This window comes from Colossoma macropomum, unplaced genomic scaffold (assembly GCF_904425465.1).
Source record: "Colossoma macropomum unplaced genomic scaffold, Colossoma_macropomum, whole genome shotgun sequence".
In the NCBI taxonomy this organism is placed as follows: domain Eukaryota; kingdom Metazoa; phylum Chordata; class Actinopteri; order Characiformes; family Serrasalmidae; genus Colossoma; species Colossoma macropomum.
The window spans coordinates 37,047,481-37,335,838 of NW_023494802.1; the positions used below are offsets into that span (position 1 = coordinate 37,047,481).

Here is a 288,358-nt window from a genome sequence, read left to right on the forward strand (position 1 = left end):
AAAAAAAAATATATATATATATATATATATATATCCTCTCCATGCAGGCTCTCCACTGGTGTCCCACAAGGCTCAGTGCTAGGTCCTCTTCTCTTTTCTCTTTACACTAGCTCTCTTGGCAATGTTATATCATCTCATGGCTTCTCTTATCACTGTTATGCTGATGAGACTCAACTAATGCTTTCTTTCTCACCTTCTGACACACAGGTTTCCAGTCGGATCTCGTCATGTCTGTCTGACATCTCTTCATGGATGGCAGCTCACCATCTGAAGCTCAATCCTAGCAAGACTGAGCTGCTATGCATCCTTGCAGGTACAGGTCCACATCATGATCTTGCCATCTCATTCGAGAACTCTCCGATTGTCCCGTCTGTAGAGGCAAGAAGTCTTGGTGTGGTTCTGGATGGCCAGTTATCGTTCTCGACTCACATTGCGAACCTAACTCGGTCATGCAGATTTCTCCTGTACAACATCCGGAGGATCCGACCCTTTCTCACTCGAGAGGCCACCCAGGTGCTAGTGCAGTCTCTTGTCATCTCAAGGCTTGAATACTGCAACTCGCTCTTGGCTGGTCTTCCAGTGCAGGCTATCAGGCCTCTGCAACTCATCCAGAATGCAGCAGCACGGCTCGTCTTCAATCTCCCAGCCGCGTCACCCCACTGCTGCGCTCCCTTCACTCGCATCCTTCACGGCGCGCGGAAGGCAAGCATCAAGACTGTTCTCTGTGCTGGCACCCAGGTGGGGGAATGAACTCCCACTGGCTGTCCGTACAGCAGAGTCTCTCGCGGTCTTCAATCGCAGACTGAAGACACATCTCTTTATACAGCACTTAAATGAGCACTGAGTTAAGTATTGATTATAAAGTATTGTACTGCACTTATGTATTGTATTGTATTGCACTGCTCTGTGTTTAACTCTGTTCCTTTTTTCTAGGTATCAACAATGACTTTCTGATTCTAGCAGTATCTGAGCTCAGGACTGGCTTTCTCTCTAACCTATTGGTAACTAGCAAAGATACTTTCTCTGGATAGACAAAGCACTTTTTGTAAATCTGGATAAGAGTGTCTGCTAAATGCTGTAAATTTAAATGTGAATGTGTGTGTATATATATATATATATATATATATATATATATATATATGTGTGTGTGTGTGTGTGTGTGTGTGTGTGTGTATGTGGTGTGTGTGTGTGTGTGTGTGTGTGTGTATAGTTTGCGGGGTATTGTATCGAAATCACAGTAGTATCGTCCACCTTTAGTCCCTAACATACGCCAATGACGCGGACTACTGTAAGTACGAACTTCTAGCCAATCGCCGCGCAGGAGGCGGGACCACGCCAGCCAATCCGAGTGCTGGTAGCTGGGCCTTATTTGAATACGCGCGTGGGGAAAGAAAGACCCATAACAGTCAGTAATTGGTGAAACTCGACACCGGCTGCTTGGCAACCGAGCAAGTCCAGACACAAGCGGAGCCGAGCGCTGCTCCCCTCATCAGTCAGCGCGGAGCTCTCCGCCAGCCTCCTCCTCCACCGCGGCCGCCCTGCACGGCTCCACTCGGCTCTCGGAGCGGACACACGCCGTGCTGGCTTCGCCGCACAGCCTCGTTTTTCTCCTTCTCCCTGTAGTGGTCGCAGAGAGGGGCTGACGCTGATCAGACCGCCGTTAGCCGTTACTGCGGAGACGCTTTGAGGGGAATCGTGTTTTTATTAAGTCTGTTTTCAACATGAGGAAAGTCTGAGGTGGCGGTGAAAATGAGGAAAGTCTAACATGGCAAAGTGACCCGGGTCTGTGGTGCCTCTGGCGTTTTCACTCAGTTTTCACTCAGACCTCTGGCTGCTCGGACCAAATGCATACAAATGCATTTAGGAGCCCAACGGACAAGGAGGGGACACGTCGCTCCCACGGCCAAAACGTGAGTAAGACCCCTCTTTATTTTTCGGTCACTCGCACACTTTTACTCTCCGGCTGTGAAACCGCGCTTGACAGACTAGCCTCGGTACGGACATCCCTGCTGGGCTCTGTCCACGTCTCTCTCTCTCTCTCTCAGCTTATCTCCCCACTCAGATCGCTGCTGAACCACCGACAGCCCTGCAGCCCAAAGGGCTCACACGTCTCCTCTGCTTTCAGGGTTCATTTATTCTCCGCGAGTTCTCCGTGCTCACTGAAGGAGGCTCACTGACTGTAGATGGGCCAGTAATGTGAATGCAGTAGCTGGTTGGAGGAGTGTTGTATAAGATCACTGTGCACTGAGGGCTGCACTGGGAAATGAAGTTTACCAGTAGTTGAGAGAAACTCTATTTGGATGTCTCTCTAGATTTACACTTGATTTGGGCCACACCGTATATGTTATCGCTCTTTATTTGGGCCAAATAGGATATTTTACAACTTTGTTTTATTTGTACCATATATAATGTGTTATCACTCTCTATTAGCACCACATACAATATTTTATTCCTTTTTATATTAGCCATAAAGTATTATTTGAACCGTATAGGATATTTTACAGCTTTGTTTTGTTTGGGCCATATAGAATATGTTACCTCTATTCATTTGCGTCATATATAATATTTTATCCCTTGTTTATTTGGGCCATAGAGTTTATGTTATCCCTCTTTATTTGAGCCATACAGAATATGTTGTTCCTCTTTATTTGGGCCATATAGAAAGTGTTACTCATTTTATTTGGGCCATATCGAATATGTTTTATCCCTCTTTATTTTTAGGCCATGTAGGATATGTTGTCTCACATTTGGGCCATAAAGAACATGATATACCATCTTTATTGGGAACATTCATGGCATGATGTCTCTCTTTTATTTTTTAACTATTTCTGTCTTTATTTGGACAATTCAGGACATGATATTCCTCTTTATACAGGGCAGCTGAAACGGCCACTACACTGGCACAGTAGTAAAATAGTTCATGCACCACTGACTCGGCATGAAGTGGCAAAAGATCTGGCATGGGGTTTTGCACGGCAGTGGATTTAAGTACTAGCGTAATTTATCCAGGCGTCCAAACTAATCTGTGATTTGTAATCTCACTATCTGCACTGCCGTGTACCTCCACTGTGGTGGTTCTGCTGATGAATGCTGTGCTCAGGTACAGAGAAGATGAAACACCCGTTCGGATCCAGGTTAAAATGCACCGTCATGGTGGAAGCAGAAGGGTTTTGCATTGAAGCGCAACCAAACTAAACTAGGTGACGGTGCAGAGGAGCTCTGTGGAACATTCCTCATGGTGGTGTGTGGATCCTGCTGCAAGTGTGCGCATCTGGCCAAGCCACCCCCCTGTGTTGGTCTACGTTACGGAGGCACAGATCTGTCAGACTTAAAGCAAAGGGTTTCTGGAGTCTAACACTGCTATATTTATCAAACGTGAGAAAGCTGATCTGGGATCGGCTTACGTCTTGTGTCGAACGCTACCAGGAACCGATGAGGCCTTATCTTAGATCGGTGTTCATTTTCTGCTAAATCAGTGGACCACTGAACACGTCAAAGCCTGTTAAATCACTAATTCCACTTAAAAATCATATTTAAAAGGGTACAGGGTGACGGTCTGTCAAGTCCAATCCATGATTACGGTTTACTGAAAATGAAGAAGATTAGATGCTGAGATAGGATGATGAGCTTTACGATGGAAGTCAGTGGAGCGATGCTGATCGTTACGCCTCTTGCTATATTCATGCTAAGTCCAAACTCTTCCTAACAATCTCGTTCCCTACCTGTCTGTTTTAAGTCGCCCATGAAAATGTTCTACAAATCGCCCTTGGATGTTTCACGGCTATAGAAACCTTTTCACATCCTTCTGCTTCTCTTTCATGGCTTTTAACTCGAGTTATTTATGTTGAACATAAGCTGGATACTCCACTGTAAACGCCTGTGTGATCCCAGTTAAACGGTGCGTGAGAGTGCAAGCTGAACCGTTTGTGTTGAAACATGACAAAACAAAACTACAGGATGATGCAGGTCGGCTGTGCAAGCTGTGATTACGAAAGTAGTCTGTCTCACCAGGCAGTGCAGAGGTACCAGAGCTGTAAATATGTGACCTCTCAGTGATTTTAGTCCATTTTGTTTGTTTAGGAAATGATGAATTGCACCGTGAAGTCTCAAATTTTACCACCATTTGGTTCAATTTGATTATTTTGGAAGGATTCAGACTTAAAAAAATACACTACATGCTCAAATGTGACCAGATCTATATACAAACTATTCATATTTGTATATATGTTTTTGGATTTTCGAAGAAAAAATAAGAATTTGATCTTATTTCATCAGAAAATGAGTGAATACTTGAATATTGAGTACAAAATATTATTATAGCCGTTTATAATCTGTTCAAACATTCCAAAATCAATGCAGTTGGATCACTGATCGTTTATAGATGGTCATCTTATGTGAAGAGCTTTAACCTTTTAAGTCTGGTAACTTGGGAAGTTTAAAGAGCCATCACCAGCTTAGCAGGTTTTTTTAAACATTGTATCAGAATCAGCATCATCTAAAATGTATGGTTTCAGTATCGTGTCAGAAAAGAGGTATCGTGCCGCCTGTACCTTTGAAGGGTTAGCCAGCATTGGTGACCTGCAGTTTTATTAGTATTGGTGAAAATATCACTGATAAGCCAATAATAATTAGTGCCTTTTTGGTTGTAATGTTGCTGGAATTCGAACTTCAGTCTCCCAGTGTTTACGGGGTCAAATCACTGGAGAACCCAATATGAGCTCCTCCCTGTTTAAATAAATGGCAGCAGCTCAGCAAAACTGGTGAATGTGAACAGAAAAAATCATCATAGTCTTGCAATTTTTTCTCATTTTTAACCCTTAAAATCTGTCGGCCGTAAGATTTTCATGTCGGTCAGGCTGTACTGTGAGGTGGCCAATAATAACCTATAACAGGCACCAGATCCTCCAGGTCAGTCAGCTCCATCTGTGGCATCTTACTGACCCTCACAAATCTGTTGAGTTCAACTCACAGTTATCTTCTTCATGGAAGAACCATCTCTTGCTTCCTAAACACGCTGAATGAGAGAGGCGATGGGCGAGTGTGCACCAATAATAAAAGCTGGGTGTGGGTTTACTCACAGAGCTTTGTCCACCCGCCGCCCTGTAGACTAAGTAAATCTTTATTCTGGCCTGAAATGACCTCCAGACTCTTTACCCAACGTGAGGATCCCTTGGAGAAGCAGAATTTTTTGAAGAACGTTTTGTAAGAAAGATTTGATCTATTTGCTGTTTGGTTTTAGCCTTTTTGCTTTGCTAAAATTTGAGCCTGGTCTTCAACCATGCAGCACTTTGAGGACAGAATGGTCAGAGCAGAGTGAGACGGCGTCAGTGTTGCAACAGTGCTCAGTTTAGCTTGTTGGTTATTAGTGGATGTTGCAGAGAAAGTTTGATGGGGTCAGTATGTTTGAATGCTCCTCCTAGGACTCTTTTTTGGGTTTACAGACCAGAAAGCATGTTTCTCTTGTTGTATTTGTGCCTAATGCTAGCCTTACTGTTGTAAGTACTATTCGGATGTGATTAGTTTTACATGATAAGGTTCAGTAGTGCTGGGCAGTGTATCATCTATACCACTGTATTGGCGTTGATGTTTAGTTTTAGTGGTATTGATGAATAAAAACGTAGTTAACGCCACTGTTTGTAGTTTAGCAGAAGAGAGTCCAGTCACAACACATTCCGTGATCTACTGGAAAACTATTTTGATACTGAATTTTATCAATAGATCTCAGTACTAAGGATTGATAATATAACTGTTCCCAGAATATCTCTGTAATTTTAATCCTGTCCAAAGATCCAAAGTCAGTCACCTTTTTACAGACTGCTCGTTCCTGCGTCTGTAAAGATTACGATGACTTTGACCCAGAAAATGACCCATGTAGAAATAACCCCAGGTTACTGACATTAAAGTAAATTTCTATCATTTCCTGGGCGAAAAAGAGGTTTTACAGTTTTTTATTAAGTATGGAGGCATTTGCTTCTATTCTCTGCTGCCCACATTAAGCTGGTAAGTGTTGGCCTACCTGAGGTGTACGATGGTGAACATTAAAACCTGAATACAACAGAAAAAATAGTTGACTTATTTCTGTGATAGAAATGTGTAAAAGTATGATAGGTGTCAACCTCTCGACACAGTAACCCTCCAAAACTGTATAAATTCACTGATACCTGTATTGAGCATTTCTAATATTAAAATCATCAGCAACAACAGCAGTTTATCCCGTTTTGACTTTATTTACTGATTTATATTCATCATTATTACTTTATTAATAATTTAATTGTTATTATAATTATCACATTATTACATTATTACACTATCAGAAATGTGTTTTTGCTTTATTTGACAGTTATACAGCTGTAAACATCTCTCTTGCACAAGCAATCAAAGGCAGTCAGAGAGCAGTCAGGCTGCAATCTATGATGAACTGACACAATAAAAGTCTCTGATGATGTAGTATCGCCTGCAAAGTGAGATTAAGGAGCAAATGTATCTTTGCCAATGCATTTTCAGTAACTTAGGTCATTTACACTCCAGACGCCGCAACTTTAATGTTTCTTCTGCAGTCGTGTCGAACGACAGTCTGATTATTGATTTGGCTTGAAAAATCTAACTTGCTGTTCTTTGAAAAATTTACAACACTACTCCTCCTACAGCTTTTGAGCTAGACCCATGAAACTCTGCAGAAACTCTGTTCATACAGTGTTTCTTCGGGAATTAATGGGCGAATGCTCTGTCACTTCATTTATGTAATGTATAAAACTAATATCCCCAGCTTTTATTCCACCACAGTCAGCCAAACTCCTCTAATGTGACCATCATACAACTATGATAGCAACACCTTAGCAACCTAACCTGGGATATCATAGTAACCACCTGGAATAACATAGCAACACTTTAGGAACCACCTGGGATACTGTAGTAACAGCCTAGCAATAACTTAACAATCAACAATCAACGCCCTAACAATGAACTGGAATATCATAGCATCCTCGGAGCAACACCATAGCAACTTCCTGGAATTACTGTATAAACTTAAGTTTTTAAAGACAGTCAGCAGTGTCTGCAACTGCTTTGACTTCTGAAGAGTCAGGCCTGATCCCATTTCTCATTGTTACCCCTACCCCTTGTGTCACTTTGCCCCTTGGAACTGAGTTACAAGGGGTAGTGGTTGAAATCTTCGTTATGAAATGGGACCCTCAAATAAAGAAGAACATCACTTCATTAACAGCTACTAGCGCTGCTCTGTAGGCGACCCTGCCAGTCTGCAGTGACAGCAGAGGGTAAAGTTCAGCTCCTCACTGCTGGACTTTAGTTACATTTAGAGAATCATACGCCTTCAAAGAGGGGGGATGCGATAATTATTATCGCCCACCCCTCATTCTTCAGTGATATGAAGCTGAAGTCAGATATTCACCAGCATAACACAAGCATGAAAAATTGCTGGTAGTTTGCTGATGTCTCGGTAGCTCGCTAAATTTCCTGTTCCACCTTAAATGGCACAGCAGTTACATTCTGGCACCTCAGGCATCAGAACTGCTGCACCATTTAAGGTGTTACGGGAAAATTAGCTACCTAGCTACCAACACATCAGCAAACTACTAGAGATTTTTCTTTAGCTTTTTGTAAAGAAAAGGACCATAACGCATTTAAACGACATTAAACTAAGACAGTACTATGATTATAGTAATTTTTAATTGTAATTATGGAATTGCTTACATTTGTGGGTTTCTGTGGTCACTTGTTCAGCCATCTAGCCGGTTTTTCTTGTTTTCTCATAACACTGTTTGGAGTGTCTCTGAAAAACCTCAGTTTTTAGGACCACATAGCCCTAACACGTCGCCCTACCCCTCTACCTCAACAAAAATCTGGACACCCGACCCCCTAGGCGTGAACACAGAAAAAATGGAGTGGTAGGACTAAGTGGTAGGCGCAAGGGGTGAATTGGGATTTGTTAAGCCAACTTTCCTTCTCTAGTTACAGCATCACACTTTTTAAAATTCTGCTGATGCATCTCCGACATCTTGGCCTCTTTCTCACATGTGGTCGGCATGTGGGGAACGTAAATTGCTCTAGATTACCTGTATTCCAGCCTTATACTACAGTAAACCTTCAAAACAGTGACAAAACCATATTTAAGGTGGGTAACTCATGCCATGCCACTGTTTCTTCGTTTCTCCTGAAGAAGCTATGCACTGTTTGACCGGTTGTGCTCTGGTCAGGCCTTTTCTGTACAGATTCTCTCTGGAGAGCTGCAGATGCAAAGACGAAGGAGGGGCTGGGTCAAGTGCAACCACTCACACACTGAAGCAGCCACACTGGGTCTTTGTGTCACCGGAGCAGTGCTGGCGTGGCTGAGACTGGACACAGAGCAGTCCCTCTGTCAACAGTCTCGGGTCAAAGGGCAGTCCAAAATGCTTCCAGGTCAGGGGTCAGTCAGAGGCTTCCGAATACAGACTGTAAACATCATTGTTTGCTGCTTTACAGGAGGGCATTAAAGTAAATGGGGATGTGTGGTGAAAGCCAACCTGCCCCCTCGCTCTTCAGACCCACAGCTAACTTTCTGAAGCCGTTCCGACGTTCTGTTGTTTATCGTCATGAAAGCTCATCAGCAGCTGCTCAGCCATCTGGGTAATTTATCTCCTGCGGAGTGTGATCTGCTGTGGTTTTGCTCTGAGCGCCGGCTGCTCGTGTCTCCCTGGGATTTCCATGTTTGTATTATGGGTTATGCATGTTGAAGAGGGAGATTGCGGCTGAGTGGCGGAGCTGTTTGGGTAGATTAGCAGTTATGTGTGGTTTGCTGTCTGTAATTGATGCTGTGGTTGCTCTGTTTGTTAACCTGGAGAGGAATACTGAGTTGCATTCGTGTTGCTAAAATTATTAGTGCATTTCTCCTGTAAGCCTGTAAGTAATTACAGCGATCGGCTTCAGTTCCTAAGGCTAATGCTACCCTGCAGGCTCACCATGAATATTGTTGTTATCATTCTTAAGATCACGTTCTCTTAGTTGTAACTGGGGCTGAGAGATGAAACATTTTTAGATATCGAAATCGCAGTTTGAAAGTGTGCGATTTTAATTGAACCCTTTGAAGTTTTATGTGTAGAAATTTAATAACACAGAGCTTGTGAACTGATAGACCAATCAGAAGCAGCTGAACATCTTTTTGACATCACAACCACAACTACTGGCAGTCTAGAACACTACACTGCTAGAAATAAAGGTTCTGTGCAGGTACGTTTTTTGTTCATCAAGGCACCAACATTGTAAATGTTCCCTCAAAGGTACAACACAGGTTTCAAGGTAAAACTGTGTGCCTTAAATAAGTTTTTTGCAGGTGAAAAATACATATTTGTACCTTTTCATAACCTAATGTTTTAAAACAGAACAATAAAATAAAAAGCCTGGAGACGCGATTTATTTATTTATTTATTTTACAAATTTAACGTTAGACAGTTGAGACAGTTTCCTCCAAAATGTGCAGGCCTAGTAATAACCCTTAGAAGTCTAGAGTTACTACTGTCATTTTGCTGTACTATAAATATAAATTAAATATAATTACATTATTATATAGTTTGTTTCTGAGGGCATTTCGGTCAAATTTGAATTGAATTCATATTCAAATTTGTAAGTTGTTATTCAGAAAATATTCATAGAGTACCCGTCCAAACCCCGCACCAAAAAAGAATGAATGTTGGACTCCTAAGGCTGCCTTAAACCGGACATCACCGGGATGACCACTCGGCATGTTTCTGTTACTGTGATGTGTTAAACCCAGATCCACATCACGAAACCATGCTAGACGACTAGTAGCTTGAAATTTACACAGATCAAGTCAGTCAATCTAAATTATTTAAGATAAACAGACCAACGCTAATCATTTGTTTTCACCTCAGCTGACGCTGCTAGCCCAGTCACATCATATTTCACCTCGTACCTTTTAGCTCAGAAGCAGCAGGTGTGTGAAGAATTATTTAATGTGAAAAAGTCACTGAATGATTTTGAAAGTTTTATTCCATTAATCTGTACAAGTGTAGTGTAAAATGAGCTTGAGCTTCTTGTTTATCAGTGCTGTGTGACGCTTTCTATGCACTAGCTGCACTTTATCTGCTAACTAGTGCAGTGTGGAGCCTCTTATCTGGTGTGTGGTATAGTGTAGCCGACTGCAGTAGTCTTTGACTGACCAAAACCAAAGGCCTTATAGGAAAGTCTGTCTTGGCCATCTTGGCACCCCCACGCCCACCCAGCAGTTATTTCCAGTCATTCAAGGCCAGGCCTCTGTTTCTTTGAATGGGGAGAGACCTGTAAACCCCAAACTAAAAGCCACATGAATATTTCAAAAACAGCTTTGAAATCTGACCAAAAAACCCACATAAATAATACAAAAAAAACTTGTCCTTTCAGGTTTTCAAGCAGTGAAGTGTCTCCTCCTCCTTTATAATGTCTCTGCTGAAGCATAAGATGTGGGATCTTCTTTAGTGCCTCCACTGGATCACACAGCTGAGACGTCTCATGGTTCTTTAAAGTGAGAACATGTAAAGTGGGAAATAAGCTTCTTTAAAAATGTGTCTTTAATATTTGTTTTTTAAAGCTTTTGAATATTTAGAAATATTAAACAAAATCTAACTAGATAATAATAATAATCCCTAATTACATAAAGATTAATGGAATTTACATGTTGTATTGACATGTTCAAGCCTGTCCTCTGACTTCTGACCGCAGCCCTCTTAACCATGCACTTTATTCTGGCCTGTCTACACATCCCTTAGTTTGTGTAGGTTTGTGGAGCGTTCTGCAAGTGTTAGTCTGACCACACGGCTCAACACAGTTTCTGTGGACAGAGAGAAACGATGTGGTCAACCACCCGCTGGCTCTCTCTGCCAGTGAGGCGAGGAACGGCCTTGGTGGATTTTAAAGCCTACCACAGCTTAATGCTACAAATGTTCTTGGCTTCATAAAAACAGAGAAATCTGTTAAACACGTTAAAGAAGTGGATATGGTTCATTTTGAATGAGAACTTGAATTGGAACGAGGGTCGATTCTCTTTAATTTTTGCAGTCTTATATTAGTATTCAAGACTATTTGTTGATCCAGCTCTATCATTAAACTAGATTTAAACAATGCAGTACAGACAAACTCCTGCAATACTCACTTTCTGACAAATATATTCTTTCCTGCAAATGAAACTACTGAAGTGTGTTGTTCTGGAGGCAGCCTCAGAGGCAGTTATTTTAAAGAGTATCCTCCGTTTCGGCTGAAGGAATGTCACACCACTGTCTCGACTGGAGGCGGGTGACACGACCTGTTTATCACCCCCCAGAAGGCACTGTGGGAAATCAAACAAATCTGATTGACAGGGCCGGCCAATCAGCAACATCTCTAACTGTCTGTGCTGACCAGTCAATAGCGAACAACTGACCAGTCAACAGCGAACTACTGAGTTGGAGGAAAGTGGATTTCACACAGGAAAAAATGTGTTTTCACAGAAAACGCTGTGTGATATGAAGCCTGCACCGGTAGCCAACTAAACTTTTAAAAAGAAAGGTTCCTAAATGGCTCTTTATTTGGACGCATGGCTGTTTACATTATGCGGACGTTCTTTAACCCAATACATTCTGAGACTTTGGTGACGACCCCTAAACTCGTTTATATCTGCTTCCAGAGGAGTTACGGCATGTGCACGTTCACATTGATCATAGTAAAGCGGATCAGCATGTGGAATTGGAGCTTTCTGTGTGCCGCCACGTTTTCTATCGCTGTGTACAAGAAGCTCTATGCTGCTTTTATTGTAGGATGCACTGTGATGTGTTCAGAATGAACACACAAGCACATTTAGAATGAAATTCGGATCAGCAGTTATTAATTTATTTAATCAGAGTAACATTGGTGGTATTTTGTAACACAAAACACAAGCAAAATAAGAATCGACGTATTTTCTGCTTTGTTAGATCACGTTCTTAACACATCGCAATAAATGCAACAATGGCACTGAGATATTGTATCATTAACATTGTTAATGTTATTGAGAGCAAATTAAATGACCGAAATAGACACAATTTAAAAATTCAAGCACGTCTTAGCTGATTGGCTAGATTTGGGGTGAGTTGGAAAGTAGTAAATTGGATTTTTCCTTAAACTATTCCTTTAATGAAATCACAACTTAAAAGAGCCATGAAAACACTTTTCCATTACCCATTAACTTTAAACCTTTTTTGATGTGAGCTTTAGACTGGCTGGGAAAAAGTCTTGCACTCTAATTTGGAGCTGTGGACCTGGAGATGTGAAATATCCTCAGATGTCTAATTGACCTAGATTTGTATCGATGTTGTGGGGTTTGTGTGGTTTATCAGTACATAAATCAGCGCAGTAAACTGGACGTTGGTGCTCTCCAGCGTGGCTGTGTTGGTTAATGTAGTCGTCAGACAGGAAGTCTTCAGGGCAGACAGTTTGAGGGCTGCGATGGTAATAATTATACAGTATGTCAGGATGAGTGATGAACACGCGTGTGCTCTCTGACTCCGCATTCTTCTGACGGGGCTTTGAGGAGGAGAGAACTGGCCAACAGCAGACAGGAAGTACAGGAGGGAGCGCCCTAGAGCACACGTGCTCCTCCTTCTCCTGCCAGGGAGGTTTATTCTTTACATATGAGGAAGATGCAAAGCAGCGACACAAAGAAAGCATGAGACGTTTGCTCTCAATGAAGTAATGATATTGATCTGATCTCTGTCGGGGCTCATTGTGAGCTGCTTAGTAGTTAATCCATTACATCAAACTGGGGTCGGCATTGGCTTTGGGATCAATCCAGAAATCCAGTCCAGCTCGATTATATATGCCTGGCAGTACTATCTAGATAATTTGGATGAGCTATTTAATCATGGCTGGACATGAATCATCAAATAGTGGAGTTAGCATGATACTGCTGGTCTGTTTTAGCAATATTTTGAGCTATATATTTGAAAGACAAGGGACATTATATCCATTGCATGATGCCCATAAAATAACTGAGTCGCCCAGCAATCAACATAAATCAGTATCTGTGATTTATATGTGCTTCATTCAACTTGTCTTGAAAGAACAGAACAGACAATATCTAAGCTAATATCTATTCCAGTGGTCATTAGGCAGAAGGCAGGAAACACCCTGGATAGGCTGCCAGTCCATCACAGGACAGACACACAGATACATTCTCACATACACTACCTCCAGTTGGCCTAACTGCATGTCTTTGGACTGCGGGAGGAAACCCATGCCGAGAGAGAACATGCAAACCCCACACCGAAAGGACCCTGGTTGCCCGGCCGGGGAATTGAACGCAGGCCCTTCTTGCTGTGAGGCAACAGCGCTACGAGTATGTTACACTACATGTCCAGAAGTATCAAGTCCCCTTCTAAAGAGTGAATCCAGCTACTTTAAGGTGCACCCATTGCTAAAAAAGGTATTCAAATGCTCTCTCACAGCTTTTCTTATCTCCATAGAAAAGCACTGATGCTCTGGAACAGCTGCACATGAGCTGAACAAGGATTGGATAGAGGGATATAAAGCTCCCCAGCATTGGGCTGTGGAGCAGTGGAACTACTTCTCTGGAATGATGGAGCTAAAATACCTTTGGGATGAGTTGGAATGATCCAGAACTAATCATCCAACATCAGTACCCGATCTAACTAATGCTCAATCAAATCCTCACAGCAATGTTCCAACATCTAGTGTAAGCCTTCCCAGAAGGGTAGCGGCTGTTACTGCAGCAAAGGGGGACAAACTCACTGTTAATGTCCGTTATTTCAGAAGAAACATGGGTGTCTACACACTTTTGGACATGTGGTGTAGAAAGCTTACACCTGGCACTGTCGCTTCAAATTAGAGCTCTAAAGCAGGTCATTTCAAACACGTCTTTCATTCATATCAGGTTTCATAAATGTGTTAAAAATATTGTTTATTTGAATGATTTTAAGGGTTTCTTTTGTGCTCCGGTGATGAACTTACAGTGTGTTCACTGTAGTGCCTGTGTGTGTGGATGTGTAGATTAGAGGCTGAGTGATGTCTGGGAGGGAACCTGGCCGCCTCTGACAGCATTGTGCTAAAATGAGGTGGGCGTGACCCTTTTTGTTTAGGTTGTGTGTGTAGCCGACTCTGTTTTCCTTTCCCTGTGGGATAATTATCCACACTCAGCACTTTTCTGACAGTACCGGACACTGATTAGCCCTGCGATCCTGACTAAAACACTCCCTTTAGGTTTTATTTCTCATCCGAACTCCACTGATGACCAGCTCAAACTCAGACTACCTGGGGAGCCACTAGACATGTGCTCTTCACCTAAACTTTGCTTTTTTTGTTATTTTTCTATGTCATTTGCGTCCAGCCACTGACCTTTACATTGTGTGAAAGTGCCATAATGATTGGACCAAAAGAAATGCTCTTTAATTGCTTGGAGTACAGTCTCTTTATATTCATTTACTTCGAAAGCTAAGAACATTTTGGCTGTTTTCTCCTGTAAAGTTACCACTTTGGAGGCTTTTTTTCAGACAGTGATGATATACAGAAACTAAACCTCTAAAACAGCCTGTTTAGGATCCACTGGTTTCATGATCATTTACATATCTCCATCTATTCAGCCAGTTTAGCCCCGCCCCGCTCACGTTAAAGTTATAAGGAGTGTTTCAGCCCATTCAACTTGTTAAATGAGGCACGATACAGGGCAGCCCATCAGCGGAGGTCTCACATGTATCAGCCTTACAGGCTCAGTATCAGACACAGCCTGTTTAATTCTAAGGGACAAAGAAAGGTTAGAAATGGTCATGTAAAAATAAGTTAGCAGTGTTTTTGGTGCCTAAAACCACACAGTAGTAGTGGTTGTGTAGTTATAGTAGTCGCAGTAGTAGTACAAATGCATAGCGTTGAATACACTTTTTAGTGTTACATTTAACAGTAGAATTAGATGGAACTCTTGTTGTGATAGTGCTGCTGTTCTAGCTGAACGTGAGTGAAGTTATTGGGGAGCGGTTAATCTGCGTTCTCAGTAGATTTGTTTGAAATTCCATTCATTTCTTCATTCTGACACACTGTATACTACTGTGTCAGGAATAAATCCTCAAAGGCAGAATTAAGTAACTATCGGTCTAAATTAGATTAATAACTAAGTTAGTTGTAGCTAGATTATAGTTATGCCCACTCAGTGTGCAGCGTCCAGCCTGAGCTGATTTTATAGTCTTATGTTGGATTATAAGCCACAATATCTGGCAGGTAAAGCAAATCTTTTAACTACAGAACAAAAAAGGTACAATATATAGCCGTCTTTGGCTGGTAGTTTGAGACCCCTGCTCTAGAGGAACACAGAATCAATGGTGCACTGGAGAGCTAGGACTGACGCTCAGCATCGTTGTGAGTGGGCACTGCATAGGCTTTATTATGCCATCCAAATGAATACGAAATGTTTTAGTGCAAAACAGCAGTTCTAGACTCAGTGGATTAACCTATGATTAAGTCTTGGGTGATTACTCTTGTTTCGGTATATTATTTAAATGTACTTTACATAATTTACATACTTAATTACACAATTAATTACGTCTGCTGTTGATTTAAATTCTGTACTGACACGTTAGAGTCTGATGTTTTCTGCTTCTGTTTTCTGTTTTTCAGTAACAAGACATAACAAAAAGTTAACAAATGTGAAACAAGGCTGTTCATGATAAAATCTCTCATCTACTATATCAACACAAATGTAGTATGAATGGAAGGCTTAGGATCTGCACTCGTTTCATTGAGCGATGTGTAAAAAGTTATATACAACGTGCTTTTGTTATCACAGACGCTAACCGCAACGTCTAAGAGCAGAGATCCATTCATGTAGGATCTTTTAACAGTTTAATTCCTCTCCTCCTGATGGCCTGAAGGTACACTATGGGCTGGTTTCCCAGACATGAATTAAGTGTAATCTTTGACTGAATTGCAGCGTCAGTGGTGAATCACCAGTTCACCAGTGGAAATTCCTTTTTAACCCGCGACGAGACTTAATCCATGTCTGGGAAACTGGTGCTGTACGTCCAAGAGCATCCAAACAGTCTTCAAATTAGTGAGTTCAGCTACTTCAAATCTGTCAAACTGAACGTAGTTGGTATGCGTGCTTGTCCGTATTGATCATAATAAAATGGATTAGCATGTGAAATTGGAGATTTCTGTATGTGCTGCTGTGGTTTTTGTCACTGTGTAAAAATGTGAAAGTTTTCATTTATGTTTGGATGAACGTTTGGAGTACAATTCACTCTGTTCCCGTTTAATCAGAGTAACGGTAGAACACAACTGATGAGTAAATTCAAAGCTCATTCATTTGTCTTTGCTTGATCTAAAACACAAACACAATAAAAGTCTGGCTTTCTTTGATCACATTTTTTACATATCAAACAGATCCAACCCCAGCATACATTAATAAATCACTCAGAACACACTGGTAGATGCTGAGGCTGTATACTGTGTAAGATAAGGTTTGGTAGCTGAACGATGGCCGAACATTCTGGATGCGGAAGTGTGTTAAGTGCAGGTTCCTCCTGTCTGACTACAGTGAAGGATTTCTACAGGAATGTAGGCCTGGAGGCTGTTACACACATGGAGGGCTGAGCTCTACTGTGGTTCAGAGGCGCTACAGACCAGCTCCAGCCTGCATGGCCCAGTATACACCTATATAGAGGCAGCACATGAACTCCTACTGCTGTGTCCTATTACATACATTATTAGGCCCCTTTTGAACAGATGTAATTCTATAGCATTAAGTCATGCCATGTGAAAGATGTTTTGAATGGGGCAGTAGGTTATGTAATATCAGAGGTTTGGTCAAACTTGTTTCCATTAGAAGTCTCAGGTATCATTGCCTGTAACAAAACAATGTTCATAGTTTCTCACAAACAGGGAGATTCTGTCGAAAGTGTTCTGAACTTTGAATGAACAGAAATCTAACAGAACAGTATCTATTATTGTGTGTACAGTCTTTGCATTGCTTAAAGAAAAACAACCCTTTAGATTTTTCGCATATTTGTGTCACTCTTTATCATCAAAACAAGCATAGAAAGTCTGAAGTGTAGACTCAAACTTGTTTTATGGAATGCCAATGTAATTAATAATGCAACTAACCATATAATTAATTATGTGATAATGTAATTACATTTAAATACCAGAGCAAAACTACCACAATAACTCAAGGTCAGAGGTTGGCACTGCTTGCAGCTGTTACTGTTCTGTTGCAGCTCCACAAAAGGCAAAAATAAAATAATCCTCCTTTGCAGTAAAAAAAGCTCTGCTGATCGTTCAACACAGTTTGTAGTAATAAATATCTTAAATGCACCACCCTATAACCCTGAAGGTCGGTGTGCAGACTGTCACCATAGCAATACAGACAACAATCTGGCCTAGCTAGTAGCTGATGAAAAGGCTTTTTTTAAGATTTAACACGAATTTCGGTAATTTCGAGAAGAATGGACATGCATTCATAACACTAAAGCTGTCAAACACTAAAAAGTGGCAAAGCTGTGGTCAGCTTCTCATTCAGCAGCTTCTTGTTCTAATTTTCCTGTCCTTGAGCCATAATGTAACTGCTGCACCATTTAAGGTGGAGCGAGAACGTTCAAAGAAGAAGTTGGCGAATGAGAAGCTGATTTCAGCTTCGTAAAACGTCAAACGTTGAGAGACGTTTTACAAGAAACTGTTGTACTTTTAAGTTTCCTGCCAGAGATGCAAGAAAAGTGGCTATAGCTGAGCTAAAGCTTAAAGCAGAGCAAAGTGAGTCTGCATGTACGTTTATATTGTATTTTTTACGTCAGCACACACTGAGACATATATTACAGCCAAGATGGTAAAATGGACGTAAAATGTTGTGGCTCCTAAGGTGGTTTGATTTTTGTGAAAGGACAAAATGGCTCTTCTTTACATTTGGGTTGCCGACCTCTGACCTAGACTTGAACTTTTTAAGAATTAAAGAGCCTTTACACTGCAAGTTCTTAGTCTCAAGACAGCTTTTGGATTATACAAATGGCCAAAGCATTCTTGAGTGTCGTAAACAGTGCCGTGATCTTTAATCATGTAAACTGTAGGCTTATTTCTCTGTATTATTCAGTGCTATAAATTATTCTGTAACTTCTATGAATTATTCATTAACTTTCATGAATTATTCATTAACAACTACAAGTTATATTCTGTAGCTAATATAAAATGTGTTAAGTCTGTAGTTCTGAGAGAGAGGACTTGAGGTGTGGACCCTCATACAGACCCTCAGAGGTTAAGGAGATAGATAGCCCACTGGTTTTCCTCTCGACTCCAGAACTGTCTCTGAGTGTTCTTAGAAAGATTGGAGCTCAGAGCAGCAAACACTGTGGCACAAGGGGCTTAACGTGGAATTATGTAATTCGTCACTAATGCTTTTGTCATCATTCACCCCAAACGAACCCCAGAGCTTTTAGAGCGTGTTCAGAATGAGCATTTTAGCTGTGTTTTAAGAATTGGAGTATTAATACACTCGACTCAAAAAGGCTTTAAGCTGTGCAGTTGAACAGTCCATAGTTATACATGGTCGCTGCATCTGCACATCCTGCGTATACAGTATTTGTATGTGTCAGGTTTTAGTATTTTCTGCTTGATCTGTAATTTGGGAAGCAGCATTGGCCTGCTGTAGTCTTGTTTAAAGATGTAGACATACGGTTATCTTTTAAAACGGACAGACGTACAGGCAGAATTCAGGGTTCGCAGTGACTCCGACTACTATTTTTAGCTATGCAACATACTTTTGTCCATGTTTGTAGATAACAGTGTGTCAAATAGTGTCAGAAACCACAGAAGTTTAGTCTATTCGAGATCACGATCAGCTCCACGTGGCTTGAGGCAGTGCTGCTGGCACAGTGCTGATTAGTGGGGAGAAGGCTCCCATTTGTTGTTAGCTACATTAATCTCGTAGCTCTGGAGCAAAACTAAAGCAGCAAACTTCAGAGACAAATGTGTCTCGGCTCATTGGCTGTATTTAAAGGGGAGAACTGTGTAAATTTCTGCCAAACTATAGCTTTAATTTTTGCTTGTATAGGTGGCCAATCTTCCTCCTTAAACAAGTTTCCATTCAGACCGTGTTCAGTTGGAGCACCAATGTTGGTTATATAGTACAGAAAATATGTTTTTGCCTTACACTACCGTTCAAAAGTTTAGAATCAATGTTTTCAATGATATATAACCGTTGTAGTTGTAGATAAATGTGTAAAATGATTCTGATATGTTAGTCCTGTGACATCCCGTCCTGTTCGAAGCTCCATATACTGAGGAGCACATTGCACGTTGTTTGGTTCAGATTGCTTCGTCCCAGAGAGAGTTATTCCGGAATATTCAGGGCCTCTTTCGAGTGAATCTCCCTGTGTGTGTGTGTGTGTGTGTGTATATATATATATAGATAGATATATATAGATATATATATATGTGTGTGTGTGTGTGTGTGTATATAATATATACACACACATGTGATAGCTTACTCACTTTTGATGTAAGTCAGTATAACCACAATGTAACCAGACTTCTTTCCATTCATCATGAAATTTACACACAGTGTAAAGGTCAATGTAAAATCTCAGGCTTATTACATTCTAAGGCTTATTATTCAGTAACTACAGAGACCTCAGTGCAAACTGAGCTATTCTCAGATTAGAAGTGTGTAATAAAACTTTGGGCCTGCTGGTGGCCCTGGACATTTAAGTAATTACTATATAAATTATATAGTAATCCATACTATATAAGTTATTAGTGTTATATACAACAACAAAAAAGTGCACTGTGTATGTTTTCATTTTGGACTGTGAAATGAAAGAATCTCTTTCTCTGTATTTCTTGTTTCTCTAGGCGAGCCCTCCTTCTGCTCCTGTCAGTATGTGCCACTGTGCTGTTTGCAGAAGAGCATTCACAGGCTCAAGGTAAGTTCACCTCTCTCTCTCTCTCTCTCTCTCTCTCTGTCTTTCTCTCTCTCTCTCTCTCTCTCTCTCTCTCTCTCTTAACCTATTCACCCTTGACCTTTCCCCTCCTAGGCCTAACCCCAAATTCAAGCTGTTGGCCACTGCTGAGCCTCCCTCTCTGGGACTGTGTGTGTATGTGCTCAGGCGATTCTAACATCCTCCAGCTGCCACTGAAAATCTCTCCTTTGAGCTTTTTTCCTTCAACATGAAAAAAAGCCTGCAGAGGAAAAAAGACGGTTTGGTGAATTTTAAAAAGCTAGCAGGAAATCTGCTCTTGCCCTAAGTGTGTGTAGAAGTGCGCAGGTATACAGATGAAGAAAGTTGGAGAAATGAATAGAAACAAGGGTTGTTCTGTGGGAGCTTTACGACTTTACAGTGTAAACCACGTGCAGCTTTAATCCTGCAGATCAACATCACTAAAGCCATTTAAAGGAATAGTTTGGGGAGAAATCAAACACACACAGTTTTCCACTAAACCCAGATGTGACCCATCCTTCAAGACATGTTTGGTGTCTAATTGGTTCTTCTTTAGTTTAGAACTGGTTAATCGAATGTTTGTAACAAAAACAAGAGCTCAATAGTCACCCAAGTCTTTTCTGTAAATACATCCCAGAAGCTTCTCTCAACATGTTTACAGCTCAAACTGCATCCAGGTCTTATTTAAGGTCACTTGTCGATGTTGTTTAAGACACAGTATGACTCACTGTTAACTGCACAATTTAACAAAACCTTGCCGTGTAGCCGGAAGCTGCCAGCAGCCACCAAGAGTCTAGAATCAGTTTTTCTAACAGTGACAGTCACAAATACAGAGGAATCTGATCCAAGTCTGCTTTGTGACGACCAGCCATGCTGTCTGAAATGGCCACCAATAAACGTGACGTTTTGTTCATGTTTATAGTTCATAAGAACTCGTACTGTGTCCTAAAACACATAGACTGGTCTGCACGACCTTAACAAGACCTGGATGCAGTTTGAGCAGTTTGAGGATGTATTTACAGAAAAGGTTCAAGTAACTGTTGACTTCTAGTGTTTGTTAGCAACACTAGCCTAATAGCGTCAGTGCAGAACTAAAGAGGTGGAAATTAGACCAAACATGTCTGCGCTGATCAACTACATCTGGGGTGAAGGGGAAATTATGTACATTTTTTTTTTTTTGCCAAACCATTTTATCAAATGCTTCATCATCCAAGTTACAGAAGAAGAAAGGGCACCAACAAAGAACGACAAGACTCTAGAGAGGCTGGACTGGTAGGTTGTCTATGTAAGAAAGGCTGCGCACAAGAAGGATAAATCTCTCTCTCTGTCTCTCTGTTTAGACAGCCGTCCTGGCGTGTCCGCTCTTGCTCTGTGAATGCAGCCTCGAGAGCGGCTTCCTATTCCTCCCTTCCAACTCTTTATTCCTCTCTCTCTCCCTGTCAGTCGTCTCATAGAGGAAGAGTTAAAAACTGAGACAGAGGAAGACGCGGGGGGGGGGACGTGAGAAATCAGCAAGTCATCGGAAGGGGGGACAACAAGGAGATGAGAGGAAGGTATGGGGCAGGCCAGGAGAGAAGTAAAGAGAGACGAAAGATGAAAAGGACAGGAAAGAGAAAGATCAAATAGTACGGGAAGGTTTTAACCCCTTGAACCCCAGGCTGGTTCAGTATGTATCAGGGATTATTCTGTATGTATAATAAAACTAAAATTCTGCACGTTCTGTGTTCCTGGAACCACAGACAGACCTGTAGGTCTTAAGGGATTAAGAGTGAGAGGGTGTGTTTTGGTGGTTTGGTGAATCAGATGGTAGTGAAGATAAATGATTGTGTTTGGCGGGTGCAGGACATGGTGTTCCTGTCTTTTTCCTTCTACGAGGGAACAAGTTTCATTGTAATCCGAGGGCCTGAGAAAGGAGATGGACTCTTGCTTTAGTTTACATTTACCTACTGGGCCAAACGTGAGCACCTGTCCAGTCAGATGGCCAACAACTCTCCAGTTTTGCCTGGCCCGGTTGTGGGGGGGTGGGGGAGCCCTTCAGGGCAGGGTGGAGGTGAGGTGGGGGAATGTGCTGTTTATAGTGACCATCACAATTAGACCTCAGGAAGGAAGAAGAAACTGCAGATAATGATAGCAGAGGTGTAGAATCTGTAGTAGGGAAGTCCCAGCTACCTTAATATCACTGGACTGATATTTGTGTTTACATAGATGATACAGCCACACGCTTTAGGTGAGATACGCGCCTCTACTAATTTATACTGAAGTTAAATCACTTTTTTTAGTCTGCTTTGAAAAAAATGACATTTTTATAGTGTGCTTGATAGATAGATTGACCTCCCTGTTAATTTGGGCTACCAGTTACTTTACAGTGCTGCAGTAAAATCCCTTATTTTTGATGTCTGCATATGGTACACATTCTTATGTGCTACTTATGTGAAATATTCCCTGAGTTCCGTATTGCTTTGCCTGCTCCGCTTCTCAGTTTGAAATTTGAAATTGTCTCAGTTTGACAATTAAACGCCAGGATTTAAACAAAAAAAGGCAGATGGGAACCGTCATCAGCAAAACAGAGCATTTCTACAGTAGTTTCCTTTCAAACCAGTTGTGAATTGAGAGTGAAAGATGCACTGTAAACTACAGAAAACAGGCTTGCATTTTACATGCCTATGTGCAGAGAAGAGGAGGCTAATTTAAGCACAGCCAAAACACTGGCAGTATAGATATTACAAATTTCATTTTCCTTTCAAAAAAATCCACACTGCCAATATTTAAAGTGCTTTAACTTCTGAAAATGTGCTCAGTGCGGCAGGTTGTGGAGATGGTGTGTTTGTGGCACCTCCACGACATAACAAGCGAAAAAAGAATCAGAAAAGGCTGAAGATAGCCGATTCCCAATTATAAAAATGTCGATCCTGATTCTCTGAATCAAAAATGCCAAAAAAACGTAGATAGACAGACGGATATTAAAACAAACGCACTGGTCATTCAACATTCGGACCACCAAGTGGTCTTAAAATTAAGATTTTTTTGTCCAGAATAATGGAAACGTGTACTACATCTACATACATTGACATACATTGTATTTACGTTTAACAAGCATTTGTCAGTGCCAAAAGGCTGTTAAGTGGAGCTTTTAGCACAGACCCTATGTCCATTTTTCCCATTTTTTATTATACCAGTAAAACCCAGGCAGGGATGTGAAGGGATCCTAGTTTTTTTTAATGGTATAGTAGTTTTAATGGTATCGTACAGTAGATACAGCCAGATTAGTGTCATTTGTTCCGCCCAGTTCTCTGTCTGTGAGGCTTTGATCAATCAGCCCTGTTTTTCTCCTGCTCTGTTATTGGGATCAGTGAGGATCACAGCACTGTAACAGCTCTCGGGCTGAAAGCTGCGCCGCCCTTTTCTATGTTGTGTTTTCTAAACAAGTCAGGCTTGTTGTGTCTGCCTGTCGTGGAACCAGACAACACGCTCAACAGAACACCACGTTCTTATAAAATGACCACTCAAAGAAGTCTTCTTTGCATTGTTAAATCGTTCTTCAGATTGATGGAGAATGTGTTGTAGATGGTTCTGTACAAAAACCTTTTGAAAAGGGTTCTTTATAGCACCTAAAAGTGTTCTTCTATTGTTACGATGTCAAGCCTGTAACAATAGAAGAACGCTTTTTGTTGCTATGTAGAACCATTTTCAAAAAGGTTATGTATAGATGTAAAACACATTCTCCATTAATCTAAAGAACGCTTTCATGATGCAGAGAACCCTTTAATCATGCAAAGGGTTCTTAGAGTGTTCATGGTTTTATATGCAGCCATTTTCTTTACTAAGGAACCCTGAAAGAAATGTGAAGTGTGTAACCATACAAATTCTTTCTTCCACTTAACTCTGAACTTTCTAATTAGGTTTTTTTTTGTATTTTATATATAATTCGCTGCTGTCGGAAGAAAACCTCATGTCTCCATTTTTGTTGTTTTTTTCAGTTTTTGACATAATTTGGAAATGTCTTTTTCCTTTTACAATTTCATGATGAACGGACCAAAAGAAACAGCCCAGAAAAACTTCTGATTCCATTGACCATAGACGAAACAGGGGTAATGGAAATACATTATGGCGTTTCCTCAGACAGAATGTTCAGGACATCATCACTTACTCAGCACAAGCACATGTCCTGCTGTTCTCATCTTTTCTCACTGTTCAGTTTATTGTGCTTGTAGTTTAGAAAGTTCTGCCTCCAAAAACCTTATTTTAATAGACATGAATTCAGCTTGTATTGAGCAGTGAGCTCAGCTCTGCTGTCGGCCCAGGTCTACAGCTCTTCTAAGTGGAAATGGCTTTTATAGAAGACTGTGATGTTGCCTGTCTTCTCTTTAATGCAGTCCCTGTCTGTGGAGTTGACGCTCCAAGAACTTATTGGTTGTTCCATTTGACCTGTAACTGAGGTTAAAGTTCATGAGGTCGCCCATGTGGGACCTACGTGGATGCTTTGAAGTCTGAGTTGTGGCTGTTAATGTTTAAGATGCTGTCTGGTTTTAAAAGGGCTGTGAATGAACTCAGGAAGAGAACAGAGTATTTATGATGTTGCTATTACAGTAATCGGTAATGACCTGTGTTAAACCTACACTGGACGAGGGAGAAATAAACAGAGGCAGGAGAGGGCGGAGTGCACCAATAAAGCCGGGTGTGGGTTTACTCAGAGCTTTGTCCACCCGCCGGCCCGTAGACTGTAAATTTTTACTCTGGCCTGAAATGACCTCCAAACTCTCTGGCCAAGATGAAGATCACTCTAACTGTAAAGACAGATTTGAGAAGGAGTTGATCTGACGGCAGGTTGGATTTAGCCTTTTGAGCTCCACTTTTCCAGACACAGATTAAGCCTGGTGCTCAAATGTGAAGCATTGTCGAACCACCGTTAGCAGTCCAAAAAGTGAGTTAGCATTTTGGTCTGTGTTTCTGCTAAATCACTAAAACAGGGTGCATTTGGAGAAACAGAAGAAAGAATAGAGGGTGAGAAAGAAAGAAACAGATGTATCTGAGGAAACCAGTGACTGTGGGTCAGTAATGAAAATGTCTTCTCCTGCTGTTAGACCTTAGGGATCCCCACGCCGACATACTGAAGCCACTCAAAAGCTTCACTGTTTCCTGCCTGCTGCCAAAACACAGAGCGACCCACTCCGCTGCTCCGGGACCTGCACTTATACTCACAGCGGTTTCAAAGTAATGGTAGTGATCTTGACCAGTGGTTCCCAACCCTGGTACCAGTACTCCATGCATTTTAGCATTTTCTGTGCCATAGCCCATCTTAGAAAGAGCTTATTAATAAGCTCATTGATTGGAACAGCTGTGTTGGAAATCACCGGAATATGCGAGGCAGGGGTACTCCAGGACCAGGACTGGGAACTACTGATTTAGGATTGGGTTCCAGGTCAATGTGTATTCGTTAGAGTGTAACTTTCTCAGTCTGATTCTAGATTCTAGACTTTTTGAGTTTGTTAAATTTGTTAATCTGAAACTCTGTTCAGAGTTCTGAGATCTTTTTAAATAATAAGGGATCTATCACATATACCTATTTGATCGACTCTCTGAACCATTTAGGAACCCAATCAGCTCTAAAAAGCACTTGAGAAATTCTCTCCCAAACGAATCCTAGTGACAAAGACCTACGTCCTGGGCCACAGTTCTGCGCACTGTGTCATAAAAGTTAGAGGAGCACATGAAATTTGAGTAAAAATCTAGCGTGTTAACAGCATTTAGAATACTTCTTGCTAACTGGGATGTTGGATCTTTGTGAACAAGGCGGGGATCTGATGCTGGATCTTCACTTATGCCAGACTCTGTGCCCTTTCTATACTCTGAGATGCTTTTTATTTGTTGTTTAGGATGTTAATGTTCAGCAGTGTTCTTCAAAGGGTCCCTTCAGCAGTCCTAGTCCATGTAAAACTTGGTTTGTTTCTGTACGTGGATTAAATCTAGCTTTTGAAATAATACAGCTGGTCAGGATTTTATACTAAGTGAGACTGAGACATGTGATGAGATGTATAATACAGGTTCATGGAGACTGTTTGGACTGTATCCCATTTCTTAATGTTCATGTTTGCATGCTCTGTGACACAAACAAGTTCCCCAAAGTGCACTGCAGTTTATAATAAACAGCCTGTGAATCTTATTAGTCTTCTTTGTCCCTCTAATTCAGTCCCATAAAAAGTTATTTTCATGTATATAAAACTGGGAACATTACTTGGTTGCCTGTTCTAGCCTATGTGTCAGTTCTAGCCCTAGATTTAACTGTTGACGTAATATTTATGTCCTAATATGCAATAGTCTGTTGTGTCTTTGTCTGATGTTGGTAGCATTTCTAGAGCTCAGTTCATTTCAGCTTGGTTATTGTACCCTGAATTAAGCTTTTGCTGTGTAGTCAGCAGTTATCTACTCTGGCTCTAGATCACATATGACCCTGACCTGGCAAACTGCCGTAACATTCCCAGACTAGCCTGCGTTTGTGAAAGTGGCTGCGAGTAAAGTGCAGGTCCGGGACCAACTCTACTTGAGTATGTTCACTGAATCTTGGCTGGTTCTAAATCAACAAGTCTGAAATAGTCTGTCACAGTAAGGGTAAAGTTTCAGGGCCAGTTTAGGTTGTTAGCTGTTTCAGACTGAAATCTGTACGAATGGGGGATCCTGGATCAGCACTTCTGTTCCAAGTTTCTTATAAAGACAGCTCTTGATGTAACTTACCAGTCCCAGCCTGAGGACTTGTGTTCGCTTCTGCTCTTTTGCCCTCCACTCCTCTTCTGTTCTCTCCTCCTCATTCCTTCATCTGGACCCCAGCTGCTCTTAAAGGCTGCATGCAAGGTCTTCTGGGTAAACTGTGATGTCAGCACAGCAGATACCAAAGCATATTGAGAAAAATTCTGGCCAAAAAGGCAGGGATTATTTACGCTACAGACAATTGAAGTCATACCCCTAGTTCAGTGACTGTTTTTCTTTCCCTGTAAGTGGTTCAATGTGCAAAGATCAAATACCTGCTTGACCTTAAACTCCTGTTTGAATCTCTCTCTCTCTGTCTCAGGTGTAGATCTTATTCTCCAGCTGGGCCTGTCCAATCGCAGAGATGCCACACACTCTTCCTGGGTGACCCCCTCCACGTCCTCCCCACCCCTTGTTCCCTCCCTACCATCTCTTTCCATCCTGCCCACTGGGATCGGGGTAACTCTGGGGCGAGACACCCTCATTGAGGCCCCTGTGGTGGGTCTCCTTCCGGCAGGCGTGGAGAAGGAATTCTCCATTGTGGTGAGCGTCAGCTCCCAGCAAGTCAGGAATGCCTTTTTGTTCAGCGTGCGGGACAGCGCTGACCGGCTGCAGTTTGGCCTGCAACTGCTGCCTGGCCGGGTGGTGGTGTACACGGGTGAGAAGGCATCTGTCTACTTTGGCTTCGAGGCGCAGGACGGGCAATGGCACTCGTTCGCAGTTGCGGTACGCCCACGTTCTGTGTCATTCTATGCCCACTGCGGGGGCTTACAGTACAGTGAAGAGACCCTCACCAGGCCACGAACCATGGGCTTGGACGGCTGGGTGACCTTGGGGAGGATGAGCTCCAGAGCGCCGCAGTTTGAAGGTTCTCTGTGCCAATTTGAGATCTATCCGTCAGCGCAGGTCGCGACGCATTACTGCGACTATGTTAAAAAACACTGCAGACTGGCAGACACTTTCCGATCGCACTTGACAAGCACAATGTCCCTGTTACGCTCAGTGTCCCCCTCTGTAGGGTCCCCTGTAACCACCCCCATTGCTTCTCCTGCCCCTTCAGAAACACATACTCAGAACTTAGCAGAGGTCACCAGCTCCACTCTTGGGAACCCTTTAGGGCAGTTTCGCTCTACAAGTGCTTCCTTTTGGGATGCACTGAGCAACAGCATCGTTAGACGTGTTAGTCCATCTCCAAGTCCACTCAGCCCACTGCAATCTCGTGATCTTACACCAAGGACTACCACCAGCACCCTTCCACATGAGGGGGCACTTCTAAGGGAGAACGACACAGAGGACCAGCGGCCGCTGGGAAGGCCCCGTGCTACTCGGGCTACCCCAGACTTGATCTCTTTAGACAGGCAGAGCCAGTTGAAAGAGTCCCTGAGGAATGGCGGCAGCACGCAGCAGCCCAGCGACGATCTAATGGAGACCCAGCTGAAAGTGAATGGTGCGACCTTGTACAGGCAACACAGTGACCACAATCAGCTAGAGCAATCCAAGGAGGATGATGAGGAACGGCTGTATGACACAGGAGACTCGGAGGGATACGGATACGAGTATGGATTAGAGGAAGGAGACTATTTCTTAGAATATGACAGCTTTGATGGTCTGAAAGGGGATCCAGGTCCACCGGTGAGTGTCTCATTCTTTATCTGACAGCTTATGTGTTGTGTGAGTTGAAGCAGCAATTTCCAAAGCTCAGGACTGTGCCACAGCAAGCTGGAGCAAAGGCCTGCATGAGAAATTAGCCAAATTACAATGCATAAGTATCCAAGCTAATTTATCGCCATTAGAGGTTCTTTGAGTGCTTTATGCACTTGGCTGTGTTTCTAAGAGCTTCGCTGAGTGAATCGGGGGGAAGGATGGAAATGTTTTGGCAGCTGTAGGTGCTGATTTAAGAAGCAAGTCGGTCTTGTCCAAGCGTCTTTCCTTTTTGCTCCTGGAGCAACAGGTGGTTAAAATAACACGATTTTCCTTGTGAAACACTGCCAGTGATTTTGGAAGACTCGTTTATATTTGTGCTGCACATCGTTAAACTGGCACCTAAATTCCTTGCTAACCAGAATTAGGAAAAATCAGTTTTCACTAAAAGAGACAGGAGGGATAGTGAGAACATTCAAGAAAAATAAGTAAATCTCATTCTGCTGTCTTTTAAATTGCTACCGATGTGTGCTTTGTATGTCTGTGAAGAGTCTACGGTAAGTTGGTATTGATAATAATATCATATTAATTGCAAAACAGTAAAGCGTATTACTTTCAGAACCGAAATGGTCTTTTAAAATCACACAATAATGAGTTTTTCTTCTCCCACAAGCCCTTACCCAAGAACAACTTTCACAAGACACTCTTTTGTAGACTGAAACAAGGCATGCTTTACTGTGCTGGTTCTATATATAGCAAAGGAAACCAAATAAACCCATGATGTTGTGTTATCGTTGGACTGTGCTAGTTTACTTGTGTGTATTCTGGGTTACTTGGACCAGAGGTCAGTGAGATACAGCAAGGCCCGATTCCAGAGTAGACTCCATCGCTCTGCTAGCATTAGAGATAATCGGCCAACGACAGCCAAGAACTGGGTGATCCCAAGGGCCTGCAATAGGAACATGATGTTGCTCTTGTAATAGAAACACTCCTCATGATGTTCTGTTCATTTTGTAGGCCTCACTGATCAGAATAATAAGCGGTAGGTGCTGAAACAGGAGGTGACAGTTATGTTAATGTGTTTAGTGTGAGGGGATCTGCTGGATGTGAGATGAGGAGTTGTGTTTTTGTTGGACTTTACCCTAATCACGCTCTGCTGGCACTGCATGGTGCATTCCACTCTTCGCTAAACTGATCTCATCAGGCGCAACAGTCCAGTCGCGTTCATCTTTTTAATTTAACCTCCTTCGTATTGACCTAAATACCTTTTATGTTGTGTTTACGCTTGCAGTGCAGGTGTTTGTGGATTTAAAAGCTTAGCTGTTGGGCTGATTAGATGAAACTTGCAAACAAGATCATTAAATCATTGCTTTTGGAACAAAACCTCATATCTCCAAGAGTAACTTTTCAGGAGAAAAAAGTCGTTCACTTATAATCAGGGCTGGCTGAATAATTTGGTGTTCGTTTCTCTGTTTATTTAGTATTCAGTGGTCTTTTTTATCAAACCACCTAATTTTGGCCTAAACAGTTGTGGTTAATATATGGAAAATGTTAAAAACTGAATAAATTATTTTTTTTTCTAATTGAATACACTAGAAATTTAGGTTGTAGTTATGTTATAACTGAAGTTTGGGTGGAGGAACATGCCTGAAACTCCTCCTTTTTCCAATCTAATGCCCTATAAGTTCACATCCTCACCTTCCGTTCCTGTGACGAAGGGTTTGCAATCCCACCACCACCCCATCTCCTCCCTGTTCCTCAGTCCTACGTCAGTCCTGCTGGCCTTCTAGCTACAGGCAAAAGCTGCCCAGAGCTCCAGCATTAGTTCTCAGAGTTCTCCCCCCAGTCAGTTTTCCTTCTTACCACCACCATGTTGAAGGCATGGTCTGAACTCACAAACTAATTTTGAATAAGAAACGGAACACTGGCCATCATGGGAGCTCCCAGGTTGAGGTGTCTGGCATGGGGGTGAAGTTCAAGCCTAGCTGCTTCTAGAGCGGTCGGTCATCCGAGCCTGTAGCTCCAAAAGCTCCTCAGTCCTCCCGTCCACTCTTTGTAGCTCAGCTATGACTAAACTTAATATGGCCTGTGTGTCGCCTGCACTGCTGCTGTCCACAACAAGGAAACGACAGACTAGCCAAATAAAATAACATGATAAAGTAAAGAAACTATAATGAGCTAAAACTAAAACGGTGATGATGATAAAAAACGATAACTCTAATTCGTTACACCCTCAGGGTCTAACATGACTCTTAAAAGCTGTGAAAAGAAAATGCTCAGTATTGGAAAAATATATATATATAGACATACGGCACGTGAGCAGCTGGGATTCTGCCTCAGGGTCGCAGCTAGAAATTTGGCCAGGGAAGCCCCAATGACTGTATATGGGTGGGAGACCGCTAGGGAAAAAATAGCATTAGTGTTAAAATGTAGGACTAGTAGCTTCGAGTCATGTGCAAAATACATGTTTTGTTGGTTTAAAAATATAAAATACATGTAAAATACATTTGTAGTCATATATAGATTTATGTGTCACGTTCAGTGCGTCATGGCCTTTAGACTGAAAGCCGAAATCAAACGTTCTGTGGTGCGTGGAGCTCTTGGCCATCGCTTAGCTGCCATCATGCTTAGTTTTTTTCTCTCTGATGTCCCCTTTTTCTATCAGCGCCACCTATTGGTGAGCTCCCATTCCACCAATCAGTGAACTCTCTAAAATATAAACACAAGGAAATTTGACACATCACAATTTTGAAATACTGTCATCACTTTTAAAACCATGTTGTACTTTTTCTGTCTCTGATGTCCCCTTTTTCTATCAGCGCCCCCTATTGGTGAGCTCTCATTCCACCAATCAGTGACCAATCAGTGAACTCTCTAAAATATAAATAGGTGTCAAATAGCATTAGTATTAAAATGACCCAACTAAAATAAAAAGTGATGCGTTTTTTTCTGTGCATACCTAAATCTGAGTTATTACCAAAAGTAAACTGAAAGACAAAACTGTTAATGTTATGCTTTCTAGTAATTTATGAGGAAATGATATAACTGAATAGATAAAATTAAATAAAATCACTTTTCAGTGCGATGTCAAACTTAAGATAAAAACATTTCATATAGATAAGCTGCAGATAGGCTGTGCTTCATTCTAGGGGGGCACTGGTCACTCTGGTCACTCCCTGGCTACGCCTCTGTTCTGCCTGACTTTTAGTAGAGTACTCATTTGGAAATACCAACAAGTATTCAAAGCCAGTGAAACGCTGTTGGGGACAGCCCTACTCATAATGGATGATAGGCAAAAAAAACTGTTTCCAGTTGAAGTTGATCCGTTTTTGCTGGTCCATTCGTTCTGAAATGTCCACACGACGTGTGAACGAACAACTGGTGTTTTTACGTTTAACATCGGCAGCTCATTTACTCGGCCACATGCTCAGAGAAATAGCCGAGTTGCCGTATCACTTATCGCTTATGAATCTCTGAAAATGAGTGAATTAATCTCGTAGTCCATCCGTTGGGCTCTGAGCGCGTTTGCTGTCTAAGACTTTCCACAGCGCTGGCTGTGTGTGTTTGTTTGTGTGTGTAGCAGTGAGATTGAGGAACACACAGCTGGCTCGGAAACATTCTTTGTTTTCTGTTCTGTTGGATAACCTCCTTTCCAGATGTGTGTCTATAAACTCCTTTCCAGTTTACACACACACACACATCCACACACACACATGCCAACACACATAAACACTACAGTGCAGAAGAAGGGCAGGATGAGTTGGGCAGTGTGATCAAAATAGAAACGAATATTCGACGTAAATAAGCATTCAGCAATAATCAGTGCGTCCCTATTGTTAAAGAAGTACTAAAATAGGGTTTGGTTTATAGGCTAATCTTATAAATGTAATGTAATGCTTCTTTAATAGCACCTTTACTTGCACTGTGTGTGTTAATGACCCCTGACCTTGATCAGTGCCAAGTAAATTGAGCTCCCAACTTATGTTGCTTTATTAAACAGTGAAATTCTGATGCGTATTGATTGCCATTCAGTTATGGTGAATAGCTGGACTGGACTGATTAAAAAGAGTGTTGGAAACATCACGTAGTCGTGTAGTAGTAGAATAAATATCAGTGAAACCAGCATGTTTTGTAGTCATATGTAGATTTATGTGTTGTTTATTCGTGTCACGTTCAGTGCGTCCTGGCCTTTAGACTGAAAGCCGAAATCAAAAGTTCTGTGGTGCATGGAGCTCTTAGCCGTCGCTTGGCTGCTATCATGCTTAGTTTTGCTGTCTCTGATCTTTCCCCACTTTCTATCAGCGCCACCTATTGGTGAGCTCCCATTCCACCAATCAGTGAACTCTCTAAAAAATATAGGTGGAAATTTGACACATCGCAATTTTGAAATACCGTCATCACTTTTAAATACCATGTTAGAGTTTTTCTGTCTCTGATTTTTCCCCTCTTTTTCTATCAGCGCCACCTATTGGTGAGCTCCCATTCCAGCAGACAGTGGTCAATCAGTGAACACAAATCAATGAACTCTCTAAAATCTAAATAGGTGAAAATTTGACGCCTCGTAATTTTAAAATACCGTCAGCACTTTTTAAAAACCATGTTAGACCTTTTTACGATTGTACCACTCAGCCCTACTAATAAGTGGTCTTAGCCCTACTTGCTCCAAGAGATGTGCAGATGTGCTCTGTGTACTAATGAATAATGAAATCATAGAAGCAGCGGTAGCCTGGGTTACAAAGCAGGAATTTGTCAGCAGCTGAATCCGACCAAAAACCTTCTCATAATTTCTGCTAATCAATCCAAACACAGTATCAAATCCACATGGCTAAATCACCAAACTCTGTGCCCAGAATTGACATGCAGTCACGTATTTTTGGATATTAGAGTATTTAAAAGGTCATCTGCATACTTTTAGGGGCCGTTAAAGTTCCATTGTTGTTGTTAATGTGCTTTGCACTTGTCTTCTATCTGGGCTCTGTTAAACACATTGACAATTTCTCAGGCTCCTTTGGAAGTGGAACATTTTAAAGAGCTGCTATAAAAGGCTGTTTGTTATAAATGAATCAGCTTTATTTAACAAGAGAAGCTTTGGCTGTGTGTCACTGGCTTTATTCTGAAGCCAAGCGTGTGGCTAATGACTGACTTGCTAATGCACAGTTAATGGGATGGTTTATGGCCTATTTTTGTGGTGGCGTGGGCTGTGCAGAGTGGATATTGTTTGGAAGAAGCCATTGGTGTTCTTGGTTTTGTCACCAAACAGTTGTGTTTTTGTCTTATTTACATGACGTGATTGAAAGATGGAAATACAAATAGTGCATGCTGAAATAGAGCATCCCAAAAAATAAAAAGCTATGAGAACATCGCTTAAAAAGATGGCCTTCTCTGTTCTCAGCACAGTGAGATACTAATATCGTATTAAGATGCGGTAAAAAGTAAAAAACAGTGCATTAATTTTTTTTTCAGCTGATTCTGTTTTAGTTTAACAGCTGTGCTGGCTGAAGTGATTTCTGCATTTTGACACTGTTGGTCTAAAGTGCTCAGCTAAGCTACAAGGTTATCAGGGCTGCTAATGCACACAGACTAGGTTGAGTGTTTTTAATTTTTCTCCAAGTTTTAGCCTCCCGTCCACACTTCACGCTCCCGTTCACTGAGACTTATTATTAAAAGTCTGTTTTCAGTGTTTGAATTTGGACTAATAAAAACACATTCACTGAGCAACACCTGTAGACCTGCACATTCATGCAATTATCTAATCAGCCAATCGTGTGGCAGCAGTGCAGTGCGTAAAATCATGCAGATATGGACCAGCAGCTCCACATCAACCATGATAATGGGAAAAAAAATGTGATCTCAGTGGTTTCAACTATGGTATGATTGTTTGTGCCAGACAGGCAGGTTAGAGGATTTTTGTCACCTGGGATTTTCACGCACAACTCTCTGTGTACAGTAACCCAAATACACCTACGGTAACTATAGAGCCTAAGCAGATAGTTGTGGTGAGCAGAACAGCATCTTAGAATGCACAACACATCAAACACATCAAAACATTGAGGTGGATGGGCTACAACAGCAGAAGACCACGTTGCGTTCCATTTTGATCAAACAAGAACAGAAAGCTGAGGCTGCAGTGGGCACAGGCTGAGCAAAACTGGACAGTTGAAGACTGGAAAAACACGGCCTGGTCTGACAAATCTCGATTTCTGCTAAGACACACGGATGGATCAGAATTTGATGCCAACAGTATGAATCCATTCACCCAACCCAAGAGTCCAGGCTGGTAGAGGTGTAATAGTGTGGGGAATATTATCCTGGCACTGATATTTTAATGTTATTGTGATAAATTTTGGTATTGTGATCAACCAAACACTTTTCTGAGCATATTGTTGATAAAATCGATAAAAGACCGAACAGCTGCAAGTTTCATTACTTGAGCGTAATTAGTCCTGTTGAGCTGGATTTAGTGCATTGTGTGAGAAGAGCGAAATAGAAATCATTGCATTCATAGTTTTTCATTGTAGTTTTTAAATGTGTTACTGTTGGTGCATTTTGTCTGTGTGCCAAAATATATGTATTGTAGTACCGTGAAAATGTCTTTAAGTATTGCGATATAATATTTTTTGCCATAGACTTGTTAATAAACACGGTTTGTCTGCTGCATCCACAAATGGAAGTTAAGGCTGTACTATGCACAGCGGAAATCATATGTCAACAACATGTTGCTGACTTCTCTGAGCACAAGCTTATCGTCAAACGGAGTGATGCACAGTGGAGACGTGTATTGTGGTCTGTCAACCATCAGTCTTTAAGATTGTTTATGGAAGTAATGGACGTCATGTTCCCTGGGCCAAAAAGGAAAAGGACCATCCAGATTGTTACCAGTGTAAAGTGCAAAAACCACTGTCATGCTGTCAGGTGGTTTTAGTGCCCGTGGTGTGTGTAACTTGTGAAGACACCATTAACACTGAAAGATATGTACACATTTTGGAGCAACATATGCTTAAGCAATAGAACACGAGAGGGAGTGTGTAATCGCAAAATAACATCATGACTGTGATGATCTATGGCAAATCACATCGGTGATGTTATTCGCGATAATACACGACCTCAAGTGTTCTATTGCTTTTATACAACAGTTAAATAAATAAAGTAAGAAATTAATAAACTGGGCCGTGAACGCGGCATTTAATGTTTTAATGTTCGCAGTTCTTTTACACCAAATTATAGTTCCTTAACAAGCAGCTTGTAGTTACGTCAGAGTAACGAACTCCGCTCACTCACTGTTCAGCCGGCAGTTTGTTCTCCAGCTCCTTACACTAAATTCCCAAACTGTCATCACCACTGAGCAGCTTTCCAGCCGGCAGCTGTGACAGAAGAACAGCTAAACAACCTGGAATCAACCCGAAATGAACTGAATATCATTCGCCAACCGCATAGTCTGATCTTCAGAGTCTGACCAAATCAGACTGAGCCATAAAACTGCCGCAATATCAAGTTCAGCTCAGTTTTGTCAGTTTTTGCCAGATCAGTATTAATGTTGTTTTGTTCCAGTCAGTCTGTAAAGCATCTTACAGCCCATTTAGTTTGGCGAATGGTATTGGGTTCATTTCTGGCTGATTCCAGGTTGTTTAGCTGTTCTTCTGTCTCAGCTGCCGACTGAAAAGCTGCTCAGTGGTGATGACAGTTTGGGAATTTAGTGACGTCTCATCTTCAGAGTCTGACCAAATCGGCTGTCGGTCAAATGTGATCTTAAAAGTGTCCATTTTCTGTTTGTGGCAAAGTAAGAAGTAAAAACGTTCAAATGGCTCGAGCGTCTCCTACAACTGTCAAAGCCGTTGCTTAGCAACGACGTCTCAGTGGAGTGATACAGTGTTTGTGAAAAAATGATGATGTTATGGCAAAATAACAGCACATTTAGAACGCCTCACAACCAATCAGCTTGTGTGGCCGGAACTAACTGTTGTATAATTCCCTTTAGACAATGTTTTTTCAGGGACGTCCATGTTAACTTCAAAATGACAACAGAAAGCCACATTCTGCTTGTGTTACAACGGCTTGGTTGCATAATAAACCGCTGTGGGACGTGTTCAAGGTACCAAATTTAAAATAAACATGTATTTAGAAAACAATACAGTTTATAAGGTAAAACATCAAAATATAATTTTTTGTACCATTTTCAATTTAACACAGGTCAAACAGAATTTACTAAACACTTAAAACTTGCATTAAACTGTATTTCACCTGCGCCAGACAGTGTAAAGCATTTGTTTTTATGTGTGTTTCAAATGCTATCGCAGGTTTTTTTTTAAAATTGAGGTTTGTAGACGAGGTAGTTGCTGTTCTGTAATTTTTATGAGTAGTTATAATAGAAGCAGTACTGTTAGGTCTAGTATGGCTGTTTGGTCTGTAATAAAACGGCCTTTAATTATTATTTCAATATTATTATTTCAGTAGTTTATTCTTTATAAAAACAAGCTGTTGCTTGCAGGTAATACACCAGAAAATGCTTCAGTCTTGTTCTGCGAGCGAGTGGGTAAAAAGACAGCGTTCCTGCTGAGCTGCTTGCACTCTGACCTGGAGCATGTGGTGGGATGTGCGCTCCAGGCTCTGTCTCCTTGCTGGTGCTCTGAGCAGAAGAAACGGATAGAGCAGGCTGGGAGGAATCGCGAATGAACGCAGAGAGGTGGAATTGCTTAGGCCGGCTCAACTAGCTGCAGGTTGCATCTTGCATTGGACATAATTTCCATGCAACTTACAAAGTTACCCAAAGCCTCTTAAAAATAAACACATGCAGTGAATGTGATTTTTCCACTAATATGCAGGATTTATGTTTCAGTTAGCTTGCTAGGTAAGGTAGCTGGTTGCCAGTAAATAAGCAGCGTTCCGCTACACCGTACTCGCGCTTGTTTGTTGTTCTGGCTTAGGTGATTGAAGTCAGAATGACCTCCTTGCCAGCTGTTCAAGACACCATGCGATTTTGTTTTCTTGCTCATGGTGTCAGTTGGTTGAAATGATCTCATCTGACATACATTTTGATGAGCTGCATCACAAAACCTCTTTCACAAAGTTTAGAGGTTGTGATTAATTACACTTTTAAAAAGATTCCTCAGGGGTTCTTTAGTGAGGAAAATGGTTCCGTATAGAACCATTTTTTTTTTACTAAAGAACCCTTGAAGAACCATCATTTTTTTAAGTGTGTATGAAAACAGTGCAGTACAGGGGGCTTTACACTGTCCGGCGCAGGTGAAATACAGTTTCATGTAAGTTTTAAGCTGATAAAGTTGTGCAGAAGTTTCACCATGTAGGCACAGAGTGAAGCAGGCATGATGGGTCGTGGACAGATTTGCTCCTGTGGGGGTTAGAAACACAGCCTTGGTTCAGACAACATGAGGTTTGATTTACTCAGTGGATCTGAGGTCTACAATAGTGGGCCTGGGGGGCACCCCAAACAGCCTGTTGTAGACTAGAAGAAAAGCTCTTTGACTAACCACTGTTCTGTTCCTCTGTGTTTCATTCCTTCTTATGATCCTCTCTCTTGCTCGCTTCTTCACTTTGTTTCTTTGTTTTTCTCTCTGTTTTGCAGGGTCCTCCAGGTCCTCCCGGTCTCCCTGGGCCACCAGGAAAGAGAGGGCCACGGGTAGGTGCTCTGTTTGTTCCTCATTTTGGGTTGTGCTGTCATGTTCGTATCTCATGGACCTGTATTATGTTCAGGGTTTGACTGATCTGGAACATTTTTTGACCAGTACTGATTCTGAGGGGTTAATAATTCTGGACTCACGTGTATTACAGCATTGGGAATGAGTGGGAATGGGAATGAGTGATACGGAAAGGGAGGAAGAAAGAGAGAAAAAAAGGAGTGAGGAAGGAAAAGACACAAAAGGAGTATGAAAAGAAACAGGTGATAAAGAGGAAAAGAATAGACAAAGGAGAGAAAAAGAGAGAGAAGGGGGGAGAGAGAGGCACTAACCTGCCCTGGAACTGTTTTCATCACTTCTCTTCTGTAATATGATCTTTGCTGACTGCCATATCAGTTATTAATAGTCCAAAAACTGAAAAACGGCAACAATGCTGAGAATCCACCACCCAAACAGTACCTGCTCTGTGAGGGTCCATGGGGGTCCTGACCACTGTAGAACAGGGTAAAAGGGGGCTAACAAAGTGCACCTATATAGTAAGTGGAGCTGATAAAATGGACAGTGAGCCTGGAAACAAGGAGGAGGTCAGAATGTTATGCCTGATCAGTGTGGGGTGTGTGTGTGTGTATATGCACAGTTTGTGTTAGCCCTTCATAAAAGTCAGTTTATGACCACAGAATAGGGGTTATGTAGACTACTGGTGTAGGCAGCTGTTGTCTAGCTGTGCTGGAGTCTAAGTCTAATCTGAAATACAGTCTCGTAAGCCAGACCGTGTAGGTTTGAAGAACTGCCTCCTTTAACAGAAAGGGGCCATTTGACGGACGTGCAGAACAACCAACCACAGCGTTTAGGGGCAGGACAGTACAGACCTGCATGTACCAAAGTGGTATGCAGGTTAACACGAGGACATATAAGACTAAGATATTAGAAAAATGAGAGATAATTAATGAAAAACAAAACTACAAAGAATGATGTGTAGCTCTGCCACGAGTTTCTTCTGTTTATGTTAAGTGTGTCAAATGAGAATTGACAATAATATCAGCCAGTAAAGCACTGTTTAACTACAGCTGTGGTGGTCCTGTGGTGGGCTGATAAACAGATGGGAGACAGTCTGTAACCGTGTGCACAATGTGCACCTATATGTTAGGTGTTTCTGATAAAATGGCCCATGATTGCAGGTACAAGTTAAGCTTATCTAGTAAGGTGGAAACACAATGTATGTAAATGTACGTGTCAGAGTCTCTGTACCTATCAGTGATATTTGTTTGTTAATATTTTTGTGCATGCATGTGTTTGGTGTGTACATTCTTTCAGTCCTACTGTTTAAACCTCCCCCCCTTCTCTCCTACACCCAGACCCCCTGTATGTCATGGTCTGAGGAAAGCTGTTTGAAGATAAGATCAGTGAAGGCTTTTCTCTGAGAGAGGTTAATGTCATATGGATGAGTAATCATCCATGTGTTTGTTCTCTCTCTCTCTCTTTCCTGCAGGGTCCTCCTGGTCCTCATGGGAATCCCGGCCCACCTGGATTACCTGGCCCCAAGGTGAGCCCACTCAACCGCCCGTTTGGCATGCAAGCTATGTTTTAGAGAAGTTTCAGTGTCAGAAACCACAAATTACTGAACTACTGAAACACGGTTTGAGACAAGTATGTGATGATTTAGACATCCAGTGTACACAATACTGATCAGTATACAGACACTTTTGTTACCTGTTATCTACATTAGTCTCGTAGCTCCAGTGCTAACTGACTAAATTTGGGGGAAGGGGGAAAATTATCAATTCGTCCACCACCCAGATAATATCTGCACAGCGGTGGTCTTAGGGTGGTCCCTTTTCTTCGATGGATGGGGTAGAGAGGGGCTGATGCATTGTCCAGAATAATAAGGGCTACAGTCTGGAACCTACAAAGTGTATTTATATGGCAGGTGATTCTGATTGAAGGACCAGCGAGTGTAGATATGGCTGAACAGTAGGTCTAGCTAATGAACTAGTAACCTACGAGCGTACGTCTCGGCTGATTGACTGTATTTAAGGTATCAGGTAAATTATGTAGATTTGGCTGAACCATCCCTTTAAGAGTCTGAAGAGCAGTAAAGTGCTAGTTGTGTTGAAGAGTGCTCTGACACGCTGCTGCACTGTAATCAGGAACCTGTTAAAGAGGAGAGAGTTTATGTTTCTGTGCACATACATGCTTGTGTGTGTGTGTGTGTGTGTGTGTGTGTGTGTGTGTGTACTGGCGCTCACATATCTGGAACGTGTGTGTGTGTGTGTGTGTGTGTGTGCTCAGACGCGTGCATACATGTGCATGCATATGTCTGAGTTTGTGAGTCAGAACATGGAAAAATGTAAAACACCTGGTTAGGGAGAGAGAGAGAGAGAGAGAGAGAGAGACCTACAGACAAAGAAAGCAAGAGAGACAGACAGAGAGAAACAGAGGGCTAGATAGACAAAGAGAGGGACAGACAGAGAGGGGAGAGAGACAGACATGGAGTGAGAGATAGAGAGACGAGGAGAGAGAGAGAGACAGGCGTAGGCAGATAGTAGTCAGAGAGAGAGCGAAGTACAGATAGAGAAAGAGAGGAAGAGAGGAGAGAGAGATGGGGGTAGAGAGACAGAGAGAGAGAGGGGAGACAGATGGTGGAGAGAGAGAGAGAGAGAGAGAGAGAGAGCGCCGAGAGGTGTATGTAGTGTTTTTAATCTTCAGAGTACTGTGATGTGGAGAAGGTCTGCTGGGCAGATGCGCTGAATCTGCTCTACTGTCTGACCGACACACTGTTTGTGTTGTATCATACAGAATGTCTGAAGAGTTAAACATTGTGAGTGTTGTGTTCTTTATGTGTCTTTTAGGTCTATAAAGTTTAGGGTAGCCGCTTATTTGACAGTTGCGAACTACAGTTTGATCAGTCAGTAAAGCGTGATTGGTCACACTGACCTACATGATTCACTCCTTAAAATCTGTATTGTTGTAAAAGTGGCGTTATTGGTTGGGCCTAGATCTCACAACTCTAATGGCAATGACTACAGCACTGTTTGGACCGTCCCCTGAAGAGTTCCCAGTCTTCCCACAGCAGCTTTCTCTGATTCACCCACTTGAACCTCAGCCACAGCAGCCTCCACCGCACATTAACTCAGTCTGTGAATAAACATGCACTACTTTTTCAGAGATCAGCAGGAGGAGGAGGACTTCTATCTTTAAAAGCCGTTAACAGGTCAAAGCCAACAGAATTGCTTTAGTCACTGACCTACATTCACCCCATTAACTTGGTTCTACATCGTCTCATCCAGCACCCCACATCGTCAAACCAGCAGAAAGTGGAAACAAACAGCCAGGCTGTGATTTTAGTAGCACTTTTATAATCTTTAATCTCACTTTAATCATCTGTTGGTTTTACCCTTAAAAGTCTAGAGTTATTACTGCTGTACTACATAGATGTAATTACATGTAACATAATTAGTGGCATCAGCTCTGCTCTTCAGTCATTTTTGTTTCACTCTCAGAAAGACTTTTCTTTCTGCAACTTTTCCATCACATTCAGATCACAACATCTCCTCAGAATGTGCTTGTAGTCAGTAGTCAGCTGTAGTTTTTCACTGCTGAGCTGTGTTTGTACTCATACGCAGTAACCGGCGATGAGTTCATGTTTTGGCTTTCCTTCAGTAAGTGTATTAAACACTGCCCAGTAAAGCACCACAGTTAACAGCCACTGGACCTTTTTCCCTTTGCCAATTTTACATTGTTTTCCAATCTAAATGTCAGTGAGTCTAGCACAGCTCTCTAGCAGTGAGTGATTCCAGGAAGCTGTTTAAAATTCCCTCTTGTGCTCTCCAGTTTCACCCTCTAGCCACTTTCCGTCATCTGAAGCTATACGTTTTTGGAGAACATGGAGAAAATGCTTGGAATGATTCAGAGGCCTTGACAAGTCAGAATTCTGAAATGGATCCAGTTATGAATCAAATGAAGAAGGAAGAAGATCAAGGAAGCTCATGTTGGCTGATTTAAAGGAATATAAAGTGGGGATGCGAAAATGTAAACGATGTAGAAATTCAACACTAATACAACTGTATTAGTGTTACTGTGGAATTAAACACTTTACAAATGCAACAGAATGAATACAGTGCAGACATTTTAGTGCAGCAACCCAGCGTCGTCTAAACACTCTGCTCTTACAGAGCAATAAACACATCATCAAATATCAGTTTGAAATATCAGCCAAGCCTAATTATCAGTTTAGTGCTGAAAATGTTTTTTCAATTATCTGCCAATGGCAATATGATTCTAATATCACTGTGCATGTTGAAAGCTCACAGTGTAAAATACAGCTCCACTCTTCACACAGGGAGACCGACCATAGTTTGTTCTTTATTATTTAGAAAAGCCAATTTCCTTTGGTGAAAGATCCTAGTAGTGAGCAGAAAAGTGGCCATAGTTCAGATTTAGCAGAAAGTGATAGCTGATTGTAGAGGATATTAACTGTTATTAGTGGAATCCTGAGGGATATATTGAGTTTTGTATTACAGTGAGCAGCTGTAGCAGCTCAGCATGTTTGGCAGTTTCAGCTTGATGCAGATACAGACGGCTGAATGATCATGGGAACAAATCACTTTACAATATTTTAAGTTTTTGTAATAAATTTCGTGATATTTGAAAAACAAAAGTGTAGTCAAAAATGTACCCAGACAAACCATGACCAAATGGAGATACTCGCAATTGTAGAAGTGGAAAGGGTGTGTATAGAGGCTGTATACCATGTTATACCACGTGATTGTGGTATACCAACTAAGAACTCTGTCAAACAATTCAAATTACTAACTGCAAACGTAGAGTTCACATGAACATAAGAAGGTAATCGCATGACTTCCAGGGTGTGAACTTAATTTCCGGGTCTCAGTGAGAGTAACAGTGGCTGCATCTTCCATCTGATGAGTGTATGTATTTTGTATACAGTGTGTGGTTTAACATGATTGTAGCCTCTCATTCGTTCATATAGCTCATGGATTCTTGTTACAGTGGCTGTATTAACATGCAAAGATTTTTGCCAATCTGATTGAATTAATTCCGATTATAGATTAAGACTGAGGTGTTTATTCTCACTCTACTCAAAAATCTGATGAAAATCTCCGTTTACATGCTCACTACAAGTAATCTTTATTTTTATTTAACTTTATTTAATTCCGCGCATGCATAGAGAACCTCTCAATGTAGACGTTACCATGACAACCAGCATCACGTGAGTCTAGTCAGAGTGAGATGAGCAGCAGTGAGCAGTGCTTTTGTTTTTAACTGCTTTAAAATGATGTCAGACTCAGGAAAACGTCCTTCACATGTCCTTATTAAAGTAGGCCGAGAGGAAGACGTCGTGTTCTGAGACACATAAGCTGGACGTCCGTCCCACCGCTGTCTTTTAAAGATCAGAGCATAAACTTCGTCTCCTCTGCAGACCAGTTTCTGCTCCGCCATGTTGAACAGTATAAACTTTCACTATGACGTGAACAAACATGCGCAGAATGTACCTAAACTTTCCGATAGGGAATGTAATCAGATACAGGCTTTTACACGGATATTATTCTTCTATTTAACAGATTATTTACAGGATTACCCACCTCGTTCAATCAGATTGTATTCCAAATTGTATTCCGAATGGCCTCAATCGGACTACTCTATTCTGACTGAGGTGTATACATGGATGTATTCTGTTCTGATTGGGCTATTAGTCCGATTATTAACGGATAATTAGGCTGCATGTAAACGTGTATAGTGGAGGTTCTCGAGGGAAACTGAAGATTTACAGCTTACTGATACTTTTGTTAGTTTGCTGCTCATTGATTTATCCATAGTTCTCCCGTGAGCACTGCCTGCTGAAGGTGCATCGCTTTAAAAGCCATGTGAAAGTTGTATTTGAAAGAGGGGGCTGCAGTCACAGATTCTGTCATATCAAAATGCACTGGCCGGACCGTCCTCTGAACAGTCCCCATTCCCCTCACAGCAGATTTCTCTGATTCACCCACTTGAACCGCAGCCACAGCGGCTGCACCGCACATTAGCTCAATCTGTAGAATAAACCTGAACTACTTTTTCAAAAGTCAGCTGGGGGAGGACAATTTTTATCTTTAAAAGCCATTAACAGGTCAAAGCCAATAGTTAGCAAAGTTCTTTACAGAATAGCTTTAGTCACTGACCTTCTACTACAAACACAATTGTAATATGGATTCAGAGTTTAGAATCTGAACTTTCCTCAGAATTTGCTTCTAGTCAGTAGTCAGCTGTAGTTTTTTGATTTCCTCAGAAACTGATTTCAGAAAGCTGGGCTGGTAGATATGATTCAAAAGGTCAAACTAGGAAAATCCATAGACAATGTAAAAAATAGTCTGTTTAATTTATTGGGTCCTGTGAATTTCTTGATTCATCCAAACATCTAAAGAACGTCTCTGATTAGTCAGGATGCTCACAATACATGATTAAACACTTAGTAGTAGAAGCTTTTTTATGCATTGCAGCTTGTGATGTAAATATGGCAAAGACTGATGTTGACATAAAGATTAAGAGCTGACAATACACTGTGAAAGCCCTTATGCACACACACACATGAAATCCATCCACAAGAAGAGGTAAAGCTGTGTTATGGGGATGTACCTGTACACTTATACTGTATGCAGAGATCTCTACAAAAATCAGAAACCACCCTTCCTTTATTACATTTCCAGTCAAAATTAAAGTAGAATCTAGAGTTAAAAAAATTTTCAAAAGCTACAGAGAAAGTGAGACTCCTAACAACCACCTGGAAGACCTGGTAGACCCCAAAACTGCCCCCATCAGATAAACAGCACTGAAAGCTTTCATCTTTGAGAGGGAGGAGAAAATCAAGCTGCTTCAGATCTGAAAACATCCACAGGGTGTTTCTGTCCATCCTTCCACTGTGAGAAGACGACTCAGCGCTGTGGGTCTGAAAGGATGTGTAGCTGTCAAGAAGAACCTCACTGAGAAAAGGAGACGGACACATCGAACAAAGAAGCTGAACAATGGACTGACCACCCCAGAGTCCAGACCTCAACATCCCTGAATGTGTTTGGAATTACTTGGATCATGTGCAGCAGAGAGCGACCAAATTCTAAAGGCCGTTTCTCACAGAGCACCATTTATTCATACGATTTATTTACACAGCAGTAAAGTAATACAGGGCATGTTTATAACTGATGGTAACTTGCACAACAAACATTTTTTTTTCGGATGGCGAAAATGCGACATTAGTTTATTCGCCCTCTGTTTGACTTTTGCAAACTTTGTACAGTGACATGAACTCTCTGACCAATCGCAGTTGTCTCTGGAGTTGGCATGGCAGCAACCAAGATGACGGAGCAGCTGTGTGCCAGTAAATAGAACTTTTTCACAAATGCTAAAAGGATCAGAATCTCCAAAACCAGTTTAAGTGGAGCTCAAACTGTACCACAGACATCCAAGTTACAGCCTGCATGGAAGCACTCGAAGTTTCTGAATTAAGCCATGAAGCTCTTCATGCTACTTTCACTTTTCCAGAATGGACAGTAGCTCAGCGTCACCGTTCACTCGATCTGTGAGAAGCAAATGAGGCCCGTTTGTTTTGTGCTTCGTCTCTACAGAGCTGCATCTCCAGAAGCAGCTCAGACTGATTTAGGGAGATCCCAGCTGTGAGTGAAAGCGTTCAAGATGTTTTAGCTCCTGAAATGAGGTGGAGAAACTTAACATTCTCCTTTTGCTTTTCCATTTGCCCGTTTCACGAGAAGCAAAGGACATTCTGACAGATATCCTGCCCATCTTTTTTGCGACACAAACAATTTGGTGAAAAATTCAAGAAATATCACGTCATGTTCGGTCTGTATAGTTTTGACGTGAAAAAATCACGTCCAAATACTTGTCATTTTTAAATCGTTTTTCCGCATCTCATTCATAACGGTATCGTTATGAAAATATCTCTGTTGATTTCTTTGCAAGTCTCCTGAAAAGAATGAAAGCTGAAATAAAAGTGAAGAGTTACACAGTAAATATTTAAAATGTTAATATTATATTTAATTGTTGAGGCTTTTCTAATTTTCTGTTACCGATATGTTTCTGTTTTTATTCCTGACGAATGTCTTCTACATAACGGCCGTTTCAACTGAAGATAAAATACATGGTCCCTGGCTTTGCTCAGTACTGTATACCCTCTGTTTTATAGCTCTGTGACATCACTGCACTTTATTCTACAGCTTTGGATTAGAGGCAGTGTTTCTGTCTGTATGGCTGCATGTTTTGGCACATCTCCCTCTGCATACTTCTACTATAGAACACCACTTTCCACCCTGCCCGACTCTGTCCACCCTGACTGAATGTGTTAGCTGGGTTTTGTGCTGTTCATTGTTGGCTTTTATGGCACTCTGATTGGAATGGGGCCCGGAATCTACTGCCTGATCACACTGATCCATCACCACACAGGAGCAATGGGAGCAGTGACTCATATCTGTTTGATTGATTGTTTTGTTGGACCTTTTTCCCCCCAGTGGAAAAACTGAACACCTTTCCACCTCAAGTTTAGGAACATTTACCTTTCAGTGATACACCTGGCTTCCGTTTCTGTGCGTGACCCTGAAGTGACCTCCCTTTCCACTGTTTTTCACATTCATACATACACACAAGCTCTCAGACAAATATGTACATGAACGTACACACCCCGGCACAGCCTTGAGCTAAACTTATCAGTTTATGAAGTAGATCAGTTATTTTTCATTTAAGAAAATTTTAGAAAAATCAGAGCAGATTTTGGTTTATTGTAACACACTATCTTCATTGAGTCTGACCACTTGGTTTGCCTCATAATGGGTTGGAGTTTGACTGTAATGCTATAATGACAGTAATTTAAAATTGAGTTTTGTTTTTTTAAATTGCAATCTTGTTTGTTCATTTGTGGATATTGTGTAATGGGCAAGTCACCTTAGTCTTCAGCTTTACTATATTATTATATGTGTAATATATTAGCCTGTATTAAATTACACTCATGCCAGATTTGACACAAACAATGTATAACATACGCTGCTGATGCACTCATCATATATATATAATAATATATCATATATATATAATAATAGTGCATCATATATATATATATATATATATATATAATACTATATCATATATATATAATAATAGTTTATATAACTTATTATTAAATAAAATGTGCTGATTATGTTTAAAGGTCAGATTTATGTCTTAGACTCAGTGTAAAGCATGGGTGTCTTGGGGGACCAACGTGTTTAAGGTGGGCTGAGGGCCAAGAAGACAAAACCAGGTGGATTGTTAGCCTCACTTTTCAACACATTTTCAGTGTATGTGGAAAGATTTGGAACATGTATGCTTTCTTAATTTTGAGGAGTATCACTGCTGTCGGAAGAAAACCTTGTATCTCCATTTTTGTTTTTTTTTGTGGTTTTTGACATAATTTGAAAATGAAATTCTTTACTGTTGTTCTGTGTGTAAATTTCATTGGTTCCATTGATTTACATTCAAAGCAGAGTATGTTTTTTCCTTCTCCTGTAAGGTTAACATTTTGGAGATACAAGGTTTTGTTCCGACAACAACGATATATATATATATATATATATATATATATAATATGAGCCATGAGGAAATTAGGGGCCACATCAAACATCCTTGTGGGCCAACTTTGTGCAGCCCTTTTCTATGTATTTTATTTCCCAGTGAACATAGTTAAATGGATAGAGATGAGATGAAGACTGGGGACTTGATTCAGTATCAATGCATGTTAGCTTATCTGAGAGGTAATGAGAGATATGAGTTCTACTCTCATTAATAACGTGGCATTCACTTTTACTAGATGCAAGATTTAACTTTCATCCAGTTTAATTTGAGAGAATAGGAAGTAAACAGCTCATATAATGGGTTCAAATGGCTGTGGAAAGTTCTAGGTTGGTGGCAGTAGTAATAGCACATCTCTCTCAGTGCCCTGTGTGCCTCAGCTGTGATGGGGAAGTGGCGAACCACTCCAGACATCTGGAGGCCTGAGAAATGGTATTGCAACCACAATGTGGCGGCAAGACTGTGGCGCGGTTATTGGGTAATTGGAAAATGGCAGCCTTGCCTGTGTTTTTTCATGCTAATCAGCAGCCTCAATCAGCTGTGCTAGCACTGGAGGGGAAAACAGCCAAGACTGAAGAAGCATAGTGCTTTAGTTTTGTTCTAATGGAGCCAAAGTCAAATATACGCACTACATATATAGTCATTTAGCTATGCCATCTTCACTGTTGGCTGATGTAGTTAACAAGTACTGGATGCTTATATACATGGATCTCAAATAGACTTTTTTTAGTGGTTTCTGATGCTGAATGGCATCTATAAACATGGACAGAAGCATGTTGCCTAGCTAGAAGCCTGAAGCCTGCTATTGTCCATAGATAAAGACTCTTTCTCTGTCCTGAAACATAAAGAGTTCTTGTAAGAAGTGTGTGGAGTGTCTCTCAGCACATGAGTGGGCCTGCAGCATCACTGGGGGCTTCTCAGATCCAGTGGAAATTATGGAACATCTTCAGTCTTCACCCACAGCTGCAGTGCTGAGATGAGTCATAACCCCACTCTGAAAACTCCCTTGGGTTAGAGGGGTGAGACACAGCGCTGCAATGCTTTTGTTCGCTGAAATCCTCCAGTGCGCTTAAAGTAGGGAATAGAGAGACAGTGTGTGTATGTGTGTGTTTGTTTACATACATGTTTAGGACAAAAATGTTCAGACTAGGTAGGACAACCTGAGAAAAACAGTGGTGGTGTTGGAGTGGTCCTGAACAGGTAGACTGCTTTTTTAAAACTGAAAGTTTTTTTTGTTCATGAGGTTAGGGTTAGGTTTAGGATTAGGCTTAGGAAATTCTTGTTCCATATAGGTGCTTACAAGTATGTATGAGACAAATGACATATAGGTAATATATAATTACGTATAGGTTTTTAAATATATATAATACATGTGGGACTGTGCAAAAGTGAGAGAGCACCCTTTTATTTAATTTCTAGTCAAAATGTCCATTAAGTACCTGTTATTGATTTTACAGTGACAGACAAAAGCAGAAAACCGACATTCAGCAGAAAATTACACAGAAGCCACAACAACTAAATATAATATCAGTGTTTCAGTATAATATAGTGTCCACTCTTTACTTTTATTACAGCTTCCATTCTTTTCAAGTGACTCACTTTCAAAGTTCAGTCTTAGAAGTTGGTTGCATTTTCTGCTTCTCACAATCAAAATAATCCCACTTACAACAATTTTGTCTGCGTTTTTTAATCAGTTTTGAGCTCCAGTTTCAGAAACTCCTACTTTGTCTGATACATCTTATATCTAATCCTAATTTATATCTGTAGTATCTAATCAGAAATATCTGCTTTAGCCAATTTAGTTGCACAAGACAGAAATTTGCAAGGAAGCTAAGGTGAGTTTGGGTATTTGTTTGTGTGAATGCTAGTGTCTGTTTGAATGGCGGCAGAATGTCAGTGAGTCCTGCGAGATTTGATATTGTATTTGGAGGCTTTGTGTAATTTTCAGTTAAATATGCTTTTTGTGACATTGAATAAAATGAATAACTTGACCATTTTAGCTGACAAACAGGTGGTCTCTGATTTTACATAGTACTGTAGGTACATACATATAGATATACATGTCTGATATATATATATTCCTCACCTCTCCCCACCTCCTGACAAGCTGTGTGCAGGGTGGTGAAAGCTGTAAATAATGGTTGTTAGACATTACAGAGTAAAGACGCATCAGGGAGGGGAACAGCTAACATCTGCTCCTAGAGCTGCTGACAGTTATCAGAGCTTGAAAACAAGCAGAACCACACAGGGTTGCGCCCATTCAGTTTTTGAGAATCTTAGTGGTCAGCAGAAACCTGTTTAGGCTCAAGTTGAAATGTAGGGTGTGATGTGGCAGCTTTGATTAGAATATATCAAATACAGGACACCATAATACCAGATTAGTGCAAATGGTGCAAAAATCATTGTGCAAGTTTTTCTTTCCTTTTCTTTTATGTGCCAGTTTTTAATGGAATCTTCGAGAGCTGCTTGTGTTTCTGAACCAGACCATCGTCCTGTTTTAGCTTGGCATTTTGAGAATGGGGAGGGTGAAAAAAGGCAAAGGTGACGTCTTTATTTAGCAGTTCGGAAATGGCAGACGCTGTCAAATCAGACACAGTAGCCATGCAAATTTGGACACAGTAGCTATGAAAAAAGCAGGGCTGCCACTCTTAACAGTGCTGCTGATCTGTATCGAGCTTACTAACGTATTATTCAGTTCACTCAGAATCAGTTACGTAATAATCCCAGGGGAAATTGGTTTACAAATGAAGAGTCAAGAATTCCACCACGTATCATTAACATTGTGTCACTGGTGCTTTCAGATGTAATTTCGTTTGGACCTGAGTGCTGGTGACGAAACCACCCAGCTGGTCAGTACTCAGATTTGATTACAGTACGAAGGAAAGTAAGCCTGTTCACTTCCACTGCTCCGGTCCTCTTGGCAAAGCCATAATGCGGCGATAGACATAACACTGTTCCTGAATGTTAGAGTGTGTGGTGGCTTCATCATTGGTTCTTCAGAGAGGAATCACTGAAGTGTTGTGGATGTGCAGTAGTGGGACGTTGAACATGTACCAGAATTAAAGGAGTAAACCGAATTGTCAATGGAGTCTCAAATAGACTTGCGTAGATAGTAGAAGACATATATACCATATAGTGTCTACATACTATTCATTATGCATGTAGACCTTATGACATGCTGTCATTGACAAGAGTAGCAGTAACAGCCATCAGGAAGCCTGAATTTTGTCTGTACTTTTTATTTTTACAGATGTCGTACAGTATCAGGAACCACATATACAAGTTTAGATTCTATTTAAACCTGTTTGATTTATATTGCATCTTTATAACCCAATGACGTTTTACACTGGGGGGAGAAAACACTCAGGAAACGAAGTAATATACATTAAAGAGGAAGATTGAAGTAAGATTTGAAGAATGAAAGAGTAAAGAGGTCACAAAGACATTGACGGTTCCCAAGTTTGGGGATGTATAGTATTTAGTGCTGTACAAAAGTCAGAGACCACCCTTCATTTATTTAATTTCCAGTCAGAATGGTCTTTATATTCAAGTTCTTAATTTTTCAGCATCAGAAAAGAAGCAGAAAATGTGTATTTTGTACATATAGTCACTCAAACTTTTGCATACAACTGTATAACATTTATATTTCCACGCTTTCAGTTTTTCAAAAAAATCTGCAGAGACATTTGAGACGGAGACATCCGAGTAATCCAAACACATTCAGTGATGTTGAGGTCTGGACTCTGGGGTGGTCAGTCCATTCTTTGTTTGATGTGTCCGTCTCCTTTTCTCAGTGAGGTACACATCCTTTCAGACCCACAGCGCTGAGTCGTCTTCTCACAGTGGAAGGATGGACAGAAACACCTGTGGATGTTTTCAGATCTGAAGGAAGAGTGGAGCTTGATTTTCTCCTCTCTCTCAAAGATGAAAGCTTTAAGTGCTGTTTATCTGATAGGGGCAGTGTTGGTGTCTACCAGGCCTTTCACAGTCGTTGAGTCCCAATTTGTCTGTTGATCTTAATCATTCTTTTAACTCCAGTTTTGGAGGTTTTCCTGTTATGCAAGTGGATTATCTTCTGTCTGATCTTCTCAGAAATATGTCCTGAAAAAACGAAGAACTTGTACCGTTTTGACTGTAAAACTATTGCTTTAGAAACGACAACTGTGCACCTCCACATATGAACTTTTCACGTTGTGGCAGTGGGGATTGAGGGACAGCTTCATTTTCTCACTGATCTCTACGCAGACACTCTATGTTGACAAATGAAGTGAGGATTGAGATGTTGTGGCTAAGGCTCCCATTTATTTAGACTGCATGCTCATGAATGAACTGAAGGATGGAATGTCTTCACCTGTCACACCTGCCAAAGCTCTGCCTTTCACAGCTGTTTGCACACTGGGACAGTCATGACAGCTCAAGTCATACATGATCAGCCAAACACACTAAAAGGTCTCTGAAGATGTTACAGATGAGATGCTTTCACAAACATGTCTTTTTTAGACTTTGTTTTGGTTTCATACAAGATTTTCTGAGTGCTTTTTGAGTGATTCCTACATCATTCCCATGTTCTTGGGCTTTGCCATGGCAGTAAGGTCAACATTGAGGTAAATTTAAGGTAATGGGCTATGAACGATCATGCTTGACCTCAGGTCCTGCCCATTCTCAGTTAGTATAAACAGAAATAGCTTCACCACCGTATTGTGGACTTTTATAGTTTGTTGAGTCGTATTATAATAGTACATTCTGACCCAGGTGATCTGTTGTTGCTCCAGGGTGCAAAGGGTGATCCCGGGCTGTCTCCAGGTCAGGCGCCAAAAGGAGAGCAGGTAACAGTGTTTCTAAATCCCAATTGCATTCTGCTTCTAAAACCTCTCACTTCCTGTTTCAGCTGCTTCCACAAACTCTGCTGTTGCTGTGACTCTTCTCCTTGTTTAATTCTCCTCCTAATACGCTGCTCTGGTGCTTTACTTGTCTCAGCGCCATCATTTCTCATATCTGCTTCATTGCCTGGTTCACACAGGCACTGACTTTGTATTTGGATTTCTGTAAAGTACAAGTGTTTGTGTGTTTCAGAAAGTAGGGTTGTGCTCTGCTGCTAGTCTGGGAGTATTTGCATGAGGGCATATTTACATGATTAACATTGTTCTCAAAATTAACCACACTAACCTGACCGCCCATTGCTGAGAGAATGCTGGATAAAACTCAAGCAGTGTGTAGAACCAGAGCTTTCTGTGTGCTGCCTTGTTTTCTATCTCTGTATAAAAGATGCATGGAGCTTCATTTCTTTTTTGGATGTACTGTTTTTTTACTGTATTCTAAATGAGCTCATGTAGAATACAGTAAGTATTGGAAAGCGCTTAGTATTGTAGTTATAAAGCACAACTGATCTCCTGTTTACACATTTTCTTGTTCAGAAAGGCTGTTTGTGAGTTTGGACCTTCAACATGTGGTAGTAGTATGAGGAAACACTGATTGAGGGAGGGAAGAGAACTCTGAGAACTTGGGCTAGAGTTCTTGGTGGCCTCTGCCTGGAGCTATAAGGCCGGACCACCCTTGTTATGACCGTGGTAGGACTGATATAAGACTGAGGAACAGGGAGGAGATGCGGTGGTGGGGATTGTGAAAAATTTGTCGCGTTAGAATAGAAGGAGGATTTTCAGCAAACTCCAAACTCCCAAACTTCAGTTATTTCATAACATGACAACAGCATTCAGACATAACAGTGTAGATAAAATGGCAGAAATAGACTTTTTTGCTTCAGCCTTAAAGGGTTATGAAATATCCAGTTATTTTTTTTAAATAAAAACCAAAATAATAGAATAATAAACATTGTTGGGCTGCATTAACATCTTTTACTTACAGTGTTTTTGACTGCCACGGGGCTGAAGCTTAAGCGTTAGCTAGAACACTGTGCTCAGTCAGCCTATTTAGTTATAGCAGCTTTAATAAAAAAGTTATTAAACCAAAGCAACATTCAGCCTCAGTTAAAAAGCTTCAGATATCAGATAACTATTAATCATACAGCATTAGCTATTAAAGACATAATCAGTTAATGATAAAAAGCCCTCTGCCCACCAAACGAGGACGAGGCTGAGGCAGTGAAAACATTGTGTAGGGATCTGGGCTAAACTAACAATGTTACACAGGATCACATAGAGCGTTCCTAATGTTGTTTTCTCCCTCTTGACTAGGGTGAGAGAGGACCCCCAGGTCTACCAGGCCCCAACGGTGTTGCAGGCCCGCTGGTAGGTTCATTCCCATCCATACACCATGCAAATTCCTCATTTATGTGGCGTTTTGAGACATGATAAATGTCACAGGTTCAGATGTGACCCACACATGAGGCGTGTATTGTAAGTATGATCTCGTACCTCCCACAGTGAACTGTAGCACTTACAGTATCCATTACTGCTGCTGCCACTGCCGCTCAGCAGGATAGAGTTACATGCTGGCATAAAGAGCCTGTCAACGTTCAGGGGTGCGCTTTCTTCCTCGCAGAGGGCCTGAGGGTCTGCCTGCAGCCCCCCACCACAACCTGAGAATCCCACAAGGTCAGAGGTCATCTTTTAGAGGAAAGGCACTCAGCAGGAGTTCAGTGACAGCAACCGTCCGACACAGCGGCTTCAAACGGCAGCTGGCACAAGTTCCAGCCCAGTCAGAGCTCACGAGCGTGTCAGGGTAGCGTGTTAAAGATAGCAGCACAAAAACCTATTCCTGTCTTTCAGCCACAGGAAACCTAAATCTGTGTTTTCCTTCTAAGTAGGTGAATCTTGCTCTTGTGGTTTTACAGTATACAGGTAGAAGTGTGTCCTGGGAATAGCTTTCCAAAGCCCAACAAATGGCCGATGTATTTTCCCAGCATTCTTCTGTTTTGATGTAAACTGGGCGGTCCTGATCTTCAGTACTGCATATGTAAGCAGTGTCCTCGACTGATTAAAGTTGGAGAAACTTACCACGAGAAAACTAGCATCCCAGTGAAAGCTAACTTACCAAGCATAGCTGAGCTAGCAAGAGCGTCCATTCATCTGTTCGTCCCTTCAGCCAGCCATGCCAGCATTCCCTGACTGCACATCCAGCAGTAAAATAAATGACACCTTACCTTCTTTAAGAAGTTAGATCACGTTTAGGAAAATGTTTTATGATGATAAACGCAAAAATTTTGTAAAACGCAACCTGCATGTTGTCGTTGTCCAAAGTACCTCCAGTTTTTCCATTTTTATTTATCTACGTCATTTGAGCACGACAGCTTCTCGTTACACTTGGTGAAAATTTCATGGTGATTGGTCCAATAGAAATGCTTCCTGTGCCATTTTAGAGATATGACGATGTGTAAAGCCCATTTCATTGATTTCTCCTCACTCTTGCTTAGTTCAGTGTTGTAGCAGGCTGGGAGTGCTGAACAGAGGGCTGTCAATCACAAAACTTTGGATATTAAAGACGTCTTGGCTGATTGACTGACTGTAAGAATGGCTGAGAACTGAGTGGTGCAATCAAAAGAAAAAATGAGCTGGGCTGCTATTTCAGGTCTGATCCTTGCACACACTGTGCCAGCAGCACTGGATCCCAAGAGTACAGTCCAGAGCATTTGAAGCAGCTTAGTTTAGACTCTGCCGATCTTCGTTTCATGACTTCTGGTTTTTTATTGAGTTCTTAGAAAGGTTAGTTGTTGCTGACTGGCAAGTGCTAAACCATCAGCTTTTCAGCCAGGGTTTGGTTGTTCTGCTGCAGCTGAAGGAAAGTGATAGACTCGCTGCAGAAGTGCCCTTTACCCCACTCTGCAGCCACCTCTTCACATCTGTACAGGATTTAGTGGAACAGACGGAAAAAGGACGGCCGTTTGCAAATGAGAAGGGATTTCTGCTTGAATGCAGCGCTTTGTAACATATTTCACCGATTTGGCTCCAAAGACAAGTGGATCCGCGTTTTGATAGTACGAGCTGAACGTGTGCCTGGCTTCAAAATAAGAACCGAGACTTTTCTAGGAAACCATATGTTGGTGTGATCTTATTTGCCTTGTATAGTGAAAGGCCACTGTAAAGGCAGACAGCCGTTTTCATAGATCTCACTTAACTCACCGTTTAGTAGATGTTAAAGGAAGTCCAATACTTTGATGTTCAGTGTGAGGTTAAACACCGTGGTTATGGCCCATTACGATCTTGGCTGTTGAGGTCTCGCTCATAAAGACCTCCTCACTCAGGGCTGACCTTGAACAGAAATAGTCCTGCCCGGGTCAGGCGTAAATCACTCTGTCCTTTGACCCGTGCTGCACCACGGTCTTGTTGGGGCTTGAAGGAAAGGCCAGAATTTTCCGACCACTCTGTGTGCATCCCTTATTACTTTTTCCCTCATAACCCTTAATTCCAAAGCACAGCGACACCTACTGGCAAGTACACGTCACTATAGTCATTACTATAGTTAGGTACATCACAGTGCTTTTAAAGACATACAGATACTTCTGAGGGCTGTATGCTAAAATTGGTGAATCATTAATATGACATGGTTAAAGTCTGGATTGGATTAGTTTTGTCTAATATTTATAATGTTATTTTTATTCCATCGTTCATCAAGACACCCAAGTGACTTCTCAGGATGCTCTGAGCACAGTAAAATCTTTGTGATTGGATAGCAGGGATACAGAATTTAGGGGGGCGTAGGGGGTTGTGGCACTCCCAGATTTCAGGATTGTTTATGTTTCAGCACTGCTGCTGCTAAGAGTAATAAAAGAATGGAACTTTAAAATGTTAGCATAGCAAAACTCTGTGTGGCATTGTTGGGTGTAGTCTGTGTTTTTGTTTTATTATATTTTTATATTTGTATTTATGGATCTTAAAAGTCTGCAATAGCCATGCACTTTTCAAGTTAATGCTGCATTTTAGAGCAAAGTGAAGCGCTTCCCTTGCCTGCTGGTGGTCGCTGTGCAGGCATGTCACTAAAAACCAGGCACAGGAGGAAGCGTCCCAAAATATTCTTTTTTAAAGATTAAAATTTCAGCCAAAATAATCACCTGCTTTTCCAACCATTGTAATAACCTCTCGCTCAGTATACATTGATTATGCTTGACTATGAGCATGACGCAGGCAGTTTCTGTGCCGTAAATCAACAATCTGATTGGTCACTGCTCAACTCATTGACATAAAGGGTGTGAATTGACTGTTGCTGGGTAAGTTGTGCTCAGTACTCGGTACACAGCGTGTTGTTTTTAATAAAACAGCTTTATTTGAAATTGTTAATGGAAGAACGTTTCGTAGCGTACACCAAGCATTTTCATACAGTCAAACATACAATGTGGGTCACCAAAGATTTCTAAAATAGTAAGATATATGTTTGGATTTAGAGGACATTCAACTACAGCTCAACCAGGCATTTAAAAAACCTGAGATGCGTCAGCTTCAGACAGGATTCCTGCTGTCACTGTGCTGCAGAGACTGTGGTTGAAAAAGAGAGATCGAGGTTCAAATCAATGAAATGTACTTTATTTAGAGCTGTACAGAAGCTCTTTTCTGATGAGGAACCAAACCTGCTCTTCTCCACTGCAGCGTTACTCGATCAAAGGTAAATAATGTAGCATAGCTAATGCACAGCATTTTAAATCAGCTAGATTTTAATGATTTAACTGTTAAAGTATATTTACAATAACAGCTACTTAATTCTAAGTAGGTTACTCAGCATGGTATCAGTCTCGATATCAGCGAGTACTAAAAAATGTGTACTCGTACTCTGTCGAAAACATGGTACCGATACGTCCCTGTCCTGCGTCTCTGTTGGTTAGATTTGTATATTGCCAGCGCTGAATGTAAACTGTTTGAGCATGCAGCACTGATGCTATAAAAGCTGCGGTTGTCATAGCACAATTAACATTTTTGGCACTGAGGAAAAAAGTGATGAAATGCTTTTAAAATAAAAAAGTACAACAAATTGTCATTTTAACTGTGAAAAACCAAACATCATGTAAAAGGTGTGTATTTTAATTTTCATGACTTGAAATATACAGAGAAACAATTTCTTCCACGATAATTCTGATTTTCCCATAAGGGGGTGCTATTAGCACTTCAGTATCATTTCTTTCTGCATCTTTGAGTGTGAGGACACAAAGAGTACGACTGAATGTTATTCAAATATATGCGTTTTTTAATTTAGTCAGATTGTTCTTAATAAACTGGTTAAAGATAGTACATAGGCGGAAGATAGTAAAGGCAGTAGGAACACCAGGGGGCGCCACAGCTCCCGATTTCAGAGAGACCTTTCGTCTCTCTTATTTTCTTCGTCTTATTTTTTTCAGCAAGCAAACTGTAAAATCTTAGATCGTTGCTGGCTTTTCACATGATAATTCAGCCCTTCACGAAACAACTTCTGGTCATTTTGTCCATATTTGGTGACAAACATCTGGATTTGTTCTCTACTGTTTGAATTACCCAACGGACGACAACCAGAACTAAACCTGCATCACGGCTCACTCCACTACTCTAAGCAGATGGTTTGGGCAGTTGCGAAATGTAGTTCGATATTGTGAGTCACACAGTTAGAATAGCTCAAGCATAAATAAATATTAATAATTGACTACATCTACCAAAAGAGGCTCGTCAAAGTATTTGAATGAAGATGTACACAAAGGTCTATCGCAAGCCTGAGACTGTGATTTTTTAATGTATTCTCACAGGATTCATTTCTCCTAGTACTTGCAACAATATTGTCGCATTGTACAGCCCCGATTGCAGCGATCGGTGATATCAGTATTGAAAAGGCTAATATCATGAAAACGATCAACAAATGATATGTTGTGCTTCTGTGTTTCATGCACTTTTTGCTAATCCAAGCAAAAGCAAACAGTCCACCACCAACAGAAAGCTCAGTACAGCGTAGTAGAAATGTTCTGTGTTCCTTTGACCTCCTCTCCCTCTGTCGCTGTTGTGACTTGTCTCTGGTGCGTAAGGCTTGGTGTAGCTGTCTGAAGGGGAAAGGTTTGAAAGGTTTTGACAGTTTGGAAAGAACTCTTAAAGGGTATTAGCCTTATCTGAGGGCAGGAGGCAACAAAATCCCCAAAAATGTGGCTGGACTGGGAAAAGAGCAGTGAGGGTAGGCACATAGGAGGACAGAGCACTCTCTCTCTCTCTCTCTTTCTCTCTCTCTCTCTCCATTCTCCCTTCTTCTTTTTCTCTATTACCCTCTTTGCAGTGGAATTAACCTGCAGTTAGGAGAATAGTCAGTTGCATGTTTTCAGTTTCTCCTGCTCTGTGTTGAGAAGAGTGCCTCGTCTTGATTTGCTTTGGTTCTGTCTTCCCTGCAGGGTCCCAAAGGCTATCCAGGTCCGCCAGGTCTGCCAGGAGAACAGGTATGTCCTTCTGTGTACATAAGAGACAGTGACATACAGTATAATGGCAAAGTGATGACAATTTGACAGAAAATCTCCCCTTTTACCCCAGATGTAGTCGATCACCCAAGACATGTTTGGTGTCTTAAGTTTGCTTCTTTGTTGTTTTGCACAGGGAAGATAATGAAGGATACTCACAGAGCGTCGTGCAAACCGCATGATTAGATCATTACACACTTGCCTTAAACCATGTCGACAAGTCTCATGTAGATTTATCTGTCTCTGTTTATCATCAATAAAGTTTGATAAAAGTTTATCAGTAGCAGCAGCATCAGCCATCGTTTTGCCTGAATGCTGTCAGTACTTTTTGTTAGAAACCACATAAGCAAGTTCTGAGATCACTCAACAGTTTATCAGGGAATTGTAGGGAGGTGCGTTCTGACTAATTTTGATATTGGAGCGTCCATAAGATGTTCGGTTACCCACAAGGGAGGAAAAAAGCAATGGAAAAAAGAGAGAGAAATAGCTGTAGGCTTACTTTTGTACAGATACCACTGTTTTAGGAGGCGTAGAGAAATAAATAGAAGTTTAGCAGCACACAAACATAAACATAAGAATATGTTCGTAAATGTTATTATTCAAAAATAGCCAAGAGAAATAAGTGGGTTTTCATATTGAGTAGCAGAGGCTGGACGATGTGCCAACATGTTAGCTTGTCTGACTATTTCTGGGTCTTTCTGGATCTTGCAAACATCAGCTAGAGTAGTTAGAGTAGTTAGTTAGCCTAGTTAGCAAAAAATCCATGCTATCTCTGCTCAGTCGTGTCCTGAACAGCTTGTCCTTGACAGCGTGTTCATGCAAAGGCACTTGTGTTTCACAGTGTAGTGTAATATGTGTAATATACTCTCTTTCTCTCAAATACAAGCAAAACATTCAAATTTTACTGTCCTCTCAAAACTTACAATCAAAATGTTGGCCTGTATATTTTCTCTGTGTTCCTGTAATTAAAATTAAGGTGCTGGCATCTCGAATAGTTAACCAAGTACTCAAGTACTCGTGAACTTCCCTAGTTTAAAGCAAGGGTACGATGATTTATGCATGTAGTTTGCATGATGCTAACAGGTGCTCTGTAAGCTTCCGTTACTTGTTAGTTACTTTAGTTTCGTAGAAAGAAAGAAGCGAACTTCAGCCAACAAACATGCCTTGGCTGATCGATTACATTTGGGACAAGAGGAAAATTTTATTTTTGGCCAAATCACCTCTTTAAGAGAGAGTTACACGTTGACAAACATAATGTTTCCCAGAGCTCCTCTCTTCTTTTTCTTGCACGGCAACATACAGACTGTTTAAGAGTACATCCTATACAGTCAGCAGTAGCTAAAGCCAGGAAGCATCCGGAACCTAATACGACAAGCACTTTGTTCAGTTACAAAGCCAACTACTTATACTCAGCAACTTGATGCATAGATGAAACGCAGTGGGGTCCGAGCGAAGGAGCGCAGCCTGGGCCACAGCCAGAAGAGCCGGGGCTGTGGATCAGGGTGCCATCCAGAACAATAGCTGTTCTATTCCTCCACTGAGCCTGGCACATTCTCATGTTCCCCCTCTCTGTCTCTCTCTCTCTATTTCTCCTTCGCAGGGTTTGCCAGGATTGCCGGGCATAGTGGGGGCAGCAGGTTACCCTGGCAGGCAGGTGCAGTGACCAAGATTCAGTCAAGAAAAACTATTACCCAGAATCCCACCTCTGGATGTGTAAAGAAAAGACAGGATTCTGGGGCAGAGCGCTTTCACTTCTTGTACTCTTTCACCCGTCCGAATAGCAGTGCTGCGTTTACATGTTGGTGGTAGACAGACGACAGCAAACCGGATATTTCATTGTTTTCAGTGAATTTGCGGCGGAAAATTCTGCCAACCAGTACACGGAATGTTCCATCGAGAGTTCAGTTTTTGCCGTGAACCACAACAGTAAAATAAACTGGATTTTGACTTTTTTGGGAGCTGTGGATGCCAAACATCTCGTTGTTGAATCCCAGACACACAGCATCATACAGCAAAAATTAAAGAGTGCAGAGCGTCCTCCTCACTTATTCCACCTTAAATAATCAGTCGACACTGCTAAAGGTCTCCTCTGATAATCTCTCTTTTTCATTAGAAATGCTGTCAACATGCCAAGGTTTGTGTGGTTTCATGCCACAGACGATCAGGTCCTACAAGGCGCAGCGGTGTTTTTTTTTCAACATGTGAACGCAGCATAAGGCTTGTTATTCAGTAACATGTATGTGGAAAACAATGCAAAATGAATGAATTATTAAGTTGAAGGAGGGTGAAATGGAAGTATGAGATTATAGAAGTAGTGGACTTAATTCAGTTATGAGAAATGTGTGCATCCCTTCTACATGAATGCAGTTTATTACATCAACACAGTTAATGCTAGGATAAACACATTTGTGTGAGGTAAATTCACTGGATTGCTCTTTTTCTCAGTAGCGCCAGAACAATGACCAGAATGTAATTCCAAATGGAAACCAATTGCATTCAGAAGAGACATTTTGTTCAGTTTAAATCAGTTTTATTTATACATCTTTATAAAAATAATCTTCACAGAAGCACACAGAAGTTTCTACTGAGGTACTTTAAACACTTAAAATTTTTAGTTTTTTTGAAGACCTTTGGGGCTCTAAAAAGTGAATGCTGGATCAAAGACAGTGAATCATGTTGTCTGTGCTTAACGATGTTTTGTCTGTAGACCTTTCTCTGTGATTGATGTGTTTGTGTGTAAACTTGATGCTTACGTCTGTTCTCTTTCAGGGACTGGTGGGTCCAGAGGGAAACCCAGGCCCTAAAGGTGTCAATGTAAGCAGCAGAAACACTTATTATCCTTCCTCTGTGCTATAGTTAACATGAAATATGTTCAGGGAACAGGCGGGACTTTCAGGCTGATCTGGGATCTGTAGTTCTAAAAACATTCCTTTTAAAAAGTGTTACTGTGCATTAATGTAATCTTTATTGATGTAATCTTGCTCTACATTAAATTTACATTACATTTTGATTTAAGTATATAATTTCTGAAATAGAGTGTGTTTACATGCACTTAATAATCCAATAACTGCAGAAAATCTGATTTTATCAGTAATTCGAACAACGCGTTTACATGCACTTTAGTAATCAGATAATGTAGAAACTCCAGGTCTGCATGAGTCAGACAGTAATCAGATTTCTGCTTTGGAACCAGCCAATAAAATTACAGAAGAAGACGAGACGTAAACATAATGCAAAACTCAAAACTTCATGCAGCTTTTTAAAAAGACATTGTGCCACTTTACTAAAAATATGAACATCCATCATCTAGAAAATAAAGAACATTTAAATCCTTCATTTCGCCAAGCATGCAGTCGGTTTCAGCATCGCTCCAAAAGTGTTTTGCTGCGTCTCGCAGCAACACTGCTCGCTTATTTCCGGCCTGTATTCACACATGTGCAGACTGAGAAATATGAAAGAAATCAGAGTAAGAGTTTACAGGCACTGAGAAATCTGATTACTGAGCTGAAATCCAGCTCTCTTTATCGGATTTCTTAATCGGATTTCCAGATCAGAGTGTGCTGTTTAGATGACCATTTGAATAATCAGATAACTGCAGAAATTTAGTTATGATTGGATTATTCAGTGCATGTAAATACACTTATAGTTAGTTACATACTGAATTACATTTACATTAAAACCTGAAGATGCAGAATGCCTGGTGTTAGGTGAATTCATTTACAGCCAACAGACATCATCACCGCACAAAGTCATATCAAATCTTTTTCCTGCCATACATACATATTTAATTACATACAGTACTGTGCAAAAGTCAGGTTTGTGTAATTGTTTAATTTGCTGTCAAAAGGGCCAATAAAAGGAAATTATGTGAAAATCCAGACCTCTTGACTGAACTTTGGAGGTGTGGAAAAATATCCCTGCAGATTTCTTTGAGAAACTGAAAGTGAGTCTCCTGAAAAGAATCGAAGCTGTAATTTCTGTTGAATATGTTTTCAGCTTTTTTCCCTGACACTGAAGAATGAATAACTTTTCACTGGACATTAACTGCTGTAGGGTGGTCTCTGACTTTTGTACAGTATTGTATTGGCTTGATTGCCAGAGAATACAATTTAGGGCCTCTGTACATGACAAAAAACTTGAAAACTCCTTTTCCACAGAATATGATGGAGTATTTATTACCCCACTTCCTCATTCATAACTAAGTCCATCTGAATAGTACTAAAGAGAATGGAGCCTTAATCATCTCACAAACATCATATCAAACTCTGTAAGCAGCTGTTTTATAACACAACTGAGTTGTTATGCGTCATGTTAGTAGCTCATTAGTGAGCTGAGCTGAATGGAGGAGGATGTTAAAGGAATATAATGTCAAATCAGACTGTTCTCAGTCAGAGTGATCACCCTGACAGGCCTGCTCTGCCTGTCGACTCTCAGAGGCCTTTGTAGCATCACGAGTGTTTTCCAGCTTGAGGCACACGGCCATCTGTGAGGAATGCGGAAAGAAAGAGAGAGAGAGAGAGAGAGAGAGAGAGAAATAGAGTTAAGCTGGTTTTCATTTATCTTTTTTCATCTTTGAGTGATTGTACATGTGATTTCACTTAACAAGAGCAGGACGTGACATATAGCTGACCATCTCTCTCTCTCTCTCTGTCTCTCCCTCCCTCCCTCTCTCTCTCTCTCTGTCTCTCCCTCCCTCCCTCTCTCTCTCTCTCTGTCTCTCCCTCCCTCCCTCTCTCTCTCTGTCTCTCCCTCCCTCCCTCTTTCTCTCTCTCTGTCTCTCCCTCCCTCCATCTCTCCCTCTCTCTCTCTCTCCCTCTCTCTCTCTCTTTCTGTTTCTCTCTCTCTTAATTCAGTTCAGCTCAGTTTTTGATTTTGTCACTGCTTATACATAACGAAGAAAAGAACATACTTAAAGCATCAATAAATTTAAAAAGCCCAAAAAATTAATGAAGTAAATTATGCAGTGAATTAATCAATCAGTTAATTAATCTTCTCTGCGGAAATGCCAGTGTTTTATTATTTGAATATTCAAAAGAATCATAAATCATATCTTTTCATACATGTTCTTATTTTTATTCTCTTTTTACTCTTTTTTTTCTCTTCGGAAAGGTTTTTTTCATTGTAAAGAAAATGGCAGATTTTGAGGCGCAGCACGTATTACTGTGTCTTTTTATACTCAAACTGCACAGCATGCTGATCCCCCAAACCCTTCAGGCAGCTCTTTGTCACTGACAGAGAATTTTCCAGTAATGTAAGCTGTATGTTTGAAGCTGCATGCTCGACATGCAGCGCATCAGAAGTAGGGCTGCACGATATAAACAAAATACCACACTGAGAATGTATTACTGCACAGAGCAACGATACGCCTTGCAGTATATTATTAATAATGAGGTTAACGGTCAGGCTGTGTTGTATTTCAGCTGCAGTGCTGATTGGCGAACAGTACGTTGAGCAGCCCTAATCAAAAGTGATTGTAGTCATTGGGTCATTTGCTCATTAAAGAATGAAGTAGCTCATAATGTTATTCTTAGCCCGAACCAAAACAAACGTGTTGCTGGCGTTCGTTCATTGTGACGATGGTCTCTATAACTCATTTAAATTTTCCACCAGAGGAGTTCCGGCGCCTGCGTGCCCACGTTTGTCACAGTAAAGTGGATCAGCATGTGGAATTGGAGCTCTCTGTGTGCTGCCATGTTTTCTATCACTGTATGAAAGAAACTTCATGCTGCCTTTATTGCTGGACGCACTACTTTCTGAGCGAGTGTTCAGACACATGGAAACAGCTATTATTGATTTGCTTTATCAGTAATAACTAGTGTTGCACTGTATACATACTGTATCAGTATCGGCGCTGATACTGGTCCTTAAACGCAGTATTGGAGATGGGGATACCAATACATATGACCAATACCACAAAGCAGTTTTTGATGCGTGCGTGCACACCAGTAGACAGAACCTAACAACACATCGGCAGGGTGGAACGACAAGCAGCAGTAAAAATGCTCATGGCAGAATCGGTTAACAGTTTTTGGTGTTAAGAACACGCTAACGGAGCCGCTTGCCTGAACGGCTGAGCTGCTTCTTTCAGTAATCACTCGTCTGTCGCTGTGTGGTCACTTACAGTTTGAGTTAATGTTACTGAGAGAGCGGAAGGAACTGCTGGACTCTCAGCGTAGCCTTTAGCCTCAATTTAGCCTTTAGCATAGCAGCCTCTTAGCCAGGCCTGTGCGTCCACTAGCCTCACCTGCGGTGCACCTCCGTCAGTCAGCTGTATCGCTCAGTAATGGGGTCTCGCGGTCCGTCGCTTCAAACAAGCCGGAAAAAACACTGAGAGTCACTAATGCTGACAGCGTGAACGACGGTGATGCTTACTGAACTGACATTCAGAGATGCAGCACGAGTGAACAAAATAAACGTTTGAGACGAATCGAGCCAGAGAAGCTGCTGTGTGCTGATGTGCAAACACCACAGGATTACCTTTATACTGTTTTTGACTGTTTTGCACAAAAAAGATGTTTTACATTTACTAAGTTGTTAAACATGCTTCTTATTACTAATTATGTAACAGTAAATACTAAAGTTAAGCAATAAATAAACAAAAATAAGTTTTCTTAAGCATCTAAACAATATAGTCCAACAAATAAATGCCATCTAGGCAAGCTGAGTGTGTTTTAGTTGTGACACAGAACACAGATTTTTTCCAAAATAAAGTAGTTTAAAAATGTATCAGTATCGGTACTCGGTATCGGCCCCTACTAAAGGATCAGGTGTCGGTATGGGTATCAGAAGAGAAAAAATGGTATCGGTGCATCTCTAATAATAACAAAACTGAAACTGAAGTGTCCAAAAATAGTAACTTTACAGTTCTTGTAATGTAACTAAAGAGATTCTATTCTAAGCAATTTTGCAGAAAATTAAAAATCACAAAAAATGAAGATACTTAGATTTTTGTGGACAGCGACGATATTCTCGTTCCTATGCTTGTGTGGTTAACGTTTAATTCAAATGGTCTTTGGTCTTTATGTAATGAATAAATGCAACAGCAGCATTGTTCATTCACCTTTTTAAAACAGAAGACTAAACAGCATATAATCAGCGCAAATGCAAGGGTGGGACTACAGATTGTCTAGATTCTCATGTTCTTTGCCTGCGGCATTTGTACTGTCTTCCCAGATCAGCAGAATGCAGTGTATTATCAGAAGACCTTTCTTTCATGATGTAGGAAACTTTCTCAACCAGCACAGCTCGCTCCAGCACTAACCCCTTTGTTTCTTTGTCTTTTCCTGATGGCAGGGTTTTATCGGACCCCCAGGTGTAGCAGGACCACCGGGCCTAGAGGGTGAGAGAGTAAGTCTCCCGTCCCATCTGTGCGCTCAAACACTGCATGACTTGTGCGCTGGAAGGGGCAGGGTTTGAGTGGCAGGTAAAATTGCTCCGATTACAGGGCAGCGGTGTGCCTTACTTATAATTACATTTGGTACAGAGGAATTTGAGTGGCCGTAGATACTGTGCTACAGTACGGAGTCCGAGCGTTGGCTGAAGTTAAAGGGATATGCATAAGATAAACAAGTAGTGGTGTTTGGCTTGTTGAGTCTGTCGTTGTTTTTTAAATAGACTAAACATGTTGTGAATGAGAGTTTGATCTCGCATGATCAACTGCTCTTGGTCGACTGGTTGAGATTTATGGCTGTCAGCGAGGTCTGCACACATGACTGTGTCTGTGTTGTTACAGAACGTATTAATGACAGCTGGAGGCAGGAGGAGTAGGGGTGGGAATCACTACAGGCCCCACAGTACAGTATTGTCGTGGTATTTAAGGGTTGCAGTGTGATTCTGCAGTATTTAAGGATGATATACCGAGTATTGCAAAATGACATATTGATTTATGAAAGTGTGTTTGAAAATGCATTATAGACCCTTTCAAACCTTTTATTCATGATATATTCATGATAAACGTTACTGGGAGTGAAGCAAAGCAGAATTATGAGCAAATCAACATATTTGAACAAATGCTTTTATCTAGAACAATTTATAACGGCAGGTGAATGGAACATCGGGAGTCATGCGTTATGGACGGTGGGGTTGGGCGGTATTCCCTTTTTAATAACGTCAGACTATGTCCAAATATGACCATGGTGTACGTGGGGGTCGGGGGGGTGGGTTGGTAGTTAAGTGACGTAAAAGACATATGAAGCCTTTGTCATCTTGCACTGCTATATAAGCGCTAGTTTAAGAGGAGCCTGGCCACTTCCTGTTTCTCCCATTATACTAAAAACATGACTAAGAAACACCAGAGGGCGCCCGTGAGCAAGTCCTCAATGAATGGGGGCGAAAGAAGCCAAACAACTATAGGATGTATGTCACTAAAAAAGCATAGAAAACATCTGTATTTTTCCTTTTTTTTCTACAGCAGACAGTTTTTGGCTATACTTTGGGCTGCATTACTGCTATTGAGTGCTGATTGGTTGGCCAATGGAGAAGCTCATTGGCTGAGTGAAGGAGTTTGTGCTCACTGACGTCATGAACGTAAACGAGGCATCATTATAAACTCCTGTAACTGGCGCTCAGTAATATATCATTGCTTTTAAAATGTTTTGTGCCGTTCTGCGTTCAGCAAACGAACACATTTATCTATGTAAAAATCTTTAAGCATTTACAAACAATGATTTTGCTCAAATGCTCCATATTAAACCATTCATTTCAGAGTAGCTCAGGAGCGCCCCCTAGCATTCGGCAAAGCCAGAAGACGTTATTTTCCACACTACAAACTTTCTGCTGTTATTTTAAAATTGAAATAAAGACCAAAACGATTATTTTGCTGTCTTTACTATTTGTTACCAAATAGGTGAGCATAGTGCACAAATTTTTAAGGCATCATTCAATAAATGTCAAACCATCCATCTAACAATTTATGAATGTTACGCAGTGCTGCAAACTACGAGAGAGGTGGTGGTTAGCATTAGCCATTAGCTTAGATAGCGTGATAACTGCTCTGCTCACCAGAGCATTCAAACTAAAGCACTAACTAAGGCACTGACTCGAGTTTAGATGATAATGAGTCGAGCAACTGGTATTGGTGGGACAGAAAGGCAGAGTTAAACCTGTTCCATAGTTTGAATCTGTAGCTTGATCGGCTAACTTAACATTAGCCTAGCGAGCAGCTACTGACCAAAACAGTACCACACACCACAGTACAGGTTTGATTCTGACTAACTGGTGCTCTGCTGAAACGAGTTTAGTAGATAAAAACTGGTGTCTGAGTCGAGTGAGTGACAGCAAGTCTAAAGCCTAAAACCTGTTATTTGGTGTTTAAGACTAGCGTTTTAGGCAGCTGGCCGAACGTGCCACACTGGCTGGTGCTAAAATTACATCTGTTTAGAGTTTATCTGGGAGCACAAAATCGAGAGACTGAGAGAAAACTGAAACTGAGTATGTTCTGTGGTGTGTGTAGCCATCACTGAGCTACCATCATGCTAAAGGCCACTGCGCATCAGCATCCACATTGTTCAAAACGTAGATGCTGTAGTTTCTAATGAACTTTCTCACACCAACACTCAGTGACTCCAAGCACTGTTTTGCACAGCTTTCTCGTTGACATCCTCAGTGTCGCCCATTTCTGAGAGTTCTAATGGTTTTATTCTCTTACGTCAGTCTCTTCAGAGATGCCAAAGCTGATACATCTAAGCACAACAGTTAGAATGAGGACAACATGTTATAAAACAAAATAACTTCTTGAAGAGAACTGCTGGGAAAAAAAAATAATAGCTGACAGAAACCAACAACACTACTAAGAATGCTGAGAAATTTTGGTTATCATAATTTCTAGCTCCTTAAACCCAGCATTGATAGCATTGTTCGGGCAGCACTGAAGCTTTAAGAGCTGTGAAGAATTTGGTAAACTGATGTAGAACTAGATGTTTTTATTTGCTTGTAGCTGCAATCTTGTTGCCTTCTGTTCCTTTCCCTTTTGAAGGTCACGGAGGTAATAGAAACAGAAATTGAAGTCGTATTTGAAGGTCGCTTTGTTGTTGTGCTAGAAGCGATATGGTAACACTTTAGAGTTCAGATTTCAAAACTCTTTAATTACTCTGAAAGCCTGAGAGTTTATGCCCTTACTTATTTATTGTTTTTTCTTAGTAGGTCCATCTGGTGTATGTTTAAAATGCTTGGGTTTTATTATTGAAGTTTACTGTGTGGTGTACAGACATGTTTAATTACATGCAGCAACGTTTAAAGTGCTCTTATCTGAAAAGCCTGACCATGCTTATTGATCTCGGGAAACAAAGGCACAGTGGGAGAGCACTGATGTTTATTCCGCATGATAAGTGTTGTTATTGAAAACAATAGAATACCAAATTTTATTAGTTTGATTTGATGATTTATATGCAAGTGAAGGTGTTACTTTTACATTTGATGTGTTGGTAACTTCCTCTGTTCTCTGCCTTATTCATATTCTCCCTTCTCACTTTGCAGGGGATTCCAGGCCCTGTGGGGAAGAAAGGTCCCAAAGGGAGACAGGTAAGAGATGATGCTTTTAAATTTCTCTGTGCATTACCCTACCTGCAGCACAAAACACTGTCTGATTCAATCTCCTGTCATTAACTGAGGTGCACATTTTCCGGAGAGAGCAATTTAGCAGTGAGTGAAGGGGCTGACGTTGCCTGCAGGAGAAAAAAACAATGCTTCTGACAACTTACAGCTTGTCAGCATTTTGAGCTCACTTATCAGGATGGAGAACTGCAGTCTCTGCTCTAAAAAATAATGCTATTGAATAGTGTAGGTATATCTGAAGTGGTCTATTTGTAGAGATGTGAAGGGGTGAATCTACTTGTAGAGACTGTGGGGGGTCAACAAGAAGAGGTGAGTTTATTTGTACAGAATTATGTAGAATGTTACCTGGAGACGGTGCAGAAGTGAAGCTACATTTGGAGAGAAAAGACCACGGATACAGAGGGAGAACAGGGTGGAGGGTTATGTTTAGAGAGACAATGAGATGGAACAGTGCCTGTAGACAAAAAAGGGGACTGCGTGTTACCTGTAGAGACAGAGAAGGATGGGACTTTCCCTGTGAAGAGGAAAAGGGAGTGGTACTTTATCTATGAAGAAAGAAGGGGCCAGGATTTTGCCTGTAGAAAAAGATGGGGGCACAGCATTACCTGTAATTCAAATGAGGGGTTGCTGCAATATATTATCTCTATATATTTATATATGTATGTGTAGAGAGAAAGAAGTTTACTGAGGGAAGGCAGCGAGTGACTGCTTGTAGAGAAGAGGGTGGTAACATACCTGTAGAGAGAGATGTGGACGGCAGGTTACTTGTAAAGAGAGAAGGAGCAGGAGGTTACCTGTAGAGAGAGAAGGGGTGGGAGGTTACCTGTAGAGAGAGAAAGAGCAGGAGGTTACCTGTAGAAAGAGAAGGGGTGGGAGGTTACCTGTAGAGAGAGAAGGGGTGGGAGGTTACCTGTAGAGAGAGAAGGGGTGGGAGGTTGCCTGTAGAGAGGGAAGGGGTGGGAGGATACCTGTAGAGAGAGAAGGGGTGGAACGTTACCTGTAGAGAGAGAAGGGGTGGGAGGTTACCTGTAGAGAGAGAAGGGGTGGGAGGTTACCTGTAGAGAGAGAAGGGGTGGGAGGTTACCTGTAGAGAGAGAAGGGGTGGGAGGTTACCTGTAGAGAGGGAAGGGGTGGGAGGATACCTGTAGAGAGAGAAGTGGTGGGAGGTTACCTGTAGAGAGAGAAGGGGTGGAACGTTACCTGTAGAGAGAGAAGGGGTGGGAGATTACCTGTAGAGAGGGAAGGGGTGGGAGGTTACCTGTAGAGAGAGAAGGGGTGGGAGGTTACCTGTAGAGAGAGAAGGGGTGGGAGGTTACCTGTAGAGAGAGAAGGGGTGGGAGATTACCTGTAGAGAGGGAAGGGGTGGGAGGTTACCTGTAGAGAGAGAAGGGGTGGAACGTTACCTGTAGAGAGAGAAGGGGTGGGAGGTTACCTGTAGAGAGAGAAGGGGTGGGAGATTACCTGTAGAGAGGGAAGGGGTGGGAGGTTACCTGTAGAGAGAGAAGGGGTGGAACGTTACCTGTAGAGAGAGAAGGGGTAGGAGGATACCTGTAGAGAGAGAAGGGGTGGGAGGTTACCTGTAGAGAGAGAAGGGGTGGAACGTTACCTGTAGAGAGGGAAGGGGTGGGAGGTTACCTGTAGAGAGAGAAGGGGTGGGAGGCTACCTGTAGAGAGGGAAGGGGTGGGAGGCTACCTGTAGAGAGAGAAGGTGTGGGAGGTTACCTGTAGAGAGAGAAGGGGTGGGAGGTTACCTGTAGAGAGGGAAGGTGTGGGAGGTTACCTGTAGAGAGAGAAGGGGTGGGAGGTTACCTGTAGAGAGGGAAGGTTACCTGTAGAGAGTAAAGGGGTGGGAGGATACCTGTAGAGAGAGAAGGGGTGGGAGGTTACCTGTAGAGAGGGAAGGTTACCTGTAGAGAGGGAAGGGGTGGGAGGTTACCTGTAGAGAGGGAAGGTTACCTGTAGAGAGAGAAGGGGTGGGAGGTTACCTGTAGAGAGGGAAGGTTACCTGTAGAGAGGGAAGGGGTGGGAGGTTACCTGTAGAGAGGGAAGGTTACCTGTAGAGAGGGAAGGGGTGGGAGGTTACCTGTAGAGAGGGAAGGTTACCTGTAGAGAGGGAAGGGGTGTGAAGACGCTAAAACTCATCTTTCCTGACACTCACTACACTGAGATGTATGCATCTGGCAGATACTCTTATTCAGAGTGACTTATAGTTTAGTCATGTTACAGAAGCAGATGACTGTAGCTGCCGAAAAAAAAGGAAAGAAAAGCCATTTTCCTCTTTCATAGATAGCTGAGATTTAACTGTACGTCACACTGCACCTACTACTGTAACTTAATATTTATCTCTCCCAGTGTTTCAACGTGTTTTTAATAGAATATCGTGTTTATTTATAAGGTTGGAGAGTGTCTCCAGCCACCAGCAGATCTCCTTTCAGACATATTGTTCCTATAAAAACACATGTCAGGGCAGCAGCTGAGACGCTACCTGGTGCACTCTGCCAACTGGGCACTGTTCCCAGTGTCTGTGGGCAACGCTGTCTAATCACATCCTCCCCTGGGTGGATGAAAGCTAGGTGGAAGACATTCAAAGGCCTATGGAGTCTAAAAAATCCAGGAGAACCTCCTGCCCTCCCTCATACAGGCCTTCTTCAGGACCCCCCAGCCGTTGATACTCGCTGTCCTGTTCACAGACTTCACCCTATGATCTCTCTGTGATCACATTTTTCTACACTCAAAATGAGATTTCTTATCTCAAGCGGGTTATTTTGCTGTTCTAAACTTGCAGAAGTTAACATTGTGTGGGCCTGAAGAGGCCTTTAATTGACCTGCCCATGCTGTACTCACAAATGGGTTCTTTCATAGCTACTGTTGTGAGGGTGCATGAGCTTTACAGAATGCTGGCAAAAATCCCTTTAACTTAATGAGAAACCGTTCGGTATGTGTCAGTTTTTATCAAAACGTGAATTCAGAATATGCATTTTAAACTGGAATCTTGACATTATATACGCTGTAAACAGTTGCTGTAGTTTTACAGTTATCTGAGCTACAATTTTCAACAACATGCGGTTTTCTTAGATTACAGTATTTCAAAGTATCTTAGTGTGAATTCTGGGTGCTGATGTGCATCCTTAACAGTTTTCTCTATAATTTAAGTAAGAGTCTATTTGTAAAACATAATGGGGTTTTAAATGTATCAACACATTATGCTAAATGAGGCTGTTGCGTGTTTTAAACAGAAGGTTAGATTTATGTTTTGTTCTTCTAGGCATCTTTTATTATGATCAAAAACGTCTACCTGTTTGAAACTGGGTGTCCTGTGCGATTATACAGTTGTTAATGAATGCAAGATGCTTGAATCCCAATTATTGGAAGGCACAAAGGAACACAAAAATGCTAACCTTAATGAATGGAAGGTAGTATACAGGAGGGTAGGGGGTCACTTTAAATGTATGGATAGAATTAAGTTAAAGAGAGCATGATCTATGCCACACTGTCAGCATTAGGCCCTGTTAAGCTAATGCGTCATTAAAGTCTTTTTTGTATTCAGGGTGTGGTCGGGGACCCTGGGGAGAGGGGCCCTCCTGGACCGGACGGGAATGAGGTATACTTTCATACTTTGCTATATCTACTGAGGTTTCATCCTGGGAGAAGTGGTGTTATGGATTAGAGATATTTATGCGTGTACGTTAGACTCTGAGGAGTCAATAAACAGACTAACAGTTTGCTAAATGAGCTCAGATGTAGTGAATTTGCTGGTACGAGTGCAATGAATTTGATAGAGAAACGTATCCATACACCAGTAATGGACAGTTCCGATTCGGGAATTGTTTGTGTGTCCGCATTAATGTTGAATTGTGAAGTCTGACTCCTGAACATGTCATAGTCGAGTCAGCGTCGGCAGGTTCCTGTAGACGGGCCTTACGGTATGACTAATGTACATTTTCTAATTGCGTGTTTTGTGCATGTTTTAACAGGGACCTGTTGGAGCAACTGGCACTGGTGGCTTTCCTGGCCTCAGAGTGAGTATGTCTCTCTCTCTCTCACACACACACACCCTCACCCAGTCACCACACACAGCTATACAGTTCACTCAGAATGGTACAAAAAGACTTCCAGTGAGTGGCAGGTCCAGGGAGAGAAATGCCTTGTTGATGAGAGAGGTCAACAGAGAATGGCCAGACTGGTTTAAGCCGACAGAAAGGCTAAAGTAACTCAGATGACCACTCTGTTCAATTGTGGTGAGCCAAGGACAGGAAGCTGAGGCTGATTTATACAAGACAGCTGAAGACTGGAAAAACATAGCCTGGTCTGATGGATCTCAATTTCTGCTGAGGTGGTGTCAGAATTTGGTGCCAGCAGCATGAATCCATGGATCCAAGCAGTGGTTTAATGGTGTGGGGAATGTTTTCTTGGCACGCTTTGCGCCCGTTAATCATCACTTGAATGCCACAGCCTATGTGCATCTCTTCAAAGTTACAATTTACCATCTTCTAATGGCTACTTCCAGCATGATAATGCACCATGTCACAAAGCAAGAGTCGTCCCAAACTGATTTCATGATTTCTTGGGTGGCCTTCCCAGTCACCGGATCCGAATTCAACAGAACACCTTTAGGATGTGGCAGAACTGGAGATTCACAGCATGGAAGATGAAGACCTGAAAAATCTGCAGAAATTGCATGATGCAGTCATGTCTACATGTTGACAGATTCTCAAAGGAATGGGAACGTCTATGGAATCCATGCCATGAAGCAAGGAGGCCCTACCAGTATGATTATAGTGCTCTATACAGTTCCTTCCATATTTCTTCTAATGTTCTCTAATAAACTGCTCAGTTAGCATATATGTAAGTATTTATGTGACACTCTAAACCTAACCTTAACATTAATCAGCTTAAATGTATATGATATTTAAAGTTTTAGTTTCTTGGGAAAACACAGAGGAAGAACCCTTAATGGTGATATTTCAAAAGATGGTCCTTTTTCAACTCTTCAGCAGCAGATTGAGTCTTTCCTCACCTTTGTCTTTGCATTTGTCTTGTTTATTAGTCGTACAGAGAGAGTGCGGAGCTGTGCTGTGGCTGTTGTTGTGTTATAGCTGCTTCCTGTCTTGAGCTGCTTGGAATCGCCGAGGCCAAGGTCATTTGTTTTTTAGTGGCAGTTGAAGCCAGCATTGCGCTCTTTTAGTGCTGCGCTACTGTATGACACTCAGTCTGGCCAGGTCCAGTCTGCCAAGAGTGGATTAGGACCATTTAATGCACTTTAAGGGCTTAGGAGAAAGTCAGCAGCTGAACATTTTTAGTTGGACAAGGACGTGGAGAGATACAGCCCTCTAGAGTGGCTAGAAAAGAGAGAGAAATTGAGAGACCTTTAGTTTAACAAGAGAAAGTGCTTTGAGAACAAACCAAAAAATTATTGTTTGTACCACGCATCAACAGAGGTGTAAAGCCGCAGTCACACTAGAAATTGCCTGTGAGAAATAGGCATGACCAAAGTGGGACCTGAAGACTGGCAGCAAAAAATTGCAATATGGTAGTGACTTAGCATTTCAGCTGTTGCCAGCGATATTGTGGTGAGGTTGGGAAATGGTATGCCGTTCTAGAACCTTGACGTTATGTGGAGCTTCTTTGTACTAGAAAAAGGTTCTTCACACTACCACATCTCATTTACAAAACTGGTTCTTTAAAGAACCATCTGTTAAAAGATTCTTTAGAGAACTGTTTCTCAAACCTGTCCTCGGGACCCTCTAGTTGGTCCACACTTTTGCTTTGTCCCAACACATAGAGCAAATTATTTTAATTGCAGAAGAAAAAGGATTTTTATTTATTTACTATATATAATTTGTATTTGCCGTTATATAATCAGTTATAAATATTATATAAATATTAGTTATATTTTTACAGCTGACGTAAATGTAAAATATTTTAGTTTAGTAAATATAACAGCCTTTCATGCTGTCAGCACCAGCTGTTTTCATCGAATTTCGTGGCTTGCTTGAAGCACCAGGCCATGAGACCACACCACTGTGTGATGCATCTGACTGACAAAGCTGCACTGCAGGTGGAGCTAGTGGACAGCCAAACGTGGGTTAAACCAAGGCTAAAGGCTAACATCACCCCAAGAGACTGGCAGTTTCTTCCATAGTTCTCTCTAATGCTCTCCAGTCCCTCGATAACAACCTGGACTAACATTAACTCAGACTATAACTGACTACGCAGCAGGAGATGAGTGATTACTGAAAGAAGCCTAGCTTAGCCATTCAGATAAAAGACTACCATTAGCTTGTTTGCACTGTTTGCATGTTGTGTTATCTGGCTTTTTTTGGAATTCCAGGAATTCCATTTTTACTACTGCTTGTCACCCCACACCGCCGACATGTTATTAAGTTCTATTAAGGTCTACTGTGGCACATGCATGCATCACTCAATAGAGTGCATGCACGTGTTATAGCCGCTCCCTATCTTGAGCTGCTTGGAATCGAAGGCCAAGGTCATTTGTTTTTTAGTGGCAGTTGAAGCCAGCGTTGCACTCTTTTAGTGCTGCGCTACTGTATGACACTTAGTCAACTCAGTTTGATGATACAAATTCATGTGACAATCGCTTCAACCCAAAGTTTTACACATAACATGTTTTTACCATTGGGAGGGTGCAGTGTGAAACTTGATATATATATATATATATATATATATATATATTGAAATGAACCAATTCAGCTAAAATTAATGTCATGTTGCTAATGAAATTTTGCTGTCAAGACATTTGAGGCAGCTTTATCCTTCATTCTCCCCTGGAAGGAACCTCACCATGCTTACTTTCTTTCTCACACTTAACCTCTACAGCCATAACTTAGGCTCACTTTTGAACAGTATATATGGCTACTATTATAAACATGATGCTAGCAAGACTAACAATCTGCAGAGTGTTTCCCTCCCAGCTCTAGTTGCATTAAAATGTCTACACAAATAAAAATTGTTGTTATAAAATATGCAAAATTTCCTAGATTCCATTAATCCAATAGAATCATATGTCAGTATCTGTGGCTACTATTTCATAATACACATTCTCCACACTCAGGACATGCAAGGTCAGCATGTAAAACCCTGGAAGGAGATGTAATATTGGAACAGAAAGCAGAGGAGTTTGGATGTTTTTGTGAAAGCAAGATTTATATTGTTGGTACAGTATCCAGAAGTAATGTTGCCAGTAGACACTCAGCCAGGGTACACCTTTTATAATTATTTAACGCTGTGTACTATATGCTGCTTCAGATGCTGAGGATGTTCTTGGACAGCAGTGTTTTCCAGTTCTGGTACTCTTGCACTACACAGTTCAGTGCTTTCCCTTATATGCTACAGTTCTTTGGTTCTTGAAAGCCATTTGGTTCTGCTGTATGCTAAAGGTTCTGCACCTGTTTCTACAGTCCAACCCCAAATCATGAGATATTCCCCTCTTGCACAGATTAAACTAAACCAGCAGTCAGTAGTCCGGCAAAGCTAAGTGCTATAAAGCATGGGGGGGTGTAGCCAAAACTGTGGCAGGTCTTCTACACCCAGAATAGCTTCTGTATGTTGTATGTTCTGGTCATGTTCCTGTGGACCAGTTATCATATAATGCTATTCCAGATTTTCATTGAGAAGGTTTGCAGATTCACTGTCTCAGAGAGCCCCATTCCTTCATTTATAGCCACTAAAACTTGATGCTGTCAAATCCATGAGTGTGGTGACTTGTTCCGATTTGTCGGTCATGACAGGAGCACGTGCTGGTTGGACACGGCAGAATGGGAAGCATGTGGTGCAAGAGACATGAGAGAAAACCCCAGGTACACTGTTCCAGAGAAACCCCTTATACAGACCTTCATGAACAGTTGGATCCATGCAGCAAATTACATTTGTCCAGTATTTGTCAAGTGGAAGGGCAGCTGGTTGGACAGTTTTACCTTCACCTGTACTCTCTTGCTGTTCAGTGCTGTAAAGAAACTTATTTATGACTCTAGTAATCTTCCAGCAACTCAAGCGAGTTATGATTCCATTCTCAAAAGTGCTTCACGCAGCCATTTTTCAGACTGAAATGTTGGTGGCTTGGTCTTAGACATGATTGATTATGTTTCTGGCCACTTTCACTCAGTCACGGCTGCAAAATGATCAGTGACTGGGCAATGTGCTCAGTGTTTGGGATACTGAGATCATTTCCAGACGAAAAGTTTCATTTTTTATTGTTATTTTTCATGTAAGAGAAAGAACACTCAGTGTGACTCGGCTGTAAAACCACACTGATTCACTTTTTAAGTCACAGGCAACAGAGTTTGAAATGTCACCTTATTATGAGACTCAGATGTACAGTTCAGCAGCATTCCAACAGATGGAATTGCTTTCGCGGTGCTCTGATGTGCTGGCTCCTCAGTGGTGGAATAAACTTCCCATTTCAGCTCAGACAGCTCAGTTTTTCTCTTCCTTCCTATGGAGATATATTTATATCTCCAAATAGCACTTATCTTAATATTTGCCCAGTTTCCTGTTTGTTTTGTTGAAGTCCTTGTTAAATGTGTTCTCTACTTCACAGTAATAACACCATTGAATGTACATACAGGTGATAAATTACAGGAAAAGCCAATATAGAGTCTTAGTAAGATGTTCAGCCTCCTTGAGGTGCCAGAATGGCTTCAGTGGGGCTTAACATAGATTCTATAAGTGAAACTGTCCTGGAGGGATGGAGCATGGTTCTTCCAAAAGAGATACCTTCAGCAGGAATAGCAGGAGAGCACTGTCTCACAAATCAGTCCAAAACCTCCCAAAGGTCTTCCTTTGGGATAAGATCTCGTGACTGTAAAGGTCATAGCATATGATTTACATCATTCTCAAACTGATCAAACCATTCATTTACCCCCTCATGCACTGTGGATGGGGTGGTGTTATCCTGGAAAAGACCGCTCCCATCTGTGTAGAACATTTTTCACTATATAATAAAGGTGAACAGATAGAGTAACATTGTAGTTATTGGCAGTGAACCAATCACTAAACCAAAACATGGCCTGGTTTTTGCACATTTCAGTAGACCAGTGGAGATGGTTTTCGATCCACTGATGTGCATTTGACTTTGTAACGAGGGGTTCATCAAGTGAGGGTCTAGTTTGACTGAGAAACTTGAGAAAGCAGCAGTGTGTTCTTGGAGAGTAGTGGTTTCCTCTGTCATAGCCTCCCATGAACACCATTCCTGTTTAGTAGACTTATGAGCGCAGGCATTATCGAGTGCAGGAGGTACTTGCAAATCCCTTACTGGCACCCAGTTAGGGATTTCCAGAGGTAGATGGCGATGGCCCACCAGCTGCAGACAACATATGTCCCAACTGGTACTCAAACCTGATTCCCAGCTGGAGTGACAGTGGGCTGAAATCTGGTGGTTTTGTAAGTTTGTCTAAATACTTTTTTCAATATGCTAGTAAGTGTAGTTTCCTAGAATAACAAAATCTTACACCATGTCCGTCCTCCACTTCAGTGCGCCTACTGTCAGTTTCAGAGTCGTTTTCTGGAAGCGTTTGTGAGGGCAGTATCACATTACGGCCTGTGCTCTTTTCTCTCTCCGGAGCCCCTCGTTTTTTATCACATGCCATCAGTTGAAAGAGATAGAGGGCTTTTATGAAGTGCATGCGATTTGTCTTCATCCCACCAAACCATTAGGGCCTCATGCCCCTCCCCGATTCCTGACTTTAGCAGCTCCAGATGTACTGCTTTTTTCATGCCACACACCCTTTATGGTAGTGGGCTCAGGCTGCTGGAGGACACTGATTCCTGAATGAATCATTTTGATGACTCTGAAGATCAGAGATAAGTGAAGAACCTCTCCTTGCTAGTGCTTCAGCTGTCCACTGCTCAGCAGGATTACCAACCTCAGACCATTCACAGCTGTCCATCCCATAGTTAGCAGATAATAGTTAATGGGTTAATCTGAGCAGTGTGGCAGGCAGATGCAAACACAGAATTGTGGTCTGATCTTTGCCTCTAGACTCCATATAGACATCCACTTGCACCCTGTGAAGAAATACATTTTGAGTCAATCGCTCCTGCATTAAAGTTGAAGGGAAGGGTATTTGTTTTGTTATTAAGCAGAAAGGAAGCTGGCCCCAGTAAGTGTCATACTCATACCATAAATACAGTCAATTTAAATCTAGTTATTACTGTGGTTTAACTCTACCACCTCCTTCCTAGCACTAATAATCAGAACCAGTCACACCTTATTTGTTGGCAAACATTTGGCAACATAGAAGCACTCAGTATCATGTCTGCCACGTTCCCATGCATTTCTGCAGACCTACCCAACAGAGCTAAAGCTGCATCATCTGAATTGCCAAAGCCAAACAAAGAGCATTGGCTGGCATACTAAGCACAAGATGAGGATGAATATGGTACCCACGTTTAAGCCTTTCTCCATAATTCCTCTTTTTCTCCTGATCTAACAAAAGAACTTTCTAGATGATCCATACATTTCTGCGTGTTGTGATGAACTGCTGGTGATGCAGACACGGCTTTGTAGCTGCCTGATTATCCGGCAAAAACCCTGATTCTTCAGGTGGTCAATGTGCATGTTCTCAAAGCCCTGGAGTTTTTTTAAGAAGTGCGCTTTTGAGAGATAATGCACCCAGACTTGATGTTGTAGACCTTTTCTAAAGAGTGATGACACCCTTGGAATGCACTGTTTGAGACCTGGAGGAAATTTGTGTCAGAATCGCTGTCACAAGACGGGGAGAAGAATGGATTGAGAATTTCCTCATAAACCTGTCATGCAGTACCTGTCACAAGCAGGCCGGTGATGCTTAAACCTGCTCATAAAGATTTGTTGCCCCTAATCAGGCACACCTGATACAGCTTATCAAGGTCTTTAGAAGCGTCTGTTTATGAGCGAAGGGTACAGTAGGTTAGGACTGGAACTAATCTCTGTAATCTCCAGCAACTGAGATGGTCATGCCTGGAGAAGTATATCTAGAGAGTAATGAAAATAACTTATTGAACCTAATCACATTTTTCTTGGTTACCAATGAGACGGGCTAGTAAGTGCACTGAGATGTTTCTGGACACAAAGCAGACACGTTTTCACCTGACGTTTTTCAGGTTTTCTTGAAACATTGGAAATTAATCACTAAATGTCAGTCATTTCTTTCAGCTTCTTTCAGTGTATACCCAGCCTTTTCTTGCCCAGAGGCTAGTCTGTCATTTCAAAGAAATGAAAGACATGACCAGTTATAAAAAGCTCTGCTTCAACTCCTTCCTCAGCACAACCTTGACTTGAGAACAAAAATGCTATTAATGAATTGAAGCAAGTTCACAACTATAAAACATCCTCAGAGTATCGCAGTGATTTTTGCATCTCCTATAAAACTACCACACAATCAGTCATATAAAGGTCACATAAAGGTTCAGTCTAAAGTAGTGCAATTTTTGTTTTTTGTTTTTTTTTAGGGTGACCCTGGGCCTGAGGGACCTCGTGGACTGCCTGGCATTGTGGGACCTCAGGTAATGACCACTCGCTCTTTGTAACCTCACTGGTGGACGATAAAAACCTCTGTTGAAAACCACCTCTTCTGTCATTGGCAGGGCCTGGCGGGAGGGGTGGGGCCACCAGGATTGAAAGGTGATAAGGTGATCTAAATATTTCTATTATTGCAGTGAATCTGTACATGTTTTGAGCCTCTCGTGTCAGTAATGGATAATTTTAGTTAGTTTAAGTTTAGCTGTAACATTTAGGTAAAGCCATGTTGAATTAAAAGCTGCACTTGATTGTATAAAGATTTCCCCAAAGTCATAAAGTACTAGTTCTAGTAATGTAGTTCTGACATATGTTAATGGTGTTAGTTGCTACATTGTATCCCAGACAGTCTCAGACTGGCTATGCTAGCATCAGAAGTTCTTCAGAACATCTTCACGATGCTTGAGTCTTGTAGTCTTGGTGTTGCTGACATTGACAGTCTTTTATTGCAGTATTAGCATGCTACTTGCAATGGTTCCTCTTTGGGGTTATGAATTGATGCTTTTATGAATTTACAAATGTTAGAGTGTTGTTGTCTCTTTGAAAGTGAAACTGCCGCTGCACTAAATCTGCTATGTTTAGCCTGTAATCTCTCTGTGATAATGTGTAATCTAGGGTGAACCTGGATCAAGAGGAGAGCCAGGAGAATATGGTTACCAAGGTGACAAGGTAGGGGAAATGTTATGGGAAAAATTGAATTAACATGCATTTATGAGCCTGAAGGCTGGAAAACAATAGATAGCAGCTGCTAATTAATGCAACACCTGCTGTTTTTAAAATTTAGATGTTTAACTGGTTTACACTGTTAAAGGAGAGGGTGTAGTGTAGTGGGTAACACCTCTACCTTCTAGACTATAGACTGGGGTTCAATCCCCATCTGGGTAAGCACTCTACACTATACCAGTAAGAGTCCTTGGGCAAGACTCCTAACACTACCTTCGCCCACCTGTGTAAAATGATCGAATTGTAATGTTTGCTTTTAAGGATACCGTTGCAAATCAGCATTGATATGTTGATGGCATTACAGTCTTGCATCTGTGAAATGAAAACTTCATAGATAAAAAGGTTCTTAGGAACATTTTTATAGACGTTCTTCATGTTTGTCAGCATGGTAATGTTTATTAATGTTGTCGTTTGTGCAGGGGGCTGCTGGTATTCCAGGACCACCTGGCCCACGTGGAAAACCTGGACCAGCGGTACGATAGCCAGTCATTAGCACAGCACCTCATTACTGAGAAAACTCCATAAACACACTGTGTATTTAAGAAACTGCCGGCACGACCTTCACTCTCAGAGCTGTTCAAGAACAATGGCTGCTCGCAATTTGTTTTGCACACTAGAAACACCTGTTTAGCCTCCAGTCCACTCTGTTTATGGAGCATGCACTGTGTTAAAGTGAGGAAAGCTTTGCTGGCCTTCAGTTCTGCAAGATTGAGCTTGCAGCTGATTGACATTTTGTACTTGTGCCTATTTTAAAAATGGTTTATCCTGGCACTGGAAGAGGAAGGAGTGCTGCTGTGGCTTGTGTTAGCATCTACAGCAATCAGTGTTTGTTTTGTGTTAGGCTGCTGCAGTATCCATCCAGCGCCTGCCAATGATGAAGCGTTATTACAAGGCTATATGAAAATTAGTTCCACTTAAGCCGCCTGCATTGCTTTCAGTACTTACATTATCAGTGATCCTTATCAGTGAATGGATCTGATGTAAGAGAAATAAATAAAAGTCAGTGAAGCTTTCAAGAATTAACTCCACACCTCCTAGCAGGGTGTGTCTGCCCATGTATGTATGCATGTGAAAATTATGTTGAAGTTTACAATCTGTCACTTTTCTCCTGCTTGAAAGGGGAAAATAGGTGACCTTGGACCTCAAGGACCACCAGGCCCACCCGGACCTGAGGTAAGAATTGCCAGCATGCTGCTAAACAGCCACTTTCATCTCAATATCAAGACTCAGCACAGTTTGGTGATTAAACAATGTCAAACAATGTGATTCAGCTCAGCAGTTAACTGCCAGGTTTAATAGGCATGTGCAGCATGAATATGACCGAAAACTGCTGGACTCCGGTCCTTCAGGACAGGAATTGGTCATCCCTAAAGAGTCTGACACAGTCCAAAACGTCATTACTGTCATAAGCAGTGGCCGTGCTTTGATTGGGCCCAATGGGCCAGGGTCCCACCTTCCTTTATCATTGGCCCACCCAAAACTGACTACTCAAATTTACCTTTAAGATTAGAATGTTATAATGGAAAAACAGGGCTTCAAGACTTGAAGGCCCTTATAAGGTGAGTCATAGAACTGAGTGGAAAGATGGGACTGCAGCTCAGTATGAAGAGAACAAAGGTTATGGCAACAGGAAAGAGCGCTAATTTCACCATCGATGGTGAAAATGTAGAAGTGTTGGACAGCTTTTGCCTACTTGGATCAGTTATTACAACAGAGGATCCAACTGTCACAAAATGTGACACAGATTAGCACTCGGCAGAACAAGTGCTCATCATTACATTTGAAAAGATCTTCAGAAGTAATGACGTGTCTCTACAAACTAAAATCAGCATTGTTCAGGCTGTGGTCTTTTCTGTGGTTCTTTATGGCGTGTGAAAGCTGTACAATAAACAAGCAGGACAGGAAAAAGTGCTGATGCATTTGAACTTTGGTGCTGGCGAAGACGAGAGTACGCTGGACTGCGAAGAAAACGAACAAACAGATCCTTGACCAAATCAAGCGTCACTTCTCACTCATGTCTTATTTTGCACACGTTGTGGGAATTCATTGGAAAAGTCAATGCTTAGAACAGTTGAAGTAAACGAGGAAGAGGAGGGCCAGCAGCAAGACAAATGGAGACAATCCAAGAAATTATGAACAAACCATAAGGAAGCCGAAAGTCCCAAATAGAACACAAGATATTCTGGAGGTTCACTGTCCATGTGGTTGCCAGGGGTCAGAATCAAGTCGACAGCACTCTGAAATTCTGAAATTTGAAATTCTGTTTTCAATCAAAATTCCAGTTTAACCAACAACCATAACTATGAGGTGTTTGCAAAGTGTTTTTGACCTCAGAATAGGACATCAAATCTCATCGTAGGAAGAAAATTATAACTCTTCCAAGACCATCACCACCACATATGAACTGGAAGCATATAAGCATGGCTTATTCACACAAAAGTACATAAAAAATATATACAATATATACAAAAGTAGCCAAGCAGACCATATATTATTACAGAAATACAAAGATTACAAATAGTTATCCAACTTTGCGGCTCATTAAATCTGAAGACATAAACAGCAGATCATTTTAGTCATGCTGGACGTTATTGCTGTGAACAGAGCAAAAGATACCACTTCTTTGGATGCAGCCCTCGACCTAAGAGCGAACATCAGGCCTACCCTTAAATTTGTGGGACCCATCCAAAACAGCAGCCTTGGTGCTGTTATTGATCATAAGAAAACCTTGTGTCTCAAAATAGGAAAACCTCATAGGAGAAAGAAGAAGTATATTTAACTTACTTAACCTATCTAAAATAAATATAACTTTAGTCATTGCTTTTCAGCGGTAAACAGTGTATGCAATTTTGAAATGGAGGTAAATGGAGATCATTGCACTCATTCTAGAGTATGGGACATAAAGCTTCCTAGCTGGCACCCCTCAACCATTAACCCCCAAAAATGAAATTCTGGCTATGCCGCTGCAGTGAAGTAGTAAGACTTGTTGAAGATGAAGCTACCTGACTGAATAACCAAGCTTTCTTGAGGTGAATTGGGTATATTAGACCAGAGAGAGCACACCAACATCAGAGTGTGTGGTACTCCAAGGCTAGAATTGAGAACCACTGCCTTGTGATGTCCGTGAAGTTTGTGCGTTCTTGGATATTCTGGACGGACTAAGTTCAAGAATGGTGCAAATCTGCAGTTGTGGTCAGATACTTTCATATACTCATTATGGACATGAATGTCATGGCAGTATTAGGCTTTTGATGATTTCATTGAACTGTTTCTTTCTGGGGCAGAATGAGGGTACAAAATACATCTTTAATAGAAAAAAAAGTTTTTTTTGTTGTTTTTTCAGGAAAGGGGGTGTCTGAAATCAACACAGGGTCTAAATTACACAAACAGGGCCAAAAATACACCTAACACCTAATATTTGGTTAAATGTCTTTTAGCAAGTTGCACCTTGACCTGACACGTTCAGCAACCAATTCTGCTTGGATATTTGATCACTGTTCTTGGCAGAATAGGTAGAGAGTTCAATTAAATGTTTTGGTTTCCTGGCACAGACCCGACTTTTAAGTACAGTCCGCACATTTTTGGTAGGGTTGAGGTCAGGACTTTGGGAAGGCCTTTCCAAAAGCTTAATGTTAGCCTGCTTTATTCATTCAGCAACCAGCGTTGGTGGTCATTGTCCTGTTGGAACACCCAAGTGTGTCCAAGTTTCAACCACCTAGCTGATGGTCTTGGGTTATCCTGAGGAATTCTCAGGTAGTCCTCCTTCTTCATTATTCCATCCACTTTGTGCAGTGTACCAATTCCACTGGCAGCAAAACAGCCCCAGACAATGATTCTACCACCACCATGCTTAACTGTTGGTACGGTGTTGTTGAGGTTGACTGCCCCCACTTTACTTCTCCAAACATACCTCTGGTCATAGTGGCCAAACAACTCAATCCTTATCTCATCTGACCATTAAACCTTCCTCAAGAAGGCTTTTCTTTGTCCATGTGGTCAGCTGCAAACTTTAGTCAAGCTTGAAAGTGTCAGTTTTGGAGCAGGCGCTTCTTTCTTAAAAGTTGCATGACTGTAGACAGTGACACTGGTGTTACAGCAGCTTATGGTTCACGGCAGGCCTGTGCCTTGGTGGTTCTTGGGTTGCTCCCGACTATCCAAACCACTTTCACCATGGCTGAGGGTGACAGTTTGGGTCTTCTTCCAGACCTTGGCAAAGTGGCTACACCTCCCAGAAACATGTACAATTGTTTGAACTGATGATTTTGGAATCTGTTGTTGTTTAGAAAAAGCTCAAAGAGACATTCCTGATTTCCTACGATTATCTTTTACTTAGATCTTCACTGAGCTCCTTGGATTTTGCCATTTACTGTGCACTGTCAAACAAATCCTTTTTTATGTGTGCGCAGAGAAGCTACCAGCTTTGGTCAATCGTGCTCACTAACAGGACATTACGAAGCCCTCGGCCTTGGCCAGTTAAAAGGCATTTTGGAACTTTCAGCACCATTCAGTTAATAATCCAAGTGGGCTGTATTGATTTCAGAAAACCCCAAAAAATTACAACTTGTGCACCAAATTCTTGTTTATTTTCTACTAAAGAGGTACGTTGTACAATCATTCAGCCCCAGAGAAGAGAAGATCAAAGAAATCATTGAAAGTCTGCATATGCCTGAAATTTAACTATGGTTCTGTTTAGTTTTGGATAGTTGCTCAGTTCAAATGTGTTGTTTCTGCTAATACCATGAAGGTATTTTTGGCTCTTTTAGATGTAGAAAATGTGATTTGGATGGCTTTTGTAGTTTTGGAAGCCTTGAAAGCTAATGGACATTTGTTAGCATGATTTTGTTTGTGTAATGCTAAGTAGCCCTGTTAGCTTTGATCAGTAATTAGTAACATTAGTGTTGTTCATTTTGGCTCGTGGTTACAAAACAAGCTAATCTATTATTTCAGGACAGCACAGATGTGTTTTAAGAGCATTCAAGTACTGACTTTATCAGTGTTTCTCTTTGAAGTCGGCGCTCTAGGTCACAAAGCTGTGTGGAAATAGCACAGTGCTAGAATAACTGCTTTTTCTCAGGGCATGTGGTAATCAGATGCTGAGGGTTTAGGATACGTCAGTAACATTTGTGAAAGCTACAGTATTGTATGTTCCTTTAGGACAGAGTCTTTGATGCCAACTGGTCTTGCTTAGGAAACTTGAATTGATAAGTAGTGAACTACAGGCCTTTTTGAACAAGCATTTCTTCACCGTCTCCATCTGTGCTGTGCTGAACGGTTGGCCATTTTTTAGTAATTATCAATAGAAAGGACTTTCCTAGAGGTTCTGTCTGATTAAACACGATCGCATCTGGGCTGCAAATGCTGGATCGCTGCGGATCTGTTCACTTGAAGATTTTTGAAGCAAACGTCTCAGGCACAAGCCTTTTGCCATCTAGTGGACTTCTGTCAGCACGACACCTGCTTGAGATTCCCTGAGTCGTAGTGCTCTCGTCCTCTGGGAAAGTGGTCACCAACACCTCTATTTTTAGCTGCATGATCCATTTTTAGTAGGACTATTTAGCAGTTGCCTATTCCACCCTCATGCATACAATTTCTCAACATGAATGATAAATCCTTCTATTCAAATAGGAATTATTGTTTATTGGAAATGAAGTAAAAGCATAGTTCCAAGTCAAGGGACTAATTAGGAACCTTAATTTAGAAGAGTTGTTCTCATTCAGGGTAGTTCTGGAGCTATTTAGTTCCTCAAAATTGTTCTAGAGCCTTTGGTGGAAAGCTGCCTATGATGAACAGTCATCCCACTGACCCACAAGTGTCTGATTTGTAGCAACTGGCCTACATTCTCCCTCTTTTATCTCACCAGCCTCCCATGGCTGAAGGATAGCAATGGAAAAGTTGGGAGTGACCACATGACATGCTGGTGTGGTCCTGCAGACTTTGTGGAAAAACATTAATCTTGTGACTAAGACGTTGTCATACAGCCACTTTTTCTTCTTGTCTGTAACATCCTGTCTTTTCCTCCCTCTTCAGGGATTTCCCGGAGACATCGGCGTTCCCGGTCCCAATGGCCCTCCAGGACCAAAGGTGCAGAGACCGTGTGTAATCCATAAACCTCTAAATCCCTGCAGATTAGTAGTGATGATATAAGTCTACTTTGGGCAACTTTCTGAGATATGACTCCTACCCTCAGCGAGTTTCCAAAATAGGCTGTAACGAAAAAGACTCGCTGTCACTGAAGACGGTAGCCGTACTTACATTTTAAATTTAAATTGGATTCATTATTCACTGCAACAGCATATTAATTTCCTCTCACAAAAGCCAGTATTAAACAGCCACAACGTGCTTTTATCCATACAGCTCCCATGGTCTCTATTTAGTTTTTGAAGACCCCAAACGAGTACCTGTTAGTCTCTTGTCCACTGTAGAGCCGAATGGTTCCCAGGGACTGTACTGTGCTGTTCTCACGCTGGTGTGAACTCATGACACCAGTTACGGTTTCTTTTCCATCTGCTGAGCTGCTAAATAAGAACCAGGAAAGAACTGAAGAAAACTGCACAAAAGAGTGACTAACTGCTAACTGCTAACAGCCTAATACCTGAACAGACACGCTACAAAACACGTTTAATTCCAGTTATTACTCCACCACCAGTCTCTCAGCATGCATTAGCCTCTAGGCTAGCATTAGCATAGCACAGCAGGGTACAGCACAAAACACCACAAAGCAGTTCTGTTTTTTATCTCTCTGTCACTTCAACACCGGTCATTTGAATGTGTGCTCTCACACATGAGTCTTTATCCTCTAAACGGGTGGAACCAAGCCTGTACTGCAATGAGAGGCACTGTATGCTTCAGTTAGCTTAGCCTACTAGACTACAGCTTAAAACACTGCAGAACATGGTCTGTTTTGGTTTTCTGTCACTCCAACCACTCAGTTGACTTTGCTCTAGCTAATATAAGTTTTTATCGTCTATACTTGTGATAGCAGAACACGTTACTGTACTGGGTTGTCATTAGCTAAGCTAGCTAGGAGAGAGGAGCTGGCCAGTGTTAGCTTAGCCAGGAGGTTACAGCTCCAAACACCTCAGAACAGGTTTAATTTCGACTTTCTGGCCCTCTAACACCAGACGCTTGAGTTCGCTTCCTCAGATTTGTGTTATTATCATCTAAACTTGTTTCAGTAAAGCTTGTTATTCAGAATGAAACCTGCTCTGTGGCTAGTAGAGCTGTTATCATGCTAGCTAAGCTAATGCTAGCCAGCTACTCTCTTAGTTAGCAGTGCTGTTTAACATTTAGAACTTGTTAGATTGAAGCTTTGACATTTATTAAATGTTGTATTTAAAATCGTGCACTGCTTTCATTTGTTTGACATCTATGTGAGTGAAAAATGTGTATAAATGGTGTGTGTGTGTGTGTGTGTGTCTGCCCTTAGGGTAATCAGGGAGCGAGGGGACCTCAGGGGCCTCCGGGGCCAAAGGGAACAGAGGTACGCTGCTCATGGCTTTATCTTTCTCACACACATCTCTTTCTGTATGTTCATCAATTACAGGTCTCTTCATTTACATGTGCCCATACAAACACAAGCACATTAGATATATTTGTGTGGTATATGTGTATATATATATATATATATATATATAGTATATATATATATATATATATATATATGTATACACACGCTGAAGCGGACGCAGGAGAAAATAGTGGTACAACGTGAGTTGAATCAAATAAAAAAAACATAAAGTGCAGTTCAGCAAATGTTGTATTTGTACTTTATCTAGGAAGAAAGAATGGAATTGCGAATTGCCGAGTCACAAACTTTACCGCTTGAGAGTTTGTGGCCGCTTAGCTTAGCTTGCCTTCTTCTCTGAAGTCAGTTCACATGAAATTTTAGAAAAAATGACCCGTTTCACCAGGTAAACAAGAGTGGAGACGTGTTTTACTTGAGAGCATGTTTAACCAGAGCAGCCGTGTTTATAGAACAATCTCATTAATAATAGATACAATAAATTTGATATAAAAATGTTTTGTAGACATTTAAGGGCTGTTATTGGTAATTCGATTCCCCGTCACAGAGCACAGGCCTGTGTAATAATAATAACGCTCCCTGTAGGTTAGTCGTTTCTCTGGTGGCTCTTAAAGAGTTTCAATTCATCAGCACAAAATAAACAGCAGCACGTCTTACATAGAGCAGCTTTTTCAGATCAAGAACTGATTCCTCGCTCAGAGGTATGAAGACTCTCTTCTCACCTCTCCAATTAACAGATCTACAAGCTTTTAACACGTGTGCATTTTCCAGCGCTGAGGTCAAACCCCACTATAATGTTAAAAAAGGCTGTAATCAGATAAGATGTGTTCAGCAGTTCCCAGAGGCTCCATGCGGCTCTGAAGTCAGGGCTGTTAGTGGGTGTTAGGAAGAACATGGCAATTTTTTTTTTCCTATTGGGAACTTTTCCAACAACTGAGTGGAAAATGGAGCGGAAGCTTTGGCGTGTCGCAGCCACAGTGTTCTGGCACGTTGGCTTGGCACCTCAGTGCAGCAGCCCAAGCAAAGAGGGTGTGTGTGTGTGGGGTGTATGTGTTTGTTTTTTTATATTTTCAGGACAGTATGCTGACTTTGTAAGAAAACTTGAAAAAAACAGGGCTAACCTACAGCACCAACAAAATGCTCCTAAACGCTTGTAAATGCCATGTTTCCTTTTTTAAAACTGAAAGGACAGAACTGTGTCTTTTTATATGTATATAATATGTGGTGCATATTATTATTGCAAGTATTTACATGCGACAAGGATGATACATATAATATAATATATTAATAAAAATATGCCCCAATATATATGTAATGATAGAATATATATGTGTTGATGGGGGTGTATATCAGTAGATTGTTTTACTGAAATGTCTCCTTATTTTCTCTTTGTGTTTGTTTGTTTTGTGTGTTTACAGGGAGATGAAGGCCCTTTGGGCCCACCTGGCAAACCTGGGCCCACTGTAAGTGTCTCCAGTCCTACCAGAGAGTGTCTCAGTGTGTATCTCTCCTCGCGTGGCCGTTCCATTCTGTAATATTTGTTTATGTAGTTTGTTATGCTGTGTGTGTGTGTGTGTGTGTGTGTGTGTGTGTGTGTGTGTGTGTGTGTGTGTGTGTGTTTCAGGGCAGACCTGGAAGGAAAGGTCATATTGGCGAGTCAGGACTTGAGGGACCGAAGGTATGATATGAAGATACTCTCTATTAGGGCTGCACTATGTGGACATAAAATATGTTTGATAAAGCTGTTGGCTATCACAATGACAAGAAGCAATAAATAAAGATAAATAATGGCATAATAGTAAATTATGAATAAAATGTCTTGACTCTCTTCTTGCAACCTCCATTTTAAGCAAAAATAGCATTACAAAAGCACCATTTACTATTGTGCAAAACAGTAGTGAACATAATGAAGTACTAATATCTACTTACATCAGAATTGGAAAACAGCATTTCTGGAACAGATTTTGGTATAAAAGCTACGAAAATGAATAGATTTTCATGTCAAAGTGCGCCTTCAAAAACAATAAAATGTCACGTTTATTTTTACAGCTTAGTTCAGGATAGAGTAATGCAGGATCTGCGCACATGTATGTGATTTGTACTTGGCTCTATAGCAGAGTGGATAACTCTGAGTTAAAGTGAGGTGTACAAATCAGAAGTGTCATCACAATAATTTGATTCTTAAATAATAATATTATAATTCCTTGCATCTTAAAATCTCAGATTTCACCATGATTCGCTTTGATTCAGTTCAGCTCGATTCGATTTATGTTGGTGTCATTCAGAATTATTAGAGTTATACTGAATATGTAAATGTGACTGAGCTATTTACACAGTAATTAAATATATTTTTAGCTCCTCTTTGTTTCACTTTTGGGGAACACTTTATTTGGAGTGGTACTTTGTAGATGATTAATAAACTCTTAACAGATTATCAGTAACACATCAACAACATATCAGTGAAGTAGCAGTAGTGAAGCATCTGAATACATTGAAGTAAATATTTTGTAGATGTTCTGTTGATACATTACTTACATTAAGTAGATGTTTGTTAATATGTTACGTTCATTACGCAATACCTAACCTTACCAACCTTACCCAACACCTAACCCTCACCCTGGCCCTAATCCTAACTCTTACCTTAACCTTAACCCAAAACCTAATCCTAACCCTGGCCCTAATCCTAACCCTCATATGTTTTTTAAATGTTATTTTGAGTCTGTTGAGTGTTTGTTTCATCTAAAAGGACGACTCAAAATAAAGTGTCGCCCACTTTTTTTGTTGTTTTTGCCTGACAACCATCTGGTGCCGTCTCCATGCTGGTTGTCAGCCACCTTCCCTTTAAGGCTTACACAGCTCCATTAAAGGGGAGGATGGTTTGGCAATAAATTTGTTGCACGGCTCATTATAATGGCACTGGAATTCTCCCTACACTGTCATTACAGGGTAATAACAGCATTCACAATAAAAGAGATAACTGCACAACAAGCGCTGCCATGTGCCTGGAGTTTCTGAGATGTCAGTTTGAGTTTGTTTGGATGCACAGAATGCAGTCCACACAGTTTATTTATTTACTTATTTGTTTATCCTCCTTTGTATTTACAGGGTGAAGTCGGAGACCCTGGCATCGTTGGAAAGAGTGGCCCTCCAGTAAGTCTTTTTCTTTGCAAGTACAAGTGTCAGTTGCGTTAGGCCTCCATTACAGCTCTTTAGTGTACCATAAAAAAGTGTGGTTTGGTTTTGATTTTCTCTGCGGTTTGATGATGCATTTGGTCCCGTGCTGGACTCCTGACCTAGTTTTTGTAAATAAAAACAACTTCCGACGTGCTGGATTTTCTCAGATCCAATGCACACAGCAGCCCTCCGCTCTTCCGCATCCGAATCTGTGAACTATTTTGAAGTTTAAAAGCTCTGGTCTGTTTGTTTTGCTGTCAGTTGTTTGTTTAGGCTGGCCGTCTCTTGTGAAAGGAGCTCAGTATTGGGAAGATGCTAGATATGTCTGGGAAAATGGACAGAATGTGTACATCAAACGGCAGCCACTTATCTCTGTTCCTGAGAACCAGCACTGGCTCTCAGATTTGACTAGATCAGCAGTTGTACAGTGAGAATCGGTTTAAAGGGGAATTACATATTCCAGTTTTTCAAACATTCTGCATAATTAAATGGTTAAGATCTAAAAGGCTCCTTCTAGAGAAGCTTGCAGAGTCAGAATTGTTCACGGTGGTGGTGAATGTGCTGTCTGATGGCTGATACGTTGTTTGTGATAGTTTTGAGATAACCTTTTGGACTAACACACATTTTTGTTCATCGTCATCAACGTATAAAGATCAAAAGACACGTGTAGTTTCTCTGGTGGTTTTGGACAGTAAATAAAGTGGCTATATTTGTGTTGTAGACATCGTGACCCCTGGTTCCCTATCACCACCACTGTAAAGAAATCTGAACTGGTCATTTTCACTGCAATGAACCACATAAGACACAGTGTTTTTTTTTGTGAAAGAAGCTGCTGGAATGAACCCCCCACTGCCCAGATTATACTTGTCACTCTACCCAGTTCCATCATCATTTTTCTTTTAAAAAAAAAAGAATTTCATTGGAAAATTGCTTGCATGACCAGCAGTGAATAGCAGCTGCTGGGGCATAAAAAATGCATGTGCATGCTAACATTTGTCTTTCATTGCTTCATGTCTTTCATTGCCACATTAGCATTTTATGGCCAAACTATTACCTTGAACTTTGATATTTCTATTATAGTATTTTACATATTAAGTATAATCAGATTTAAGGAATAAGGCTTGTGCTGTGTTCAGTCTCACATATGTAAGGGATTAGCACGTAGCCGCAGGCTTTCAGGCTGTCTGGATGAGTCGAGCTCTGCGGTTAGCCACACACATCTGCGGCACTCGAGGCTCCTCGTGAACACCATGACATCACTGTCCAAAATGTAAGACTGGACAAAATGCAGATTAGAGCTTTACAGCTTGCTGAGTCTATCAAAGAGTCTTCAAGCCATTATTTTTATTTCCTTTGGACAAAGGCACAACTTACCCATCCTGCATGGCAGTCTTTTATTCACGCTGTCGTTTATTAACAATTTTTAGCTATGTAAGTTAATAGAGAGCAGTTATGTCTGTAATCATCTGACAAATATTCATGGCAAAAAATGATATATGATAGAACAAACAGATTATAGAGTATTACAAAGGTATTATAATCAATGTTGAGAAACCAAACAAGGGACAGGTTGTTGTTCCATCATCAGCCTCAAACGAATTTCTCCCTCATTGGACTTGTTTTTCGTGTGAAGTGAAATGAGAGAAAAGAGGGAAAGAAATGTGGGTAAGAGAGCGAGAGGGTAGAGGGCAGTACCGATATCTGTATGTCTTTCCCTTTGTGAGTGACTCTTAGATGAACCTGTGATGTGGCTGTTCTCTGAGAGCTCCTGTCACTCCTAAATCAGCTCATACAGTTTTACTGCCTGTGATGCTCTCTGTCTGTGGACCTGCTTCACTTAAAGGATTTGGCCTTCATCCTACAAACATGCTCCTGTGCCCTCAGGTTATAACTCTCAGACACTGCACAGCACCGTGATGCCGTGTATGGTGGGTGTGACGTTCTTCATGAATCATACTGCATGAAAAACACTAGACACTCTGATTCTGTTATATATGCAAGATACCATTCAGAGGTCAGAGGACGTGTCTTACTGTGTTGGACCAACTCCTAGAAATGTGTGTCTTTATGTGTTTATATGAGGCTGGCTTTGTGAATGTTCTTATTTTGCCTTATTTAGTGTAGTTATTAATGTGTGTGGATCCTGTTTAAAAACCATCATTTTACATCAAGTTTTTGTTTGCTTGTATTGCTTGTGGTATGTTTTCACCATGCTAGCACAGTTTGACTGGGCTTTGGGCTGGGGGATTTTCACCACTGTAGCAGAGTTTGACTGGGCTTTGGGCTGGGAGACTTTTCATCATGGTAGCAGAGTTTGACTGGGCCAGGGACCAGGAGACTTTTTTTACCCAAGGCAGCAGAGTTTATCTGGGATTTGGGCTGGGAGACTTTTCACCACGGTAGCAGAGTTTGTCTGGGCTTTGGGCTGAGAGACTTTTCACCACGGTAGCAGAGTTTGTCTGGGCTTTGGGCCGGGAGACTTTTCACCACGGTAGCAGAGTTTGTCTGGGCTTTGGGCTGGGGGACTTTTCACCACGGTAGCAGAGTTTGTCTGGGCTTTGGGCCGGGAGACTTTTCACCACGGTAGCAGAGTTTGTCTGGGCTTTGGGCCGGGAGACTTTTCACCAAAGTAGCAGAGTTTGTCTGGGCTTTGGGCCAGGGGACTCTTCACTGCAGTAGCGAAGTTTGACTGAATTTTGGGCTGGAAGAATTTTCACTACAGTAGCAGAGATTGTCTGGCCCTTACGCAGGGAGACTTTTCACTACAGTAGCAGAGTTTGACTGGCCCTTGAGCTGGGAGACTTTTCACCACGGTAGCGGAGTTTGACCTTGGTTTTGGGCCGGGAGACTTTTCACCACGGTGGCAGGGTTTGGCTGGGCCTTGGGCTGGGGGACTTTTCACCATGGTAGCAGAGTTTAACTAGACATTAACCGGAACATGAAAATCACATGACGTCTACAGAGTAAATCATCAATGATGTCCAGTGAGAGCAACAATGTTCCAGCCAGAGAGTGTATATATCATGTATACTGACAGAGGTTCTTCCATGATTGTAGCCTCTTGCTACACTTTAACAGCGTTAAAAACATTTGTGGCCTTAATGATGTATTACATTAATGCATTACTAACTTGTTAACTTCGACAGCCCTGTTGGATGATTAGTTCCCTGGTGGATAATTAGTTCTGGATCACTCCTGCTCATCCCAAAGGTATTGGATATTGCTCTGTCACTCCAGAGAACGCAGTTCCACTCTCCACAGACCAGTCTTGGGGGGGCTTTATACCATTCTAGCCCACACTTGGCATTGAGCTTGGTGTCAGTAATGGATGTACCATAAAGTAGCTGAATTCACTAAAGAGAAGGAGTGTCAAGGACATATATTGTACACAGCAGCGTCTTAATGAAAGAACTCTTGCCAGGAGCTTATGCCAGCAGACTTCATATATTGGACTGGTTGATTTCCAGGACTTCACTCTGCAGTGAAATTTGAAGTAGTCATCGAAGCTTAATAAAGCAGTTTAAAGCTTGGGAAACCTGGCAAGAGCAGGTCTGATTCATTTCTAATGGAAAGGTTTGGCCGTGATTTGAGCCAAAATGTGGAACTCTGCCAGAGTTTTTAGTAACACCTCTTTCGTTCCCCTTACTGTACCCCCCACAAGAGATTGATGATCACGGCCTGGGGAAAAAAATAACTAAGGAAAATGTCACCATGGAAAACTTTTCCTTAGCTACTGTTGGGCCATTTTCCACTCAAGGCTAATGTATAAGTTAGTTTTTGACAATCGGTATGTCATAAAGTACTTGTATAATAAATCCTGGAGATCAGAACTCTCTAAGAGACCTGGAGGGCAGTAGATACTGGGACTGCATGAAGAGACTGAGAACAGCTCTGTACCAGCTTTTAGGAGAGTATGTAAATTATGGTCAGTCATGTTTACACCGAGCTGGCCACATTCCCTGCCATCGCTGATTTACACTCACTCAAAGTTCAGGAGTTCACCGGTTCAGCTGCGTGTTGCGTTCCGCACCTTTTCTAACCTAGCGCTGATTTCCAGCCAGTGGTGTTGCCTGGACATGTAGTGTCATCGTCATGGAATCAGCTTCTCAGGAACTGGACCGCATGTTTCAGTATGTTTTTGCAAGTCAGTTTTCTTCTAAGGAATCAAGTACACAAAACACAATAGAACATCCATCTCCATCAGTCACACATGGTGAGCCCACTCAGTTACTTGTTCCCCCTAATTCTCTGTAAAGTTGTAAATTTATAAAAATCCAGATGTCACTGTGGGATTCTGAAAGCAGGACAGCTTCTTTCCAGTCACATAAAATGCAGATCTGGGGGATTCTGTAGTGAAAGGTTAAATTTGTTAGAACTTGTTTCTAAAGCTCTTTATGTAGAGGACATGTGTATAATCTGATGAGACACTGGATTGGGTCTGAAACACTGTTTCACATGTGGTAAATAAGAATGCTGGATGAAAAGGAAAATGTGGGCTTTTAAACTTCTAGATCCTTGTTCCTTTTGTCTTAGCGTTTGGTTTTTCAGACACTGGCTGACTTTGCTTTGACTCCTGTGAAGATTATTTATTGACTGTTTTTATCCCTTTTTCACAATACCCATCAAAAGCAATTTCTGTTTTAGAGGTCCCTTATTTTCTTCTGCTGATTTTTTTTTTCAATAGTGTTGATGGAAATATGTATTATTCACAAAACTGGAAGGAAACTGGATCTTTTTATTGTGTTTAAAAGCTGTTTTTATTGTCAGATGTACACGATAGTTTGACAAGAATGTCTTTCATCACAAAGGCTTTTAGCGAAGTTTAGAATATTTCACCCTGTTGTTTGGCACACTAGCCACGTTCACATGCAGCCTAATAATCTGATAAAATAATCTGACTAATAGCTCATTCAGAAAAGAAGTGGTCCATTTATACACCTCAATCAGAATAGACTAGTCCAAGACCATTCAGAATACAATCACTATCTGACTGAACGAGGTGGGTAATCCTGTGAATAATCAGTTAAATAGAAGAATAATATCCGTGTAAACGCCTGTATCTGATTACATTCCCAATCGGAAACTTTAAGTCCGTTCTGATCATGTTCGTCACGTCATAGGGAAAGTTTATACTGTTCAACATGGCGGAGCAGAAACTGGTCTGCAGAGGAGACGAAGTTTATGCTCTGATCTTTAAAAGACGGCGGTGGGACGGACGTCCAGCTTATGTGTCTCAGAACACGACGTCTCCTCTCGGCCTACTTTAATAAGGACATGTGAAGGACGTTTTCCTGAGTCTGACATCATTTTAAAGTAATTAAAAACACAAGCGCTGCTCACTGCTGCTCATCTCACTCAGACTGGACTCGCGTGATGCTTGTTGTCATGGTAACGTTTACTCTAAGTGGTTCTCTACGCATAGGCATAATTTTGGATCGGATTACTTGTAGTGAGCATGTAAACAGAGTTTTTCCATCAGAGTCTTGAGTAGAGTGAGAATAAACACCTCAGTCTTAATCTATAATCAGAATTAATTCAGTCGGATTGACAAAGATCTTTGCATGTAAACACAGCCAGTGTAAGTTTGTATCTTGATGATGCTGAGAGTCCAAAGAGAATATAATCTGTTTGAATTAACTGAATTGAAACCTTATACTTTGTGTCATTGATGCGAAGCGCCAAAGCTAATTGGGTGCTAATATCGCCCTTCTTTGGCGAATCTTGTGAGTGAGTGAGTTTTTGGTAACAGGTTTTGACAGCATCATAGGTTTTGATGGTTCCACTTTGTTCGCAAACCTCAGAACAGTGAAATGCTGCAATACTTGCCATGCGAATACATCATGTGAACATTTTCAGGTATCACAACATTGTATTGTTGTCATTTTGTCTGAAATGCTGACAGTTGTAACATTATAGTACATGCGGTCAGTGATACCCACCTGTAGCCATTGGAAACCATTCATTAGTTCATTCATTAACATGACTTAACCAGGTAATTTTACAGGTACTAGACTGTTAGAGGATGCAAAGATGGGTATATGGTATGACTCTGCTAAAGTGGTTGTAGATGTTTTAGGTGCTTTCTGTGGACACAGGAATGGTGTGGTGCAGTTAATGGGTTAGAAATCTGAGTCATAACGCAAACTTTAACCCTTTAAATGACCAGGGCCTAAAAATAGCTCCAACAGTTTGCACTGAAGTCCCTGTAGTTACTGAATAGTAAGCCTTAGTATGTAATACGTCTGATATTTGGGTGGACGAAACTGAATTTACTGTTGTAATTTTGGACAGCCTGCACGAAATGTGTTTGCTGAAGGTAATGAATTACAGCAAGCAGCCAGAACCAAGATCCATTTACTGAGGAACCTGCTCCACTTGTGTGTTCTGTAAAGCACTGAAAATAGCATAGTTTTATTTCTTCAGTGCTGAAAAGTTGACAGAGCAAATGTTCAACTGAATGATGGATGTTTGGACGTAAAGCTGGTCTGGAAGAGCTTCAGGGCAGAGAGAGGATCCAGGCCTGATGGGAGCATCTGTGTAGAGGCGTTACTGAAGCATTTGGATTGGTTAAAGCCTTTATGGAGAGGAGAGACATGACTAAGTCAGCCTTTTCATTTACTTTTCCTCTTAACAAAAGCAATCTGGAAATACTGTCATCCTGAAATTGTAGTGTTTTGTCATGACCTGCAGAGGCTGAGGTGCCTGTAACTCTACTAATATTATTGCTGCTTCATGCTGACACATTTAATACATTACTTTAATTGACGTAAAGGCCCTTTACGTCACGACTGCTAGATCACGTCTCTTAAAGTATAGACGTCGACGTCTGCCGCACCTATTTGATGAGGCTAACAGATGTAACTCACTAAAAACACCTTTGGAAATTAAAGATTGTATCTTGGAGGTGTAAAACAGGACAGTAATGATCTAGGAAAGTGCTGAATTCACAACAGGATTATTAAAGCAATAAGCCACTTTAGGCCGTGCGTTACTGCGATTTTATCAAGGGGAGGGTGTTCTTAGCCTAAAACTCCCTTTCCTGTGATAAAATCACAGTAACACATGGCCTCAAGTGGCTAATTGCTTTGATAAAAATGATACAATACACAATTTTTTTAGAAAATAATTGGTGATTATTAGTAATAATCAACAAAAACAAGTATTCCGCCAAGAAATGTAGTTCCTCTAGAGTGTGGTATCGTTGCCAAGCAACCTCGGACTGCTGAATGAGGAGAACGTTTGGTTGCCCATCGCTGTGTATTGTGGTCATTTCATTAACTTTTTGTTGTAAAACAATGAACATATGATAACACAGCACTGTTTAATGCAAAAACGTTCTCTTTATAAGTACTTGTTGGTCACCAAATTACCACCGAGAGTCTTATTTGGCACCAATCCAGTGGCACCCTCTTCTCACACTGGGGCTGAATCTCAAATATCTCCCTGCTCCCTACATAGTGCGCTACGCAGGAGTTTGAATACTGGATCCTGAACCCCAACGGTGCAAAATACAGCTAAGAAACAGTCATTTGGGACTCAGACACATCCACACTCAATAAATGATGCACTGTTTGGCTGTAGAGGCTAGAATGTCTAAACTTTCATAGCTAGAACACTATTTAGGGAGTACAGAGCCGTTTGGGATTCAGCCTGGGTTTGAAACTACTTCTAAATGAAACACGAACATTTTAAGCTTGTAAGTGACATTTTTTAGACTTTATATTGCCGCTTTACAGTGTGTACCGTATGGTACGTAATTCAAGCCTGTGATATTAATGATGGAGTTGTTTAGGCTGTTAGCTATGTTTTAGCCTGTTAGCTAGCTGACCAGCGTAGTTCTAGTTAAGAACATAAGTTGCCACTCTTGATTCATCAGTACACTCGGTAGCTTAAGAGTCAAAGATTATTCCATTAACAGCAGAAGGGTTGTTTTCGTGCCATGGCGCAGTAATACAGAGTTCAGTTGTTGTGAGGCGGTCATAGGTGTGTGTATGTCGTGCATTTTACAACAACTTTGAATGTGGCTTAGCCAATCAGATTTTAGGACCATAACTATCCATTTTATAATAGAGTTTAGCTTCTTCAACCGTAAGGACCCATTTATGGCCTGCACTGAAGTTTACCAAATTTTCTTACTTAATTGAAAATAATTTGCAGTTTAGTTTCATAGTTACTAAATAATACGTACATAATAAATAATACTAATTAATAAGTAGATAATAAGCTGAGGTTTCAAAGGGTTAAGAGGTTATAAGAGGTTAAGAGAAATTCTTTTGTGTTTTTGCTTGTACGGTCGTGCCTCTGAATGTGCAGTGTGTCTGTCTCATTTATGTGTGAGTAACTGTTCTCTTTTTGTTGTTTTTGTCTTTTTGTCTGGGTGTTTTTTGTACAGGGAGCAGTGGGACTGATTGGACCCACAGGCGTGGTCGGCCCACCTGGGGAAAAGGTAAAGCCTACACCCCCTACACCCCCCTCCTCACCTAATGAGAGACAGTGAGACAGACAGATAGAGCTTCAGGAGGCCTTTCTAGAGCAAACCTTGAGGTGACGACCATAGGACCGTAGGACACACGCAGCCAATCAGAGGCTGGTTCCTCATACCTTCACAGTGATGTAAACGGGAGGAGACAGCCACGCTAAAGCAACTTAGACAATCACAGATTGGTACATTTGACCGAAATGAAAATTTAGAGAAAGGTTCAGTCAGTGACCAGAAGACTGTCCCTCAGCAGTTCATCAGTTTAAAAAGATTCATGTTTCATAATATTGTTTGGGCAACTCTGTATGTTTTCACAGGGTGATCGTGGTCCAGCAGGACCTTTGGGTCCACCAGGGGAGAAGGGCTCTGTGGTAAGAACAGTAAACTTTGCTGCAACAAATAAACTCTGACACTTAATCAACAGGCCAGGCTTTCTCCAGAGCTCAGTGGTCAGTAGATGTGTTACTGTAGTTGATCAGTAGACGGTAGGAATTTTCAATGGTCTAGTGTTACATACACTGGTTATTGAGTCTGTAGTTTCTGCTGTTGGTTATTTGTAAGCAACTTCAGTTATTTTGGGGGGCCGAGATTATAGGTTTGTTTATACGTTAGTTCATTACAAGGCTATGAAGTTAAATTAATTGGTCAGTGAAAAATGTAATTCACACAACTTTTAATGGCCAAACGTACAAACAAAGTGCAAAATTCAGCTGCTGCTGTTTTTATCCATGCAGTATACTTTTGTCCGTGTTTACAGATAACAGTATGTCAAACAGGAAACAATAAAACAAGACTATTTGTGATCACTTAACAAACGAGCACAGTGTGAGCCGAGTGTGATGATTTAGGCCTGCAGTTAGCATCATGCTAATTGGTACAGTATAAGTAGGGTACAACTATTGTACAACTATAACATTGCAACATTGCAATTCCTGAAGATTTTTTCACAATACACAACATTTAGCACAGTATGTATTTCCTCCAAACCTTTCTGTTGGGAGTCTTTAATTTGAGCAAAATTAGGCAAAATTGTGTAAATTAGATTTTCACCACTTTCACCGTCACTTTCAGTGTTAGTGTTGGATCATTGGTCAGTGTCAGAACTGTTTGGAATTGTTTCACGTTTAGTTTGAAATATAATCTGTTTATTGCTTCTCTCTGTTTAAGGGCTATCCAGGCTTGCCAGGAGGTCCAGGTGAAGTGGGTCCTCAGGGTTCACCTGTAAGTTCTGCTTATGTTTATGTGTCAGGACTGGTTCCTCACACACTAATCGTTACTGATCTTAGACTAGGTCCCGTGCCAGCCCCTCTGACAGCGTCATTTAGACCAAGGCTAGGCCTATTGTGAAACATGCTAGTTTCTATGTAATTGGCTGATATTTATCTGTTAATAACACTGAAACACTCCTATTGCTCCTATTGTTTGTCAGGCACTCAGTGGTGATTTTGTTAGATTAAATTATATTGGAATATAATAGATAGATATAATAGATGGTTTACACTTTAAAATTTAACCCCTTAAACTACAGACATATTTTTCATAACTTTTCATTATTATTATTCAGTAATTGCTATGAATAATTCAGTATGTACTATGAATTATTCAGTATCTATTAAAGCTAAAGTGTAAGTTCTGTAGATATGAGAGTGAGGAGCTTAAATGTGAACTCCCTCTCTCTCTCTCTCTCTCTCTCTCTCTCTCTCTCTCTCTCTCTCTCTCTCTCTCTCTCTCTGCCTCTCTGTGTCTCTCCAGGGTCCACAGGGTCCGAGGGGTGCTGCCGGCATTCCTGGGCCGAAAGGAAGACGGGTAAGAGATCAGCATTTTTGCATCACTGCTTCTCTCTCAATCAGATCTCAGCTCCAAGTGTTTAGTCCACTCTTCACTCGTTTGGGGAGGGTGTTATCTCCCCCCTTTTCGAGGGCAGGTCTCTTACCTCCTGTGTGGACTCACTGACTCTGATGTGCCCTCGCTCTGAATGTCATTGCATGCAGTCATGTCTCCTCTAATCTGCAGACTGAAGCAGCTGCTGTTCTTGTTTGAGTAACGCTGCTTTTATTTGTTTAGAGGAGATTCACTGAGAATCAAGCAGTCATTACTGGAAACCAGGGCATGTTTAATGCAGAGGTCTGAGCAGCCAGTCCACTGACTTTTCACCAGCCACTTATTCAGAGTGTCTCTCAATCTGTCTCTCATGAGCTGTGCAGATGAAGGATCATAAAGTCTGTAGAATGGTACAGTGGAGTGACGGGGTTCGACTGAAATTAAGAATTTGCAGCCATAATAATAGAAATATGCTTATCATATATGCATTTTATTTACAATTACCAGGCATGCGTCAGTACCAAAAACAGTCAGGTGTTTTACATTAATAAGAGCATTGTTGTTGTGGTGACGGAGCTGGTCTGCTCTGATGTTGTCTGGTCTAGGTTATTTTATTATGTACTCTTTAGCTACTACACTGATAGCCTCTTAGTGTAACAGCAGCTTATTTAACACCTTATTTTATTGAAGACCTTATTTCATATTTCATAGTGATATCAGCCAGTGGAACAGCATCTATGACACCAGGTGGACCAGCTCAGCAGAGGGGTCCAACTATGGCCACTACAGCATCACTTAAGCTACTAACTGCAGCAAAATCCAAATAGCTGCAGGTAGTTTTGAATCCAACCAAACGGGCAGGAGGCCATACATCCTTTTTAGTGGCCAGGATGTGAAATGTTGTGACCAGGGGAAACAGGCTTAGATCTTTTGTGGAGAACTTTTTTTGAAAAACTGGAAGAGCGAAAAGATTTCCTTTCAGTTCCTGAAGTGACTGTTAGGGTTGAGTTTAAGTGTTGGCAGCATTCAGCCACAGTTGTGCTTGGATTAGTGGAAATAACCCTCAGAGATGGTTTGGCAAGACTGTGTGTGTATATGTGTGTGTGTGTGTGTGTGTGTGTGTGTGTTACGGGCCTGTTTTGGAGAAGTACAGCATAACTGTGAATGAAATGCTGTCCACAAGCAGCCCAGTGAGACTCCTAGTGGTCTGGAAATGAATGACATCCATCCCTCCAGAACAAGTCATCACATTGTACCCTGCACTAGTCTGACACTGCTTGGCTGAAATGAGCAGAAGACTAACTCTCAAGTCAAGATACAGTCATATGCAAAAGTTTAGGCACCCCTGGTCAAATGACATGTTATGTTGGTATTCTAAATGAACATTTAGTTAATAATAATAATACATTTTATTTTATTTAAAATGCGCCTTTCAAGACCTCAAGAGAGCAGAACAGAGTATAATACATACACAGTTAGGAGTGCGTCATGGTGAACAAGTGAGTTTTTAGCTTTTTCCTAAATACTTTGGATATTTAAGCTGTAAAGGAAGACGGTTCTAAAGTCGCTGGGCATATATGCAAAAAGCACAAACTCCCATAAATGAGAGATGGAAATGAGGAGCGTAAAGTAGTCTGGTCTGGTTACTGTTTGCATTAAAAGTGCCTTAAAATGAGCAGAACTGTGTTCTCTGTAGAGGATATGGTACCTTCTAATCTCTTAGAAAATCAGTGCCCAAACTTTTGCATACGACTGTATGTTTCACCAGGACAGCTTGTCAGTTAAGAGTGGATAATATGGATGAGATGTTATTGTTTTTATGGGAAATTAAATCATACTGCGCTTTTATTAGTGTGTTGGTATCATCAGTAGTTCTCATTAATATTTTATACACACTTAAAATGTTGATTCTTTAGTAAGGAAAATGATTCTCTATAGAACCCTTGAACACTCGAAGAGTATTCAATCTTCAGACTGACGGAGAATGTGCTATAGATGGTTCTATACTGAACCTTTTTGAAAAGGGTTCTATGTAACATCGGAAAGGGTTCTTCTATTGTTATAAGCCTGACATCGTAACAATAAAAGAACCCTTTTTGGTGTTATATAGAACCCTTTTCATTCTCTGCCTATCTGAAGAACCCTTTCATGATGCGAAAACCCTTTAATCATGCGGAGGGTTCTTTGAGTGTTCATGGTTCCATACAGAACCATTTTCTTTACTAAAGAACCGTTGAAGAACCATCATTTTTAAGAGTGTAGAACTTAACAAACGTGAGAGGAACAAAATATTGTATATCGAGAAAATGTCGAAGTATTGTGATGTTATATTTTTGCTGTATTGCCCACCCTCTGCTTCTAGTACACTAACAACTGCATACATAGAGAGCTTGTAAACAACACCTAGTAACTGCATAGTACCAAATAGCTGATGTCAGCCCATCGTGCCTCTTCTTTTACCTCATTATAATAAGCATCTATTGATTTTTGCAAATGTAGAATTAGGACAAAAATCATTGTTTTTCATGGCCTTTTAAAAATTTGCCACGGCTACTTTGCAGATGCATGTATATGTTATGTTGTGTCAAAATCTCAGAAGAAGGAAAAAACGTTCTCGATGTTGAATGGAATTTGACAGAGCTAGATTTTTTTGTAATTTTGGAGCATCATGAAATTTTGACCCAGTATGAAGGGCAGCAAGCATTTCCAATAAAAAAAAATAAATACAAGATTTTAATCTCACAGTGATGATACAAATCGTGTATAGTGAAAATGTTATGTATTGTAATGTTACATTTAACCCATCCTCATGGCTTATTTGTTATGTGGTTCATTGGTGCAACACGAACATACAGCACTAGTGAAATGCTTCTGTTCTTCATATACATTATCAGCATAATAATTGAAGAATAAATATTGCAAATATTTACATGAATTTCTGAATTTCTTACTATTAGGTACATCCATCATGTGCGTTAGTGTCAGCGTGCAAGTTGGACAATTGCTGCAAGTTTAACAAGCCTCTGATTAGTCAGTCAAATCCGTTTGGGAGTCGTCTGGACGTAGGGCTGGGCAATAAAACGATTACAGTAATTATCGCGATATAACTTTCCTCGATAGAAATATAATAAATGTTTAGTAAATGTTTGATATAAGAGACCATTCTTACACTTCCGCGTTCTCGAGAGCCCTCAAGGCATTTTCTACTGCAAGAAAAGTGACACTACTCTCCTGTCACCACAAGAGGGCGCACTTCCGAATGGGTCACCAAACATCCTTTAGCGGCCGTTAAAATATATTCTGTGTGTATGTATGTATCTGTATGTACATGTATCTGTATGTGTCTTTGACACACTTTTGCTTTAAATTTGAATCTAGAAATTGTGCAGAATTTGCAACATTTCTTCGTGTTTCTGGTCTAACAGAAACAGCTGCAGCGAAGTAAGAACCCAGAATGCTTTTCTCCCACATGAGAGACATGTGGGAGCCAGCCGAGGAAGTCATGCTAGAGCCAGCCGTGCGTTTCTCACCGCCCCAATTTATAGCATCATTAGGGATCCTCCATCTGATAGTACAGGAACCTTTTCCTGCATGTCATTCCCATATACCATTACTTACACATGGTAGTACTTACTCACTCCACACATATGATGCTGCATGACTTCCTTTCCTGTTTGTTTGAAACATGCTTTTCTTAAATGAGACTGAAGTGATTGAGTTAATGATGTGGCCTCTGGGTGGGTTTTCCAGACACAGGTTATGCCTACTGTTTCATTTCGGATTCCAGTTTACTGGGAATTCTCTATTAAAGGCCTTGTCAGCCTTGCTGTAGGCCAGGGATTGGTCACATCTGAAGAGCTGCACCATGGATTTAGCATTTAGCATTTAGTGTACAGCGTTTTTTAAAGGCAGTAGCGTGTTGATAGTGAAGTTTCATGAGCTAAATTATATTCGTTTCAACACAGTGAGGACATTTGTAACACAGACTTACTGAGTGAAAACATTTATTCACATTTTTATTTTTTATTTATTCACATCATCGACCAAGAGCACAGCCGGTTTGACTGTGATGAACTCAGAAGAGGTGGTCCTTCATTTTGCAGTGCTGAAGATCCAAATTTGAGGACGCACCCAATCTAAGCTACAAATAATACATAAATGAGAGAGTATCGGGGTTCCCAGTGATCCTTAAAGAGTCTTATAAAGTTTTAAAACAGCTTTAAAAATAGAAGTTCACGGTTCTGAAGTCTGAAAAAGTCTTATTTTTCACTATTAGATGTATAAAATTGTAAGATGAAAAATTAAAGACCATGTTGAAAAGAGTCATGTATATTAAAGTAATTCAGAATAATGAGTAATAATAATTTGTCAACCAAAAATATCCAGCCCACAAAAAACCCACAAAAGCTTGACCACTGACAGAATCCTACGTGAATGTTTAGAAATGCTTATTCCAATAGGAATCATCTGTCTTAAAGGCTACTTTAACTAACTTTGATCAAAATTGGCAAATGTAATCTATCTAGCGAATGAAGCATGTTGGAATAAGCCCTTATAAACATTTATGTAGGTTGTCGGTTGTCATGACAAGCTTATATAGGTGTCATGTAGCCTGTTGAAGTGTACCCTACAGTAAAGTGTTACCAAACCTTGTATCTAATTTATACTTTTTTGCATGCTTTGAAAAGTTGCTAGTAAAGTAACTAGTATCTGGTCTAGTCTCTGTCTGTATTGTGTAAAATTTCATAAAGAAAGGACAAAAAGAAACGGTCCATAATTCCATAATTTCCATAATTACTTAGTTATAATCATGTTTATCAGGCTTTTATTAATCTGTTTGAATGAACAGACATAATAAGCCATATTTGTGTTCTTGTGTGATAGAAATGATGTTATGTTTCCTTTGTTGATGTCAACAAAAAAGGTATTGAAAAGCGTTAAATTAAGATCTTAGAAATGATTACGACTGGATTAAATGTTAATGTCTTTATATTATCCCTGTTGTGGTTGGGGAGTTAGCTGGCATGCTCTCAACTTGGACAGTTCACTCATTCTTACGCCGCTCTAGCTGCAGCTGAAATGATAGGTCACTGCTAAATTGCTAACCGCAGTATTTTTTTTCATCACCAGTTTTTTGGTCCACCTTTTGGTCCATCGGTCCCATTTTAGCAAGACATGAAATGTGACTGAGGCTTTATGCTAACACTTTAAATTCAATTGAAAATGAGTTTCAAGCTGGAATGATTAGAACAATTAACTGCTAGCTTTCATGCTATCGTTCAGTAGCATGTAGCCGTAGGTTCAGGCCTACAAGTGAGTCTCAGATTCACATGAATAATAGCCAACACAAAGTTTGTGTTTGGTGCCTCAGAGTTACTAAGAATGGCACGTTTTGAGACCCAAGGCTGCTGCGAATGGACTGATTGTGTTTCAGCTCATTTTAGAGAGGACGGATAGATGGGCTGGCCGTTAAAAGTGCCGGTGTAAAAACATGGCTCACTTACAGCTTGTTAACAAACGATGAATGAAGCATTCATTACGCTGGGCCTTACACAATGCCTGGGTTTGTTTTGAAAAGGATTTCAATGTTTTGAAAAGGATTAAATCAGTAGGGCTCTCTCTCTCTCTATTTCTGCTCTTGGCTCGTTGTGTTTTGACTGGCGTGAGCTTCTGGCTCGTGGATCGGCTAACTGGACTGCAGCAGTCGTTCGAAAGAGCACTCTGATAATTTATTTAGCCTTTCTGGCTATGAAATTCATTTCAAGAGTCATTTTATGGCACAGATGTGGATCTGAAGGCGTGAATAAATGAACAGGGCTTTTGACTCAGTATGGGTGATAAAGACTTCCCTAAAGCAGTGCTTTGCGTAGTGTGAGTCTAATTGTGTTGAATCATATCGAACCTTAAACTGAAATTCCAGTGGATTCAAAGGGAAACTTCTCCTTTTCTCTGTCTTTATCAGGGGCTGAGAGGAGCCGATGGACCTCCTGGAGAGCCGGGACCCGAGGGCGGCAAGGTGACAACACTGCACACTTTTATATCATGCAACACATAACCTTATGACAGATACACGCTATTGTTTATAGGTTTGTCAGAATGATAAACAAGGCTGAAGATGACTCCAAGAACATGCCAGGTCTATTTCATACTGTTGAATTGAGTTTAGTTCAGTGTGGTATATGAAATGATATGAAAATAATAGAATTTATAGATTTTGATGGCAGTTTTTAAATGTGACACTTCTACTAGTGTATTGTGTCTGCGTGTCAAAATTTGTGAGGTTTGTAAAAAAATGCAAGCTCGACAAGTTTGATTAATAATCTCAGATAAGTAAGGTAAGTACAGTGATCCTTTATCCGAGCACCACTAAGCATCCCATCCACACTGGCTCCAACACAGGCAGGCAGGAACACCTTCATTTTCACATCATCTCATAGACTGTTTTATAGTTTTATAGGGCAGCAGGACATCAAGATCAGAACATTTTACTAACTTGTTATTTTAAATATAGTTTAGATGCTATAAAAGCCTTAATGCATGTGCCCGGATGCAAGAGCTCTCATAATGACTGAAGTAAGATGTGCGTCTAGCGCAGCCAGTGTGACTAAAACATTGATTAAAATAATAATAAACCTACTGAAAGTTATGGTTCATTCTGAAATATAAAAGATATCAGTGTTAATGTGTGTAAGGTCTTAAAGCAATAAAGTATTAACTGCTCATGTGCTGTATGTGTGACTGACTCAGTAGCTCTCTTATTTAGATACAGCTTTTAAAAGGCAAGTTTCAGTGACGACTCTCCTGATAAGACTTTTTTCCGGCTACTGCCACAGTGCATTTATCACTGAAGTACATCGAGTCTGAAAAATCATTTATGAGAAAAACACTGATGAGGCAACATCAGGAGAGTACAGGAGAGGACGCCTTCAGCAGCCTGGGCTGGACAGTGCTCATAGATGGATAAATCAACATCTCGCACACTAACAAAAGCAACAAGAAAGTGTAGCTCCACAGTTCTTCTCAAAACAAGGTGTAACAGTGATGTGAGAGTGAGAAGCTGCAGCCACGGAGGAGCTGGAACATGCAGCCACTGTTTCCCTCACTGGATGCTGGTGATGAAAACTGGAAACTGCGTTAAACTGTGTTCACATGATTTTATGTTCAGGTTCAAGTTGAATTATTTAATGTAATGAATTCATACTGGTGAAGCTCATATAGCTGTAACACAGTGCACTGCTTTTAAATGGAGAAGAATCTTTCTGTAAGGGTCAAATTACAGATACAAATGACTGTTAACTACACAGACTAAATTCTCTCTCTAAAATCTATCTATCTATCTATCTATCTATCTATATATCTATCTACCGACTGACCGACTGACCGACCGACCAACCTACGGACCTACTGATCTACGTACCTACCTATCTAGTCATGATGAGTTGTGGTATAGGTTGTTTGATATCCCTAATGAATATGATTCATTTTTAAGGGTGCACTGTAAAAAATGATTTAATGTTTAATCTAAGCAAGTAAGTTACCTGGTTACCTTAAAATTTAGAGGTCGTTCAAATAGTACAGTAACAGAACAATAATCTATGGTGTATATTATGTTAATGTATCATTTGAAATTCAGTGAATGCAAAATTTTAAGACAGTCAGATTGGCACCTTTTTACAGCGTAGTATTAAGAAATGAGTCAGGTGCTCATCTGGAAATACTAACAAGCATGCAAAGTCTGAAAAATGCTGATCGGACCAGGCCTGAAAAAAATACCCCATATGATCAGAGATTCCAAACTTTTGAACAGCAGTGTCCTTTATACTGAAGCGTGTTCAGATATGATGAGGCTTTGAAAAGCTGAGTACTGTGTTTGTGCTTCATTACAGGGGGAGAAGGGTGAACCTGGCAAGAAAGGTGCTCCTGGCTTTATTGTAAGTACTGCTCTCTCACTTTCACTCTCTCTCTCTTTCTCTGTCTCGCCTGTGTGTGCAGGACCCAGTGAGGCACTCTGATCTCATATGCCCCCCACTTCCTCCACCCCGTGCACAGAGGTGGTCTGATACACAGCCTAAGATTAAAGGAATAGTTCAGCTGAAAAATAATCAAATGTGCACAGTTTTCCTCCAAACCCCAAATCCAGTCAGTGCCAAGACATGTTTGGTGTCTGAAGTTTTCTCCTTTAGTTGTGCACTGGAATTATAAGGCTAGGTAATGGAAGCTTCTACCCCATCAATTAGCATGGTGCTAACTGCTTAAATCTTCTTACGCTGGCCAAAGCGTGTTGGGTTGTACAGTAATCTCTACTGGTTTGGCTCGTGTGGTTTCTTACACTGTATGACACACTGTAAACATGGACTAAAGTACATCACATCACTCAAAACGGTAGCACCTTGAACTCTGAATTTTGCCTGTACTACATGCCATTTGCGCAGTGCTAATTGGTGGGATTTAAGCTTAAACCATCATAGATTACCTGTATAGATTGTCATTATTTTTTGGATTATCACTGTGTCTATTGAAGACTCCTTCAGTATACCATTCAAGCCTGAGTGTTAACAGTAGCTGGAACAAGTCCTGCAAAGATCTTTAACTCTATTGAACTGAGCGTTTTGTCGGCGATCTATGCTGAGAATTTGGCCCCTTCAACTCATCTAAATGTGCTGCGGGGAGAGTTATGGCACATGTATTTCCTCTTTGGCGGCAGTGAAACGTATCAGCGTGTAGAATCTGAGATTTTTATGTGCTACCATGTTTTCTATCACTGTAAAAAGATGCACTAGGCTTCCTTTATAGTTGCTTGTGATTTTTCCGAGCGTGTGTGCAAACTGGATTCCTATTAAACAGACCACGTTCTTTACAAATCACACAAATACAACAACACCACTGAGAAATCATGTCATTAATGGAGGACGGCTGATTACACAGTAGAAATAGCCACATTTTGTGTCAGCCTTAAATTGTTAAGAACCTTTACTTTGCAAAAAAGTGATTTCAGTATACCTTCCATTTATTTCAGTATCCCTTACAAGGCTGACTGCAAACAGTAGCTGACACCAGTCCTGCACCTATACTTTCACAAAGCAAGCAACCGCAATACAGCTGTGAAACATTTCAGTTGATGGTTTTTGTAATTTATGAGATTGATGTGTGTTTTTACAGGGCAAAGCTGGAGGTCCAGGGAAAAGAGGCAATCCAGGACCACCGGTATGTACATACTACACATTACACCACCTTGTTCTGCTCTGTCTGGAGAACTTGCTGGCTGTACTGTTCTGCAGCACAAACGCTGATAGGCCCATCGTTACATTTCAGCTGACAGTTTATTGCCATATAAGTAATTGGCTGATTTCCTATCTTCTTTTCTGGCTGTCAATACTAAATAGCTCCCACCTGAAGGTAAATGCAGCTCAAGCTCAGATAAACAAACATTACTCACTGCTGCCCTCTAAAGGTGTAGTCAGAACTTCTGTTGGTTTCGTAAGACCCACGCTGTGTCTCAATAAATGTATTTGCTGCTTTATTTACATCCGTTTGCCTCAATTAATTCTGATTAATCATCAGATTTCATTGATTGTGAAAGCTAACAACTGCGGAAAATGCTTGTGGGGTATTTGGTAAATTGTTGCCATGTGGCAACAATGCACAGTCGTAGCACGGCACCATAAAATCTACAAAAAGCACCATAAAATCCAATTTTTCTCTAAAAGCATCCTTTTATTGAAAACAAGACGAAACAAATCCAACTTATTCTTAGTGGAATGTACGACCCAGTATTTACAAATATTGGAAATAAATAAATTTCTGTTGGTATTTGTAATGTATGGTAATAACAACATAATAATAAGAATTCCTGGTCATGTCATGTCATAAAGTATTTGCCCTTTCAAAGTAAAAGGCCCTTTTTCCACAAATAAATAGGTAAACATAGATTTTATATTACTGCTTTTTAGTAAAATTGAGATAAAGTAATTGTAACACCGTACAGTAGATGTCTAATTAGTTTAAACGCTGTACGTATGAATGGCCATGCAGAGGTAGTATGTGTAAAACAGGCTTCACAGACACCTTCACTAAAACCTCACTCTGTCATTACCCTGCCCTCAGTTTCCACTGGATTTCACTGCACTGGGGCAGTTAATTGCTGACCGCAGCGGGAAGTAGATGTTTTTCCACCTTTTACAGCACTTACTCTCTGTCATTAAGGCTGTCAGTGACACTGAGAGTCAGAAACACCTCAGCATTTCAGAACAGAACTAGGACGTGGATTAAAGCGCTGGGATGATTAAACTAGACCAGATTTTTAATAGCCTGAGGATTCCCTTTCCCTCCCTTCTTTTCTTCCCTCCCTCTCTCCATCCCTCATCATCACTGCTCCTTTAAACCCACAGTGCCCTCTAGTGCCAGAAACAGAGCGTTTGTTACTGAGTCTGACACAGAGACTTCCTGAGGCTCACTTGCAGTCTCCTATGTTCTAGATATTAGCCCCTTAAATGGCCAGGGCCAAATTTTATTACACACTTTCATAACCTGTGAATAGCTCAGCTTTAGCTTCAGTTTGCACAGAAGTCCCTATAGTTACTGAATAATAAGACTTATGTATGTAATAAGCCTGTGATTTTAAGGGGTTAACTCAGTAAGTGTGTGGTACAAAGTATGTGTAATTATTTTTTTTTTTATTTTAGGCAAATGATGGTAACTTCTGACACACTCTGACTAAATTACACTGAAATGACTAACATATTCTAGCTATTACGCTGATTAGGACATAGTAAAATACCTCATAAACATTTGGTCAAACATTTAAGCAGGAAATCAGAAACACTTCAGAGAACTGGGACTGAGTAAAACCACAGTCAGAATTATTGCTTTCAGTCACAGCCCAAATTCAGTTAATAGGTAATAAACAGGTACATATTATGTAAGAATGTTTGTATTTTGTTCGTGTGCAAACTTTTGATGTTCCGTAACTTCCTGACCCAAAGTAATTGCACGGTGTTCAATATAATTACCCACTTAATGCCTAGAACTTGTTTGGCATTTCAGTGTAATACAGTTAGGCTGTCTTGGAACTTCCCACCATGTTAACTAAAACTAGATTAAAACTTTAATAACTAGAACTTAAGGCTGTGAAAGAAAGTGCAGCGCACAAGGGTAGAGTTGTTGTTTTGCTGTTTGTTACCTCATCATTGAAATGTAATTACACACTGAATGACATTATGTAATTACATAGTTATGTAATGTATTTCATTTACCATTGATTTATATTCTGTGTTGATGGGTTTAAGTCTGCATTTCTGACTATTTGGTTTATTTAAATGTCAAGCAATGACAAAAACACAGGAGACATGTAAAAAATGTTCTACTTTACGTAAAACATAACATGCCAGATTCAAATCTTGATAAAATATCTCCTCTTCTGCCTAGAAAAATGCTTTTAGAAACGCTTAGAAACTGAACTTTTGACAGAAATAGACAGAAATAATTCATCTAAAATTACACTATGCTTTTATCATCACCAGCAACAAGTGCAAATTCTAAGGGTTAATGTCTGGTGGAGGAGAATTGGGAAATACAGGTTTAGCCTGTACGTATGAGAGCGACAGAAGCTGTGCATCATTATTTGATTTGATAATTAAGAATTCATAATTATTTTTAAAAATATCCTGAAGTGTCTGGATGAACTGTTTACACAGTAGTGTAATACTGACAATAATAATAGTATAAGAAGCTTTTATTTTGATTTTTACATTTGAAAATAGCCTGAGATTTTATTTCAGCCCCAAAAAAGGAGCACATGCTATGTAATTTTTAATTGAACATTATGTGTCTTATTCAAATTTGTTCTGATCTACATTGTAAGCTATATTATATGGCCAAAAGTATGTGGACTCCCTGACCATGGGCACTAATATGGAGTTGGCCCACACTCCATGGCTGTAACAACCTCCACTCTTCTTGGAAGGCTTTCCACAAGATTTTAGAGTCTGCAGGAATTTGTGGGTCAGGCAGTGATGCTGGATGTTCTGGCTCACAGTCGACGTTCAGGTTGATCTCAAAGGTGTCAGGACTTTGTGCAGGACAGTAGAGTTCCTCTACATCAAACTTGTCAAACCTTGTCTTTATGGACCCCACTTTGTGCAGGGGTACAGACCCCGCTTTTTCGCCAGAGTACAGTCATGCTGGAACAGGAAAGGCTCTTCCCTAAACTGCTGCCACAAAGTTGAAGGCATACAATTATCTAAAATGTCTTGGTATACTGCAGCTTTAAGGCTACGCTTCATTGGAACTAAGGGGCCAAAACCCTGAAAAACAACCCAGCCCCTTTATTCTTCACCAGCCTTTACTGTTAGCACTGTGCATTGGAGTAGATATCGTTTTCCTGGCATCCACCAAACCTAGGCTTATCTATCAGGCTGCCAGACAGACAAGCATGATTCGTCACTGCAGAGAACACGTATCCACTGTTCCAGAGTCCAGTGACAGCATGCTTTACACCACTCCAGCCGACGCTTGGCATTGTGCCTAGTGCTCTTAGGCTTGTGTGCAGCTGCTGAGCCATGGAAACTCGAAATTTCGTGAAGCTCCCGACACAGTTCTTGTGCTGCTGTTGCTTCCAGAGGCAGTTTGGAACCCTGTAGTAAGTGATGCAACAAAGAATAGGTGATTTTTACTGTGCGCTTCAGCACTTAGCGGCTCTGCTCTGTGAGCTTGTTGCTCCTAGATGCTTCCAATTCACAATGATAGTACTTACAGATGACCATACCCACTCATTTTCTGAGACATGATTAATCAGTTGCTTTTTCCCCTCACTCGTCCATCTTAGACAATATTATGGTAAAGTGTTAACCAAAAAGTTGTTGGGGGGCCCCTGGTGACCACGGGGCCCTCAGCAGCTGCTTTTGTCACTTAGTAGAGCCAGCACTGAATGAAGCCCGAATGAATTAATGTTAAAGAATGAACGTCACACTCTATATAGAGACCTGCTGTGAGTGTGAAACATGTTATGATGAAGACATGCTATGATGTATAGTTTAGGGCTCCTCCTGTTCAGAGGACACTTTTGCGTTTGTTCCTGCCGTGGCTTCACAGGAACAAAGCTTTTGGAGCAGCATTAAGGGTCCATATTCAGATCTTATTCAGAGTGGCAGTGTAGGTGGGGTGGGGTAGAAGTAGTTGACAGTCATGCTGTTAACAGTGGGTGTCAAGCCAACATTCTCCTTCTGGCCTGCCTCTCTAATTATAAGGTCATTGCCAATGTCCACTTTTGCTACTATGACTTGATCTTAACTACCTGAAATATATGTGATTGTGTTTGACCCACATAGAGTTCTTCTGTGTGTGTGTGTGTGTGTGTGTGTGTGTGTGTTTTGCAGGGTGCTACAGGTCCTCCTGGCAGTGCTGGTGAGAAAGGCCCACATGGTGAACCTGTGAGTATTCAACTTCACACTCTTAGTCTCATATTAGCTAATTCAGTTCAATTTAATTCAGTTCAGTTTAGGTTAGTTTAATTTGGTTTCAGTCAGATTAACTAAGCTACATTTAGTTCAGTTCATTTTCATTCAAGTCAGATTCATTCAATTTTGTCTAATCCAGTTCTGTTTCATTCAGTTCAGATTAATTGACTTTCTTTTTTTCTGTGTAGTTTAATTCAGTTTGATTTTGATTCAGTATGATTTTGTTTCATTCTGTTTAGTTTCATCCAGTTTCATTCAGTTCTGTTTGTCAGTTTAGTTTCTTTCTGTTTCATCCAGTTTTGTTTAGTTCATTTGGTTTTGTTTTGTTCAGTTTCGTTCGTTTAGTTTTGCTCAGTTTCGTTCGGTTTTGTTTTGTTCAGTTTTGTTCGTTTAGTTTTGTTCAGTTTCGTTCAGTTTAGTTTTGTTCAGTTTCGTTTGGTTTAGTTTTATTCAGTTTCATTCAGTTACTTTCACTACAGTTTGCTTTAATTCTGTTCAGTTCCATTCAGTTCTGTTTGATTCAGTTTAGTTCAATTTGTTTCAGTCAGATCTTTTATGCCCTGAACCAAGAATACATTACATTGCTTACATTTTCAGCTGACCGGTCCACTGACCATGGGCCAGTCTGTAAGCAATATGTGATGGATTTTGTTTAAACATCAGATGGATTTCCTGAAAGATAACATTCTTTTGGCGTGTGCACAAGACAGATGGATACAAAAGCTTTCATTCTTTCTTACTGAACATCTAAACCTAATTTGTCCGAAGTGAAAGGTTGTGTTTATGAGTTCAGGCGTTTGATGTGAACTGAATCTGAAAGCCAGGCCAGGCTGGTGGTGTGAAGATGTGAGGAACAGTGTGAAGCGCTGAGCTTTAACTCCTGCTATTTCCTGCGCTTCAAGTGTGTGTTTGGATCAGCTAGTGCAAACATGTAATCTGTCTGACGGACCCCCAGCCGAGAAAGGCTGTGTGAAAACACTCTTACAGCCCGGAGCTGTTTGATGTGGCTGCACTAGTTTTCCATTCGTTCACACACGCACACACACACACACACACAATCTCTATTTCCATTTCTCTCACCAAACAAACAAGCACATGCACCAACACATGAATATATATAGTACTGTGCAAGCGTTAAAACACCAGCTGAGGAAATCTCTTCTGGAAGAACAGAACAGTGTTCCATCCCTGCAGTACAGTTCCAATTGTAAACTCTATACTGAGCCGCACTGAGGTTGTTCTGGCAGCTCGTGGTGGCTCATCACCTTACTAAGGCTACGTTCACATTACCAGGCTGAAGAGGCACTGATCAGATTTTTTGCCCTAATGTGACTCAGATCTGATGTTTTCAGGCCTGTGTGAAACATGCAAATCTGATCTTTTTCAAGTCCGACCTGAGCCACTTTCATATGTGGTCCTAGATCGGATACATATCCGATTTGTGGCCATGCAACCTTAATGTGACACTCAGATCGGAATTCATGTGCTTTTTTCCACTGCGCGTGCGTCATCATTCAGCGTTACCATGGCAGCAGCACCGAACAGAAGTTAAAGCCTGTAAACGATGGAAAAGAAACACATCTCACCTTTTTCTCCTTCGTCTCGCTCTAATAATGAAGCTGAGAGCTGATCAGAGTTAATTATCTTCTCAGTGAAGCTCGTTCTGCTCGTTAGTTTGTGTTGATCATTCACGTGACGTTACTGAGTAGGATGTGCACATGCGGGTCATTTCCGGACACTGCTTCATTCACATTAATGACAGATTTGAATCACTTACCTAAACGAGTGTGAACCATCGTGTCGTAGAGATCGGATTTGAGCAAAGAATCGGATTTGAGCGATAAGGCTTGTAATGTGAACGTAGCTAAAGACTAATGTTGGTTTTTCCTTGAAATTTGTTACTAATCTGCCCATTCCTATTAATTTGAATCCAATTTTCCACAGAAGTAAATTCTAGGATGAAGTCAAACCATTCAGAGTAGTTTGATCTGAAATGCTTTATTCTAGATGAACTTGTTCACAGTGGCGGTGGATCTGAAAAGTTTAGCACCTCTGAAACCTCCATCACAGCAAATTGTCATGTGAAATAGTTATAAATATGCTGCCTGGTGCCTGAGACTTTGTTTTATGATAGTTCTGTGATAAACTCTTGGCCTGAAACTCATTTCTTAATTTCATTTTAGGGGAACATGTAGGGTGTTGTAAGTCAAAATAGTTCATGGAAACACTTTTTTCAGATTAATCATTATCAGCTTCTCATGTAAAACTCAGAGGGTGGTTTTGGACGGTAAATTAAAGGGCTATATTTGTGTGGTCATCATTGTGGCCTCTTATCACCACCACTGTGAAGAATTCTGAGCCGGTACGTTTTCCTTCAGTGAACCATTTTGCATCAGACCACTCTGAATGACTTTGTTTACATCTCAGCCGCTGAATTATGTGGAAAATTTGCAAAATCGCCGGAATTCCTGTTGAAGACACATCACACAGTACCCGAGGTCATTGTTGTGCAAGGCCCCCTGTAAACTTTCTCCCGCCAGTAATGTTGCTGCCGTCAGCTGATCCGCGCACACTTCACCCAAAGACAATACATAGCAGTCACGTTTATTTGAGTTAGTGCAGTGGGGTAGAACTGTTTATGCTGAGTTATGGGAAACGACTGCGTGCTGGAGTGACTGGTTATGTAACGATGACCTGAATTTTATGGGCCGTTTATGTGTGCTGTGATTGGGCAGGGTGTGAAAGGGCCTCCGGGGGAACCAGGACAAGATGGAGAGCAAGGACACGAGGTAACGCAGACAGTAGTGAATTAGATAGTTAAACTCACACAACTTACTAAGAAGATCATTTATCAGATCAAATCACTCAGAAAAATGATGAACTGAATTTACTCAAACTACTCCACTTACTAACATCTCAGAGATGATGTACTGGATCGAACACTACTGTTCAACAGATTGGAATCACTTGTCATATTAATAATTGCTGTTATTATCCTACAGCAGGGGCTATTTAATTAAAATTCAATAAGGTCCATTTAGAAAAAATTTCCTCAAGCAAAGGTCCAGAACATCATAATGCCTAACTTGCATTATGATTCAGTGACATATACTGTTTACTGAGGGTAGCCTGGTAGGTATATCAACTTATGCAATCTTATACAGTCAACAACTGAATGTCAAATCAAATGAAGTACAGTTCAGTAATATTTCAATGATATTTATTGTCAGTTTTCTCTTTTTAGCACATCATGTGAAATAACTTCCCTCTGACTCACTTTCTTCTCTGAGTGCTGTGTCTCTGCTCTGTTGTTCATTCTAGACCAATCCAAAATTTTTTAGTGTCCTGCTATTCGTTGAAACTTCATAAGTGGAATTATTTTGAACATTTGTCTTTAACAAATTGGCTCTTATTATTAAAAACGTTGATTCCAAACTTTTGAACGGTCATGTATGTTCTCTATTAATATTTGAGGATCAGTAATTTACAGTGTGCTTTCTGATGTTCTTCTACTCTTCAGTTATGTTCTAGCTCCCATTTTCTGCATTGAAGTCAGGGTTGCAGAACATTAACAAACAAATAGTTTTATCAAAGACGTTTTTGCCGTCTTTCTCTGTTTCTATGACAGGGGCCTCCAGGACCTGAAGGAGAGCAGGGGCCTGCTGGAGAACCTGGGCTGAAGGTGAAAAACGTTTTCCAAATGTTTTTTTTTTTCATTTTTATACAACCCTTAGTCCAGTTATTATTTCCTGCGCATTTGGTTTACATGACCTAGTGATTTAAATATACATACATACAGTTATTTACTGTAATGTACATTACTTACTTAGTTCCGTAATTAATTCATATGTAATTAATCCATCCATTAATCCGTACTGTACATTCAGAGTCTTTGTAGTTGTTGAGCATCTCCACGTTGGTCATAGTAAAATGGATCAGCATGTGGAATTGGAGCTATCATATTATGTAAAACGGATAGTTCTGGTCCTGAAATCTGATTGGCTGAGCCACGTTTAATGCTGTTGTAAAATCAACATATGCACAGCTATGACGGCCTCATAACAACTCTGTACTGTTGCTTCAAATCACTAAACCTCTAGTGCTGTTAGTGGAGTAATCACTGAGCGTAACACTGCTGACATGGACCACCAACTGTACTGATGAAGGAAGAACCCGGTTCTGTTTAAACTGAGGATCTGACATCTTATTTTCTTAAGTAGAACTAAGTTAGTCAGCTAGCTAGCAGGCTAAAACATAGCAAATAGGTAAAACAGAGTCCTCCATTAATACCACATGCTTTTAATTAAAGTACCTACAGTTCAATACAATTCACTGTAAAAATGAAAAATAAGTTAAGAGTATAGAAGTCTGGTGTCAGTTGAACGTATTACACACTTTCAATGTCTGTGTTTTAGCAGATCTGCCTTAAGCAGCAATAAACTCAGGCCGAATCTCAAAGCTCCCTCCTTTCTGTACAGTGCACTCTGTACATCCTTGTCCAGTAAGGAATTTTGCAAATGTGGCTCAATCTTTATTTATTTTTTATATATATATTATATATATATATATATATATATATATATATATATATATGTGTGTGTGTATTATATATATTATATATATTATGTACTATTTGGCTGCAGGAGTCACTTGTTTCCTCAGTTGTTTCAGTGAGGAGTAATTAAAGGGCCCATATCGTACATTTTTCAATCTTTTTCCCTGACGTTTGTGTGGCTTTATGTACCAAAATCAGTCATAGTTCATTTTTACATGACCGATTTTCGACCCTTCTTTCTTTCTTAGAATCTTAGTTTGTTACTGTGTCTTTAATATGGATGTGTGTAAATGCTCTCTTTTCTAATTGGCTGTGCTGTATTGTACAGTGGTGCTTGAAAGTTTGTGAACCTTTTAGAGTGTTCTATAATTCTATGATCATTTTCCTCAATAAATAAATGACCTAAGTCTAATATTTTTGTCTCATTGGTGTAATTTGGTTCTCTTTATGTACTGTTAGGACCTGTGTGAAAATGTGATCAAGTTCTATGCAGAAATATAGAAAATTCGTAAGGGTTCACAAACTTTCAAGCGCGACTGTACCTCGTTTGAAAAGCAATCTGGCCTGGAATTTTCCCTGTAACTTCAGCTTGAATGGGTGGAGCTAAACTGCAGTAGGTTGATGAAGTGGATCCATGTAAAGTCGGTGTTTGTGACATCACAAAAACAAAAAATAAATAAATAATTAAATAAAACAGGCTCTTTTTATAGGTTAGTTTACCCATATGGACTGTAAAGGCTGGTAGTTGAACGGCACATTTTGTAATTCTTGGAATTCTTGGAAAAAGTGAGGAAAAATCATCCTTTAAATTAAAATAATCACAGGCAATAACTGCAACTTCTACAAGTTAAGAATAAGAATGAGAGCCTTTTTATAAGCAAAAGGAAAATCCACCATGATACCGTTTATCTGACCACATGGTCCTGATGGAGACTCTAAACAGTAAACCTCTGAAGGAGGTAAAATCTGATGTGTTTGTGGAAAAATCATTGCAGTGATGTAATAGAATTACCATTAGCTGATTCATTTATTCAGTGTTGTACTGGGAACAGCTTACATAACTGAGTTATGGAGGAAACTCAGATGAGTGAAGGTAATTGTTTTCCATGAACCATTTCAATAAACTCATCAGACGGGGTTTTATTGCAGCGTTCCCTAAACTCAATGATTGTGTGAGGAGAGGACGTTCATGGCTGCTGCTGCATTAGATGTGATTTAGGTAGAGAGAAGGTATTCAGACTTTCATATGCCAGGGACTCTTACACCACGTACATCTTGGCTGAGGAGCCCCACTCACACTGAATTTACTTCATATGTGTTCGTCACATATATCACATCTTTCAGTAATTAACTGTGTTCAGTTTTATTTTTGTGGAAATGATAAACAACTAAATGTGTGGCATTTCTCACAGCATAAAAAATAAACTGCAGTATTGATTTGCTTGCTAATATGCAAAACGTAGCTTTTGATGTCCTGCTTAATTTATGATTTAATGATTTTTAGATAAACATAAAATAATTCTCCTATTCCTTTGCAGTAAAATAAAGCTCTGCTGGTCGTTTTAACACAGTTTTAACACTAAATGGTCTTAAACGCTGGAGTTAATGTAGAACTGCTAATTCACACTTTAACCCTGAAGATCGGCACACAGATCGGCTGGTCACCATAGCAACACAACAATCTTGCCTAGCTAGTAGCTAACGAAAGGCAAAGAGAGAAATTTAAGACGAACATCGATAATTTGGAGACGAATGGACTTATTTGCTTTTATAATCACTCCAGCTGGTTTCGTGATACGTTTAATCTGCAACGAGAAACTGTCAAACACTAAAAAGTTGCAGAGCTTCTCTTTGAATTTTCCCAGGTGGATTAGGAAAATTTGAACAAGAAGCTGGTGAGTAAGAAGCGACTTCAGCTTCATAAAAAAACAAATGTTGAGACACATTTTACAAGAAACTGTTCTACTTTTGTGGAAAAGTTTCCTGCTGGAGATGCGAGAAAAGCAGCTATAGCTGAGCTAAAGCTTAAAGCAGAGCAAAGTAAGTCTGCATCTTCGTTTATATCATATTTTTTATCCTGTACCAGGGCATTAGCACATAGTGAGACATATTTACAGCCAGAAAAAGGTTGCCTTTTTTACAGTCATAGACAGGACTAGCACACAGAAAGCTCCAGTTCTACACGCTGATACGTTTTTAATGTGGCCTACATGAACATGCATATGCCGTAACTCCTCTGGCAGCAGATATAAACGTGCTTAAGGGACCATAGTCAGAATGGGTCGCTGGCGAGATGGTTGGTTCTATTGGGTTAAATAATCTTAAATAAACTTGCTTATAGTCACATATCAAATTAAATATTAAAAAAACCTTTTTGGGGGGCTTTTACATCAGTGTGAGAGCTTACAGCATTGCGATTCAGCACTGTTAGTATTTGATGTACAGTAGTTAAAATGTTGTGACACTGTATGATGTTCTGTTATCCATAAAAATGGAAAAAAGTATGTTGTATCGTCTGTCGTCCTTTGTTTATTATGTAAGTTTGAGATGTGAATGTAAAGTGTAGTGATTCCTTCGTGTCTTCATTGATTTTCTCTCGCTCTCTCTGCAGGGTGAAGTGGGGCCAGTGGGTGCAGAAGGGGAGCAGGGACAGCAGGGCTTAAGGGTAAGTCCTCATTCTTATCCACAGCTAAAGCCCACACCAAGTGTTTGCCTAAACTGGACCCTCTGGTGTGTTTTTGTTTATTCCACCCTGAGCCTGTGGGCCGAGGGGCTCTGCAGTGTTATGTCTGCTCTGCTGTATGGACAACCTCACCGAGAGCAGGATTCACTGCTCCCTTCTCTTCTCCCTCACTCAGAGAGAGAGAGACTTTGTTTGGCCACTCACACAACCTCCTGTTCTCCTGTTACACCATAATTCACTCAGTCCTCATGATTTCATTATAGCGTATTACTTTATTCACACTAATATCCGTCTCGCATAGCTGATCTTTTCCAGCGCTGCTGCATGTTTGTTTTTGAAATTGAGGAAAAACACTCAGTGGGGTTTTAGTTACAAAGAAGAGGATTTGATTAGGCTGGTGACCCACACACGCTTTCAGCATCCAAGTAGTAGTGAGCTGTACGGCCGAAAATGTAGGTTTCGTGTGTGTGTGTGTGTTTTATTGTCCTGGGACATCCCTTCAGTTTTTAATAAGAAATATTTGTAATAACCAAAGTAAATATGCAATAGTTTTAATGTGCGAATAGACAAAAAAACAAAAATAAACCATGTATAGACAGACCTCTGTCAATATTTTTTCCTAATGCTCCGCAGGCCCAGCAAAAACAGTGCTGAATTTCTACAGAGCTAATGTTGGCTTCTTATTCGCCAGATTCCTGTTAAAATTTCCATTCCACCTAAATGGCGCATTAGTTACATTCTGACACCTGTACGTTAGGCTAATGCGAACCTCAAAATGTTTGCCATTCCTGTATGCCTGCTGCCTCAAAAACAACATCGGCTACTTTAGATGTGACAGTGGGAGGTGATGGAGGGACGGCTGTGTTTTCTTTTTTATTTGAAACATGACTCAAACATCTCTGACTCTGGATGTTGTTAGCTTATTTTGCAATTCATACACAAGTTTCAACCGGAGTATTGTCAACTGCTGTATCCGAGAACTGCCATTCAGTACTGTCTTATGGGTTGGTCAGACACTAGAGGGCACACTCGAGCGAGTCTGAATTGACTGAGTTCCTATGGAGATTTAGTGCAAAACCATAACTTGTAAACGGCTACTAATTTTTATACAGATAAGCGAACTTGTTTCCTCAACACGGACAAGCATCCGATATTTGAATACTGTTGTCTTAAAACCCAAAACCTATTTACTGAGTATTCGGTGAGTTTCAGTGCTTTCTGATGCAGTCTATTCTTCTACTTTACAAATTTAAAAATAGATTTAACTAAGGCCTCTAACCTTTTAGCTCCTCTCACCCCCATTTATTGAAGACTCTATAGTGCCCTCTAGCATTTTACTGTCAGGTTTTGGTACAACGGGAGAAATAGGAAGTGGCCAGGATCTGGTAACACATCGGATCCGCCAAAAGGAAGCAGCATTATTACTGCCAGAGTTTCAGCTCCACAGTGCTGCCTCAGCCTGTTATATACAGAGAATCTAAGCATAAGCATTCAGACATAATTCACATCATCAGCAGTTTATTTCTGATGTCAGAGACATTCATTTAAATAAAGCAGTAAAGCGGTTACTGAAGTCAGAAGTAATTTACTATGCATTTATTTACATTCTCAAAATGGTAGTTACTGGCAAATGTTCTCTGTGAAGGATGTGTTCATTTAATTTCACTTATATGTATGTAGCTGAAGTTGTGAAGCCTCCCAAATGTTCCTTTTTAGCTTTAATTGAGTGTTTTTTCCCCATTTATAAATTATTTTTCTGCAATATTCCTCTCTCAGGGACCACCAGGTCCAACAGGAGAAGACGGACCTCAAGGAAAGGACGGCCCAAAGGTCAGTAACCATCACCTGAATTCATGCGATTATTGGGTAGGCTCTTACGCTCATGTTACATGCTTACCTCGCTCCTGTCCCACCTCAGGGGGAACCAGGTGACCGTGGACCAATGGGAGAGCCTGGAGAAAGGGGAGAGGTCGGTGACCCTGGACCTCCAGGACCTCCCGGAGAACCTGGTGTAAAAGGATTCCCGGTGAGTGTGTGATGAAGCATTTATCTGTATGAATGCTGAGATATATCTCATCTGTTCTTCTATATTGGTATTGGTATCACATAACAATATTGATTTGATGATACGTAATAAAAATGTAATTAACTGCACTGTTTGTCATTTCCTTCAGGTTGTTTCAAACAGTTCAGTTTGAATATACTTAAAAAGTAAATATTAAGTTTGTCATATTATTGTATTTTATCAGTACCATTAGTTTGAGAGATGGTTTAATATACTCTTATGAGATATTACATGTTAAATGACACATATTAAATGTAAGACTTACTATATGTATTATGGAAAACATACAAATGTTCAATGCGTTCCAGAATTAATAGACTCTATTATCTTGCAGTTTTCCTGTTCTGGAAAAATGGTTGCATAATGCTAGTTGACTCTTGTCATAACAATACGTTAGACTGAACTTGCCCGTGCTTGCTTTGGATACAGGTGTCTGCCAAATGAATACATACAAATGTAGCTTTAGTAGCAAACATGTGTATCTCTCCATTAGGGACCAGAAGGAAAACAAGGGCTGCCTGGCAGCCGCGGCCGTCATGGAAAGAAGGTAAGAGACTGTTTTGTAATGTGAAGATCAGCCAGGTTCTTCAGCAAATTCATCACTGACAACTCAGCTTACAAACACAAAGCATAGAAAAGCCCAGTCCGTAATTTTTATTGCATAGGTAGTCATGGCAACATACACGAGTTAATGCACATGTTTACAGGTACTAATAACATTTCAAAAGTAGTAGATTTCTATTATTTAGAGAAATAAATAGAAAAATACTGGCCCTTGAACTGCACCCTGTGGTACTCCTAAAATTGTTTACTGAAGAACAAAAAATATATACATGAACAGATGATATTACATTACAAGTTTATCTTTCAGTTTACTTACTTTTGTAGCTGTTGATATAATATATTTTATTTATGCAGGAATTATGTACACATTTGAATAAAAACTCAGTGCACCACTTTTTAAAGCTTGTGTTGCTGTTGTTTTGTGTCAGGGTGATCGAGGCGCCCCGGGTCAGCCGGGTGAGCCGGGATCTCATGGGGAAATCGGACAGACTGGCGAGAGAGGACTGAAAGGAGCTCGTGGGACCAGAGGACCACAGGTTAGCACCTTCATTTTAACTCTTATCTCACCTGCTCTTTCTTTCTCTCATAGTGTCCCTCTCAAGGTTCTCACTAGCAAAAGTCTTTATTGGCACAGAAGAATGTTGGTGGTATTTGGGTTCGGTACAGCTCTGTGGTGTATAAGTGCACAATAAACAGGAAGGTAGACAGTAAACCACAAGACAAGGCAACCGGTAAAAAAACCAAAAGACATTACTCCACATCAAGATTACGAATAATAACACGAGATGTCGAGTTGTAACATTATGAAGACAAAATAGTGTAGCATAGTATGTGCAAACTTTAGTGCAAATATAGCAGAATACAGTGGTGAATATTGATTAGTCTGGGGCCAATAATTGGTAATTGATCGTTTAAATAAGTGCTGATATTGTGTGAATGATCATTCTTTCGTTCTCTTTCACATGCCATGTAGTCTTTGTACAATCCCTCTAATCTATGGTTTGTTCAAAAATGTATACAATAGAAAAGATTGCACCTAATTATAGGCTGTACAAACAGGCATACATACACTGAATGCCACTTGGAAAGATTCTCAGTTTGGCCAAGAACACTGGGGTACATGCAAATAAAACAAAACTCCAGAACATCAGATCTGCACTCTAGTAAGGTGTAAAATGGACAGAATGAACATGGAGAACCACTTGATGTAAACAGTGTTACGTGCAGTCTGTGCGGATCATAGTTCTTGCTATAAATGATAGGGTAACATAGGAAAGTGCAAGCATAAGGTAAGCTCTGTAATACTCGTGTGCTACGTTCACTGATAATCGTTTAAGTTTACATTATCATCCAAGCTTAATATTAAGAGTTTGCTTATACTCAAATAAACTTTTCAGGGATTTTTACTTTCCTTAGTATGTTTGAATTATAATACCTTTACTAAAGTATCTATTTCAGGAAAGTAAACATTTTACTCAGTTCTATATTAGTAATTAACATTGAGTCACAAATTCCTTTTTTCTGTTATAATTTTATTCTCTTACACTGGTAAGTTGGGAGTACATCAAAAAAGAAAAATATAGTCTAACCTACTTCAGTTCCTATGCTGGTAGTAGCTGGATGTACTAAGACATTCTATTGCGGTTCTTGAAGCTACTCAGTACTTAAGTAGTTTTTTGAGCTGCTACTTTTTTCCTTTTACTCAAGTTGTTTTTTTGGAAAGGTACTTCAAAGCAATATTAATACTTTTAGAGGAGTATGTATTTAGGCTACTCTACTCACCTCTGGTAGTAAAATATCTGTAAACGTTACAAAAATGTAGCAGCTCTCTTCATCTTTCTCAGTCTTCATGCCTTTTTTCATCTCTCAACTTTTTGTTTCTCCACCTTTTTTCACTGATATAAGAGTCTTTACTCTGCTGTTCTCAGGGCCAGAAGCTAACTGCAGTAATGTTCTCTCGTTTAGCAGCAGATCTGAGAATTGATTTTGGAGAAATTGATCATTAGTTTGCCTATTAAGTTCATTTATTGCTGTTAAACTGTAGAAAAGCCAGAAAAAGAAAGAGGGATTTGTTGCAGGCTGGAACTAAGTAATGTCTTGGCCAGCTTTACTAAAATACACTCATAATGAATGCTGTCCTTTGCTTGGCAGTAAAGTGAAGTAGCAGTTGTCCCAGGCTGTCTTGCAGGCCATTACACTTGACCTGACAAGAGGAAAGCCAGGGCTTTAGACACAACAGTCCTGCTGAACTCTGGCTGCTAAAATCCAGCCAGTCTAAACATTAGCGGTGTTGGGACCGGAATCAAAGGCTCCTAATGGGGTATTAGGCTTTTCTTTTCCTCAGTAAATCCACTAAGGATTGTTAGCAGCCCAGGTGTTAATCCTTTTCTTCTGTACACAGTGATTAACCACCCACTACTCCAGTGGCCTGAGGACAGACCATGTGAGCTGAAGGTGGGAGGGTTGGGGACAAACAGCAGAGCTCAATGATATGAAAATATGAAAAATCTTACTGTGTATATGTTGTTATATATTGTGATTGCCGTATACCTTGAAACAGAGATGGGGCACATATTGACTGACACCTCAGCCCAGACTAGCCCTTGAATGCATCACAACATAAAATGATTGGTTAGATCTAATGTCATTGCTAATCTAGCAGAATTATGAAACACTTGTTTTTAGAAAGTTATAAACAATAATGATATTACTGTCAGACTGTATAAACTACACACACTATAGATTCATACTGGATTAAAATCGCTCCACAATTATTACTGTCAGACTGTATAAACTACACACACTATAGATTCATACTGGATAAAAATCGCTCCACAATTATTACTGTCAGACTGTTAAACTACACACACTATAGATTCATACTGGATTAAAATCGCTCCACAATTATTACAGTCAGACTGTATAAACTACACACACTATAGATTCATACTGGATTAAAATCGCTCCACAATTATTACTGTCAGACTGTTAAACTACACACACTGCAGATTCATACTGGATTAAAATCGCTCCACAATTATTACTGTCAGACTGTATAAACTACACACACTGCAGATTCATACTGGATTAAAATCGCTCCACAATTATTACTGTCAGACTGTTAAACTACACACACTATAGATTCATACTGGATTAAAATCACTCCACAATTATCACTGTCAGACTGTATAAACTACACACACTATAGATTCATACTGGATTAAAATCGCTCCACAATTATTACTGTCAGACTGTATAAACTACACACACTATAGATTCATACTGGATTAAAATCGCTCCACAATTATTACTGTCAGACTGTATAAACTACACACACTATAGATTCATACTGGATTAAAATCACTCCACAATTATTACTGTCAGACTGTATAAACTACACACACTGCAGATTCACACCAGATTAAAATCACTCCATAATTATTATACTGTTGCAGTTTTTCAGAATGGTGAAGGCCGGTATTGTTATGACAAATAACAAACGAGGTATTTTTCCAGCCCTGTGTGAGTTTTTCCAGCAGAAAGCAGTAATTTTTTCTGTGAAGCTGTTTTGAAGCTGCGCTGAGATGATGTATAGGAGAAATTTCTCCAAATGCTTCTGGAGCCCAAGAGACTCGAGCTGACTACACGCTGTTTTTAACAAATCTGTTCAGGTGGCAGTGAAGAGTTCTGTGCCAAATACAAACTCTGTGTTTTGTCCATTACTTTCAGGGTCAACCAGGAGTTATGGGGCCGCAGGGGGAGCCGGGAATGGAAGGGTACACTGTGAGTTACTCTTGCTTCCATTTAAAACACAAACACACACACACACACACACACACACACACACACAGTTAAACATTTACGTGTATTCTCTCCATTCGCATGAAGAGCCTGAGGGAGTTCCTGCGCTGCAGATTGATAAAACAGAGACGCTGAAAAACAGAAAAACATTTTTCTCCATAATTCATAGCAAACACACAAGTCCATCAGCAGGCCCACAGCACACACACACACACAGAAACACACCCTGACGTACGCTGCTCCAGCCGTAGACTCTTCGTATATCACCGTCAGATAATGAAGCTTCATCCTCGCTCAGTGAGACAGTGTCGCAGTCTGACTCTTGGCTCTGGAAGATATAAAGGGAGCCAGTTCTTTACAACTTATCCTGTTACATCTTGGCTTCTGTCGGGGTTTATATAGTACTCTTACTGTTTCATAGCAGTTTCAGTGATTTAAGCCAATCCAGAAGCCAGTAGGATTAAATGACTTTTGGACAGCCTGGTCCTGTTCATCTCCTACACGGTCAATAAAATACCTAGTAGTGCTTTGGCTGGGTTTTTTCTTTTAGTGAGTGGATCTTCACTGTAAAACATTAATGCGCAGAATGTGCTGGATTCAGATGTGTACGTTAGGGACGATTCTCAGTTTGAAAGTCTTGAAGGTTTAAAAAATTGAATAGTAGATTAAGGTGATTGATATGCAGATGAGCTGCTCTGTAATGTTATACATTCTCATGTTTAAGCACAGATGACAGTACACTGTAGAGGGCATTGAGGAGTCTACGTTTTATGTTTCTTATCTGTTTATTCCAAAGAAGTAAGTGTCCAGCTAAAGGCTACCGTCACGCTAGAGGAGAAGCGCTGCGCTGTGCCACAGTATCTCTGGCACTGGGTAGCAGAAGATACAAAGCACAGGTGTAGCTGATAGAAACCGTCAGAAAAGTGCTGACGTCAGATAAAAACGGAAGCTGAAGTTAATTTACGCTACATTCATTTTGATTAAAACTTTCGAAGTCATTCAGTTCATTTCCGTGTTTAGTATCAGCTCACTCTTCACGTACTCACTGGCTTTGAGCTGAAAGTTATGAGGTGAACTACGATGGCATTTCTCAGTTAACAGTTAGCATTTAGACTTTAGATTGACTGCCTTTCTCCATGTAGTTTCAAGTCCCATATCGTCTGCTATGTTTTCGTAGTGTTACAGAGATGCTGAGTGGTGCCTTTTCAACACTGCATGCTGTGTTTTGTCCACCGAATGCATCCCATACCTTAACTTAAGAGTTCTAAGAGTGTAGTATTTTTTGAAGTTCAAATTTCAGGTTTGACTGAAATACCCATCCCTACTGTACATAAACACCATGTAGAAGTGATATAGACATTTTTTCAGCTTGTGCAAATTGTCCAGTGATTTTTTAGCCTCTTTCCCTTTGGGTCACTTCTACCAGAAATCGTCTCAGTATCTCCAGGATTCAACCTTACCTTCTTACCAATAAGTGAACACTGGTGTAAACAAAGTAACCCACATCCTTGAATGTGCATCAACCCCCTTCAGTGTAATATACTACAGGTATCTGTGGTATTTGCCACTTGCTTGTACAGTCATACGAGTATATGCAAAATTTGTGTGTCTGTGGTCAGATTACAGTTTTGTTTGATTTTCTGAAAATAAGAAGTGAAAATAAGTTGAAATGTCCTCTACAGAGACACACTTCTGCGCATTTTAATGTACAATTGCTGCTTATTTGCTGAATTTAACACATGTTTTTTTTCCAATATGTTAAACTCATAGATAAATACATCAATAGAATAAATACATAATACATACATAAATACAAATTGTGCAATAAAATTTGCAGAAAAGTGCTATATTTAAGTTTGTTCCCTGTAAACGATGTTTTTTTCGCTGAGAAAATTCACAAAACGTAATTTGACAGAGGGCGTTCAAACTTTCATACACAACTGTATGCTGTTCTGTTGTTTTGTAAAGTTCTGGTGAGTGTAAATATAGTAGTTTATGTGTGCTGAGTTATAACATCTTAAAAAACCTTTTGGTTTTTGGTTTTTGGAATTTGGTTCGGGGCAGTGAATTTTCAGGTCGCTTGCCCAACTGGCCAAGTTGGCAGAAAAGTTAACATTAAACCCTGTAATAATAATAATAATAATGATAATAATAATAATAATAATAATAGTAGCATTAATAATAGCAACTCAAATGAGTGACTGAAGCTACGACAAAGCAAAGGGCACATGTTTATAATCTTGTGTTTTTTCCTCCGAAGTCTACTTAATGTCATTTATGTACCAAAATTTAGAATTAAACAGTCTGTTTTTTACTGTCCCTTTAAGACTGATACACAAATAAGCTCTGTTCTGATTGTCTCTCCTATATTGTGTATATAAGTCCAGACCGAGATCTTTAGGGTGGTAGGAAATGGAAATTAAGCTTTAAGTAAATTAAGTACATTTCAGCTGCTTCTTTCAGTTTTGTGGAATCTATGGAAAGCTACAATGATCCATTTGTTTTCCACTCCAGTAACTCTGCTACACACTGTAGGACTGCAGGAACAACATCACTTCCATGGGAGTGGGTGAAGATAAACTACGATAGACTAGTGGGCAGTCGTATTTAAATGTGGTCAGGGCTTTATGAACTGGCTAGTGAACGTTTAGCTTACCTTTCATTTAAAACATCTAAAACCTCTTTCATAACCTCGTTTATGTGAAGCAAAGCAAGGAAAATGTGGTTTTCCATGATATGGGCCTTTTAAGCTGTGCATATAGCTGGAAGACTTAGTTGCTGACTTGTTTTAATGCACATACATTCACATCCACACAGTGCATGTCTATCTGCACGTGTGCACAAACTCATACACCCGTATAGTAGCCTTATAAGAATTGCTGTGTATCTAACCGGGTCGCCTACAGCTTTGTTGTAGATACCTGACTCAGAGCACACATACCACAGCCTCTGATAAAACAGCCCCAAATGCGGCGTTTAACTGCAGGCTACTGTAACTGAGTCTGATCTTCATTCTTCTGTGTGTCAGCCCTTCTCTTCTTTCATTTGCCCCCATCATTCATTTCTTCACCCTGAGCTGCAGGGCCCTGAATCTGAAAGGATTACATACCAGTGATTGAAGAGACAGCATATATAAGTCACGCACACATTCCCATAGAAACGCACTCTACATGCACATACATGCAGCAGCCGCACTCACTCCTGCAGTTCATTCGCATCCACTCTCTCACTGTTTGGCTGATTCTTTTCTCTTTCTCTGTTTGACATTAGGGTCACGTTGGCAAGCCTGGTCCACCTGGACCTCCAGGACCAAAAGGTGAAAAGGTAAGTAGTAAAACGTCTTGTCACCCTGTCTATTTGTTATTGTACAATCAATTACATAATTGGTGTGGTGAGCGGGAGTCGGCAGGATGAGTCCCCTGGGTAGCTTTATTTAGGGGCTTCCAGCACTGAGGGTCAGATGTATGTATGAGCACAGGTACAGTGCAGAATGTGCCTTAATGTGACCACGGTATTCGCCCACAATGTGTGATTTACCAAGCCTGGGCCTTATCGCACACTGTGAGTAGCCCCAACCACTAACTGCGGGGTTTACAAGAAGCAGTGAAATAATGATGCGATCGACACGTTTATCGTGTTAATAAATGATGCACTTTCCCACCAAAACATTCTACAGGCATGTTATTTCACAGGTAAGAAGAGGCTAAGAAGTCTGTGAAATGATAACACTTTCTTGTATCCGTATCGTCATATTTTCTCCCACGTTATTATGTACACAGACATCTGAGCCCAAGAGTTAGACCAGTTATTCTGATGGTAAACATTATTTCAGCCATATGTGCAAAATGGATATGTGTGAGGATAAGAAGAGCATTTTCCATTTTACCATAAAAGGGAAATCGTGACAGCAACGGTTAGTTAAGGAATGAATAATGTGCCTCCATTGAAGTTCAATATCAAAAAAATCACAAAAAAGTTCTTCCTCTGCTTACAAAGAAAAATCTGGTATGAATTGAAAGTTTACAATCTACTCTTTCCACATAGTTTCTCCTCCTGTTTCTATGATCTATCAGTGAAAATGTAAGAAGGAAGTGTTTCTAAGTAAACCTCATGGGGGAGCTGGCTGAGCTAACTCAGGCAGATTATGTATAATTTCCTTCTCAGCCTCATTATTGTTTGTTGTAGCGCTACATTCTGATTACTTCCGTGTGTTTATTTTCTCAGGGTTACCCGGGAGAGGACAACAAAACTCCAGGACCCCCGGGGCCCTTAGGTGAACCAGTAGGTCTAGAGCTCTTTACACGTCCTCTTTCTGCCCTCATTACTGACATAATCAATCATTATACATTTCCTTCTCATTGTACTTACATAATCAGTCATAATACACCTCCTCTTTCTGCCCACTGACATAACCAGTCATAATTCACCTCCTTCTCTTGCTCTCTGTGCTGATATAACACATCATAACACTGGAGCTGTACACTGGTTGTATAACTTTACACTGGTTTGCACCTTACAGGTGGGATTGTCAATTTTGGCCAACGTTACCTAAAGCTACCTAAAGCCCCCCCCTTCAGTGTTCTCTTCAAAGCCCCACCCCCAAAACATATGAACGTCTGCTGATTAGTCTTTAACGCCTGAATACTGGTGCTAACCCAGCTGTTACTGATTGACCCAAATGATGACACAAGCGGACGTCAGCCCAGCTGATTAGTTAACTAATGTTAAGTGCTAGCTAACTAGTTAACACTGCCCTTGTTGACTCCCACAAGGTCCAGAGCCCAGATGTGCTATGCAGAGTAAACACCTGCCTAGCAGATATGCACTCTTAAAACTAAAGGTTCTTAAATGGTTCTTGGCTTGGAATGTGTAGAGCCTTTGCATTATGTGAAGGTTCTTTGAACATTTGACTCGTATCACACTTACAAAAGTGGCTCTTTAAAGAACCACACATCTGGTCCTTTAAGGAACCAGAAGTGGTTCTTTTCTGGATTTGCTTAAAGGAACCCTTTTTGGGTCTATTTGAAACCTCTACATTTAAGAGAGTAGAGCGAAGTCGGCATCAAGCTTTACGGCTTTCTGCTGTTGGAATTGGCCTTTATGAGAACTCTGGTTTGTAGCTTACTCGCTGTAAGGCTACAGCTCCTCGCTATGTGCTGCTCTGATCATATATTTCATTAACATTTGCCAGAATGTGAGGATAATTTAGTACAACATTATGAAATATTCAATAAAATGTTTAACTCCACCTTTAAATGGAAGCTTTTGTTTTGCCCCATGTATGTTATTTAGCACCTGTTTTTAGGTGGTACATCATATTAATAAATAAATGCTGAGTCTCCCGTTATGAGCGATTTGACTGATTGATCAGTTGGGGCAGCTCTACATCATACACCTTTCCTTTATACTCTCCTCCCTGATACAGCCAGTCATAGTGGTTAAAACGGTTCTGTCTGTCTGTGTGTGGGCAGGGTCCTCCAGGTGAGAGGGGAGAGCGAGGAGAACCAGGACATGACGGATATCCAGTGAGTTCCATACATTAATACATTAATAGGAAATTCCACCAAATCAAAATTTCTTTGTGGTTAAATGTTTAAGATGTAAACAAAGTCATTAGAGTGGTTTGGTGTGAAATGGTTCATTGTAGAGAAGCTTAGATTTCTTTACAGTGGTGGTGATGGGAACCAGATGTCTGAAGAGTTTAATGCCCCTAAAAGTTCCCTCACAGAAAGTTATTACATGAAGTGGTTATGAATACACCGACTGACGCCTGAGATATTATTTTACTGTAGTTTGAGAAGGTTTTGGCTTAAAATGCAGAGACATGCATGCAGGGCACTGTAAGGCACCTAAGCATTGTTTAAAACCATTTATCTGCCTGTAAAAAACACCATATATCATGAGAATAGATGCAAATACACATAAAAACAGCTAGAAGTAAGAAGATTTTTTTTATTTTGATAAAAGTGGTTGATTTCTTGTGAACAAATAAACGGTCATTTGCACAAACAAATAGCTTTTTAACTCTAATTTCCTCAGGTGCATAGTACTGTGTTTTTCAGATTTGCCATTGTCAGCATTACAGAGTGTAGATTCACTGATCATTTTGGAGGTAAATATATTTGCATAGTAGGCATTGTGACATCTGGTTCCTGTCACCACCACTGTAAAGAAAATAGAGTCAGTAAGTTTCAATGAACCGTCTCACATTGAAAATTCACATGCATGAAAGATGGAAGCATTTTTTCTATGCACATAATCCATAAACTGCATGTTTAGTCTTATATGCTAATTTAGTAACACCTGATTTGTGCCTGAAACGGTTTAGTAGATCGGACCCTCACTGTTTACGTGTGTGTCCCTCATTTTGCTGCTTGTGGAGTTCTATAATATTCTGAGATGATGTGCCTGTAGTGGTCCTCTATAACAGCTGTCACTGGACGTCCTTCACTTAAACTTCTATTGGAACCTTTTAATCAACACTTTGGCTCGTCTTCAATGCCCAGATTAATCAGAGTCAGATATGAAGCAGGATATTAGAGTCAGCCTCAGTTACAGGCTGATTAAGGTGGTCTTTTTATCCTCCTCCTGTAACGTAGCCAAGACCTGAGAGGGCTTTTCAGTATTAATGTGCGTCTTTGTGTTTCAGGGTCACATTGGGGTCCCTGGTGCTCGAGGGCCGATGGGCCAGCAGGGGCCACCGGTGAGTTCTCTAACTTACTGTAGCTGTTTACAAAGTGATATGCAGACGTATGCAAAAGTTTGGGCGCCCCTTGTCAAATTCCACGTTTTGTTGATTTTCTACGTGAAAAGAAGTGAACAGAAGTTCTGCACATTTGAATTTACAGTTACTGTTTGTTAGTTGAATTTAACAGTAGGGAAAAAATGTAACATAAAATGTCATATGTGCAAAAGTTATGGCACATTTTGTATTTTATGTTCTGTTTTTTCGAATGTGTTAAACTCAGCAAGCAAATCTGATGTCATATTTAAACATCATCTATATCATCCAATATCACATAGAAACCTGTATGATGGTTTGTTGTGCATTATGATGGCCTTTTTTCAACAACTTTTTCTCAGTATACAGTATGCATTACAGTATTTTTCAGAGGTTAAATCGTACGGCCACCTTTAAAAGTGTTATCAAAAACTATGACTGCTGTGCTCTCTTAGTAAATCCAACTAAGCAGGAATAATTTTGCCTTCTTTGTAATGAAGTTGGCCAGTTTGTTGGCCCTCTTTGTAATCACAGTTGATCAGTGCTCCTGAGTCCCAATGATGTCCACAGTATGCTCAGAAAAGCGTGCTGTGCTGTCTTTTATCACAGAAATGATAAATATCATCGTATTGCCCAGCTCTAAATGACTTCTAAAAAGATTGCTAATAACTGTTAAATAAGATCGGGTGACTGTCTTTAGTACAAGGCTAAAGATGAAAGCAGTAACGTCTGTAAATATCTGTGTTATTTTGTAGGGTTCTCCTGGAGCGCCTGGAGAAACAGGACCCAAAGGAGAGAAAGGAACTCAGGTGTGTTTCCTGTCTGTCTGTGTTCTCTTTACAGAACTACAGGCTGGATTTTATCTCACCTTTCCATCTCCCTCTGTGTAAATCTGAGAGGGGCTGACAGACGTTTTTACAGAATCACCCATAAATTCCTGTTGTCAGTGAGCTGATCAAGTTAATCCAAATCAAACCAAACCAAACAGCGCCTCTCACTGCAGAGTGAATGAGCATAAACCCACATCAGTCATCAGACTCACCTGCCTTTACCTGCTCAACTGAGAGAGACAGAGGGAGAGAGACAGAGACACAGAGGGAGATGAAAGTGAAAGAGACAGATGAGTGAAAGAAAGAAAGTGGGAGGGGAAAATAGGTTGGGGAAAAAGAGAGATAGAGACATTAAAGTGAAAGAGATACAGATAAGAGAAAGAAAGAAAGTGTGAGGAGAAAGACAGAGAGAATGAGAGATGAGAAAGAAAGAACTAAGAAAGAAAGGGAGAAATAGGAGAGAGATGGGACGACAGAGAAAGGGAAAGAGATGAGGAGGAGAGAAATTAGAGAGAGATGGAAAAGTAAGAAAGAGGCAGATGACAGAAAGAGAGACAGGGAGAAATATATATCAAGACAAATAGAGAGGCAGTGAAGAAAGAGAGATTAAAAAGAGATGATTAAGTGAGAGAGAGAAAGAAAATGTGAGACATGAGAAGGAAGTGTGTGTGAAAGAGAAAGAGAGAGAGAGAGAGAGAGAGAGAGTAGAGGAGTCCAGAACACTTGATGTGTTTTTCAGCTGCCCATCTTCAAATCAGCAAATGAGTTCAGAAGAAATTCTTTATAAGTCAAACATGGAGTGAAGCCGTGACCTCATACCTCTCATAATGAGCTGGAAGGAGAGAGAGAAAAGTGGGGCGGGGGGTGGTGGTGGGGGGGTGACGAGCTTCATAGGCTGAGGAGAAGAGTGCAGTAGAGAAGGAGGGAGAAGAAAAGGGAGGCTCAGTTTTTTCTTTTTTTGTGAATCTCTCTGCTCGGCCACCCAGAAAGACTCTAATAGGATTCTCTACATCAAAGGGTTCTTGTGAATTTCTCAGCTGGCTCTGTTTTCTCTCTGTCCATGTGCCAAAGCTGCGCTCCAACAGCACGTTCACCACTCACACTGCCGCTTCTCTCCAAGACCAGAGAAAAGGCCTCACGCTCAGTTTATCTCTCTGTCCATTACCACATGCAGAGCTGATAGAACAAAGCAGAAGATCCTGATAAACCAGCACCGTCGTAAGAAAACCTCGTATCTCTGAGACGGTAACTTCATAGAAGGGAGAAACAGCAGTGAGGAACCTTCAGGGCTGGACTGGTAGATGTGTTAGATCAGCATAATTAGGAACTGATAGTGCAATCATCCAGTCACGGTTTGTGGGACCAACATGCAGCTAAAACACACAAAAAAGTTGCGGAGCTGAAGTCAGATTTTCATTCATCAGCTTCTTGTTCCCGTTCCACCTTAAATGGTGCAGCAGTTACATTCTGGCGCCTCAGGCACCGTTTAAGGTGGAACGGGACAATTCGAACAAGACGTTGGCAAATGAGAAGCTGACTTCAGCCTCGTAAAAACACATTTTACAAGAAACTGTTCTACTTTTGTGGAAAAGTTTCCTGCCGGAGATGCGGGAAAAGCGGCTATAGCTGAGCTAAAGCTTAAAGCAGAGCAAAAGTAAGTCTGCATTATTTTTAGCCTACACTACAGCATCAGCACATACTGAGACATATTTACAGCCACGATGGTAAAATGGACTCAAAATGTTGTGGCTCCCATGGTGGATTGATTTTTGTGGAAAGGACAAAATGGTTCTTCTTAACATTTGGGTTGCCGACCTCTGATCTAGACCTTCTGGAAGTTCTAGACTGAATTTCTCATGGTTCCCTACTTCCTATATAGTCATGAAACTATGGCTTTCTACACCCAAATAGTGAACTAAATGTTAGTTTGGGAGTTTGGCTGAATATTAATAACCTTCTGTTAGACATATAATGCATTTGGGTGTAAAAGCTTTTTTTTTCACAGCCTGTATGGTGCGCTACACAGAGAGCCCTCTGAGATTCAGCCTTACCCCTAACTCTGAGGCCACCCCTGACTCTGAACATGAGCCACAGTCTAACCAGGTTTCAGTCGGGTATTAGGAAGGGAAAACAGCAGCGAGTCTACGCCAGGACTCTTCACTGGAAATAACACTTTAATGTCTGTTACAAGCTTTAATTAAAACATATCAAGTGTCGTTTACAAGCTTCCAGTGTCCAGGTTTAATTTAGAACAGCCAAAACGGTTAGCTTAGCACTAAGGTGACACCAGATTTCTACTAGTCCAGTTTTCATGAGATATTCACACAGTGTAAAGGGCAGCTAAATCTAGATCTAACTGTGTGTGTGTGTGTGTGTGTCTTTTTTAGGGACTGCCAGGAAAAAAAGGTGCTAGGGGTCTTACAGGTTCACCTGGACTAGAGGTAATCAACACACACTCACCTGCCATGGAGCAGTTTCCCCACCAAAAGACCTGATTCTGACCTCAATCTCAATACACTCTGAAATTACTCAGTATCTACTAGAAATTACTCAGTATCTACCGTGAATTATTCAGTATTTTCTACAAGTGATCAGTTACTACTATAAAATATTCAGCATCTCCTATGAATTCAGTATCTACTATGAATTATTCAGTATCTACTATGAATTATTCAGCATCTCCTATGAATTCAGTATCTACTATGAATTATTCAGTATCTACTATAAATTACTCAGGATGTACTATGAATTATTCAGTATCTACTTTGAAATTAATGTCGAAGTTCTGTAGTTTTGAGAGTGAGAAACGTGTGGACCCTCATACAGAGTTTAAGTGGTTAATTTTATATTTTGTGTTCTAGGGGCCTGCTGGTTTGCCTGGGCCCAAAGGGATGATGGGATATCCTGGATCTGATGGTCCTCCTGGTTTGCCAGGATTACCAGGACTGCCAGGCCTGATCGGCCGCACAGTGAGTCTCTCTCTCTCTCTCTCTCTCTCTCTCTCTCTCTCTCTCTCTCTCTTTCTTTAACTACACCTCTCTCTCACACAAACACAGACACGTACAGCTGTGTGTGGTTTATTTCATGCTGCTTTGTTGATAATGGCTTAATTTTCAGCATCGTTAAGTCCAGTGGTGGATAACTAGTTGCATTCATGGTTTTGTAGCCTTTAAACTCTCAGCACACTCTTCTTCTGCCTCCCGCCCATGTTTGAAGTGGGTGTTTTAGAGTGAATGGGTGATTATATAACTGTGACAGTGTGATGGAAAGTCATGTTGAGTGATGGAGTTTTGAGGAAACTCACAGCTGGATAGGTTTACCGTCCACTGCTGGCACAGCATCACTCTTAACTGAGAACCAGACCATTAACCTCATCCTAACAAAGGCCTAATGGAAGATCATGAAACCCCCTGATTACAGTCATCTGCCCTTAGCTTTTCAGAGTTAACTAAAGCCCTATTTGAGCTGGATTAGTGTGAATCATTCTTACAGCCTGGCAGTAATAACTGTGGCGTGAATGAGTGATGTACAGCAGACTCCTGGGTCTAAAGTACGGCTGCACAACATATCGTTTCTTAATCGTATCACAATATTGACCTTACTGATATTTACATTATTTACAGTACAGTAATTTTACAGCACTGCTGCCACCATCAGGTGAAAGGATAAACTGCAGTGCACTGGCTGGCGGGCCACAAATTCTAAAACAGAAGCCACGGGCCAATTAAAATCTGTCTGTGGGCCACCAGACGTGTCAAACTGTGACATTCCTCTTAATGAGAATTTTGCATAAAACTGCACATATAAATTAGCCCTTTATCGAATCTCAATGTTTTGTTATATATTGTGAGCATATTGATCGATAACTGATGCTCCAGATGAGTTTCTGGTGATTTTGATGAATCAGAAGCGCCACGTGACCAAAAAGTGTAGATTATTTCAGTGATAATAGTGCAGGATGATCTTTAACCATGTCACATATGAACAGGAGAGAGACAGATTACTGAGTCCACATGTTTCATACAGAGAGGTGTCTGTGTGTTTGTCTTGGCGTCGGGACCCCAGCTGTCAAGTGTGTCAAATCTGTATATATGCCGTAGGCAAAACACACCTCACACACACACACACACACACACACACACACGTTACAACAAACACCACACACTACTGGTTTCATTTCTCTTTCTCTCTGTTTCTTTCTCTCTCTCTCGCTCTCTTTAAGTTCAGTCCTAAATATATTTATGTTTTACTGACGCGGCTGTATTCAGTGGTGTTATTACTCAATATTACTCAATAAACAAATAATCACATCACAAACACAAACAAAGTTGAACACTTCAATAGGGTAGTACAGTGTAGTTAAACTACACTGTAATGAAGCCTTTGTTTCTGCTTTAGAGCAAACTCTCTCTCTCTCTCTCTCTCTCTCTCTCTCTCTCTCTCTCTCTCTCTCTCTCTCTCTCTCTCTCCCTCCCTCCTCTCGCTCTCCTTCTCTTTCTTTCTCTGAGACTGTATAGGTCAGGGGTGTCCAAACTTTTGAGGGGCCAGATCGGACCCTTTCAAAATCCCTGGGGTTCAAAACTATTATTCACAAATGATGCAAAATATCAAGTCTTCAAAACATGAAAAATACAACCATGTAGAGCAAAAGATCGACTCGAGCCTGTTGCTGGTGACCCATTCTGAGAGTTTGGCGATGATCCCGTAAACACGTATAAATCTGTCACCAGAGGAGTTACGACACGTACATGTTCACGCTGGTCATAGTGAAACATATCAGCGTGTAGAATCAGAGCTTTCTGTCAGCTGCTGTGTTTTCTCATCACTGTATACAAGTGCCTGAGGTTTCATTCATTGTTGGATCGCTCATTCAGAGTAATTTGAATCAGTAAGCGCTTATAACAAATTATCAATTTGATTATTCAGTGTAACAACAAGAGGTAACTAATGTAGTAAGTGTGTTCTTATAAATGGGTTTACTTGTTCAGAAATGTGATATGAAATCTGGGTGGACCTCTAAATATTTATGTCCATGCTTTGTTTCAGGTCTATTGATAGTCTGCTGATGTATTGACACACTCATTTATTTTGCCTCTGAAAGAAAAAGGATTTCTATCTCGCCAAAGTCGCTGGTTCAAGCGTTAAGGCTGTATTCTTGACTAAATGTCATTCAGTAGATAAAGTGCATTACACTGTAATTATACAGCACTGCTGCCATCATCAGCACTGCTGCCACCATCAGGTGAAAGGAAAAACTGCAGCGTACTGGCTGATGGGCTGCTTTAGAACAAATTCTAAAGTAGAAGCCACAGGCCCATCGAAATCTGTCTGTGAGCCACATTTGGCCTTGGGGTCGGACTTCGGACACACTGCAGTGTATAGCATCATGTCTTGTAACATCACGTAGTAGATACAGGGCAAAATGCAGCCATACTGTGCTGGATGTATCGCAGTGAGAGTGTCGATAAAAGTCAAGCTCGAGTTTATTTTTACACTCGTATAAATTCAGTGAAATAAAACGTTATCATGCTGTTTGTCTAAAAGACTGAGTGCCCCCTTCTGTGTGAATTTTAAGCCACCGGCCACATGTAGTTGTGATGTGATGATTTAGACATATCTTGGCACGAAGATAATTGATTGGTTATATGCTTCCGTGCCTGATTGGCTCCTGTGTTGATTGTGGTGCGGTTTCAGGGTCAGCGTGGTGCTCCAGGTCTAGAGGGCAGGGCGGGGCTTCCTGGTTCACGTGGTGAGCTCGGACTGCCCGGGCCGGTCGGAGAGAGAGGACCAGCTGGACTGCAGGTAAATAAAACCCAGAGAGCATCTTCTTCCACAGCATTTTGATCCTACACAGCTCTCACACTCTGTTATTGCTGCTGGAAACTTGACCAAATTGGCAAATATGTGCCTGTTTGGACAGAAATCGTCTATTATTGTCATAAGCCAATCCACATAACTTTTAGATTTGTCTTCAGGAGGTTTATATTATAGGTTTAAGTCTACGTATGGGTGATATTTCGACCTCAGACTGAGCTGTGCTGTTTTTGCAGGGTGAGAGGGGTTTGCCTGGTGAGAGAGGCACTGCGGGGGCAAAGGGTTTGGAAGGAGCTCCTGGAGACCAGGGCAAGAAGGGTGAGCCTGGCGCCAAAGGACAACCGGTGAGAGTTATTTCTGAGTACTGAATGCACAAACCAGCTGTCAGTCATCTATCAGATATCTGCCAGCTGTCAATCATCTCTAAACAGTCTTTAAAATTAGCTTTAAGAGTTTTAACAGTGTGTAAGAGATTTTTAGAAGTGAAGAGATATATTTGCAGGAAAACTGCTGCAGGACCAACAGTTTGTTGCCTTGTGTGGTCTTTCATACCAAAACAGGTCTAATATATTTTTATATCACTGGTTTTCGACTTTGATTTGTCTCTTAGACAAAAAATAGGCTGATTAATAATTCATTATCACTTCAGGGTGAATTGTGTGGTAAACTGCTGTGGGCTGAACGGGGTGATATATGAATGCATTCATGGTTGTGAAGTCATAACCACGATGAATGTAAAATGCAGCTTAATGTGGAGATGTGGACTGGGGAGTGAATTAACCATTTTGAACCAGTGTTTACACAGTATATCTACTATATCGCTGTTGTCGGAACAAAACCTCATATCTCCAAAATGAGAACTTTACAGGAGAAGGAAAAAACATACTTTACTTTTAATGTAAGTCAATGGAACCAGACTTTTTTCCAAGTTGTTTTGGGCCGTTTCTTTTGGTCGATTCATCATGAAATTTACACACAATGCAAAGGGCAACAGGTACTTTTAAATTATGCCAAAAACTAAAAAACGTTGAAAATGGAGATACGAGGTTTTCTTCCAACAACAGCGATATATATATATAGGTATATATATATATAACCTATTTTATTTAAAAAATGAAAGGAAAAAATGACATTTTTTGGCCCTTTAAATGGACTGCTGTGGCGCGCTGAAGCCTTCAAGGTCTGTATCTGGATGTCAGCACATTTGACTACAAAATACCATTTGATTTATAGCACCTGTTCTCAATCATCAGGCAGTGCTAAATATAGCAGCTCGCCTGTGGAGACAAAGCTGAAGGAAAATCCCAGTGTTCCTGCTTCTCCTCCAGCCTCAGAGAGGGGATCAGAGTGAAAACCCTGCATCTGGCTAATCTCAAAGAGCTTATGTAAGAGATGGAGAGCAGGGGGATGTAGGGACGGTGCAGGGGTCAGGGCGGGGTCAGTGCAGTGGTGAGGGTGGGAGAAGGTTTGGAGAATGTAGGGAGAACCCGGTGCTCCTGTTTCTTACATAACACAGCTGGATGTTGAAGCTGAAATGGAGCCCACATTCCAGAACTACTGACAGGTTATATCACCTTACTGCCACGCGCTCCACACTGGGGGTGTGTGTTTGGTTAAGCAGCAGGACAAGGAAGCTAAACCCGCAGAGTGCAGGCGTATTATTCAGTTATTAATCTTTAGACCTGTTATTCAGTATCTACTGTGAAACTGCTGTGTAAGACATGACAGTTATACTGACAAAGTCATGCATTGAGATCAGTTTTAGATTTGTACTTTTTTCAGTGTAAGTGAATGACTAACCGAAGCTGGGCCCAGGGTTAAAGAGGTTAACTCAGCTGTCAGTCATGTTTATGTATATGTGTGTATCTGCAGGGTGAAGTTGGAGATCCAGGCATATTAGGACTGCAGGGTTTCCCAGGACCGAAGGTCAGTTCACTTCCTCATCTTTCTCATAACTGTACACCACAGCAGCCTGAAACTCCATCACCGCTGGAAGAAACTGTCTTCCTGCTGCTGCAGCTGCCAAACTCTAAACTACAGATACGCCAATACGGATTAAGCCTTTGATGCTGATGTGAAAGAGTGGCTATTTCCACTGTTCAGTCTACTCTTCTCCAATAAGTACATGATTTCTCAATGCTGTTGTTGCATTTATTGGAAATGTAAAGAACAGCGTCTAACAAAGTCTTTTTATTGTAATAATTAGTGATTAATTTAGACAAGCTCTGCTGCCGCTGTGAAAAGTCTCCCAGCTCACAGCTCAAACTCCATCACAGGTCAAATTCTGCTTCAATAATAATGAATGTCACCAGTGAGACATTCAGTTTGATGATCAGAGATCAGTCTGATTAGTCAAGTGTTCAGCCAAAGCACCAAAAGCATGAAATAGAGCTCAATTATCATCATCATCATTATCATCGTCATCACCATCATCGTAATCGACAGCAGAAGCTGTGATCCCTCATGATCCTGTCTGCTTTAGTTTCTATGCAGATACTGTACCAGGACCTGGGCTGAGTGATTTGGGGAGAATATCTAGTTGTGATTTTCTGACCAATGTTGTGATTGTGGTTTAAATACGGTGGTTTTCTCTAAATTAAGCTTCAGACCTTTTCTTTCAGTGAGAAAATCACCACCATTCTGTGAACTAAAGGCTGAATGTAGTGTGCCAGGCTTCAGTTCCCGAGCTCTGCATTATAAGATTATATTTCCTTACTTAAGACAACTTTGAATAATGTGACACATAGTTAAACCTGCTGCCCTTGTGGTTTGAAAGCTGCACTTTCAAGATAAAATGCAAATTGTGATTTGAATTTGATTTTTCAACCCTCCCTATAAGAGACATTAGCTGGATCACTTTAGTTTAACTGGACGTTACTGAACTGGAAATTGTCATTGTCTTTATTATCTTAGGGACCGAATGGAGATTTAGGCTTTGTTGGCATTCCAGGACCCAAAGGGCCTGTGGGCACACTGGTGAGTTACAGCAATATCTGTGTTCGTCCTTTCTCTCTGTCTGTCTGTCTCTCTCCATCTCCAGCTCCATCTCCATCTTGCTTTCTTCTCTGATCACAGCTCATCTGTGTATATGTGTGTGTGTGTTTCAGGGTTTTACAGGTCCTGTTGGTCCAGGAGGAATGATTGGCCCAGAGGGGAAGCCTGTGAGTCCCTGTACGCTGCTCTTTTTGTACATAACTCTTAATATTTTGGTTTGTTTAAATAATCTACGTGTTTTCCGTGTTTTTATTTTCCCTACAGGGTCCACAGGGTCCTAAAGGCGGAAAAGGAGAAATGGTGAGGAAACGTTAATTTCTAGTTAACTTGATATTAACCTCCTGAGTGGTGCAACTGTCCAAATGTTGACCCTCTAGTCGGGAGATTAATTCACCACCTGGTGATGCCACAGCCGCCCATGGCTGGGAAGCCAAAAGAGCTTAACTGTCCTCTTTCTCTGTGGCCCTCTATTTTCCGCTGTCACTCAGCAAGATGCTAGCCAACGTGGGCGTCTGTTGGCTGAAATGACTGGACCCCCCAGCGTTTGCCTTCTAAAGCATGCCACCCGAGCAGGGGCTGCTCAGGCACGAGAGGGCCATTTGAGAGAAGCTCTCCTTTCACTTCCATTCATTTCAGGGTGTCTTTGATCCAAAAATAATTGTATCTCTATTCTGTTTTTGGTTACCATATGGCCCGTGGTGTCTTCTAGAGATACTGGACTTTTTGTTCACATCCACTGTTTTTTAATGACCGTACTGCAGATCACTTTCTTCAGCACATTCTCAAAATAGTCCTTAATAGCTCCTACAAACAGTACAATTGTTTGAAACGCACACCGGAGATTTACACCTTTAGGTGTGTTCCTGCGACCCTCTGCATGAGAAGCCAGTCAAGAGGTGACTGATGGAAAACAGCAGGATGACCGGGTCCAGTTTCTGCAAACTGTCAATTATAGAATTAGCAGCAAGCGTGTAGAAGTGTCCAGTGACAGTGTCCAGTGTTAGTGGCAGCTTGAAAAGCTTTGGTGAAGCTTCATGTGTCTCCAAGGGCACCAGTGCTCACCAACAACAGTGCAGGGAAATAAACAGCACTTAACCTTGACTTGGGTAAAGTGCACAGCTACATACCTGGCTTTGATTTAAGCCTGTAGTGCAATAGATACATGGATCTTTCTACTGAATTGGTTCAAAACACGTTTCTAATTTTTAACTGACTCGGGCTTCAGACTAAAGCCCTTTTGCTTTGAGTGACCCTGTACCTTAATTATGTTTGTTTTATTGAAATAAATGATTGAACATTTCATTTTGTCATTACCAAAATTATCATAAAGCTACCGAAACATTACCAAGTGTTTCAGTAGTGTCTGTTTACTTAATTACAGTAGAAAGTTTACTTAATTACAGAAATATGTGTTTCAGCAGAGACAAATATTAAGAATATACACACATTGTCAGATTTGGGAATCTTTTGCTTCAAATCAATGGGATCTAACTGCTCACCATGTGGCCATGAGGGACACGGATGCAGTCTCACTTCCTGCTCTAAAATGCAGGGGTGTGGCTAAAATAAGGTTCCGCCTACAGATTAAAACTCTGTGTTTTGGTAGTGACATGAAAATGTAGGACAGCATTTTTGGAATTTTTTTTTTTTTTCATTTAAAAATTAAACTCATGATAAATCTAAAACTTTCAACTTTTTTAAAAAACAAGTGTAAATTCACACAAGTGTGTTGTCCTAATTATAATCCTTGTACATATCCAATGTCTGAGTACTTCATTGTTTTGTTCATAGTTTTTTCATGCTGGACTGCAAATTTGAACTGATTCAGTAGAACGGTCCATATATTAAGATGTCCGTATAGTATAATATGATATGTGAGACTCTATCCTGTATGATGAACAAACAGTAGACGTTTCCACGTTTCTCTCACTCTTACATTTGCACTTTGAGTGTAACTCACATTATACTAGCAGTGCTTTGTCATAACATATGTGTGATGTTCCATATAGAGAGTAATATATGACGCATCGTCTCCCATAAAGCTGTCTAAAGTGTAAACTCTGTGTTCCAGAAAAGAAACTGTAAAAACCTTGACCTTAGTGTGTTAGATATTGCGCAGGATGAGCACTACCTGTCCTGCTTAAAGGTGTACGTCCTGATTTGTCCTTTAGTGGGCAGTAGCGTTCCATCACTGAGTCTGTCCCTAATTTCCTTTTTTCCTGTTGTTTTTCCTCCTCCTCCTCCATAACATTGTCTTTTAACTACACAGGCTGACCGAAATGTGTTCTTTTTACCTGATTTTGGACAGTGAGCTGAAGGTTCCTGACCACAGGACTAAACTGTGGTTGTGTTTGTTTTGCTGAGCCGTTGTTGATGTGCTTTCGATAACTATTCACAGTGACAATTCACTTTGGGGTTTTCCCATAAACATTTTGTAATTAGTACAGTGGGCACATTTTCGTCTTTCCAAAAGAAAATAACATTGTGGTTGTTGAGTAACGTCTCTATTCTGGCTGCGCTGTTTGGTTGATGGATCACTGATGTATTCAGTCATGTGTTGTCTTACACTTGTCAGAGAGACACTACCGTAACGTCTCTCTTCTGTCTCGACAGGGTCCTCAGGGGCCTCAAGGCAGTCCAGGACCGAGGGTGAGTGAGCAGTGTGCAGCATTCCTGTACAATCACTTTAAAAAAGTTACACAATTACATTCAGGTTTACATTATGTTGTTCAAATCTGAACATCTGCCCTTTTTTTCAATATCAGGAAAATAAAAAAGCATGATAAAAATGTAAAGGATGGTCTTTTTGTTTTACAAAACAAGACAACAATGATGTGACATCAAATTCAACTCATAATAAAATATCTCCTGTTCTATTCATAAACACTGTGTGGGCTGGATTGAGAGTTAAGAAGCTGCGCTTTCCACACAACATCTGCACTCATTCCAGTGAGCTACGACTGAGAAACCATTACTATAAAATTACAACATGCTTTTGTCATAATTTGCTAATCACGTCAGACAGTAATGCCAGGGGTCCCAAACTTTGCTGGGTTTTGTTTAATTTCAGTCCTAACCAACATACCTTGTTTATGAAAGCCTGCAGGCACATCTGACTGTTAGTGCTGAGGTTTTGATCTCTCTTCAGGGCTGTAGATGTGCAGGCGAAGGTCCTTTTCTGTGCTATTAGAATGTGTTTTATAGACAGACCTCATGTGGCTGGTGCTGAGCTATGTTTTCTCTATCCTGATATTCTTCTCTTGATTTTGTATCTTAGGGTCCTCCAGGTCCTCCTGGTCCATCGGTAAGAGCCAAGTTCCACAGCATATATTCTATCTTTCATTGCCCTTTACTGGTCCATACTGTAGTTTATTGTTAGTCTATTTATAACATCTGTGTTTATGGAGCTCTGCTGGTGACGTCCCGTATAAATCTTGTGGGAACGAGATACTGATGAGTGGCCACCACTTAGTAATGTGTGGGAACGAAATAATTCAGTCGTGGCCACGACTTATGAAGGCATGGGAACGAGATCATGCCTTATTAAGCTGTGGTCAAGGCTTAATCATCTCATTCTCATGCCTTAATAAATCGTGGCCACGCATTAGGATCTTATCCCTATGCCTTACTAAGTTGTGGCCATGACTTTGTTATCTCATTCCCACACCTTACTAAGCCACACATTATTTTTATTTACACATGATGTCACCAGCAGGGCTCTGTATGTGTTTGCTTATGTACTAGAAACGGTTGTAATTCAGTTGTATCTGACCTTTTTCCAAACTCTGTTTATCTCTTACAATTAAGCCGTGCCTTTAAGACTGGTATATGTAAATGAACTCTGTTCTGATTGGCTGTGCTGTGCTTCATTCACAAAACATCCCGGCTGACGTGCAGTGACAACAGTCCTTATCACTTCACCATGAATGGATGAGCTCAACTGCTGTAGACTTCTGTAGAGATTGTATATGAACGTGCTCATAGTTATGACATCACAACCATGATGATGTGGCAGTTTTTGCACTTTCCTTATATGGACTGAGGACTGAACGGTACATTTTGAAACAATCACAGCATGTATTACATGCTGCAACTCTTCTGTGCCAAAAAGACAAAAAACAAATTCTGTTACGTTGCAGTTAAAATTAAAAGTTAACTTATAATACTTTCCCTTACCATTAATCCAACTGCTTGTAAGCTTATCTGTAATAATAACAGTGCTGTAAACCTGCCTGTAGCTCTGATTAGACGGCTGCTTTGGCCTCTGAATGTCCCACTGATATCAATATCCACATCTCTTTTTATTCTTTTTCCATTGCATTCACTGCTGTATTCCATTAAGAAACACAGTAAACCCACTTTCATTCATTCTGTATGATAATCTGTTTCTTGTTCAGTAAGTAAACAAGCTTAATCAACACCACACACTCACAGGTTTCCTCAGCCACCGTGAAGCCAAGCTAAACGTTGAATTAGCTGGAATTGAACTTTTACCCCCATGTTTGTACTTTTGCTGATGGGGTTTGGCTGGAGTTCAGGAGACGCTGTTGGGGCATCCATGTGTGAAAGGCTTTTTGACTTTAGTTTAGAGTGAAGATGAATCACGACACTGACTGGAAGATTCCTGTTATGATTTAGAGGCTTACAGAGCCATCCTCAATGTAAGAAAGCACAAGCACAGACGGGAATACACTGATAGTCACACAGTGTACAGTAAACTGGGACAGCCAGCGTTGAGCTCTGCCAGCTTCAGGCTTCACATCAAGAGCTGATATGACCATCAGTGTTTAAACATCAAAACTTTTCCCGTAAAGAGGAGCCCTCACCGAACGAAATGTCTCCAAACTGGCCGCCAAAGGGCAGACCAGAGGTGGCTCAACAGATGCTTACAGAAATGTGCTGAATAAACCTGTCCAGTAAAGACAGAAAGACAGTGTGAATCTGCAGTGTGTGTAGTTTAACAGTCTGACGGTAATAATTGTGGAGTGATTTTAATCCAGTATGAATCTGCAGTGTGTGTAGTTTATACAGTCTGACGGTAATAATTGTGGAGCGATTTTAATCCAGTGTGAATCTGCAGTGTGTGTAGTTTTACAGTCTGACAGTAATAATTGTGGAGCGATTTTAATCCAGTATGAATCTGCAGTGTGTAGTTTTACAGTCTTCTGTTGTTGGCTGAACTTGAAACTGTCTCACTAACAGTAGCCCTGCTCCAGTACACCTCACACTAATGGAATGACAAAACCTATTAATAAACACAGCTGAGAGTCGTGTTCTTCATTTTATTGAGTGTGTCCTGCGGTGTAACGCTGACGTGAACATCCAGGATATGAGCTTTAATGTGGGAATTTGGGGAAGATACACAAATACTTTGTCCTGAACCAGTCGAGCAGTCAGATCCCACAAAACACATTACATAGGCTTTTCCTCTGGGAAAGCTAGTTCAGCTCCAGTAGTGCTTCAGTCCTCATTCGTGGTCATATCTTGCGTATCATGCATGTGAAAGTGTGCTAATCTAGGATCAGTTTTGAGTTTGTAAATTCAAGTATTTAACAGTAATTTTTGCTTAACTTGCCTGATCTGATCTTTCTACAGAGACGTGTGCGCACAAACGCAGCCATGCAGGCCGTAATGGAGTCTGACACAGCACTGCAGGAGGTACAAGAGCATACATCCTCTGTGTCTCTCTGTCTCTCTCTTTCTTACCGTCTCTTTATCTTACTGACACATTAAGGAAGCAGGAAAATATCACACGAGCCTTATATGGCGGCTTTTGTTATCTGAATGTATGGCTATAAACAGCTCATAGCATTTTTCACTTTTACGGAAACTGACTCCCAGAACGGGAAAAAGGTTTTATTTCTTTGAGAGAGAGATATAAAGTTAGCTGCATAGTTGTCTTCAGGCTAGCATATGTCACGCATTAAAACAGAACAGAGGAAACTATTACAAGCTTACGATATTTATAGAAAGAAGAATGCGCGCTTTGTTTTGTGCTCACTGAATAGTTTCCTCCACTGATGGGGCTCCATAGAAATGCTTGTGTGCAATACTGATACCGCAGAAGCCTGCAGTTTCCAAACGAGTCCTTAAATACACCATAACATTTTCATTGTAAGGTATGACCATCTTGACCAACATCAGATGTTCCAGATGAGTCTCTGTGAGTGTTTTGACCAATCAAGGCTCTCATTTAATCCAGTAAATGTAATTCATTTTGGTCAAAATGATGCAGAGCCATTTTATATTGTCAGGGTGTTCTAAATATATTATGGGTCAGTATACATCACAGCGTGCAGCAGTGTAATCACAACACGTCCAGCTCTGTGCTCTAACACTGTCCTCTCTCCTCCATCTCTCTCTCAGAGCTACCAGAACACTGAGGTTTCTCTGGAAGAGCAGAGCTCTGAGGTGTTTAGGACTCTGCGCTACCTCAGCAGCGTGATTGCTAACATAAGAACACCGATGGGCACTCGACAAAACCCCGCCCGCTTCTGCAAAGACCTGCTGGACTGCCAGCACAGCCTGGCTGATGGTGAGGGAAACGGTCATTCGTTTATTCATTCATTCGGTCTTTGGCATTAGTCCAAAATCTTTGAGTCAGAACCCTGATCTGTATCAGTTTTTATGTTTCACTGGAGTTATTGTTGTTTTTATATTAATGAAATATAATTACACAATTACATAATTTATTACATGGAGAGTTTCGCAATGACTTACATTTGCATTCGAATCAACAGGCTTGAGTTTATACGTCTGACGTCTTTCCATTTTCAAATGTAAGAAATGGCAAAAACTTGGCAAAATATCAAAGGATGATTTCGGCAAAACAAGACTGTAAACACAGAAACATTTAATCAAATTCAAATCCTAATATATCATCTCCTCTTCTACAGATTAAAAGCTTAGAATCTGCACTTTCTAAGCAATTTTTATGAATTAAACAAAACAGTTAAACAAAATGTAAAAACAGATTTCAATCATAATGATTGTATTCATTTGGGCAGTGGATAGTCTGTTTCAGGAGATCCACCCACAGAAGTATGGACCATCTGATAAGTGTCATAACAGCCCCTTCCTGTTAAAGTAGCCAGTTTTCCATCATGTTAAGTGACAAAATGTGGGTAGTCTGTTTCAGGAGCTCCACCTGCAGAAATATGGACTATCTAGATTCTCTTGAATGCTACCCTGGCCTAACTATCAGGACTTTGTTAGTTAAATTCTGATTAGGCATCCAGATATCTGTGCATACACACTTCCATCCACTGCTTTTAATCTGTCTAATGGACCTCCTCTGCACACCATGCTGAGTCATTTGGAGCAAGAAATAGTTACTGGATCGACCAAAGTTTATGAAGTTCATGGTCTCACAGCTTGCTTAACAGTTTTCTTTGAAGCACATTGTAGGCTGCCAGAGATCACTGAGCATTTTAGCAGCTCATAAAGTGAATTAGATTACACTCAGATTATTACAACAGGACTTACATTATATTATGTGCTGACATTATTACATTATTTTTTTTAATTTGCTTCTCATTTTATAAAGTATTAAACAGCATATAATGAAATACCTTCTTACATTATGAAAAAAGTTTTTGCATTATTAGATGAGGATATTATTACATTTTAACAGTTTTTACATTATGAGTTTGTATTGTAGCCCCATTTTAAAGGCCTTTGTACATCGAGTGTTTGATTTATTCAAACAACAGTAAATTAAATTGAGAAAAAGTATAACTGACAATGTCTTGCGCAACAATTGAGGTTTTTCATATGACAAAATGCATATTTTATTCACTTTTTGCGAACGTTCGCCGGCAAAATGAGCTGTCTAACCGATCCCTGTCAGAAAGCCGAGTCCCAGCAACTGGACCTTCAAACAAACAGTCAAAAGGATCAGAATCTCCAAAATCAGCTCAAGCCAAGCTCAGACTGGGCTACAGACATCCAAATTATATTTGGAAGCACACAGTGTTTGAGTTTTTGAATGAAGCGATGAAGCTCTGCTCACTGATTTCACTTTTCCAAAATGGACAGCAGCCTAGTGTCACCGCTTTCCCGTTCTGTGAGGAGCAAAGGAGATCTTACTTGAAATTGAAGCATTCTGCCTTGTTCTGTGCTCAGTTTCATGTGGAGCTGCTTCTCCAAAAGTTAAGGAGTTAAAGTTTTAGTCCTGTTCGCTTTTCCAAAGTGGAAAGCTGTTTGCGTGGTGTCTGAGTTTACACGCAGAGACTGAGGTGTTTATTCTCACTCTACTCAACAACCTGATAAAAAATCTCCGTTTACATGCTCACTACAAGTAATCTGATCCAAAATTACACGCATGCAAAGAGTACCACTTAGTGTAGACGTTACCATGCCAACAAGCATCACGAGCCCAGTCCGAGTGAGATGAGCAGCAGTGAGCAGTGCTTGTGTTTTTAATTGCTTTAAAATGATGTCAGACTCAGGAAAACGTCCTTCACATGTCCTTATTAAAGAAGGCCGAGAGGAAGACGTCGTGTTCTGAGACACATAAGCTGGACGTCCGTCCCACCGCCGCCTTTTAAAGACCAGAGCATAAACTTCGTCTCCTCTGACCAGTTTCTGCTCCGCCATGTTGAACAGTATAAACTTTCACTATGACGAGACGAACATGATCAGAACGGACTTAAACTTTCCGATAGGGAATGTAATCAGATACAGGCGTTTACACGGATATTATTCTTCTGTTTAACTGATTATTTACAGGATTACCCACCTCGTTCAATCAGATAGAAACTGTATTCTGTACTAGACTATTCCGACCGAGGTGTATACATGGACATATTCTATTCCGATTGGGCTATTAGCCAGATTATTAACGGATTATTAGGCTGCATGGAAACATGGCTAGTTTCACAGATTTCCTGAAGGACATTTTGAGAGATATTCTGTCTGTTTTGACACAAACAACATGGCATTTTTTTTTAAATCATGTCACGTCCAGTGCACTTAGTTTTGATGGGAAAAAGTCTTGTAAATGTTGTATTATCATGTAGTTTATTTGCATTGCTTTCAGTGTGTAGTGGCCTTTAAAATGGTTTGCTTTTATACATCACACATAAGCATTAAAGCTTTATGTGGTTGTTTATTTTGTGTATCCATCAGAGCGGCCCCTTCCTGTTGAAGTAGCCAGTTTTTCACCATGTTAAGTGACAAAGCATACCAGCCTCTGTGATGATAGACAGAAGTCTGTCTTACGAGGCTACACAGAGGAGAACTGATGCCAGACCCTTAACTGGTGTAGTCTGACTTTATATGGCTTTAAAGCGAACAGGAATGTCTGAGGTTGTTTCTCCGTGTCTCAATCAGGAATGTTCTGGATCGATCCGAACCTGGGCTGCACATCTGATGCCATCCAGGTGTTCTGTAACTTCACAGCTGGAGGCCAAACCTGCATCCATCCGCTCTCCACAAACAAGGTAGCAGCACAACACAGACCATCCTAGTGTTTGAGTTATAGTGGTGCTGACGCAGCCAACAGCAGGAGTGGCTCAGACACGGCCGAACAGAACCAGAACACTTCAGAGAAACTCCACAGGACAGACACACAGCAGCAGAACATCTTCTGTCGAGAACCCAATTACAGCAGACATGCAGCACTCACAGGCAGACACGCTAACTGTCTCTCTCCCCCAGGGCGGCTGCGTTACACAGACATTTTCAATTAGCAGAAAAATTTCAAGGAAATTTGGGACCGGATTTACGCACGACTGTTGCTGGAACATCAGCAGTTCTCTTGAATTGACTCACACTGCAGTTTAGAGGATTGTTTAATGGCATTTTTATTAATAGTGCCTTAAAATTGTTTTCCAGAAGGATTGTTACTGAACACATGGTGTGACACATCTGCACATTCTAATGCACAATTACTGTTTATTTTCTACATTTAACATACACAGACAGACACATCAAACAACAAAGCTGAACAATGGACTGACCACCCCAGAGTCCAGACCTCAACAGCACTGAATGAGTTTGGGATTATTTGAACTGTGAGCAGCAAAAAGAGCAAAAAGCAACTTCTAAGACTGAACTTTGGAGGTGTGGCTGCAGATTTCTTTAAGAGTTTCCTGAAAGGAAGAGAATCTGAAATAAAGGCACGACCAAAGAGTGGACGCACTAAATACTGGCAAATTAGATATAATATGTAATAATAATAATAATATAATAATAATAATAATAATAATGATGTTTATTTATATAGCACCTTTCATACATTAAAAATGCAGCTCAGGGCTCCCGAGTGGCGCAACCGTCTAAGCGTTGGCCCTATCATCAGGAGATCGTGAGTTCGATCCCTGGTGATGCTACAGCCATCCGTAGCCGGGAGTCCAAGAGAGCACAATTGGCCTCGCTCTCTCTGGGTGGGTAGGATGGCCCCTACTTCTCCCCCCATCACTCAACGCGATGCTAGTCAGCGCAGGTGTCTGTTAGCTGACGTAACAGATCTGGCGGTTGGCGCTTTCCTCCGAGCGCGTTCAGCTGTCCAGTGACGTTGCGTGAGCGGCAGTTCGAAAAGAAGCGGTGGTTGGTTTCACAGGTCTCGGAGGAAGCCTGTGTTAGCCTTCACCCTCCTAGCGTTGATAGCATCGTGTGATTGGGGGAGTCCTAACTAGCGGGTGGAATTGGAAACGACTAAATTGGGGAGATAATTGGGTAAAAATAATGCAGCTCAAAGTGCTTCATAATACAAAGTAAGAACAACAGAGGAAGAAGAGAAAAAGATTATCAAAAATAAAAACAAAATATAATAAACAAATAATAAATAGCAGAAAATGGATATATTAAAAAATACAATTAAAAAGCACAAGATAAAAGTGTAAATAAAAAGAAAAAATACAATAAAAATGCAACTAACAAGAACATAAAAGTAATAGTGATATTTCAGTAAAAATATAGGAAACAATAAAAAACCTAGTTAAACACTGAAGTAAAGAACTACGTTTTTAACTGACAGAAGGAGTCTGACGGACGTTTATTGATAATGTGTTCCATATCTTTGGTGTATAAAAACAAAACGTGGCTTCTCTGGTTTCATATGTGGGATATGGAGCAGGCAGAACTAGATGATCTTAAAGCTCGATTAGGAACATCATCTGTCAGAAATGTATGAAGCTGCTAAACTATTAAGAGATTTAAAAACTAGTAGTAAATTTTATAGTCAATTCTAAAAGAGACAGACAGCCAGTGCAGTGAAGCTAAAACTGGTCTAATATGATCCTGTTTTCTAGTCTGTGTTAATATTCTTTTTGGTTTGTTGGTTGTACTTGCAGGACGTCCTATAAACAAAGCGTTACAGTAGTCAAGTCTCGAAAACTTAAAAGCATGGATCAATTTCTCTGCATCTTGCAGACAGGGATAAGGTTGAACACATGCTGTTCCTTAAATGATGAGCCAGATTTCCAAGTCTTTTATTCACATTTTTCCTCTTTGTTTCACTACCAGTTATAATTATTTCTGTCTTTTCTTCATTAAGCTTGAAAAGAAATTGCTATTCATCCAGCTAACTATGGTGGACAGACATATAGGGAGCTTATCTACTGAACTAACATTGTCTGGAGCCGCAGATATATACAGCTGTGTTTCATCTGCATAACTATGAAAATTGATGCCATACTTCCTAATGATTTGACCCAGTGGCAGCATATACAAAGAAAACAGAAGTGGACCTAGTACAGAGCCTTGTGGTACACCACAGAGAATATCATGCTTATCTGACATGTCCACCTATGTTTACAAAATACTGTCTTCCAGTTAAATATGTAGAGAACCAGTTTAGCACAGTTCAGCTAAGACCAACCAAGTTCTCAAGCCGATTTAGAAGTATTCTGTGGTTCTTAGTATCAAATGCAGAAGTTAATAAGTACCGAAAACAGGACCTGCGTCAGCATTTATTCTCAGATCATTCACTGCCTTCACTAAAGCAGTTTCAGTGCTGTGATTTGCTCTGAAGCCAGACTGGAATTTTCTCATGAAGATTGTGTTCATTTAGGAATTCATGAAGCTGTGAGAAAACTTACTTTTACTTAAAAAAGGTTAGAGATTGGTCTGTAATTGCTAAGAACTGAGGGATTGTATTGATTATCACAGCATAGAGATGCTCGCGGATGAAGGGAGACAAGCAGCTTTATTGATGAAGTCAAAATCCAAAATCGTCGTCAAAAACAGGCAAAAAGGTCAAAACACCAAAAGCAGAGATCCAGGGCAAACAATCCAGTGGGCAAATCAAAAATCAGAGTCAGATAAACGAGAATGCAAGTCATACACGGTAATCAACCCAATAGAAAGAACGCTCAGTAGTTTGCAGATGAAACAATACCTCGCAACTAACTGCTGCTAAAGCTCGGGCTTAAAAGCTAAACTGATGGGGTCATGTGATCATAGATACAGGTGCTGCACATTAAAACTCAGGCGATCTTGAACGCTGATAGGAGCGTGTGTCAAGACCATCAACCAGCTAATCTCCCAGTGTATTCTGGGAGATGAAGTCCATGTGTGTATCAGGGTTTGTAGGAAGTGATAGGAGGATTCTGGGAGATCGAGTCCGTTGCCTCACTAGTGACATTCGTGACAGGGATCAAGGTTCTGTTTCTTCAATAGTGGCCTTACGACTGCTGTTTTGAGTGTGTCTGGAAAAAATGCTGGTTTCCAAAGAGCGATTTACAATGTTCAACACACCTGGACAAGTATGTCAAATACTTCTTTAGAAATGCTGTTGGAACAGGATCTAAAACACAGGTAGACATGTTAAATGCATAACAACTTTCTGAAGTTCTGTCTCAGTAATCGTTTTAAAACTATTCATAGAGTTTTGCTGTTGAATAAAACTCCACTATTGGTAGTTTTGGAGTTATAAAATGTGACTGAATATTAGTGATTTTTGTATTAAAAATAATGGGAAATCATTACATTTTGATGTAGAAGCCTCAGTGAGATAATCATTGGTTAATTTAGGATTTAACAGGCGATCAGTTATTGAAAATAAGACTCTTGGGTTGTGTCTGTTGTCATTACTGAGGTTTGAGTAGTATTTCTGTCTCTGTTCGTGCTGCATGGTTATAAATATTAACACAATTTTTAAGTGAATAGTTAGTTTAGTTTTCCTCCATTTCCGTTTTGCTTGGCGGTCCCTTTTCCATTGGTTTATCTGTTCATTTTTCCGTGGCATTTTTGTGGTCAGGATTTCTTTTTAGTTTTTTTTGGTGCAACACTATCTAGAACAGGTCTTAGCGTACGGTTAAAATTGTTGACCCTGTCGTCGTAACTAAAAGCCGCCGCTGTTGACGTGTTAAAATACTGCTTTTTCTTCATTTTGCCGACAGAACAGACATACTAAAAAATGATATGATAAAAACTAAAAACACCAGAAGTTACGCAAAAGATGCTTTTCTTAAAAACGTTGAAGGTTTTGAGCTTGTAGGTGTGAGTTGTTCTAGCTGTGAGCTGTAGTCTCGTCGTTCCACACCGACACTGCGCTAAAATTAGCAGGAGAGCAATACTTTTCTCTGTTCTGTGTTGTACTGTAGACTAGTTGCCACTTCCAAAAGTAATGCTGTCATTTGTCTGCAGATCTGACAATGTTCTCCCATCAAAAACACTGTCTACATACGAAAAACAGTGTCCAGACACACAGAAGTCCACTGCGTTCCCTATTCACAGCACCTAATTTATCACATCAGTACATCAGCATGGTTTCACATGCGGAGGGAAAGGGAAATGGTTCTTACCGCAAAGGAAGAAGCCGGTGTGAATGTGTTTGCGGGCGCTATTGAGTGGTTGTGTTTTTAACGGGAACAGCTCGTAATCTGAACCAGGATGGCACCTGTGGGGAAAGCAGAGGCAGCCTCTGAATGAAAAGCCTCTTTGTCCCAAAAAAGCCCAGGTATTTTCACCGAGGCTTTTGTTTTTGTTGGACACAGATATCCGTAGAGAGGCTGTGAGTCCTGTAATAGATAGAAAAACATTCCTGAGACCTTTCAGAGCCAGTTCTGGAGGTATGATGCACACTGTGTCCAAAAGTTTGTAGACACTTTCTCAGCGTTTCTCAGAGTTACTTCTGAAATGAAGGGTATTAATTAGGGAGTTTGTCCTTCTTTGCTGCAGTAACAGCCTCTACTCTTCTGGGAAGGCTTTTCACAAGATGTTAAAACATTGCGGATTTAACTGGATCAGTGCCTTGATTCCAATTAAACAAATGAGCTCAGAGATGTGACTAGGCAGGTTTTATTGCCTTCCTCCTTTGTGGTCTCTTATAACTCAGTTCCACAGTAAAATAAATCCCAGTCCAGATGTCTTTGGTTCGACTGGGTTTGTCATTGCTAATACCACAGTATACTGTGAGATTCTCTCAAATCAAATGCTCCTGGCCCAATGTCAAAAGCCTTTTGCGTCAAATTCAGGCACAAATCTGACACGTCCTGCCCGCATGTTATGTACGAAACTGCCGGACAAGTCTAAATGTGGGGTTTATAGGCTGTGTGTATAGATAAAAATGTCAAAAGTGTGCTTTTCTGAGACTTTCTTTAACAATGGCATCAGATACTGCGGATAGACAGAGGCACGAGCCTCAAATACATGCTGAAATAATATTTACCGTCAAAATAAATATTAACTTAATAATAACTATTTCAGCCGTGATTTGTTGTTCAGAGGAAATCCACTGATTTTTCAAAGTTCCTGCATAATTGAGTACTTGATTTAAACAACGTCATTCAGAGTGGTTTGGTGTAAAAGTTCATTGTAGAGAAACTTACAGACTCAGATGTCTTTACAGTGGTGGTGATAGGAACCAGGGGTCACCATGACTACAACACAAATATAGCCATTTTATTTACTATCCAAAACCACCAGTGAACCTACATGAGTCTTCTGAGTGTTTATATGAAATGCTGATGATGGTAAAATAGAAGTAGATCTGAAAAATATGTATATTTTCTTCTGGGTGCCCTTCATGTGTGTTTCCACCCTGTATATACTTTAAAAAATACAGTTTCAACCAAGAACCTTATTGCAAAACATTCATAAAACAGCGTTTCAGGTGTCAGGATATGTATTAGTAACTATTTCATGTAATAGCTTTATTTGAAAGAGCTATAAGAGGAATTACAAACTTTGGATGTCTGGTTCCCGTCACCACCCTGTGAATATTTCTGTCTGGATAAACTTCTCTAGAATGGTGCATTTCACGTGAATGTTTTTGTTTACATTATAACATTACAATTATGTGGAGATTTCCCTTTCAATAGTTTCTATCAATCTTTATTTAAACTCTGGAAGTACGTTGAGGGTGACCTCAGGGTTAAACAGGGGTTTACAAAACGTTTAAATAAAATTTACTAACTAAAACAAATCAAATTCAGTATATAAAGTATATCAATATAAAGAAAAACCTATCAACACTATAACTCCATTATTTATAAAGAATAACTGATCAACACTGTAACTCCATTATTCATAAAGAATAACTGATCAACACTATAACTCTATTATTGATGAAGAAAAACCTGTCAATCTGTCATTGAACTTTCAAGCTTTTTCCACTGTTTCATATGAAGCACTAAAGTTAGTGGTCAGTCCTGGGGGCTGTTTGTGTGATTAACTACAGCTTTAGTAAGTCTTACATTTATTTCAGACTCATTTTGTTGTCACAACAAGCCACATTTTGTTCTACATTTTGGATTTTTGTGTCATAACTGTCTTAAAAGCTAATTAATAAATATCATTATTGACACTGTGGTATAATAGCTGTGAGATTCACAGGTGTTGATGTGCAGTGAGATACAGGCCAGTGCAAAATGCTGCAGTGCCAGAATCCCTTTCTTATGTATCACTGCATAAAACTGTCAAGAATAGCGAATAACAGAAGCCCATTTAGCATGTGCTGTTCCTCTGTGTGCCTCTAGGTGGCGTTCAGTGTAAGTAAGGTCCAGATGAAGTTCCTGCACTTGCTGAGCATCAACGCCACTCAGACCATCACCTTCCACTGCTACAGTGACCCAGCAACCGTCGCCACGGAGACGCCCGGGGCTGTGCGTTTCCAGGGCTGGAACGGTCAGGTGTTCGAGAAGAACTCCCCACTGCAGCCCCACGTGCTTCAGGACGACTGTCAGGTACTCGAGAGAGAGACGTGATGAGGAATTTGTGAATTTGTTTGTGAATTTAAACAGAATTCAGTTTGAACATGAACATTAAAGTGAAAAATCAGTTTTACACAGTTTACCTCTCATCCTGAACGCAGTCAGTCAACCAAGACATGTTTGGTGTCTGAAGTTTGCTTCAGTTTTCCACGAGGCTCATGTTGCTAACAATCGCCATGTAAACAATTAGCATGACGCAATCTTTATGACCAAATCATCCCACTGATGGGGTTTCTGATGCTGTATGAGGTGCTGTTAAATAAAAATATCTCTAAAAATGGACAAAACAATGGCAGAATTCTACCTCTGTTAATAGCTATGTGACGTATTTTGTCCATTTTTTTTATAACTGTGTGTCACACAGTGTCAGAAACCACATAAGCGAGACTATAAGAGATTAGTTAACAGCTTGACCTGGTTTGTATTTAACCCTTCAAATGGCCAGGGCCCATCGGCGTGCCCAAAGTTTTATTATACACTTCTATTACCTAAGAATAGCTCAACCAGTTTGCATTGGAGTCCCTGTATTTACTGAATAATAAGCCTTAGTATGTAATAAGTGTGGTACTGTAATGGTTAATGATTTAGGTTTAGAGTTTGTACAAGGTTAATTGGTAGCTTCCATTAATTGTGAGCTACGTCAGCCTCGTAGCTCCAGTGCAACATTAACAGAACCGAACTTCAGACAGGAGATCGACTACATTTAGGATAAGGGGGTGAATAGATTTAGTTTTTTTAACCGTCGGTTATTAAAAACCTCATTACTGCTGTTAACATGAATCTGAATCTCACTGTGGCTCTGAAAGTGAATTCACTGTGAATGTGAACAGGTTCGTGATGGCCGCTGGCAGCAGTCTCGCTTCCTCCTCCTGGCTCAGGACTCGGCGCAGCTCCCTATCGTGAACATCCAGGACCTCCCGCCGGAGCAGGCGGGTGACCAGCGTCACCTGGAGGTCGGACCAGTCTGCTTCCTATGAGCCGTCTGTGAAATCACTGAAGGACTTGTTTCAGAACGGCCGGTGTTTGGCCACAAAGGAACGAGGTGCTCCTCCCATAATTCAGCGGGTTACCTGGGGTCACTGACGCCTGACCGGGTCAGGGAGAAACCCTGTTTTCAGTGACAGCTGGCTTGTCCAGAAGAACACGAGTGGTTAGTGGAGCGAGGCTCGCTCTGATAGAGTCTGAGACAGAGGCAGAATTGTGGCCCAGCGTTTATTGAGGAAAATGGTTTTGTCAGTTGTGGTGCTGCAGTCGGGCTGTGTTCACACTAGCATGTTCTCCTCAACCATCAGCACAAACTTTACTCACAAAACAAAGGAAATTTGCCAGTTTCTTCATAATGCTTTTAAAAAGTTGAACAAACAGCCGACCAATCAGGTTGCAGCACCCAGGCTGGTGCAAACACCCAAACTGGGGGGCCGACCGCTGAGTGCTGAGGCACTTCATGCCTCTACCGCTACACTGCTGAGGCTGAGGCAGGCAGACGGCTCCTATAAACGATGAGAAAAAAGTGTTATCTTTATTATTAATAATAAAAAATCTTTTCTAGTCAGCGGTACAATCAGATCTCGTTGAGCTCGTCACCATGGTTACAGAGTGCACGTTGCTTGAGCCTCTTTTGTTTACATATCAGCGCAGAAGGGCTTCTTGCATTTTTTTCTATTAAAAAAAAACACCTAGTGTGAACACAGCCTCAGGGCCAGGCTTTCAGAACTGTTCTAGATCATGTTATGTTCTGAATGTGGTGATTACAGAGACCAAATCCATCGGTCAGAGAGTTCTGAAAAACTGGCCCTGTTTGGGTAAAAGTGATCCCAACAAAACACCAGCAGGCCACTAAAGCACTGTTTCCCAGCCCAAATACTTATGGATAGTTTCGGGGTGAGACTGTTGGTTTGGTCGTGGTTCTGGTATCATCACCTCTGAGACGTTCAGTAAATGTGGTCCTGATCCTGGAGTGGTGCTGCACCGCAGGGGTCAGGTGAATCAGTTGGAGTACAGGGCTGTGCAAAAATCAGAGACCACCTTTCTCTTATTTAATTTCATGTCAGAAATGGCCATAAAGTACAAGCTGTTCATTTTTCAGGAAAATGTTTAAATGGTAAATAATCCACTTGCACAAGGAGTGAGATTAAAAGCTACAATGAAAATGACCTCCTAACAACCACCTGGAAGACCTGGTAGACCCCAAAACTGCCCCCATCAGATAAACAGCACTTAAAGCTTTCATCTTTGAGAGAGAGGAGAAGATCAAGCTGCTTCAGATCTGAAAACATCCACAGGTGTTTCTGTCCATCCTTCCACTGTGAGAAGACGACTCAGCGCTGTGGGTCTGAAAGGATGTGTAGCTGTCAAGAAGAACCTCACTGAGAAAAGGAGACGGACACATCAAACAAAGAAGCTGAACGATGGACTGACCACCCCAGAGTCCAGACCTCAACATCCCTGAATGTGTTTGGGATTAGTCTGATTGTGAGGTTGTGATTTCTTTGGAAAATTGAAAGCAAATCTCCTGAAATGCTGTAATATAAACATGTGTTAAGTGTTTGTTCTCTGCCTTTTTACTGAGTAGCTTCTGCCTAATGGCAGTTTTAACTGGAAATTAAATTCATGAAAGTTGGTCTCTGACTTTTGCACAGTACTGTTTATATTTTCTTTTGTTTGGAAAACTGTCGCTGTTTCTTTAGTAAGAGTTTTCTAAAGTAAAGAAGAAGTTAAATCATATGAGACCTGAATATCATTTCGAATATATATTAGTCAGTAGTTCCATCTCACACAGTCACTGTTGTTATAAGTAGCCACTGGTCAGCAGATACAGTGATACAGCTGTGGTGAAGAACTCAGACTGTGTGGTTGGAACCGTTTAATAATGACAGTAATGAGAAAGAACTGTAAGTGAGTTTACAGTGTTTTGGTGCTTCAGGCCTCAGACGTGTAAACGCCGCACTAAACCCATTCTAACAGAGTGCAATAGCTTGCAGATGGAGCGTTACACAATAACTGCATGTCACAGTAGCTTTTCCTGTTTGTAGTTGTTTGTACAAAGTGAAAAAGCCCAGTCTGGACTCGTCCATCTCTTCAGATGGTGCTCTACCTCCTACACGTATCGCCTTCGAGGACAGCCCTTCAAGGACGGCCCTTCGAGGACGGCCCTTCGAGGACGGCCCTTCGAGGACGGCCCTTCGAGGACAGCCCTTCGTGCCGAGCCATTTGTATGTACTGGCTACATCGAGGTCACTCGTGTTTTAAGGGTACTTTTAGTTTAAATCGGTCTTTTCATCCATTCAGAGCCTAATTTATATGAATATTGTGTTGATAAATTGTGTTATATTGGCTTTATTTACACTTTATGATAGAAGGTTTGTTCTGCTGCCCTTTCAGACGAGTCATACGCCAAAACCAGAACAGCTAAATGGAATTTCAGCATTAGATCACATGATATTTCATAGCTAAGGTCAAGTGTGTTGGGAGAAACGTGGACAGTCCTGCTTTGTGAAGGGTGTGTGACTCTCTGGGAGGATCAGGCTCCTTCTTTATGGTGCTGCGCTCGACAGCTAGTTATTCAGTACGTTTTTTTTTGCCTGTGTATATTTTGACAATATAATGTTTGTTTATTTATATTATCTTTTTTTTTGTTCTTTTCCAAATTACTGTACTCCAATAAATTATAATAATATCTCTGTCAGAGATCTATCTGGTCCCTTAAACATGTAGTACAAATGATTATTTATGTAAAATTTGTATTTGTATATAAACAAAGCGGTTTGTTTGTTGATGAACTGTTGTTCACTGGCAGCCGGAGGAGGCCAGACCACCACATCACTCACTCACCATTTACACGGTTTAACTTATACTGCAGTGAAGAGGCTGTAAGAGCGTCAGCCCGACAGAACAACACTAATGTAAATATTAGATACGTTTGACATCAAATAAATCTGTTTTAATCACTGTGTGTCGCTCCTGATCATTAACGCGTCTCTCTGATGCTCCAACTGTCCATTTCACCTTTTTTTAGTTTAAACAAAAGGAAATATAACCAAGAATAAGAAGCACACAAAGGAAACCTGCAGTGTGGGGGGGGGCGGGGGGTCATCTCCCCAATCAAAAATAAATAAACAAATAAATCATTCTTATTAAAGACCATCCACCTGTTTTCCAGCCCCTTTGGATTAATGTGATATCACTTAAGATTCACACAGTGTGGGAGTTCATGTCAAACGAGTGCAGGGCGTACACACCTGCAGAAGAGGTCAGTCGGGTGCAGTCGTGGGCAGTTGTGGGCTGGAGGTTAGGGAACCAGCCTTGTGACCTGAAGGTCACCGGTTCAATCCCCTTAGCTGACAGTACGTGACTGAAGTGCCCTTGAGCAAGACACTTAACCCCCAACTGCTCCCTGGGTGCTGTGGATGGGGCTGCCCACCGCCCTCGGCAAGTGTGCTCCCTGCCCCCTAGTGTGTGTGTTCACTAATGTGCTTGTGGTGTTTCACTGCACGGTTGGGTTAAATGCGGAGGTCTCAGTCCTCTGTGTTCAAACACAGTTGGCTAAAGGTTCATTTCACTTATGTAGAACTGTGGCGGGTTGGGTATGTTGGGTACCTGCCATCAGGGTTGTCAGGTTTGCGGTTCCCCCACCCAATTTGGGCTAATTTGAAAATGCAGTCGTTAAACTTTTTCAGCTTCTGGGCAACATTTGGGAGATTTTTGCTGGATTTGGCAACCATGCCTGATGTAGGGATCACTAAAAAAACTAAAAACAGGTATGACAGCCTGCGTTAACCTGTCAGAGATGTTTGAAGTTAATAGATCAATACAAACAATACACTGTAACAGACTGTATAGCCTAAAGGATGTGTGTCAGGCTCCAGTCCTCACAGGCCAAAGCACTGCAGACTTCAGCTCACTGCCTCATCTAACACACCAGATTCAGCTCATCTAGGCCTTCGTGAACTGAGTGTCAGATGAGGGTAAACGCTGATCTCCGCAGCAGTTTAGCCCAGAACCTCTCCAGTTTGACACGCCTGGACTAAACGATTATTATAAAAGTGAAAGAGGTTCTAGTGCGTCATACAGAACACACTCGGTTCTGTAGAACAGCAGCACAATCACAATACAGGATAACAGCCAGCCTCACTGGTGGTCGGTTGAACCAACTGTCCACTCTAAAAGTTATTTACAGCTGGAAAACTGGCTGTAGTGACTGAAAAAGCTCAGCGTGATTAACTGTCATTGTTAATGTTTGTAAACTGACTTACTACGTAGTAGAGTTTGGTACTTGCGCTCAGTAAGTAACACATATACAGCGCCTAAAACTGGCTTTTATTATGGTATTCGTGAGGTTATTGCAGTTTTCTGTAGTAAAGTGTTTGTAGAGGGTCATCACTTTGGCTGAATTCAGTTTTATGTCCTGTTTTGTGTTTTTTTTCTATCACTGTTCTTTCACTACAGAACTCATCATGTTCCTCTGCATCAGACAGACATTGGGATTTTTTCACTCAGGTGTCCCCTCTGAACGGCCCGTAGCTTAAAGCCTTTTCACAAGTTCAGTTTGGTGATGATCTTGAAGGTGGGGGGAACTTTTGGGAAAATAAAAACAGTATCTCCTCTCTAAACTAGGCCTGGGACCTCAGGTCAGAATGAATCATGGCTCTGCACAGTGTAGACTCTTTTATTTACCTTTAATCACTGTTAAATCAAAGAAGACCTTTTTTCTAAAGTAAAGCAGTTTCTAAATGTATAAGTAGGATTTAAAGTAAAAATCCAAATCAGTGCCAACAACTCAGAGCTGTTTCTCATTCTAACTTTAGCTTGTTCTGCATTCGTCCCACTCTGGTTTGTCCGGTGTGAGCTGGTCCAGCTCTGGGCTTTAATGAAAACAAGTGTGAACTTGTGAACTTCAACAACCCCATTTCCCAAAAAGTTGGGACGCTGTGCACAATGTAAATAAAAACAAAATGTAATGAGGTGCAAATCATTTAAACCCATATTTCATTGAAAATAGTACAAAGACAACATATCAGATGTTGAAACTGAGAAATGTTATTGTTTTTTTTTTAAATATTTGCCCATTTTGAATTTGATGCCAACAACACGTTCCAAAAAAGGGACGGGAGCAACAAAAGGCTGGTAAAGTTGTGTAATGCTAAAAAAAACACCTGGTGGTTGATTGACAACAGGTCAGTAACATGATTGGGTATAAAAGAGCATCTTAGAGAGTCTTTCAGAAGTAAAGATGAGGAGGGGTTCACCACTCTGTGAAAGACTGCACATCAAATAGAGCAACAACTCAACCATAACATTTATTAACATAAAATAGCAAAGAACTTTTGCTTTTCATCATCAACAGTACATAAAAACATTAGAAGATTCAGAGTAAAATATTCAAATCTCTTTATGTAAGGGACAGGGCTGAAAACCAGCACTGGCTGGCTGTGATCTTTGGGCCCTCAGGTGGCACTGCAGTAGAAACAGTTATGATTCTGTAGTGAAAATTACTGTATGGGTTCAGAAACACTTCTGAACACCACTTTCTATGAAAACAGTTCATTGCTGCATCCACAAATGCAAGTTAAAACTCTAAAATGCAAAGAAGAAACTATATTTAAACAGGATCCAGAAATGCTGCCACCTTCTCTGGGCCCGAGCTCATTTAAAATGGACTGAGGGGAAGTGGAAAAGTGTCCTGTGTTCTGACGAATCAACATTTGAAATTCATTTTGGAAATCATGGACACTGTGTCCTCCGGGCTAAAGACCACTCAGCTTGTTATCAGTGCACAGTTCAGAAGCCAGTATTCATGATGGTATAGGGGTCCATTAGTGCACATGGTATGGGTGACGTGCACATCTGTGAAGGCTCCATTAATGCTGAATGATATATACAAGTTTTGACAACATATGCTGCCATTCAGACGACGTCTTTTTCAGGGAAGGCCTTGATTATCTCAGCAAGACAATGTCAAACCACATTCTGCATGTGTTCCAACACCATGGCTCTGTATTAAAACAGTCCTGGTGCTAAAGTGACTTGCCTGCAGTCCAGACCTGTCACCACTGATAACATTTGGCACATCATGAAATGAAAAATATGACAAAGGAGACCCTGAACTGATAAGCAGCTGAAATGCTGTATCAAACAAGAACGAGAAAACATTTCACTTTTAAAACTACAGCAGTGTCTCCTCAGTTCCCAAACCCTTACAGAGCGTTGTTAAAAGAAGAGGTGATGAAACACAGCGGTAAACAGGCCCCCATACCAACTTTTTTTGGAACGTGTTGTTGGTATCAAATTCAAAATGGGCAAATATTTTTCAAAAAACAATAAAATTTCTCAGTTTCAACATTTGATATGTCGTCTTTGTAGTATTTTCCTTTAAAAATATGGTTTACATGATTTGCTCATCATTGAATCCTATTTTTATTACATTCTGCACAGAGCCCCAACTTTTTTGTGAATGCGGTTGTAGTTCATAAGACTACTCTGTTGACTGTGTCGCCACCACTGAACTGTCTGCAGGTCCGTTACTGTGTAAGTTTGTACAGTATCAAGCGTGTTTGTTATTTGTATTATTGTTATTGTGTAGACTTCCACAGTCAGCACAATAGAAGTAAATTATATAAAGAAAGATGTTTACATTTCTATAGAGTATCTTTAAATACATTATTATTATTATTATTATTATTATTATTATTATTATTATTATTATTATTATTGTTATTGTTATTATTAGTTGTTGTTGTTGTTGTTGTATTAGTATTAAGTTGGGAAACCCTGCATGACAGTTCAGTTCAGTGTGTGTGAATCCTGTTCAGAGGAAAGCTGGTTGGACCTTTTTGCCATAAGCACGACAGTTGTGATGTGAATACGGCAGCGGTCAACGTGCGGCGTAATAGAGCTGCGACTGCAGAGTGTGTGAGTCTCGTGGAGGGGCTACACGAGTGTGTGTGTGTTCTTAGTGTGTGTGAGAGAGTGTGTGTTCAGTGTGTGTTCACTCAGTGTGTGTGTTCAGTGTGAGAGTGTGTTGTAGTGTGAGTATGTTGTCTGTGTCGGAGATCAAACAGGAGGAGAAACCGGGAGAGTCAGCGGAGTCAGAGGAGGCTGCGGAGCCGCGTGGAGTGAAGCGGAAGATCTCCCTGACTCGGTAACGGCGCAGACACACACTCGGGGTTTTTCTTTTCACACCCGTATTCCGGCTGTCTGCGCTGCGATTGGTCAGTAGTTCCTGTCCGAATCGGTTTACAGCGCTGAGAGTCTGAACTAGTGACCAATCACAGCGCAGGGTGGGCGGGGCTTGTCTGAATGCGGGTGAGGAGACGGAGCTGTGGAGTCAACAGTCCCGCTCCGGGCTGCGACCTTAACGGAGCTGAGGTTTTATTATTCACCGGGCCCTTAGTCTGATTATCCGCTCCACCTTAAATACTGCAGCGCTTACATTCAGGCGGCTACTGCACCATTTAAGGTGGAACGGAAAATCCAAATAAGAAGCCAGTTTGAGCCTCGTTGGGACTTTTTAGTCTGATATTTACTCTGTTATTTTCTAAGAGGGCTGATCAGTCGATTTACACGCGTCTCCATTCAGAGTCTAAGCATGAGAGTCACTCTGAACTCTGAACCTGACTGACTCTAAACCTTACTTAATCTGACTAACCCTGACCCGTACTTTAAACAGACTGACTCTAATCCTTACTTAATCTGACTAACCCTGACCCGTACTTTAAACAGACTGACTCTAATCCTTACTTAATCTGACTAACCCTGACCCGTACTTTAAACAGACTGACTCTAATCCTTACTTAATCTGACTAACCCTGACCCGTACTTTAAACAGACTAACTCTAAACCTGAGTGTGCTTAACTTGACTAAAGGAGAACCTGAGCTAATTTAAGATAACTCTAAACATTAGTTTACTTAACCTGCCTGAATCTAAGCTTTAAACCTGAACCTGACTAAAGCTAAACTTTGACTAATTTAAACTGACTAACTCTGTTTTAGCTAATTCTAACCCTTGTTATCTTAACCTGACTAACCCTGACACCTACCTAACTTGACTAATCTTAAACTCTAAGTAAGGTACTCACTCTGACTGACCTTAACCCCTAGATAACTCACTCTGACTGACCTTAACCCCTAGATAACTCACTCTGACTGACCTTAACCTCTAGATAACTCACTCTGACTAACCTTAACCTCTAGATAACTCACTCTGACTAACCTTAACCTCTAGATAACTCACTCTGACTAACCTTAACCTCTAGATAACTCACTCTGACTGACCTTAACCCCTAGATAACTCACTCTGACTGACCTTAACCCCTAGATAACTCACTCTGACTAACCTTAACCTCTAGATAACTCACTCTGACTAACCTTAACCCCTAGATAACTCACTCTGACTGACCTTAACCCCTAGATAACTCACTCTGACTAACCTTAACCCCTAGATAACTCACTCTGACTAACCTTAACCCCTAGATAACTCACTCTGACTGACCTTAACCCCTAGGTAACTCACTCTGACTGACCTTAACCCCTAGATAACTCACTCTGACTGACCTTTACCCCTAGATAACTCACTCTGACTAACCTTAACCCCTAGATAACTCACTCTGACTAACATTAACCTCTAGATAACTCACTCTGACTGACCTTAACCTCTAGATAACTCACTCTGACTAACATTAACCTCTAGATAACTCACTCTGACTGACCTTAACCTCTAGATAACTCACTCTGACTAAGCTTAACCTCTAGATAACTCACTCTGACTGACCTTAACCTCTAGATAACTCACTCTGACTAAGCTTAACCTCTAGATAACTCACTCTGACTGACCTTAACCCCTAGATAACTCACTCTGACTAAGCTTAACCCCTAGATAACTCACTCTGACTGACCTTAACCCCTAGATAACTCACTCTGACTAACCTTAACCCCTAGATAACACACTTTGACTGACCTCAACCCCTAGATAACTCACTCTGACTGACCTTAACCCCTAGATAACTCACTCTGATTAACCTTAACCCCTAGGTAACTCACTCTGACTGACCTTAACCCCTAGGTAACTCACTCTGACTGACCTTAACCTCTAGATAACTCACTCCGACTGACCTTAACCCCTAGATAACTCACTCCGACTGACCTTAACCTCTAGATAACTCACTCTGACTGACCTTAACCCCTAGATAACACACTCTGACTGACCTTAACCCCTAGATAACTCACTCTGACTGACCTTAACCCCTAGATAACTCACTCTGATTAACCTTAACCCCTAGGTAACTCACTCTGACTGACCTGAACTCATAGAAAACACACTTTAACTGACCTTAATCCGTAGAAAACACACTCTGACTGACCTCAACCCTTACCTAACTTTATGTGACTCAGCATTAATTCTAGCCCTCAGCTAACTGTCTGTATGCCGTTGTGTTCTAAGGACCATGATATTGTTGCTATGCGTCATTTTGTTTCAGTGTATGCAGGTTATATTGAGGAGTAGCAATAAAGACTCGACTTTCTGTAAAATAAAGACAAACACAGTGTTTTCAGTGAGCTCTCCGTCTCCACAGCTGTGATGTGTGTGAAGCTGAGGATGCGAAGTACAGGTGTCCCAACTGCCTGAAGTTCTCCTGCAGGTGAGAGACTCCGTACGGCTGTGAGTCCATCTGTGCTGTGTGGTGATGTGAAACGGTGCTGACTGTACTGAAATGTCCCTCTGTGCTCTCCGTAGTCTGTCCTGTGTGAAGCAGCATAAGCATGAGTCGGGCTGCAGCGGCGTTCGGGATAAGACGGCCTTCGTTCGTCTCTCTCAGTTCAGCGAAATCAACCTGCTCAATGGTGACCGCTCACGTCTTACATACAGGAGGACCTTCCTCTGGTCATCAGAACATACAAGATAGGGCCAGTGTTTACTGGACCAACACAGACTGTACAATTAAACAAGACGGCGCCTCACAGCACACTAACTTACAGAGCACTGATAGGGACTCCACTAAGTTTTCAAAATCTCTGCATTATTCAGTCATTAAGATGTAAACAGACTCATTCAGAATGGTTTGGTCTGGAATGCTCTGTTTAGAGGAACTTACTGAGTCAGCCTTATTCACAGTGGTGGTGATGGGAACAAGACGTCCACCTCTAAAAGCTCCCTCCCTGAGTTATTACATGAATCGGTTTATAAATACACTGCCTGATGTCACAGACACTGTTTTATTTTTAAGAAGGTTTTTGGCATAAAACATCTTTTTAAAATCCATTAATGGTGGAGGGATACATGCAGGGTGTTGTAAGGCCAAATAGTCCCCAAAGAAAACTTATTTTTTCAGATTTATCACTATTTTACCATCATCAACATTCCATATAGAAACGTGCAGGTTCAGTGGTGGTTTTGCATAATAAATAAAATGGCTGTATTTCTGCTGCAGACATTGTGACTCCTGGGGTCTCATTTAAATTTGAACATGCAAACAAATAATAAACAATCTTCTAAATAATAAGTAAATAATCTAATAACGTCAATTCTAATGTGTTTACTTTTGATGGTTCAGTTACACTTAACTGTTTTTATATTTCAGATTTATTCCTACAAGTATTAATATTTTACTTATTTACATTGAATTTCTGAATAAAAATGTGGATTAAAAGCTAAAATAACCAACACATCGAAAATCTGTGCAAGCACGATGAGGTCAGCCACTGTCGAGGTCAGCCACTGTCTACATCATCACAATCAGTCTTTGAAACAGCGCTTGATTTGAAGTGTCTCTGAGATTTGGATTGGAAAATGATTCATCTAAAGTATTATTTTCTTTTGTTTCAGTCAAAGTATTTCTTTTACTACTTGCATTAAGTGTTTTTAGGTTGAAGCAGTGAATTTTTACAGTGTATGAGCACAACAGACGCCGGTCGTAGTGGAAATAGCTGATAATTAATAGGAGTTTATGCATCTTGTAATCAGGATACATGCAATTACACTTTTCTACCACCAGGTTTCTGGGTTTCTGCACACACACACACAGTCAGGAGTCATTTTGAATATATGTACTCTTAGGCACAAGGGAAAAAATGATTAATCAGGTTCTGTGTGTAAGAAATGTGCAGATGCACAGTTGATAAATAATAATAAGACCCCTGGTTCCTATCAGCGCCACTGTAAAGAAATCTGAGTGTGTATGTTTCTCTATAATGAACTACTTCATATCAAACCACTCTGAATGACTTTGTTTATATCTCAACCACTGTGCTGACGCTTTGAGTAGATAATTATGCAAAATTGGCCCCAATACCCTCCAATAAATGCCTAGAGTAAGACAGTACGAGGTGCTTTCAGCCTGTTGTTATGCATTTCGTATTTATTGCTCTGTCCTGAGTGAACTGACCATGTAACCTAAAGGAAATCTAAGACATGCTGATGTTGCCCTTCTCAGACTACAGGTTACTTGAGGAAACGGCTCGCGTGGCAGACAAACCCAACAGAGACTCGCTCCTGCATATTAATCCTCAACACAGCACCACTGTAAGTCTGTTCTCTGCACTGTGTCGCTCTTTATTTAATAGATCTAGTCAAATAATAGCAGCACATTGAGTGTATCTGTTCTTCCCTTCCCTTCTTCCAGGTGAAGCTGGTGAGGAGGAACGCAGCAGCAGCCAAAGTCAACCTGAAGATCCTCCCCAAATCCTTCACCAGACGCAAAGAGAACACCTCCATCTACATCAAAGTGTGAGTCTCTGGGTGTCCTACTCGGTTCCTGGTGAGCCGCAGCTCCGCAGAGATTAACGTTTTCCCTCTTCACTCTCGGTTAATCTCGCCAAAGCCGTTCTGATCAGCTGATGAGGTGATCAGGTGTGTTAAATGAGATCTCTGCAGTGCTTTGCCTCACCAGCCTTCACATGACAAACCTGCGTCAGAGGGTGGTCAACAACGTCCATTGGTCACTTTCATCACTGAGAAGTCTTGAAAGTTTTTTGTTTTTTAACTGGCGTCTCTCTGATGAACGAATCCAGTCCCGAACAGAGCTTTAGAGAGAGAGCAGGAGAAAGGCAGAGGTGCGCAGTTTGAGGGCTGGGTCACTGGGGGGCGCTCTTGCCTTATTGCGGTCATCAGCAGTGGAGCTGCAGACTGTACTGTGGTGCTGTACACGCTCCTGCAGCAGCTCCTGAAAGCGAGGCCCATGAGATGGTGCCCACACTCTGACCGCGTTTAACTCACTGCTGATTTCAGTGGCCTTCACATGTTACTGCCACATGACATCACCAGAGCAAAGTAGCCTCCAGATCTCTGCTGAGAGACGAGCGGCGTCGTGTAGATCTGCGTTCTGTGTGGTGAATAGAGGTGATGAACTGTAGAATCTTAATGTTGTTATCAGAAACGTCTCTGCTGTAGCTCCACTTTGCTGGTGTGCAGTTAGAGGCTGTAGATCATCTGTTTGTGTCAGTCATCCTCTATTCTTTCACCACGGGTCAGTTTCTGAGTCGCTCTTGGCTGGATATTTTCAGATGGTGGGCCACCCTTCAACTTTACATATCTAACATACATTTGCATGTATATATTTTACATATTAATAGTAGTTAAACAGCGCTTCACTGACTAATATGACTCAGTTATCAATGTTCACACTTAAAACCAGCAGAAACTCTCAGTCTTAAATCATATAAATATTGTAGCCCTGGAACATTTTTACAGTTTTGGTTTCTGTTAATTTATTATTAGTTTTACAATTCATTATTAGTCTTGTTATTTAGGAAGCACAAGGTGGGTGTTTCTGATAAAGTGGCCAGTGAGTGGAAGAACAAGGTGGGTGTTTCTGATAAAGTGGCCAGTGAGTGGAAGAACAAGGTGGGTGTTTCTGATAAAGTGGCCAGTGAGTGGAAGAACAAGGTGGGTGTTTCTAATAAAGTGGCCAGTGAGTGGAAGTACAAGGTGGGTGTTTCTGATAAAGTGGCCAGTGAGTGGAAGCACAAGGTGGGTGTTTCTGATAAAGTGGCCAGTGAGTGGAAGAACAAGGTGGGTGTTTCTGATAAAGTGGCCAGTGAGTGGAAGAACAAGGTGGGTGTTTCTGATAAAGTGGCCAGTGAGTGGAAGCACAAGGTGGGTGTTTCTGATAAAGTGGCCAGTGAGTGGAAGAACAAGGTGGGTGTTTCTGATAAAGTGGCCAGTGAGTGGAAGAACAAGGTGGGTGTTTCTAATAAAGTGGCCAGTGAGTGGAAGTACAAGGTGGGTGTTTCTGATAAAGTGGCCAGTGAGTGGAAGCACAAGGTGGGTGTTTCTGATAAAGTGGCCAATGAGTGGAAGCACAAGGTGGGTGTTTCTGATAAAGTGGCCAATGAGTGGAAGCACAAGGTGGGTGTTTCTGATAAAGTGGCCAGTGAGTGGAAGAACAAGGTGGGTGTTTCTAATAAAATGACCAGTGAGTGGACCCGCAAGGTGGGTGTTTCTAATAAAGTGGTCAGTGAGCGGACCTGCAAGGTGGGTGTTTCTAATAAAGTGGCCAGTGAGCGGACCCGCAAGGTGGGTGTTTCTAATAAAGTGGCCAGTGAGTGGACCCGCAAGGTGGGTGTTTCTAATAAAGTGGCCAGTGAGTGGAAGCACAAGGTGGGTGTTTCTAGTAAAGTGGCCAGTGAGTGGAAGTACAAGGAGGGTATTTCTAATAAAATGACCAGTGAGTGGAAGTACAAAGTATGTGTTTCTGATAAAGCGGCCAGTGAGTGAAAGCGCAAAGATGGGTGTTTCTAGTAAAGTGGCCAGTGAGTGGACCTGCAAGGTGGGTGTTTCTAATAAAACGGCCAGTGGAAGCGCACGGTAGGTGTTTCTGAGTGGCCTGAAATATTGTGGCCTGAAATATTGTGTTCTACAACATTAAAGTGCCAGGGTTCTAGAGTGTTCTGGATGACTCCGCCCCACCGTGTCCCGATCTCCTCTCAGAGTAGCTCCTCCGTCAGCGCGAGCTGAGAAAAGGAAAACAGTGCACACCTCATCAGACAAGTGCAGGGTGGGATGAAGCACAAAGACTGCATTCATATCCGAGAGCGAGGCTCGTCAGTGTTGTGGAACGATGCAGACAGACTCACAGACACTCAGCAGGGAGTGACACTCAGCTGGAGACACGCCGCTGATGTCACACGTACGCACACACGCTTGAATGGCAGCCTTCATATGTGCAAATCTCCCTCACTGGGAGTCGGAGCTTTAGCTGGATTTCATGTACAAACCTTGCGTCCAGAACAGTTGGGACGGTACGTGAAGTGCAGATGAAAACAGAAAGTACTGCTTTGTTCTATTTGACCTGTATAAAATTCAAAACAGTACAAAACCTCAGTATTTAATGTTTTACCTTATCAGATTTATTGTTTTTTTGTAAACGTGCTCATTTCTGAAATTGATAGCCACAGCAAGTTCCACGGTGTTGGAACAGGGGCGATTTAAGACGAGGAACATTGTGAAATCTTCAGAACAGGTGATGCAATCATGCTTCAGTAAAGGGGCATCCAGGAGTGACCAAGTTCTTTATCGACAAGGATGGGTCGAGCCTCGCCACTGTCCCAAAAAATACATCAGCAAATAATGACACAGTTTAAGAACAACGTTCCTCGACAGTCGAATGCAAGAATTTCCGTTAGTTCACCCTCTGCAGTGTATAATGTAACAAATTGTGCAGAACGTGGCTTGATGAATGGACCAAAAGAAACAGCCCAAAATGACGTGGAAAAAAGTCTGGTTGCATTGACTTGCCTTTTAAAGTATGTTTTTTCCTTCTCGTGTAAAGTTCTCATTTTGGAGATAAGAGGTTTTTTTTAGCATTTATTACCCCAAAATACATTAATGGTGGCTTCACAAATGTGCAAGATTCTCACCAATACCTGGCCTTTGGTCTCTTTCTTCTTTGGGCCCAAAGAACAAAGTGCATCATTTCCGTAAACAGTCTGAAAGGCTGACTCCTCACAGTACACTTCTCTGCTTTGCATCAGTCCATTTCAGATGAGCTCGGGCTCAGAGAAGTGGGCTGAGTTTGTGGCCGCTATTGATGTGTGGCTTCCGCTGTGCGTAGTGCCGTCTGAACTTGGCAAGGCGAGTTTATTTGTCCGGCGCCTTTCATGCACAGTGGCAATTCAAAGTGCTTTACACAAACAGAACAATAAAGCATTAGATAATACATTTCTGAGATCCAGCTCCTCAGAAAGGCTTTTGTACAGATGATTACAGAGACATAAGAAGTGCATGAGAATCAAGAAATGCAATTTCCATTATGCTCGAGTCAGTTTCAGCACCCAGAGTGAGGAAGAGCACCAGAAGTTAACGCTTTAACCTGCTGAATAGCTGCCAGAACCGAACGAAGTCTTGCTTCGAAGTATCACCAACCTCTAAGCTGTTAGTCATTCATTGGGATACTCATGCCAGCAAAAAAAGCTTGTGTTGATGTCTATCACAGAAGCGTGCTCATTTTTTAATGCAGTGCCATCTAATGGAACGAGGTTGTGGTTTTCAGCCTTTCCCTTTATGCGCAGATTCTCTCCTGATTCTCTGGACAGATTAATATGGTTTTACACACCATATTGCAGCCCCAGTTGGCACACTGGCAGCCCTCCAGGCCTCTTTTGCAATTGCCTGCAAGGACCGTGAGGCCGTACGGCATCACAGTCCTCATGTTTGCGTTCAAAGTGGTGCTTTTCAGCCCTGTCTATGAGCCCTTATTGAGGCCTTCATCAAGGGCCTCATTAGTAGCGGACTCTTACCTAACAGGTGAGATACAGATGAGGACCAATCAGCATGGTGGGGTTTGTTTACAGCTGTCTGACCAACATTTCAGGAAGTAAGGTGCTAGTTAAAGTCTATTTGTTCATTAATTTACTGTGTCACTGAGCTGCTTTATAGCTGTGAGCCACTCTAGGTAAGCAGATTAGCTAAAGTACTAAAACGAATATTTCCAGTATTGTAATTTCGCTGGGTACAGTTGCATGTAGAGTCTGTTAGATGCATGAATCTGTCCCAGATGCACACTTTCAAACCAGGTCTCTTGCTATGTCCTACTATACATCTGCATGTAGTTGATGTCAGCAAAGTACAGACTTTGAAGAGGACCTCAGGGCTTGGGGCACGTTTTGGGACAGGCCCATATTTTGTGTTTCTGAAAGCTAAAACTAACCTGTCATGTTGCATTTGCGGTGTTTTCACAGCAGGTAAGACCATTGAAGAGCTGTAGGGAGTAAATCAAGGAAAAGGCCGTCAGGACTACACGTGCAGAAGCGCTCGTGCTGTTGGCAAAAAACAACTCGCGAAACTCTAGAAGCCTCCGTTCATTTTCCGTCAATTTTCCCAGAATAGCACTGGCGTGAGCTACTGTGTCAGAGAGACTTTTCACAGGAGCTACGAGAAAAAAAACCCATCATCAGATGTTCTTGGGCGAAATTCCTCTTCAGGCCTAGAGCTGAAATGGATTTTTAAAAGAAGATCCACACTGACAATGTAATTTAGACTGAGATTAAGGCTTCTCGGTGCAGAAAACAGGGTAGAGAGAGAGAGAGCAAGCGCGAGAGAGAGAGGTGTAGGATGGCTCTCAGCAGCAGCAGTTTCAGAATGTACTCAGTACATAATATAAAAAGCAGATGTTAGGGCTGCAGTGGCTGCAGATGCTTCTCCACATAATCACACTGCCAGAGACACATCATCATTGGCGGCAGCGGGCTTTAAAGCCTGGCCCATCAGCCGAGGCATGTTACTGTGTGTTTGTTTGTTCATGTGAGAAAAAGCGTATCTGTGTTTAGGCACTGCAAAGCCAACCAGATCCTCCAATTACACTCCTCTCTCCCCTCTTGTGTGAGGAGCAGGGTACGTTCAAGTGATAGTTTGCCAAAATATCATATTTGAACAGTTACATCGAATGTAGTCGACCAGCCAAGACATGCTTAGTTTGTTTCTTTAGTTTTGAACTGGAGCTACAAAGCTAATGTGCTAACAAGTCATGGAAACTTAGGTACACTAATTATCACTGTGCACAGTGTTCCCTAAACATTTCCCCAAAGCATTCTGAATTATGAAGGAATCTCAGTTTGGCCTCTTTTTGACTCTTGAGTGGCGCAACCGTCTAGGACCAGTTGTCGGGAAATCGTCAGTTCAGTTCCTTGGCGATGCCACAGCCATCCGTAGCCAGGAATTCCAAGAAATCATCATTGTTCTTGCTCTGAATTGGCAGTTAGGATTCTCCTCCAAGCGTGTTGAGCTTTCCAATGATGTCAGAAGCAGCAGTTTGAAAAGCAAGGTTCATCAGGGTTCTCCGGTAAGCTTTTTGCCAAGGAGCACTGGTACTCCTGGTTTGAAACAAGCAGGAGCACACAAAAATCAAAGAGATGCTTAAAATCAGAGACAACATGCGACTCTTTTACTGCCCTGTTGCGGCTCCACAGCAAAAATAAAATAATCCTCCTTTACTGTAAAATAAAGCTCTGCTGATCATTCAACATAGTTTTAACAGTAAATGCTCTTAAACGCTAGAATTAACTGCTAATTCGTCGACAGCTCGTCAATATAGCAACACAGACAACAATCTCGCCTAGCTAGTAGCCAACGAAAAGAGAAAGATTTACTGGACTTACTTGCTTTTATAATCACTACAGCTGGTTTCCTGATACATGTAATCTGCAACAAGAAACTGCCAAACACTAAAAAGTCACGAAGCTGAAGGCAGCTTCTTGTTTGCATTGTCCCGTTCCACCTTAAATAGTGCAGCAGTTACATTCTGGCGCCTCAGAAACCATTTCATGTGGAACAGGAAAATTACAACAAGAAGCTGGCGAATGAGAAGCGACTTCGGCCTCGTAAACGAACGTTAAGAGACATTTTACAAGAAGATGTTCCACTTTTGTGGAAAAGTTTCCTGCTGGAGATGCGAGAAAAGCAGTTATAGCTGAGCTAAAGCTTAAAGCAGAGCAGAGTAACTCTGTGTTTTCGATTACATTGTTTTTTAGCCTTAACTAGTACGTCAGCACATACTGAGACATATTTACAGCCAAGATGGTAAAATGGACATAAAATGTTGTGGCTCCCAAGGTGGTTTGATTTTTGTAGAAAGGACAAAATGGCTCTTCTTAACTTTTAGGTCGCCGACCCCTGAACAACATTAGAAGCTGTCATTTTCAGTCAGTTCTTTTCTTGCGATGTCCTCTGGTTTGTCTTAAGTATGTCTTTGTATTAGCAGTTGCTACACTCTGGATGGACATTTCTTGGTAGCAGCTTGGTAGCATGTTGTGATGGGGGAGACTAAGGAATTCACCCCGTGCTTCTATCCCACTCCCCCCGCCCCACCGTTAAGCTCATTGCTGCCATTTGACTTCTACATAGCATTACATGCCACTTTCCCGACTCTAGGTCAGAGGTGACTGCTGTTTAGAGGTGGTCGTCTTTTTGTTATTGTTTTTGTTTTGTTTTCTGCGCTCTTCTCTCAGGCACTTGTACTCTCTGGTTATTTATCGTGTCCCACTTCTCTGCATGTTGTGTTGCTAAATCATTTCTGTGGTATTGTGCAGCAGCAGGCCAAGCGGAGCTGCGCTGTCATGGCAAGTTCGCTCAGGGGAAAATTAGAGCTTCATTATGGAAGATAAACGGCTGGACTGCTGCTGTACTTACAGCAGCATTAAATCACCCGCCCTCTTTTTTCTGTGGTGTTTTTCCTCTTCATTTTCAGCCCGTTGAGAGAGCATGTGGTCCAGGAAGCCTCACGAAGCAGGATTTCTTGCTAACTTTAAGCTTAATTCAAGCTAACCCTGGATATTGGATCACTTTTTACAGGTATATGTCATCATAGCAACTTGCACTGCACGTCTAACCCGCTGCACGGCTGGTTAATTGTGGGATTTAGGTTCATTAACAGCTCTTGGACCAATCAGGACTGAGATTCTGACCAATCAGGGAGCTTCTGGTGGGGGTGGACCCCTCTAGATCTTTTCAGGTCACTTTGTTTCCCTTCCTAATGTCAATCTCAAGAAAATGGTCACTTATCAAAGTGGATACAGATCATACTTCATGGACATCAGGAATATAAAGCGGTTATTGCTCCACTAAGCACTGACTTGGTGGAAATCAGGAAATCATATCCATAGGAAAAGTTAGAACAACTAGCAATCATGATCAGATTTAGTAACCGAACCTCAAAATAGTCCCAGTAGGCCCATTCTTCTTTGCAGATTCATCGATTCAATACATTGAAGAGTTTTCAAAGTATAAACCTAAGGTAAGGTTTTGCCACAGCATCTCAGTGGTATTCAAATCAGGACTTTGCCTCGGCCACAACCTTAATTTTGTTTCTTTTGAACCATTCAGACTTCCTGATAGAGAGCAGAATACATGGTTCCATCAATTATGACGAGTCGTCCAGGTCCTGCAGAAGCAAAGCAGCCCCAGACCATCACACTACCACCACCATGTTTCACTGTTGGTATGATGTTCTTATGGTGAAATGCAGTGTTAGCTTTATGCCAGATGCAAAGGGACCCATGTCTTTCAGAAAGTTCCACCTTTGACTCATCGGTCCACAGAATATTATCCCAAACTTGACTTCGGGTTCATCTAGATGTTTCTGGCAAATGTGAGACGAGCCTTTGTGTTCTTTTTGGTCAGCAGTGATTTGCGCCTTGTACCTCTCTTATGGATGCCATTTTTGCCCAGTGTCTTTCTTATTGTGGAATCGTGTACTTTGACCTGAATTGAGGCAAGTGAGGCCTGCAGTTCTTTAGATGTTCATCTGGGTTCTTTTGTGACCTCCTGGATGGGTCGTCAGTGTGCTCTTGGTGAAATTTTGGTAGGCCGGCCACTCCTGGGAAGGTTCACCACTGTTCCAAGTTTTCTGCGTTTGTGGATAATGGCTCTCACCATGGTTCGCTGGAGTCCCAGAGCCTTAGCAATGGCTTTGTTACCTTTTCCAGACTGATAGATTTCAAGACCTTGATTTACATCTGTATTTGAATCTGTTTAGAACGTGACATCACGTGCTGCTTTTTGAGACCTTCAGTCCTGCTTCACTTTGCCAGACAGGTTCTGTCTAGGTGATGATTAGATTCTACAGGTCTGGTAGTAGTCATGCCTGAGTGTGGCCAGTGAAATTAAATCCTATACTCAGTTGGCTTTGTTTAACTGGTTGATTTAGTAGCTAAGGTGTTTTTTTCACATAGGTCCAGGTAGGGCTGAACAGTGTTTTTCCTTCAGTAAATGAAATCATCATTTAAAAATAGGATTTTGTGTTTACTTGTCACTATTTATCTTTGTTTTTGTGAAACGGCATAGAAGAGGGATCATCGTGTCCGAGCCAGTGTGGGAACACCCAAACAGTACGGGTGTTTTTGTCCTTGCTGTGTTGCCTTGTGGTCAGTATTTAACTCTGGTTGATCGCGGTGTCCCTGTCTACTGGACACATACACACCCACACTCTCTCTGGCTTGGGTTACCTGAGTTTTGGCGCTTTCATATTCAGAGCAGAAGGTGAATAAGTTCACTTAACCTACATCTCTCTGCCTTCTCAGAGCTTCAGTTCAGATCAGCTCAGATTAGCTCAGATCAGCTCCCCTGTCTCTTTATGTCCAAAAGTCAAAGACACTTTCTCATATAGCATTTCCTCTGAAATGAAGGGTATTAATAGGGAGTTTGTCCCTCTTTGCTGCAGTAACAGCCTCTACTCTTCTGAGAAAGCTTTACATTAGATGTCTTTATCATAAAGTCATACACACAGGCTCGAAAAGCAGGTCCAACTCGAGCTGGTCCTCTCTCAATACTCTTTAAGTCAGATTCATCTGTTCAGGGAAGGGTTCCAAAGCACAACCCACTTTACAAAACGTTCTTCTACATTCTGTGCACAATCACACATTTCCACCAGACAGGTCTCCAAATCCCCAAAACTTAGTGTTGCTTTAAGCATGTTTTTTAACCGTCTCATCTTCCTCACTTTCCAATAACGTTATACATATTTAAAGACAATGATAGAGTTAACAATAAAGGGAAGAGTTTGAGTAAGTCAATGAAAAGCATGTACTTGGTCATACTGTCTCTAGTGGGCACATTTAAACCTCATTTTTAATGTTCAGTATCCGTTTTTACGAGTATTTGCTGAAATATGTTTGTTGCCTAGAAGCAACTTTTGTGCAAAGCTGGAATGGAACACAGCTCTGTATCATTTTTTTTTTCCCATTGTCGCAGGCAACATACTCCAAAAGGACCCCTGCACACATTATTTTTCTGTAATGTTTTTGAGTTTAATATTCAGGTCCGAAAAAATAAATCCATTTTATTTTCATTTTTAATTAAACTGATGACATGGACACTTCAGAGAAGACAACAGGTGAGGAGCCTAGTGATTCTGGGGACTGTATCTCTGGTTTCTTGAAGGTTAGCAATGCGATCCAGGGACGTGTCCCGCTTTACTGACCTGTGGAGTTCGGCTTTGTTCTAACATTTCTGATCTACAGTGCTTCAAAAATCAGATACTGAACGCTGTTATCTCCGGTATTCTGAGGACTATGAGAAAAAGTCATCAGCGTTGGAGAGGGGGCATAACGCAGCAGGGTTTTTGCCGAGTTGCGGTGCTCGAAATTTTTCTGGCTCTCTAAACCTCAGCCACGGACGAGCATCTCAGCAAGGCCTAGGGTGCACCTAAGTCAGATACAAATTTACGAGATACGGGGTTCCGTATCTCCGGTTCCCTGAAGACTAGCAATGCGGTCCAGGGCTTGTTGGAAAGGGCACGTCACACTCTACTGACCTGTGGACTAGTGATCTGTCATTTGCGAAAGTTTCAGCTCTTTGAGCTGGCTCTTTCAGGTGACTATTGGGAACCAACTTAAATTGACAAGCTTATTTTTTCCCCCCCGTTTTTAAAAATCAAGACAAAACAAATGTCATGTTTCCAACTGTGCCTCACTAGTTATTCTGATTTTTGACTCGTCTGTTGATGTCTGGTCCTACTTCTCGAAATTCATCCAGTCAAACTACATATCAACATCTATCTTTTCTTTGTTTTGTTGCAAACATAATGCAAGCTTTGTTGATTAGAAAGTAGACAAAGGTTTTCTTGAAAAACAAAGAATAGATTAACTTCGTGAGCTGAGCCAGTTGATCTGATCCATTGAAAACAGCTGCAATGCCCTTCACTAGTGTGGAGTTTGGCTTCTTCCTGTTTTTGTTTTTAGATTTGTGTGTGTGTGTGTGTGTGTGTGTGTGTGTGTGTGTGTGTGTGTGTACAGTCACACTCAGCTCACAGCATTATTGTAGAGGTTATTCACTATCATTATCCACATCAGACGTTAACAAGTAGTTTAAAAGTTTCAGTACATTCACTGATGCAGCATAATTAGCATGGTGGTTTAAGGTACTTCAGGTGTTTAGCATTGCAAGTCTTCATCCTCCCAGTTTGGTAACATTAAAAAAGTGATTTTTCCTGATTTGTATTAAAGCAGTTGGCAGTCTCTCATACCTTACCTCAACTGGATTTGAGTTTTACTAACTTGAATTTACTTGAATTGTGCAGTGTGAAATCCAGGGAGTATTAAATGTCTTGGATTGAGATCGAAGGCAATAAAACCTGATTCCCTTGTTCTAAGTAGTATTGTGAAAAGGAAAACCTTCTTGTAGATCATCAGACCTGACCCCGGCCCTAAAGCCTGACTTTTACATACCATTTTAACTATAAAAGAGACTTCCTGTATCCTCTGTCGTGTCATGTTTGCGATTGCAGAATGGAAAATGTAGTCAGGAGATTTGCCTAGGGTGCGTGATTGGGGCTGAGTCACATATAGACCTGTCAGAAAATTGTTTTTATTGGGATCTTTATCACTTTCTGTTGGTTTTACTAGCTTCTTTAGCAAGCATGGGTGAAGAATGGAATGAACGAGGGCACTCTCTCTTTCTCGTCCTGAGTTTCATCCATTCACAGTGCTGTAACAGTTAGCACTAGCCAATGGAGTTAGAGTAGAGCAAGTGAGAGTCGAATGACTCAAGAACAGTGTTTACATCTGGTTATGTAACCATGAATGCAATAATAATTGCTGATTAAAAATGGATAATTGGCTCCTGATGGCACAGCTGTCTAAGCGTTGGTCCTATTGTCGGGAGTCGCAACATTCCCAGAAATGCCACAACCATCTGTGGCTGGGAGAGCAGTAATTGTTCTCACTCTCTTTGGGTGGTTAGGATGGTTCTCCCTCTCCCCCCCATCACTTAGCATGATGCTGGTTAACCTAAGCAGCTGCTAGATTTTGTAAGAAAATTAGTGTTCTCCTCCAAGCGTGTTGAGCTGCCCAGTAACATTGCAATAGCTGCAGTAAAAAAATGTGCTGGGGCTTGTGAGTGATAGAGCGAGATCTAGTTTGCTGGTGGAATTAGCAATGACTAAACCAGGGAGAAAATTGTCTAGCCCCATAAAAAAAATAAAAATAGATAATTATTTGGAAATTGTCCATGTTATTGGAGTGTGAAAAGGCAGTAATGCCAAACTTGCTTGTCCATTCCTTTTATATTTTGACTCATAATGTGAAAATGTGCTCGCACTGACATTAAGAAAGTATTAAAGGCATTAGCTTTGAGCAGTAATTTACTAGGTTCAGTAAAGCTGAACAAAGTAAGCTTGTACTACAAAGTGAGATCTACTATTAATTTGTTTGAAATCACTCTAGCATGAGGTCATTTCTTTGTTGATTTTTTTTTTATCTGCCTTTGATTATTTTTCTTCTATTGTTTTCTCAAGGCCTACCTTCTGTTCACAACTGAAGGCCAACTTATGGTGCCATATACCGGTGGAGGCCAGAGATAACTGTCTGATGACCTTGAATGTCTGATTTTGTGTGGGGGCTTGGAGTCACATGGAGTGAAACTTTTAAACTGCAGGTACAGTTATATGCAAAAGTTTGGGCACCCCAAGACAAATTCTTTTACTGTTTAGTTTCTGAGTGATGTTGCTTGACCAGGGGTGTTTAAACGTTTGCATATGACTGTATGTTTGACTCCTTTAACATTAGAGCTGTTGACCGTCCAAATTCAAGACTGCTAAAAAAAGAATGCTCTGATGCTTCATGGCTTTGACTTTGGCTTTGATTTGTTGTGATTGTTGATATATTAAATTCAGACATGGAATTTGAAGCACGGGCACTTATCAAAACCAGACTGCAAAGAACAGAGAGTACCCTGCAGCAACAGTGTGGACAACTATAGCAATGTTGTGTTTCTTTTCTGAAGCCAGCAACTATGGATGACAACCCACCAGGTGGTTTAAAGGCTCGCTGTCTTTTTATAGATTTTCCTTTTCCCTTAGGGCATAACAGGTGGATTTAGCCTTAGATTCAGATAGTGACTTCAGTAAAGTGACCAGTAAAATCATTTGCCCCCTCCTGCCACCACCCTGACCATTCATCGAGAGCTAGCACCCCAATACTGCATTTTCTGATTAACATCCACTTTAACTGATCTCAGTAATGAGAGTTAATGGGTGTTATAATTCAAAGCTACACACACACATTGTCTAAGCCGCTTATCCTTCTGTGTCGCGGGGTGCCTATCCCAGCAGTCATTGAGCAGAAGGCAGGAAACACCCTGGACAGGTCACCAGTCCATTGCAGGCTTCAAAGCTCGTTTTGTTTTTGATTTTTCGCCAAGCTGTTCCCTAAAGGTATTCACTTGTCCTCATCCGCTACTTGACCTTCAGCCTTTTATGAAGGCTTTGCCAAAACTCCTCGGTGCCCTCTCAAAGCTGAATCTTGATGGTGAGTGATAGACTGATATTACTGGAATGCGTCCTGACCTCGCCTTCAAGCAACTACCTAGCATCTTTCAGCCAAAGCCCTTTTTCCATCCAAGGGAAAAAAAATAGTTTCCATTCGCCTTTTAGCCAAAACAATGCCTTTCTATGCACCTGGCATTCCGTAGCCCTCCCACCTTCTACCCTGGAGCGGAGCTGCAGCCAAGCCCGAGCAAACTCATAAATACCTGCGCCTGAAGGGCAGCGGAACACTGGAATACCTTCACACCTGCACAGGGAATCCCCTTCAGCATCAAATCGACCGCTGCTCAGACCATTCCCCTCCCAGTGCCCAGCATGCCATGCCGAATCATGCTGTGGATTCTGGACTGACTGTTCTGCCAAAGCTTGATCACGATTTGGATCAGGCATTGCTCACCCCTCATCCCCCCGGACGGCTCTGTTTTCTTCTGAAGTAGAAACAAAGGCTGAATGCTTGGGTTGTGTAATGTTGCCATCTGGCCTGGCATGTGCTCCTGTGGCCAAAGCCAGGCACTGACTGGGTGATGTAGGTCTGTAGGAATGTGCAACTGAACCCTGTCTTGATCCACAGATTTTAGCTTTGTTTTCTTTTATCATATGTTATTCATCAGTTTACCTGTGCATGCTCCATGCTCCACTTGCAAACACGTTCCTTTATAGGTGTTAAGAGGTTGGTCAGGCTTTACAGAGTGTTGGCAGAAATCCTATTCAACCCAGTTGTTCCACTCTTTGTTCAGAGTTGCTCTAGAATGTTTAATTTCCAGTGTAAAATGCTGCGCTGCTGTTACCCTGCGTTCACACTGGTTATGACTTTTCACCTCTTGATGCCCAAATTGCTGATCGCTCATCGCCTATGGGCGTGTCTGAACTTGAACTGACTGTTGTTTGACATGGTTTCAATGATGCCAGGCACAAAGCAGATGCATTCCCACTAAAAAAAAATCCTGGTGAAATCGTTTCTGTGCTTATCTTTATTTAAACCCTGTGTCCGTGTAGTCGGAATGTAAGGAAAACAGTATTTGGTCTTATTTGGTCGATTACTGTCTGTTTGCGTTGAAAGCACTGCCGCCCCTATTCCATCTCTTGTAGGAACAGTTATCTAGGAACCAAAAAAGGAGTGCACCATGTCACAGTGGTGGAGATAAAGCGTGTACTATGCTGCTTAATGCTCAATTCCTATTGGTAGTCGCCATGTCACTTCGCTCCTGATTTGCATAAAGTTAAACTTTGTCGCGTCACCGACTCCACCTGTTTTGCATCACCAACGTGTTGCTGGAAATTCCCAGCTGTCATTGAAAATAAATAACCTCCAGCCACTTTGTCGCGTCGCCTCGCTGCTGGTGTGAACGCAAGGTTAGAAAACAAAGCCTTCAGATTCCGAATTTATTCTCATGCATATGGGAATCTTGCAGGGGCACAGCTCGGTCATCAGTGTGTTACCAGACTTATGAACACATTCTGACAGGGTTTAGGTAGAGACCCTGGGGTCAAGGGAGGGACCAAGTGGAAGGGGAGAGTGGTGAAGGGGGTGTGACTGAGGAATAGAGGAGATGAAGGTGACATTATTTCTGTCTCAGGAAGAACTTTAGAGGAGCAATAACACAGTAATGCATGTTGGTGGTAGTCATTTTACGGCAAACTGGATATTCCGTTGATATTCCACATGATATTCCATGGTTTTCAGTGGAAAAGAGTTCGAAAAATTGTGCCGCCAACAGTGGCAAGTGTCTTCATGTGGAACATTTTCTTTCAATGGCAACATGAAAACCTTTCTTATAACAGATTCAGCTTCTATTCTTTTCAAGAGACTCGCTTTCAGTTTTCCATAGAAATCTGCAGGGATATTTTTCACACCTCAGAAGTTCAGTCTTAGAAGTTGGTTGATCATTTTCTGAAGTAATCAAACACATTCAGGGATGTTGAGATCTGGACTCTGGGGTGGTCAGTCCATTGTTCAGCTTCTTTGTTTGATGTGTCCGTCTCCTTTTCTCAGCGAGGTTCTTCTTGACAGCTACACATCCTTTCAGACCCACAGCGCTGAGTCGTCTTCTCACAGTGGAAGGATGGACAGAAACACCTGTGGATGTTTTCAGATCTGAAGCAGCTTGATTTTCTCCTCTCTCTCAGAGATGAAAGTACCGTTTTATCTCAAACTTTGTTCAAAATGAACCATTTTCTACTTGATGGCTGGAAATAAAATAATTGAGAGGTGGTCTTTGCAGTGCTGCACATCCAATATTTCTTAGTGTGATTTTTCAGGTTTGCACAAAGTTTAGGAGTTTTCCCAAAAGCGGAGTTGTGCAATTATCAGGTTGGATGAGATTTTTGGCAGCGTTTCTGTAAAGCATATCCAGCTTGGAAGAGCATCTGAACAATCAATTATGACCCATCTGGAATTTTCCTGCTATTATCTGATAGAAATCGGTCCAAAATCATCATCTAATGTCTTTTAATATGATATTTGATATTCGTGGTATCAGTGATGAGATGATACCAGTCATCCCAGGGTATATGAAAAACACTGGGCATCCAATAATGCAGTAAACACAGCAGCCAACAGAAATTGTACAATACAATAAAATTTTGATGGGATGTTTAAGATTATGCATATTTATGACATTGCGATGACGTCTGTTGTTGCGTTATTATGATGCCTGTGGTCGGCTGTTTGGCTCTCCTTACAGTCGAGGTGGTTCTTTATTGTTTCTGCCAGTTGCTCTGGCATTAGTGAAGAGCCTGGAGAAGATTGATGTCAGCCGTTGGTTACGTTAGAGGAGTGATTTCTCACTTGTCATGATTTGGACCACGTCCTACAGTCATTTTGTACTTAATACGCACCTCTGCTGTGATCCGCTCCGTGTGTTTGGTGCCAGCTCCCTCACGTGACATCATCCATACTGTCTTATTAGGCCTCCATACACAATAGCGCTTCTTTGCCAGCAGTGATGACGGTGGTGGTGTTGGGCCCATGGTGGTGATTGAACTCCAGAGACTTGTTCATTTTCAACTGCTCTCCATTTGGATTCACACATCAGCAGCAGCTCTAGACAGCTGGATGTGGGCAGTCAGATGTGACTTATTGGGACCCCACGCCCTCCAGGCGCCTGGCAGGCTGGAGAACATGAGGAAGAACCACGTCAGTTGGCAGCGTTTGGCAGTTGAGATGCACGTGAAGAGCGTGAAGCATCTTCTCCCAGTCAGCTTGGAGTTATTTCCCTGTATATTTAGCGGCTCATAGTTTTGAGTTTTTTTAGTTTGTGTGGTTGTATGTACCAAAAACGGTCGTTCATTTCTGACCATTTTCCAACCTCTCTGTATCCCTCGAGTGGGTTTCCAGCCACTGTTAGCCTCATTGGTGTTTTCAGTCTCTGTCCACTGTATTTTGTCTCCTGCTCTCCCGAGCAGTGCCTTATTTCAGATCACTGGGACTGAATCACTGCTGCGCTGTGGGAACAGTCCCAGCGCATGTCACATTTGGGATTTAAGACACTGCAGGGGGCACAGATGACACAGCATATCGTCCTTCCAGCTAATGGCTTTAAGCACTGTTAATTGCCCAACAAAAAAAAGCAGAAGTCTATTGAGACGTCATGGATTTGCTGAATGATGACGTGTGTTAGGTTGTTTTTCTTTGTTTTAAAAACAGGCCTTTAACCCCTTAAACTAAGGGTCTGTATGAGGGTTCCTTCAGTCCTTACTCTGACAATTAGATCTTACACTGTAGTTTCACAGTCTTTACTGGATAATTTATAACAGATACTGAACAATAAATAATAGATATTGAATAATTTAAAGTACATACCGAAAAATTCAACTTATACCAGTGCCCAGAGTCCAGGATTGGCCCTGAGATCCCCTTGGCCCTGTTTAACTGAATGCAGGGATATGGTGCATAAATATTGCAGTTTCAATTTTGATAGCATTCTTTTAAGCACTGGTTCACTAAAAAAATCCAATCCCCAAATTGAATTGGGGGTACCACTATTTAAAATTCATAGTAGATACTGAACAATTTATAGTAAGTACTGAATAATTCATACTAGATACTGAAGAATTGGTAGTAGTTACTTATTTCTTAGTAAATACTAAATAATTAATAGTACATACTGAATAATTCATAGTGTATACTGAAAAATTTATAATAGTTACTTATTTCTTAGTAAATACTCAATATTTCATAGAAGATACTAAATAATTTGAAGTAGATACTGAATAATAATATATAGTAGATACTAAATAATTCATAATAGGTAGTGGATAATTAATAGTAGATACTGAATAATTCATACTTGATACTGAATAATGTGTGGTAGATACTAAATAATTTGATGAATCATACCAATGCCAGAAGTCCAGGAGAGCAAAACTGTCCCTGTTTAACTGAATGCAGTGATATGGTGCCTAAATGTTATATTCAGTTTGAATAACATTGTTTTTGAACTGGTTCACCAAAAAATCAGATCTAACACAAAGATTAATCATCCGAATGAGCAGGTATGGATCACCTCTTTTGCCAGTTGGTGTGACAACGAGTGCTAAACCTTCCATGTCTTTGTTCCTCATTCAGTATGAAATGAGTTCTCATCGTGATGTTCAGATACATTTAAAATGAGGATATTCAATCAGCAGAAACAGCTGTTTGTTTTAGTTGTGTTTTGAGATCTGAGCTTGCGAACATGAAAGGTGTCCTGATCTGTACTGCTCTCTGATTGGATTCCAGAGTGTTTCTGAGATGAAGTCCCCGCAGTGCTGTGTTTCATTGTGTGTGTGTGTGTGTGTGTATTACAGAGAGCAGAAGCTGTACTGGCACCTGAAGCTGCACTTCCCCCAGAGCAGCGCCCAGTATACTGACAGGTAGGTCAGCCTCTCTGCTTCTCTCTCAGTTAATCCAGCTCCATATAAGATATAGTAAATACAGTCGTGTGCAAAAGTCTGGGCACCCCATGTTTGTTGATTTTCTAAGTGTGAATAAGTAAACACGTCCTCTACCTTGTTAATACTCGATGTGCTGTTTATTCGCTGAATTTAAAGGCGTGTTCAAACTTGTACATACAGGTCATCACAAAAACAAAAAGATTTCAGAACAGGCTGCTTTTGGAGCTTATTTGACAAGTATGGACGGTACGGACATTGTATATTGAAAATTTTAGTGATAGGGCTCCAGAGCAGCCCAACTATCTAAGCGTTGCCTCTGTCATCAGGAGATCATGAATTCTATCCTAGTGAAGCTACAGCCATCCATGGCCGGGAGTCCAAGAGAGCACAATTGGCCTCGCTCTCTCTGGGTGGGTAGGATGGCCCCTCCCTCTCCCCCCATCACTCAACGCGATGCTAGTCAGCGCAGGCGTCTGTTAGCTGAGGTAACAGATCTAGCGGTTGGCGCTTTCCTCCGAGTGCGTTCAGCTGTCCAGTGACATTGCGTGAGCAACAGTTCGAAAAGATGCAGTGGTGCTTCACAGGTCTCGGAGGAAGCCTGTGTTAGCCTTCACCCTCCTAGTGCTGGCGGTACTGTGTGATTGGGGGAGTCCTAACTTCTGGATGGAACTGGATACAATTAAACTGGGGAAGAATCTTAGTGACACATTTAGGCTTCGGAGTAATTTTCTTTTAAGTATGTTTACTACTTTTTGCCGTGACACTGAAAATGACTAACTGAACTAATGTTTTGACTGTGAATTAAATAAATGAAGTAAGGTGGACTCTGACTTTTGCACAGCACTGTATTTTAAAATTGCATGATGTGTAAAAACTACTGCAGGAACAGCTTTTTCAGTGGAATTAAAGTCCTTTCTCCTCTGCAGAGTGCCGGAAGACCGGCTTCTGGAGCAGATTCTCAGTGACTACGTCCACCCTACTGAATCAGACCCAGTCAAGCGCCAAAGGTAACACCATCAAACCCTGTTCTTTCTGTCCTCTGTGCTGTACCTGCTTTTCTTCTCGTACTCTTGTTGTCCTGACGCCTGGGCCTGTATTCAGAGAGCGTCTCAGAGTGTCTGAGTACACTGATCTGGGATCTGTTCTTGTCAGTAAAGTTATAGTAAAGAAGAGGGAAATCAGCCGTCCTGCTCTGAGAAGCTCTGTGAATACCAGTCCTGATCCATTCAATAAGGTCAGTATCATTGCAGATACCGATCCAGTACATCACTAATTAAAGACAGTTGTGGTGGTGAAGACAGAAAGAGAGGAATGGAAGGAAAACGTTAACATGCTGCTGAAATCTGTCGCTCAAAAGTGAAAGAGTGAAACAGCCTCAGAGAAAAAATGTTTTTTATGTGTCAAATTGCTGTCAAATCAACAAAAGAAAACCAAAAGGACAAAAGAACCTTTTATGGAGCTCTTTTCTGCTTACACGCCTGGAGTTTACGCCCTGCTGCTTTGTCCACAGGCCAGGTCTCGTTAAAGCGGCTGCTTCAGGGCGTAAATATAGAACCGTGATTGCTGTGTGGTTTCAGGCTGTCACCACGCTCCTAAATCTAACTATGTGATAATAGGTCAAGAAATCAGCAGCAGATCAGAGCTGGACGCGGTTCTGGTCGACCCACTTTCGGCTCGGTTTTTGACTGTTGTCTTGCCTGGAGCTTTTGTGATGGCGCTTTGTTGACTGCGTCCTCCCAAAGCAGAGTGTGATGACAATTCCAGACGAGGCAGCTGGAGAGTTTTGAGTTTTTAGTGAGATGATTGTGTTGAAATGAAGATAAAAGCTGACGTTAATGGCATAATGAGCTGTAGACGTGTAATTCCCCTCGGTACTGTCAGAGATCAGCCTGTCAGTGTTCACATCAGACGTTCACAGTGTAACTTTCCTTCAGTGCTGTGCATCATTTAAAGCTGCACTATGTAAGATTTGGGGATATGGAGACCTCTCTGGTGGAAGTGTGTAATTGCGTGCGATGTGCAGAAGAACATACTGTAACGTGGGCTGTGCTTCGGTTCGCTTCCCCGAGCGGATGAATCTGATGATCGAAAGAGAGTTCAAAGAGAACTCAGTCAAAACTTGGTGAAGGACGTGTTTTCTGAGGATGTTAGTGAATTATCTGTGATGGTCATCATGATCTCCATCAGTATAATGTTGATTTTGCATTTGAGACCTAAACATCAAGCTGGACCCTCTTTTTGAGTCTGTGTTTGTGACTTTAATACATAAAGATGCACAACATCTGAAAAACTCCCGCACAATCTGACCAGGTGAGTTTGACTTTTAAACAATTATTTCAGGCTTTACAGGGCGACTCACAGCAGCGCACACTCAGCATGTTTTAGAGTGTATTGATTCTCCTGACTCAGTATTTTTATCACCACCAAAACAGTGATAACATTCCCAAAACATTTGGTAAAGTGAATATTTTAGCTAATTTTGAGTCATGACGTGAAAACCTAGGACAGCAATTCTTAAATAAAGCTTTTTTATTTAAAAATTAAACTGAGGATAAATCAAAATCTTTAAACTTTGCTTTAAAAGAACTCAAAAAGATCTTTAAAATAAATTTTAAAATATTATTTTCGCAAGTATAAATTTGGGAGTTGGGGTTTGGGACAGACAACTCCCTGTAGAAAGTACTAAATCATTAATAATAATGATTTTTTAGATATTTAGCTAATTATTATCTATATATCACATATATACATATAGTCAAAAGTTGAACTCGTCTGTGATGGTAGCCTCTCCCTCTTGTGGTTTCTAGTTACAGCATACCTACTCTTGAGGTGAGCTGGAGCTCTGCTTTGCTGTTACTTTTGTTAGATTGCTGCTCATTAAATGTTATATAAAAGCTGTATTTGAATGAGAGGTCTACAATCACAGATTCTATCAGAGCAACACACAGCAAGCTGCAGGTGGGCTTCAGCATACGCTACTATGAATATTTCAAAGGGTTTTAATTACGGAAATGCGTAAATAAAATGACACTGTTAATAAAAGGGACGGTCCTATTATATATTTTAGGTTTTATATCTGTTGTATCTGCAAAAGGAAGAATGCTGAAACTGACAGTGGCATGACACTGCATGCCTTTTTTTGATTAAATAAGACTTTTCCACTAAAAAAAAAAAACATTTTATTGGAACAGCTCTTGCTGGCTGCGGAAAACAAGTGAAGTAAAAAAACGAAGTGACGAAAAGAGAGACAAATTTAGCTCTGAAAGCCTTTTGGGCTGCATGGAGAATTCATTAAGCCCTGAAACTCATTCCCAGCCCAAACCGCTTTCTATTATTATTATTCTCTATGTGTGCGTTACGTAACTTGGCCGGGAAGCCGCATTCCGTGTGGTTGAGAAATGATTCGGTTCTCGTCTGTCAGGAGCGTCCTGCTGTTCCACCTGTCCACCTGCGGTTCTGGCATGCGCTGATGCGCGAGGCTTTGAGGAAAGCGGGTGTTCTTCCAGGATGAATCACTCTGCGGGGTCGAGTGTTTTCCAGAAGGCCAAGGTGAAGCCTCCAGACGCCGCTGTAGTACGTTAGAGCAGAGTGGACTGACGTGTGTTGAGCGAGAGTGCATACCTGCTAAGGGTGTGAAGAATTCAGTGCAGTGTTAAAAATTGTAAAAATGTAACTATATTAGGGCCGAATCCCATTTTTTATCATTATAGCGATTTGAGATTCAGTGATACACATTCTTAAGGATGCAAATGACCTAACGGATCAAATGACCAGCATCCAAGTGGCGTAATTAGATTGGTGGGACTGTAGCATTAGAGGCCTAGCTGTGCTTCCCTGTGCTGGGCTTGAACCCTCTATCATTGAAGTAGCTCTCAGCTAATCATACTCAAATGGTTGAGGTGTAAACGGTCGTTCAGAGTGGTTTGGTGTGAAGTGCTCTGTTCTAGAGAAACTTACTGAGTCAGAATTGTTCACAGTGGTGGTGATAGGAACCAGACGTCCACCTCTAAAAGCTCCCTCACAGAAAATTATTACATAAAATGGAAATGATGTCTGAGACACCGTTTAGTGATAGTTAAGATATGATTGTGGCCTAAAACATACTTTACAAAATCCATTAATGGTGGAGGGATACATACAGGGTGTTGTGAGACCATATTTTCCACGATTTTACCATCGTCAACATTCCATATAAACACCCAGAAGACTTGTGTAGGTTCACTGGTGGTTTTGGATAGAAAATAAAATATTTGTGTTGTAGACAATGTGACCCCTGGTTCCCATCACCACCACTGTAAAGACATGAGTGAGTAGGTTTCACTACAGTGAACCATTTCAGACCACTCTGGATGACTTTGCATGTCTGCTGAATTCTACAGAAATTTTGAAAGAAAGAAAAATTGTAATTCCTCTAAAGTGCAATCTTGTGTTGTTGTGTTGTTGTTTTCCAATGTTGTGATATTTATAAGCCTTTTTTTCAGGATTGATTAGGCTTCTGCAGTCATTAACAGCCCTGCTGACTAACATGAACATCACTGCCAGCACCCTGAAGCAGCACTCACCCCTCAGCCGCATGTGAAGATCTGTTATATTGAAGGAAGTTAAAGGAGAGTGTTCACTCTCCTTTAAGGAGAGTCAGGGTGAAAAACAGCAAACCAAGTTACAGAATTACATCAGCCAGCGCAGAGGAAAGAGTGGCTTTTCTTCTCTGTTGAAGCGAGACTGGTTACTCTCAGCGAAACTTGAATCAGGAAACCGGCCAAAATAAAGACATTAAAACCTCAATTTGATTTTTTCACTTTTCCTGTTTCCTCAGAAGGTTCAGAATCCTGCAGCTCTACTCGGCCGCCACGAGCTTTATCCTGCGGTAACAGCTCAGATCACACGCACTTCTGAAATCACATGACTGTGTTTTTCTTTCGGTGGAAGAACAGTTTCTCCTCTGAAAAACAAAACACTTCATGCTCTATTCTGAATGTGGGTGAGTTTTATTGTAGTAGTGGTCAGTATACTGGTTGAAGTCCTTCCTCAGGTATGAGAGATGTCAGAGCTGTTATTCTCGCGTTTTGGGTGACGCCACTTTGTCATCGCCATTTTGGGGACCGAATCAGGGAGTGACTGTGCAGCGCGATGCCTTTAATTAGCTGTGCTTCGTGAATGATTCACCTGCGAGACGCGACAGAAGCCGAGAATGACGAGAGACACACAGACCTTTAATTCAGTGTTTAAGCTCCAGGCTTGGAGTCCCTGAATTGTGTATTTTAGTGTTTCTCTGCTGTTCACACCTCGTTCAGCTCAAGAAGGGATTAATCAGCTAATAATATCAGGTATTTTAACCAGAGAAACCACAGTTATGCAGTGCAGGGTTTCAGGACTGGAGCTGAACTCTGTACTAACTGCACTAGCAAACTTACAAAATCACGTCTGTTGAAACACGACGTTGTTTTCCGACCCACGACATTCAGTCTGATATTTAACGTTTATGTTTCTCCATTCAAACATCATTTAAATCTCCAGAAACAGAGAGTAAAGTTACACCAGCTCCAGTTTAAGTGGGAGCAGGAGTTTGGGGGGGAAACTGTATAAGGATCGAAGCCTATTTTACGGGCTTTGTTGAGGTAACGTTTTTCTCTTCCAAAATAAGGTGAGTAATTTTAGTCATCTTTCACCTCTAGTTACATCCGTGCGGAGCAGCGAAGCCAGAAATTCGGTTCCAAATATGGCAGCCACAACAGAAAAATCGCGTGACTGAAACCCTAGGATACTGGTTCGTCTGCCACAAACAAGCACAGATAACGCAACGTACAAACAGTGCAAACCACTCTAATATTAGTCTGTTTAGCTGAATGTCAGGGATGTTTCAGCCGCATTTCAAATGAAAATGAAAACATAGGAGACCCTCGTCCACCTGCCGCTAGTCCGTTTTATCTGAAGTTGTCCACCTTGTTTCAATGCAGCGGACATAAAGGAATGGCCGGTCTTGCCCTTAACTGAACCTTCTTCAAATCTTTACAAAGACGTTGCAAATGTGTTGGAAGCAGACCCCCCATAAGAACAAGATCTACGTGATTCACATGAATATCATATTTATTATTCACAAATGTAAATTTCGCAGAAAGGTGATGATTTCGGTACATATCAGAACACAGTGTGTGCTGCTTTAACCCTGTGTGTGTGTTTCTGCAGGTTGAAGCTGTACGTTGTCTCTCCTCCTGATCAGCTGTGTGTGTTTATGAAGTCGGAGCAGAGGCAGCCCGGCTCTCTGAGGTGAGTAAAAGCTGCCCATATAAGCCCTACTTACCCCTAAAACTGTTATAATTACGGCTGTCAAACGGTTGAAATTAATCACGATTAATTGCATTATTTTATGTAGTTAATGACGATTAGTCGAAATTTTCTGCTCTAATTTGACCATAAGAGACTTAAAAAGCAGTGTATTTTGTTGCAGAAAACAGATTTGACCGTCTTTAATGCGTCTGATTCATGAAACTTTCAAACGACGTGGAAACAAACGGAAAATGATGAATCAGCTTCAGTGTGTGAAATCAAGCGCCAGCCTACGAGTATCTCATCTACATGAAGCACACCCTAATTCATGGTGATGTTTCAGCTGAGAGCCAATGAAATGCCAGCATTCAGGGGCTTGTGAGCCAATGGCTGTGCTCGTAGTCGGGGTTTGAGGTGGAGCAGTGATTAGCAGTGAAATTACAACGGCTGGAAAGAATAAAATGCAAAATAAACCAAACATCTAGAGCGATGTGATGGTGTGGTGTGACTGTTTTCCTGATACGACATATTTAAACGCTGTATTATTGCAGTGTGTGAGACGCTTTAGCACTAGCTGTGTTTTATGTTGTTGTGGGCGGAGTCAATGGTATAAAACAAAAAACACAGTGTAATATGCCTTTAAAAGGAACAGACTTTCCATTAACAGCATTTGTTTATACCAGTATGCTTGAAAAGAAAGTACAATAAGTGTTATTTTCCATTTGTATTCTTATTATCGCTACTATGGATGATACTTTGGTTAGTTAACCACAAATCAAGCATTTTTTCAGGCTGTTAAACTATTACACTCAGACATGAGTTTGATCATACAGATACCGTCATGCGCTCATTTTACGATCAGATTTGATTGTACACAACTTTGATTAATCATTGCCAGTATGTAAGAGCCATGATAAAGCTGTATTTGAAGCAGAACACAGCATGTGAGAAGCTGGGCTTCAGCATTGAACTATGGATGGTCTGAAGGTTTAAAAAAAATTATGTTGATAAAATGGCATCAACACATTATTAACACATCAACTTTGACAGCACTAATTATACTTATGGGTGTCAAATGGTTGAAAAAAAAATTACAATTAATCGCGCTGGTTTACTGTATTCGATTGAAATTAATCGCGCTGGTTTACTGTAGTCGATTGAGATTAATCGCGCTGGTTTACTGGAGTCGATTGAGATTAATCGCCCTGGTTTACTGGAGTCGATTGAGATTAATCGCGCTGGTTTACTGGAGTCGATTGAGATTAATCGCCCTGGTTTACTGGAGTCGATTGAGATTAATCGCCCTGGTTTACTGGAGTCGATTGCGATTAATCGCCCTGGTTTACTGGAGTCGATTGTGATTAATCGAGCTGGTTTACTGTAGTCGATTGAGATTAATCGAGCTGGTTTGCTGTAGTCGATTGAAATTAATCCCGCTGGTTTACTGTAGTCGATTGAGATTAATCCCGCTGGTTTACTGTAGTCGATTGAGATTAACCCGCTGATTTACTGTAGTCGATTGTGATTAATCGAGCTGGTTTGCTGTAGTCGATTGAAATTAATCCCGCTGATTTACTGTAGGCGATTGAGATTAATCCCGCTGATTTACTGTAGTCGATTGAGATTAATCCCGCTGATTTACTGTAGGCGATTGAGATTAATCCCGCTGATTTACTGTAGTCGATTGTGATTAATCGAGCTGGTTTACTGTAGTCGATTGAGATTAATCCCGCTGATTTACTGTAGTCGATTGAGATTAATCGCGCTGGTTTACTGTAGTCGATTGAGATTAATCGCGCTGGTTTACTGTAGTCGATTGAGATTAATTGCATTGCTTTGCTGTAGTTGATTATGATTAATCGCGCTGGTTTGCTGTTGTCAGTTGCGATTAAACGCACTAGTTTGCTGTAGTTAATCCCAATTAATCATAATTATTTGCTCCAGTTTTGACCCTAGAAAATTTTTTTCCATTTTGAAAGCAGTGCATTTTGTTGTATCTGAGGACAAAATAAGTTTCATCAGAATGAATTTATTACTTTCAGTAATTCAGCTTGAACCTGAACACAAAATGACAAACTCAGGATGAAGATGAAAAATAGTTACTGAACGTTACTGACCCCAGCAGTGGCTAAATATATGTTAGTTCACAGGTTGCAGAATTATCCATAATTTATCCAAAACAGTCATTCAAGGCTTCTTCCAGTGCAAGCATCACTGAATTTACTGGTCTTGCTTCATCATCGCTGTGTTTTTCTTGTGACTGATACTTCAACCAATAAAACTTGTGTCGTTTCTGCTGTTTAAAAGCTGTTCTTGAGCGAGAAAGTCTGAGTCATAGCAACAGTAATTTACCACGTTAGCGCGTTATTAGTGCGTAAACTTTAACAGCACTGATTATAAAGTGTGTATAAAGCGTTAGATTTCCAGCGTAAGTGTTCAGGAAGGAAAGGGTTGAGTGCTCCACAGAAACAGGCCCAAGTATTCACACTGTTGAAATTGTCTGTTGCGTAAACGACGCTCTGTCGCCCCGAGTGTCTTCGTCCTGCCCCGTCTTGATCTGGAGTTTTGGCCGTGAAGTCATGAAGCAGCAGAGCACTGAGGCTCTCCTGAGTCCGTACCGTCACAGTCAGTGCTCGTCTGAAGCTCTGGGGACACTTAGATTCTGTAAAGGTTTATGAGAGAGTTAAGCTTGTTTTCTGTATCAGTTTAAAGAATAAACAGGTTTGTTTTTCTTACTTAATCACAGACTAACAGTGAGAATCATACATTATGCACAGCGTTTGAAAGATGGCAGCGTTTCCCCGAACGCCCGCTCACGGGCGGAGTGTGAAACCCCCTGAACACACTGAGGATGGACCCTGAGTCAGCATTCCTGCCTTAACTCAGTTTGAGTCCTGCTTACTTAACATAATCAGCAGCGTAAATACGGATCACCTTAAATTACAGAGACGCAGACGAGACGAAGCAGTTGTTTTCCACTGAGTCAACACTGACACTGACTCTGAGGATCTCTCTCTCCCTTTATCTCTCTCTCTGTCTCTCTACAGAGTCACTATAGTGATTGTGTGCTTTATCAGGGTCTCTGTTCTAAATCACGCACTGTATCAGTTTCCCAGCTGTACAGAACACTGAGTGAACAGAACAGGATCACAGCTGATCTGGACAGAACACTGTGAGTCTCCTCTGAGATCAAATCTGGTGTTTTGTGTGTATTTGTGTACTTTTGAAAGTGAAGTTGGGTTTGGATACTGATTGACTGCGATAGGTGAGTAAAATAAAATAAAAGTCCATTTTTTGGCTCTGAGACGAGCGTAAAAATGAGGGAGCGCTTGTAGCTCCGCCACATTTCTGAGCAGTTAATAAACACCCACTCGAGTTATGTGGTGCGCTTCAGACGCTGTAGTGCGAAACTAAGCGTACCAAATGGAAAAGGATGCAATGTCACAAAATCCAAACATCCAAGAGGCCATTAAACAGTGAACACGGCTTCGTATCAGTGAAACGTTAAACACGCTTCCCGCTTTGGTGAAGCCAGAGGAGCACAGAGAGGTTCACCACCTCATTCAGGATCCGGAGCTTCCTTAGTGCTTTCACAGGTCGCTCAGATCTCTGATCCCTGACACAGAGGGCAAACTAATGCCTCTGACGTCTGTTAAAAGCTCTGGTTACAGGACAACAGCCGGCCATCTTGGTTGTCGCCATGCCAACACCAGAGTCAACAGTAATGGGTCAGTTAGTTCAGTGGGTCCCCCACACTGGTCCTGGGGAACCCCCTGCCCTGCACATTTTGGTGTTTGCCCTGCTCCCACTAAACCCCATCCAGCTAATCTGCTGAACGTGGGCAGGGCAGGGGGTCTTCCAGGACCAGGGTGGGGGAGTTCATGTTATTCTGGCCTTGTTCAGTTAGATCTGCAGATACTGGTCTTCAGCAAAAACCTTCAGCAAAACCTTCTTCTATTCTATCATAATCGGATTATCTGATTATTCAATTGGTCATGTGAACAGCACACTCCGATTTCATAGATCGAAGTAAAGTCTAGAAATCCAATTAAGAAGTCTGATAAAGAGAGCTGGATTTTAGCTCAGAGATCAGATTTCTCAGTGCATGTGAACTCTTACTCTGATTTCTTTCGGATTCAGTCTGCACATGTGTGAGAACAGACGGCAGCACCAGAAATAAGTAATCAGATCTGCCGCAAGACGCAACAAAACACTTTTGGAGCAACACTGAAACCAAACATGAAATAAAGGATGAAGTTTGCGTGAAGTTCGAGTTTTACGTTACGTTTACGTCACGTCTTCTTCTGTGAGTTTATTAGCTGGTTGCAAAGCAGAAATCTGATTACTGTCTGACTCATGTAGACCTGGAGTTTCCCCATTATCTGATTACTCAAGGTGCATGTAAACATGTTGATCAGATTACTGACAAAATCAGATTTTCTGCAGTTATCGGATTATTAAGTGCATGTAAACACACTCACGGTCTTATACGCACTTTGAGCTGCCTCTACAATAAAAAGTGCTCTATAAATACCGATTATTATTATTATTATTAACAGTAATATTAGTACAGTTAGCACAGAACAGTGTTTTTTTTTGTGCAGATTCATTAATTTCATGAAACTTTCATGAGCTTTTTTTTAAAGAAATCTGCAGGGATGTTCTCCCTCAGCTCCAAAGTTCAGTCCCAGCAGTTGGTTGCGTCTCCTGCTGTCCGACGCCGAGGCCTCCTGTAATGACTCGTACCTCCAGCAGGAGCTCGAGGGATTCGAAGGAACTTGACACTAATAACAGGAAACAGGCAGAGAGCTCGCCAATGTACACACATAAACGCTCTTTCCACAGAGAGTCATGTGGTGGGGGAGTGGGGGGGGGAGCCGGGGGGGGGGTGAGCTGTGTTACAAAATACCTGAATAGCTGCTGTCAGCAGTTTGCAGATGGTAGTTTAGGTGTTAATGAGAGGCGGTGTGGCGAGCGCTGCAGGACGCAGAGTGTTTACTCTCAGTGCTCTCTGACTGCAGCGTGACCCTCATACCAGAGTATCATTACCCCCATCAGCACTTACATAACTCATTACATACAGCAGGAACAGAGAGTACAGAGGGGGGGGGCAGGGTGGGGGGTGAAAGATGAAAAAATGATAAATATAGAGAAGCAACACAGGAAGAACAGATAGAAGAGAAGAAGCATGTGGACGGTCACGATAATCTGCACTGACAGCTCGTGGCTGGTGCTCATCATAAGACCGGGTGCATACATTTTTCCTTTAAAGGGAAAGTCCACTGAGTTTCCAAATTTTAGCATAATTAAGTGGTTAAGGTGCAAACGGAGTCATTCAGAGTGGTTTGGTCTCTCTCCCTCTCTCTCTCTCTGTCTACATCTCTCCTCTCCCTCTCTATTTATCTCTCCTCTCTCTCTCACCTCTACTCTCTTTCTCTCTCTATACATCTCTCTCTCTCTCTCTCTCTCTCTCTCTCTGTCTCTCTCTCTCTTTCTCTCTTTCTCTCTCTACTCTCTCTCTATACATCTCTCTACTCTCTTTCTACTCTCTCTCTATACATCTTTTCTCTCTCTCTATACACCTCTTTTCTCTGTCTCTCTTCTCTCTCTACATATCTTTCTCTCTACATATATACATCTCTTTTCTCTCTCTCTTTCTCTATCTCTCTTTTCTCTCTCTCTTATTCTCTCTGTCTCTCCTCTCTCTTTACATATCTTTCTCTGTGTACACATCTCTTTTCTCTCTCTCTCTACTCTCTTTCTCTATACATCTCTCTCTCTCTTTCTCTTTCTGTACTCTCTCTCTCTATACATCTCTTCTCTCTCTTTCTCTCTGTCCCTCCTCTATACATCCTCTATACATCTCCCCGCCCCCTCTCTCTGTTAAGTAAAGCTGAATTGTAGTTGTTGTTTTTTTTGTTTACCTGCTGATTCGGGTCAGTTTAGGTGAAGCCCTGTTGACTCTCGGTCACCCCCACCCCCTCAACCGGGCTGTGTCAGAGCCTGAAACGGCCGCTGTGCTAAAGTTATCCCTCGTAAACATTCCTTTACTGGAAATCAGGCCGGAGAGCATAACGGCGTCTTTCACCTCTGAGCGGTTTGTTTGTTTACAGTGCGGCTGTATGTTTTTTTATTCCTCCGTTTTCCCCTCATTTCTGCGTCTCGGTACAGTCGAGGGAGAAGGACGCTCAGTGAGATCAGGCCTGAAGACCAGCTGGCCGACCGCAGAGAGGGAGCGATAGAGAGACAGAGAGGGAGACGGAGTGACAGGGAGATGGAGTGAAAAAGGAAAAATAAAAACTGAAGACTGATGATCCTAAATGACTGTTTTCCATGCGGAGCAGATGACAGTGTTTCGCTCCGCAGCGTTCAGGCAGCGTTCCTGAGCCCACAGAGAGCATAGCTGCGGTCAGCGGCTCACTCGCTCACCAGCACAACACAGACAGCCCTTTCATACACATACACACACACACACACACACACACACACACACACACACACACACATTCATACACACACACTCATATACACACACACACTCATACACACACACACACACACATTCATACACACACGCTCATACACACACACACACACATTCATACACACACACTCATATACACACACACATTCACACACACACATACACACACATTCATACACACACAAACACACTCACATACACATACACACACACACCTACACATTCATACACACACACACACACACCTACACACACAAACACACTCACATACACACATGCTCATACATACATACACACACACTCACACACATTTATACACTCACACACACACTCATACACACACTCAAGGCCTGCAGAGGCACCAGACTGAAGCCTGAACACAAGCTGTACCCAACACTTTGAGACTGGACCCCAGGTGTGCCCCAGATAGACCCCGGGGGGCTTGAGCCCCTGACCCTTTTGACCTCAGGCTGTACACATTTTGACAATACACAATAATAATAGTAATAATAATTATAACAGTAATAACTAGAAAGAGAAAGTTAGTTAACAAACTTTAAGTTGGCTTGAAAAAGCCAGCTAATTATTTTAAGACATTGAAATGCTGGAAGACTGTTGATGGTTGCTAAAGTGTTGCTTAGATGTCGCTAGGCGGTTGCTACGGTATCCAAGGTGGATGGTAATGTGTTGTTAGGTGCTGCCTTAAACTGCTAACTTAAATCCACTGCCACCTTAAATTCACTGCCACCTTAAATGTAAGTATAATTTAAATTCATTGCCACTGTAAATTGACCGCATCCTTTCATTTACTGATGTCTTAAATTCTTACATGGTAAGAATTATTGCTTTACTGTCAAAAATGTCAAAAATAACAGTAAAAGCCAGCCTAATGCAGAATGTGAATGTTCAACATCAGCTAGCTCTCTTTATCGTTAGCCAGGTTCTTTGTGTATGTACTTGGAGGGGTCTTACTTACTGTGTCCCCCCTCACTTCTAAAACCAAAACTACACCATTGGTGCATCAAAATATGGCAAATAGATCATGATGGCTCGCAGTCACAAGCTCTGTATGACTGCTATGGAAGATCTTTTATAAAAAGTACTTCTTCCACATTTGAGTGAATAATGAATAAATATAGATGCCTTTCACTCTAAAACCATTTTTGATTATTTTCTAGTTGTTGCTGGTTTGTATTTGCAGGTACCATGAGCTGGATTTGAAGAAGAGTCTCCGTGAGAACCTGATGTTCAAAACAGTGGTGGAATATCCGGAGCTCCATGTGGTCCTGAAGGAACGCTGTCAGGAATACCTCACTCGGTTCCCAGGTGAAGCTCATACTCCACACACACTCTCCTCTTATGCTTCTGCAGCCAGGATTACGTCACCCTCACAGTGCTGAGTTAAGCAGAAGGCTTGTTCTTGTTCTGTTTGCATTAACAGGGGATGAACAGCATCACATATTAAATCACAAACACTGCAGTATTAGTTATTCGTTCAGGCCCATGCAGGTGGCTTCAGTGCTGTGTCAGTAGCTCCTGATCACAGCCCAGTAGTGGAAATTGCCCCCTTTTACTCACAAGCAGCTCAAAGCAGAGTTACAACATTAACACACAGAGAACCAACAGTGTGCTAATCTGACAGCAGAGTTACAGGGAAAATATTTCTTTTGATTACCTTAAATAAATATATTAGAGTAGCTTTCAGAACAGGGTTTCTGAAATACCGGGCCGTGGACCAGAAGTGGGCTGTAAATCATCCTTTGGTAGTCCTTTTTGGGCCATTTCCGTTGAATGTAGAGGGCATTTTTGGGCCGTTTCTGTTGAGCTTAAAGGGCATTTTTGGGCCGGTTCTGTTGAATGTAGAGGGCATTTTTGGACTGTTTCTGTTGAATGTAAAGGGCATTTTTGGGCCGTTTCTGTTGAGTGTAAAGGGAATTTTGGGCTGGTTCTATTGAATGTAGAGGACATTCTTGGGCTGTTTCTGTTGAGCGTAAAGGGCATTTTTGGGCCGTTTCTGTTGAATGTAGAGGGACTTTTTGGGCAGTTTCTGTTGAGCGTGGAGGGCATTTTTGGGCCGGTTCTGTTGAGTGTAAAGGGCATTTTTGGGCCGTTTCTGTTGAGCATAAAGGGCATTTTTGGGCCAGTTCTATTGAATGTAGAGGGACTTTTTGGGCCGGTTCTGTTGAATGTAGAGGGACTTTTTGGGCCGTTTCTGTTGAGCGTAAAGGGCATTTTTGGGCCGTTTCTGTTGAGCGTAAAGGGCATTTTTGGGCCGGTTCTGTTGAATGTAGAGGGACTTTTTGGGCCAGTTCTGTTGAATGTAGAGGGACTTTTTGGACTGTTTCTGTTGAATGTAGAAGGACTTTTTGGGCCGTTTCTGTTGAGTGTAAACGGCATTTTTGGGCCATTTCTGTTGAATGTAAAGGGTAGCTGGAATAATGTTACAGAGGAGTTACTATAATACTGTAAGGAAATTTACTGTGGGGAAAAAAATGTGTTGCAGAAACATTCCGCTCATTTTGCAAGTATTCCTGGTTTTCTGGTATTAAACAACCTTACGTTAGCCTAATAAGCGGATGATTTATGTTCAGTGATAAATGTTGCAGGTATGGCACCCACACAACTGACCAAGATTGAAGTTAGTTTTCTCTTCCTGTGGGCCTTCGTGTTTTCTAGTGATAAAAAGACGGGCTTTGACATGGATAAGGTTGAGAACTTCACTACTGGAGCAATATATGGTGCTTTGAAATGTCACGAATGCAGCCAGCAGATGGGGTATTTCTACACTTTCCCTCCTCTTACGCTTCCATTGCTTGTTGGCTACGTCAGCCTCGTAGCTCCACTGTAAAACTAAACAAGCAAAATTCAGATACCAAACATGTCTCAGTTGATGGACTACACTTTGGGTTAGCTGATGTTGTGCTTCGTCAGAAGAATTAGGGTCCGGTCCAGAAAGACCTGGTTAGGGTCCATCTGCTCTAAAGGTCCTCTGCTGTAATAACAGCCTGAGTCACTTAGTGTTTCAGTCTCCACGTTACCCAACAAAACATCAGCCACACACACCCATACACACACACAGACACACACACACACACCTCTCAGGAGACTCGTCCTGGCACTGACCACGGCCAGAAAGTGTCATCATACAAACGCACGTTTCCTTAGAGTATTTGTCTCCAGTGTCCAGCCTTTATTTCTCATTTACTCTCTGTTTAAGGTCGTTGTTCCTGGAAACGGGCTTCGTGTAATTGTTTGTGATTGTGTTGGTTAGTGAAGGCCCTTATTTAGCTGCTCATATCTCTATCAGTCATACTGCGCTAGTGAAGAGTCTGCGGCTGGAGATACACCACACGCTGCTCTGAGCTTAGTCATGATAGAGAGAGGAATGGGAAGCGGTAAAAAGCTGAGCTGTCTCTTCTCGTCATCTCAGTCTAAACAAACTCCGCTTCACTTCCGTCCAGCATCATGACAATGAGATGATGCTTCTAAGTGATGAAAAATTAAATGTAAACATTTTTCTTTCTCTTATTGTCGATACATACCAAACACGACATGAAAAGTGCAAAATCTTCGGACACAATCACGATTTTTTTCACATAAGAACAGTACAAGCATTCACACTGCACCAAAAAACCAAATGTGGAATATCTTCAAGTGAAAAAAGAAGTGAAACGATCAATCGGAATCGATTTTCAGCCTAAATATGCGATTGGCGATCTGCTGATATTCCTTTAATTTGTGCGAGAGTGCGAGCCTCTTGGTGGCGCAAATGTTTCTACGTTCACTGAAAGAAAACAAGTTTTTTCCCAGTTTTCTTCCAGATTTAGTCGTAACCAGTTCCACCCGCTACTCAGGAATCCCCCAGTCACACGACACCACCAGCGCTAGGAGGGCGAAAGCTAGCACAGGCTTCCTCCGAGACCTGTGCAGCACCACCACATCTTTCTGAACTGTCGCTAATGCAACGTCATTGGACAGCTGAAGGCGCTCGGAGGAGAACACTAAACGCCAGATCTGTTACGTCAGCTAACAGACACCTGCACTGGCATCATGTCGAGTGATGGGGTGAGACGGGGGGGCCATCCTGCCCACTTAGAGAGAATGAGGCCAATATTATGTTCTCTTAGACTCCCGGCCTTGGACGGCTGTAGCATCACCAGGGACTAAACTCGCTATCTCCTGATGATCGGGCCACTGCTTAGACAGTTGGGCCACTCGGAAGCCTTAACAATATCTGACTTACACAACATTTGAAAAACCAGTGTGACTCATGATGGAAGCAAAGGAACCACTATGTAAACACTGTTAACCAGATAGGACACTTTTGACCACATTGACCATCTGAGTGCAGTGAGTTTCAGAAGGTAACAAACACAGCGAAGACAGATACCTGCACTGACAATAAGCTGTCAAACTGTGAACACGACAGGTGGATTCCTCATCTCACATGTACACTGTAAACGCAGAGGAGCAGGAAAACAACAGTCGAGTCTCATTTCATGTGTCTAACTGCCAGAGGCAGCCTTTCCCTGGAGCACACAGGTGCTGAATAACTAGGAGGGCATTAAAGGCTTTTCTACTCTCGCCAAAGTCGCCATCGGTGCTCAGCGGTGGGCCCAGTTGCACAGCCGTGTACCCACGACACTTTGTTCTGCCTTAAAACAATGAGCCTCATTCACCAATATCTTTTTCCTAAACGTGTTCTTGAGAAAAATCCTAAGAAATAGTCAACGTCAGATTCATGCCGTGTTCTTAAACTGCAGAACTGTTCACACCTTTGTGCTCTTGAGTGTGTAGATTCTGTTCTTAGAACAAATCCCACATAAGAAAACACAGGTGAATGTCAGTCATAGTGAAAACTGCGTAAGTGGGTTTTAAGAAGACATTGGAAGAATGAGGCCCATTATATCCTGTTGCTAGAATGTTTTTCTCTGAAAATATTTCAAGTTTGTGAGGTTGCAGTTTTTCTTTTGCCTACTTATGAGTAACAGATGCTTAAACTTTAACTTTTAACGTTTTATTCCTATTTGTGTTGGAAAATACAAGTGAAAATGGTTTCACGACATATAAGTGTTTGGCCATAAAGCTGCAAGGCTGCCTATTTCACGCTTGTTTGGTGCAGTGTTAGGCTTGTTAAACCAGTTCAAACCATGTTGGTGTTTTTGCTGGGTAGTTGAGTGTTGTCATCCCGTCCCCACCCCGACCGCATTTGGGCAATTATTGGTCTAATTTGGTCCTTTTGGGCGAACAGTGGCAGTGGGTGGGCCGTTTTCCATTTTGGAAATGTAAAAATAGAGAGAGCTTCATCACTTCATCCAGAAGATTTAGCTCAGATGTCCGTAGCCCAGTTTGAGCTCCTTTTAATGAATAAAATAATGTCGCATTTTTGCTGTCTGAGAAATCAGGCTCAGTTGTTCACATGACTTTATCCCAAATGTAGTTGATCAAGACGTGTTTGGTGTCTGAAGTTTGCTTCTTTACTGATTCACAGCTGCCAGACTTCATGTGGTTTTCCCAGAAGATTCAAATGCAATACAAATTCTGCGCCTGGCTGTTTTGCTAATTCTTACATTTTGATGATAGTATCTGCTGGAGCTTGGACGTTATGACTGAGACGTTCGAGAAGAACATGTGTTGCAGCTGCTGCCTTACAGAGCCATTAGCCAGTCAATGGGTGTCTGTTTCTCCTCTGAGCTGGAGAACATACAGATTCGAACACAGCGTTATCACCTTAGATTGGCCCAAACTTGTTCCCCCCCAGTTATAAATCTAGTCTGGGTTACATAGCAGTGATATGACAGTACAGAGAGGTACAGAACATTCTAAGATTATATAAAGAAGCACAGGGCAGCATGAGACAGAATCATTTCAACAAATGAACCACTTTCTAAGACGCTGGTATTTGAAAACTTGTTCGGTATTCTCAGACTTCCTTATGTGGTTTCTGACATTGTATGATGAAATTGTGAAAAATGTATTTTTTTGGCCAAACTACTGCTTTATAGTCTCTGAATCAGCTTAACGTCATGATGTTGTGAGTGTAGGATATGAAAGGGACCTTAATCAGGACAAAGAAAGAAGCAGAACTAGATGGAAGTGGAGCTGAATGTGTTTAGATTGAGAAGAGAAGAGACCACTTAGCTTCATCACAACCTCTCACTTCTTTTCCTCCTTTCCCTCTCTGATCAGCTTCTCTCTGCACTAAAACTGAATTCAAATAATGAGCGAAAGTACATCAGCAGTCACAACCCAACTAGCAGCCATCTTAAAACATGAATTTTGCCTGTATCATTTTTATAGGTAACTGTATATTGTATGATGCCAATCAGTGCCTATAAGCTTAGGTTACTTGTTAGCAAGTTGGCTAACTCACCAACTATAAACAGTAAAAAATATACAAGTAAATCTAATTATACTAAGTAATTATATAGTAGTGCTTCACATTGAATGCGTTTTCCTACATAGCCTAGACAGCAAGTTAAACACAATTCCAGTACGTTCTCAAGACAATTAGATATGAGGTTCTTTACTAAAAGCACAACACAAAAACAAATAAAGAAATTTCCACTTAACAAATAGATCAACAAATACATACAAAAACTAGAAAATGTCTAAAGTATGGACTGTATTACATTAGTGTTACCAACTGACTGCAGCAGCCTGACATCATTTTCTTTCAGAAGTTTAGAACAATCTTCAAATCCGAATCTTAAGCGGATCAGTATGATAAAGGTGTTGCACCACTTTCAAAAGAACTTAGCCAAGAACAAGCTTAAGATATCTTAGCTACATGGTGAGCAGTAAACTTCTCAGAACTAGGATATTTCCAAAATAGAATTAGTAGAAAATGTCATAAATACCAGCTGATTGCCATCACACTCACAGATTATGCTTGAAGGGTGAAAACACAAAGGATGGACATGGGTGTAGTTTTGCTTCTTCTAGCATAAAAGCTTCAATGAACAGGGATGGTCTGCTTAATTTCCATGCAAAGTGTCAGTGTTTCACTGTGTATTAGTACTGGAGCCTGAATAGTAGATGACTGGCGTGGTTGATGGTAGTGGCTTCACTTTGTCTGCAGCAGCACTCAGCCAAGCAGCCAACCTAGCAGTTTTCAAGCTGGGTAACTCACCTAATAAATACTATATAAACCCAAACATGTACACCAATGAGCCAAAACATTATGACCACTCACAGAGGTTTATTATCTTGTATGTATGGCACATGTAAAGGTCTGGGGTATATTAGATGGTAAGCAAACAGACGGTTTTAGTCGATGTGCTGGATGTGGGAGAAATAGGCAGTGGTCAGTGAGCTAAATTGTTATGGCCAGTGAACTGCGTTGGAATGGACGTGGACGGCCAGGTACGCTTGGCCATTTACCTGGGGAAGTGATGGCACCAGGATGCACTCTAGGAAGAAGTCAAGCCAGTGGAGGTAGTGTAGGGCTCTGGGTGAAGTTCTGGTCCAGCGTTCATGTGGACGCCACTTTGACATGTGCCACCTACGTTAACATTGTTGTGGAGGTAGGCAGGTACACACCTTTATGGCTTTCGATGGCAGAGGCCTCTTTCAGCAGGATAATACGCTCTGATACGCTTCAATGTTCAGGAGTGGTTTAAGGAGCATGAAGAGTTCAAGGCGTTGTACTGGCCTTTAATTTTCCTGTTATCTGTGGGATGTGCTGGAACAAGAGGTCCTATCTGCAGCAGCTCCACCTCGCAATTTACAGGACTTAAAGGATCTGCTGCTAACCTCTTGGTGCCAGATACCAAGGGCACCTTGTCAATGCCACGGCCGGCCAGAGCCGACCACTCCTGACGATGAGTTCCATTGAACTGAATCCACCTTCACTTTTTTACTGAACTGTCACTTCAAAATCACAGTTCCTGACCCATAAATTCTTCATCCCATCCGCTGCGTGAACAGCCAACCCTAAGTGTTACTGCTGTTGCGATATTGCAGGAGTGCACATCTGCATTTAGTTCTGGATGAGGAAATTAGTGCGTAAACAGGTCAATAGAGTTTTGGCCCCTCGGGTTGTGTGAATGGTTCAGCTGCTCTTTTTCTACTGTTAATGAGGCTTCTTCTCACACTTACCTCACTCACAGACCCCCTTAGTCTCTCACTCACACACACACACACACACACACACACACACACACACACACACACACACACAGTAGATGTTGTGTAAGAGATAAACTTGTGCAATATTGACTATATTCCAAAATGCACAGTATATCCATTTGTAACATTTATGGATATAAAAGGTTTGAATTAACATATTTTGTCAAAAACATCTCCACAAAAAAGAGGGACAGGAAAACTAATGATGCCTTCAGACGTCTGTGATGGTGATGACTTTTGAGAGCACCTTGGACAGCAAAGAAAACAAATGGATCCTCGACCAAATCAAGTTTCACGTCTCACTCGAGCCCAGACGACCGAACTGAAGCTCTTATTTGGATGTTTTATGCAAAGAACCAGTTCTGCTTGGAACAGAGGACGACCAGCAACGGGATGGATGGAGACAATCTGTGGAATCATGAATAAACTATTAAGAAGCAAACTTCTTATAAGAAGACAGGACAGTCTGGAGAAACACTATCCATACAGTCACTAAGAGTCAAGATCAACTTAATGATAGTAATAAAGAGGTATATATCGTTATATAGCATTGATAACACGATAGTGTGAATGTTTTGTGGTTTAGCAACTATATCTCGCTCTGAAAGTCTTACGCTCGTTTCACACCAGATGCGACGCGCTGCACAGACACGCCTCGCGGCTGCTCTTTGAGTTGTGTTTTCACGTAATCTAAACATCTGGATTGTCCGTTTATTACTCATATAAACTTTATGTAGATGATATAGAGATCAGTAAAATCTTGACTAGCTGCCATGACTGTTGCTGGCCTTCTCACCAGGTGATGTAGCTCTGTGTGAAGAGGAGGAGACACCTGTGTTCACAACGTTAACCTACTCAAGGGATTTCAGTCAACCTGTCAGAGTTAAAACTAGGTTTGTTGATTTGTTTATTAGCCTAGATTGTATCTTATAGCATAGACATTGCATTTGCTCATGTCAGGAATAGACCCAAAGCGTATTTTGCCCTTCACATGTACGTTACTGCCTCGCGACGCACACGGCCGGAGTGAAAGTCTACATTGATTAATATAGGAGCGGCGCGTCATGCGGCGCAGTTACCACATCTGGCATTAAATGGGCTTTATCTAAAGGCCTGCGAACCAAGTCAGGCCCATGGCACAATCCTATTGGGATGTATTATTAGTAGCCCGTTTCACCCTGAGATGCACTACAGTGCCCAGCATGCACTGCACCATTGTGTGCATTCCGCCCCCTTCCCCCAACAACAGTCCATGGGCAGCGGTTACACCAAAAGAAAAATGCCTGATGTCTAGTTCAAGGAAATAGGCAGTTTAAAAAAAACTTAAAACAGTTAATTTTTATTTAGAATTATTTGAATATGTTTTCATTGCCTATTTTGCTGTTTTTGAATAAGCAGTAGGCATTCAGGTCATGGCGAAATGTTATATGGCCCTTTCAGTGGTTGAGTTTGACACCCCTGATCTATAGTGATGCAACTGCTTGCTTCTAGCATTTGCTAGAAGCCAGAGCCAGTTTAAATTCTGAGAGCCGTGGTGATTTTAGCGCGCAGTTTACATGTGACTGTCTGTGCGCTTTAATGTGCAGAGTGCCTGAGACTGAGACTTGGAGCCCTTCTGCAGTCTCACACCTCAGGATGCAGCATCTGCCACCCCAGCCTCCATTAGCGACTGCTAACAAAATACTTTTCACAGGCGTCTGGAACACTTCAGGATTTCGTAATGTGGTAATGACTAGTCGACTAGTACAAATGAATAGTTGTGTGGCCTCTAGTGTTGCATGCAACCTTGTTATATGATGTGACAGCTGAAACACAGCTATGTGTAAGTTTCTTCGTGTAAAGCCAGCCTGAAAAACTGCTTTTCTTGCTTTGGCAGTATTGTACTCGACCCAGTCATGCCACCAAAGCTATCTTGAGACAGAAGGAGAAGCGAGAGTACAATAGAGAAGTGCGTGTGGAGCTGCTGCAGCGCGGTTGCTGAACTCTTTATGTCCGCGCTGACCCAGCACCTACTCTAACCACACAAAACTACATGGCGAGAGCAGAAAGGCTTGTTAAGAGACTTGTTTTATTTTTAGGCCATTGTTTCCCTGCTGCGTCATCGCCCAAGTTGTTTCATATGAACATTCATTCCTGCGTTCTGGGAAAGAGCGCAACATGCCTGAAACTCTTTCTCTGAAATCATCCTTCTAATGTGACTTCAGCTGTCTTAAGGTGCCTCTGCTGCTGACTCGGGTGTTTAAATGTGCACACACAGCTTGTATGATATACACAGAAAAGCAATGACAAGAATGGGTCACTCTGGGGCAGCTGCACAAGAGCCTAAGGTCATCATGCCCAGTGAGAGGCAGAGAACATTCTAGAACAATGAAAAAGTGGGTAGAACATTCAAGAATCAGTGTTATGAGGGGGGTAATACTCTAGAACAGCATGAATGGGGAAAACATTCTAGAACAGTGTGAATCAGGAAAAACATTCCAGAACAGCATGAATGAGAGAGAACATTCTAGAACAAATGTAAAAGTTCGTAGAACATTCTAGAACAAATGTAAAAGTTCGTAGAACATTCCAGAACAGTGTTAATGGGGGGATAGCACTCTAGAACAACATGAATGGGGAGAACATTCTAAAACAGTGTAAATGAGGAAGAAAATTCTAGAACAGTGTGAATGAGAATGTTCTAGCACAGTGTGAATGAGGAAGAACATTCTAGAACAAATGTGAAAGTGGGTAGGACATTCCAGAAGAGTGTTAATAACACTCTAGAACAGCATGAATGGGGGCTTACATTGTAGAACAGTGGGAATGAGGAAGAACATTTCTAGAACAGTGTGAACAGGAGAGAATATTCTAGAACAGTGAATGAGGGAGAAGATTCTAGAACAGTTTCATCAAGAGTGAACATTCTAGAACTGTCTTAATGGTGCAAACAGCAGTGTGAACGAGTGTCAATGTGGGAGAACTTTCTTGAACATTGTGAATAGGCAAGAATGTTCTAAAACATTTTGATAGATGTCATTCTAGAACAGTGTGAATGGGGAGAACATTTTAGATCCGTTTCAATAGGCGGGAAAAAATTCTAGAAAAGGAGTGTCAGACTGGGTTCCGTGCAGGTCACATCTCTGCAGAGATTTGCGTTTTCCTTCATCTACCGCTCTGAATTTAACTTGGTTCTCACTAATTAGCTGATGAGTTCACTAAACTCTGTTAAGCTGTGGAAGGAACCCAGTTTTAACTCCTGCTGTAGAACATTGTGAATGTGGGTGAACGTTCTAACACACTGTGAATGACTGTCTAACTAACATATCTGTGTTCCAGAGAGGAAGAGTGTGGTGAAGTCCAGTGACCCCAAAGGGAGCGCCACAACATGGGGAACCTCATACCTGCCTGTATCAAGCTCCAGAGATGATCCAGAACCTCCAGAGGGCCTGAAACACCCAGAGAAGAGGAGGAAATGCATGGCTGATGAATCTGAGTTGGAAGAAGGAGAGATTAGGAGTGAGGAGGAGGATGAAGATGAGCATGTTCGTAGCGCTGGTCATGCTAAAGAGCAAAAAAGCACAGATCGTAATCCTCCTCACAAAGATGAAAGTTCCGAAGATGATGATGATGATAAGGATGATGACGATGATGATGAGGATCAGGGTGGTACTATCAGCAGCCAACATGCAACCATGAAAACAGATGACCCTCCTTCTCGTGATCCTGGTGAAGAAGTTAAAGTTCAGGCTGATGCTGTTGCTACTGTTACCGTGGAAACACATCATTGTCTTCCTCATGAAGGTGAGGAGGTGGAGGACCGTCAGGTTAGCACTGCTAATGACCTAAACGGAACCACGAAAACAAATGACCCTCCAGCTCAACCTGATCATTGTGAAAAGAATGAAGATCAGATTAGTGATCAAATGGTAACCATGGAAACAGCTGACCCTGTACCTCACAGTCATGGTGAACTGGCAGGTGATGAAGGCCTGGTCCATTGTGATGTTGACATGGTTCTTGCTGTTAATGACCCAAAGGTAACCATGAAAACTGATCTTCCTCCTTCTTCTCATGATGAAGACGTGAAGGAGGATGATGATGGTGGCACAGCTCAAGACCAAAATGCAGCCATGGAAACAGATCACCCTCCTTCTCGTGATCGTGGTCAAAAGAACGATGATGGTCAGGTTGAAGGTACTCAGAACGGTGCTAATGACCAAAAGGTGACCATGGAGACGTCTGAATCTTCTCTTCGTGGTCCTTGTGAAGGCAGTGATGAAGATCGGGTTGATGGTGGTGTTGACCGAGCCGTATCTACTAATGATGAGGATGTAACCGTGGAGACAGATCGTAATCTGCACTTTGATAATGGCGGTGATGAGGATGGTGATGAAGGTGAAGTTGATGGTGCTGATAATACTGATGTTGCTATTGACCAAAAGGTAGCCATGGAAACAAATAGCCCTCTTCCTCATAGTCATGATAAACAGGGTGGCGATGAAGGTCACCATGGTGGTGTTGACTGTGCTTCTGCTCTCAATGACCAAAAGGTAACCATGGTAACAAACAGCCCTCTTCCTCATAGTCATGATAAACAGGGTGGTGATGAAGGTCAAGTTCATTGTGGTGTTGACAGTGTTCCTGCTCTCAATGACCAAAAGGTAACCGTGGAAACAGACTGCCTTCCTTCTTCTGCTCATGATCAAAACACTGATCGTGATTGTGGTGATGATGGTCATTAGAGTGGCACTACTGATGACCAAAGAGTGACCATAGAAACAGATGGTCTTTATGAACGTTGTGAAGAGGAGGATATCAAAGGTCAGGTTGATGGTGTTGATAGTGCTGCTGCTGTCAATGACCAAAATGTAACCATGGAAACCGATTGCCTTCATTTAGCTTCTAATGATAAGCATCATGATGACCATGATGGTGGTCAGGGTGATGTTGATGGACACGGCAATGGACAAATACAGGCTGCAAATGTGGACGCAATGGAAAGACCACTTACTGACTGATAGCTTCTCTTTAATTAGTACAGTATTACTTTTGTTTTTGTAACTTTCTTATGAAGGTGATGGAAAGTCACAGTCACATTCTGACAACTATATAAACCCCTTTATTTTCTCTTTTCTGTACTATATTTTATTTGGCAAGTCCAGTTTTGTACTGTGAATCATGTGAGTCTGCTACCTTTATTATTTTTGATTTCACCCTTGCGGCTTTATTTAAGAGGTTCATACACAGTGATAAGGTATACATATGGAATTAACGGGTAATCCCGAAATTTCAACATAATTAAATGGCTAACATGTAAACACAGTCATTCAGAGTGGTTTGGTGTGAAAAGTTCAGTTTTAGGGAAACTTGGAGTCGGAATTGTTCACAGTGGTGGTGATAGGAACCAGACGTCCTCCTCTAAAAGCTCCCTCACAGAAGGTTATTACATTCATGACCACTTCAGACACTGCCTGCTGTCTGAGGCATTGTTTTACGATGCTTTTGAGACCATTTATTAGCCTAAAATGTACATTTTCTAATTCTGTTCATGGTGATGTGCATGCAGGGCACTATGAGGAGAAATAGTCCCCAAAGAAAACATATTTTCTCCGATTTATGATTGAAATGATGTGAAATGGTGATTGAAATGGTTCCTATCACCACCACTGTAAAGAAATCAGACAGTACGGCTCTCCACATCTTCCTGTCAAACCACTCTGACTGTATACTGTATACATCTCTATTGGATTATGCAGATATTTTGTGAAATCTGTGAAATTCCCATTTAACAGTGTTTGTTTTCAGGAGCTTCGCTTCGGTTCATTCTTCTGCGTCTTCTACAGAGTAATGAGCAGGACAGGCTGATGTGGGCGGGACTGTTATTTCTGTGAAATCAGTTTTTAATAAAAAGGGGTGTGTCCCGGTCAAATTATTCATAAGTATGTGCGTGTATGTCTCTGATGACCTGAGCATGTGAGCTGTGTGTTGTGTAGTTCTTATTAAACTGACCGTCCACTGTGTGGACCGCTGTTTGTCCATATTTGTGAATAGTTTCAGGGTTGTAATCCAAAAAAGTACCATTACGTGTTGCTAATTACCGCAGTCTAACTGTAATGGGCTTAACTTTGCTAATTACTTCTTTCAATATGCATCTCATTACTTCTCTGTTCCTCTGTAAATGCTGCTTGTGCCAGCTACACAAGGAAAACCCAGCAGTTCTTTTCAGTAAGAATTAATCATTTATAGTAAACATCATTTAAAAGTCTGTGTTTCAGCCTTTTAAAACGACAGTAATGCCAGCAGATACAGTTCAGAACTGCTTCCTCCTAATAAAACTAGTTTTAAAATAGTGTGATTAGATCACGTGTGTCAGGCTCCAGTCCTCGCAGGCCAAAACACTGCAGACTTCAGCTCACTGCCTCTTTAAACACACCTGATTCAGCTCATAAGTGAGGCCTTCATGAACTGAATTCAGAGTGTTAGATGAGGGTGAACGCTGATCTCCACAGCGCTTTAGGCTGGAAGGTCCCCAGTTTGACATGCCTGGATTAGATGCGATGTCAAGTTGCTACGGCTCTTCCTGCACTCACGCTGCACGGCTCACGTTCACAATCAGAGTCACACAGTCAGCTGTCGCAGGTATCGCGCTCAGCTGGCTAGTTCATTACAGCTAAATGTAATAACATTGTTGTAACGCATCGCTTAGCCTTCACGTTATTTATCATGTGATGACCTGGTTTTCGGACTATTCTCGTTACTCTACTTTTCACATGTGGAAAAAAGTGATGGTTTGGGGAAATCAGTGTGATTAAATGTGTACTTGTGAAGGCGTTTTTAGACACTTCAAATGTTATGATCACATGAAAAGCGTAAACACATGATTGAGGTAATCACGTGGAAGGAAAACAGATTGCGTATGATGTTCCAGATGTACTTGTGACCACATGGTTTTTAGACCTGTAGACACTTAAAAACGTGTTTACATGGGAAAGTGCACAGAGTTACATTGTGAATGTGAGGTTTTTAGACACTTGACATAAAAATACTCGTGACTTGTTCGTGAGGGTCGTCCCGTGTGAGGCGCGCGTGTCTGTAAGGCACATGTTGTCGCCCCTGCAGACGTTCGTGCTGTTGTGTGTGTGTGTGTGTGTGTGTGTGTTGATTGTGTCTCCTGTAGGCTGGTCTTCAGCGCAGTCGTGTGTTGTAATCCTGCAGTTCTTCGTCATTGTCTCTTTGATATGCTGATCTTTTTCCAGCCTCCTGCTGTGAAAGGAGCTGATGACCTCATACTTCACCGTGGTCTTCCTGTCTGGCAACCTCTCTGTCTATCTGTCTGTCTGTTTATCTTTACGTCTGTTCATTTATCTGGTCAGCTCAACGGGCATTGAGTTCTAGAACGAGTAGGCCTGTTTCCTGCCCTTTGTTTCTAATATCTACTATTGATTCATTTCTGTGGTGGCATCATGTAGAGCAGGAGCTCCTCACCTGTTTAATAATGTGTATCGAACCGTAGCCAACGATGGTTCAGACAGACCAGGATACTCTCAAAAAAGATGGTTCTTCAAAGGTTCTTTGGTGAAGAACATGGTTCTATATAGAGCCATGAACACGCAAAGAAGTCTTTGCACTTTTAAAGGGTTCTTTTCATTGTGAAAGGGTTCTTGAGATTGATGGAGAATGTGCTGCAAATGGTTCTATATAGAATCTTTTTGAAAAGGGTTCTATAAAGTAGCAAAATATGTTTGTCTGTTGTGATGATGTCAGGCTTGTAACAATAGCAGAACCCTTTTTGCTGCTATATAGAACGCTTTTCAAAAAGGTTCTCTATAGCACCATACAGAACACAGTTTCCATCAATCTGAGGAACACTTTCACAATACTAAGAACCCTTTAGTCATTCATTGAGCGTTCATGGTTCTATATAGAACCATTTTCTTTCCTAAAGAACCCTTGAAGAACCATCTTTTTTAAGTGTGTAGGGCTGTTTACAGGTGATGATTAGCCTGTTTTGCCATTTGTTGCATGTTTTTCTCCTAATGGTGAAGTAGTTAGGCTGCTTCATAGCCTCATTCGCTAGTCTGTGTACCTCACACAGTGGTTTTGGTGTGTCAGCAGGCCCAGTGCTGGTAAATGCACAGATTATGGAGCTGTAATCTGATTTCAGATTGATGCTTTTTCTTGTTGGTATTTTTGTATTTGATGTTTTTTTCTGGGTTTTCAGACCCAATAAAAAGTTTGTTAATGTTGTACTGCAGCCAGTAGCAGCATACAAGTTTGCGCTAGTCCGGTCGGGTTATATCTGCTATTTCACCTTTAACCTTGAAGATTAACACTGCTCACCATGAAGATTAGCTGCTCACCATGGCAACACAGACAACAATCTTGCCTAACTAGTAGGTAACGAAAAGGTAAAGAGAAAGTTTTAAGACGAACATCAATAATTTAGAGACAAACTGATTTATTTGTGTTTATAATCACTCCAGCTGGTTTTCTGATATGTTTAATCTGCAACGAGAAACCTTAAAACACTAAAAAGTCACGAGGCTGAAGTCAGTTTCTCGGTTGCCAGCTCGAATTTTCCCATTCCATCTTAAATGGTGCAGCAGTTACATTCTGGCTCCTCGGGCACCATTTAAGGTGGAACGGGAAAATTCGAACAAGAAGCTGGTGAATGAGAAGCGACTCCAGCCTCGTAAAAAGATGAGAGAGATGTGAGAAAAGCAGCTATAGCTGAGCTAAAGTTTAAAGCAGAGCAGAGTAAGTCTGTGTTTTCATTTATATTATATTTTAGCCTATACTAGGACATCAACACATACTGAGACATATTTACAGCCAAGATGCTAAAATGGAAATGTGGCTCCCAAGGTGGTTTCTTAGCATTTGGGTTGCTGACCCCTGTACTAGGCCATACAGAAACATAATGTAGGCCTACACTTTTAAAATGACATTAAATTAGTTGTGGCATTTTAACGGCAAGAATTAAGCTGTAAATAAAAAATTATCCATAAATAGCGGAGCGGTCAGGCTACTGGACGGCAGGATGGCACGGAGGGTAGCAAGAAGGGCCAGCGTTCAATTCTCCAGCCGGGTTTGCGTGTTCTCCCTGTGTCTGTCTGTCTGCCCTGTGATGGACTGGCAACCTGTTCAGAGTGTTTCCTGCCTTCTGACCAGTGAGCTCTAAGATAGGCTTCTGCACCTTCCCCCCCCCCACCCCGACCCAGAAGGATAAGCGGCTTAGATAGTGTGTGTTTAAAGATGGTGTAAAGGTAAACCTAAAAAGGCCTAAAATATTGACCTCTTTTAAGCTCGTTACTCAGTTATTAATCTTAAGGCGTATTATTCAGTATCTCCTATGAAGCCCGTGTGCCAGTTCTGTAATTATACTGAGAAAATGAAATGTAGACCTACATATGGACCCCTGGGGTTTTAGAGATTATTAATAAGCTAGCTGGGAATCATTTAAACAGCAGCATAATGGCTCCAAAATTAGCACTCGCTTTACTAATAGATAGTAATATGCAATTTATGATGGAGGCATTAAAGCAGTAAAAGAGAGCACGCCATGTCCGGGTCTCATGTTGGGTCTGATTGAGTTTTAATGGTCACGCTATGATACTGCCAAAGGCCTATTAGCAGTGCCCTATGAAGCATTGCAATTTAGTAGCAGTGTGTTCTGTAATATTTTGGTTTTAGCAGCATTAAGCTTGTTGGTTTCCTGCCACCCATCATGCTAATCCATCTGTACACAGCTCCAGTGTTCTGTTTGTGCCAGATTTCTAGTTTTATTTAAGGAACCCCAGGTTTCTGGCTCTACAAGCCTGCTGTCTATAGGAACCCAGCAGTGCCTTGGGAGCCAGACGGATAGATTATCGTGCCTGGCCTGCTAGATGCTAGTATGCTGCTTGCCAGGGCCCTATGGCCACACTAAAGGCGCTGTGGCTGTTTACTGCCTACCCAGTGTTATAAATAGTGCTGCAGACAGGAAGCATTATAGTTAAACAGCTGGAAATTAATACAGCACAACGTCCTGACTTGCTGTTATTGGGGAGAATTCTTGCCTGGTGCATTTGTAATGGACTGCTTTCTATATTTGTCCAGTTTTATGCAACTAGACTTTGGCCTAACCCACTCTTATTAGGCTACATTCTGCCCTTGTTTACTCTACCATGGTCAACTCTTATTGGGATGGTCCACACTTTACCCTGTCCACACTTATTAGACTAAACACTAACCTGGTCTACTCTTACCCCAACCTATTCTTATTGGCTTTAACTCTACCATGGTCCATTCCTATTTGGCTGGCTTTACACTGGTCCACTCTGATTTGACTAGGGTTATCGGGCTGGACTATGCCATAACCCACACTTATTGGGCTGGACTCCACCAAGGTCCGCTCTTATTGGGCTGGACTCTACCCTGGTCCAGATATCAGGATGGACTATGCCATAACCCACACTTATTGGGCTGGACTCCACCAAGGTCCGCTCTTATTGGGCTGGACATTACCCTGGTCCAGTTATCGGGCTGGACTATGCTATAACTCACATGTACTGGGCTGGACTCTACCCTGCTCCACACTTAATAGGCTGAATTCTATTCCTAATTGGTGCATTCTATCCTAACACATCCTTATTGGCCAACAAAAGTCCATTTGCAATGGGCTTTATTTTACCCTGGTCCACCATTATTGGGCTGGATTCTACCATAACCCATTGTTGTTAGACTGGACTCTGCTCTGGTTCATCCTTATCGGGGACATTAGGGCAGCAGTGTTCAGAATGACAAATACCTTCAGAGGTCTGTATGAGTGGACCAGCCCCATAAGGGCACCATAGTAGAGTCCAGCCCAAGGAGAGCTGACCAATGTCTGTGAGACCAATGGTTTATTTATGTACACTGCCCAGTGATCTGGGTCACTTCTTACTTAGACTGCAGTGAAGGTTTGATTGATTTCTGCAGGCTGTCAGTTTGTCTTGTCTGAGCTGCATTGCTGTCAGATTTGAAGGAATACAGTGTCTTTAATGTGACATCTTGCCTTTCCCAAAATATCAGTGTGCACCAGTTCAGCAGATCACTCTGAGTTCAGGACTGTTTTGGTGGTCTGAGGGCTACATCCGTGTTTACATACTAGGCTGTACAACTAAAGGAAAGCTATGGCCCAGTTAGCATTGTTCCAATAAGATCCCACTAAAACTCATATGTTTTCATTCAGTGTTAGCCACGCTAACTTTTGCTCTAAGTGTGTGCTTCATGGGGAGCCCATGCTGTTTGTGCTAACCGCTTTGAGTAAATTCTGCTTGTTTTCAGTTCCACAGGACCAGGGGAGGTTTAAAATGGAGCTGTGCATCTGGCTGAAGTAAATAGCTGCTGATATTTGAGGCTATTTTTTGTGATCCATTAGCTGTACCACTGGCTTGCTGCTGCTTGTTTAGTTGCGTGGGCAACTCTGCTATAACAACAGCCTGAAGGGGACCAAATATGCAAATACTGCTTATTTAGTGTGTGGAATGCACGCACACACCTACACACACACACATTTTTATACAGTGTCAGGACATGCGGTCATATGTCCCAAAGGTGTTCTATTGGATTGAGATCCAGTGATTGAGAAGGCCACTGAAGAACTCATTGTCATGTTTATGAAACGAGTTTTGAGACGACTTTTGCTTCGTGGCAGGGTGCGTTATTATGCTGGAAGTGGTAATTAGCAGATGGTAAATTGTGGCTATGAAGGGAAGCACATGGTCAGCAACAATACTCAAATAGGCTGGGGCCCAGAGTGTGCTAAGGAACCATTTCCCACCCAACTACACCACCTCCACCAGCCTGGACTGTTGACAACAAGGCAGGTTGGGACCAGGGATTCATGCTGTTACTGCCAAATTCTGACCCTACCTTGAGATTCATCAGGCCAGGCTACGTTTTTCCAGTCTTCAGCTGTCCAGTTTTGGTGAGCCTGTGCCCAAAGTCCCTAAATACGTGTGCGTGTATGTGCTAAGCGTGCATGTACAGCCTTGCTGTTTGTGTGAGTCATTTTCATTCTCTTCTTGTTATAGTGTGTTTAAGGATGCGTGTTAATCCTACTGGGGGCCCACTTATGTCCCACTGTGGAACACATTTAAAAAGACAGACCACATCAAAAGCTAATATTTACTGAAAAGAGCTGACTTGAATGATTGGTATTTTCATGCATGTTGCCCACAGAGCACCAAAGCACTGAATGTAATCTGCTGCTCCGGCACACGCAGTTACATTTGAGAAAAGGCGAAGTGTCAAGATTCAGGACATTTTAATACAGGAGATCACACAGCAGTGCAACTCAGGACAGGACAGGACAGTAAAGACAGTATAGAGGAGTCGAGCAGACCTGGCTTTGCAGGATTGAATGAAACACTCCCCTGATTGGTCCCAACACTGGACTGTGCCATGTCCATTTGTGTTACATTTGTACACAGTGGGGTGCAAAAGTCTGAGAGCACATTGACAATCGATTGTTTGAAAAACGAAAACTTAGAACAAGTAGAATGAAGAAGACGTTCGAGATCCTGCAGTGTTTCCAGGACACTATTCACATTTGAAGCAAATCAGTGACAAAAACTTTTTTTTCTTATTCTCTTCCAGTGAAACTCGTGTTCAGACGGATCTCAGGTAGATTGTATCTGCTGATCAGAGGCTTTTGCACAAACTTGTGGAGTCTGTGGCAGCTCAAGTGCACGCTGGCATTAAAGCAAAAGAGGGAAATACCAAATACTGATTTTTTTTTTTCTTCAGTTTCTGACATAATTTGAAAATACTTGTTGCCCTTTACATTCTTTGTAAATTTCATGATGAATGGACCAAAAGAATCGGCCAAAAATGACTTTGAAAATTGTCTGGTTCCATTGACTTACATTGAAAGCAAAGTATGTTTTTCCTTCTCCTGTAAAATTACCTTTTTGGAGATATGAGCTTTTGTTTCCGACAGCAGTGATATGTAAATACCTATATGTAATAACTGTTTATTCCATTTATGTTATACAGGCTTGTATGAAGTTTTCCTTGGTGAAAAAGTTGACCCCTACAGTAAACAAGCTTAAATATGGTACATGCCATTTTTTTGTTTTCAGTATATGAAGTTCAGCTATAAACAGTAATTGTACATTAAAATGTGTGTAGAGGATTTGTTAACATGTCAGTTGACTGTATATAAGTTTGTACCTGTAATAATTATACGTTCCATTTGTTTTATACATATCGTCATAGAAACAAAACTTTGTATCTTCAAAAAAATGTTTTTAACTTTAAAGGGAAATTAATGCAACACTATTTATTTCCAGTTAATTTTGGACCATTTCTGCTGCTCTGTTCATGATGTCATTTCAACACACTGTAAAGCTCAGGTGTCAAACACAGGTCAGGCCCGTAACACAGTCCTATTCAGCCCGCAAAATGATTTTAGTTTTCTATTTTTAGTAGCCCTTTTCACCCCGAGATGCACTACAGTCCCCAGCATGCACTGCAACACAGTGTGCGTTGTGACCCCCTTCCCCAAACAACAATCTGGGCCAGCATTTACACAGAAAGATAAGAACTAAAAAAAAAACTACCTTAAACAATTTATTTTTATTTACAATTATTTTTGAATAAGTATTCAGTGCCTATATTGCTGTTGCATATTTTGAATAAACAGTGTCATGGCGAAAAGAGTAACAATGAAATAAAAACACAGCTGGCCCACAGATTTGCTGAGCTTTTTTAATATGGCCCTTTTAGTGGTTGAGTTTGACACCCCTGCTGTAAAGAGTAAATGCTGTTTTCAAATGATGCCAAAAAAGCAACCAAACAAACATTGACAATCAACTTTGACAATATGCAAGTTCCTATATGGAATATCTGTGTCCTGTATTATGTATATGCGTTATACGTAATATGTGTTCTATGTTTGTAAGTATCTATATCACTGTTGTCGGAACAAAACCTCTCCAAGATGGTAACTTTACAGGAGAAGGAAAAACCTACTTTACTTTTAATGTAAGTCAATGGAACCTGACTTTTTTCAAAGTGCATTTTGGCCATTTCTGTTAGTCCATTCTTCATGAAATTCGCACACAATGTAAAGGGCAACGGGTATATTCAAATGATGTGAAAAACTGAAAAATGGAGATACAAGGTTTTGTTTGAACAGCAGCGGTATGTAATAACAATGTGTCCCATTTATTCCAGTAACATTAATGGTAAGAAGCCTGCACGGTAAGAAATTCCCTGGCATATTAAATCTGACACCACGTTTTCCAGTGAAACTGCTAAGGCAAGAATCGTGCCTGGGTGTGTCCGTGTGTGTGCCAGGGCCGTTGTAGAATATAATTCAAGCCACCTTGAGTTCTGAAAGGAAGTTCCAGGAGAAACTGTAGAAATTCACTGAGGAATTCATCGGTGGCGTCTACAGTGAATAAAGCCGTGACTGGCAGCAGTAAATCAAACAGTAAACAGGTCAACGCTCGACTAGAACAAAATGACTGAGTTTGAAATATGCTCTTCCCTCGGCTGGTTCCAGTTCAGCGCTGCAGTGCGTCTGATAACGTTATCTGGACGTTGAAGCTCCAGCTGATCTGCTCCTGAAACAGACCGTCCAGTTTCATAGACAGCAGTGTCAGAAACCGCATGAGCAAGTTTATTAGAGATTACTGAACAACTCACACACTTTAAGACAACATGTTTCGGCTCATTGTCATATGATAGTCCATTCTATCAGCTCCACTGACCATACAGGTGCACTTTGTAGTTCAACAATTACAGACTGTAGTCCATCTGTTTCTCTTTTATTACCCTGTTCTTCAGTGGTCAGGACCCCCACAGAGCAGGTACTATTTGGGTGGTGGATCATTCTCAGCACTGCAGTAACACTGACGTGGTGGTGTGTTAGTGTGTGTTGTGCTGGTCTGAGTGGACACCTCAGTGTCACTGCTGGACTGAGAATAATCCACCAACCAAAAATATACAGCCAACAGCGTCCTGTGACCACTAATGAAGGACTAGAGGATGACCAACACAAACTGTCCAGCAGATGAGCTATCATCTCTGACTTTACATCTACAAAGTGGACCAACAAGATAGGAGCATCTAGAAGAGTGGACAGTGAGTGGACACAGTGTTTAAAAACTCCAGCAGCACTGCTGGTTAATCAGATCTGGACACTCTAACTCGTCCCAGAAGTATTGGATGGAGCTCCATCACTCCATAGAAAACAACTCCACTTCTTCACAGTCCAATGCAGGGGGGCTTTACACTGATTGCTTACATACTACTGGCTGACCCACTTTCTCAAGTTGTGGCATTCTTCATCTGTGTGTTCTGTTTCAAATCTTGAGGCAGAGTGGAGTTGGCGTACCTCAGGGGTATCCTATTAGTCCAATAAAGTTTCATTGCTTTCATGCTCAAACCTATTAAATGTGCTAGCTAATTGAGTTGAATCAAGTTCATTTGAGCAGGGAAATATCCAAACTGTCCAAGACCCTGGCCCTCCAGGTCCACAGCGGGACACACAAACTCTCCCACACACTGTCACTGAGCACTTGGCTCTGGCTTTATGTTACGTACATTGCAGTAACTTGCTGTGTGGAAAGATACCTTCCTTCTTGCGTGTTCTTCACAAGTCTGCATCATTTGGCAGCAGAAAAGTCATCTCTGTCCATCTCAGCATGGGCCTTGTCCATGCACATCCGCACGCACACAGTTAGCAGCCTGTTGGGAGTAAATGAATAGTCGCTGTGAGCATTAGCAGCCTGTCAGAATAAAGGAGTGCCAGCAAGCATGGTTGGGTAAAATTGACATTTATTGCACAGTGATTTTCCTTAAAGGTGACTAATCAAATGTACTCAATTTCCTTCTTACACCAAATGTAGTCGTTTAGCTGAGATATGTTTGATGTCAAAAGTCTGCTTCTTTAGTGCTATGAAGCTAATTTAGCTAAAAAGTAATAGAAGCTAAAAGATAACAATTAGCATCATTCAAACCACCACTAATCTTGTCAAGTTTTTAAGTAATCTCAAAAAGCACTCACTAGTGGTGCAACCGTCTAAGAGTTGGTGTCTGGACATCACAAGTTCAGTCCCCAGCCACTGAGAGCCGAGAGTCCAAGGGTAAATATCTGTCTTCACACTCTTTGGGTGGGCAGGATGGCCCTACCTATCCCCCCGTGATGCTAACTAACTCATAGTTGGCAGTTAGTATTCTCCTCCAAGCGTGTTGAGCTGTTCAATGATATTGCATTAGTGGCAGTTTGAAAAGTGGCACTTAACGTGTTTTGGAAGAAGCACATTCTAGTTTTCACCCTTCCTGCTGGGTAGCATTGTGAAATAGGGGTGACCTAGCCAACAGAATAGAATTGCATGGTTTCTGAGATTGTATAAACACAAGGAACATACGTCAGATAGCTAACGACAGCAGCATCCATGTAGAGGCCTGAACTTTCCGTACTTTTGTCCACAGATAACGATAGTCAGAAACCATATAACCAAGTGTATTTGAGATTCCTTAACATCTCTACACATTGTGAGGCAAGTGAGCAATGATTTAGCCATGCAGTTTAACCTCTTTCTGCAGATCCCATAGCGGCCTAGTGGTCTATGTTGAGACGCTAGCGAGCAATGAGGGGTGAGAAACTCCTGCTGTGAAAACATTTCACACTTCTTCACAAAGACGGCCATGCCGAGATAAAATAGACAACACAACTGCAGTAGATGTCTGCATGGGACTGTTTTTTTCAGTCCCGTACCCGCCCGCTCCCGCAGAAAATTGGAATCATTTGGCCCACTCCCGCCCGCAACTGAAACGTTTTGTGCCACTCCTGCAGCTGTGGCCGTTGGACTAAAGGCTCCACCATCTCTGTAAGCTATGACAATTTGCGTGTTGTTCTCATGACTGGTTCCTTCGCAGCTCTTTAGAATGACTCAATTTTATTTTAACTGTTTTACTGTTATCATTTTATATTGTTTATATATGTGATTTAGTGATCATTCCACTTTATTTTGGCTATTCATTAATTTGCGGGATTTCTCTTCATATGTGCTTCGTCCTGCTCCCAACAGGCAGTGGGCTGGTTTCCCGCCCGCTCCCACACACAACACTGAAAACTAGTCTCTTGCCACAAAATTTTGTTGTGGATCCAGCGGGAATCCTGTATCCTGTACAAACCTGTAAAAACATGAACACAGTGACTTGCTTGCTCACCTCCAAATACGAAAATCCAGTTTTCTTCAAGTTCCTTCAGCATTACTGAAAAAGTTTATAGTTCCACTGAGGAGCTTCAACAGCAGGCAGAAATTGCATTTTATGGCTACTGTAAAAAGAGAATAAGATGCAAATTGGCATGCATAAGCTTCCATTACCAGAGTCAGTTTAAGAGGAGGCTGGTCACTTCCTATTTCTCCCATTATATCAAAAACATGACTGCAAACTGCTAGAAGGCAAGTCTTTAATGAAGCTAAATGGCTAAATATGGCTATAAAAATGAAACATTTCTAGCCATTTATGTGACTGTAAATAGAGCTTCGATTCATTTTGGAAAGTAGGTTGTATTGCATTACAAAATCAAAGGGAACTTATGAGTATCTTTTCCATTTTTCTACAGAGCAGTAGGACGCTAGCACTACTGCCACTGAGTGGCTGGTGAGCTGATCAGCTCATTGGCTGAGTAAAGCATTTCATTATAACTGGCATCATGAATGTAAAGAAGACACTGTTATAATGTGTAGTTTTCTGTATATGTAATGATTAAGCATTTATAAACAATGATTTTGCATGAAAGCTGCATAGGAACCCATTCATTTTGCAATCTCAGGAGCGCCCTCTACTGCCTGACCAACATGGAAGACATTACTGAGTGGCAATCCTCCTTACTAGGATCTCTCTGTCATTACTTGTTAGCTACATTAGCCTCGTAGTTCTAGTGCCAAACTAAAGACTACCAATGAGTTTGTAGCTGAACTACTCCTTTAACGCTGGCTTGGGCCTTCAGCTTATATAAGGCTGCAGGGAGCTGAGGCCAGAGTGCTGCCGCATGCCGTCATTGCTTACATCTCCAGGCCACTGTGAGTGTATACTGGCTCAGCTAATTAACTCCTGTTGCACTGTAGATGTAATAGACCCCCACACCCTCACTCTGGCAGCCCCCTCTCTTCTTCAGTCCTACACGCCCAGTTACATCACACCCACTCACACACTGCGTCTCTGTGTCGATAAATCAGCCCCTCTGGATCCAGCCACTGAAAAACCATCTCTCATGATGCAACCTGTGTGCCGCGAGCATCGGGGTGCCGTGATTGGCTGATGGCTCCTCAGTAGCTGGAGGGGCAGAAATAACTCCTCTGTCTGAGAGCCGTTCACTCCCTCTGGCACCATTCAGCCATAATTCATTCGGTTCTATTGTGCCAACACATCATAAACTGCACCGACACGTCGACGAACCTCTGAGAGCCTCTGAGAGCCTCCAGCTCCTGATCAACACACAATTATATAAACGGGTCACCTTTACCTTCTTTACCTCTCTCTCTGTCTCTCTCTCTGTCTCTCTCTCTCTCTGTCTCTCTCTCTCTCTCTCTCTCTCTCTCTGCCTGTCTCTCTCTGTGTCTCTCTCTCTCTCTCTCTCTCTCTCTCTCTCTGTTGTTCTCTGATAACTGTAGAGCTGTTGAAGGCTGACAGATGGAAGGCTGTAAGTGGCTGATAAAGTTATTTATTCTGTTCATTCGTGTTTAAAACAGAGCCATGTTTTATTTCTGCAGCACAAAAATGGCTCAATCATTTACTCTTTAACCCCTTAAATGGACAGAGCCCCCCGGCCTGCCAGACGTTTAATCACACACTTCTAAACCCTGAGAAGAGCTCAGCCAGTCTGGATGATACTGAGTAATAAGCCTTAATAACTTATTACACATGTAATAGTGTGTAATAAGCCTGGGATTTTAAGGGGTTGAGCTCTTGTTACTCTTTAAGAAATGAATAATACCTTAAACACTGCAGTGTGTTGAAGTAACTAAGCCAAGATTAGCATCTATTAGAACATTATTTCCCAGTCTGTACGGTGGGGAACCCAGGCCAGTCCAGATTTGCGCTGCATTTCAGCTCCTGAATCAGATATTGGGGTTCAGTCTGGTTCAGGTGTGCTGGGAGCTAAGACAGAGGAACCGTGTCCAGTTCTTTGAGGCCTGTTTGTTTTATGCAGCGTCTCCCGGCACCAGTGCTGTAGCTCACCCACACTGCCCCCTCAGTAGCTAACGGTCAGGTCTTTCTAGAGTTGGAACTGGGTGTTTTAGAGCAGGAGAACCACAGACTTGTGCAGTTAGAGAACACCTGAGTGCAGTTCTACCTGCACCCATCAGGTGGCACTGTTAGATGATGGAGTGGTAAAACTTGGGGCACTTAAAAATAACAGTGGCTGCTAGAAACAGGGGACGAAGAACAGCCCTCCTAATTTAATCTTAATGTTTACCAGTGTTTGTGTTCACTGCTAGGTGTTCCGGTTTCTCACTTTACAGCTGTTACTACCTGAATTAGCTTAATATGTATTCTAGCACGGTTTGTTTTCACAGGATACTGTGCAACGACACTGAATCACCCAGCAACAAGTCACTCGTGTCACTCGTGGTGGCTCTACTGTTTGTAGTTGGAAGAAATTATAAATGCTAAATGTTAAAGCTATTTTAGAGCTGTCACCTTCCAGCTCTTTCTGCTAGGGTCCCAATGCCTGTCAGCACCGGCTAACAGTTTCCTATAACTTATGATGTTATATAATGAGACAAGAACCTAAAAATAATAGGCAAAAATACAGATTTGATCATGCAATTCTTCATTTGTGGCCTTGCTCGATTGAACTGTCCTCTTTAGAGTGAAAAGTCTGTGTGGCCTGTAAAAATTTGCAAAAGATTGGAAATGTTTGTATGACTGCATCCCCCCTGCCTTCCCCCACCTCCCACAGCTCTGTTTTTCCATTCTTTGTATTTATAATATGAATTTCGAAGATAAAACGATCCAGATCGTGGTTAAAAATGCTCTGTTTATCTGTGGCCGGGGGGGGGCGTTTGGCAGGCTGAGTGGGTTTGCGGTGTTGGGAGGGGAAGAACTTATTTCTTCAGCTTGCAGAGTCGACTTGCATAACATTGAGAGTGTGTTACACAACAGTGTAAGACTGCAGAGAGTTGGAGATTCCCAACGTCCAGCTGGGAGCAGGAGGGAAAAGGCCAGGGCAGCCCCCCATACAGAAATGTGATATGTGGAAATATATGGATTTCAAATATATGACATGTTAGCATAAATGGATTTCCCTTATATTCAATTTAAATGGCCATATGTGACAAATTTACCTGACATTTATGCCAACTTATTTGGCCACTTTCAAATATGGGACATATTTCAGCCATTTATCAGCACATACAAACATATACATGAAAAACATATATATTTAAAAAATATATAATAGAAAACATTCATATATTGATGGTATATATTATTCTTAACATAAGGCTAGTATATATAAGTAATAGATACCATCATATATGATACGAAACATTAACATATTGATGGTATATATTACTCTTACATAACATGAAGCTAGTATATATAAGTAATATATACCATCATATGTCATAGAAAACAATATATGGATGGTAGAAAACATATTGATGATATGTATTACTCATATATACTACCTTCATGTTGTATAGGTTTTTTATTGATTGATTCTAGTATTTCATTTTGATTTTTGCTTTTAAAGAATCTTATGTGTCTGTATATATGTGATCCATGTATCAGATATATGAATAAGACACACAGTGTATGTAAGATCCATTCATAATGGACCCTCTCTTCTGCCCTGTCTTCTCTTGCCTTTTGTAGCTTCTTTTGGGATCTCAGAGTGCTGGCTGCATATTAGCACCCCACTGAGCCCAATAATGTTTATGACCCCTAAAAAAATTCAGTTAATTTCTTTCACACAAACCATTTTTCCACATGAAAATCCCAAAAATAGTAAGCTGAGCAGCCAACATTTTTATCTTAATGTTTGGAAATTGGTGGGGTAGGATTCCATTACTTCTTAGCTACATTAGCCTCACAGCTTCATTGCTAAAACTAAAGAAGCAAACTTAGACACCAACATGTCTTGACTGATTGAATACATTTGGTATAAAACTGAAAAACGGAGCTCACTTTGATTTCTTTCACAATCGTGACTATTTACACATGAAAAATACCAAAATAGTGAGCAAACAGCCAAGATTTTCATGCTAGTGTTTGCTAATTTGTGATACCATTGTCTGCTAGCTGCATTAGCACTGTAGCTCCATTGCTAAAGCTGAGGAAAGTTCAGACACTGAACATGTCTTGACTAATCGAGAACATTTGGTGTTGGGGCGAAATTGAGCTTAATCTGATTCTTTTACACTGATGAATTTAAAATTGAAACATTTTTACGCTAACAGATGCTAACTGATGGGGTATGAGCTTCCATTACTCGCTTACATTTGCCTCATAGCTTCAGGGCAAAACTAAAGAAGCAAACTTCAGTTGCCAAACAAGTTTTGGCAGTTGAAGTACTTTTGGGAAAAATTGGGCTTAATTTGATTTCTTTTACACAGGTGACTTTTTACACATGAAAAATCCCTAAACTGTAAGCCAACAGCCAACATTTCTATGTTTATTATTAAAAACAGCAGAAGTATGTAACTTCGCTTGGCCTCTAACAGCTCTACAATGGTGTGCTGATAATGGCTGTCTCAGTTTTCTTTGAACACAATGTGCTATTTTTTGCTTACCATCTTCATGTAGCATGTTCTCATACTGAAACTTTATCCTCAGCAGGAGAAATATGAGAGAATTTCATGTTATTGTTGGGCCGTGTCCGTATATCTCTGAAGTAAGTCTATACACATTAGGAGCTCTAGTCTAAGCTTATTTTCTCCAGGAAAACAGGGTTTTTGAAAAATCATCGCTGCCCTGTGGTGAACAATACTGTTCCAAATCCGATACATTTTCCCTCCAAATGTCATTGAATTCTCTGAGGTCATTTAAGTTGAAATACACTGCAAACTATTGCTACATGCAAGCTAACATTGCTACGCACTGCATCGACATCATAAAACTGGCAACCTCACCAAAACACCCCACACAAACTAGCAAGCTTAGTCAAATGTGGTAGTTACTTTGCTATGGCAGTAGTACAGAACAGTTTGAGTGGCTGGTGTTGTTTAAGCACAGTATTAGCTTTACTTTCACGTGATTTTATGTCAGTGTGCAGGAGTGTTAGCTTGTTTGTAGCCTGCATGTAGCATTATTCATATCTTGACTGCTAAATGACCTCATAATTCAGAGGATCTGCTAACATTGGGGCGAAAAATGTATACAGGACTAAATATATCAGGTTAGGATCAGGTTAGGATTATTTTGTTTACCACAAGACGTAGCTTAGAGTTCCTAATTTAGCATGATGTTCCGCTACAGAACGACAACATGACCGGTTTTTTCCTCTGTTGATCAAATAGCCTGCGAGCTTCATACAGCAGGTTAGCACAACAAAAACAGTTCAATCTGGATGACCTGTTTCTTGTCCCTTTTCTGCACATTTAAAAATAGCATTTTAATTGGCGCAGATGTGCATTTTTGGACGTCCCCTTTGTGTTCTTAATTGTGTTTACAGTTATGTCATGGCAGCTTTGAGCCCGAGTCCCTTTCACTTCTCTGTATTTTTAGAGAGAAGCTCCTCTGTGGCCTAGAAAGTGAACAAGCTGCTCCCAAATATTTTCCAACATCTGCCGGCCATCAGCGCGTCTGCATTCCTGAGCAGGCTCCGTTTCACCTGGATCAAACCTCCGTGTAGATATATCATCATCCCAGGCGAGGAGGAGGGAGAGCGGGGCAATCCAGACAGACAGCTGTCCCACAGAGCAAAAACCCAAAAGCTTTACATACTTCTGTCACAGGCATATAGAGGTCAGCACTGCGCTATTGTACCTGTGTTGTCTTCTAAGGCCTTGCAGTTTTGGCAGGCTGTGGTTTGGCACAATGAAAAGGTAATCAATCAGGTCCATTGGGTGGAATGGAGGTTGTTATGTTGAGCTTATCTTATCTACACTGTTAGGTCTGTTTACTTTGTGTAAAGAGCCTTTCTTTTACTGCAGTCTAATGTTTTTACTCACTGAGCTTGTCTAGGATCAGTCCGGCCTGCTTAATTCATGATCTTGACCACCGTAAGGGGATTTTATGCTTTTGTCAGGTTTCTTTTTATGCTCTGGATTATTTAGACAAGTTCACAAGTCCTTAAATTTAAAGGTGTGAAGTTCTGTAAGAGTTGGTTTAGACCATAACTCTGCACCTTCAGGCGTTCAGGCCCTGCTTTCTCTGGTGAAAAAAAAGCTTCCCCATATTGGAAACAGTCTCCCTAAACACAGATCCCTGCTGTTTGGGAAAGCACTCAAGATTCCTGGCATGCCTTCACGCTTTTTGTGCTAATACGAGGGCTTTTTAATCGTTTTGTTATTAGATTGAGCTGAGAGTTTGACTTATGGTGCTTTAAAGAAAGCAAGTCAAGCCTTAAGACGGCATTCCACCGCACAGCATGGCTCAGAATGGCTGTTATATAACCAATCTCGTCATTCACTGGTCGTTTCATCTCGTTCATTCAACAAAGAATAAAGACACAGAGTGTTTAATGTCATAAATAAATCTTTTTTTATTTGTAACATATAAAATTAGATCATTTTACACTTTATTCCAGTATGACAATATTCAAATAAAGTAGCTACATTTCTGATAAATAATATTAATAACAATAATAAAACATTCATTCTTTAAGTCAACTCATTTTGTTGCTAATTCTCTGATGGAGTTGGTTTTCAATAGCTGCCGAACAATATGAACGCACTTGTCCACATTAGGAAGGAATGTTACCACATATTTGTCGGAAAAACCACAGCATGGCGAAACTGATGAAATTACAGGACCATGGTCTACAAATGAAAGCAATTTATGTATGTGCATATATATGCATATTTGTAGATATATACACATACAAGTCTACAGTTGGGTCATATTTTGTATTTAGAAAATCAAAATATACATAAAACATTTTTTAACAACTACATTTTACAAATTGCTCGACTTTACAACTTTACAACCAATGGACTTTGCTCCGTAATGAAGCTACGAAAACTTATTGCTCCATTGTGGAGCGAGTCTTTCATAACTTGAAAGTATCGAACGCTGACAAGTCCTCAGCAAGCAGTGCACTTCGCCAAACTCCTCAATGAAAGCCCATGATTCCGTGGGAATCTAATGGTGGTAGTCGACTGGCCGAAGGGGGCGGGCCTCCGATCCCCAGCCAAGCTGTGATTGGCCGTTCCGACGTCACCGCTGACGTCGCGTCATTCTGCAATGGGATTCCCCCCCAGCTCAGTCTCTGAACTTGTGGATGTCGTTGAAGAGCCGGTAGAAGGGGTAGGAGGCCTCGTTGGCGTGGGGGCAGTTGAATGTGCACTTGCAGGTCTCGATCAGCATCACGTTCTTGTTGAAGGTCTCGCCGTCCTCGCAGCGGAACTTGACGCGGATGGTGCGGGTCTGCTGGGGGCTGCAGCAGCGGCCGTCCACGCAGGAGCCGCAGTACTTGGGACGGTACTTCTTCAGGCTGGAGCAGCCGGCGTAGGTGAACTTGACCGGCTGAGCGGACTTCTTGGTTCTGTTGCACTTCTTCCCTTTCTGTTTGGAAAGAAGAAAGAAGATCCCAGCTTAGTCAAGTTAACTCAACTGATGATCAGTGTTGTCAGACTCTCTTGCAGTGCATTTGCTGTGGAGGATCATGCTTACCTTAAGGCTGGAGTAAGGAGACTGGGTGCAGGGGCGGACCTCGCAGATTCGGCTCTCCTTGACCAGCTTGCACTCAGCATTGTTGTTGGTGACTCTGGTGGAGATGCCGGTGCCGCAGGACTTGGAGCACTGTGACCAGGGCGTGGTCTGGACAATGCACTTCTGGCTCTCGAACATGTGGGACTCGGCCTGGACTCTGAACGCTGCAAGCGAAAGGAGAGCAAGCAGTTTAGATTCCACTCAATCAAGCACAGTGGAAACTAGCCAAGAGGTTCCAGCCCAGTGGGCTGGGAGCTGCACTGAGGCACCTACCGGGAAGAGACTTGAGGCCAGCCTTCACGTTGGCGACCAGCTCGTTTCTGTTGGTGAGGTCACTCTCGGTCTCGTCGGGCATTGGCTCCTTGCCAAACAGCTTGTCGGAGGGCTCGTCGCAGACCCACTCCTCGCAGCACTGGCCTGGAACTTTGACAAGCCTAGGGTTGGCACAGCCTAGAGTGGGCAGGGACAGCTCCTGGGGGCAGAGAGGGATGCAACCCACTGCCCCGTCAATGCATGTGCACTGGTGTTTACAGTTGGGCTGGAAACTCTCTCCGTTCTGGTAGATCCTGCTGTTGTACTCGCAGGGTCTGCCTTCAGACTTGGCTGTTGCGGGAGAAAAGAGAAGAAGGCATTCCGTTATTCGGAATTCATCGGATCACACATGCAAGCAATTAAGGCACCTTCCAGGAGTATGAGTTTAGTTTTAAACTGCTTTTCTCATAACTACATAACTTTCATAACAACTACTAAATAATTTACAGCAGTTACTGAGCAATAAACCTTAAGATGAACATCCTAAGTCAAACAAAGTGGTGCAATGCTACGTCTGATCTGAACTTGTCATGTGTCGAGGGGGTGGGGAGGTGGCTGGAGCAGACAGAGGAGAGCGTAATGAGAAACACACCTCGGCAGATGCCTCTGGCCGCCCCGAAACTAGCCCCGAAGTTGCACTCGAGCCCCTTGGTGTGGTCACAGGGCTCCATCTTGCTGCAGTCTTCGTTGAGCTGCCTCGCGCATACTTTGCAGCACCCGCAGGCATCGGAGACGAGGCTGACGCCTGGTGTGCATTTGGGCAGCTCCGGGGAACACTGGCACTCCTGAGGGCATGCGCTGAGCGCCTGTTGGGGGGGCACAGACATAGACACCAATGAAGCAGCCCATTCATTTCAATGGAGTTAGAGCAAAATAGCTTATCCTAAGACATCTGTGAGCTTTAAAGCACCTTCAGCTGGACACATATGGACACTTTAACACTGTAGGTGTTGCTGTAATCCCTTTAGTGGGTAAATACTGGTAGCTAGCTGTTGTCCACCTCCTCTCTCATAATGTAAGTGAGCTGAGGAAGAGTATATCTGACTTACCATGCTGAAGCTCCCCATGAGAATCACGACCACCGACAAAAGAACCATCTTCTTTTTTTTTCTTCTTCTTCCAAGCTTTTCTCTTCTCCTCGAAACAAAACAATTCCTCTCGTCCTCGGGCTTAAAGTCCCTCTTCAGGCTCTGACCTGGCGTGTGTGAGCGTTTCTCTCGCCGTTCAAAGCTGGAGAAGAAGGTCCTCTGCTCTCTGTGAGCGCGCCTCGCTGTGTGCTGTGAACGCGCTCCCATCCCGCCCCTTATATAGCGGGCGCGCTGACGTAGTGCTCGCCGTCCGCTGCTGAACTGTTCCCAAACTATGCGAGGAATGTTTCTTGGCGCGATTTTCCATCCGAGCTAAGCACCACCCTGTCTAACTTTTTCTTTTTCTCTCTCTTTCCTCCCCCCCTGCCTCCTCCTCCTCCTCCTTCTCCATCTTAAATGAATTTTCCTCTCGAACACATTCTTTCTTCCCTCCCTCCTTTCCCCTTTACTTTCTCTGCTAACGTGAAGTACGAGGCTGAGCTTGGCTTCTCATTCGAATTTTCCCGTTCCACCTTAAATGGTGCAGCAGTTACATTCTGGCGCCCGAGTAACTGCTGCACCATTTAAGGTGGAACGGGAAAATTCCAACAAGAAGAGACTTGAGGGGAAAAAGTATCTGTAACATCCCACACCGACTAGAAAACACTTTTATACGCCATTTCGTGACTAAACTTCAATCCAACGAGCCTTTTTCGTATCACAATCAGCCTAAATATAAACACACAGCTAACGGTTAACGGTTTTCTCGTCAGCGCGTTCATGCTATGTTTACCAGTCGGTCGTGCTAGCTCCGACTAGCCGAAGGAGAGCAGTTTTTGGCGACTTACTGAGCCCCTTCCTCATCGAAATGGCACGTCGTTTCAGTCAGGGATTTATTTTAAAAGCGATGATGTGTGATTATTCACACCGCACGGCTCCGTATCTCATGCTAAATTTGACGCTAATGCGCGCCCCCGAGCAGCAGCCTCAAGCACTCGAGCTCGGGAACGCGCGCAGAACAACTGTTTACATACTTGGTTTGTCTTCGCGGCCCTGCACTCTAAAAAAAAGATGGTTCCTCAATGGTTCTTTAATAAAGAGAACGGTTCTATGCGGTGAAATAGTTCTTCAGGTTGATGGAGAATGTGTTGTATCTGGTTCTGTGTAGAACTTTTTGGAAAATAGTTCTGTATAGGACCAAAAAGGGTTATGTTACAGTCACGAGCTTGACAACAGAGGAACCCTTTTGGTGCTGTGTAGAACCATACACAACACATTCTCCATCTGAAGAGCCATTTCACCATGCAAGGGACCATTTAAGCATTGAACCCGTGAAGAATGATATTTTTAAGGGGGTATTTTTAACTCTCATTTCTCCTTTTGCTGTTTTCATACTGCAAGTTTGACCAGTAGTTCAAGTAGGGCACCGTGTACCATAAAAAAGTTTGGGGTTTCTGAAAGTTACCAAAAAAAAAAAGAAAGTTTGCTGCTTCTATTTCTGGCATTTGCTCTTTTTCTCCTCAGGCTGTAAGAGCTTCCAGATGTGGAGACTCCAGACGTAACGCCATGGCCATATTTGGTATGGCAGTAGCCTCCATTATGAACATATTTCTGCTTCACTTAGCCAGCCACAAAGCATTCCTGACAGCTTCCAGGGTTGTTCAATATGTTCCCCCCGTGGAGGAAATTCCTCAGTGCTAATTCAGTTTCCATACAATCTGTCCTTCAGCTTTCCCCCCCCTCTCTTCTCTCCTTCAGGAGAGAAAAAAAAAGTGAAACAGTGATCCAAATTTTCCATATAAGATGTTGGTTTGGTTTAAAGGGAAAAAAGAAGAAGGAGCAAAGCAGTCTGCTTTTCTACTACGAGGTTCAAATAAGTAACATTCCAGTGAAATTCAGAGATTAGAGGGTCCTGGATGGAGCGGGAGAAAAGTAAACGGGACACAGAGAGAGAGAAAGAGAGAGAGAGATTCAAAATGGACTCAGATGAATAGAGATGAATGAGCTATGGCTTCTGCTTAGCAGTTCAAAGCGACAGGCTGCTCCTTAGAGATTGCGGCGCTCTCGGTCTCACTCTCTACTACTTTTCAGCAGGTTTGGTTTTTGTCCCGCTGGTCGCCGAGAACGTCGCTGGACAGTCGCATGGAAGGGAGGTGTGTGGAGAGCCGTTCTCCTTCAGGTAAGCCGGTTTCTGCTTTCATACATGATTGTAAACACTCACTGCACACTCAGGAAGACTGTCACTGGGGTGGTGCCCCCCAGAGGGTACGTCTTCAGTGCCTCCGGTCAGGGCACGTTATTACACCATGTACTGACTCCAGGCTTTTTTTTAGTTTTCTGTTTAAAGGAGTGCACCTTCTTCTGGGAAAGTAAATGCCGTGCACTTTTAAATCTCATTTAAGGTACACAGTTGGACCTTAAGGTCATTGTCGAAGGTACATTTACATCGTTTGTACCTATACAAGACTCTTATTCTGAGTCCCCAGTGTTGAATTCACTCTTACAGAGTCCATCTGGATTTATAACTCAACACTGTAAGAGTTAATGCAGCTCTTGGTCACACAGCAGTCATGCATTAACTCTTACAGTGTTTCTTTTGGTTCTAGCTTGACTGTAAGTGTTCCTTCAACACTGTTACCACTTTCTATTTTGTATTTTTGCATCAGATTCATCTTTGTCGCCTGCCCGTAGTGTTTCAGGTTGTTCCACCTGTTCCCTAGCGAAGGTAGGCAAAGCCTGCGATCGTACTGATGAAGTTAGTGTCATATTTCCAGATGGGAACACTAGATGGAGATGTATTGTACTTTGCTGCTCAGTGCTTTTGTTCTTGTTTAAATGGAGAAGTGTCGTGAGAACATGTTCTGTGAGGGCTTTAAACCAGGATAAGCGACTTGTTATGCTCTTTAAAGTATTATTTGCATCTGTGAGGTTTAATTTATTAATTAATTTATTCATTTTTAGAAGACACCACTTATAATGGTCAACAAAACAGGCAGGTTTTCAACATATGATTTAGAAAATGAGCTTTTATCAGCAATACCAAGCCATCTAAGCAAGGCCTAAAAGATCACCATCGACTGATATGTACACTACTGTGCAAAAGTCAGAGACCACCCTTTCATGCGTTTCATTTCCAGTCAAAATGACCAACATCAGGAACAAAAGCAGAAAACATACCTAACAGAAAATTACACTGAAGTCTCAGCAACTGCATATAATATCAATATTTTCAGTATTTAGTGTCCTACAGCTTCCATTCTTTCAGGAGACTCGCTTTCAGTTCCTCAAAGAATCTGCAGACACACCTCCAAAGTTCAGTCTTAGAAGTTGGTTGATCATTTTCTGAAGTAATCAGACACATTCAGTGGTGTTGAGGTCTGGACTCTGGGGTGGCCAGTCCACTGTTCAGCTTCTTTGTTTGATGTGTCCGTCTCCTTTTCTCAGTGAGGTTCTTCTTGACAGCTACACATCCTTTCAGACCCACAGCGCTGAGTCGTCTTCTCACAGTGGAAGGATGGACAGAAACACCTGTGGATGTTTTCAGATCTGAAGCAGCTTGATTTTCTCCTCTCTCTCAAAGATGAACACTTTAAGTGCTGTTTATCTGATGGGGGCGGTTTTGGTGGTCTACCAGGTGTTGCAGGTGGTCGTGTAAGTGAGTCATTTTATATCTAATCTCCTCAGAATGTCTGTTGAAAATGAGTAACTAATGCTTGAAATTAAATAAATGAAGGGTGGTCTCTGACTTCTGCACAATAAAGTATGTGAGAAATATCGGATCAGCTCACAATTCCCATATCAGTGGATCCCTATGCTTCAATCTTAGGCCACAGTCGACTGTATGAACTTTGTTAAATACAATTTGGACACACGACAGTAGAAATATTTGGCACGTGGAGTCTGACGTGTCACAAACAGCTCACAGTAAAGCCGCATCTCTCTCCTCATGTCATGCTTCTCCTGCCTAATGAAGCACGTTCCCTGGAGGAAGTGACTTTAGCATATGCAGGATTATAATATAATAATATAATAATATAATTATGATTACTCTTTCCTGCTGACATCTGTTTCTGAGCGTGCTTTTCAGAGCCCATCTGTATCCCCCCTCGGAGGAAGTGCTTGTTTTAGGAAACAGTTCTGTCATTGGATTCCGGCGTCTCAGTGGAATCAGCTCTTAATTTTTTTCTATCCCGTAATTACGCGTCGAGGAAACATTACAAAATCCTTTTTGTGTTCGCCGTGTTGTAAAGGCAGCCATAATATTTTCCATCGGCCGGACGCCCCTCTTGCCCTTTGCTGGAAAAAAAGCAGCTGAGGGCTTGTTTTATTATTGATTCGAGCGTGTGACTCATGGCCAAAACGTGCCCTGTGCAAAGACGAATCGGGAGTTCAGCCAGATGACGAGGCTGTTCAAACATTACGGTTGGCAGCTGATGTTTGCTTTAAAAAGGTGTTTTACAGTTGAGTCTTTCTGTTTTACAGATACTATAATAGCGTCTCAGGGTAAGATTGGTGATCTGGGTTCAGTCTTTACTGTCATATCGTTGTTTTTGAAGCTGATCCCAGATCAGCATTCATACTCTATGTGTGTACAGTGTGTGTATATACCTGCTCATCCAGTGTTTCTTCTGAAATGAAGGGTATGAAATGGGAGTTTGTCCCTCTTTGCTGCAGTAGCAGCCCTTACTCTTCTGGGAAGGCTTTTCACTAAATGTTGGAACATTGCTGTGAGGATTTGAGTGCATTCAGCATTCACAAGAGCATTAGTGATGCTGGATGATCAGTTGTGGATCACTCACTCTTCCCAAAAGTTAGATGGAGCTCCCTCACTCCAGAGAACTCCACAGCCCGATGCTGGGGGGGCTTCATTCCCATGTAGCCCTCGCTTGTCATTGGGCATGGTGACCTTAGGCTCATGTACGGCTACTCCAGAATGTCCCATTCTATTGGCCAGTGCTTTTCTGTGGAGATTATACAAATTTTAAGAGCGCAATCACACTCAAGTAATATAAAATATAAGCTTTTATATATATATATAGCCCAACATGGCCCTATGTGAAAAAAGTAACAACCCTTAGTTACAAAATCAACAAGTTAACCAAATTCAATTGACCATTAGGTTCAGTTTTACTAGCCACACCCAGGCATGAATACTGCCAGACCTGTTGCATCTCAACATCACTTAAATAGAACGTGCAGCACATGATGCCGTGTTCTAAAAAGATTCAAACACAGATGCGAAACAAAGTCATTGAAAGGCAGGAAATGGACGACGTGTCATGATTCCTGGAACCAGCCACATTATCGCAAACGTTTGATTGCAGCTGTTACTGTCAAGGATGGCACAGCCAGTTATTAGGCATAGGGGGCAATTACTTTTTCACAAGGTTGATATATACATAATAAATGGAATGATCATTTAAAAGCTGCATGTTGTGTTTACTCATGTTGTCTTTGTCTTTTATAAAAAATTGTTGATCTGAAACATTTAAATGTGACAAGTTAGCCAAAATAGAAGAAATCGGGTGAGGGTCAAATACTTTTTCACAGCACTGTGTAATATGTATATATACACTTCTGATTTATTTTCTATATGTTAGGAATTCCAGCAATGTCAAAAGCATGGCGAAAATGTAGAATCTGCACTTTTAACAGAATCTTTCATCCATGAGTGAGAAACAAAGAATAAACAATTACAGCACACTTTTTTATCACTGGTGATAACCACAATTTCCAATGGTAACCCAGTCATACACGCATAACATGCATGCATAACATTGCCAGCAAGTACTGCAATTTCTAAGGCAAACCCAGTCTTACACAGTGCATAACATACCCCTCCACCCTAACCTGGCCTTGAATGAGATATATGATCATGACTTTCCCCCATCGACTAGACTTTCAACTGTATTTGTTTCAACGTGAAGGTCAACAGACAGTAACAGTCACAATATTTAAGTCATTGAGTGGAATCAGTGGACTTCTTCCCCTTCTTCCGACAGCTGTGACCCAAATACAAGTGAGCCAGTGGCCTAAATTTCCAATAAATGATGCCAGAAATATTCCGGAGCTAAGAAACAGTAAACCCAGCCATCCAGGATTGTGTTTTTATGCATTATAGTATAAACAGTGGTGGGACAGTGGAGGTTTAGTAAAAAAATGCCAGTCTTGCAGGAATCATTTCCAGAACACGTAGGAATCGCACAGCAGGGAAAGGCTGTAGGCATCAGCTGAGGTGCTCACCAGAGAGCTTTGGGCTGGGACAGTATAGCATCGCATTAAGCTCCAATAAAATGGCTCAAATATGGTCTTATGTACACAATGTGTCCAAAAGTTTGTAGACACTTTCTCATCCAGCGTTTGTTATGAATTGAAGGGTCTTAACAAGGTGTTTGTCTCTCTCTCTGTACTAAGAGCCTCTGTGCTTCTGGGAAGGCTTTACACTAGATGTTGGAACAGTGCTGTGAGGATTTGATTGAGCATTAGTGAGGTCAGGTACTGATGTTGGATGATCGGTTCTGGACACTCATCCCAAATGTACTGGATGCAACTCACACAGTTCCACTGCTGCACAGCTCAATGCTGGGGGGCTTTATACCCCTCTTGCCAACACTTGGCATTGGGCCTGTTAACCTTAGGCTGCTTCACTGTGTCCCATTCTTTTTGGTCAGTGCTTTTCTACGGATATAATACAAGCTGTGGGAGCACAACTGGATGCCTGTATCAGCAATGCTGAACTCACTAAAGGGCCTGGATACATTTGGACGTGTCCTTCAATGAGATGCCGTCAATATTGGTGCTTTAGTACTGTTGGACTGGGTCACTAGCTGTGTCCAGTGTCTGCATTTACAATATGGGTTTTGACTTGAAGGTGCATATTAGTAAGAGGCATCAGTGAGGTCTGCATTAGTAAGAGTTTCACTGAAACCGCACAACCCAGAGTCGCGTGCCAGTCTGCATGACGTAATGCAGCAGTTATTGGATGTAATAGGATGACTTTAGTTGTTTTGTGGTGTTGGGTTTGCTTTGAAGTGGGAACGTTTTTTATGGATTATAATGAATCACTACGATGGTGCACAGACAGGACCTAATGCATAAATCACACCTGATTGCCTAAAGTATCACATAATAGATCTGTTATTTAAATAGCTGCTGAATGAGTGTAGCTCCCATTAGACAGAAAAGGATTTAGACATTAATACCATGGCTCAGCAAAAATCAGATGAACATCATTTTCCACTTACCTCATGTAGTCAATGTAGTCGATCAGCTGAGACGTGTTTCGTGACTGAGGTTTGCTTTTTTTAGCTTTGCAATGGAGCTACAAGGCTAATGTGGCTAAGAATAAGTTAATACAGGATAATAATAAGTGTGTGTGCATAAATCAGCAAAAGAAATGGTTGGGCAAAAAAATCTAATTGATTCAGTTTCCTACTCACCTCAGCCATAGATGTAGTCAGTTAGCCGAATATGTGTCTATTCTCAGAGTAGCCACGTTTACATGCAGCCTAATAATCCGTTAATAATCCGACTAATAGCTCAATCAGAATAGAATATGTCCATGTATACACCTCAATCGGAATAGTCTAGTCCGATTGAGGCCATTCAGAATACAGTTTCTATCTGATTGAACGAGGTGGGTAATCCTGTTAATAATCTGTTAAATAGAAGAATAATATCCGTGTAAACGCCTGTATCTGATTACATTCCCTATCGGAAAGTTTAAGTACGTTCTGATCATGTTCGTCACGTCATAGCGATTTATAATGCTCAGCATGGCGGAGCAGAAACTGGTCTGCAGAGGAGACCCAGTTTATGCTCTGATCTTTAAAAGACGGCGGTGGGACGGATGTCCAGCTTATGTGTCTCAGAACACGACGTCTTCCTCTCGGCCTTCTTTAATAAGGACATGTGAAGGACGTTTTCCTGAGTCTGACATCATTTTAAAGCATTTAAAAACACAAGCACTGCTCACTGCTGCTCATCTCACTCTGACTAGACCTCACATGATGTTTGCTGTCATGGTAATGTTTACTCTAAGTGGTACTCCACGCATGCGCGTCATTTTCGATCAGATTACTTGTTGTGCACATGCAAACGAAGATTTTCCATCAGATTGTTTAATAGAGTGAACATAAACACCTCAGTCTTAATCTATAATTGGAATGTATTCAATCGGATTGGCAAAAATCTTTGCATGTAAACACAGCCACTGTCTTCATTAAGGTTGTGCGGACTTGTTGATGTGGTTTATAACACAATATGGCTTACTGTGAAATGCACTACACAGAGTTGTGTGTCAGCCTGCATAAGGTAATAAAGCAGTATGTTAAAACTTCACCGTGTAGCTGAACTATTAGATCAGCCATTTTACAGAGTGGTGCCGAATTCCGACTCCCTTCTCCCAAATCCCACTTCTTTTCGTGTGCACGCATGTCACACAGGCATGTGGACGCCAGGTTAGCTTTGTGATTTCAGTTTCTACTGATAAACATTTTTAGTTAAATAATTCAAGAATTTTATAGCTCACAGTAAGTCATACTGTGTCCTAAACCACATCGAGTGGTTCGTGCCGTGGTCTGAGTGGGTTGAGAGATGTTTTGAGGATGTGTTTACAGAAAACATTTTGGTGACTATTGACTTCTAGTGTTAGCTATGTTAGCCTCATGGCTCCAGTTTAAACTAAAGAAGCTAAATTTGGACACCAAACATGTCTTGACTGATCAGCTACATCTGGGATCAGCGGACAATTGTGTATTTTTGCTTTCTTTGCCAAAACATTCTATTAAATCATCTCAAATAGCATCGCTTGTGGTTTCAGACACTGTGTGCTATAGTGCTATAAACTCGGACAAAAGAACAACAAAAATCAAGCTTCAAGATGGCTTTTGATTGCTGTTTTTAGCCATTTTAGCTGCTTTCTATCCATATAGGTAAGATTTTAGGCAACAGTGAGTGTGTTTACATGCACTTAATAATCCGATAACTGCAGAAAATGAGATTCTGTCAGTAATACAATCAGCGCATCACGTAATCAGATAATGAGTCAGGCAGTAAACGGATTTGAATTACAATCGGCCAATAAACTCACAGAAGAAGCAGGACGTAAACGTAATGTAAACTCAAACTTCATGAAACATCGAGTCACTTTACCTGAAATGATGAACATACATCATCTAGAACATCTAGAACATGAAGAATATTTAAATCCTTCATTTTGTCGAGAATGTAGTCGGTTTCAGCGTCGCTCCAAAAGTGTTTTGCTGACATCCTGCAGCAGCGCTGCTGCTTATTTCCGGTACCACCGTCTGTTTACGCACATGCACAGACAGGCCGAAAGAAATCTGAGTAAAAGTATGACACTGACAAATCTGATTACAGCTCTCTTTATCGGATTTCTAGACCTTACTTCAGTCTAAGAAATCAGAGTCTGCTGTTTACAGGACCATTAAATAAGCCGCTTACGATCTGATTATTGAGTGCATGTAAACAAACTCAGTATGTGGTACAGTGTCAATAAACCACAATAGCAGTTCTGTTTGAGATGACTTCATATTACTTAAACAGAGCTCAACAGTGTGCAATAATGTAGCATGCAGTTTGCATGATGCTAATTGGTGCTAATATGCTTCCTAAGAAACAAACTTCAGACGCTAAACACGTCTTTGCTGACCGACTGCATTTGCGGCAAAGGTGAAAACCGTATACACATGATTTCTGGAAGCGCTGCTTTAAGGAAAGTTAATGGAAAGCAAGCTGAGGAGGCCTCGAAGCTCTTGGGCTATCGTCCACTTCTACAGTGTCCACCCCCAGAGTTCAGGTGCAGTTAACCTTCCTGAGAGAGGGAATGCGTATGTGTGCTGGAGGAATGGAAAAAGAGAGCGAGCGGAGAGACCTGTGTGAAGTGGAAGAGCTGGTATGTGGGCCTTCAGGAATGTTTGGAGCCGTCAGGATAATTGAGTGGATTTGGAACAAGGAAAGACCGACTTTGTTCCTGTGGCGCAGAGGAATGCGCCCTGGGACGTCTGCAGAGCACATTCCGGCCCGACTCAGCGGAAAGACACACATACAGAGAGCTCCTTAGATGGCTCAGGAGGACACGCGCAGGCTGCGCCGCATGCCAGCGTCCTCACATGAAGCAGCTCCCGTAGCTTTGCAGTGGGCCGGAATCTGCCATTAGAAAGCCAAGCTGGTCATGCAGCATCCACTGGCTTTCGCTGCTACTTTCTCACAAGGTCTGGACGCCGTTTTCCATTTCTGATCACCGTCCACAACAGTCCACAGCCTAAAACAGCGCTCAGGCTTGGGGCAGTGGGAATGGTTTGTTTTGGTTTGAGGTGGGCGAGTTTTGTTGGAAGCGCAGTGTACAAAACTCATAGTGAAGTGTTCGTGTGGGTGGGCTGTGGTGGGGTGGGAGTGGACGGTTCCCTAAGCAGCTGGACAGAAGCTTTGGTCAGTTTCATGCCAGAATAAACAACAAAAACAAAGCATCATATATATAATATAACCCAGTAGGCACTGATTTCCCAGTTTGAGTCTATATGGAAAGTTATAAAGCCTCCTTCAGTAGCAGAAGGTCTGCACGCTCGCGCTTACGTTCATGCATGCATGTATGCATGCACATGCATGCACGCGCATGTATACATCGCGCACGTGCACGTGGGTCGCGGCTCGTGGTCACGCGAGAAGCGGCGAGAGCCCAGCGCGCGTGCGCAGGCGTGCCGGCGCGAGCTCGCTGTCAGTCTGTCGGCGGCGCGAGCCACAGGGCGAAAACAAAACAAAACAACACAACAGCGGGCGAGCGGAAGGGAGCGGGCGCGCGCTGCAGATCCGTTTGTTTGTTTGTTTGTTTGTGAGTGGTTGAGGCGAGTGCAGAGCATGCAGGCGGATTTCGGGAGGTTCACGCACGCGGTGGTGCGCGCGGTGCCCGGCTCGCTCGCGGCGGAGGCGCTGCGCAGCGGCCCCGCGGAGGTGCAGGTGGACATGGAGGCGGCACGGCGGGAGCACGAGCGCTACGTGTCGGTGCTGGAGAGCGCGCTCGGGCTGCGCGTGGTGCAGCTGGAGGCGGACGAGGCGCTGCCGGACTGCGTGTTCGTGGAGGACGCGGCGGTGGTCTGCGGAGACACGGCGCTCATCACCAGACCGGGGGCGCCCAGCCGGAGAGGAGAGGTGACGCTTATGACCTGCTGTATGAATGAAAGCTGTGATGACGCCCAGTGTGAATACAGAAAGCCTCTGCTTTAAGGCTCGTGCGTTAGAAAAGATCAGTGCAACCAAGTGCAATGGCACTGACACTGCATGGACCAGAAAATGCACGTGCATTTATGAGATGAAGCAAAGTGGTGATACTCAGTTAACAGTGCGAGTCTGCGCTTCAACCTGGTGTGCTTTAAAATAACTTGTTGCCAGGCTGTGCAGTAGATCTCTATAGGAAGGTGCAGCAGGTTTAGCCAAGTGACTCTTTTGCTCTAGTCGTCTGAAGTTACCAAGCGCACGTGGAGGCAGATCTGCACGTGCTGGTCCTGTCCAGCCCCTCCAGAGAGGGGGACATGGTGGCCACGCCCTTGGAAAACCAAAACATGTTCTTTAGCACAGTCCTGGAGCCCGCCTGCTCTACATATTCAGGTCTTTTCCCTGATCTGATCCAACTAATCTGCAGATCAACAGTCCCTTCCTGAGTTCAGAGCAGGATGTGAGCTAAACCTCAGAGATTTACATTATAGTTAAGACTTGCATTGTTACCTGTAAGTGTCATCAGTACTTGGACGGCCTTCTGCAGCCTTGTTCAATTGCCCGAGCAGAGCAGGTGCCGTTGCATCAGGTCAGTTTGGACTTTGCTCTGTGCTGATCTGTGCACCTCAGAAAAAGTGGCGTGTGCACGGCCTGCCTGTAGAAAATACTGGAATATGGGTTGTTTTGGGTGGGTTGAGGAGCTAAAACATTACTCAGAGGTGCTACTTCAATGAAAAATGTCTCACATATAAGTAAAAGTAGCTTCTAAAACCCACCTAGAAAAGCATCAGATCCATAAACAGCTCACATACTGAGCTCCCTGTAGAACTGCAGTGCATCCAGTATCTGTTAGCGTAGGAAATTGTACTCAAAGCAGCATAAGTGCTGAACCAACACAGCAGAATGAAATTAAACCCATGCACTGTAAACAAAAGAAAGCCTTATATATAAAACTAAAGCTATAGTTCATAAAGTGCTGCTTATGCAGGCTTTGGGTAAACCCTGAACTGCTGCATGCAGATAACCACTCATTTAATGTATTTAATTAGCAGAAAACATTAAGTTCGTGGGAGAGATGTTATGTTTAGTCTGGCCAAAAATTCTGTCCACAATTTGCTGTCCATGAATACGGCCGAGTGTTGAGTTGTGACAATTCCTGATAGGAGGTATAAAGCTTCTCTTCTTATGAATAGCTCATTGTGCAGAAACGCAGCATAGCTTTCTGTGACCTTATTTGAGCTATAAAGACTGGCCATCGCACACACACACAATTCTTGTTGTCACCGTGTTATGGAAAGCCCTCCTTTATGCCCAAACAGGCTCACACTGTTTGGTATGTTGTTTATAATGAGGTCTTTCTGTTCTCTCAGTTCTGGACTTGTTTAGAACTTTAATCAAGACCGAAATGTTGATCTGAAGCCAAATGTATCCCACAAAGTTTATGTGACCCAACCCACAGCACTGAGTTTAGAATTCAAACCTGACCGTAGGCTGACGACATTGTCTGAACCCAAGTGTAGCATGACAGAATTCTGTCTCTGTCTGACTGTAGCCCAACAAAACTGTATCTGAATCCAGCTGTATTCCGAGAAAACTCTGTCTGAATCCAACTGTAGACCCAAAAATTAGTCTGAATCCAACCGTAGCCCAACAGAATTCTGTCTGAACCCGACTATAGCCCAACAAAAGTAGTCTGTATCTGACTGGAGCCTGACAAAATCATGTCTGAACCTGACCATAGCTGACAATTTTTTGTCCGAACACATCTGTAGCCCAAAAAACTGGTCTGAATCTGATTGTAGTCTAACAAAGTTTTGACTGAATTCGACTGTAGCCCACAAAATTATGTGTGAATCCAACTGTAGCCCAGAGAAATTGGTCTGAATCTAATTGTAGCCCAACTAAATTCTGTCTGAATTCGACTGTAGCCAAAAATTCTGCCAACTGTCACCAACTAAATTCAGTCTGAATGCGACTGTGATCTGGTTCTGTGTGGTCTGAGCTGGAGAATCAGTCTCTCTAATTGCCTATTTTTCTGCTTGTGTCCCTGTGGCTGAAACTGTTTTACTTTTAGCTTGGAGCTCAATTACCTAGGGGGAGACCTTGATTACCTCCAGGGAGATCCTTAGAGCATCTCACTCTAGCAGAGCATGGTCTGGATGCGTGAGCAGGCAGGCTGTTGCTGAGGGACTTAAGCTGCTTTTTTCAGCCGCAAAATTGTCTTCCTCATAAACATTAAAGGGCTAAATCTTGAGTGGTTCCCAGCTGTGCGGACTGCACCACGACTAAGACTCGTAAAGGACTTGACACATTGCAGTACCTGCTAAACCTAATCCCCTAGAGCCTAATTAAGTGATATCGTCTGTGATACCTACTGTAACATTGTGTAGAGTGTAAGTTCAGTACAGCGTTGAAAATCATTGTGCCGAAATTTTAATTACTGTATCTCTAATATGCCAAACGGACTCTTCCAGAGTCTCTCTTTTACTGTCCTTTGTGGAATCTAGGCAGAGCCTTTGCTTTGCATGCATCCACATAACTGGGCTTTTTTCAGAAGTCGCTCATAAATTATAGATATTTTCTGACTTATTTGCTAATAAGACATTGACAGTGTTCTGTTTGAGGACTCAGTAATTACAGCTCTGTTGAATCAGATCTGAACATATGTTTATCATTATAGTCCTGCTGCGTAACCTCGGCCTTTGATGTGCTCGTGTATGGGCTCAGATATGGGAGTGGGCAGGCCTTGTTTTCCAGATAAATTCAGTCGCATTGCTGCAGTTGGTTTTCAGGGTGGTAAAGCATGTTCCGAGTGCAACTGCAAGTTTGTATTCGCCCTCTTCCTTTATTTATAGTGCGTTTAACCAGTCAAACTCGCTTCACTTAGTTCCAAAGTAGAATAGCAATGAATCTGAACATTGCTGTTGATCTTATTTGGAACAACAATGAACTTCCTCATGAAGCCATTATAAATACTAGACAGTCAATAAAAGGGAATTCCACTGAGTTTTCCAGTTTTCTGCAGATGTCAGAGTGGTTTGATGTGAAGTGGTGCTTTCAAATTTCTTTAGTGGGGTGGTGATATGAACCAGGAGGTCTTATACTGCCTTTTTATAGCCATTTTATTGGCTATCCAAAACCACCAGTGAACCTACATGTGTCTTCTGAGTGATGATAAAACAGCACCTTTCTGCCAGTAATATATTTAAAAATATGTTTTAGGCCAAAACCTTTTCAGAACTGTTGGACAACAATGTCTCAGACATCAGGCAGTGGATTCATAACCATTTAATGTAATAACTGTCTGTGAGGGAGCTTTTAGAGGAGGACGTCTGGTTCCTATCACCACCACTGTGAACAATTCTGACTTGTTTCTCTAGAACAGAGCTTTTCACATCCGACCACTCTGAATGACTTTGTTTAATCATTTAAATATACACAACTTAAAGTCTGCAGGATACGGCCAAAATTACATACTGGGATTTGGATTATGCTGCTACTTGTGGTCATAATATCACTTAAAATAAATTAAAAACAGACTAGTGAACCTTTGATGTGGCCTGAATAAAGATTGGCCTGCATTGACTTCGACCGAAGTTAGTATGTTACATTGTTATTATACACCGATCAGGCATAACATTATGACCACCTCCTTGTATCTTTTACCCTGTTTTTCAGTGGTCAGGACCCCCATGGACCCTCACAGAGCAGGTACAGTGTAACTGCAGTGCTGAGAATGATCCACCACCCAAATAGTACCTGCTCTGTGAGGGTCCATGGGGGTCCTGACCACTGAAGAACAGGGTAAAAAGGGGCTAACAAAGTATGCAGAGAAACAGATGGACTACAGTCTGTAACTGTAGAACTACAAAGTGCACCTATATAGCAAGGAGGTGGTCATAATGTTATGCCTGATCAGTGTATAATGTTGTACAGTTACAACTTGTGAAATCAGGCGAAAACATTGATTCATCAAAACGTCCTATGATTGGTCAGGATGCTCTTAGCACACAATAAAACATTTGCGATTGGCTAGAGGCTCATATTACAGCCTTCTTAGTGCTGCAGAGGCCATCATGATACTTCTGATCTCTGTTTTACTGCAGTACCACTAGATTCATTTCAGTTTATATATTGTACCATGTGTACGAGTGAAGGACATTGTAGGAACTTCTGTCTCTGTCCAGCTGCTGAAGTATTACCCCTCCCCCCACCTCTGTAGTGGATGTTAATGGGTTTAAACGTCTCACTGACTAGGGCTGGAGATTAGCATAATCCTATTCGTTTTGTGGACTAAGTCTATTTAGAGTGATTACGCCATTTAGGTGAGTTGACTAATCAAGTATGAAATGGATTCCTGGTTTGTTTGTTATTTTAATTAAATAATTGGAACATTTGTGTAATTCAGCTCTGCAGACCAGCGAAAATGGCTTGAGGAAAAATAACGTCGATAATAAAATTTAGGAAGAAGCATTTCAGGAACGGCACAGACTGCTAGAGTGAAAATCTCAGGCCTGTGAGAGTTTAAATAGACTAATTAAAGAAGTGAAACCCACAATGCCATAACTGAAGGTTCATAACCCAAGTATAAATGTGTCTGATTGGCTAAAATCTCCATAAGCAGAAGAGAGAAGAAGCCTGGCAAGAAGTGAGACTCAGATGTTTATCTTCCTCTGTTCTGGTGGATGTAGTGACTTTGCTTTCTTCATTTTCTCCGGTTCGGTTGGAATTAAATAACCGCTGCGGGCGGCCGTCATCCAAGCATGCTGCTTCTTAACAAATCGCCCGCGTTCTCTTATTTAAGCGCCGCGCGGCATTGAACTATTTAGGTCAGAAATATTTAGGTCACGGTGTGCCCGTCAGTGGTTAAGTTTGAGTGAAATTGAGTCTGCGTCTCAAGGCGAGGCAGTCCAGGAGAACGTCCAGGAAATGGCTCTTGTCTGCATCTCTTCCAATAGAGAGGAAGAATGAAGACAGAGCCGCACCTGGCCGGGACAGAGCCTCCTGTTCGTCTGCGAAACATCCACACCAGACACCAGAGTGGTTGAGTTTAAATGCAGTTGGTCTCAGCAAATACCAGCCGTTCTGAATACAGCAGTGTCTGGATTTGACGCAGGCCATTTGCGCAAGAGACGCTGCCTCCAAAAATCGCTGTTCGCATTGTTAAGCTTTTGACCGATGCAGTTTTCAGACAAAAGCGTAAAACATTTTGACAGACGTTTCCAGTGTTTCCACGTTTATTTAAGATTAAAAAGTTCTACAGAAAAAACTGTCAAAATTTTAACATGCAACTCATTTTTAACGTTAACTCATTTTCCTAGTTTGACTCTTCAGATCATCCGTAGTAGTGAATGCTGAAGCCCAGCTGCAGCGCACTGTATGTTGCTCTGATGCAATCTGTGACTGTAGCGCTCTTGTTCAAATACAGCTTTTAAATGGCTTTTAAATACCTTCAGTAACGCCAGCGGACTGGGCGAACTATGGATAAATCAACAAGCACCAAACTAACAAAAGACAGCAAAGTGCAGCTGCAGTTCCCCTTGAGAGCTTCCACTGTAACGAGAATCCATGAGCTGTATGAACGAGAGCGTGTTGATGGCTTCAACATATTAGGGGGAAAATAAAGCATAAAATGTGGCCTGGGCGAAAGTTATGGCACATTTTATATGTATGTATGTTTTATTTTTTTTCCAGGATGTTAAACTCTAAGGCCAGGCATACACTGCGAGTTTGAATTGGCCGTTGTCGTTTGAATCGCCAACTGGCCATAGCAAACGACGGCCGATGAAGCTGAAATTCGGGCCGCTCATGAAATTCAGTCAGTTCAGACCAAATCAGGCTTAAAAACTGGCTAAACTGCACAGTGTTTGTCTTGCTTAATGTGATAAATAAACCAGAATTGTGCATTAAAATTTGTAGGAAAATGCTGTATTTAATTATGTTCTCTGTAGAGGATGTGTTCACTTATTTTCACTTTAAAACATCAACAAAACGTCATTTGACCAGAGGTGTTCACACTTTTTAATACGAGTGTGTATCAGGCTGAGTTACAAAAACAGCCTGTTATTCTAATTGATGAAGAGAGGTTGAAATTAAGTCATAAAAATGATGTGTGACAATTTTTGGTACATAAACCCACACAAACGTTATAAGTGGACCTAAGGAACAAAATAGAACTTCAGAAAAGTGTAAAAATGTTTCATCTTCATCATAAGCAGATGGTCTGTTATCTGTTTTAGTCTTTCACATGTGAGAAAAGCCCTCATTAATACGCAGGGATCCCTCTGAACGCGGTGCCCAAGGAACAAAGCTGTACAGTGTGTTAAAGTGTGTGTGGACTGGTAGTAAAATCTTGACCTTTGGACTGTGTGGATGCTGGTTAATCATGAACCACATCATTACTGGTATTAATACACAAACTCAGCTCTTCAGCTGCTGATCTCGTACAGGTCAGACAAGCACTTGAGATCGTGTTCCCCTCGAAAGAGAAGCTCAGGTCTCTATTAATCTCTTATCAAAGTGGTTCCACTTCATAGCAGTGACTCAAAATACTTTATTCAAATTCTCCACCTGTTAACTTTGCAAACTTTCCCAAATATAATCTGCGATTTCTTGCTAGAAAAAGCTGTTTATCATTTTTGCCCTGATACTCGAGTTATAATGTGCAAAAATGGCCTTATTTTTGCTCGGCCATTTTCCAACCTCTCTTTATCCCTCATTAAACAGGCTGTTTTTGTTACTGTGCCTTTAAGAATATGTAAATGATCTCTCTTCTGATTGGCTCCACTGTTTTGCACCACATTCGAAAAGCAGGCTGGGCTACTTTAGCCAACTGCTGGGGCTGAGGAGGTGGATATACGTACATCTGTACTGTATACATTTCTGTTTCTAACACTCCACTGAAACCAGGTTAGACTTGAATTCACAGTCAGTGACGTATCTAGAACTTCCAGAACGCCTAGAGTAACATTGTAATCTTGGTCCCATTGTAAATCAGAATGTAATTGGTTGGTTCCACTGCCACTTCCCAAGTATTAATTAACGTTAATTTGATGCATTAAGGATTCAGTTCAGCTCTTGAAGTCCTAATCAGTAGGATGGCTCGCTTGGCTGTTTCTGCCTAGGTAGAACAGAGAAAACAGTCCTAATTGGGCAATTTTATGTTGGGCGTTTCAAGAATTTAACCAAAACTTAACAGTATGTATTAGTTATGCAATGTTTGAGGAGATCAAATACACATTGTGTTAAATGAAAGGAGCTAAAAATTACAGATGTGGTCTTATCTGAATGCCTAGGAGGCCCTGAGGGCTCCACTCTGATATACATAGTATATACTGTACTTCACATTATCAGTCCAACGTCACACCAGTGAGTTTTGTGCTTAGCTGATCAACTTGAACTCGCCTTTGCTGTTATCACACGTCCTTTACCATCTGCTGAGGGTGTGTGTGTGTGTGTGAGTATTGACGTATTGATTGGTCTAAGTACTGTCTCTGTGCTCAGTGAAGTGTCACCAATAGACTGTGACAAAGCTGAGCACTTAACCGTCCCCCCATTACACACGCTGTAGTGGGCTGCGGGATTGATTTTGTCCAGCTTGCTGTGCTGCCTTCATTTCTATTCATGCTGCTAAACAATGCATCAGCCTTAACTGGCTAACACTGAAGTTAAGCCATTGGAGACCAGCTTGCATGATGAATTTACACCGTGCAGGTTACAGAATACCGTCTACAGAGGGGTCTTATTGCTTACCCAATGAGCTCTGGAAGTGTTACGACTGGACGGAGTTCAGTCTTTAGCTGACGTGGGCTTTTTCAACTGTGTTATCATTGCAGTAAAATGTTACCTATTACAGGGGTTGATACACCGATCAGGCATAACATCCTGACCACCTCCTTGTTTCTACGCTCATTGTCCATTTTATCAGCTCCACTTACTATATAGGTGCACTTTGTAGTTCTACAATTACAGACTGTAGTCCATCTTTTACCCTGTTCTTCAGTGGTCAGGACCCCCGTGGACCCTCACAGAGCAGGTACTATTTAGGTGGTGGATCATTCTCAGCACTGCAGTAACACTGACGTGGTGGTGGTGTGTTAGTGTGTGTTGCGCTGGTCTGAGTGGATCAGACACAGCAGTGCTGCTGGATATTACAGTCTGTAACTGTAGAACTACAAAGTGCACCTATATAGTAGGTGGAGCTGATAAAATGGACAATGAGCATAGAAACAAGGAGGTGGTCACAATGTTATGCCTGATCGGTGTAAATGTAACGTTTAACTTGGTGATCAGAGCCTGTTGTACAGTTACCCCCTGCTAAACGTGACCCTGTTCTGTCAGGCCCCTCGTTTCGCACTTTTCTTAACATTAACTCATTTAGTCCTTAATTCTTCTTTCAGGACTCAAGCTTGTTCCTTTTTAGACGCTGTTTTGGTCCATGATGTACTGAGAATATTGACTCAAGGCGTCTGTAGACACCTCTGCCAACATCATCCACCTGCAAACCTGGAAAGCCAGCAGCAGGTCTAGACCTGCAGTTTCAGGGAAGTGTTTGTTGCTAACCTGGCTTGTACATCACTATAAAAAAAGGAAAAAGATGTGTTAAACTCTTTTATGTGTTTGGTTGGACAGCCACAGGTTATACTAGTTAGATAGCTACCCATATAAGTGTTACGCCAGCGCAACCTTGGCTTACCACCAAAACCAGGATATGTGGTGTTATGGATGCTCTAATGCTGAAACATCAACAGAGCAGCACCAGACCGTCATGAACCATTTTAGACCAGCATGAAATTTATGCTGGTCCAAATTGTTTTTTTCAGCAGGAACAACAAGCTATTTAAGTAGTATGCTAGCACAGCATTAGTAACCTAAGTGTTATATTAGCACAGAACTAGCTATTTAAGTAGTATGCTAGCACAACATTAGTAACCTAAGTGTTATACTAGCACAGAACTAGCTATTTAAGTAGTATGCTAGCACAGCATTAGTAACCTAAGTGTTATATTAGCGCAGAACTAGCTATTTAAGTATGATGCTAGCACAACATTAGTAACCTAAGTGTTATATTAGCACAGAACTAGCTATTTAAGTAGTATGCTAGCACAACATTAGTAACCTGTGTTATATTAGCACAGAACTAGCTATTTAAGTAGTATGCTAGCACAACATTAGTAACCTAAGTGTTATATTAGCACAGAACTAGCTATTTAAGTAGTATGCTAGCACAACATTAGTAACCTGTGTTATATTAGCACAGAACTAGCTATTTAAGTAGTATGCTAGCACAACATTAGTAACCTAAGTGTTATATTAGCACAGAACTAGCTATCAAGGTATTTTGCTAGCACAGCATTAGTTACCTAAGTGTTATATTAACACAAAGTGGTCAGCCTAAGTATTGTGTTAGCCCATTAACTTACTAAGTGTTTCTAGCACAACATTAGCTATTTAAGTATCATGCTAGCACTTGAGTCAGCTAATATAATAGCACATATCTAGCTATCTAACTGGGCCAGCACAACATTAGTTACCTAAGTGTTATACTAGCGCAGAATTACCGTCTAACTGCTATAGCACAACGCTGGTTATGTAAGTGCTATGCTAACATCAGTGACAAAAGCGCTGCGTCTCCCCGTTTCAGCCTCTCAGATTTGATTGATTGTGTTTGTAGGTTGGAAGCAATCTGCTGGAGAGTAATGGCAGCTCTTGTTCTTCTAACAGGAAGCTTGCATGGATCAAAGTCCTTATAAACGTTCCTTTTCCGATACTCGCTGGGCACAAACGGTTGTTGTGGTATTTCCACGGCCTGTGGCCGAAGTTAGTCATCAGTCTTTTGTTTTCACGAGAGACAATGGCCGGTGGAAAGAACTCACAGCCTGAACGTCACGGTCAAGTTTTCAGCCTCATTGACTTCTTGACTTTGACGGGTATTTTCCCAATAGGCTTCCTTACGACTGTTTATGAGGTGCCATACACGAATTTGGCCACCATTGTTCGAATCGGAATCTTTTATTTTCCAAGTACAGGATGTACAAGGAATTCCTCTTTGTGCAGGTATCCGCTTAAATTCCAATTAAACGCAAATCATACACTGTATGAACACTGGTAGCATAAAAGGAGCGGAATGCTGATAATGATACTGATGATGTTAGTTACAAAATATGTGCCGCTCTCATTAATGAAGTTACTGAACCAACGTCTCCTGACGTGAGTGACGTACCTGACATAGCTTGTTTTGACTAGATGACTTTGTTTTGTTCTGCTTTACGTAAATTTACACCAAAGAAAAACTTACACCATAACGTAAACGTTAACCAGACAGAAACCAAGTTCCCAGAAAACTTTACTTTAAGAGAAAACTTAAACTTTACAAAAAGCTCTCGCATCATACACCGATCAGGCATAACATTCTGACCACCTCCTTGTCTACGCTCACTGTCCATCAGCTTTTAAACCCCCTTAGTGTCACTGCTGGACTGAATAGTCCACCAACCAAAAATATCCAGCCAATAGCGTCCTGTGGGCAGCATCCTGTGACCACTGATGAAGGACTAGAGGATGACCAACACAAACTGTGCAGCAGCAGATGACCTATCATCTCTGACTTTACATCTACAAGGTGGACTGACAAGGTAGAAGTCTCTAAAAGAGTGGACAGTGAGTGGACACAGTGTTTAAAAACTCCAGCAGCACTGCTGTGTTTGATCCACTCGTACCAGCACAACACACACTAACACACCACCACCACGTCAGTGTTACTGCAGTGCTGAGAATGATCCACCACCCAAATAGTACCTGCTCTGTGAGGGTCCATGGGGGTCCTGACCACTGAAGAACAGGGTAAAAGGGGGCTAACAAAGTATGCAGAGAAACAGATGGACTACAGTCTGTAACTGTAGAACTACAAAGTGCTCCTATACAGTAAGTGGAGCTGATAAAATGGACAATGAGCAGAGAAACAAGGAGGTGGTCATAATGTTATGGCTGATTGTTGTATAGTTTCCAAAAGTAGTTCTTTAAAGGTTCTTTAAAGAACTGAAAGTTCTTCTCTGGCGTTGCTTCAATGTGCCACCTTTTATTGTAGCCAACATGTCGCTGCGTTAGGAAGGTCTTTATTTAGGAAGTTTTGTTCTGGAGGGAGAAGCTGCACATGTGACATTTGGTACCGTTCTCAGTCTTGGCAGCCTGTTTTAGCTTCTTCCATTAGCCGCGTGCTGCTGACCTATGAGGTAGGTTTATATGGTAGTGTTTTGGAGCAAGATGAAGATTTAGACTCGGCACATATGAAAAGCCGCACGGATCGAATCCAACTTTGCGTCATATCATCGGCATTCCTCTGGCCGGTGCGTGGTGTCTTGAAAATTCCAAGCGGAACTCCAGTGACCTTTACAGAGCAGACTCAGGAAGTGCTTGTGTATGTTAGCTCCAAATGCTTCTTCAGGAATGTCTCGCCCAGCTCACCCACTCAGCAGACTCCCTGATGTCATGCTGGATCTGGAAACCAGTTCCAGGATTAGTTCATATAGTCAGTTGGAGAAGTACTTATGGAAGTATAATGATGGTTAGGCCAACAATCAGATTTAGCCAGATTTAGTTTTCCTCCCTTATCCCAAATGTAGCCTATCAGCCGAGGTGTTTGGGTCTGAAGTTTGCTTCTCAAGTTTTGTCCCAGAGGAAAAAAATGCTCCCATTGTTATTAATTGTTTTGATAACAGTTTTTAATAAATATAAATAATTGATCATTTTCTGAAATACCTGAACTCATTGAACTCTTTCTGTGTGCTACAGGATCATCTGGGGAAAATAACTAATTGGATTTTTCTGTCTAAAATTGCAACGATGATTTAAATTGCATCTATTTTCTGCAAATTAAGGTTCAGGCCTGTTTTTGTTGGGCAAGAAGACAGAGTATCCACCTTTTCTGTCTTGAGACTTGACCTGAATTCAGTGTGCCAGTAAGTTATGGTTGTGATGTCACAACACATGGAGGTTTGGTTGGATCTCATTGGTCTAACTCATCTACAGGCAGCTCTCAAGCTGTGTGTTAATTTCCACACTTAAAACTTAAGACAACGATTTGATAATGTGGCCTATAATTTAAAAAATGGAGCTATTGCGATTTGAATTTTGCGCGCTGTGAAACTGCGATTTCGACATAAAACCGATGGTTTTATAACTGATGGCACAGTGGTCACCAACCCTCCTCCTGGAGATCTACTTTCTTGCGGAGTTTAGTTCCAACCTTTATCCGTTAAGCTAATAAGAGTTACTAAACACTAATACGTCTGATTCAGCCAATCAGGGACTTGGGAAGGGGTTGATTAGCTTGAGCTGGTGTGGCAAATTGGGGTAGGTACTAGGTTCTGCAGCAGGCATGTCAAACTGAGGACCTTCCAGGCCAAAGTGCTGCGGAGATCAGCATTTACCCTCATCTAACACTCTGAATTCAGTTCATGAAGGCCTCACTAATTACCTGATGAGCTGAATCAGGTGTGTTTAATGAGGCAGTGTGCTGAAGTCTGCCGTGTTTTGGCCCACCAGGACTAGACATGTGCTCCACAGGAAGGTAGCAGAGTTTGAGACCACTGCACTACCGATTTCCAGGAAAGGTCTGTTTCTGTCGAAGTCAGATTTTACCAGTGATTTTCAAAATGTGCTGAGATGTTAGTGTGGCTTTCAGTTTTGAGTTTTTAGGTCTTTCCCTATTCAAAGACACAGGCCTGGTATTGCATGAGCAGAAATAACTGCCCACCTTTATCCCTCTGGTTCCACACAGATAGCACACTTTGCTAGCTTACATCTCTGAGATTCATCAGAGCTTAATTTAGCAAAGTAGCAGTAAGAAATACTGAAACATTTTGTTAATTTCACACAGTGTAGTAACATAAACTCTGACCACGTTCATAGTTGGTGTAAAACATTTTCCCCGGGTTCTATTCCAGAGGCCCAGTTGGGTTAAAGCACGGAAACTGCATGCCTAAATCATCACACGCTCGCCTCAAACTGTGTCGGACTGTTAGGTAATCTCATACAGACTTGAAGGAACAGTGTGGCGAAAAATCTGATTTCCTCAAGGTTCCACTTAAACCAGATGTAGTCGATTAGCCAAAACAGGTTGGAGCCCAAATTTTGCCTCTTTAGAACTGGAGCGGTGAGGCTAACCTTGTTAACAAACAACAGAAGTCAGTAGTCACCTAAAGAGTTTCTATGGATACGTCACCAAAACCTCAGACCAGGTCTTCTTTAAGGTGGCACATGCTTGGTGATGTGGTTTAGGATGCAGGTTGAGTTACTATGACCTATAAAAATGAACACATTCATTACAGACAAAAAGGTCTGTATTCACAAACTGCCTCAGGAGTCAGTGCTGATCTGGAGTCAATGATCAATGACGGTCATAAATATGGAGGAATCTGATCCAAGATCAGTCCTGCTTTGCAAATACCAGCCCTGATGGTGTCTGATCTGGCTGCCCGTTCACTGCTTTTTGACTGAAATCAAGTCACTTTAATTGGAAGAAAACTCTACTCACCTTAAATTGCCCAGACCGCTGACCTCCAGGCTCAAATACTGACTCCAGATCAGCACTGACTCCTGAGGCAGTTTGTGAATACAGACCTTTTTGTCTGTATTGAATGTTTTGTTCATTTTTATAGGTCATAGTAAGTCAACCTGCGTCCTAAACCACATCACCAAGCCTGTGCCGCCTTAATGAAGACCTGAATGAGGTCTGAGTGGGTTGAAAGAAGTTTTGATGACGTATCCATAGAAACACTTTAGGTGACTACTGACTTCCGTTGTTTGTTAACAATGTTAGCCTCACCGCTTCAGTTCTAAACTGAAGAGGCAAAATTTGGGCTCCAACGTGTCGGCAAAGCAGCTACATCTGGTTTAAGTGGAACCTTGAGGAAATGTGATTTTTCGCCACACCGTATGAGTCTGTATGAGATTACCTGACAGTCCGACACAGTTTGAGGCGAAGTCGTGATGATTTAGGCATGCAGTTTGCGTGCCTCAACCCAACTGGGCCTCTGGAATAGAATTCCCAGCCGTTTGTGCATAACTGGCTGGGAATTCTGGAAGCCGCTCGAGACGTCGGGATGTTTTTCCTCAGTGCGGCGGAGTATCTTACCGCAGATCAGACAGCGCGGGCCTTTGTTTTGACTGTCTCAGTGTTGAGACGCTGCTGGTCGGAGCTCCTGGTACAGTCCTGGAAGACATCCGGTGCGGAAGTGACCCTGGTTTCCTCCCGCCGCTCCTGGTGTGTATGTGTGAAAGAGAGAGCGTGTTTATCCGGACGGCGTAGCGGCAGTTCCCACTGTCTGTGCCACATTCCTGCTCTTTAACCTTCCTCGCCCAGACCAGGGCCAGGACTTCTTTATTTAGTCCAGACTATACAGAAAACTCTCTGTGTGTGTGTGTGTGAGAGAGAGAGAGAGAGAGAGAGAGAGAGAGCTGTGCAGATGTGGTAGAGACTTTATTGTTGGATTGCATAAGCAAAGTTATGTGTCCAGAAGGTTCTTGATATAGAAGGTCTTGGGGTGCTGAAGGTTGTTTGTGATGCTTATGTTTGTATCTGTAGCCATGTGTCCAGAGCTGTGGTCACTCCGAACGCAAGTAAGATTTGCTCAGTGAGAAATAAATTTGCCTGTGAATTTGTAAACCTTTATCTACACTCTTAAAAAAGATGGTTCTTCAAGGGTTCTTTAGTGAACACAGTGGTTCTGGTTTATGCTTAAAGGGCTCTTTGCATGGTAAAATTGTTCTGATTGATGGAGAATATGTCGTTTATGGTTCTACACAGAACCTTTTTGAAAATATTTCTAGATAGCACAGTGTCAGTCTAGTAATAGCAGAAGAACCTGTTTGTACCATATAACCTTTTGAACAGCTGACATGAGTGACTCTGCAGTGAAAGGACTTCTGCAGTGCACCGTACACAACTTTGTGTAGAGGTGATGTTCGACTGTGCTGATTTGGCTGTTCAGGTCGGGATTTGTTCATGTAGCAACGTTACCCTCGGTCATCAGTTAAGATCAGATTTCTTCTGCTTATCAAAGCTAACATGTTAGTTCACCAGCTAACTAAGGGGTGTTCGTGTTCAGAGGTTTAGGTGTCTGAAAGGTGTTTTTCCTGAGCTGGAAGAATAAGTGTAGCTCATACCTGCAGCTCAGTCAGTGCAGCAGTGCCCCTCTACACATACATACATACACAGGGGGAATGTAGCATGTCCACTCAGTCTGAACATCTGCTGCACTGAGCCGTTCAGTCTGTGTGTGTGTGTGGGTCACATACCGCACAGCTGCACAGCTGTGACAGACTGAGGCGCGATCCAACAGCCAACTGTTAACCAACACGTTCAGGTCACAGAGTTCAACAGAGCAGTCAGTCTCTGCGGGAGGCCTGAACTGTCTGTCTGTCTGTGTATCTGTCTATCTGTCTCTCTGTCTACCTGTCTGTCTATCTGTCCATTTCTCCATCTATCTATCTATCTATCTATGAATCTGTCTATCTGCCTGACTATGTGTCTGTCTGAAAATTATATTGTGTATATATCTCATCGCTGTCCAAGAAAAAAAGAAACATATATATGTATATACATGTATATAAGTGTATATATATATATATATTGTGTGTGTGTGTGTGTGTGTGTGTGTGTGTATATATATATATGATTCCAGAGCTACTCTTTGCGTATGTGTGCCAAATTCAGCCTGGTTGACCTCTGCACGGTTGTATGTGTCAGTCAGAGTCAGTCCTCTTGACCTGGTCCTCAGGTTAGACAGTGACCTGGTTCACCTTTCTGTCTGTCAGCAACAGTCAACACAGCTGCACTCTCAGCTCACGCTGCTTCGCCTCAGCTGAACCAACGAAAACAGGAATAACTCACACTCGTTTCAGTGCAGTCAGCTTTCATATTCATTCAGATCAGATTCTGGACAGGGCTGCACAGACGTGAAGGTTTTTCAGCCTTGAGGAGTTTGTCTGTGTAATTATGACCTGGTTTAAAATGATCAGTAATATAAAGTGTGGGTCTGTGTCAGACACAGCGCCGTCCAATAATCTCACGTCAGATCTATTACTGTATGAAATAAAGTGTACAATAAAAAAATAGCACAGTTTTCCATCTTATCCCGAAAGTCATCGATCATTGGTGTTTGAAGTTTGCTTCTGCAGTCTTACTCTGGAGCTACGAGGCTATGAGCTAACCAGCGGTGGAAGCACACTTTCCTCAAACCGTGGTGAGTTGTTCAGTCATCTCAGACTTGATATTGCTTGCTTGATATTGATATTCCTTATGCATAATGATTAGGCTGTTCTTCTCCTTTTGCTCCCACGTTCTCCTGAGTGGTGAATCTTTCTGAATCCTTATTCTGGACCTATTACTGACAATATCCCAGAATTCTCAGCTGCATCTCTGACTCATCACCACAGGGTGGATGTGAACATTGCTGTGGTTTTGTGTCTTTTTTTAAGTGGATTAGGTAGATGAATTGCTGTACCAGTTGTCTGGTGATTCACGCATGCCACACACATGCACGCAGGCCTGGTGGAGACGAGCGAGTCTGATACTCTGAGCACTGAGATGAATGAATCTCAGATTCAGTTTTATTTTACCAGGTTACTCGTCCAGTATGGGGACCATTCTGCCAAAAAATCCCACAGTAAAACCAGCTACTTACAAATAATTAAACACTCGAGCTTGTTATGATCTGTTTAAACCCAAGACAATAGTAGTGACAGTAACATACTGAATATATCGCTGCTGTCTAAACAGAACCTCATATCTCCAAAATGGTGACTTTACAGGAGGAGGAAAAAGCGTACATTACTCTGAATGTAAGTCAATGGAACCAGACGTTTGTCCAAGTCTTTTTGGGCTGCTTCTTTTAGTCCATTCATCATGAAATTTACAAACAATGTAAAAGGCAACAGGCATTTTCAGATTATGACACAAGTTTAAAAACGTCGAAAATGGAGATTCCGACAGAAGCGATATACAAAATCCTAAAAAATGTAGATTCAGAATCTAGAATAGAGTTAGAATCTAATTTAGATTAGATTCATGAGTTTAATATTTAAATAAAAATAACTTTATTCAGAAAATGCAACAATTTCACTACCGAAACACAGAGTTTTTGTCCGTGGGCGGAGTCTTATTTTAGCCACGCCCCTGCATTTTAGAGCAGGAAGTGTGACTGCATCCCTGTCCCTCATGGCCACATGGTGAGCATTGATTTGAAGTAAATGTGTCCCAAAGTCTACAGATCAGTGTGTAACAATAAATTTGTCACTACCAAAACACATTTTCTCCAATTAAGTAAGTGTTTTTGTGTTTTAATGAAAATATCATGATTTTATGTGTGTTCAGCTGTTCGAAGCTGTGTTTTCTAGTCATGTACTGCCTGCGATTTGGTGAAGTTTCGGTAATGATTGTTTCGGTAGTCACAAAATGGAAAATTCAGTCACTTGTTTTAATAAAATAAACATGATTAAGGTGTAGAGATTTAAGTCTGAAGTTAAGCCAACTCTTGTTTATTAAAATGACTACATACCTTTCAGTTTGAGTAAACGACACCTGCTGTCATGTTTAATTAAAATAATCTGCTTAGAAAGACTATCAACGAGTGCGTCCCCCGACAGGAAGGCGGGGCCCGAAATCCGAGCCCAGATGAAACCCCTGCGAAGACAGCGGGGAGAGGATGAAATCTGCAAAGGAAGTGGGGGACGGCGCCGAGTCCCAAGGCCCACCTGGTTATGGAGGCGGAGCAATGGGCTCTTGTTCCCTCTTCACTCTTCTTAAAAGGTGCTTGTTGCTCCACTTCCGTCACCGCCCCGCTCTCCGGCTCGTCCCCTGGGATCAAACACGAGGCAAATTACAGTGGCCTCGCCGCAGGGACCGGAGGAGGTGCCCAGGAGCGGGGCTCGATACTCGTGCACCACCCGCCACTCCCTTGCGTTTTTCATCTTCTTCTCGTTGGGTTTCATCTGGGCTCGGAGTTTGGGCCCCGCCTTCCTTCCAGCTCTTGCGTCCACCAGGGCCAAGGGGATGGGCGCTTGGCACACTAGCTTTATTGAATATTATTATAATCAGTTATAATCAGTACTAACCAGACATGTGCCAGTCTTTGGTAATTCAGTATACTGAGATATTAATCATGCACAGTAGCGTTATGGACCCTTTGACACATCACTGCAGATCAGTCGAACAGGCGATTCCAGTAATATTCAGAGTTAAGATTTAAAGCTTAACAAAAAAAACTTAAACAGAGCATCACTCAATTAAAGTCAATCTTCCATGGAAGGTTTTGTTTTTTGTGGCGAGGGTACAGACAGTGGGGTGTAACGCAGAACAAATTTCAGCAACAAAAAAAGCTGTCAAAAAAAAAAACATATCCCTCCCCGATATCAAGTGACAAACAAAGCTGAACTGAAACTTGTGGTTAAGAAACACAGATGAGAGCTGTGCAGAGTCAATCCACTGTGTCGTTTTGGTCGAAAAGACATTGTGTTGCTTCAGACCATGAACCCAATTAGTGATACCGTAGCTGTCTGTGTGAAGTTTACCATAGTGCGTTTGTGGTTTGCAGGCAGAATCAGACACACATTTCACAACCCATTACTGTATTTCAGAAGATCCACACATGGAGTGGATCTGCGAGGAGCTTCACAGTAACACACCCAACTAAATAAATCAGAGATGAATGATGGGGAATGTATGTGTAGCAGCAGAGTTTGGAGAATGTCTGCACTAGTCAGTTATATAAGTTCTCTTTTCCATTGTGTAACTGTTTATTTTACAGCAAATAGCTCATCCTGGAGGCGGTGAGAGCAGTATGTGCATGCATTAGCTTTGAGGCGCTCATGGATATTATTGACTATTGCAATAATTTATAAGTGCTGATATGATGCAATTTGCGCCACATGATTTATTATTATTACTTCGCCTTTATTTAACCGTTCTTGCCTCATGGTCAACTGGGTTCACAATAGTGAAGCCTTATTCTCTGTTCATATTCTCTTCTGTCAGGGTTTTGCTATCCGGGGTTGACCAGAGGAAGATGGGTTCCCCTTTGAGTCTTGGTTCTGCTCAAGGTTTCTTCCTCCTGCTCTTAGTGAGTTTTTCTTTGCCACTGTTGTTACATCCATCTCTGACCTCACAACTGATTTGATTACAGTTCTTCATCTCTGACTTCAGAACCGTTGGATTAGATTATGATTCCTCATCTCTGACTTCACAACCGTTCGATTCGATTACGATTCTTCATCTCTGACCTCACAACCGTTGGATTAGATTATGATTCCTCATCTCTGACTTCACAACCATTCGATTAGATTATGATTCCTCATCTCTGACTTCACAACCGTTCGATTCGATTACGATTCTTCATCTCTGACCTCACAACCGTTCGATTAGATTACGATTCCTCATCTCTGACTTCACAACCGTTGGATTAGATTATGATTCCTCATCTCTGACTTCACAACCGTTCGATTCGATTGCGATTCTTCATCTCTGACCTCACAACCATTCGATTCTCTTACAGTTCTTCATCTCTGGGATGATGTTTAATTCAATGACAATTTTTCACTTCTAACCTCCTATGTAGCCTTAAAGCAACCGTCACTGGTTCCTGTGAAAGGCAGTAAATGAGAGACACTCTGAAGAAAGCAAGGGACGTAACGGCCATACATGCATCACATACATTTAATGCTGACGTAACAGAGTGGACAGTTTGTGTTCTCATCCAGGACCTGTTGAGCACTGTGTGGTGGCAGAGATCCAGTCCATGAGTGGGGTAAAAATGAAAAATCTGATTAATGATATTCTTGAAATCCTTTTCCTATGAGGTTTTTATGTATTGCATGGTGTATCACTCTAACAATACATAGCAATATAATCACAGTAGCCCAGACTCAGTACACACAAGACACAATAGCAGAGTGTTGTGATGCTTTGATGTGGACAGTTTAAGCTTCCTGGCACACACACACCCCAGTGAGGTTAGAAGCTGGAGGAAGTGGTGTGTGTCTCATGATGTGTGTGGTGATTCATCTGCTGGAGCTCACAGTGAGGTGAGGAGCTGGAGGAGCTGTTCCGGACATTCCTGCACATTCCTGAGCTCAGCAGGCCTCCAGTGCAGTAGAGTTCCCTACCGCAGTCCTGCACTGCTCGGTCCCCTCTAGCTCTTTATTTGTTATAACTGTAAGATGTACAGTACTGTGCAAAAGCCAGATAACACCTTTCATTTATTTCAGTTAATTCAGTTATTATTTTTCCATTCAAAATTGCCATTTATTACACGTTTCTCATTTTTCAGGAGAGATTAGAGTTTAAGAAGTGATTAAAAGCTACAGAGAAAGTGAGACTCCTAACAACCACCTGGAAGACCTGGTAGACCCCAACACTGCCCCCATCAGATAAACAGCACTTAAAGCTTTCATCTTTGAGAGAGAGGAGAAAATCAAGCTGCTTCAGATCTGAAAACATCCACAGGTGTTTCTGTCCATCCTTCCACTGTGAGAAGACGACTCAGCGCTGTGGGTCTGAAAGGATGTGTAGCTGTTAAGAAGAACCTCACTGAGAAAAGGAGACAGACACATCAAACAAAGAAGCTGAACAATGGACTGACCACCCCAGAGTCCAGACTTCAACATCACTGAATGTGTCTGATTACTTCAGAAAATGATGAGTTCAAATAGCCAGTAACACGATAATGATCTACAAATGATATATTGTGCTTCTAATCAGTTTTTCTCTGAGGTGTGTGTGTGTGTGTGTGTGTGTGTGTGTGTGCGTGCGTGCATGTGTGTGTGTGTGTGTGTGTTTGTGTGAGGGAGAGTTGGCTGAGTGTGAGCACATTGGTCTGCGCTGACCGCTGCACGTGCAGTAATCATCTCCAATTGATGAATCCTTCCTGTTGGCTAATCTCCGCCTCTACAGCTGACCAATCAAAACACACCCTCTGACTTTGAAAGGTCAGAGCACTGCAAACATCCTGCACTGTCAGCTGACTGAGCAGAAGAATCCTCTTCATCTGTTTAATTACCATCATAAGAACACGCTGAGCCAGAGAAACAGGGCTTACTAGGGGTCCAAGCACCAAAAGTGTTTGTTTTTGTTTTTCTTCTTCTTTTTCTTCTTCATCCTCTTCTGTATCTTTGACTTCACCTTCTTTGTTTTTGTCTTCTTCTCAGCGTCTTCTTGAGTCACTGTCGTTCAAGCATGTAAACCTCCCAGCATTGACTGTATTTTAAAGGTTTTATAGCTTCTAAGCTTCTGATGTGTGTTTTTGCACCGTTCTTTTACTTTTTGTGACCTTGTGGATTCATCTAGCTATCTTTCTGTCCATCTTTCTGTCCATCTATCTGTCCCTCAGTCTATCTGTCTATCTCCCTGTGTTTCTATGTTTTTGTCTATCTGTCTGTCTGTCCATTTCTTTATATATCTGTATATCTTTTTGTCTGTCTGTCTTTATTTATCTCTTTTTCTATCTATATATTTGTTTGTCTGTCTACATGTGAGATACGCAGTGAAACAGGAGCTCCTAACCTGCTGTGAGTTATGACCACAGTCAGGGTCTTAGTATGACATCATCCCCTCATCATCCACTCATAAAGAGCACACACATGTTGTATTGGCCTGACTGTGTGTGTGTGTGTGTGTGTGTGTCTCAGGTGATGTCATTGTTTCCCTTGTAACCTTTGCACTGGGGGCTGTGGGAACCCCTGACAGGTTTGATGACATCAGTGGCTTCAGGTCTACACGAGAGAGAGAGAGAGAGAGAGAGAGAGAGAGAGAGTGAGAGAGATGCACATATGCCTGATAATAATCAATTTCAAAAAATTGTTTAAAAAATATCAAAGTAAACCAAGTGTACCTAAGTAAACTAAGTAAAACTACATGTTTGGTTGCTTTAGCTTCCAAAAAAATTTAAAGGTGACCTCATTGGTATGTTACTTAGCTAAAATAGTAGTGGCAAACACTTTGTAGCCTAAATTCCTGTCTGTACTTTTGTCCATGCTTGTAGACGTCGTAGAGGGCCAGGAACCTTGTATGCATCTTCATGGACTCGTGGAAAAGTGAATGTTTACCTCTTTTCAGAGTTTTTCAGAGTTTCCTCAGTCTGTACCGTCCATAGATGGAAACTATGCTGCAATAACAGCTCATTTTGAATCCATCATTTCTGTGATCTCACCAAAAATGCACCTATTCACCCTACAGCAGTTTCATCTCTGACATCCAGTCAGAACAGAGCTTATTTACATACAGCAGTCCTAAAGGCACAGAAACAGAAACAAAAAAGGGTACATATAGTGACCCTCACAGAAAACAACAACATACAAGATGTTTTTAGACATGCAGTTTACAGTAATTGGTGGGATATAAGCTTCCATCACTTGTTAGCTGCCTTACTCTCGTAGCACAACTAAGAAGGAAACTTCAGACACCAAACATGCCTTGACTGATCGACTGCATTTGGCACGAGAGGGGAAGACTGTAAATCTGAATGATGGCTTGAACACTCTGCCCCATTTATTCCACTACATCTAATATTTGTTTACATCTCATCACAGCTCAGCTCACCTCAGAGGGAGGGGCAGGAGTGGACGGTGTGGGTGTAAGAGTGAGAAACAGAACCAGACAGAATCCACCAGAGGGTCTGAGCTCCATCACGCATATCCATCCACACAGACGCGCTCCTGTTTTCTCCATCAGCTCCACGCTGCTCCCCCTCAGTCTGGAGCTCCGAGCCTGACTTCAAACATGAGCTACTCCAAGAATGATAATGACAGAAACACACACGCTCCTTCTCCTTCTCTGTTCCTCCAGCGTGCGGGCGCTTCGGGCCTTTTTTGGAAACAGCGCGAACCTTTCGGGCCGTATTTTTGTTAGCGTGGTTTATCCTGCTGTTTTGGGGCTGATGGACAGACCAGGGGGCGGCGGCCGTTTGATTGGCAGGCAAGGTTTCGTCCCAGAGTGCACCTGTCCCATGCCGGAGCTTCGTAGGGGCCTGTCCCACGCTGCACCTCCGCATGCCGTTCCTGTGACAACACGTCTGCCTCGAGACGGCCTCGGCCTGCTCCAGATTCCGGCCTAAAGCTCTAATCCACTCCGACTTCTGCTATTCCGATCAGCAGCCTGATGCTTTTACGGAGAGCTTTTAACTGCCGTGGGCTTGTAATGATATTATTTTTCAGCATTTTTTGATATTGATGATGTGTCAAGCACATTTCAAATACAAGTCAGTCATTTTCTTTTAAAGAGTCAGATGGTTGCAGCGATTTGATGAAGTAGGATCGGGTTTGTATGTGAGGTTTAGCAGTGAGTGCTATGGCAACAGTGTAAATCACAGTGTATAATTAATTCATAATTAAAACTGTCAATTTTTTAAATATATCACGATATATACACTCTTAAAGATGGTTCTTCAAGGGTTCTTTAGTAAAAAGAATGGTTCTGTATAGGCCCATGAACCCTCTAAGAACCCTATGCATGAATGCTTCCATATAGGATCCTTTTGAAAAGGGTTCTTTATAGCACCCAAAAAGGTTCTTCCGTTGTTATGATGTCAAGCTTGTTACGACCCTTTTTGGTGCTGTGTAGAACCCTTTTCAAAAAGATTCTACGCAAACCATATATAGCACATTCTCTATCAATCTGAAGGCCCCTTTCATGATGCAAAGAACCATTTAATCATGCAGAGGGTGCTTTAAGTGTTTATGGTTCTATATAGAACCATTATCTTTGCTCAAGAACCCTTGAGGAACCATCATTTTTAAGAGTGTATTTATTCAGCTAAAACCCTTCACATGTTTAAATAACTAATCATTTTTGAAGGTAAACATTGGCTTATTATTCTGGGATGTCCCTTCACTTTTAGACATTTTAGTAACTAAAATAGATCTTAAATATTTTGCAACATAGTAGAAAAAAACTGAACAGTATATTGATGTCAGGATTGCTTTTTGACACTAGCCCCGCTAGTTCTACAAGGCTGAGGTTGTTTTTTTGTTGAATTTTCCGTTCCACCTTAAATAGAGCAGCAGCTACATTCTGGCACCTGAATGTAACTGCTGCACCACTTAAGGTGGACTGGAAAATTGAAATAAGAAACCAACTGTGGCTTCGTTGTTTGTTTCGTATCTTCGTCGTTCGCTTCTCTGACCATCAGACCCTACTGGGCTTATACTTGCTCACCAGCTGGTCCATGTCTTGTGCCGAAACGGCGCAGACGAGGCCCTGACCACAGCCTCATCTGATGCAGCTGACCAGGTCGGGGCTCCTCAGGCAGTACGAGAGGAAATGGAAATGCGACAGTTGCTCTGGTGTCCATGTCAGGACAATGCTAACCCCAAAAGACCAGCCGTTCTCAGCTGGACAGTTAGCAGTGTTAGCTAGCGAGCTACGTTTAGTGTAAATAAGGCCGTGAGTTTGATGAGAGGTTCTGAGAAGAGGAGCAGGTTGTGTGTCAGTGAGGTTCTTCTTGACAGCTACACATCCTTTTAGACTCATAGCGCTGAGTCGTCTTCTCACAGTGGAAGGATGGACAGAAACACCTGTGGATGTTTTCAGATCTGAAGCAAGAGTGGAGCTTGATTTTCTGCCCAAAAGATGAGTGCTGTTTATTTATCTATGAAAACAGTTTTGGTGTCTGCCAGGTCTTCCAGGTGGTTGTTAGGACTCCCATTTTCTCTGTAGCTTTTAATTACTTTTAATTACACATAAACTCCTGTGTTTTCACGTTCCCCTTTATGCTAGTGGACTACCTTTTATCTAATCTCCTCAGAAATATCCTCTGGAAAATGATTAACATGTACTGAATGCTCGTCTTGACTGGAGGTTAAATAAATGAAGGGAGGTCTCTGGCTTTTGCACAGAGCTGTAAAGCCCTCTGGTCGACACTTGCTGTCGGTGTTTTGCATGGGGCCAGCTTTTCCCAGCACTGCTGTGTTGAGTATAGATCTGCTGTGGGTCAGGCAGACAAAGGTTAAAGAGCGGAGAGAAACGGACGTCACTGGGAATCTGTAGAGCAAATGACATCACTCTGCCTTTGTAGAGCGAATGACATCACTCTGGACGTTTGAATGTCAGCAATGTAAAACGCTTTTGACCACGACCGGACCTGCCCCCAATAAACTGTCACCTGTTCATACGCACAAACATACAGGCGTCACCAACCGTGACCTCATAAACATCACCTGTTCCTGCCCAAACGAGCTGTGACGCACACGCACATGCATGTCATCGGTCATGACAGCCTGGTGGATCGGTTTAACATGTTAGAATGCTGCGGTCAGCCGGAGTTTGTGACCATGTTTGGAGCGAGTGCTGTCACTGAGGCCGTATGGAGCTGTAATAATGGACACATGCATATAAGGAACAGTGTGTGCACTTCCTTTGAAATGCAGTGTTATTGTTGTTTCATGTACATCATGTGGTGGTTTAAATATGATTACATAGTTAACAGTTCTTTGCTATTAATTACATCAATGTTTGAATTATATTCCATATCAGCACATTCCTAATTTCGCAAACAAAACAGTCATAGCAAAACGGTAGTAAATGTTTTTTTGTACATTTATTACGTTTAAAAATGTGTATTACTACTTTTGTAAACATAAAAAATAAAAGGTGCCATATCTTTTGCACAGGCCACAAATTGTGTTTTCTTTTGTTTCCACGGTGTTTTAAATTCAGCAAACAAACAAAAGTGATGCTCAAACTTTTGCATAGATGTCTGTATTCGTGTTGTGTCTGTGTGTTCGCTGGTGTGTGGGGTGTCGTCGCTGTGCAGCGTGCAAACTGATGCTCTCTGTGTGTGTGTGTGTGTGTGTGTGTGTGTGTGTGTGTGTGGTGTGTGTGTGTGTGTGTGTGTGTGTGTGTGTGTCTCGGTGTGTTTAAGCATTGATTTTTCTCCAGTGTCTGCTGGAATGTCTCTTCTAAGTGAATGGCCTTCTCATCTGCAGAGTAAGATTATCATTAAAAAAGAAAATGCAGCTTTTTTCTATCATTATATGAAAGTGTTCATTATTGTTCTCTACTGTGACATCACAAAGTCCCTCATGTCACTCTTCTGTGACATCACCAGGTTCCTTATATCACTCTTCTGTGACATCACCAGGTTCCTTATGTTACTGTACTGTGACATCACCAGGTTCCTTATATCACTCTCTTCTGTGACAGCACCAGGTTCCTTATGTTACTGTACTGTGACATCACCAGGTTCCTTATATTACTCTGTTGTGACATCACAAAGTTCCTTATGTCACTCTTCTGTGACATCACCAAGTTCCTTATGTCACTCTTCTGTGACATCACCGGGTTCCTTATACTACTCTTCTGTGACATCACAAAGTTCCTTATGTTACTCTGCGGTGACATCACCAGGTTCCTTATATTGAAGTGATTATGTCAGTACAGTAAAAATGTCCCACAGCCCTAAAGAAGATCTGATGATCAGACTGAGTGACTGACTGACAGTGTTTGTTGACTCACCAGAAGACTGAGAGCTCTTACTGGAACAGAGACTGATTGATTGACTGATACATTAATTGCCTCAGACTGGCTCAGAGACTAATATTAACATTCTTATTTACATTTTATGTTTTATTTGCAGTTGTGCAGTACCCTTGCGTGCCCATCAAAGATGCTTATTAATATATAATTATTGTTATTATTATTATTATATTATTAATGTTGTTATTATTATTATTATTAGTAGTAGTAGTAGTAGTAGTAGCAGCATTCATTGTTTTTACATTGGGTCATAAAGCTGGAGGCAGTCATGGTCACCATGGTAACGTGCAGATGTAGTTCAAGGTCTTTTTGGATGAAGAGCAGTTTCTCTAATGTAAATGAATCTGGATCGGAATCCTTCCAGCTCTGAATTCCCAGTGCCCCAGTGCCTCCTGTGTTGTGGGATTTTAATGTTGAGACTTGTATTATGTAATATTTTATTTTTTCTGGGTGTTTGAAGCTCATTAAGGTGAGCAGATGTGTTTGTGGTGAGTTCAGAAATGCTGTGCTTTAGAATCAGACTGGGTGTGTGGTGTGTGTGGGTGTGTGGGTGTGTGTGTGTGTGTGTGTGTGTGTGTGTGTGTGTGTGTAAACACAGTGTGTGATCTGGTTGTTGACTTTAGGAGAGCATGGAAAGGCTGGTGGAGCTGGCAACAACTCTGGGGCCGAAGACAGATACAAATCTCTCTCTCTCTCTCTCTCTCTCTCTGTCTCTGTCTCTTTCTTATTGCCTCTTAACATCTCAGTTGCACTCTCCCTCATTCCTTCTCTCTCTCCTGAATTAAAGTGATACCTCATCAGAGAGTCTAATTTACACACATGTTGTTCATCATACAGTGTCAGAAACCCCACAGTGAAGTCTGTTGGTGGTTACTGTACAACTCCACACAGAGGCGAGTGTCGACTTACAGTTAGCGTGATGCTAATCCGTGTGGTATAAGCCTCCATTGCTTAGGCACATTAGCCTCATTACTCTGGTGCAAAACTAAAGAAACAAACTTTTTATAGATTTTTTCTTTTGTAGGTTTGATGTTTTGCCAGACTGTCGCTTTAAAGCTTCACCGTGTGAAGGAGAAACAGCCGCGCGTCTCCTGCTCGAGCCCCTCCAGCTCTCACTCACACATGGTAGTGATAGAGAGAGTAAATCAGTGAGTTACTCCACTGAGCACAATACTATCTGAAGAATATCAACCATCTGAGGAATGTGATTTCTTCCACATGTGTGTGTGGTTCTGTTATGTATACCACATTTCCCCCTCCGTGTGTGTGCGTGTGTATGTGCGCCTGTGCACGCGTACCTCCATGTAGTGTGTTGCACTGTGTGTGGTTGTGTGTTTGGTCCAAGGTTTGGTCTGACTGTTTTCTCACAACAGTGCATCACTTTTTTACCGAGCTCCATCACCATGGCAACTTATACTGCACACCTAACCTGCCGGTTAGGGCTGGTTAACCTCAGGATTTCAGATCATAAACAGCTTGTGGACCAGTGAGGACAGAACTCTTGACCAATTAAGACAGAGCTTTTGACTATTCAGGGCCGGGCTTCTGACCAATCAGGGCCAATCTTCTTAATAATCAGGGCTGAGCTTCTGACCAATCAGGGTCAAACTTTTGACCCATCAGAGCCGAGCTTCTGATCGTTCAGGGTATGGATTCTGACCAGTCAGGGCCGAGCTTCTTACTAATCAAGGCCGAGCTTCTGACCAATCAGGGTAGAGCTTCTTACTAATCAGGGCCGATCTTCTGACCAATCAGCGCCGAGCTTCTTACTAATCAGGGCCGATCTTCTGACCAATCAGCGCCGAGCTTCTTACTAATCAGGGCCGATCTTCTGACCAATCAGAGTGGAGCTTCTTACTAATCAGGGCCGATCTTCTGACCAATCAGGGCCGATCTTGTCAGTGAGTAGCACAAATTGAGCATGCAGAGGAATACATTCAAAAAAATATTTTATTATTCAGAAGAAAATTCAGATGCGAGAAATTCAGAGGAAATCAGTTTTTTAGGCCTGGATGAGTAACAGAGGCCTAAAAATAGGGCCAGAGTCACTTTAAGACTGATATATGTAAATGAGCTCTGTTCTGGTTGGCTGTCATGTGTTGTGCCTCATTCCAAAAAGCTGTCCAGGTTGGAACACCCCTGTATGGACTGGAGAGTCAACGGTATGGTTGGGAAACTAACAGTGTCGACATGCTACATCACTTTAAAAAAAAAAAAAAGTGAGGAATTTTTTCCATGATTTGGCCTCTTTAACCTGCCCTGTGCCTTTAGTCTCTATACGTTCAGTGTATTGATCTCACAGGGCAAGTTCACATGAGCAGTCAATGCTGGAAACACCCACTGGAGTCTGGAGCTTAATTAGCCAATACAAATATTGACTTTGTGAGTGTGAGTTGATGTGCAGGCGCACATACGCTTACAGGAGCACCGACGCATATGCAAGCCCGTGCGTACATTCCAGACGCTTCCATGTTGAAGGCCAGGCCTGAGGCGTTTTTCCGCTGGCTTGCCTGATCCGTATGAAGTCACCCGTCCCAAAAGAGCAGGAATTCGTGGAATGAAAGCGTCTCTGAGAGGACTCTGAGGTGTCATCAGATAGAGAACGTGGAGCGTAACGCGATCCCGCTTCATAAACGCCGCTGACAAACTTACAGCTGTGCTGCAGTGGAATCTGCAGAGAGCCAGCAATGTTTCAAATACATCTCTGTTACTCTCTTCTAGAGAATTCACTGATTGCAATGAGACGGCAAAGTGCATTTGCATCAGACCAGGCCTTGGCAGTGAAGCAGTAACAATAATGGTCTCAATCTGTCTCTTTTCATGCGGCTAGTGCTGCGTTTGAGGTGTTTTGATGAAACAGTTATGCTCCTTAATGCAGTTTTAGAAGCTTGACCTTTGAATAGTTGCTACTTCGGTTACTAGGACTGAACGATTTTGGCGAAATAGCTTTTTGCAATTTTTCATAACTGAGGTATAAATTAAGGAATGGGCCCTTTTTTTTGGTTAACACAGCGCGCCAGCCTGCCAGTTATTTGTGGATGTGATGTCACAGCAGTTCACAAGCTCCATGTTATTAGGTCAAATTTCCCTACTTAAAACGTGCAGATTTCCCTACTTAAAACTCATGTCAATGTTGTTGATAATAGACTGTAAGACTATGCTAAAAATTGCAGCTCTTGCGATTTGAAAATTGCACTCTTTCAAACTGGTTTTCATATAAAGCATATATGCTTTCAAACTGCGGTTTCGATATAAAAGTAATGAATCTTTCAGCCCTGTCATTTACTGCTAGACTGGTGACGATGCTAAAGGGAGAAGAAGTCTATCTGTTCACTCGCAACAGCAGGGGCGGGTAGTAGATTTACAGATCTGGCTGTTTTCAGTGCGAAGGTTAACATTAAATCCGTTTTTGCCTTCATTTCCCTGCTCTAGCACCCATTTAGCATTCATCACTTTATATCATTTAAAAGACAGTTATTGTTTGTCTGTAATATTTGACCGACATACAAGTGTAGTCATTTTTTTTTCTTTCTGGTTTTTCATCATCGTGCACCGGTGGGTGGGGAAAATTTCACCTCTCTGTCATTGAGAGAAGATACTCAGCTCTGCTAGTTGACACTGTGTTTCACGTCACGGTGTGAAAGGAAAGGTGTTATGAATTCTGAATCATGTCGACTTCAAAATTATGAAAAAAATACTTGTCACTTATTACATGTTCTGTTTTGAATACTGTTTCCTAGATATGATTATATTTTATCATTATTATGGAAAAAATAGCATACTTGCTCACAAGTGGATTTAGTGCAGTGCAGAATGTGAAATGTTGAATAAAAATAATGGTACCCAGAGTTTTAATGGCAGTTTTTAAATTTGCCGTTATTCATTTATTGTGTCTGTGTGTCAGAATATCGTGATACGTATTGCGAACATGTCTAATTATCGTGATACGATATTGTTTCCATATCATCCACCCTTATTATATACTATATGCAAACGTTCGATAAAGCACTCCTGGGTGTTAATGCTTAGAGGTTTAGAGGTGTTGTTGTTTTGCTGTGTATTCATTATGTAATAGAAAAGTAATTACATAGTTACTTACTGTAAGTCTGACTTTTTTCTGTTTGTCAAAAAATGACAAACATGGCAAAAATGGACTTTTTTCTATGCAAACAACAACAAAAATTCTGTAGATTGTAATAATAATAAATTGTTTCTCAGGTGTTCTTCGCCTGTTCACTTTGGTTCATTTAGCTTGCCCACTAAGGGAGAGTGGGCTGTAGTGGACTCTAGGCTGTGCAGGGGGCTGTAGTGTGATGGTATATGAATAAATGGGGGCTATTCTATTAGTGCAGTTGCTGCTGTGTGAACAGTTGGCAGCTTATTCACAAACACTTCGTTACATCTGTCACACTGTTGCAGTTGGAGATCCCCTCCGCAGATGGTGTGTGTGTGTGTGTGTGTGTGTGTGTGTGTGAGTGAGAGAGAGAGAAAGAATGGGTCATGAAAAAAGTCCAACCCAGGTTTCTGGGTGTGTGTGTGTATACACGTATATGTGTGTGTGTGTGTGTGTGTGTGTGTATATATATATATGCCAACTGGACACTTTATTAGGTTATTAGGGACACTTTCTTATATACATTTATTGTCCATTTTATCAGCTCCACTTACTATATAGGTGCACTTTGTAGTTCTACAGTTACAGACTGTAGTCCATCTGTTTCTTACTACTGCATACTTTGTTAGCCCCCTTTTACCCTGTTCTTTAGTAGTCAGGACCTCCATGGACCCTCACAGAGCAGGTATTGTTTGGGTGGTGGCTCTTTGGTCTTTCTTTATCAAGTAAACACAACAACAACATTCAGAACTCTGTTGATAAACAGAGAAGATTAAATTGCAGAAACAGACCGTTTGTTGCGTCTGGCCCAGAGGAGAGCACAGTTCAAACCCAGCACAGTGAAGCACTTGTTGGTTCTAATGTTTTGTTCCTCCAATGTAATTACGTCTCTCTGGAGCTGCACACGTGAGGCCATTTGATCTGTTGTGTTCCTGCAGCCCTTAACGATGCATTTATTGCAGAAACTCATATCGTGATAATGATCAAAGTCCAGTTAATCGTGCAGCCCAAGCGTGTCTGTGAAGTCCCTTCAAAGCCGCGGCATTCCATTTTGTCCAGACACGTGGAACGTCTGCCCGAATATTACAGAGTAAAGATGGAATTGCATGTGTGGCTGTTACATCACTTCAAATTAGCCGCTGCTTTACTGCGTGTTTCTCTTTCTTCCTCTTCTTTGTGATCTTCTGCTCTGTCATCTGTAATGCATGCAGTTAATCGCTGGTAAATCTGGTGAGCAGATTCCTGGAATGAGAGATTGGAGGGGTGTCTGTGTTGTGGGGGGGTGGGTTTAGGTGTGGTAAATGGGTGGGAACCAGCAGAAACACTGCAGTTTTTCCCAAAAGTGTCTGGAAGCAGCATGTGTGCACAGTGGTGATCTGATTTATAGCTCCTCACTGCAAGTGGTGGTGAAGGTATGCATGGACTCAGTGATGGAATTGTGTAAAAGGTCGGCTGTGTCAGGAAGGATCTGCTGGACCTTCAGCAGCACACAGGAGGCTGTGGGCTAATCTGGTTGTTTTTTGTGTCTGATAAAGTCTGATTAAGCATGAATGAGTAATGCTGCCCCTTCGGATGAGCTAATAATAATAATAATAATAACAGTAGTGTTAGAGCTGTGGTAAATACTAATGACTCATGAGGCCAACATCTTAATGTTGGTTTGTCTAGATAACATTGAGAGCAGAAATTTATCTTTTGTTGTTTTTGGTTCTAGCTAACACCAGCTAGAGCAGTTTAGACTGCTTAGCGATACAGCAGCACTGCCTTCTCAATCACATCTTTAACAACTTAACAAAGTCCTTGGAACATCATTTGGAACACAATCCAAATTATGTTACAGGTAGGGCTGGGCAATATGACAGTACAGATATCATTGTGATGAATTATGTCACAATACAGTAAAATATGCTTTTCTGAACATACTGTGGGTATCATCAGTACCAACTGCATGTTTCATTATGAAGAGAGCAAAATTAGTCCTGTTTAACTGGATTTAGTGCAGCACAGTGTGTGAAATATTGAATAAAAATCACAGTTTTTGATAGTATTTTTTAAATGTAGCACTACTGGTTCGTTTTTCTCTGTTCCATCTGATCAGATTGTCTGAAAAAATTTATATTGTGATATTGTGTGATATTGCAATGCTATATTTTTGTCATATTACCCACCTCTAGTTCCAGGGTAACAAAAATATGATCACGCTCTATTTACTATCCTGAAAGCAACTATAAATGATAGTCAGATGATCTTTAGTTACTGTATAATAGTTATTTCTAATGCTCATTCAGTTGATTTTGGTTCTCAGGAGCAACAGCACCCCAATATAAATATACAGTTGCATGCAAAAACGTTTTGTTGAGTTTCTAAGTGAAAATAAGTCAACACATCCTCTGCAGAGAACACGTTTCACATTTTAGTTCATGGTTGCTGTTTATTTTCTGAAATTAATATATGGCCTCTGCAAAAGTGTGGACGATTTAAATAGTTTTTTCAATATTTTAAGTTCAGCAAGTAAATAGAAATTATGCACTAAATGTAGCAAAGAAGTAAACATTTTACGAAGTTTGTAGTTGCCGTATGTAAGTAAACAAACTTAAATATGGCACTTTATTAGGCCTCTAGATCCAGTGGATGAAATAAAATCAGCAATATTGTCCTTGACTACATAAGCTTGGGTTAAGTTTTGGCTAAAGTTGGATAATTCCAAAGTTTTCCAGCAGTTTGCAATACAAATGGACTTGCATAACAAGGAATAAGATCCTTACCTAATCACAGAATAGATTAAGTACCTCAGAGCTAACATTTGTGTATGTCTTCTGCTGTTTCTGGCTATGGTTGGTTTGGGCAGGACCTTCAGAGTTTGGCAGAAAAGGAGATGGGAGTCGGCTTTTCCACTGCAGTTGACTGTCCTCAAGAGGCACAAGTGCCCTCTCATTCTCACTCAGCTCTGAAAAGCTTAGAGAGGAAATAACAATTAATTAAAATCTCCTCCATCTGGTGCCTCAACCGAAACAGAAAGCCTGAAGATGCTGTTTGTAATGGAAAGTCATTTCCATTATGTGGAAAGTTCTGTTGAAAAGGACAGTTTGCGCAGTTTCCCCTTATCCCGACCGTAACGATCAGCCAGCAATGCAACTTCAGTGCGCTTTGGCGTAGATTCTGCAAATTTCTGGAACTGTACTTGAGGAATAAAGCACCATTCTTCCAAAAGATATTCCCTCAGTTGGTGTTGAGATGATGATGTTGGAGAACGCTATTGGACACATCAGTCCAAATTTTCCCACAGGGGTTCAGTTGGGTTGAAATCTGGTGACTCTGAAGGCCACAGCCTTTGATTTGCATCAGTCTATTCAGTGACCCTTAGTGCCCTGTGGATGGGAGCGATGTCATCCTAGACGAGACCACTCCCGCCAGGATCGAGATGCTTCACCACAGAACAATAGAGATGCATAATGTAAAGCTTCCTACAACTCATCTGAAACTCAGCCGCAACAGTTGCAAGCATCTCAACATTGTGAAACAAGTTTCATGAAACAGCCAGTCAAACGTGATCATGTCGAACGATGTTCTTTTGACCATCAGTTTCACCAGATCAATGGACGAGAAAATAAAACAGAATATGGTTTATTGGGGGGTTGAAAAGGAGACCCTTCTGACTCACTCGATGTTGGTGGTTTTTCATATTGTTAGTTTCCTGAGCCAGCATAACAAACGAGGGTAGAGATGACGCGTGGCAGAGGAGGCATCCTGTGACAGTGCCATGTTTCATACACCTATAGAAGTGAATTCTCTTATACTGCCTATGTATAATAATGTCAGACACTGAACTACATTAGAGTTTGGTGGTGGTGGTGATGTACATTTAATTTCTAACCAAACTGTTCTTTCTAATACAAGATAACCCCGGATTCTAGAACCCGCACTGAGTACCAGAACGTTTAGAACTCCTTTTGAACTCTGCTTGAATGAACTGTATTATTTGTGTGTTAGCGGTAATGACAAAGAGCTGCTGTCGTCATGGTGACCTCCCAGACTGCCTCATCATCTGTCTGATCTAGAACATCTGGAGGAAGCTCTGGCCATATAAGGCCTTTCTTTTGATCACTGGCTAAAATTATCCTCGTGATGAAACAGGGAGGACGATTGAGCACTATCAGCACTAAGCGCAGAAGATGACCTAGCTTGTCTGCAATTCTCAGTTGCTGATGTCCGTTGCGTCAGTTTTGCTGAGAGATGTTGAGGCTGTTGAGCTGTGAATCTTACTGTAGAAGCCTCTAATGAGTTTGCCTGGGTGGATTTACTGGCTTGTAGCATTCTTTGGAGGCCATTGTTTAAGATGAAAAAATGAAAACCCACCAGGGTTTCTGGGAAAGCCCCTCATTAGAGCTTATGGGAAACTCCATGGCTCTGTTCAACATTTTTTCCTCACCTTTCTTCCCCCCCTTATTATTTCTTTTTCTTTTTCCGAAGCTGGAGAGCAGGGTGCTGCACCCCAGACTGTTTTTTCTCGTCTCATTTTTCCTCTTGTTCTTTTCCCTGTCCAAGTCTTTAGTACCTCACCCTGTTTGCGGCCTGTTGGAGAAATCCCATGCTGAGCGTTGGGTCGTGCCAAGGGGGCCACGGGCCAGAACATTCTGGAGTCTGGGTGGTGTTGCTATGCTGTTGTGGAGTTCCCTCTACAATGGGGCTTTGAGCTCTGCAGACTGTCCATAACTGCTGGACATTGGACCACTGGGACCTTACCCTGATAGGTCCCCCTGTGCCTTCATTGTTTCTCACTCGTAGCTCATGGAAACAAGTGGAGAAAATGTATGGAAAGTGGAGATTTTAAACTTCCAATCCATAGAAAGTTTGAGTGTATTAGAAGAGTAGATGTTCTATTATGAGTTGAGTTTGATGACAAGTTGTCTTGTTTTCCTGAAAGAAAGCATTTTTTTGTGATTTTCTGACGTCTAAACAAAGCCCAAAAACTTCAAAAACAAAGATTTGAACATGATACAGAGTATTAAGTGTAATTTACTGTGTTACTATGTAGTAATTATGTAAGTTAGTTAGTAAATGTTGCATTATTATTATTATGTTAGTAAATTACATAATAATAATAATGCAACATAGCTTGAATGCGTAGCTAAAAGCCAGTAATAAGCCTCTGAAGACTGGCCAAACAGATGTTCATTTATGCAACATGTTGATCAGACATCATGTTGAATGCTTTTTTAAATTTGGCCCAGTCACTTATGTCTTTAATTTTAGATCTTTGTGCCAGATGCCTGTTTATCATCCATGCTCATTTCCGGTGGTCACTAATGATCAGATTGGATTGTTGGGTCAGAAGCCTCACCATGTGCCTCCTCTGATATCAGATAGAGTATTATATAAGCTCTTGAGTATGTACAGAAGGAGCGCTTACATAAATAAGCGCATGGAAATGAAAGATGAATAGCGTTCTCGGTTAGAGTGAAGGGAGCATGGCTGCATGTGCTGACCATATGGACCACAAATATGAGATGAATTTGGTAGAACTGAGGCCACATCTGGCATCTTTTCTGGTCTCCTACACTCACAAACACACACACACACGGAGGGGAGTGGAGGGTCAGGCCAGCCTCTAGTGTGTTGCAGGAAAGTGGGAGTGAGGGATTCCCTTAAACGAGTGTTTTGCTCTCTCGCACTTTCTGAAGTTCACAGGTTGCAGCAATGATGAAATCCCTTTTTGTTCATTGGAAAGTGAACTTTGATTCGTTTTGATCTCTCTCCAGTTTGTAGGTTGTGAACTCTTAGATGCTTGATTTTTCTGTATAGCTGCTCATTTTTACTTTCCGTTCACATGTATTTCTAAGGCCAGGCCTCTTTTAACCAAAAGCAGAAGTGTTTATCTCTTTAGTGCATCATGAAATCCTAAATTTCACCACAGTTACATTCCGTTTACTTCGTTTGGAAGTGACTCAGTACATCATGAATCTCGAGTTTCACCACAATTTGATTCTGTTCTGATTCATTACGATGTGATTCATTATGTCGTGAAATCTCAAGTGTTACCATGATTCGATTTATTTCAGCTATTTACGATGTGATTCATTACATCATTTTAAAATATCCAAATTTCACTGTAATCTAACTCAGTCACAATTTCAAAAGTTTCACAAAAACGTTCTTTAGAAAATAATTCACTTGAAATATCAAATTTCATCATAGTTTGATTCAAATTGATACTTTAGGATGTGCTTCATAACTTCATGAAAAAATTTCAGTTTCACCACAATTCGATTTAGTTCAGTTCTTTAGGAGATGATTTATTACATCATAAAATTCTAAATTTGCCGTGATTTTTTTTTTTCAGGTAAATCCTTCAATGATTCATCAAGTCTTGGAATTCAAATTTCTCCAGTTTTATACAATTCGAGTCTTTAGGTTATCGTACTTTACGTTATTAAAAC

The 288,358-nt window shown here is 41.5% G+C and overlaps 4 protein-coding genes across 4 annotated transcripts in view; 3 read left to right on the top strand and 1 right to left on the bottom strand.

The window, feature by feature from the left end:
• The first annotated feature begins 1,418 nt into the window (after positions 1-1,418).
• On the top strand, positions 1,419-164,570 carry LOC118823005 (collagen alpha-1(XXIV) chain). Its single transcript, XM_036592365.1, has 60 exons — positions 1,419-1,910; positions 19,843-19,913; positions 26,992-28,301; positions 37,891-37,944; positions 39,432-39,485; positions 52,321-52,374; positions 53,740-53,793; positions 58,833-58,877; positions 60,496-60,549; positions 61,665-61,709; positions 66,189-66,242; positions 69,369-69,413; positions 72,994-73,047; positions 73,421-73,465; positions 80,895-80,948; positions 81,030-81,074; positions 81,577-81,630; positions 82,104-82,157; positions 82,804-82,857; positions 87,712-87,765; positions 89,111-89,164; positions 90,625-90,669; positions 90,831-90,884; positions 92,312-92,356; positions 100,773-100,826; positions 101,177-101,230; positions 102,027-102,080; positions 102,612-102,665; positions 108,643-108,696; positions 110,567-110,611; positions 111,840-111,884; positions 116,054-116,107; positions 118,870-118,923; positions 119,763-119,816; positions 123,301-123,354; positions 125,149-125,202; positions 125,291-125,398; positions 125,931-125,984; positions 126,430-126,537; positions 129,731-129,784; positions 133,073-133,126; positions 134,027-134,083; positions 135,274-135,327; positions 136,452-136,505; positions 137,279-137,332; positions 139,741-139,794; positions 140,215-140,322; positions 143,048-143,155; positions 143,404-143,511; positions 145,040-145,093; positions 146,081-146,143; positions 146,275-146,328; positions 146,426-146,461; positions 148,775-148,810; positions 149,439-149,465; positions 151,757-151,819; positions 152,528-152,696; positions 155,495-155,604; positions 162,088-162,294; positions 163,152-164,570. The coding sequence occupies exons 1-60, from the start codon at positions 1,855-1,857 to the stop codon at positions 163,296-163,298; spliced, it is 5,079 nt and encodes a 1,692-aa protein (XP_036448258.1). The 5' UTR covers positions 1,419-1,854; the 3' UTR covers positions 163,299-164,570.
• Positions 164,571-170,199: 5,629 nt separating this feature from the next.
• On the top strand, positions 170,200-219,737 carry znhit6 (zinc finger HIT-type containing 6). The gene is made up of 10 exons (XM_036592379.1): positions 170,200-170,458; positions 172,891-172,956; positions 173,052-173,158; positions 174,748-174,836; positions 174,937-175,040; positions 192,856-192,921; positions 193,869-193,949; positions 199,129-199,209; positions 206,895-207,019; positions 217,142-219,737. Exons 1-10 carry the CDS (start codon positions 170,352-170,354, stop codon positions 218,545-218,547), a joined length of 2,232 nt encoding a protein of 743 aa, XP_036448272.1. The 5' UTR covers positions 170,200-170,351; the 3' UTR covers positions 218,548-219,737.
• Positions 219,738-237,485: 17,748 nt separating this feature from the next.
• ccn1 (cellular communication network factor 1) lies at positions 237,486-241,829 on the bottom strand. Its single transcript, XM_036592396.1, has 5 exons — positions 240,034-241,829; positions 239,577-239,790; positions 238,946-239,275; positions 238,634-238,836; positions 237,486-238,525 (listed from the first exon to the last, which is right to left on the bottom strand). Exons 1-5 carry the CDS (start codon positions 240,277-240,279, stop codon positions 238,223-238,225), a joined length of 1,296 nt encoding a protein of 431 aa, XP_036448289.1. The 5' UTR covers positions 240,280-241,829; the 3' UTR covers positions 237,486-238,222.
• Positions 241,830-250,662: 8,833 nt separating this feature from the next.
• ddah1 (dimethylarginine dimethylaminohydrolase 1) overlaps positions 250,663-288,358 on the top strand; it is an 89,713-nt gene continuing 52,017 nt past the window's right edge. The window contains exon 1 of the mRNA XM_036592399.1: positions 250,663-251,220. Within this exon, the coding sequence (XP_036448292.1) occupies positions 250,678-251,220 (543 nt within the window). The 5' untranslated portion in view covers positions 250,663-250,677. The remainder of the gene's footprint in view (positions 251,221-288,358) is intronic.

Bases quoted from the DNA above. Each gene is read 5' to 3' on its own strand.
- znhit6 (XM_036592379.1), top strand. From the start codon at position 170,352: ATGTTGTCTGTGTCGGAGATCAAACAGGAGGAGAAACCGGGAGAGTCA. The intron at 170,459-172,890 runs GTAACGGCGCAG...CCGTCTCCACAG, and splicing joins CGGAAGATCTCCCTGACTCG to CTGTGATGTGTGTGAAGCTG. The intron at 192,922-193,868 runs GTAGGTCAGCCT...TCTCCTCTGCAG, and splicing joins AGCGCCCAGTATACTGACAG to AGTGCCGGAAGACCGGCTTC.
- ccn1 (XM_036592396.1), bottom strand. From the start codon at position 240,279: ATGGGAGCGCGTTCACAGCACACAGCGAGGCGCGCTCACAGAGAGCAG. The intron at 239,791-240,033 runs GTAAGTCAGATA...CCCCCCCAACAG, and splicing joins TCATGGGGAGCTTCAGCATG to GCGCTCAGCGCATGCCCTCA. The intron at 239,276-239,576 runs GTGTGTTTCTCA...CTCCCGCAACAG, and splicing joins GGCCAGAGGCATCTGCCGAG to CCAAGTCTGAAGGCAGACCC.
- LOC118823005 (XM_036592365.1), top strand. From the start codon at position 1,855: ATGCATTTAGGAGCCCAACGGACAAGGAGGGGACACGTCGCTCCCACG. The intron at 19,914-26,991 runs GTAAGTTCACCT...TCTCTGTCTCAG, and splicing joins AGAGCATTCACAGGCTCAAG to GTGTAGATCTTATTCTCCAG. The intron at 146,144-146,274 runs GTGAGTTACAGC...TGTGTGTTTCAG, and splicing joins AAGGGCCTGTGGGCACACTG to GGTTTTACAGGTCCTGTTGG.